We start from the raw sequence: 288,358 nt of genomic DNA, 5'->3' as shown, positions 1-288,358 counted from the left end.
CAAATTAAAATATGCAAAGTGGCAACAGCGTCTACGTAAGCTCCTCTCTTCTGGCTTCCATTCGCTCCTCGCTGCCCAGCGTTTCTCATTGGCACCGAAAATGTCGAACGATCGCTAGCGCGAGAAACGAGACAGGTTTTTACAAACGTGGTATAGTACTGAGAGCCGCTTGACTTTGAATCGATGGGCTCGTGGCTGCACATGCTCCCTATCTTCAAGAAGGAACGAAATGTCCGACCGGGTGTTCTTCTCAGAGCATCTGGTCTGGCCGGGTGTTCTTCTCGGAACGGCTGGCGTCATATTGGAAAGTACGATAGTCTACGGCAACTTTCTCTAACGAGACGGTTGTCTAGGGAACATAACCAAACGAGCACCAGACATCACAGCAAAGCGGAACGATCTCAACTCTCTTCACCAAGCTTGATGGATGTAAGCAGTGGATCTATCTTCCGCGAGAATCGCAAGGGCTGGATGGCAGTCGGGCGAGATCAAGGACGGACCAGGGACACCCAGGATATGAGACCGAAGAAGACGACTCACCCAGACAACGAGCCGCTTAACCAGACTAGGCAGTTAGGAGGGGCTACGGAGGATGCGAGTGGCTGCCCGTTATTCTTCTCGATGTGGTGTTCCTGACAAGGACCTTGGAATGACCCTCGGGATAACTAAAAGGTTCCCGGGATTCGGAATGGGGTAATTGGATAGAACCTCGCAGCCCGCAAGGGGACGCTACGGAGTGGAGACGAGACGAGATCAGACGTACAGGTGGATAGCTTGCGGTCTTATACCAAGCCTGCACGTTCGTCGATGAAACCTCGGAGACTTTCCAGTGCGCTGGCTTGGGGCTCACTGCTGAATAACCACTCCCGACTAGGGAAGCTGAAGAGTCGGGGAACCGCTCGGGGCTGGACTCCGAGTTGAGTATGACCGACTCTGACGCGGAACGACACCGGGTGATGGCATGGGGATCGGCGGAGTACCCCGGGCCACCGTCCTGTTGGGGAGCGTTGGTGGTTTTAGAAGGGCCGCTTGTAGTGTTGCCCACGAGACGAGACTTTGGCCTGTCTCGTCTCGTGGAAATGCTGTCTCGTCTCGAAAATATTAGTTTGTCTCATGACACATGGTCAATCTCGTCTCGTCTCGAATTTTTAAAAGCCTGTCCCGTCTCGTCCCGTGAGCAACTCTAGCCGCTTGGTCCGACTAGGGCCGCACGGAGGAAGATTGTCAAAGGTCGGTCCTTAGGGGCCCTGGGAGGAAACTAAACCGACACCTGTCGTCTTGCCAAAGCCTAACTGGGAAGTTCCCGAGTTCCTGAAAAGGACCCCGATCGAGGAAGTCCTTGTCGCCTTGCGCTGAGATATGACCTGACTCAGAAGCACACCGGGTGATTGGAGGGACATAAGTCGGAGGATACTGGAGTTAGGTCCCATAGCTACTCCGCTATCTCTTTGAGAACCCACAAAATTACACTGTCCGCGGCCCTTGAGGTCGCATCCCGCTAAAGAGTCGGGGAACGCTAAGCAACGGGCGGCTATGGGCTAAATCAACAAGGGAAATTGGATGGAACACCCAAAGGCGACGGGGCTGGCATAAGTAGTGAGCGCTGGGAAGCCTGGGGGTCCACCAGGTGCGATAATGCAACCGGCTCGTGAACCAGCTACCCCTTTTTCCACCGACGTTGGCTGAGGCGGGGGCAGGGAGAGGGGAGGCGACCACAACTGGTCTCTGGGAGCGCCGGTCGGGGACGGGACAATTCTGCGGACCCCCCGGTCACTCCTTCTGTCGACCAACGGGGTACGAATACCCAGACTGACTTGACACAGACTTCTCTAACTCCAACACAGACGTCAATCTCAAAATTACACTCAAACCATCCCAAAATTACATCAAACCAACTAATAGTACCAACCAAACCAATTAATACTTTTAGTTACTTTACAGGCTAGTCAACGAAAGCTGAGTATGTAAAAAACTCTCTCCACTAACAAATCCAAATTATCTTGAAATAATTAAAATCTCTCTACATAGGATACCTCAAAGTACCAAAACCTACCCCCAACCCATCCTGACCAGAGGAAACCCGCTGTGGTAAACAATCTGGTACCATTAACCCCACCCAACCTCAAAATGAAACCATCATAAATAAATCCACTGTCACTATAGTGTCAAGGTTTCCCCCCTTCTTCGGGGAGTTTTTACAGGAATAAGAGTATACCCCGCACACGAATGTTGCGAAAAGTTAAATTTGGAGGTTTTTACTGCCAATTTATGCATGCGACAGGTTTTTTCCTCTGTCACGGAAAAACTATTATCTTTCCTCTCTTCTACCTTCACCTTTACTTTCGCCTTCTAATTATACTCCCGGTAAGTGCCGTAAAGGCAGACACCGTTTGATCTACACATACTAGGTGTGCTTTCTTAGGTACTCCCTAACAAGCATGAGCCGGACCCTTTGACCGAGTGGTTAGCACATCGCGCTGCGACGCCAAGGGTCCCGGGTTCGAATCCCGCTCGGGCTTGGTTGTTTGTGAATGTCCATTCATCAATTTCATAACTCATCCCCATCTTCGCAAATTAGCCAAGAGGCACAAAATGAGAAGTAAGAGGAACTAAATCAATCAATCAATCAACATGCTGTGGAGGGCCCCGACGGGGAAGGGTACTCATACGCGCACAGAGAACCCCAAACCTAAGGGGGACGCTTACAAAACGAGACCTGTGCTGGACCCCAATCATCCCGGTAGGCTCTTTGGGGACCGGGATTACTTAACATTTCTGATTTCTGATTTCTGCCGCTTGACTTTGAAGATGTCCGTTTCTTTACTGGGGACGGGGCAGCTTGTGTGTTCGTGCTGGTTGAACGTTTTAAAGTGTTTTGCATTGCACTGCATAGTCGAATAAGATTGCAACGTGTGTCTGAATGTTTACAGTCTACGACCACTTTATTTTAGTATAAGACGTAATACATGTCATCATGGACGTCCAGGGCGGGGGGCAAGTGGGGCACATCCTACCTGGAAAATGGTTGTCGATCTGAAGTTATATATTTCACACATATAATTCCATTTCAGTCAGTAATTTATGTTGATTTTTATAAAAACGTTCCAGGAACATGATAACATAAAACTAAGAAGTGCTTCTCATAGGGTAACGCTATTAGGGAAAAATATGTCCCGTTTTCGCCCTCCCTCAAACAATACCTTGCTTGCCTCTTCCTGAAAAAAAAAACCCGTGGTCGTCCATAAATGTGTCATTGGCCTCGCTTGAACAAACTTCTTTTCAAATATCCAAACCTTTCGTCGTTGTGCTAAAATCAAGCAGAAATGAAGAAAGTCGCTAGTATTCTTCAGTTTCATTGGCACAAGGGCATATCATCACAGATGCCACTAAAAGTTGATTGGTATTTAATGTAGTGGATAAAGGTTGCATGCCTGTTTCATGTTTTCTTTATTTTCAGCATCGCACCCCCATAATATCTTTCCGCACCCCCTAAGCACCCTTAGATGATTAATCCTGGTGTCACCGCTGTGGGAAAACAATGGGCGTTTTATCCTAACAATCTCGCTACTCATGGTGAACTTGATGGTACGGTGCGAGAGGTACTACGAGACATTTAATGGCAAAACACAACACTTGAGTTTAAACCCCTACAGACTGGATCAGCATTGTGAACGGAAATACCTGTTTCTCACTGTGTGGAAAGCTCCCTCGTAGTGTTGACCCACGGACTGCTTAATTGAACGAGGTGTCCGTTTATCGTGCGAACCTGAATGCCCAGACTCTTCTCTCCTTTTCTTGACTTTTAGCTCCTGCTTCTGCCCCTCTGACCGATAGTTTAGAACTGCTCGTTGGCTTAGAACTAACCAATGACCTCTCTCCTCCCAGATATTTATTCCGATCGATTTTACTAAGCAAATGCAGAGTCAGACCTCAGGCTTCTTCTTGGTTTTCGCCTGTTTACATATTTACGTAGCTGATGACCAGGAAGAGCTTAAGTAATGACTGACACTGCATTCCTGATTGGCAAGTTCCTCTCTGGAAATGATGGCTGAATAACTGGGATTTGGAAGTTCATTGTATTGATATTTCTAATTATTCTACAGATTGTTACGATATTCGTCTCAATATACACAATGACGTGTATTGTCGTGGGCGTTTTCCAACATTGCAAGTCTGAGTTCTTATATGCTGCAGTGATATGATATTATAATGCTGTATTATTTCACTATACTCACATATACATAAGAAAATTCTTCAATATTGGACACAACGAATTGTCTGTCTTTCCCTTCCGCTGGTAGTTACTTTGGCACAAGCGCAATAGCACTGCTCATGTTCCTTCTAAGAGCGTACGCCGTATAATGGTTTACAGTTGCCTTTGAAGAAATCATGAAAAAAAACACGTGATTGATTAAGATGGATCTTTATTGGTGTGAATGTGAAGGAGCCCGTTTTGTCTCCTGACAGACGCGTCTGAAGGCAACGCTCACCCCCTCCCCTGCAGCCCGGAGGCCGGAGATGAGGATGGCCGCGATGAGTGCGAGGCCTTCTCGGATGAACAGGGCCAGCCGAGAGGCTCGGGCGAGGGTCCCACTGGCGGTCGACGGGCTTCTCTCTGTCGGGGCATCAGCCTCGGATCTCCCGTTGTCCTCGTGGTCCTCCTTCGATTCCCTCGTGTCTTCTTTCGTCTGCGGGGAAATGCTTCGGAGTTAGAGCCTCACGAATTATTAGTAGAATGGATGAATGAGCTAAAACTTGTGGGTGCTTCGGCACTCTACTCCCACGGATTTCGCACCCTCACTGTTTTTAACAGTGACGTGCGGTGACGTCGACACTTGGGGAAGCAATCAGTGGCGTGCCCAAGCAGGGTTGGTGAGGGTCATAACCCCCCCCCCCCCCCCGGAAAGTATTGCTAAAAGAAAAAGAACGTCGAATGAAGGGAAAAATGATAAAATTAGGAATGACTACTAAAATAAACTACACGTAACTTAACCCCTCTTTCAAAAATCCTGGGCACGCCACTGGTAGCTATCGACATCCATTGTTGATTGCAGAATTATTCAAAATGTCTGTACTTGCTTATGTAGAGTGGGATGGTAAACGTTACCAAGGGCCCGTCAAGTATCTGAGCGACGCTCGCTGAGCAAGATTTTCGCTCGTTGAGCAGACAGATCATTTACTTGACGCAGTTTGCTCATTGATCAAAATATCAGTGCCTTTGAATAATCTGTGATAAATGTGGATGCGTCAAGTGGACAGGATGTGGGTGTTTGAAAAGCTGTTAATTATAGAAATAGAATAGTTGATGTGAAGAAAACTGTCGAAATTTTCATTTTCATACCCTTGCACAACTTTCCAAAACTACGGTGTATATTTAGTATTTATTATTTGGAATAAACAACACTCACATTTTAATACAATTACAAAAACTGGAATATTACATCACCATTAGTTGCCCGCCACTCGCGGCTCGCCCCCCCCCCCCCATATCCCCGTTCTTAAACAGTTTTCATCTTCTTCCCTTTGCCTCACGAGATTGAAACACAGAAACGCTATATTCTGTGGCTCAAACCTGTGGCGAGCAAGGTTCAAGTTTGCTTAGCCATCAAGTGAGCAGCGCTCGCGGATCAACGCCTATTTGGCCGTCACGTAGCTGAGCGATCACGTTGCTCGCTGAGCGCTCAAATACTTGACGTGCCACAGATAAATTGTCTATCCCACTGTTCATTCACTTAGTTTTATGCAACGCACTGTTCAAGAACTCGAAGCGTATGTAGGAAAATGTACTAAAATAATGATACATAACTTTCATTTATGTATCCCACAGTGCAATATAACTGTCCTAACTTAAAATCATTATATTTATCACCGTAATTCATACTTCATGTTATTTTCCCCCTGCCCCGCCCACAGAATTACATAGATTAAATTTGAATTTGAATTGAATTTTTGGGTGCGTCAGCACTTAAAGGCTATTTTGCACCCGCTATATTATACAAATTATATATTGCAGTGTTGTTAACTGCACTAAAAAGGGATTGAGCCATTCCAATAATTCGATACCCGGGTTCGATATCCGGTGGAGGCACAAGTGGTTCGGATTCCACTTTAAACTGTAGGTCCAGTCCCGATTAGCCTTACTGTGTATAAATTGGACTTATAACACCAAATCAATCAATCAAACCATTCCAATAAAAGTGAAATTTGGCAAAGCCGATACGTATTCTCAAGTAGCTCGCAATACGATCAACACGCATTTTTGGGTTCCCATTAAGAATATAATATATTACCTATGACAGCAAAAACAATTTTATTTGACTACGAAGCCATAGATACCGGGTTCGAATCTCGTCCTGGGTGTTCTTTGTGTGTTCCTTCATCAATTTTATCGTATCATCTTCGCGATTAGCCAAAAGTGGCAGAAAAACAAAGTAAAATAAAGTAAATCAAACAACGATTTCATTTATTTTTTCTTGTTTAGTGTTGCCTTCTTTCCACATTTGGTTAATCTCGAGGTTGAAGATGGGCGATGATATGATGAAATTTATAAAGGGATACTCACATAGAATGCCCATACCCAGGTCGGGGTTTGAACCCGGGACCCCTGGTGTCGTAGCGCGCTGTGATAAACCTCCCCCTTGGAGGTCGGTCTACACAAAGACGAGAGGAGATCGTGGACATCTCTAACTATTCGGATACGTGGTTATTTTTCAATTTGGTTTTTGAAACACTATCTTTCCATAATATTCATGTTTGTGAAATATTTTTTATTGTTTCATTTCCCTCTCGTTACCGAAGGATCTGTGCTCGAACCCTGGTCTGTGCATCAGTGTTGCTTTGTAACCACCCTTCAACAGTTTAATTGAATCAACGTTCATCGTCATGGCAGAGATTCGGTAAAGTGATGAAAGAGCAACGCTAAATAACAAAAATATAAATTATTCCCTCCCAGTGCATCTGCAGGGCACTGCGAAATCGGGAATCTAGAGGTCTCTGCTTATGATTGTCCCTCGCTACTTATTATCCAATTAATTGATTGATTTGCTTTATTTTACTTCGCATTTTGTGCCACACACTTTTGGCTAATTTGCAAAGATGGGAACGAGTGATGACAGGATGAAATTGATGAATGGACATTCACAAACATCCATGACCACCCCGGGATTCGAACCCGGGACCCCTAGCGTCGTAGCGCGATGTGTTAACTACTCCGCCACGGGGGCAGGCTTTATTATTATTATTATTATTATTATTATTCAATTAAATCTATACAGCTAGTAAAAGTGATGGAAGGTGGCAAAAATTTAACATGAACTGGTAACAAAAGATATTTTTGTAGTTTCTTCAATAATATTAATTTGGTTTCTTGAGTTCTGGGATACATATTTTATTCCAAATTATTTCATTGTTCACCGCAGAGTACAACACGTACGAACAAGAACGTGCGTTTGTCACGGGTTCGAATCCCGGCCAGAGCATGGGTGTTTTTTGTGAGGTTTCTTCATCAATTTCATCATATCATCACTCATCCTCATCTTCGCGATAACCAAATGTGGCAGAAAAGCGAAGTAAAATAAAGCAAACCAACAACAGCAATAAGAACGCGCGTTCATTTGTCCAAAGTAATATATCCGTATTTATGACTGTTTAGCGTATCCAATTGTTTTCATTAGAGGCGAAGAGATTAATTAGTATATTTAAATAAAACACTACTAAAACGAGAGTGAGAGAGAGAGAGTGTGAGCAAATATTTGTTATTTAATCACTACATCTTCCATATTAAAAAAAAGAAAGCATAACATTTTAAAGTACATAATACGTTCCCATTTCATAAATAATAAAACTACATCCCATGTTATTCAGGCATATTATACAGCGTTTAAAAAGTTGTGGTGTAAATACAGAGAACATAAGTGCTGCACAAATTTCTCCCATGAGTTCTTCAGATCTATTAATGATTCGAGGGGAACCAATCAATCCTCTATCTGTTCCTATAGGCGATATACTGAAAGCACGGACTTTTGACCACTGCAGCGGGGTGCGAGGGGTCAAGGGAGGTAGTCTCCACCTGAAATTCGTGAGGCGGAGGAAAAGCCAGCTAGAGTAGCTTTGCCCGCTGATCGCACCGAGGAACGAGAAGCGTGTGACAAAAAGTGTTGCATATGAACTTTGGCTTCAACAAGACAGTAAATATTGTGATTTGAAAATAATTAGATATGCGAGATTGATTGATCTATCACTGCTAGACTAGCTACTCCTCAGTTAACGTCACTGGTTTTTAAAGCCACTTGCCTTAGCGAGCGTCGTGCAAAGCCGCTTGGCCTGCAGCAGCTCCTCAACGTACGCAACCAGTTGCTGCGAGTGGTCGGCCAGTCGCATGGTGGCTGCCTCGATGTGCACCAGGGGAGAGGAGACGGTCTCTGCCCCCTCCCCCTCGTCCTCCGGGGGAAGAACGTCCCCTTCGCCCATCAGGACCTCCTTCTCCATCTCTACGACCCCTGGCTCTGGTGGGGTGGCGAAAGGGTGGCGATTCTCATCTTCAGCTGCCGGGGTAGGAACGTGTGCCGGTTGCCAAGGGCATGCTGGGAAATGATCAACACAAAAAAGTAACTGCAACGACTAATGTCATCTTGGGGTATGGACGTCCGCATATATTTTTTTTCAGGGAAGGCTAAGCAATGTAATAAAAGGAGGCAATTTTCCCCATAATAGTGATGAATACTCAAAAACACTGTTTCAGCACGAAATTATCATGTTCCTTCCACGTCCTTATAATAATTAACATACATTACCCTGACTGAAATGAAATGATGTGTGAAATATATAATTTTTACGTGGACATTCTTTTTCAGGGGGACGTGACTCCCCCTTCCTTCCGGACGTCCATGATTTGGGAGGCTTTCTATGACAAAATGCCCCTTAATCTCGATTTCCAAATTTAATTGAAATGTTTTAATTTTGTACTGTGATTGTGAGACCAAAGAAAAATGTAATTTCTTCTTTAGCTAATACATTTCACCTTCAACTCCACTACAATATTCAAATGTCAATTATCTTCTCTCTTTGTCTTAAATAATATATTTTTCATGATTTGAAAATTCATAGAAGTTAAAATAAAGTTATTACGAAAAGAGGAAGTGCTTTTCCTGCCCCATCCGTTCAAAACATTTTTAGCTTATAGATATAAATCTGGGAAACTAAACGCAGTTGTGTTTAATTAACAGTGTTTAGTTTCATAATTAATTGCACAGAAATTGTAAGAAAAATGTTGCTTAACTGTTAGTAGAAAAGTTACATTAATGTAAAAAATGCTGGCTTGTTAAAGGTCCAGTAATTTAAGAAAAAATCAATTCCGGTCCAGGAGAGAAAAGCAGCAACCATAAATGGGTTCTGGACTGTAAAGAACCTTTTAATTTCTAAAGTATTTCAATTCGGTCCAGGAACCTTTTTTCCAGATCAATTTAAATTCGGTCCAGGAACCTTTTTTCCGGATGAATTTAAATTCGGTCCAGGAACCTTTTTTTCCGGATAAATTTAAATTCGGTCCAGGAACCTTTTTTCCGGCTCAATTTAAATACGGTCCAGGAACCTTTTTTTAGACTGAATTTAAATTCGGTCCAGGAACCTTTTTCCGGCTCAATTTAAATACTGTCCAGGAACTGTTTTTCCGTATCAATTTAAATTCGGGCCAGGAAACTTTTTTCAATGAAACAATACGCAACTTGGACCGAATTTATATTGTGCTAGAAAAAAGGTTCCAGTCCTGCAGCACTCAATAGAACCCATTAGAATTTATGGGTTCCTTACCTCTAACAACCCTGCAAAAATGTAATCTGTGCGTCCCACAATGGGATGTCCCCTTTGTAAATAAGTGGTTTCACGTTTCGGTGCGCCGCATGAGTAGAGTGCAATTACTTTAGTACAGTGGCGGCGCCAGGGGTGCTGAGGAGGTGCGGAATGAAATGTATGGGGGTGCGATGTTGAAACATGCGTACAACCTTTAGCCACAGCATCAATTACCAATGAACTCTTAGTAAGCATCTATAATGTACTAATGAAACTGAAGAATGCTAGTGATTTGCTTAATTTTTGTTTGAATTTACCACAACCACATATTTGGAAATTTGATTGATTGAATTAGTATATTTTACGTAGTTCTTCTGTCAGCTTGTTGGAGGCAGTGCAACGACATATTGCGTGTTACATTCCACAAAAGGTGTCATAGAGTGTCAACATTCAGACATGAGTTACAATCTTAGTGAAATCCAAAATAAAATCATACTTGCGTTAAAAAACATACTTTTTGAACCTTTGCAATACAACTAATTTAGCATAAAATTAAGTTATTAATCAAATATTAAATACATTTGGCAGGCAAGAATAGCCGTTGAGCGATCAATTTGTGTGTGTTGCGTAAAAAAACTCGATGTGCAACTAGAAATATTGCTATTTGAAAAATAAAATAAAAATAAATACGAAATCATGTAGGCACTTCCATATATATCTGCTTCACTTTTCTGAAAATGCTCCGTTCGTTTTTCCACACTATCACTGTAGTTCCCAAAGTGGGCGGCGTGGCTGACTTACAGGAGGTCCCCGATATGCTCCTATATTTTCAATTGCAAATTCAATCAATGACACGATCGTTCCATATTTGTGCTTATTTAGTACTTTTACTATTACTTTTGAGACACCCTGTATTTAATATTGATTACGTCAATCTTCCTCCTCTCAAACTTATTTGAAGTGAACACTACAGTAATATCTACCTGTGTTACAAGTGACTTTGGAATGTTTACTACTGCCATTATTATTTTATGTCTTGAAAATACGCAATCTCGATGTCGACCACGCTGGAGATGACGTGATTAGCACCACCGTCGGGCCGTTGCTTAGAGCCTCAGAGCCACTTTATGCAGACCCACCTGAAATAATCCACCCCAAAGTCTCCCTCGTGACAGCCAGGTGGTCGTAAAATGTCCATGATTCGAACCCAAGGCTCACGGATTCGCAGCACTTACTACAAGGCACGCTACTTTTGTCGAAGTTTCCTGAAGTGGCGTGTTCAGGAATATTACAGTATAATACAGTGGAGCCTATTTCATACATGCCTTTAGGGTGGGCAAGATTTATAATATACGAATCAGTGTTGGAAACTGAACCTTGAAAGGTAGGTGCCATTTGGCTCCTAATACATCAGACCAAGTCGCCAAACTACACGTTAGATAATATAAAACAAATATTACATTGTAATATTGACTGTCATTTTACGGTGAAATAATCTGCATGATTTCATTGTAAAATTTACTGTGATATCACCGTAAAAAACTAACTACAGAAACAACATCACATGATGCCACAAGCTACGCAGTCAATACCTCAGCATTTTTAGCATTCCATTTGCATGGAGCGCACTCCAGTGGCAGTATACGTAATATGTAGGGAGACAAATTTATGGTAAATAAAAATTGAGGAGAGCGGTGAATAAAATGTTAGATCAGCGGTATATACCAGCGGTGGAAAAAAAATTGGCACACACTTTTTCATTATAAGAGGAAACAACATACAAAAGAGCTATAAATTGATAAACTACTTCATTTATATATATTGTACACATACACAAGTACTTAGCTGTCCAACCAAAAAGAAAACATCAACACAAAATCACTTCATTTCTAAATTGCATATCTCAAGGGATTTATTCATTGTATGTATAAGTATTTAAAGGATATCCTTGCTGTCCAATAAATAAAATAATCACTACTGCACATACACAAACACATGTTGATAATCACATGATGATAAACAAAATTCATTCATGACTGAACACCATTGTTTCCCTTGATGTGCGGGAACAGAATAATCTTATCGCTGCTACAGCTAGCAAGTTCAATGAAACTGGAAGTTGAGTAAGACGTTTGGGGGAAGAAAGGAATGCAGCTTGACAGGGAGCGAAGTTTTCGAACTGAGATTATGTGCATGGGAAATCCCAATTTGCAGCGTTTCCTGATGTGATGCAAGATAAAACGTTCTTCAGCTGCAAATGGTAGGAAACTTTAGGCAAACGTTTCGTTACAAATCGACAGTTTGCGCGCACAACCTCGGTTGCCGGTTTTTGCGTGTTTTCTACTTAATTTGATGATATTTCCCGGTTATTTCGCGAAAAAGCGTTCATTTCGTGGAAAAGCACACATTTCGCATTACTTCGCGAATAAAACTCATGCATATTTCATCATTGGGGGTGTAGTTACGTGCAGAATGTTCAAAATTGCATCTTTTTTCACATTTCGCGATTTCGCGCATCGCGAAAATTCAATGTTCCTAGTAATATGGCATAAACCACGGCCAGCTTTAGTCCAGGCCGGAATCCTGAAATTTGGCAACGCTGTCTCGCCGGCCTAAACATCGAGCTGCAAAGCATGGGCGCGAATAGCAAAATTGATGTTGACTTTTAAAGAAACAAGGGAATCTGTGTAAAATGTTTTTCTTTATCCAAATCTGGACAGAGGATTGACATTACTGTGGAAAACGTACATTAACAATAAAAATGTAAATTTATCGTTAAATAACTGCAAATAAACAGAAAACACCAGGCCAACTTTACATATCAAATGCAGCATGGAACTTTCCAATAATGTGTACAGTAGTTTCACCCTAATTTATTTGCTAGAATGTCGGGATGACATTAAAAACTCTAACACACTGGCTTTAAAGTTTTAAAAGTAAGTCGTAAAAGTAGATCTGGATGCGATAAACCAGCATGCGCGAGTATTACAGAGTGTAAAATTTATCTTGTGTACATAATATTTCTGTACAGCGTCTTTATTTTAGCAGTCTATGACATAAGTTGTCAAGATTTTATTCAACAAACAATACTTTGTAATTACGATGTGCGTATGACCAAATATTTGTTTTGCGTGCATATATATGTACTACAAGGCTAAAATAATGCCTTCCACGAAATTGATTATCTTAAAATAAATATTTTTAAACAAGTGGCATTTCGGGTGTTGGTGGCTATATACTTCTTGAGAGAAAGTGGATAATTTTGCATGCTTTAGAAATTAGTTTTACATTTCCGTTGTTTTTCTCTTGCGGAGATATGTTACAGTGAAGGAATGAGTGTTGTGTTCTACTGTTTTCGTCAGGTTAGGGCTGTTAAGTTTTATGCTCGTAGAAGTTATACAAATTGTTTTTTTGGGTGTTGTAGTTTTGCCCTTGTACTTAATAACAGTGACTTTAAAGCTTAACGTGTTGTGCCTGATGCACACAACTTTATTCAGCGTGGAATTTGCCTTTTGCGTAAACATGTTTTAAATTAGTCTGCTTCTATGTCATGGTTATAGCTTTTCGACGTCGCTGATTTATTTTGCACATAATTAAAAATCATAATGACATAATGATTAGATACTTATTATATTTGATGGTTCATCACATGTGAAAAGTACGGAATGCTCCGTGATATGCTGGTAAAGATTATTAACGGAAAGAAAGCTTACTAATATTTTGATGTATGCTATACTACTTTTATCCAAAATACATTTCTTTTGAACAACGAGTGAGTATGGCGAGGGCAAAAAGACACTTTCCACCAATAGCGGAGATTGGGTGACAAAACTGAGGATGTGGGGATGAGGACAGTTTAATTTCTCTTGGTAGACAAGGCATCATTTTCCCATTTCCTCATTAAACGTTCTAATATATGTGTAGGTGATTACACGTATTTTTACTATCATTCTGGTGAAACTCTGAAGTGTGTTACGCATTGGATTGCCACAAGTGAACTACACTATATTATTTAAGCCGCTACCTGATTTTATGTGTACACGGTTGATCGTGTTATATATTGCATTAATAATAACCCGTGGCTCGACAACTCTTGAGGGGCCTACGCCGATCTCCACACTGCCAGTCTCCCTCCCACAATCCTACCTAGAGGTGTGGAGATCTTCAACCGGTAATGGACTGACGTGGAGTCAGCACGTCGAATCCTCAGCCGTTATAGGAAATTTCCCACTCTACGCTACTCACTCGTAGCTGCCCAGTTTCCTCACGATGGTGGGTTGCTACCGGTCCTATACACAGGCCGAGAAGCCAGAGACTGAACCCAGGCGGACTCGAACCCATGCCGTCCCGCAGTCGGAACCCAAAGCACAGCGCCTTAGACCGCGCGGCCACGGAGGAGGACATATTGAATTAAAACTCAACAAAAATGAATTCCTAACAGACTACAGAAATGTATGTAGTAATGTTGTGACGTAACCGTTGCATAACACTGAAGAATGGTTGACCATGCATTTCGAATGGGTTGCCCCACTTATATTGTTGCCGATAGCGCACAAAAAATAATGTTTGGCAGGATGCGTTGCTACAAAGTTTGTCTTTTCTGCCTCGGTGGTCCGTCGTGAACAGTGGCGTATCTTGTGGTGGATTGGTGGGAGTACATAGAGCAAAGAGCTTGTAAATAAACAATAGAAGAACGGACGGGGCTAATACTACTTAATCCATTGCATTCAATTTCCTCAATTGGTAAGTTGGCCCTTCTCAGAGAAAAGGTTTTGGACATCCCTGCTTGAATACGTATTCCTCTAGCCCTGGTCTTAAATCTGGCTCTGGGATTAGACCTATTCCCGTCATATCCCATTTGTTTTGAAGTGAAATCTGTGGACAGATACACTGTTAGAAGCCACCGTTAAAGGTAAAAAGGTAAAGTTCCCTGCACGTATACGAAGCACCGTACCATGAAGGAACTTTAGGGGATGTGGAGGTAGGACCCCACCCACACATTCTCGACGTTGGCCATTTTGGAGGTGATGTGATCAGCACCACGCTCCGGCCGCATTTGCCCTCCAGAGTTGCCCTCTTGCGGCCGCTTTTTTTATTTAAATTTGAATATTTCATCATGCACAAAAATATATTATGATACACGCAACTACAATTTACAATCAATATCACTTTTTTTAAAAAAATATTGATCGATAAAATTACATTAATTAGGTTATTTGTAATGGCCGTTAAGACTTTAGAAACGGTCGTTGTCACTCGGTTTACGGTATTAGATTGCAGCGGAAATTGACTGCTTAGACCGTCATTTCGGGAGTCAACTTTTTACCGTGGAGAGTCAGATTATATTTTCGGATCATCTCCAGCTGACTAGCTACCAAACCTACCTGCAGTGTGGAGTGTGAGCAAGAGGGTTAGAGATAGGTGCTTGGTTGAGATAACGTCAGCGTATCATTAGCTGATTGGGGGTTTCTGGAGTTGAGGTTCGTTCCTAAGTTCCAAATGCAAATCGTCCAGAGATGTGCTTGCGCACACCTTCGTTTTCTTCCGCACCGCCCTTCAGCACCCCTTTTTCAAATCCTATTTCAACCTAAAACACTATTAACTCTTGCAGTATCCTATTGTCATATTGAGCGCAGAATGTTAAGTGTTGAATTCAGACTGCTACAACATGCGAGCTATTAATTCTACTCTGGAAGGGATGCCACACTTTCTTTCCTATCCTGGCAGAAGTCTCCAAAAAATCAGGGCGAGTTGTTATTCTTTCGTCAGCATTTTGTTAAGAATTGTTTCTTCAAATGACCTCGCGCTACGACGCCAGGGATCCCGGATTCGAATCCTGGCCTGGACATGGACGTTTGTAAATGTCCATTCATTAATTTCATCATATCATCACTCATCCCCATCTTCGCAAATTAGCCAAAAGTGGTACAAGAAGCGAAGTAAAATAAAGAAAATCAAATCAAATCAAATGACCTCTTTGTGGTTTTCGATTTTTGCTTATAGATCAGTGTGAGTTCTTTTATGTTTTATTTTGTACAATTGTTGATCAGAAACGGTTTTATTTTCCGCCTCTTTGTTCTTCCTCTTTTCTCGAAATCGCACTCCAACAAAAAATTCAGTTGCTTTCAAGACATTATTTTGTCGTGCTTGGGAAATTATTTATTTAGTTGCATCTTCACGGGTAGTTTTTCTTTTCTTCTGTTAGTACACATTTCTGTGTAACATGTCTAGTAAACAGTGGCACAACCACAGGGGGGCAGGGGGCATTGTCCCCTCCCCCAAACTTGGACGGAAATGAGTTATAGGGGAAGCACGGGAGTCAAACGTTGACGGCCAAGCGTACCTGCAGGGCGCAATTACCGCCCACAACTTCAAATTTTATGCAAATAAAAACACTTTTAATAACATTTTCTTGCTCGCTTCGCTCACAATAACTGCATTTCTTGGTCTTATGAAGTTCAGAACCGTAGCTAGGGCAAATCATTTGTTCGAACACAATTGCTTTAGCACCAACTTCTACCCCCTTTCTGCAGAATTTACAAGGCTAATAACGTATTTTATACTACTACTACTAATAATAATAATAATGTTGGTTAAGGGTTCGAATCCTGGCTTGGGCGAATCTTGTGTTTGATTGCAACGCCACCTCTCGGAAATGTTCTGTTTGATTACAACGCCACCTCTCGGAAATGTTCTGTTTTGTAAACAAACAGCAAACCTCTGACCGCGCAAGGCGTAAAGCACTTGCTGTTTACAAAATGCAATCAATGACGGCTAGTAACCACACATTCGCACACATTATTAGCATTTTACCAACCAGGACGACGTTTACAAACAATGAAGTCAGTGGCGGCTTGTAATCACACATTCGCGATTATCTCGGAAACGGCTCGTTTGCGGACTCATGTTTACTGAGGCCTTTTTGCTTCTATTATCGTGTACTGATGAGACACCCTGTATACATACACCATGCACTGGCTTGGTTTGATTTCAGTTCTGGATTTAAGTCCACTTTATGCACAGGAAGGCTAATCGGGACTAGACCTACAGTTTAAAGTGGGATCCGAACCACATGTGTCTCCATCAGGTATCGAACTCGTGATTACAAGGCGACGACGTTACGAATACACCATCGGGGAGGCCCACAATGCACTGACGTACCTAGAAGGGGCTAATAGGGCTACAGCCCTATCCGAAATTTTGAGAAAATCAACATTTTCAATTAAAAGCAGTGAGGAATTCGGGGAAAACCAGAGTGTAAATGCAAACCCCCTTGAAATGACCCCCGATTGCTGTTTTCGAGAGTAGAAAGTTCTAAATAAACGAACTAGCTTATTGTGTATATCGCCCCTCTAGAAAGCAGACATCACGAGCGTATATTCTAGGCTAGCTACGCTATCTGCGAAGCCTGAAGTATAGATAATAAAATACAGGAGAAAAATCGATCAGAAATTGTAAATAAAATTATTCATATCAGTGAGATGATGATGGTGATTCTGGAGTTGGCAACCTGATTTCTTGTGAGTTGATAACCTGATTTCCTATGAGTTGGCAACTTGATTTCCTATGAGTTGGCAACCTGATATTCTATGAGTTGGCAACCTGATATCCTATGAGTTGGCAACCTGATTTCTTAGGAGTTGGCAACCTGATTTCTTAGGAGTTGGTAAACTTATTTCTATTCATAGCCTAGGACCTTGTGACATTGTGAGATAACCCAGAGCTTTGAATCAGTATACGCCACTGACAGACATGTACTCTTCATCTTTACATTTCCAGTCCCTACCGAATAAAAATCCTGCATACGCCAGCGACAGCATCTGACTCTTCTGGGAAAATTAGAGGAGGGAAAAAAATCCTCCCCATGCACCTTTAACAGCAATGAATTCCCACCCCTTGTAAAAATATTGGGCCAGAAAGGGAATGTAGGTGTAGCACTCATTTCAAGCAGAGTTGTTAAAGGTCCAAGCATTTTAAATAAATTCAATTCCGGTCCAGTAGAGAAAATCAGCAAGCACAAATGGGTTCTGGACTGTAAAGAACCTTTTTTGTCTGTCAAGCATTTCAATTCGGTCCAGGAACCTTTTTCCCCGATCATTTTAAATTCGGTCCAGGAACCTTTTTTGAATGAATTTAAAATAGGTCCGGAAACCTTTTTCTGGATGAATTTAAATACGGTCCAGGAACCTTTTTTTCTGAATAAATTTAAATTGGGTCCAGGAACTTTTTTCCGGATGAATTTAAATTCGGTCCAGGAACCTTTTTTCAATGTAACAATACGCAACTTGGACCGAATTTATATTGTGCGAGAAAAAAGGTACCGGTCCTGCAGCGGAACCCAATAGAATTTATGGCTTCCTGGACCTTAAACAACCCCTGATTTCACGTATAAATCTTCTCTATGACTACACAATACACCTACACCAAATAGCGCTTACTTCATGTTCATTCGTAGAGGTTTTTCACCTGCAGTTTCGGCTATTCGGAGGATGCATGGGGACCAGTTGGCAAGGAACAGATGTTGACATAATGAGCCTTTGTTAAACTGTGAGTATTGTTGACGACATTAACAATAATTACTATTTACCGTATTCCTCGTCTGTATTTTGTTGTCAATCGCAGGAAATAAGTATGACTGCCCTGATCTTCAGCGGTTAGGATCCTGTCTAGACTGCAGGCATACTGTCGGATTATAAATTATAGATATCCCAGTTTCAACTCAATTAAAAATTAACCAGTATGCTCGTTGAACCCTGGAATATGCGGGCTGTCACTGCTAATCGGATAGGATAGCGCTTACGTTGTTGCCACGTTCAACACACATCGCTACTCCGTTTAATATTAATATGTATAACATCGGTTTGTCAGTGTGAGATTACAGTGATAATGGATTTTGAAAACAGCTGCAAAGAGCTTCAAGACAAAACCAACATTAAATTTGTAGGACTACCCAATACTAAGGGAATGTTGTTTCGCAAAATTGATAAGAACTTTTTTTTTGGCCGATTTAAAATATCTGACAAGAAACAATTGTATTTAAAAGCTTTCTACCTGAACCGTATTTAAATTTCATCACTATTGGACCACCTGTTTCTTAATTATAAAATTTCAAAAAACACAAAAAACTGACACTTTTTGGTTCTCACGACGATAAAAAAAATTGGAGACATACTCGGGAAAAAATTTGGTTACCATAGATTGATGCAGAATTGAATTAGCTAAATTTGATGTAACTCGTTTTATGTATGTTTATTGCTTAATTTTTATGGAGTTGAAAGTTGAGTGTTCATCATTTTTAATTCGACACTAGTCCCGATTAACTCATCTGTACATGAAGTGGACTCAAAACAAATCTTGAAATTTTGGCAAGATGTTTTGTAGTCGATATATTTTCTAGTATGCCGGTCATCCCCCCGCAAAAAAAAATAATTACCGGCAATAGAAAATTATTTTTACCCTGTCAGGAATGTTTTTATCCCCCTTATATAAAATGGAATTGAAAGTATATAGTGTACCGTCTTTTAACTACGTAACAAACACAATTAAGAAATCATTACGTGTCCATCAATTGTCCAGCCTTGTGGATTAAGAAAGGACAGCATTCTGCAACTAACAACCTCACCGAGCCGAGGCAACATAGGCTTTTTTTCACTTCAGTTTCTATTGCATAGTGCTGATATTTTACATGTAAGTATGTATTAAAGTGAGTGTTCACAAGAAATTTGTAGTTAGGTTAGATGGGCATTATGTTGGAACTTGGCAATAGAAATTTGGTCGTTTTTCGGTGTTACGATTTCGAATGAACTTGTGGTTTTCTTAGAATGTAGATAAACTAAATGTTTCTAAATTAAGTGTAAATTTTATCATAAAATGTAAAGAACTGGTTACAACCAATGTTTACTGACTGGTAACCAAGGTGGATTGATTTATATGAGGTTGATTTAAAATGGCGATGGAAATCAATATTTAAATAAATAATTTATAGAATAATGTACAAAAGGATTTTGTAGATATCAGAATCACTTTTGGTGAAAGTACATTAATCTCGTAATCATTTAATGGTGTTTATTACGCTCTAAGAAAGGAAAAGAAAGGAAACACAATATAATGTACTGATGGGGTGAAGCTCATACGATACTAAATGCACCTAAACAGTAAACACACTTAAATTTATCTTGATTTAAAACTCAATAATTGTTATAAGCAAAAATAGCAAACATTTTGCGTAGAAACATATACAAAATACTGATCATATTAAACCATAAATAGTGCCATTATCATTAAACTGTAAATAAACATGGCAGCTGATATTTTGCAAACTATCATTAAAAATTGCCAAAAATCAGTTACAAAGACTGTCGAAAATATTTTAGGTTACAATTATAGAGTACATCCAGAATGTTACATTTTCACTGGAAAAAAGTTACTGAAATTATTATACGCACTCAACAAACATTTCCATACTAAGTTCATATATACAGGGTGTCATTTTAATGGCGCCCACGGACCACAGAAACGTATAGAGGACATCAAAACAAACAACTTTTCTCAATAACATTTTTCTCGTTGGTGCGTCGTTTCGGCGCTACAGTCGTTCAAAAAAGCCCGTTTTGCCGCCTGAATGCTGGCAACCACACACAACATTTGATTGCATTTGTGACGTCATATCCCGTCGTGAAGCGATGCGTTACAGGGTTGCCAGGAACACACATATTCTGTGAAAAATGACATAGCTACAATCAGCCACATTATGTACCGTAAAAGAAAACGAGAAAACACGTTCTGCAACCTAACAGGAAGTAAACAAACGATGCTAAAAATGGTAGAAAGGAAATAGAATTCAAATGGAAATGGTCATATCGAATTTTGTCTCAACTTAGATGTCAAATATTTGCAAATCTAGTTAGCAAGTTGGCATCTACAATTTAGTCTATCCACTTCGTCCTTCTGATACTAGTTGTCTGTGACACACTGAACAGATGACAAAATAGAAATGAAAGAACTCAAAATTCCAAAGGTAAGCAACACATAATATAATGTATATTCAGGGCATTATGAGGCAAGTGACAAAAATGGTTGAAAATACAGGGATATAAATAGTAGTAAAACAAACTCTCCGACGACTGTGTTTATCTACGCACCGGATACACATGTAATAGTTTGCAACTCTGAACAGGGCAGTATATTCGCTACTGATTCATCATTAGATTGTTACTGTGGTTGTACGTGTTTTAGCCGTAATGTAACAACGTGAACCTCAGATACTTCCGTTATCACCACAAAGTACCACAAGGCATCTGGACACAAACCTGTAGATATCAACCTTGCAACGAGATTTGCAAATATTTGACATGTAGTTGGGCGTAAACAGCCACATGTAAGTTGTAAGTACAATAAAAGTTATTGTTGTTGATATTTGACATGTAAGCTGAGACAAAATCCGATATTGACTCTTCATTTTGAATACGTTTTTACCATTTCTCATATCGTTGGTTCACTTCCCCCTTCCCCTGAGATGACTGCTGATCTTCTGGCTGGTAGGCGATGATGTTCGGTTTACTTTACGCGTTTCTCGCTTCGTTTTACAGCTAATAATGTGGTTGGTAGTTTGTCATTTTTCACAAAACTTGTGTGTTCCTTGCAACCCTACCGTGAGCTGTTTAGCCGCAGGAAATGACGTCACAGATACGATCAAATGTTGTGTTGGGTTGCCAGCATCCAGGCGGCAAAACGGTCTTTTTTGAACGGCTGTAGCGTCGAATTGAAGCACCAACGTGAAAAATGTTACTGAGAAAAGTTGTTTGTTTTGATGTCATCTACACGAATCTGTGGTCCGTGGGCGCCATTAAAATGACACCCTGTATAGTATCAGAAACAGAAAATGTATTTACATATATTTTTATTAATTTGCTTTAATCAAACTGTTCAAATATTTAACTTGTTCGTTTACTACAAAAAGCCTTTCTATAAAGAAAAACATACATCTACGTATATGTGTGGTGTCAAAAAACATACAAGCAATTTTAAGCGTGTTTCTTAAAAAAAAAATTAAAAAATCAATTTAAATAAAAACAATCCTATTTAAATTAAAAAATAATCAAAAATGATTTTTATCAACTCTGCTGGTAACACGTCGTATAAATTTGCATACCCAAAAAAGCTCAGCTCTCAAAATTAAATCAGAAATACGCCACTGAGTGGGCATCCTCCCCCCCGTCCCCCCAAAGCAAAAAGCTTAATTCGTTCAGTGGTCTTCACATCCCTTTCAATTCAAGTCCTCACCGAACAACCCATTCGGAAAAGAAGTGAAGAAAAGCGGAAGAACACGACAGAGAATAAGAGAATAGTGATTGTCGTCTGGGCGATTGTGCTTCGTAAAATAGTTGCTGCACTGCAGGAAGAATCCGAGAGAGAGTCGCTGATCAAGCATTTTCATCTGGGATTCCACAGCCGAGAGAAGCCGACGCTGTATTTACATTGCAAAAATTCACAAAGTGTGTCAAGGAATGTTTGGAAATGGATACTGCGCCAAATACCAAGGATGCACTCCTAAATTTCAGTACGTGTACACTGCTGCCATCTGTGTTGAAGCGAGAAGAGCCGTGGATCAGCATTTACTCTTATGTTAATCGTTAGTTTTCGACGTCCATAAGTTATTCACTTATTTTCAGTAAGATCGTAAGATGAATCCGTTAATGTTTACTGTAAAATGCTAATACAATTTCATTTTTATTGTTACAATTATTATTTTGCGCCTTCCACTACACCATTCTGTAACAACATCAACTGCGTGTACCAACACTTACCACTTAATTTAACTTTAACCACCGAACTCAAAAACCTTTTAAATGCAACGTGACTCATGGAGCACGGTGCTGCGATGGTGGAGGTGGTTGAACCAACTAATCCTCCCTGGAAATTGACATCGTTCATTTGATAGAGAAACATAAGACAGTCCATAGATCATGTAGTTTGTCATAAAATTCCACGTTTTATCGGGTGTTTCATAAATAATTGAGGGTTACAAAAATTTATTCAAAAGTGAAGTATTGAACTTACGTTAATGAAACCAGTCCAGAACGAACGATGAACAGAAACAGTTTTCTTAGCACCTACAAATGTTCAATGTGTGCACCAAGGATGACACGGCACGCACAAACACGATAGTCTGCTTCCAGTTGCGCAACTACAGAGGGGGGCAGGGGCATTCCCCCCCCCCCCACCTTGGATGACAAGGTGGACAAATATTGACGGCCAAGTATACCTACAGGGGGCAATTACCGCCCACAACTTCAAATTTTATGCAAATAAAAACACTATTCATAAAATTTTCTTCCTCGCTTCGCTCGCAATACCTTTTTATCTTGGTCTTATCGAGTTCAGAACCATAGTTAGGGGGCGGTGGGAGTCGGCCCTGGGAGCCGAACGATCTAAATGAAAATAAGTTGTAAAATTGATTGATTGATTTGTGGTTTTAAGTCCACTTTACGCATAGAAAGGCTAATCGGGACTGGACCTACAGTTTAAAGTGGGATCCGAACCACTGTGCCATGTGCCTTAACCTGGTATTGAACCAGTAACCCCTTGATCACAAGGCGACGATGTTACGACTACACCATCGGGGAGGCACAAAAGTTGTAAAAGAGAGAATGCATAGGTGTCCCGCGAAATTATTTACGCCCTATTAAATCAATATTGATTTCAGCCTGGAAAAAAATTGGATCCAAAAATTTTCTTGGGAGCGGTTCTCTGTAATGCATTGTAAATTACCAGGCAGATAAATGAGACTTGTCTTAATTCATTTTTGTCTTAAATGCATGAACAATTGTTTTGAGGAAAGGAAGCGTGCAGATTTGAGAGACAATTTATGTAATTCTTGCTGTTGGTTTATTGTGAGATAGATGAGTTGGTTGTGTAATGTATTTAAATAATATAAGTTGTATATAATATGTATTAAAGAAACTTTGAATACGCTCACAATTTAGTGTCCACCTCGCTCCATGTTGCATATGTGTGAAACAAATATCGTGCATGAAAGTTATAGCTACATGTTAATGTAAAAAATAATATTTGGAATGCATTTATCAAGCATGTTCTGTCTTTCAAAAATTGTTTGTGTGTTTGTTTTCCATTATTAATGTGAAATTGAACATGTTGAAATAATAATTCATATCGTTTGTTCGAACACAAATGCTTTAGCACCAACTTCTACCACCGTTTGGCATAATTTACGAGGGTAATAACATCCTTGATACTACTACTAATAATAATGTTCGTTCCGGAATCGAATCCCGGCTTGGGTATGGATGTTTGTGAGTGTCCATTCAACAATTTCATCATATCATTACTCATCCCCATCTTCGCAAATTAGCCAAAAGTGGCACAAAAGCGAAGTAAAATAAAGCAAATTGATAATAATAATAATAATGTTATAATAATAACATTATTATTATTATTATTATTATTATTATTATTATTGGTACGTTTATCCTGGTACTTCCCCCCCCCCCAAACAACAATTCGTGGTTGCGACTCTGTCTACTTCTTGCTGTCGATAGTGTCTATCGCTGCGATGATACGCTCCCTTAGGGCTGCGATATGAAGCGCCATCGATGAGATGAATACACAGTCTTTGATGAAACTCCACAAAAAGATGTCACACGGTGTAAGTTCCGTTGTTCTTTGGGACCAAAACATTGCACAAAACGCTGTGTGCTGTGGGTGATTTGAGTGTCGCCTAGCGGCAGAGATATGAACTCTCAGCTTAACAAAACATATGTAATAACCTCGAGTTGGCCATTACTTCCTTGTGTTATATTATTATTTAACGAATATTGTTACGTTACTAGTAACTTTCCTCACCCTTTACTCCTATAGCCGGGAGCATTGAGGCTCTAAGGGTCTACACTGAAACCTATCTTCAGGGTAGGTGCAGAACAAATCCAACCAACGTCGTGAAGTTTTAATGAAATGTTTATTTACTGCTTGAGTACTTACAGCCAGTGGTTAGGTAATTCATAACTGGAACTTGGAGGTCAATTGTTAATAGATAATTTCAAACTTACTAGAAAGGTCAAACTAGGGTGGCCCAAACCTAGGTTTTACAGAAGAGCGGCATACACCTATTCACTTCTTCCTAGACTTGGAGTTATCACCCGAGATGGCCAATTTAGGTTTTTACAGAAGAGCGGCATACACCTATTCACTTCTTCCTAGATTAGACCGTTCCTATTTGGCCAGTCTAGGTTTTACAGAAGAGCGGCTTGCACCTATTCACTTCTTCCTAGACTGACACCAGAACAGACCTCCTTACGGACCAAACTGTTTCGTATTTATACCCGAAGTTCCAGCCTCGAACACCTGTCTTTAGGTAATTTCTTATTACAATATTCCAAGTTACAACAGAAGGATATTTGAAAAATACATAGTTTGGCTATTAATAATTTACAAAGAAAGTTTACATATTCATTTGAGTTAACAATTATTTCTTTAACGTTGATAAAATCTTACATTTTGGAATTATACAAATTTAAATGTTCCGTCATTATTTAATTACAATTAGGTTAGTTCATCAAACATTGATAATCTTTGATTGGCAAATCTATATTTACATCATAATAAATGCCCGTTGTCTTAAACGAGCTGACTTCATTAGATTGTTACAGAAAGGTGAATACATTAGTTCAACAACGCATTGATTGGCGCGTTCATATTTGCGTCACAACCCGAGCCATACAACATGTAGTATCATGGACATTAATAAGGACTCGAGGTAACACTATATAGATTTTTCTTTTAACATGGAATCTCAAAGTTACAAAATAAGTAAGGTCGTAACAGGTTCCCCCCTCTGTAGTTTAAAGGAAAATTTGAGAAACGAAAGTGAAACAAATTTTTCTTTGTCTAAACTCTTTGCCTTTCATATACATTTTTTTAAATTTTTAATCCCAATAAACTTACATTTAGGTTCATTAAAGTATAAGGTTTTTTTTATTATTATTTATATATACCAATTGGGTTTATTATTTCAAATTAAATGATTAGTTCAGTAGAACTAATAATCATATTGTTTCCCAAATATTAAAGCTTTATCAACATTTATAACAACACACTAGAAATCATATGGTTAGCTTTTCAATTAAGTACATTTCTTAAATACAATGTTATATCCAAATTTTAAATAGAACTATTACATGAACATATCATACAATTCTCAAACGTTATTACATGATTTTTTATTTTATTTACATTTTACTTGGGATTACCGCTAAGCAGTTTTTCCCATATCTATTGTTATTACCTGAAAGAGAAATATTTGATCACAACCTTTTAAACTCATTTCTTCTTTTTTTTTCAAATAAACTTTTGTTAGTAACCCATACCTGAAATCTTTAACACACTTGGGTTAATTAGAAAATTAGTTTTTAATTCAACACAACAGTTTTAATGATTTAACAAACAAATCCAACATTACAAACCTTTCGAATTATTGAAAATAACACAGAAATTAATATTAACTTATTCAGTCATATCAGTTACAGTTCAATCATCTTTGTTATGAGAAGTTTACAGTAAACAATAAAGGTTCTTTGTTACATGTTCAACTTCTTAATAGAAAATTAAGACAAATATTTCCTTTGAATATCTAATTTTGTTTATGTAATAAGCCTATACAAAAACAATTTGGCTTTAAATATCATATTTTTCAGTTTATCCACATAATAGTTAACAAAATTATTTGATCCGTCATAATTATGAATCATTCTTTTCCAAACCTTTGATCTGGTAATCATCTCAAACTTTATCTTTTACATAATAGGAAATTCTAATTCTCTCATTAGTTCTTATTCCTTTCTCAAGACTTAGCCCTTATTACATTTTTACCCCTTTTTTATTTGCGTAGCACAAAAGTAACATCAAATATATACTCATTCTTACAGGCTAGACCATTCAGTATTAGTTAATGACCCTTTAATGTCACTGTACAACTGTAATTTTAGAGATTCTCATATTTCTTGAACATTAAACCATTCTTTATCAATTCTGACCTTTCTTATAAACGTTTACAATTTAAGCCATTTTTGCTAACGCTATGAGGACTCAGCCTCTTAAATAACAATTTCTTCCTTTAAATTGTTACAACAATTTCTCTTCTATCCTCGAAGAGTAAGGGAATCAACCTTTCCCCCTGGTAGCCTTTCCTTGGCTTACCAAGCAATAACACTTACTCGGCTTATGGAAACATCCTCAGTTCCCTGTGATCTGTTTATAAGGTCTTTCTTTTCATTCAGATTCTTCACTATTATTAAATTTCTGTTTTTCTAGGTTCCAGTCCTTCTGGGCTAGAGCTCCACTTCTCCAGCAATTCCTTTTTACGTTCGGCTGAACAATTAATTTTTTTAAGGTTGTGGAAATTCTCCTTTCCTAAAACTTCCTTCATCCAGGGATCCCTTAGCAAGGCCACATTATTCCCGATTTCTACTAGTTCATAGGGACCTAGGAAATATTCGAAAAATTTGGCGATTTCTTTGTTTGGTGCCGAACTCAGTTTACGATTTCTTTTTAACACTAAATCTCCGGTGTTCAAAATATATCCGGTTTGCTCGCCTTTCTTTTTCTGAGTTCTGGGTTTATATGAGGCCAGGAACAATTTGGTTTCCCATTTGATCTTTCCTTCGTCTCCTTCGGGCCATTCTAAATGCTTCAATAAATTAGAAGGTACCGGCTTGTTATAAAATAGTTCAGCTGGGGCGTATCCCGTAGCTTCGGATACCGAATAATTAATCAACCAGCATACTTTATTTACGTATTTGTGCCAAGAATCATGTTGCTTCGAGCAGAAAGTCCTCAGCAACCTTACGATTTCTTGGTTTACCCTTTCTACGGGATTACTTGCAGGATGATAGGGAGTAATGAACCACGGAATTACCCCATGTTTCTTCAAAAAATTAGCCCACTTATGGGAAGTAAATTGATCTGAAGTATCTCATAAAACATATTTGGGTTTAGGATAATGAGCCATATATCCTTGTTCAAGTTTATTTTTTACTTCTTCAGTTTTAGCAGTCCTTAAAGGGTAAGCTATAGCGTATCGACTGCCTACATCCACCATGGTGAGAATAAAGTTAAAAGTCCCGGATCTAGGTAGCTTTCCCACTATGTCAATAGACAATACTTCATGGGGAAGTTTGTTCATAATGCTAAATTGCTGTCTACAGATTCCTTTTCTGTCCGGTTTGTTTCGGGAGCATACCAAACATTCCCGCACATATTGCGCAATTTTCTCTTTCATTTTGGGCCAAATGAAATGAAGTCTTAGCCTTTTATAAGTTTTGGTGAACCCGAAATGACCAGCCTCGTCGTGCTCGGCAACCATTACCTTAGGAATCAAGACGTCTGGAACTTCCAGATATAATATGGCCAAGATACTTAATCTCTGATTACACCCATTGGTATTTTTTCAGTTTTACTGTAAATCCTTCGACCTTTAGCTTGGATAAAACCCACTTTATGTTCTGGAAATGATTTTCCAGAGTTTCATCAAAGATCAGCAGGTCATCTATGTAGATGGTTAGGAACTCTTCAGTGTGAGGTTCAAACAAAGATTGCATGGCATGCATAAATACAGCCACTGCGTTCGATAAACCAAAAGGCATTCTCGTAAACACCAGGAACGTCCTTTATATGAGAAAGCTGTATATTCTTGATGTCTATTGTCTATACGGATTTGCAGATATCCGGAAGCTAAGTCTAGGCAACTAAAATACTTTTTTCCTCTGAATTTTTGTAAGGCTTCCTGCAAAACTGGTACCGTGTTTTTTGGAGTTTTTATCAACTTTCGGAAATCAATACATGGTCTCACCGAACCATCAGGGGTTCTGGGTTCGAGTCCCGGGTAAGGCATGGGTATTTGTGTTTGTCCTGATGAAAAGAAACTGAGAAACTGTAAGAAGTGAAAAATGTAAAAAGTAAAATAAGTGTGAATGGTGGGGGATACCTCCGTGTAGGGGGTATTTCCTTAAAAAAAAAAAAGTCGGTAACGCGTCTGACTACCATGCTAAAGGTACCGGGTTCGATCCCCGGCCGGTTCAAATCCGGGAACTTTTCTAACGTTGGAAGCGGCCCCGGCGCCCACCCAGCGTCGAATAACATGGGTACCTGGGGGAAACCCTGGGGGTAAAGGCGGTCAGGGGCGTGATGCTGATCACATCACCCCCACTCATGACCGGATCAAGAAAGTGTGGGGCGTTACCCCCACACCCCCTATACGCCTTCATGGCGTGGTGCTTTGCACAGGGGAGCACTTTACTTCTTTTTTTTTTACTAGGTAACACTATATAGATTTTTCTTTTAACATGGAATCTCAAAGTTACAAAATAAGTAAGGTCGTAACAATATTAATATATAATGGCTAGTATATTATCTCATGTTTACTAGAGTTTCAGTTATTTTACAGTTAATAGTTCATATATATGTTCATAACTAATATATTAATGTCTTCAACCAAATTTCCCAATATGGCGGCCTTTATCATCGTTAACTTTATACATCGATGTAACTAGAAGTATAAATAGCGGCAAGTTTAAGCAATTTTTATATGTACAACAGCAGTAGTTTGATTCGCTTTTAAACGTTGTAAAGATTGTCGTAAGTGTCATTTCAGTCAGTTTAGTGAAGCCGAAGTTATTAATTTTTGCGTTAAATTTCTTATATTTATTCTTAGATTCATGTTTTTGGCAAACGCCATTCTTTCCTCTCCTTATTTCGAAAGCCATTGTTTATTTAAATTTTTGTAGAGTAGAGCACCACGCGTTGCCGTTTGCATTATCAAAATTCACTGTGCCAGATGAACGTAAGTAAAAGTAAGCCATGGTTTGATAATGAATGTCATAATCTAATAGAAATAAGAAATCAGGCTAGACTTAGGTGGTTAAATAACTCGGATGATACAAATCTAAGCAATTATAATAGAATAAAACGAGAAGTTAACCGCACGTTTAGAAGTAAAAAAAGAGATTACTTGAAAAGCAAAATTACCGAAATTGAAACAAACAGCAAAAGCAAAAATATCAGCGATTTATATAAAGGTGTAAATGAATTTAGAAAGGGGTGGCAACCTAAAGTAAACTTGATAAAAGATATAGACGGTGATTTTCTAGCTGACCCAAGCGATATTCTAAATAGATGGAAGAACTAATGATCTATTAAATGTTCATGTAGGAGATAAATCAGAAGTAAATGAAGTCCACACAGCAGAACCTTTAGTTCCAGAACCTAACTTGACTGAAGTTAAAGATGCTATTAAAAGGCTAAAGAATAACAAAGCACCTGGCATTGATTTAATACCAGCTGAGATAATTAAATATGGTGGAAATTCGTTAATATGTCAAATTCATAAATTAATTTGTTTAATATGGAACAAAAAAGAAGAAATCCCTCAACAGTGGAAAGAATCCATAATTGTTCCTGTGTTTAAAAAAGGTGATAAAATGAACTGCAATAATTACCGTGGAATTTCTCTACTCTCAACAACATATAAAATATTATCTAACATTCTTTTAACAAGACTAATCCCATATGCTAATGAAATTATAGGTGATTATCAATGTGGATTTAAACGTTACAGATCAACTACAGATCAAATTTTTCACATCAGACAGACACTTGAAAAAAAGTGGGAATATAATCAAAATGTCCATCAGCTATTCATTGATTTCAAAAAAGCATATGATTCAGTCAAAAGAGAGAAATTATATAATATATTAGTAGAGTTTGGAATACCTAAGAAGCTTGTTAGTATGATAAAAGTATGCACCAGTGAAACAGAAAGTAAAATTCTTGTGGGTATTAATGTGTCTGATAAATTTACAATTCATGATGGGTTAAAACAAGGAGATGCATTATCTCCATTGCTCTTTAATTTTGCCTTAGAATATGCTGTTAGGAAGGTAAAAGAAGCTAAAGAAGGACTAAAATTAAATGGTATGACTCAGTTGTTAGCATATGCAGATGATGTAGACTGATGTACAACCTTGGTGACTATGAAGTTCGACCAGAAAGGAATATGTGATTAAATGCACAGAGGCATAGGCGGTGGAATGGGTGACCCGCAGAAGTGATTCATGTGTGTAAGAGGAGGCGTGTGAGCAGGCAAGAATCGTGATTCCAGCATGTTGCACCCAAGGTCACGTAAAGAACGAAAACGGGGAACAATTGAACTTCGACCAGGCATCAGACCCATACGGGAAAATACCACATAGTGGCGCATTCGACGGAAGCATGACGTCACGGACACGATAAGGGAGTCCGCCGTATATAAGCGCGTGCTGTGCACCGAGGAACCGCAGAGCATCATCACCATGGCCAGGGGTAAACCTGTTGACAACACCGTGAGGAGAAGAGTGGTGGAGTTGCAACGGGATGGACCCAGTGAACGGGAAATAGGGCGCCAACTGAACTTACCCAAGACAACCGTCCACTGCATCATCAAACACCACCAAAATACGGGTACTACAGAGCCAGGTAAGGCCCCCGGTCGAAAACGCCTGCTGAGCGTGCGTGACCTACGGATATTTAGGCGATATATCCAGACCAACAATCATGTTTCTGTGGCCGAATTACGACTGTGGACTCGAGAACGCTGTCACATTGAAGTGTCAACCAGAACCATTCGCCGTTACCTACAGCGATGCGGTTACCGAGTGTACAACGCGAAACGTAAACCCTTCCTTTCCATGTTGAACGAAGGCAATCGACTACGGTGGGCACAAATGTACCGGGAATGGACATTTCGGCAGTGGAACAGGGTTTTGTGGACGGACGAATCCATTTTCAATGTTGTGCACGGGAAAATACGGAAAACGGTCATTTGTCGGAAGGAGGAACAGAATGAAGCAAAACGTTATGCACGTCGGGTACAGAAACCTGCGTCAGTGATGAGTAGTGGAAAGGTATTGTTTCTAAGTCATCCTTGTAGGTATGCCTAGTATTTAACCTCAGTTGTGACACATTTTGATGATTTTTTATGGATTTTATTGCGTTCGACGATGTTCTAGCCCTATTTTTTGCCCAATCTCATTTTTGGAGCCTCATCTTTGTAGGTATGCCATGATCTTACGTGATATAACTTAACCTATTCACTTTTTTACAGCCTTTTACGGGTTAAAATAACCTACAAAGTGTAAAAATGGTTGTTTGTACGCAACCCTTGTAGGTGGACCTAGTATTTAACCTCAGTTGTGACATATTTTGATAATTTTGATGATTTTTTTATGGATTTTATAGCATTTGACGATGTTCTAGCCCTATTTTTTGCTCAATCTTATTTTGGGATCTTTTTGGTAAGGTGGTTCAACGTAAACGCCTACGGGCCCTCAGCGTAAACGGCTACGCCTCCTTTTGCACGATGTATGTCGTGGCAATAGGTTCAATGCCCCCCACTACTACTTTTGGAGGGTGGGAGGGGCTTCGCAGTGTTGCCAAATTACTCCACAAAAATTTCACCACATGATATTTCACAGGCGAAGCTAACCTACAAATAGAAGTTGGCACTACTCAGTATTGCCATAAATTTCTATAGGATAGTGATTTTTTTTTTAAATTTTGCCATATGATATTTCACAGGCGAGGCTAATCTACAAATAGGAGTTGCCAGCGATCTATGCTGTAATATTTTGTAGTCTTCTAAGATGATAGGTATGTAGTAAGGTGGAGAGTTAGTGAGTACGCTAACTGGTAATAGTGGTGGTGCAGTGTTGATGCTCTTGTTACCCCCCCTGTTTTTTTTCTAGCATACTGATCTATTGCATGCTAACCAAAAACTCTTAAGCAATATTGGGAGTCAGGCTCGTTTTTTTGTAATGCCACGGACGGAAATATGCATACCTCTGTCTTCCACATGTATGTAATGCAATTTGAGGGGAAGGGGGTCAATTAACCTTATGGCTGACAATGTTTCTATAAAATAACAATTCCTATGAACTCTGTAAATTTCCGAGCATATGTTGTATTCATATTTTTACTATCTTCGAGTGTACATTACAAATCTGCAAACATATTTTGGCTATCTCGTACCGTTTAAGAGATAAACCTACTTCCGGTCGCCATTTTGGATTTCCGAGCATAGGTTGTATTCACACTTTTACATATCTTCGAGTGTACATTACAAATCTGCAAACAGATTTTGGCTATCTCGTACCGTTTAAGAGATAAACCTACTTCCGGTCGCCATTTTGGATTTCCGAGCATAGGTTGTATTCACACTTTTACATATCTTCGAGTGTACATTACAAATCTGCAAACAGATTTTGGCTATCAAGTACCGTTTAAGAGATAAACCTACTTCCGGTCGCCATTTTGGATTTCCGAGCATAGGTTGTATTCACACTTTTACATATCTTCGAGTGTACATTACAAATCTGCAAACAGATTTTGGCTATCAAGTACCGTTTAAGAGATAAACCTACTTCCGGTCGCCATTTTTAATTTCTGAGCATAGGTTGTATTCATACTTTTACTTATCTTCGAGTGTACATTACAAATTCGCAAACAGATTTTGGCTATCTCGTACCGTTTAAGAGATAAACCTACTTCCGGTCGCCATTTTTAATTTCTGAGCATAGGTTGTATTCATACTTTTACATATCTTCGAGTGTACATTAGAAATCTGCAAACAGATTTTGGCTGTTTCTCTCTGTTTTAGAGATATTCCAAAATATATATATATTTGAAGGATCAGGGGGAAAAACGATGAATGTTCATTCGAGACGATTTGCTAGGAAATGAAAAAACATTATATTTTTTTCCATAAGTACGTTAATATATGCCAAAATAATAATGCGTTTTTCAGGCACTTCTCATCGTTTCCCAACCAAGGCCGTTCTCATTCTTATAGTACAGCTTCTGAACTATCAGATGCCGTTGCGATCTCAAAATAGGCGAAAAATCGACATTCATCGTTTTTCCCCCTGGCCCTTCATTTGATAAGCGACAACAACAGAGCCATCTCTGTGCAAATGTTGGAACTCGATGAATGCTTGAGGGGGACAAGTCATTTTTTTTTTCAGTACGTCAACATTTTTAACTCTTTTTGCCAGTGAATGGGTTAGGTGACTTGCAACGACGAAGGCCTTCTAGCAATACGAACTTAGCTTATGCCGGCGTAATTCGCTAAAATATCTTTAATTTACATATTTCTCATACCGCCGTATCTTGTTCTATTAGACCTCTTCAAGAAAATCGCCAATTAGTGGAAAATAATTGAGCACAACAGCGAAAGAGGTGCTAATAGGGCAAGCATACAATGATATGGGGATATGTGAATTGTTGGTTTCTTCGATTCGGATAAATGGATCGAATTGAAACTGGGATATTTTGCATTTTTTTTTATATGATAGCTAAAATAACGGAGATTTTGATTGGCTAATAATTTATACGTGGTGTTTTCTGATTGGTTTAAGTAAGCAAGATTTCTATTGGCTCTATAAATCTATATAAGTCAGAGCACAATGCTTATTTCTCACCTTTGCTGGATCGGCAGAGGAACCCACATCGCGGGGGATAGAACCTGAACGGGCTCCACCAAAGTATAGGAGACTAGAAGCATATAATTTGGCGGAAAAACCCAAGTAAGGTCATAGAGTTTTTTCATAGGGAATAGTTTTATCAGGTTGGTAATAACCCATAAAATTTTATATATTTTTTTTAAAAATTTTATATAAATAACATATCTGAAATGTCTATCGTTTGTTTGCTCATATTTTAAAGCATATAAAAAATGCAATCACCTACCTGTTTTACTCGCAAGAATGATAAGATCGAATGTGTCACTTGTGGGAAACTAATTTCAAAGAATAATTTATCGATACATAAGACAAGGTGTAACGGAGCAAATCGTTTGTTATCTTCTAAAGCCTGTGCTCAATGTGGAAAAGAAATTAGCATTCCAAATCTAAGTAGACATTTGAAAATTTGCAAACCATCAACCGGAGAAGGAACATTGAAAAGAAAAATTAATTATTCTGAAGCTGAAGCTTCTGCTCCAAAACAAATTAAGTTAAATAATAAATATAAACCAGTTAGGTCTGCATTTAATGGTCAACTTCAGGATTTATCATTTACGTCGGAAGCAGGCCGTGACGTTCCTAGTTTTTTGCGTGAAGTGAAAACTTTTGTACTGAATACTTTGAAAAGTAATCTTGAAAATAATTCCATAAAAGTATATTATTAAGTAAATATATTATATATTATTTTCCGAATATGAGAAAGTCGATGGTACAACAGAAGTTTTTTATCATCGTACCAAAAACCAGGCTCTTTATTTGGCAGATGTTGAAAATTTGGACGAGTTTTACTCTAATCTGTCAAATGAGTTGATTATGAAACATGACACTTTCGAGGCTATGGGGTCGGGATGGTCTTTATGTGGCAGTCCTCATACATTAACCGTTTACGTGAACAAATTCATGCCTTTTTCTGCATCGAGTTACGTTCCTCTACCACCGACCATTCAAAGCAAGAGAGCTGTGTTAAATATTCAAAATAATGACTCAAAATGCTTTCTTTGGTGCATCTTGGCAGCTCTGTATCCTGTTCATTGGAAAAATAATCCAGAGCGAGTTAATCATTACAAGCAGTACGAGACAGAGTTTGAAAATGTAATGTCTAGCATTGAATACCCCGTGGCATTGTCAGACATATCAAAGTTCGAGTCGCGTGCACGAGATTCTGATGGAAAACGCATTGCTATTAATGTATATTCTTATACGTCAGAAAAACATCTTGTGCATCCCATCAGGATAAATGATATCAACGATAATAATGCTCATATAATTAATCTTCTTTTAATTTCAAACAACAATATTCACCATTACTGCCTTATTCGTTCACTATCACGACTAATCAGAAGTCAAGCAACGAAGTATGCAAATCACATCGAGGTTTGTCCAAGGTGTTTGACCACGTTTAATGATCGAAGAAAATTCAATCACCAAATATATACCGCACGGCAAATTGCTATTGAAAAACGTGTCGAACATGAAATATATTGCGGTGACAACAAACCAGCTCGAATGTTGATGCCCAAAAAGAACGAAGTCGAAGAATTCAAAATGTACAAGGCTTTGTTTGAACATCCAGCTATTATCGTTGCAGATCTTGAATCATTTCTGAAGCCACTGTCCTCCTGCAAACCAAATCCAGATATTTCCTCCACAACGCCATACCAGCTTCATGAACCAAATAGTTTTGGTTACACTGTCATACGACAAGATGAAATAAATAAACCATATGTATACCGTGGACCGAATGTTATCGAACACTTTTTTGAAAAGATGGAAGAGGAGGTTGAGAAAATTGGCAGCTTCTTGCAAATATCCAAACCGATGAATTCGTTGACACCAGAGGAACAAAAAATATTTGATGAAACTGTCGAGTGTCCAGTGTGCAATCAATACTTCACAAACGAGAATCGTAAAGTGTTTCACCATTCGCACACAGATGGTCGTTTCATCAGTGGAATCTGTAATGCTTGCAACCTCAAAATTCAAAGGCCCAAATTTGTCCCCATATTTTTTCATAATGGATCGAATTACGATTTTCATCACTTAATTCGGAAACTTGGATATGACGCACAAAAAATAGATATTCTTGCTCAAAATGAAGAACGATACATTTCTATAAGTAAGAAAGTTAAGATTTCGGGGACAAATGAAACCATAGAGATGAGGTTTCTTGACTCGTTCAGATTTCTCTCTGCAAGTTTGGACGCACTAGCAAGTAAACTCTGTGACGAACAATTCAAAATTACGAAAGCTAGTTTTCCCAACATAGATATAAAACTGATTAGAAGTAAAGGGATTTATCCGTATGAATACGTAAACAATGAATCTAAATTTAATGACGACACTCTTCCTCCTCAAAACGAATTCTTCAGTCAACTGAGAAAAGCAGGAATTACAGACAAAGAATACGAACATGCACAACTGATGTGGGATAAACTAGAATGTAAAACATTCGGAGATTATCACAATGCATACTTGAAATTAGACGTAACAATACTTGCGGATGTTTTTCAAGCATTCAGGAAAACGTCAATGTCTATTTACAAGTTGGACCCTGCGCATTTCTTCAGCCTCCCGGGATTAGCGTGGTCTGCAATGTTGTTGCAAACAAAAATTAAGTTAGAATTATTAACAGATGTAGACATGTTACTTTTCATCGAGAGAGGGATTCGAGGTGGGATGGTGCAATGTGTACAGAGACATGCAGAAGCCAACAACATGCACATGGAAGAAAAATATGATGCAAATAAACCATCCAATTACATTTTTTACATCGACGTTAATAATCTCTATGGATATGCTATGGTACAGAACTTCCTTATGGAGGTTTCGAATGGATAGAAACAACTTCCATAAATATTATTGATTTTGACGATTGTGAATTTGGTTTCTTTGCAGAAGTGGATATTGAATTTCCAGACAATTTGCATGATATTTTTTCCGATTTACCACCGGCACCCGAACTCAAATGTCCGCCTAATTCTAATCAACGCAAGCTTTTATTAACTTTGGAGAAAAAAGAAAGATATGTTCTCCATTACAAAAGTCTTCAGTTTTTGATTGCGATGGGTGTTAAAGTATTGGATATTAGAAGAGTCCTCAGGTTTAAACATTCCGAGTGGCTCAAACCATATATTGAAACAAACACACAACATAGAACAGTTGCCACTTCCGATTTAGACAAAGATTTTTTCAAATTAATGAATAATGCTGTATATGGCAAGACAATGGAGAACGTGAGAAATCACGTGGACGTGAGATTGGTTTCATCTGAAAATAAATGCAGTAAGTTGGTGGCTGATCCTAGATTTAAATCACGAAAAATTTACAACGAGAATCTGTCACTTTTCAATTTAGATATAAAAGTGATAAAATTCCGAAAACCAATTTATGTGGGAGCAACAGTTTTAGATTTATCGAAACTTCACATGTTTCAATTTCACTACAATGTTATGCATCCTTTCTACAACGATAGAATTTCATTACTTTACATGGACACCGACAGTTTTATTTATAACATTAAAACAGCCAATCTATATGAAGATGTAAAAAATCCGTCCTTGCTTGATTATTATGATACTTCTTCCTACCCTCAACCAAACAGATTTGGAATTCCATCTAGTAACAAAAAAGTTCTAGGTAAATTGAAAGACGAGTGTAACGGTGACATCATTCTCGAGTTTGCCGGTTTGCGTTCCAAAATGTATACATTTAGAACTGAGAGCAGCATCACGAAGAAAGCTAAAGGTGTTGGTAAAAATACTGTACAAAACAAACTTTCATTTCAAGACTATATTGATTCTGTGAAGGAATTGAAGAAGCAGCTACGATTGGAAAAAAGAATCCAAAGTGTAGACCATGTGATTACAACAAACAAAGTTAGGAAAGTAGCATTAGATCCACATGATGATAAAAGATGTATTTTGTCTTGTGGGATCCACACGTTGCCTTGGGGGCACTATCGTTTAGATAGTACTAAGAAATGCATACAATGCACTTAAAAAAAAAACTTATGGCTGGCAATATTTCTATCAACACAAGCATATAAAATAACCATGCCTATGAACCTGTTTGGCTTCAGGAAGCAAGCTATGGAAGTGCCCGTCCAGCCTACGTCGTCGTCGAGTTTCAACGAACTCCTGCCTTCCATGCTATCTAAACTTAACGGTCTGTTAATTATACACTTGAATAGCATCCTGACGCAGTACGACGAGGATGTGGGCAAAACTTTCTATGTATTCAACAACAACTTGAATTATTACCGGTTCCCCATCTCCGGCAAACTTAAGTTCAACATGAACCCTGAGAACGAAGGGGAAGCCAAGGTTTCCTCTGGCAAGAACATCTATCGCATCAAGCATGATAGGATGGATGCGACTACAACGTACGATGTCTCTGCTGGCGATTGCCTGTACGTGGAGCTCTTGGACGACTACGATAAACTCATTCCTCTTTTCATAGAAATGAAAATCACCTACCCTATAATAAATAACCACAGTGGTAACAATGCCTAACGATATTTTTGGTCACACCAAACGCGACGACCACGGCGACGAGCTACTCATGCTCGACGTCAGGGTCAAGAAGTTGCGAAGCGACCTGCAGGCTCTGCAGTCCACGCTCAACTCCAGCCTCCAGTCAGAGATAGCTAGCCTACAGTCTCAGTGCCTGGACCCCGTACTCAAAATTGACGCCGAGCTTAAATCGTTGCTGCAAAAGTACACCGACCTCGCGTCAATAGACAACTTCGATAACTTGGCACTGAGCGTAGGCAAGCTCCAAAACGAACTTGTGAAGCTGCAGCAAGCGCAAACTTCTGACGTGGAACAGCTGAAGCGACACTTGCAGGACCAAACGAGCACCATCCTGACTGAACTGCAAAACATTATCCAGAGTATAAAAACTCAAGATGACTACGATCGCGTGAATGCCAGTATTGCCAAATTGCACGAACAGTTTCAATTGTTCGAAATTCCTACGTTGGAAAGCATCAAGGCTGAGCTTCAAACGGATGCTTTGCATGCAGCCATCAACGAAGTCAAAACAAAACTCAAAACGCTACAGGACTTCATCGACAATCTACCTTCGTCCAGCGAGCTGAATGCCATTGCCCGTAGCGTGACCAACATAAAACTGCAACTTGAGACCTACGAGGATTTCGGGAAGCTGCAAGGCACCATAGCCCATATTGAGGATGCTCTCGCCGTCATCAAAAATGATCTGGCAAACGTACACGAAGCATTGGAATCCAAACTACCTGGCATCAGGGATACTCTGGCCAGCGTCCAACAGCAGATCACCAAGCTGGAAAATCTAAACACCGAATCAGAGTTGTCGCATTTTCATCACTTGATCGACGACATACAGGCCAAGTTGGAAACTTTGCAACAATCCACCCCCACCCAGGACGACATAACGCAATTACAAGAAGGCATACGCGCTGCTGCTGCTGCCTCGGAGTTGGAAGCGATGAAAAAAGCTTTGGAGTCGCTCCAAAACACAGTGGCCACCCTGCCTACCTCGCAGGAACTGAAAAGCGTGAAGAGGGCTCTCAACCGAATACTCAAATCCGACGACATCAAAAACATCCACACCGAAATTGAATTGCTTCGGGAGTCTGTTGCAACCTTACCCACCAACCAGAACATCAGCGAGCTACACGGCTTTTTTGCGGAAATTAGAACCCAGGTCCACGACCTCGCAACCCAGAGTTCCAAGTTGACACTTGTGGAGAGCCTGCAGCAGATTATCGCCAATGTGAAAGAGCAAATTGGCAGCATCGAGGCGAGCCAGGAATCGGCCATAACCAATTTCAGTACCCAACTACATGACTTAAACGAAAAATTCAAGAGGCTAATTGTCGATGTGAAGATCAAGCCCGATTACGACACTGTTGTCCGTGCTATCGAGGAACACTTGGAATCGGTGAACGATAGATTCGAGGATGTGGAGAGCGAGGTTCGAACCAATGTAAACACCCTGAACGCCAGCATCGACAATCTCAAGTCTACTGTTGTCATCGAACTGTACAGTATTCCAAACAGGGAATTTTCCTCGCTCTTCCATCCGGGTGCCAAACTCTACATGCTGACTCCTGCCAAAGCCTATCACCAGTTTTTCCTCGCCGGCACACTTCAGTTCGTCAAGGTTTCATACTGGTCTTTGCCTCACGCAACCCACTACCCAACCATGACCGTGACGAACATCAGTGACGAGCCTAAAATAAAAGGAGTGGAGTTGGTCGATTTCACCCACCCCGAAACTCGCGAGACTGCCTATGCCGAAGATGCCACTCAAATTATCGACATAGAAATAGGTGATAAGCTGTACATAGAAAACCCGTCATTGTCTGCAGCCAGAAATCCCATCCAAGCTATATTCTTATTTTCGCGCAATGTCTAGGCAGGCTATTGTGAACGAGTTGCACAAACCTGCACGGCGAAACTACAAACGACTGGTGGTAGTGACCAAAGGCATAGACGACTTGTGGGAAGCTGACCTTGTGGAAATGAGCAGTGGCAATTTAAAAAATTTACATAGAATCAACAAGGGGTACAAGTATCTTCTCACCGTTATAGACACATTTTCAAAATTTGCGTGGGCTTTACCCCTCAAGGCAAAGCAGGAACCTGCGTGGTGGAAGCATTCAAAACTATTTTCGATGGAAGTGGCAGGCGACCTCGATTTCTTCACACGGATAACGGAAAAGAATTCTACAACTCTGTCTTTCGGCAATTTATTCAAAAACAAAATATTCAACATTACTCCACCTTTAGTCACATCAAAGCCAGCATAGTGGAACGTTTCAACCGTACTCTCAAAACACGGATGTGGAAACAGTTCACGCTTCAGGGGAATTACAAGTGGCTCGTCATGCTTCCGGAACTTGTTAACAGCTATAATCACAGTTTGCATCGCACGATAAACATGAAACCGGCTGACGTCAACAAATCCGACGAGCGACGTTTAATTTCTACGGTTTATTGTCCAAAGTACAAATTTACAAGCAAGAAACCGAAATACAAAATTGGAGATCAGGTGAGAATCAGTAAAGTTAAGCGTGCGTTCGAAAAGGGCTTCACAAAAAATTGGAGTACGGAACTTTTCACCGTAGTTCGAGTCTTACCCGGAAACCGTCACACGTATATAATAAAAGATAATCGCGACGAAATTCTGAAAGGAAGATTTTACGAAGAGGAACTTTCTAAAACAAAATACCCCGACATGTATCTTATTGAAAAAGTATTACGTAGAAAAGGTGACAAGCTGTTGGTGAAATGGCTGGGACTCGAGGAAAAAAGTTGGATAGACGCAAACGAGGTGATTGTGTAACGGGTGCTTGGGACGTGGTACGGCGACTGCCAGATTTTCCCTCGGAACGTCAAGATAGGAAAAATGGCGAGCTTCTACCCGACAACATTCGCTGTCTTATTGTTGGACCTTCTGGATGTGGAAAAACAACGTTGCTTATTGATAATTTTCTTCTTGCACCCAACTGGTTAAACTGGAAGAACAGGCACCTGTACGTTTTCTCCAAAAGTTTGGAGCAACCAAAGTATCGCCAGCTGTCGAAACTGTACGAGGGGCTAGGCATAGCCATATTTGCTTCTGAAGTGATACCACTAGACTGCTGTCTCGAAAATTCGGTGGTGGTTTTTGACGATGTGATCCTGGAGAACCAAAACGAAATTCGCAATTTTTTTACTCAGGGTCGGCACAGAGGCATGGACTGCTTCTACCTTGCTCAGACTTTTTCCAAAATCCCCAAGTAGCTACTCCGAGACAATACTAATTTCATTTGTTTGTTTCGTCAAGACTACACCAATTTAAAACACGCTTACGATGATTATGTAGGTGGGGACATAAACTACAATCAGTTTTCCAAATTTTGCTCTTCATGCTGGAACCAAGATGATTTCGGATTTGTCACAATAGACATGACGAGGAAACCCAATAACGGAAAATACAGAAACAAAATTAATATTTTTTTGAACGTTGCAACGTTACAAGAAACGTCTTGACCTATTATAAATAACTACATACAATAAAAAAAATGAAACGCAAACTTGCAGACGACAACCTGAAGCTGCGTAGCTACCTGGCAAAACGGTTTAAGGGTTGGAAATCCCCGAGAATCGCGGAATTTACGAAGAGAAAAAGGACCAACCTATCATCGATGCCATCAGTGGACTTGGTAAAGAAATCAAAGATGTCACCGAGCAAAACAAAGAGTTAATCAACGAGCTTGTGCCACTTACTGCTCGAAATTATACCATACCCACACCGATATCCAGCATTCACACTACTCCGTTCGAACTTGCTCCGGCTCCGAGACGTCAGGCCCTAGGCAGTACCTCTTCGGACAAGCTAGTCGAGCTGGGTCCGTTGGCGAGGGATTACCTAAGCACTGGGAAATTCGAAAAAGACGAGGTATTCGGACTGTACCCGACCATGGAACATAACGAGGGTGTGGTTTGGAAAATTGGAAAATCGAAAGTCACGTTCGAGGGCGACGACGTGAAAGTTAATTTGGGCGAGAAGAACAGCTGGACTAGGTATCCTGGCACCGTGGGACTGTGGGAACTTATCACCAAAAAGCAACCTAAAGATTATACAGACGAGGATTACCAAAGTTACACGGAAATTTTGATCATGACGGACGCCCTGTACCAAAACATCGATGCAACACAGAATCGCGTGAAATCTAGCAGTGGAGAAAAGTACAGGAACCTCATCAAGCCAATATGGACTCAGCTCAAGACTGGCAGCGGTGTCAAACTCTACAATACCCTTCCTAAAGAGTTTGTTTGGGTAGACGACGTAAGGAAGCTTGTAGATCGATTGCTGGTTATCGCAGGCGAAGAAAATGCAGGCAATCGCAACTTCCACAACGAGAAGGTGGGCATCATGGACATGATTAGCACCAAGCTTAGCAACTTCATTGTCAACGACAGCAAGGGTATAGGTTACCTCATCAAAATCATCAACACCCTACCTCCGAAATTCTGGAATGTATCCGAGGGTCGAGGTCTCGTGAACGATATTATCAACAAGCTACCCTTCGAGATGCACCTGCCAGGTTACCAGTACTGCGGTCCGGGTACGAAACTCGAACAGCGACTGGAGAGAGGAGACAAGGGTGTGAACCCACTGGACGCAGCATGCAAGGATCACGACATTGCCTACAATACTCACACGGATCTCGACGCACGTCATGATGCCGACAGGAAGTTGGAGCATGCAGCTTTCGGGAGACTCGTCAGCAGAGATGCCTCGCTAGGTGAACGGGTTGCTGCATTGGGATGGGGGCTGTAAATAAATAACACCCTGTGAAAAAAAAGCAACTTTGTATAACCAACCTATTAGGGAGCAAAGCCTTACCCTTTCACGATATATATAAATAACATAATATCACCATGAAGCCCAAAGGAGTTGTTTACCAAATACCCTACGCAAACCTTAAGTCTCTCGGAGCTCTTGATGGATTGCTCACCAAAAAGCAGCGCGAGAAGAAACATTCCTGCTTGGCAAAAGGTCATGGAATGAAATTGCTGCTTAGCATTCCTCAGTTGAGGAGGTTACAAGGTTCGCGAAAACAGCAGAAGACTGGAGGTTTCATATTCAGCATCCCGGCTATCTTGGCAGCATTGGGTGCTGTAGGCAGCTTGGCAGGAGGCAGTGCCGCCATTGCCAAGACCGTCATCGATGCAAAAAAGAACAAGGCCGAGTTAGAAGAGCAGAAACGCCACAACCTGGCTATGGAGAAGAAGGGGAAAGGTGTGACCAAAAAGCGAAAAAACAACCTCGAAGCTTTGAAAAAGTTTAAAAAAAAGAACCCCTTCTTCCAACCCAACCCAACTTCGATATTCAATCTCTGATCGATCCGTTGGGGATCAAGCACTTCAGGGGCGTTTTCATGTCTGATTCTCTACCTTCTGTTGTGAAGAAAAAAGAGTGTGACGTGGTTAACCTAGACAGTTACGAAAATCCAGGTACACATTGGATATGCTACCTCAAAGCCAACAACGACAAAGCATTTGTTTTCGATTCATTCGGAGGCATGCCACCTGCTGGGTTGGTAAAGTATCTCAGTGTTGTCAACCTCTACTACAATGACGAACGTATTCAGGGTTTCAGCGATGTGAACTGTGGCCATCTCTGCATTTCCATGCTTGTCTTCCTCTCGCAATTAAATAACCCAACAATCGAGGATTTCCAGAAAGCATTGTGGCACCTGAAGCACTATGGGGGTATTCGATCTCACAAGCGAGACTTCGCTTCTGAAACTCGCATTGCATGACGATATCATCTATCCTAAATCTATTGCCCTTCGTGCATTCTACAGCATGTACCTGATACCTAACGTGACGGCACACAACAACACCATCAAAATTGGCAGCGAAAAAATCAGCATCACCCCTGGCCAGTAAAATCTTTCTACCTTGCAGGCTCAATTACCAAGAAGTGTATTGCTGTCGCAAAATTCTGTAACTCACAGGGTAGAACTGGTGTCTGCCACGGAAACCGTAGACCTGGGTACCATCGGAGAGCTTTTGGGATTCGAGAACAACACAAAGCTCGAACCTGGCATCAAGCACATCGGTGCTAACATTCCTAAATTTCTAGCCATCGAGACTCTAAACATACATTGCAATGTGGCAGAAGGTATGATCACCAAATCCTCGGACGGCATCCCAGGGAGTCACAAGCAGACAGGTATTATCGCTACGTTCAAACCAAACTCTGAGTTCATGGAGCCAATTATCTACACACCCTCCCCACCGATATACTTTCCCGTATCTCGTAATCGCATAGACAACATAGAATTGGCAATTACCAACGAGAAGGGTGAGGTGGTTGATTTTGCAGGAGCCACGACCACTGCCGTCGTGGAGATTAACATATAATAAATAACCATCATGGAGCAAATCGAAAGTTACGAGTTGCAGTCCTTCCCTCCCAATCGTCGCACGTTTGCCAACCTCAACGAAGCGAATCGAGAGATAGAATACGACGTGGACGTCGGGGATGGATTCATTCACCCTCACAGAGCTGATTTGTATATCAAGTTTGATGTTGTGAAGAGAGACAACGGCGAAGCATTCCTTGCCAATGCAAATTTAAGACTTGTAGATAATTTTGTGCCGTACTTATTCTCGCAGGTGGAAGTTAGAAAGCATGGCACCGTCATCGATAGGGTTGACTACCCCGGGATTACCTCTACAGCTGTGGGAACACTGAAACTCTCCAAGACCGATGCAGCATACTACCAGGCAGGGGGATTCGAAGCAGGTACAAAAATCAAAACTCAAAGTCACACAGTACTGTTTCCCATGCGCCTGCTTCCTGGCTTCTTCTCCGACTACACAGAGATCATGTGGAAGGGTGGTTTGCGCGTCACTTTTCGCAGAAGCGCCAACGACAACAATGCGCTGATGCGTTACAGCACCTTGAGTGCAGACGGTTCGGCAATTCCCAATACACTACCTGATCCTGCCAAGTGCATCATCCAGTCCATGGAGCTGCGCATGCCCGTAGTGGAATACGAAACTAACTACGCTCTCAAGTACAAAGCAGACATTTTGAAGAATCCCCAAGTACCCATTCAATTTTACGGTTACCAGTGCGTGCAGAAACCTGCTTCCGGCAACCATTTAGAATTTGACGTGACCACACAGTTTAACAGCATCCGGTACGATATGCCAGAATTTGTGGTCGTGCTCTTCCAGACGGGGGAGGACAACAACCAAGAAAAAGATTCGAGCCAGTTCGACAATTGCAATATCAAGAACATCTACCTCAAAAATGGCAGGAACGAGATATTTCCACGTGAGAACTACAACCTGAACATTGCAAACAACGACTACCTGAAACTGTACGAGGCATACACAGCTTACAAGAGAGTGACCTCCGGCAACGTGGACGTGTACTACAACCCCAATGAGTTCATAGCTCGCAGACCCATGTTCGTCATTAACACATCGAAGAGAAAGCAGGTGGTTGTTAACGATCGCACCAACATCAAGATTGTCTGTGAGTTCCACGATGCTCTGCCTGCGAACACACTGTGCAGCGTCATCCTTATTGCAGAGAAAACTTTTGTGTATGATGTCAAGAATGAAAGAGTGACTGAACAGTTTTAAATACAAGAAACAAAATCGCATAATTCTATAAAAATTACACTGACCTTAGATCCAAAACATTCTTCACACATAAAAAAAAAAATCACTATCCTATAGAAATTTATGGCAATACTGAGTAGTGCCAACTTCTATTTGTAGGTTAGCTTCGCCTGTGAAATATCATGTGGTGAAATTTTTGTGGAGTAATTTGGCAAGACTGCGAGCCCCTCCCACCCTCCAAAACTAGTAGTGGGGGCATTGAACCTATTGCCACGACATACATCGTGAAAAGGGGGGCGTAGCCGTTTACGCTGAGGGCCCGTAGGCGTTTACGTTGAACCACCTTACCAAAAAGATCCCAAAATAAGATTGAGCAAAAAATAGGGCTAGAACATCGTCAAATGCTATAAAATCCATAGAAAAATCATCAAAATCATCAAAATATGTCACAACTGAGGTTAAATACTAGGTCCACCTACAAGGGTTGCGTAGAAACAACCATTTTTACACTTTGTAGGTTATTTTAACCCGTAAAAGGCTGTAAAAAAGTGAATAGGTTAAGTTATATCACGTAAGATCATGGCATATCTACAAAGATGAGGCTCCAAAAATGAGATTGGGCAAAAAATAGGGCTAGAACATCGTCGAACGCAATAAAATCCATAAAAAATCATCAAAATATGTCACAACTGAGGTTAAATACTAGGCATACCTACAAGGATGACTTAGAAACAATACCTTCCCACTACTGTGATGGCATGGGGATGCATGACGGCATCTGGGGTTGGCCCACTACACGTCTGTGAGGGCATCGTGAATGCACACGCCTATACACGCATACTGGAGCGACATCTTCCCACAGTGCGAAGGCACCTGTTCCACAGGCGGCGTCTCATCTTTCAACACGACGATGCCAGGCCTCATACAGCGCGGCTGACAAGAGAATGGTTGACTCGCCATCACGTGCGAACTCTGCCATGGCCACCATCGAGTCCTGACCTCTCGCCCATTGAGAATGTGTGGCGTGTTCTTAAGCTACGTGTGCAACAGAGGGGACCCACGACAGTGGCTGCTCTTATCGCCTGCCTGCAGGAGGAATGGCACCGCATCGATGTGGAATACCTTGAACGACTCGTCCGCAGCATGCCCCGACGCATTGCCACAGTTATTCGCCGACGGGGCGGCGTCACACCATGGTAAACAGGATCCCCTCTAACAGTGGTCGAACTTCAATGTCACGTGTAGATGGACGAAAATGTTTTATTTTGTGTGGACACCATACATTGCTGCGTTGCAGCGGAAATTTATGTTTTCCTTTGTTCCATGTAGCCTGCTGAATAAAATATGTTCAGCATGTGCATGTGTTCTCCTTCTTTCACAACGCACTCCTATATTTGTGACTGGTCGAACTTCATTGTCACTAAGGTTGTAGATGATGTAGAGGATGATATAAATACAATTAAAAATAAGGCTAAAATATTTTTCAAAACTGCTAAAGAGATAGGTTTGGAAGTTAACAAAGAGAAAACTAAATATATGCTTACTGGCCGAAACCAAATGATAGGTAATAATCAAAATCTAATTATTGATAACAACTCGTTTGAACCAGTTTCCAAATTCAAAAACTTAGGAGTAATATTAACAAATGAAAATTATATTAAAGAGGAAATAGAAAGTAGGCTTAATTCAGGAAATGCATGTTACTTCTCTCTTCATAAACTTTTGTCTTCTCGTTTAATATCTAAGAAACTAAAAGTTAAAATATACAAAACAGTAATTTTGCCTGTAGTATTATATGTCCCTTACATTGAAAGAGGAACATAAATTGAGAGTATTTGAAAATAGAGAAATATTTGGACCTAAAAGAGATGAGGAGACAGGTGAGTGGAGAAGGTTATGTAATTTAGAACTACATAATTTATATTCATGTCCAGATATTATTAGAATAATTAAATCAAGAAGACTTAGGTTGGCAGGCCATGTAGCACGAATGGGAGAGGAAAGAGGAGTTCACAGGATTCTTGTTGGGAAACCTGATGGTAAGAGACCTGTAGGAAGGCCAAGACGAAGATGGAGGGACAACGTTAAGATGGACCTAAAGGAAATCGGTAGGGATGGAAAAGAGTATATAGATCTTGCTCAAGATAGGGAAAGATGGAAGGCCTGTGTTGCTGCAGCCATGAACCTTCGGGTTTAAGAAGGCTAGAGAGTTAGTAATTAGATGAATGTACTTTTCATCATGTTACTGTTCAAACATATACATTATTTTTACCCAGTTTCTGGTATTGAAAAATTATAGTATATGGTACCAATGAGTGAGTGGAGAGAAGTAACGGTTTCCTGAGAGACGTTGGCAGTTCTTTCGGTAAGACCTTCTATACTCCAAGCAAAGGACCCTCATGCTCAGGCCGGGAATCGAACCCGGGACTGCTGCAACGCACTGTGCTAACCCTTCCACCGCGGAGGTCGACAAATGTATGAATTGTAGCGGTTTCTAATATTTAGAATTTTCATTCAATTCATTTACATTTCTTTCCCTTTAAAAATATCGTAACACTATACCTGTTGGGCCTCCTTGATGGAGCAGTGGTAGCGTCATCGCCTTGTAATAAAGGGGTCCTGGGTTCGATACCCTGTGGAGACACATAGTGGTTCGGATCCCACTTTAAACTGTAGGTCTAGTTCCGATTAGCCTTTCTGTGCATATAGTGGACTTAAAACAACAGTTCAGTCATTCAACTATACCTTTTATTTCAATAAAGTAAATTACAATATAATTAGCACTGAATGTATTAATCCTTAAATTTCCATAACGATGGAATCCGATTATGTTCCAGTCGATGTGCTTTGGACGCTTGCTGGAGGCTCCAGCCCGAGCACTGTGGCCACTTTCCCCTGGAACTGCCTGGAAGCGTTCTCCAGGGCTTCCTCCAGACTGCGCCTGCTGTCCGTCGCTATCCCCTCCACCATATCACCAAGCTCAGCGATCTCGTGGTACATAGCAGCTTCGACAGATCGTTGAGCATTTGACAATTCATTCAGCGAGGCATGACTGGTGTCGAGACTTGCCACTAACTCCTACGGTAGAGATATCGATTACATCTATTGGTATGCTATTCAACAAACAATGAGCATGATGATTTTACATTTCAACCAGCAGAAAGGCTGCTTCTAGAGTGTTTCAAAAGTCGCGCAACCCAAATTTTGAAAATTTATATCACAAAAACCGTAAGAGATATTTACATCGGGTTTGCTGCATTATAAAGCCTCATCCTTTGAGATATTTTTCAATGCTTAACATTATCAATTTATTCCATACAAAAAATTAAATAAATTAAGAACTGGCAGAAGGCAGCGTTAAAATTTTTCCAGAAATGCACTTTTCAGTGAGAAAACTATATAAGAAATTATCGGAGAGTCACAATTAGACGTCTGATGACTGATGCCATGCCAATCTGTCATTTGCGACCAATAATGATCATGTGCAGCATTTTATTGATTTATGACTGGCGATTTTATGGGTTGAGTGAAAAAGTGTCATATTTGGGACATATCTCCGTAGCTGGCAACACTAGCAGGTCGAAAATTTATCAACAAACGCACGCAATATGTGCTTAAATATTGGCCCTACATTTGCACAAAAAATCAAAATCATAATTTTGCACCGAAATTTGACTTTTAAGTGTAAATTTCTACGCACCTGACAACCCTGCCATTCTAACACAGCTGACGAGAGCTTGTTACGAAATGGTAAGGGCGAGTCATAAGTGCGGCTACTACACGTCCGGATTTCGTCGAGTTTTTTTTTTTTGTGTCTACTTTTTATTATTATTATTATTATTTTTACAATTTGGTAATTAAGTGTTCCGATGAAATCACTAAACTAATCATGTAGGCTATCACTGGGTCAATAAATTTGTTATCATCATTTATCCGAACAAAAATAATTACAATATTTTATAAACATTGTTAATTTGCTGAAAACATCCGGCAATTGATCTTCAACTGTAAATACCAACTCTTAACAATTTGTGGGATCATTTGTTGGTGTTTGATATTGTTGATTGCTGTCAAGTCGGAAAAGAGAAACAGTCTGACAACAATAGCAAACATGTCACTTTTACAGGAGATGCTCAAAGCGGGTGCCCTTCTCATGGATACATGCTCACACTATTCTAAGCATGTTGGTTGAAACTCGGTTAAGTGTTTCCTCCTTAATGTTCAAAATTGCAGTTTCAATGTTGGTCTTTAATTATTGCAGGGTGGTTGGAGGTGTCCTGTGAACTACTCCTTTGAGGTAACCCCAAAGATAGAAATCTAGAGAGGTTAAATCTGGTGATCTGGGGGCCACAAATTTTTGGAGATAATCCTTTCATGAAAAAACTCGCGCAAAAATGACATAGTTTCGTTGGAGGTATGGCAAGTAGCGCCATCTTGCTGAAACCAGCAATCGCGTTCATCCTCTTGAAGCAGGGAAATAAACTGAGTGATGATATCTCGGTACACAATACCATCCACTGTTCACTCAAATGAAATGGGACTCACCTATATTCCTTGGGGACTCACAATACGTCGTCGGGATACGGCACACAATTCTCCAAATTTTTGTGGATGGAGCGGTACCTCGTGGAACGCATGAGGATTTTCAGAAGACCATATTCTGCTGTTTTGGCTGTTGACATAACAATTCAAATGGAACCAAGCTTCAACAGTGAAAAACAAGGAATTAATTAATGATGCCATTTTCTTCGATGAAATATCGAAACAACCTGCAGTACTTCAAGAGTGTATCCTTATCAAGGTGTCGCAGTTCTTGAACAGCGCGAACGCGATATGGTTTTAGGGTAGCTTTCTTCACATCACAGCCCTATGAGCACTGGAAAGTGACAAGTCCGCTTAAGAAGCAAGTTTCCTCAGGCTTTTGGTTGGAGATTGTTCCAGGCGTGTACGCACATAGGTTAAAAACGATGGCGACCACTTCGTGTTTTGTCACATACACTTCCGGTTTCTCGAAATCGAAGCGTGAGCGAAGAACATTCAGGGTAGCCAGGGGCAGCCTAGGATTCTCTCAAGAGTCCAATTTCGCTACAAAATCATGATTTATGATTTTTCACGTAAATGTATGGACAATACTTAGGCACATATTGTGTGCGTCTGGTGACAAAATTTCGACCTGCTAGTGCTGCCAGCTACGGAGATATGTTCCAAAAATGGCACTTTTTCACTCAACCCATAAAATCGCCAGTCATTAGTCAATCAAATGCTGCACATGATCATTATTAGTCGCAAATGACATATTGACATGGTATCAGTCATCAGACGTCTAATTGTGACTCTCCGATAATTTCTTATATAGTTTTCTCACTGAAAAGTGCATTTCTGGAAAATTTTTAAGGCTGCCTTCCGCCAGTTATTAATTTATTTGATTTTGTGTATGGAATAAATTGATAATGTAAAGCATTGAAAAATATTTCAAAGGATGAGGCTTTATAATGCAGCAAACCCGATGTAAATATCTCTTACGCTTTTCGTGATATAAATTTTCAAAATTTGGGTTGCGCGACTTTTGAAACACTCTGTATTTATACGCGTATACATACATATATACAATCGGTAAATGTCCTCCTTTTTTAGAAAGAGTATAGCATCGACCGTAGCAAATGTTCTGCAAAGAGTATACCTCCACATAATGATATTCATATCACTTGGGGCGCGTTAAATATTAGAGCAATGCTCACCTAGCATCTGGGAGCCGTGCGGGATCCAGAAAAATTTCCCGTCCCGATCCAGACTTCGGTAAATGATTTCCAGACATTTCGGGATCCCGAGCAGTTCGTTTTACAAAGTGGTTAATTCCTGATGTTTTCTGCATTGTAAGTGTCTTGACACTTCTCTGAAATTGTTCGCTTTTATTTCAGAAATGAAAAAAAAGGAAATTACGTAAAATTTTCGATTTCCACAACGTCGGGAAATTTTTATCATTTCCCGGTCCTGAAAATTTCACGGCTTGGTCCCGACCTTAGAGTAGGCTATAGAAGGAATAGAGAGAGCGTGTGTGACGTCAGCTGAAGCCAAAATAGCTTGCGGCGGCCGCCATGTTGGGATGTTCCACACGGCTGTTGCGTCTATTTGTTAACGTTCAGCGAGAGGGAATTTCGTCGTGAAAAATAAGGCTGCTTGTTATGCTTCTTTATGTTTAAAACGTCAGAAACAATAACACGAAGTTTTTAGTAACTAATTTTGACAAAGAAAGAAACAGATCTAGATCATTTGTGTGCTGGGGCGTGTTCATTTACCATATGTAATGAATGCCCTATCTCGTTAGTGCACCAGAAAGAGTTTAATGAAATAACAATAGAATCAAAATAGGAGTTGCATTATAACTCCTACACTCGTATGCATCACAAAACATTATTATATAAAAATATGATATATGTACAAATGTATAACACGATTTAATAACACAATTTACGCCACCTCAATAAGAAAGCCTAAGCCGAGATTATAGGTAGTTTCGGAGATACACACGATAGGCGACAAAAGACAGGAGCCCATTCATTCAATGGAAGCATTCAGACCGAAGCGACAGGCGACAAGCAATAAGCGACGTGTCTATTGGCAACCGACTGTCATAAATGAATGCAATAAAAATTGCATTCATTTCTGTTCATTTTTGAACCGAAGCGACAGGATAGGGACACTGAGGGACGAGGTCCTCCAGCCTCCTCTCGCCACTCACACGTATCACCCTCTCTCCTGGCGTACTTGGCGTCGATTGCTAATCTAGCTATAATCTTACCAGGAGCGGTATGAACGGAGGATGCAGGTGATTGTGGAGAGGTAATTAACCTTTGTGCCTATCTTGTAAAACCAAGGTGTGTTTACTGTTTGGATGTTTTCTCTGTGTATAGTATTTGGGTCAGAACAAAGATAAGAACGAATGAAAGAATAAATACTATGAATAAATTCAAACAACATATATAAATAATATAGACAATACTCGTAATAATGAACGTGATATGTCAGAAATGATTGACTTATTCAGTCATGGTCCTTAGACCAATTCAAATGATGTTGGCTCTAGTAAAAGTATTTAAGACATCACAATCACAATTTAGAATCCCTTGTCCTTGCTTAGCAACATATAATAGAATCTAGTATGATATAAAATAGAATAAATAATATGATGATTATATAAGAAATATAATACAGTATACGAAGCACAGAACATTGATACATAATTAAGATTAATAGTGTGGATCCTTAGATCCTTTAGCCTCCCAAAGTGAGGGGAGTTGCTAGACCGGAAGATGGCTTCTTCTTCAGTCTTCTTTCTTCGACTTGGATTTAGTCTTCCACATCTAGAGGTTCCTGGACGTCATCCAATGGATGAATGTAAAGTTCATGACAGATCCGTGGATGAAGTTTCACTAGTCCATGGTCCATTCCAGGCTCCTTGGAGTGATCACACTCAGGATCCACTTACCACACTTTACTTTTAAATCTACACTTAGGGATACTCATACAGTCTTCCACTAATATACCGAAGCGACAGGACAAAGTGCACGTGTGGTGAATATTTTGCTTTGGGGAGAATTCACACCGAAGCGACAAGTGACACGCGTCGCTTGGGAACAAGCCAATCAACAGAAACGTTTCACACCATAGAGGCGTGAGGTCGCACTTGCCTGCCTTCGATTGGTGAAATCCTTAAGCTACACATGCCACGTGTCACTTCGGCGCACAATCTCTCTAAAAGCAAGCATTCACCGTGCATGTGCTACAAACAGACCGAGGCGACACGATAAACGCTATTGGGAAAACGAACCAGTCTGAGTGACACATGCAGCTTGCCGTGTCGCTTCGGTTCGAAAAGTTGCATTGATTTCTGAGGGTTTGCTTCCAAGCGGCACGTGTTGCTTGTCGCTTCGCTCTGAATAGAAAGATTTCATACCGAAACAACAAGCGATAGGTGCTGCTTTGAGGATTTCACCAATGCAGCCTTGTGCGGCCTGTCTTGCCGCTAAGTCAGGTGTAAACGTTGGCTGGCTCGTTCCGACGCGAAATGAGTCACGTGTACATTCGATCTGAAAACTTCATTATTTGACCCGACAAGCGACACGGACCCCTTCAGTCTGAAGCAATAAAAAATAACCGTGCATGCGCCATCAACAAACCGAGACGACACGATGGACTGTATTAAGAAAACGGCCCAGTTCGAGCGACACGTTACAGGTATGGAAGAAATAATAAGTTATGTCAGCGTTTCGTTACCTAAAAAAAACTATTTTGCTTGTTAGAACCTATTTTAGGTTTAAGCGCCAATATCAAGCCTTTTTTTTCTTTTTAGGTTTTTATATATATTTAAAGGTTTTACAGGATTTGTATGTCACACAGAGGTATTTGCTTTGTTTGGTCACGAAAAAATTCAATGACGAACGTGTTTGAAACATACTCTCTGTCGATTTCCCTTCCTCCAAACCCATGGTGATTTTTTAAAGCTCTAAACAAAGCAAAATGTCTGGTGCCACTGTTACCTGTACAATCCAAAGTGGTCTGATCTGTGTGGTCTTGATCAATTTCGCATAACTTTGGTTCTTTGTGGCATTCATGCCTTGCAAACTAACATTTCGGCATTGAAGTTTGCACCACTATGTTTTTATTGAAATATTATTCTCAGCATATAAGATGATCCTCACAGACAAAATTGCGGAGTTTGACTGTGGATAACATGAAAAAATATTGTTACCTAACTATAAGGCAAAGAGTGGATTTTAATAGCAAATTTCCAATGATAAGTTCTGCCATCGCCGTAGGGTTAGGCAACACACATAACGTTATGCAAGATAGTGCGTATTTCAGGATATAGGTGTCCCAGTTTCATTGCCGGTAACTATACCTAATCAGCATTTTTCAGAAATGTTGAACTATTTTAAGCTTTCTTGAACCTACTTCAAGATTTTTCGAGCCTGACTTAAAATTTTTAGAACCTATTTTAGGAATCTAAAAGCACACTTTTCAGAACCTAAAAATCCGACGTCTAATCATTACACATGGGTACGTACTAACTTTTCTGCTGACATCAGAGCAGTAGGAAACATTTACACTGACAAATATCAGATGTTTTCATAAAAACACATATACTAACTAACTAACTCTCTAGCATTCTTAAACACGAAGATTTATGGCTGCAGCAGCACAAGCCATCCATCTGTCCCTATCCTGGGCAAAATCAATCCAATATTTTCCATCCTTACCGATCTCCTAAATTTAGGTCCATGTCAACGTTATCCCTTCATCTTCGCCTTAGATATATGAAAAGTCATATAACATGCTTTAATTAAATTAAGTGAAATCTGAGAATTTGACATATTGGTTCAACATTTCATGGAGTTATCGTGGCATATTTCTGAACGGAAGTAATTACCGTTACCGTAACAAGTGACGTCACTTTCAATTCAAATGCAATTCATACCTTCAGACGCTGCGACGTGAGCCCTCCACTCTCGTGGCTGTTCGACTGCAGCTCCTGGACGAGACTGCTCAGGCGGTCGGAGAACTTCCTGTCCAGCGCTTGCAAGTGCTGGCTGCAGGTTTCGTTCAGGGTCTTTAGAAGCTCGACGGCGTTCTGAGGATCCTTCCCACCTGGCTGGAAAATTGGAGAACAACGAAAAATGTTTAAAGTAGATACAAAGTAATCGAACACACAAAATCATTATCAGACAGACAAGATTGAATCTGCCTCAGCAAATTACTCCCCTGCGCTTTGCACCACGCCATGAAGGCGTATAGGGGGTGTGAAGTTATAGGGCCCACACTTTCTTGATCACGGCCGAAGGTGGAGGTGATGTGGTCAGCACCACGCCTCTGACCTCCTTTCCCCCCAGTGTTACCTCCAGGTACCCACTTTCTACGACGCAAGGTGGGCGCCGGATGCGCTTGAATGGGTGGAAAAAATCCCTGTTCTCTCCTGCCGGGGATCGAACCCTGGTCTTTCGCATGGTTGATTAATTTATTGATTTATTATTCACCTTAGGGAATACAATGATCCATGGTTTCGTCAATTACATGGTATCATATTACATGGCACATTACTATAGGGTGTTTTGAGTGTTACACAATCCAATATATATAATACCTACCTAGGTATATTTAGACATTACATAGTGAGTGTATACACAAATATTCGTGACAATATAAGGGTTAACAGAGTAGACAGATATGTTTATCACTCTTTATATTTTATCAATCCATTTGGTTCCTTCATTTTTCTAGGAATTCATTCCCTTTGTACTACATGTTTCCTAAGAGTAGTTGCTGGACATGATTTCTGAATTGCTTTTTCCTAAACTTGGAAGTGGTCGCAAGAAACAGGCTTTTATGGGAAAATACTGAGTTTATTTCCGCGGCTTTTTTGTTTGGGCTTTTTTAGGCTCTTTTCACAAAAGTGTCTCAAATCAATGAAAATACAGGAGTTGGCAATATTTTTCATCCTTCATGGTTTTAGTTTATCTCCCTACTGTAAAATAGACACTCATTTCTAAATATAAAATACAATTTACAATATGAAATTCGTAGCTAGACATAAACAGTGTTTTCAAGAAAGCTGGATTTTTTGAATGGGTAGTTCTTTCCAAGTGTTATATTCATATTTTGGTAGGCTTATTAAATATATCTATGTAGTATAAACATAGTCACATAACGAGAGTAGTTTTGTATGTGTTGTTAATTGAACCTAATAGTATGATATGATTTTCAATATTTGAATTTGTTATACGAACATGTACATCAAGAAAAAATAATAATACTGCTCTACTTTTTCAAAATCTAGTATCAAATCTCTTTACATTTAATTTTGTGTTCAGTAAAATATATATTTTGTATTCTGGCTTTCCAGTACTTCATGTATAATTTGGATATATGGCCATTAAACCTGGTCATGGAGCAACAAGTGATGTATTTTGGCTGCTTGGTGCAGTGGTTCTCAACCTTTGTGAGACCACAGCCCAGTAAATTTATTTCTTACAAGTCAATGCCCTGATCCCAACTATTTCACTCATAAATATATTTATGATCTTTACACTTTATATGGAAATTAATATTAATGTATCAAATATGGCATAATCATAGTTCAATTATGTATAGACTTGTTGTCAAATATAAAATTAGATTTAAAAAATTAGTCGTCAACCCCTGGGTGCAATGGGCTTTTTGCGCCACTGCTCATGAAAAACACTGGCACCAAAACTGAAGTATAGAAGCAAATAAGACTGGCCGCAAATCTGGACTGGACCTACAGTTTGGAATGAGATCCGAAGCACTCTGCCTCCACTGAGGATTGAACCTCAGACCTCTTCTTATTACAAGGCAATAGCATTACTTTATTCCACTCCAGAGGGTCATTCATGATTATAAAAGGAACATTCTATCAAAAAGCCGCCCTTCTTCCAACAACAGTACTTGCAATTTTTTCTCTGTGATTTACAGGCTAAATTAAATCTTAATATCTGATGAAGTAGCTAACAATCTTGTCAGGTATAGAGAACATTCGAACCGAAGCAACACATGACAGTGGGGGGTGTCACATTGAAGTGACAAGTGACATGGACCCCTTCAGTCTGTAAGCAAGCATCCACCATGCATGCACAAACAAGACCAAGGCTACGTGATGCGTGCTAATGAAGGAGCTTTCATACTGAAGTCGCAGATGACAAGTGACACAGTCTCCTTCAGTATAAAGCAAAACATTCACCGTGCATGCAAGAACAACAGACCAAAGCGGCACGATGCACGCCATTGAGAAAACAGTGTAGTCCGAGCAACAAGCAAGTGACATGTTTAGCTCGTTGTCGCATTTCGGTTCAAAAGATTGAATGAATTACTGAGGATCTGCTTCCAAGTGACACATGTCACTTGTTGCTTCGGTCTGAAAGTTCCATGAGAAAACGTTATAGGCCAAGTGACAAGCGACACTTGCAGCTTATGTTGCTTCGGTTCGAAAGGTTGCATTTACTTCTAACGGTTGGTTTCCAAGAGACACGTGTCGCTTCCGCCTCAACGCTCTGTTAAACAGGATATATAAACAAATTCAAGTAATACCTATACTTCTGCATATGTGTTATGAACAGTAAATATTTTGAATTGTTCCGAAACATCGAATATTTTGTTATTAACATTTGTTTCATATTTTATGATATAAACATTTAAATTGAGACACAAACATGTAAAAGCTTGTTTTAAGTCCATTTCATGGTCAGCTGTGCTCATCAAGACTACATGTTTAGTTTTACCCTTAGCTTACCTGTGCCATACGAGAGACTTACATACCGGTAGGCGGCTCACAAGCCCAAACTTTTTTTTATCACTAAAACTCAAGAAAACATTTTATTATTGAATCACTGCTTCCTTTGCTGATTATGTGCAGTTATTTATTAATTATAATAATTACAATAATTACCATCATTACCAATCAATTGTACGCTGTCACTGGCATAAGTGTCTCGAATAAGAGACATTCGAAGATGGAGCCTGATATGTGCACCAAGTGCATTTTGCCTTCTAATTACATTACATTTGTTTTTATGAACAAAAGTAATAAATAAATATTGGGAACATCTTAGGAAAGAATGTAATTTATTTTCAAACAGTTGAAAAATCTTAAAGATAGAGGTGGTGGGCCTGCAAGCCCCCCCCCCCCCCATATCGGTAAGCTAGGGTTAAAATTGTATCTGAACCGTTATGCAATATGTGTCCACTGGGATTGGCCAATATCTTTATCTTGGCTGCTACATCATGTACATTTATTTTAGCTAGTTGTAAAATATGTCACTACAAACCTGTAAACTCATAACAGTAACTTCAAGTGAAATAGGTTAGCTCTAATTGGTAAAAAGCCAAAAAAGCCAACATTTCCGTTTTTCTTCTTCAAAAAAGCCGGCTTTCTATCACAAAAAAACCGTCCATTAAAAAGGTCGTTTTTTTTGTAACTCTACTTTTTCCACATTTGCTTGTAGTGATTAGGTAATTTATTGTATATTAAGAATACTGTTCGTTGATGTCTGCAGTCTTATTGATTTTAAGTGAAAATTTTGAGCTGTTCTTGTGTTGCATTTGCGAAGGGCACAGTTTCTGTTGAACAGGTGAGGATGTTCATGTATGAAAGTGACTCTTTCTAATGTGTGTGTGTGTGTATATATATATATATATATATATATATATATATATATATGATACTGGTAATAGAGTATATGAAGATGCTGACGTCCTAACGGCTTTTTTTAAAAAGGAAAACTCCTAAGCGGTACTTTTCCTTACCTCAACATCATATCAATTTAACTCAATTTCTTTATTTTTTTCATTCAGGACTTCAGGACAGACAAACACAAACATCCATGTCTTACCAGGGATTCCAACCTGGGACCCCTAGTGTCATAGCGCGCCAGGGGTGCCCATCCCCCCGAGGCCAATGGCGCAATACCCCCCAAATCTCGTCATGCGTCCCCTCCAAATCATGTGGTAATCCACATGCTGTTATTTAATTACGATAGCGTGTCTACTGAAAGTAACGTTTTTTTAAAGCTGTATTGAACACGATACTTGATCTGCCGTCCTCCTTAAACAGAGGTTTCCCTCCCCCAGCTAGACCGTGGATGCATTACCCCTCAAAATATTCAGATCAAGTATCGTGTTCAATAAAGCTTAAAGAAACGTTACTTTCAATGTCCATATTTTTTAATGGTTTAAATTTTCGAAATAACGGAAGCTAGCAATCTCAAGTGTCATAATTATAAAAATATGCATTTAAACCGTGTTTGTGGTTAGAGAACAAGATTTTAATAACCCACGATTTGGGTATTTAACACAAAGTCTTACACAACTTAAGATCGAAAATTACAGAACCCAGCTAGAAATTCCTAAGGCCGGGACGAGAATGTAATAAGGTGGCTCCTTCAAAGAACTCACCCTCTCTGCTTGGGGTAATTACAATTTTTTAGTAATCCATAGCAATAATTACATGGATTTCATCTTAAGTGCAAATTCCACTTCCTAAAGCAAAATTACCCTGCAACAATAAGTTAGAAATGCGAATTTGATACTATTTGTTTTCCTGTTTTATCGAGTAATGTGCAAGGCGTTACTGTGAAGTACACAGTTAGTGCAGCATAGCCTACAGGGAATCAATAATACAATAATATTGCTAATATAACCATATCATCAAAATGACTCGCCTGCTTTAAATTAAGCAGTATACCGACACTAAACATTATAGTTGTATTTTAAGAAACTATATTATTAATAAATATCGAGAATATTGTTTATGTCCTTGTAATGCAGCTACAGTATAATTCTTCACAATGGTCTCATGACAATGGCAGATACGCATTTTTGTAACCAATATTTCGAGCGAAGCGTGCAAGAACATTTTTATATCAATTTCTTTGCAGCCTTGCAAGAATATTAATTTAATGGGACGTTAATACTTTCATAGGATCCCTCGATATATACTTTTTTCCAGCTTATCTTTTCCCATGTTCGGCGCCGAAACGTGCACATACCATATCGCTAAATATAGTTCCCAAATATAATGTTTGAACCCTAAAGAAATCTCCTGACAATCTAAGATTTTACACTTTAATAAGAGCTCCATATCTCCTCCCCTCAAATTTAATATTCAATAATCCAAACAAAATTTTGGACTTACTGTTGATATTGAAGAGTACCTAGATATTACCCCCTCCAAAAGAAAAAATCTCCGTCCCCAAACCACATTTTCCGCTACAATCTCAGACGTAATATTAATACACAAGAGTTGAATATCCCCCAAAATTTAATGCTCAGCCCCCCTAACTAAAATTCCCAGGGTAATCTAAGATTTAACACTGATATTCAATAGTCGGATATTGCCCCCATCCCCCAACATCTAATCCTCAATCCCCCACCAGCCGCCACATGTCGATTTAGGACTCAATGTGTTAGAGTTGAATATCCCCCCTTCCTTAATAATAATATTACCCGTTACAATTTCCTTCGCAGTCTAGAATTTGCTATTTATGTAACAGCAATGGATAGTTATTAACGTAATTCAACTTGTAACAAATGCTGTACTGTTTCACATCAAATTTCCAGACAAAAAAATAAGTTGCTTGGACATAACGTGAGTCCACAAATCCACCTGTGGGCATCGCTACCTCTAAATACTTAATTTTCATCATCTAATGTATTAAATATGGTGTACCTAAGGTGTAAACGTCTTTACATTTATTTTTAAAAAATATATAAATGTTGAATTTTATATTACATTAAGAAAAAAATCTCCCCCAAAAATTTCAATGGCTCAATCTGCGCCAAAACCACCCCTGTGGGTACCCCTGTAGCGCGCTGTGCTAACCACTCCGCCACGGAGGTCGACACGTCTGTCCTCTGACTAGGTAAGAAACATCTTAACCTGTTTCACTTTGAAATAATAACTAACAAATAATAATTCATTATACAGGGTGATTCAAAAAGGACTTTACAACTTTGAAAGCATATATAAATTTATTCAGATAACTTACAGAGTCGGTTGAGGTGCCATTGTCAAGCAAAACACATTAAGTTTGTCATACAAGATTCATGTTGGGTCGATGTGGCTGCCATTTGTAATGCGGCATACATCCAACCTGAAGTCGGTTTCATTCCAGACTTTCACCAGTAAGTTAGGCGTCACTTCTGCAGCGGCGGCGTTAATTCGAAGTCTCAGCTCAGCAAGATCAGCAGGTAAAGGTGGTACAAAAACCCCACAAGAAAAAAATGTAGCGGGTCAAATCGGGGGAGCGAGGTGACCATGCAACCAGTCTCAACGAAGGTTTGGTGCCAAGAATAAATTGTTTCGTACGAAACTTACGTTGCACTGCAGTTGCTGATTTCGTCTCGCGAAACCAAAACACACAGCGAGCACGTTCCGCACCAGTAAAAGCAGCCATTTTCAAGAACAATGCTGACAGCGCTGCTGGTGGGCGAGTTCGGTACTAACGGACTACGTGAGTCAAAACTTGATGTGTTTTGCTTTGCAATGGCACTTCAACGGACTCTGTAAGTTATCTGAATAAATGTCTATATGCTTTCAAAGTTGTAAAGTCCTTTGTGAATCATCCTGTATTCACAACCCGCTCATAATAATAATAATAATAATATATTAATATAACAGCAAATAAACAACGAAGATTGAAACACTGTCGATGCTTCCTTACAAATGAAACAGGTCAAGTACCTAGTCAGAGCACAGACTTTCACGGCGTGTCAAGGCTGCTAAGTGAAATTCCTTTTCTCAATAACGCTTTTTCCTGTTTGACGCCTCTTTTCGACGCTACAACCAATCGAAATTTCGTCCTGAATATACAACCCAGCACAGGCTCGCAATTGCGACTAATGGACTGACTTCGCAATTATCATAAACATTAAACAAAATATACAATTTTGTTACGTTACTGATATCTATAGTCACAGTAAAAATGTCCATTCTCTCTCTCAGTGGTTAACAATGAGACTAGTATAAGATTACCTCAGACGTAGTGTAAACTAAAGAAGCTATGGTGGACTACCTTAGGTATCCACACAATAGCATAAACTTTTCTCTAGTTCAACTCCAAATCCCGTCGTCACTAATATTCGTTTTATAGCAAGGGTTCCCAAACTTTTTCGTTTCACGGCGCCCTTAGTCTTTCAAGATCTTTCCACGGCGCCTAAGTCAGAATGTAGACCTATCTAGCACTTGCAACGCTGAGTTAGTGTGGTTAGGTTGCTTGCCTTAAGTTAAAAAATAAACACATTTCAAATTCAGAAACATTTTACATGAAGAAGTACAAAAATCATGTGAAGAGTCATTTTATGGAAAAATTCGCGGCGCCCTTGTAAGCCCAGGGCGCCGCGGCTCACACTTTGGGAACCACTGTTCTATAGATTTCATGCATTAAAAGTAGCAATGAAGGGTAGAAATATAACAATATTCTTGAACAACTTTTCTTCAGTAACAGTTGTCAAAATTCCACAACACGCTACGACGGTAGGGGTGCCTGGTTCGAATCCCTGTCTGGGAATGGATGTTCTTTGTGTGTTCCTTCATCAATTTCATCATATCATCTCTCATCCTCATCTTCGCGATTAGTCAAAAGTGGCAGAAATGCGAAGTAAATTAAACCAAATCAATCAATCAAGCTGTCAAAATTCCATGAAACCGAATATTAAAACTTTAGATAAGAATATACGTCCTCTTAGCAACCGCATTTTTACAAGTGAGATTTACACAATTGTGTCATGTACTAGAATTGACGTCTCAACATAAGAAAAGTATTCTATTTGAAAACTACTCCATTTTAATCTATAACCAGGTAGTTATAATCTTCGTATGTCCAGCAGCATTTAAAGTAAATGTCGTTTAGGTAAATTGTAAAATATCGCACCAAAATCACTAACGAAACCAAACTCTCGGATATTACATCTCTGATGTACATATGTCTGTCTTATCTCGATCTCGTCTTGATTTTAACAAGGACGTCGTGGCCTAATATAACAATAAACTTACCATATTTCCATACAAAAGCTTGGGTCGCTGCCCACCCTCTCCCTCCAGTAGAGCACCAGTGCTCCTCCACACCTTGCAAGATTTCGTCACATCCGCTGGGCAGCAGGGCCACGACTCTGGAATCTGCAAAGGACAAAAATGGAAGTTTGTTACCAACAAGCTTTTTTTTATATATATAATTCCAGTTTCGCATGCTACGGTAATAGTTCTATCATGTTCTGGAAATGAGAACTAGAATGATAACTAACTAAGTCTCTGGCCTTCATAAACCCGAAGGTTTCTGGCTGCAGCAACACAAGCCTTCCATCTGTCCCTGTCTTGGGCAAGATCAATCTAGTCTTTTCCATCCTTACCGATTTCCTTTAGGTCCATCTCAACGTTATCCCTCCATCTTCGTCTTGGCCTTCGTACTGGTCTCTTACCATCAGGTTTCCCAAGAAGAATCCTGTAAACTCCTCTTTCCTCTCCCACCTAAGTCTTCTTGATTTAATTATTCTAATAGTATCTGGACAGGAATACAAATTATGCCGTTCTAAATTATGTAACCTTCTCCACTCACCTGTCTCCTCATCCCTTTTAGTCCCAAATGTTCTTATAATGATTTTATTTTTAAATGCTCTTAATTTATCTTCTCTTTTAATGTAAGGGACCAAGTTTTACATCCATATATGTATATTTAGTTTCTTAGATATTACCTATATACGAGAAGATAAACGTTTATCAAGAGAAAAGTAACACGCATTTCCTGAATTAAGTCTGCTTTTTATTTCCTCTTTAATATCATTTCTATTTGTTAGTATTACCCATAAGTACTTGAATTTGGAAACTGGTTCAAACGAGTTGTTATCAATAATTAGATTTTGATTATTACCTAACACTTGGTTTCAGCCTGTAAGCATATATTTAGTTTTCTCTTTGCTAACTTCCAAACCTATCCCTTTAGCTGATTTGAAAAATACTTTAGCATTATTCTTAATTGTATTTACATTATTCCCATAGTAAGAGAACTAGCATGATAAAAGGGAAATTGACACTTGAAAGGCAATAAAGGTATACCAAAGTAGTAAAAGACGGAAAGTGTTACTTGATGAGAAGAAGCAACTGAAGAAAATAAGAAAGGAAATATTCAATTTGAAGAGAGAAGGTAGGTAGAAATGTGGAAAGTAGGCACTGGAGGCATTTAGAAGGTAGGGGACGGTATAGTAGACCCTTGAAATGTGGCAAATGAAGGGAATAGTCATGTAAAAAGAGGAAAAAGTGTATTTGAATGGTAGTAAAATGTGAAAATAAACGATGGAAATAAAATGTGACATATGAAGGAAAGAAGTATTTCAAACGTGGGAAAGGAGGAGGAATAGACATTTGAGTTGTAGAAAAGAGTAAAATAAAGACGCTGGAAACGTAGAAAATGAAGGAAATATGCACTTGAAAGGTAGTAAAAGAAAATAGACACTTGTAACAAGATAATGATATAGGCATCTGAAATATAAGGAGAGGAGGAAATAGAAAGTTGATACATAGAAAATGGGGAAAAGAGGGCTTGAAATGTGCCGAAGGAGGGAAATAGGCACTTAAAACGTGTCAGAGGAGAAAAATACAAATGGAATATTATAAGAGAGAGAATTCGTGGATGTATTACCACAGACAAAAAAGATATTAGGCACATAATGAACTCAGGTAGCAAACCATCTTCGCTCTGATTTACTGTCCGCAAGAAGTCACCGCTGAGAGGCGCCACATACACCTTTTTGCTTTCACATCTAGACCAAAACATTAAGAGATGGTGCTGCTAAATTTCAACCCCAGATACCTGAGAACATAAACTAAGAGTATTTTAAAATAAAATCCTTAGAAGAATATTTGGACCTAAAATGAATGAGGAGACAGGTGAGTGGAAAAGGTTACATAATTTAAAACTATATGATTTGTATACATGTCCAGATATTATTAGAATAATTAGATGAAGAAGAATTAGATGAGCAGGCCATGTGGCACGAATTGGAGAGGAAAGATAAGTTTACAGGATTCTTGGTGGGAAACCTGATGGTAAGAGATCTGTAGAAAGGCTAAGACGAAGATGGGGAGATAACGTTCAGATGGACCTAAAGGAAACCGGTAGGGGTGGAAAAGAGTGGATGGATCTTACTCAGGATAGGGACAGATGGAAGGCTTGTGTTGCTGCAGTTATAAACCTTCGGGTTTAAGAAGGCTAAAGAGTTAGTTAGTTACTTAAATACGTTTATCTACGTTCTTACCGTAGGGGCGGGGGAGCCGTTTCGAACGCCGCCGCAGCGGACAATCCTCTTGAAGACGGCCGCCACCTTCCTCTGGAACTCACTGGAGGCGTCGTTGGTCTGCTGCTCCAGGCGGTGCTTAGCGACGGCCACAGTGTCTCTCACCGCCTCCACCGCCTGGCTGATCCGCGTGCAGCAGATGTCCTGCATCTCCTGCTGGGCCCTCCCTATCTGCCCCTCCAGCGAGGGGTCTGCTTTCCCCATGTCCGCCAGCAGAGTCTGTAAGAAAGGATAGGTAAGGGTCAAATCGAGACCTGGAACTAGGTCCAGTTCCAGATCTGTCAGATTAATAATAATAAATAGAAACCAACTGTGCAACTTCTTCGATTCGTAAAACGAAACAAGTTCAAGTTCTTTCCTGATAAAATGGAAACTGTAAAGTTTGAGTGAAACCAGTTAAAGTTCTTCTCTTTCAAAAGAGTCCTCATCTAGTTACATCTGGGCGATTCCACGTGAAATCACGCACATGTTGAACCTTGACCTCTCGATTGATCTATTGAGTTGGTGTTTTAAGTCCACTTTATGCACAGTAAGGCTAATTGCGACTGGACCTACAGCTTAAAGTGGGTTCCGAACCACTATGTGCCTCCACCGGGTATCGAACCCGAGACCCCTTGATTACAAGGTGACGACGCTACCACTGCGCCATCAGCGAGGCGGTCCCTTTGACCTCTCGAATTTTGACCATTTTTGTTGTAAGGTTGTGTAACAGCATACAAGGGTTTTAGATAAAAAAAAAAGTGTTCCATTTTAAGAGATTCTTCTTTACAAAACATATTTTCAAATGCATTTATCATAAACAAATTAAGGTAGGAAGGTGTAACTGTTCTCATTTTTATAATAAAGAGACAAAAATGCATACTGTTCGGTCAAATCAGCACTTTTTGAGCGAGTGTTAGATGTGTTTAATGTTCAAAATTGAAAGCAACAATCACTCCAAATCGATTCTGATCATTTTCCCCACATTTTGAGCTTCCACATGTCTTCTATATCATTTCAAAATTTCTTGGTGGTGGTGTTTTGCCATGAGAGACAGAAAATGAATTTTGAAATTTACAAGTAGCCTGCCCGATGCTTTGCAATTGTGAGTAGATGGCACTGCGCCTCATGTAGGCATTAATTCTGAAACGTTGTTGGATAATGTTTTGCAAATCATTTCCGAGCGAATATAACACCACTTATGGCTTTCTTCATGGGAACATTTCAGGAACGGACAAATTGCATTTGCGTGCGACTTTTATTTGTGTAAATGCAAGTGGGCTTTCAGACCGAAGCGACAAGCGATAAGTGACATGCGACATGGACCTCTTCAGTATATAAGCAACCATTCACCACACGATAAACAGATCATGCCATTGAGAAAACGGTCCAGTCCGAGCGACACGCAAGTGACAAGTGATATGTGCAGCATGTCGTGTCGCTTCGGTCTGTGGGGCTCGTGTTTTGTCGTCACTATATGTTTGTGATTGCCCCTTCATCATCCTCATCTCATCGTCATTCATCCTAATCTTCCCGATTAGCCAAAAGTGACAACAAACTACATCACATCACACTTCGGTAGAAAAGGTTGCTTTGTGTCTGAAGGTTCATTTTAAAGTGAAATCTTCTTTGTTTGAGTTTTTTGTTTTAAGTCCACTTTATGCACAGATTGGCTAATCGGAACTGGACCTATGACCTACGTGTATCGAATCTGGGATCGCTTGCTTACAAGGCAAGGACGTTACCACTCGATATCGAGGAGGGATCATAAGATACTCTTTACACCCTCTTTTATAAATTTTGAGGTAATGGTTTTAGATAAGGGTATTTTTTTCTCGTTTACCTAGAAGGGTGCCGAAACACCCCGAAATTTTAAACCAACCAATGAATCAATCCAATAATTTGCCCCACCCTCCAAAAACCCCCAACAATTTTTTTCAGTCATTTATTGACACATCTCTTAACCACCCCTCAATGTTTTCACGAAATCAAATAATTTATTTTCGCAGCAGAATTATTTATGGTTATTGTGACCCTAATTTTACTTTTCTATTCTGCTAGAAGCATTATCAGTAGGGAAATGATTTCAAGGTGCAAAATTATGGTCGGGAAAACGGAAAATAAGGTTATGAAAATGTTTTCAAAAAGATGCTAATAAAATGTCTTTATTCAATGCTCTCTTTTTCTGCGCCTTCTGTATATAATGAGCGCGGACCGCGTAGAGAACTGTGGTTCTGCCGAATAGGTTTTTGTTGAAGTTTGTGTTTTCTCTCGCAGGTTTTGCTACATTATCTTGGGAACTATTGGGCTGCAATGATTATATTACACCATTTTATAGCTCTCGTTCTGCTCTACAAAATGAGACTATATGGTTTTATGTAACTGCTCAAGAAAAGTTAAAATTATTTATTTTTATGTCCATTTTTTTTTAACAAAACATGAAAGAAAAGAAAGGAAAAACATGCTGAAGCATTAAAGAGGAGCTAATCTCACGAAAAGGTGCAATAAAGTGTGTTCATTTTACTTGATTTCATGTCCTAACATACATATCGCAAACGAACGGTGTGAAAACAGCTATATTTTTGGAAAGGGGCTAACTAACTAACTCTCTAGCCTTCTTAAACCCGAAGGTTCATGGCTGCAGCAACACAGGCCTTCCATCTGTCCCTATCTTGAGCAAGATCTATATACTCTTTTCCATCCCTACCGATTTCCTTTAGGTCCATCTCAACGTTGTCCCTCCATCTTCGTCTTGGCCTTCCTACAGGTCTCTTACCATCTGGTTTCCCAACAAGAATCCTGTAAACTCCTCTTTCCTCTCCCATTCGTGCCACATGGCCTGCCCACCTAAGTCTTCTTGATTTAATTATTCTAATAATATCTGGACATGAGTACAAATTATGTAGTTCTAAATTATGTAACCTTCTCCACTCACCTGTCTCCTCATCCCTTTTAGGTCCAAATATTTTCCTAAGGATTTTATTTTCAAATACTCTCAATTTATGTTCCTCTTTCAATGTAAGGGACCAAGTTTCACACCCATATAATACTACAGGCAAAATTACTGTTTTGTATATTTTAACTTTTAGTTTCTTAGATATTAAACGAGAAGACAAAAGTTTATGAAGAGAGAAGTAACATGCATTTCCTGAATTAAGCCTACTTTTTATTTCCTCTTTAATATAATTTTCATTTGTTAATATTACTCCTAAGTATTTGAATTTGGAAACTGGTTCAAACGAGTTGTTATCAATAATTAGATTTTGATTATTACCTAACACTTGGTTTCGGCCTGTAATCATATATTTAGTTTTCTCTTTGTTAACTTCCAAACCTATCTCTTTAGCAGTTTTGAAAAATATTTTAGCATTATTCTTAATTGTATTCACATCATCCCCCAGTAAGTCTACATCATCTGCATATGCTAATAACTGAGTCACACCATTTAATTTTAGTCCTTCTTTAGTCTCTTTTACCTTCCTTACAGCATATTCTAAGGCAAAATTAAAGAGCAATGGAGATAATGCATCTCCTTGTTTTAACCCATCATGAATTGTAAATTTGTCAGACATATTATTACCCACACGAATTTTACTTTCTGTTTCACTGGTGCATACTTTTATCATACTAACAAGCTTCTTAGGTATTCCAAACTCTACTAATATATTATATAATTTATCTCTTTTGACCGAATCATATGCTTTTTTGAAATCAATGAATAGCTGATGGACATTTTGATTATATTCCCACTTTTTTTCAAGTGTCTGTCTGATGTGAAAAATTTGATCTGTAGTTGATCTGTTACGTTTAAATCCACATTGATAATCACCTATAATTTCATTAGCATATGGGGTTAGTCTTGTTAAAATAATGTTAGACAATATTTTGTATGTTGTTGAGAGTAGAGAAATTCCCCGGTAATTACTGCAGTTCATTTTATCACCTTTTTTAAACACAGGAACAATTATGGATTCTTTCCACTGTTGAGGGATTTCTTCTTTATTCCATATTAAACAAATTAATTTATGAATTTGACATATTAATGAATTTCCACCATATTTAATTAACTCAGCTGGTATTAAATCAATGCCAGGTGCTTTGTTATTCTTTAGCCTTTTAATAGCATCTTTAACTTCCGTCAAGTTAGGTTCTGGAACTAAAGGTTCTGCTGTGTGGACTTCATTTACTTCTGATTTATCTCCTACATGGACATTTAAAAGGTCATTAAAGTAGTTCTTCCATCTATTTAGAATATCGCTTGGGTCAGCTAGAAAATCACCGTCTATATCTTTTATCAAGTTTACTTTAGGTTGCCACCCCTTTCTAAATTCATTTACACCTTTATATAAATCTCTGATATTTTTATTTTTGCTGTTTGTTTCAATTTCGTTAATTTTGCTTTTCAAGTAATCTCTTTTTTTACTTCTAAACGTGCGGTTAACTTCTCGCTTTATTCTATTATAATTGCTTAGATTTGTATCATCCGAGTTATTTAACCACCTAAGTCTAGCCTGATTTCTTATTTCTATTAGATTATGACATTCATTATCAAACCATGGCTTACTTTTTCTTGGTTTATGGTATCCTATACTTTCTTTAGCTGCTGATTCTATTGCATTACGTATGTGCTCCCAATTCTTATTTACGTCTGTGTCATTTATATTTTCATCATCATTTAAATCCTGCAAAATATCAAATCTATTTGACAGTTTAATTTGGTAATCTTTCTTAATTCTTTCATCAACAAACTTTCCTGTATCAAATTTTATAACTTTTAGATTTTGTTGCTTATGATTTATCACTGAGAGTCTTTCTCTTAATTTAGCAATTACTAAATAATGGTCACTGGCACAGTCAGCACCTCTATGTGTACGAACGTCAATTATACTAGTATGCCTTCTCTTATCAATGAGAATATGATCTATCTGATTATGAGTTTTACCATCTGGAGAAGACCAGGTATATTTATGGATATCTTTATGTTTAAAAGTGGTACTTTTCACAATTAAATTCTTTGAGGTTGCAAAAGTAATCAATCTTATACCATTATCATTACTTAATTCATGAAGACTTTCTTTACCAATTGTGGGTTTAAATGTCTCTTCTTTGCCAATCTGTGCATTACAGTCACCTAACAGAATTTTCATATCATACTGAGAAAATTTATCAAAGACCTGTTCTAACTCTGTATAAAAATCATCTTTAGTATTATCATCTTTATCTTCCGTTGGTGCATGTATGTTTATTAAAATAATTTTACACCACCTACCCTGTAAAACTGCATATGATATCCTATCATTGATAAATTCTACTGTTTTAAGAGCCGAGATAATTCTATTATTTATGAAAAAGCCTGTTCCAAAATTATGATTTTCAGTACCACCATAGAAAAAAGTATAATTTTTAGTTTTACAATTCCCTTCTCCTGGCCACCTAACTTCCTGGACAGCTACTACATCTAATTTATACTTCACTATCTCATTAACTGTACACTGAAATGCCCCAGGCCGGTAAAGGCTCAGAACATTCCAGGTGCCTAATTTAATATCCTTATTCCTAACGTAGATCTTATCCTTAGTCCAGGGACCTCCCAAAGTAGTCCCCACCCGGAGATCCGAACGGGGGACTATTTTACCTCCGGAATATTTTACCTTGGGAACATCCATGGCCTTATATTGCTGATTCTTGACATGTCTTTTTACAGTACAGAGTTGTCAGCTCTACGCCTAACCCCCAATATGAATGGAGGAACTACTACACAAGACAAACACAAACATATTAGACAGCACAATTACTACACAAGACGAACACAAACACATCAGACAGCATAACTACTACACAAGACACACACAAACACATCGCACCTTAAAATCCGTCCCCTAATTATCACGTCCCCAAATGATGATGATGATGATGAATTAAAATTTTGGGGGTAAATCGGCACATATGGCCGGCCATTTTGCGCCCTTCAGTGTCTACGGGGAGAATCCCCTTACCTAAAATTCTTACCTGAGAGATGAAAGTGTGTGCAAAAAGCCCTTGAGAAACGTTAGAAATGCAGGTTGTAAACCTACACATAGCATACATGATACATTAAAAAGGTAAGGAATCACTGAACAACTTCATCAGACAATGGAAAAATGAAATCTTCGTATAACAGTAACAAATTACTATTGAACGAACAGAAAAGAAATTACCTGCATTTTCACAGTAAAGAAAACAGTAAAACTAAAGATGTAGTAAAGAATAGCCATCTTCCAGTAACATTAGTTAACAAAACAAAATTTTTAGGAAATATAAATGAAAATCTAAATTGGTCAAACCACGTAAAAATACTTTGTATAAAACTAAATTCCAAAATATTTGCACTAAGAATATTAAAACAAACACTTAATACAAATTCACTAATTCAGGTATATTATTCAATGTTTCATTCACTAATAAATTATGCAATAGAATTTTGGGGAACTCACTTCAAGTTTAGAAGCTTTTAGAAAAGAAAAGTAAGCCATTAGGATTATGGCAGGAATAAGGACTAGGGAATCGTTCAAATCTTTGTTTAAAAATATAAAATATTAGCCCTACCTTCACTGTACATACATATGAAATGGCATTATATGCGAGAAAAATATTAAGCTACGAAGTTGAATAGAACATACATATAACACCCGAAATAAACAGCTTCTAAAACCATACTTCACCAGGCTAACATTAGGTCAAGAAAAACCCGAACAGATGACAAGGGTCGTTTAAGGTTGACCGGGACTTTTATTTCTGCAGAGGAAATTGGTAGCAGAAGAAACACCAAACTATGTCAGTTTTTCAAAGTATTCTCCGTGCGCGCCGAGGCAACGTTGCCATCGTTCTGGCAGATCCCGAATTCCTTTGGCGTAGAAAAAACTTGGTTGTTGTCGTAGCCACTGAAGGACTTCGATCCGCAGTGCTTCGTCTGTCGTGAATTTCTTCCCTCCCAGATGGTCTTTAATAGGTGCAAACAAATGATAATCACTGGGGGCTCAATCCGGACTGTAGGGGGGATGGGGCAGAACTTCCCAGCGCATGTCGGCCAGAGTTGTTGTTGTCACATTGGCCGTGTGAGGGCGGGCATTGTCATGGAGAAGAATGACATTTCCAGACAACATCCCACACTGTAAAAAGTTGACAGTAAAAAAAACGGTCTAAGACCGTCAATTCTCGCTGCCATCCAGATACCGTAAAAATTACGGTGACCGTAAATTTCTTTTTACGGATACCTGTATATTAAACGGTAATATACCGTAATTTTAACAAGTTTGTTTTTTAAAAAATACGGCATAATGCCGTAATTTAAACAATAATTTGCTGTATTTAGATGGAATACCTTTTTGCATAATGTAAAAAATTATACCTTTTTGGCCAGACAATGTCAAAAAGTTATTTTCACATTACATATTGATGATTGATTTTGTTCTGGCATAGGTATAAAATTTCCAATTTCACTGCCAATGTATGTGCTTAAAACACTCCTTGGCAGCACAGTTCATCGTTTTCCACGATACTAAGGCATTTAGAGAGAATTTTACATTTGCACAACACACAATTGATTTACGTACCCTTGCACAGGTCGACAGTAGTTAGAAAGTAAAAATTACCTGTTTAACTAGGGGGAAATACTGAACTACGAATTACGTATTAAGAGCCCCCTTCTGGCTTCTGTAGTGGACTGGTGAGCTAACTCCCATAAAGCTAGATGTGCCAGGTATGAAACCCAGCTCATACATGAGTATCATTGTATTTATTATACCCATTCCATCAATTATAATCATTATCACATTTAACCCAATATGCAGAAAGAAACAAAAAAAAACCAAAATAATAATTACAACTTATTAATTAAATAGCATTTCTATGGCATCCACCAACTCCATAACCAGCAAAGACATACATTTTCATTGGACAAAATTAACATGTTCTTGAAGGCAATGTTTTAATTATTTTATTAGATACTTCCAGGCCCTCTGATGGCACAATGAAATTATTCTTACCTTGTGATCGAGTCCTGAGTTCAATACCCTGGTGGAGGCATATTGCAATGGTTTGGATTCCACTTCAAAACTGTAGGTCCAGCCCCAATTAGCCTATCTGAACATAAAGTGGACTTGAAACTATACCTCTCCATTTACTACAATATGTATGTGTGCGCGAATGCATTGTAAGGATATGATACATTCACAAAGAAAAACAGTTATGAGGAAAAGGTGAAATATGTTTAAAATCCTTCCAAGCGAAAAACAAATTCTCAGTGTTTTCAGATATTCAGGAATCCTGTGAACATGGGCGTCCAGAAGGGGGGCAAGGGGGGCCATGGCCCCTCCCTGGAAAATGAATGTGTACCTAAAAATTATATATTTCACACATAATTTCATTTCAATCACAGTAATTTATGTTAATTATTATAAATTCGTTGAAGAAACATGATAATTTCAGACTGAAATATTGTTTTTTGAGAGGGCACCACTATTTTGGAGGAAAATATGTGTCCTTTGCCCCCCCCTCTGGAAAAATTACCTTACTTGCCCCTCCCTGGAAAAAATTCTGCGGACGCCCATGCCTGTGAATAACATAATAGAAAGCAGAAAGGAAAACATAGCCCTCAAACCTTAAAATTTCAATGTTTTAGCATTTATGGAAATACATTTCCATAATGAGACTACTTTGTTAGTACAATAATTATTATTACTTAAAATAGGAAATATTACAAAAATATCTGTAATTGAACTGAAAAAAAATAATTTCACTTCAAGTTCCTCACAATGCAACAAGTAAATCACAAATTGCACTCATAAACACACACAATACTATAATAAGCCGAAGTTTTTCTGTAGGCAAATGATGAAAAGATTCTCTCTCCTTGACCACATGAATTCTACAAAAGTCTGAGAAGTTCCTAGATCTGACTTTATTCTCATCTTCAGGGTAAAGGTAAAGAAGTAATTCTAGCCTGAAGATAGTGGCATTATTCTCAAAAGCTCAGAAACAGTTGCAGAACCCACTTGATCGATAGCCCAAGAGAATCAATTCAACATAAAGAATTAATAAATAAATAAGTAAAATAAGATTTTAAAAAAAACCTGGATTTTACTGGCATTACTACCAATCTTCCATCCCTGCTATTGGTGCAATCCTCAAATACTTTTCAGTTTTAAAAATGGAATTTTCAAATGAGATATAATAATTCAAATAATATAAATAATTTATTCAAATCAACCAAGTACATAATTATAATTTACTTTTTATTTATTTTCACTTTACACTTGTTTCTTTGCATTTTGTCAAATAATTACTACATTGCACTTGTGCTTTTTTCTTCTTAACTTAGGACCCTTCTGCTGGATTAAATCACCTGGGAAGAAGAAATATACCATTAAGGAATTTGATACAAAACCAAATGCTATTGCAACAGCATAAATTTAAAATTTCATTAATTCTCAAGTAACAGAATAACATTGTCAAAGGTGTTCAGTGGTGCGTAAGCTCAGTAGTAGTTTCCCACTGATACAGTTCCCTCAAAAAATAAATACATATGTGGAAAGGTGGCAGAAATTGTTTCAGCTGTCTCACCCCCTCCCTTCCCAGTTACCCATAGAGTAAACTAATTTGGAAAAGTAACTATACTAACTTAGCTACTAAGCCAGCCCTGGTTTATTTCAGTCTGTAGAGCAATGACATGGTATGCCAAAGAACTTGGTTTGTGTCCTGGTCAAGCCTGAATTTTCTTTGCAAAAATTTCTACGCAGTACATCTATGTGAACCATGACAATCCAGTTAGTTGGGTGTCTTTACTGCCATGAGACAATTGAAGTCTGCATTATGTCAGTTCAAAACAAGAAGAGAACTTCTTATGTACGTTTTTGCAAGTTTTCATTTTCAGTGTCATTACGAGTATTATTAAAGTGGTTAACAGAAAACAAAATTAAAATTCAAAAAAGCAATGAAACAAGAAATGGAGATACAATAACATGCTGTACTGTAGCCTGCATGTTGAAATGCAATCATGAAAATATGTATTCCATATTTGTTTTTATTTGTAAAATGACATATATCATCATCATCATCATCATCAGTATTCCACCACGTTTTCCACATTTTTAGAGAAGTTTGCAGATTTCATCCATATATTTAATAGAAACATAATCCATAGTTAATGGAAACATGGTCTCCACTTAACGTTTCATGAAATTTAGTGTATAGCTGTGGTAAACTATGGTATCACAGCACTGGTGGGGCCCAACTTCCACATTGCGCTGTGCCTTCATGTCATGGTGCATGATGGGCTTTACCTTACTTCCGTTCCGTGTGTGCCAAATCATATGGTAAACCCAGTACTGCATTCAGTGTTTAAACCATTCATCTTTTAGATCTAAGAGACAATACTAAGATGAGAAATGACCAATATTATGATTAAATAATAAATGGTACAGTGGGATGCACAAGTATTGGGTCAGCAAATTGTCCATAACAATTTTCATTCATATTTCTCTTGCTTCTTTCGTGTTTTTAGGGACTGACCTTTTATGTATGCAAGTGCTGGTGTAGAAATTTTCAGCAGCTTGTTTGACATTTTGTTTCATTTTTTTAAGCACTCATTTCGTAAAACAAGGGCAATAAACATGGCGATGGACAATTTACTTTGCAATTCTTATGCATCTCATTGTACAACAAACCACATCCATACTGACAAGAAGACTCAAACTCTGAATGTTTGGTGATTAAAGTATGGGTCTAGCACTAAAACCACATTGCCACTGACCCAACCACCTGTTTTATGCACTGAATTGATGTGAATATTTCAGGAGAATTAAAAATATTTTAACTACAAACTTGGAGCTTTTTAATTATTATGTGAAAGTTTGTGCAGTGTTCCATTCACACATGATACAACATACCTTTTGCCAAACTCCAGTGTGTTGCATGCTTGAAATGGATACTGATATAGCATTCAGGAAGCCAAGAATTCTATCAATTCTTGCTCAATTGAAAGCATAATTTCCATGCATTCTATTAGGGACGATCCTGTAATAACAATAATAAATTTAAGAATCTCATTCAAAATATCAAATATATGAACAAACAAAAAAAAAAAACTTGCATTCAGTACACGGAAGGGTTATTTCAAAGAATGTCAATTGGCCCACTTTTAAGGAAAGCCCACCCTGACCTTAAATAGTTACAGGAGTTTGTATGATAAATTGGCAGCATTTTTAAAAAAAAGTAGGCCCTGTGTGTTAGTATCAATTCAAGTAATTGTTCAATTCCATGACCCACTCTTTTCACATACAGCCATTCACATGGAAAGTAAAGGTAAAGGGATTGAATAATAGTTGTCAGAACACAAGATTGAAAACTTTCAATAACCTTTACCATGATTTATTTTATTTATCTTTCAAGCTAACGTCCAACCATTGAGTGAGTAACATTTCAAATTTCTTATAAAAACTTATTGGATCCATTTCTAATGGGAGGAGGGGTGGGTATTTTGTTGCTTCAGGTTCTAGTTGAAAACATGAAAAGCAACTTACTTGTAGATCTTGTCCAAAAGAGGTTCCAATGCAGTTTCTAGGACCTCCCACAGAAATTTCACAGCTCACTACCCATTGGCACAGTTCTTGGCATATCTTTTACTTTCCAGACTTAAAATCAGAATTTCTCATAAAAACCTGTAATTAAATGAATTTTGAGCATGAAAACCATAAATTATTAACAATTTTGTACAGTTTTAAACTTAATGATAACAATTAAACCATAAATTACCTAAATCTACTGTATTAAACTTATATTGTGTCATTGTTTTGATTACTGGAACTTTAAATTCAAATTTTGTCCAAAATTGCAATTCTTGCGAGAGAAAAAGAATTTTAAATCAGTCATAAGATACCTAATTACAGTTAAATATGCATGAATGCTAATTGTTGCAGTCATAAACAGCTTAAACTTGAAGGGAAATACAAAATAACACCAAGAACTAACATCTTTCATGTCAGTACCACTCAGTTTTTATGTAAAAGTGTCATTCTTGGAAAATGCCGCAAAACCGAAGGAATTTTGAATTATTACAAAAATTTTGCTTTTACTTCACATTATTTGCTTAGAACTAGCAGAAGGATTTTAAGTGGATGCTCAATATGTTATGGAACATCCAAATAGTTAATATTAGTGAAAATCAATGTTGCCATCTTATTTTCTTAGAAAATTCCTCAGTGTTCCGCAGATAAAAAATTCTAAGTTTCAATTTTGTTTTCACATACAAAGTTAAATATAACACCTCCAACTTGTGTAAATGTACACTATTATAATTACTCATAAATTTGTATTTTTAACCATTCACTTGACATTTTGTCAAAATTATGTAATTCTACTTACCTAAAGACAAAATTATGAATAAAATGAACAATATTGGGAGACCAGTTCTTCATTTATAAATCTCCCATGGGATTAAATACTTCTCAACAGATAACCTTAGCTAGATCAAAATATCTTTACTCTGATGGGGTCTAGAACCCAATATTGAATTTTACTATAATTTTGGGACTTTCAGATAAATTTCGGCTAATTTGCATGATTTTTTTTTTCAGTGTACAGGATAGGTGAAGGAAGGGGACAATTGAAGCACACAGTGTCATTTTTTTCCCGTAAAGCTTTTAAACCCTTCCCTGGAATTATTTATGTGTGGAGGTTCAGGATTAACAGTATCATTCAGTCACTACTGATGAAATCCATACAATTTCAGCCAGTACTTTTAGGCTGTTATGCCAGATGAATAGTTAGGTACCCTTGACTTTCTGTACCACCAAGTGAAAGTTTTTGCATTTTTTATAAAGATTAAGTTGTTTATGTAGCTTTTCTGCTGTTTTTAGCTCAGGGAAATGAGTTATGGTGAAGTACCTAGTTTCCTTAGCCTGAAGCAGGGAAGCTCGAAGGCTTTGTGCAAGTGCAACCAAAATATTAATAATAAAAGTCAATAATTGAAAATAAATATTAATTTTACATTTTAAATGTATTATAAAATAAGGTAAATCAAACAAGAAGGACTGAAAACTCACAAAACCAAAATAGAAGTGTAACTATTGTTAGTAGTGCTAAGTTTGGTGACGTTATCATTTGCACGTATTTGAATGTGCATACACCAATTTTGACCAATAAAAAGTTGCGAAAGTACTCCGAGATAGGAGGTTTTTAATTTACGTGAGCTGTGGTTTGGGATCAAATATCGCGGTTGTTCGTGCTTTCCGCGCTTAGAAGCACATTCTATGTTACATAAAACATCAAAACCTGTCAAGTAAGAAAAAATTGTACCTCAGAGACTGTTACTAAACATTTCTACCATCCGTAACTCGGCTATTGCAAGTTTCTGCTTTCAAAAATTTCTGAGTACTACTTGTAAACAGACACGCACTTCATATATCGTTTGTATACTACCTAATGAAACTGACCGGTATTTGCAATGTGGTACATGTGATAAAGACATCGATGAATTTATATCTTCCACTACACAAGCAAATTGAATAAATGCACGTGGTTTTGGCTTCGTTGCATAGTACAGCAGTACAATGATAATAATATAGCACTAATAAACTGTGTTACAATGAATTTTCATTCCATTATGTTAAAAAATAAAAACATTATACGTACCTTGAGTTATGTAGATTTACTTTCCACGCAGGCATTCGAAGCACAACCATCGATAAAGAAGCACAACACATCAACAAAAACATACGCTTCGGCCATGTTGGCCTGTGAAAGTTGACAAGCGACACAAATGCGCATGCGCGGCTTGGTCTAAAACGGTATGGAAGTATTTCCGATTCCACGGTCGAGTCCGTAAAATTTTTACGGTAGGATGTATTAAATTTCACGGTAACTTCTAACAGTGCAGGTCTTTTCTTGCGAATGGACTTTCGTACAGCACTACTCAACAATGTGGAGTAATACTGGGCATTAATCGTGCTCCCTTTGTCCAGAAAATCCACATGGATAACGCCCTTCATGTCCCAGAAGACACTTGCCATGATCTTTCCAGCGGACGGCTGCGTTTTGCTGTTCTTGGGCGGTGGAGAACCTTTATGCCGCCACTCCATGCTGCGTCTTTTGGTCTCTGGGGTTGAATTGTGCAACCATGTTTCATCACACGTGATGATGGATTGCAACAATTCATCACCTTCTGCTCGAAACCGATTCAGAAGCTGTTCACAGACCGTCCTGCGTGTCCACTTCTGATCGAATGTCAGCTGGCGGGGAACCCACCTTGCACAGATTTTGCGGAAGCGTAAGTGGTCGTGAATGATTGTCTCAACACTCCCGACACTGATATTCACCTCGGCAGCAATATCCCGCACTGTTACTCGCCGGTTCTCAAGAATCATTTGCTCAACACGTGCGATATTCACTGTTGTGACTGCAGTCGGGCGAATGTGTCCATGCGCTTCATTTGTCACGAGCTCCCGTTCTTCGCGAAACTGCTCACACCATTCGTACACTCTTGTCCGCGACATCGTTTGTTCACCATACTGCGCTTGCAATCGTCTGAAAATCTCAGCTGGTTTCACTTTCTCCTTCACGAGAAATTTGATTACACACCGCTGCTCCACAGCCACAGACACACTGTTTGCCGCCATGTTCGCTGCAACTGCTGCGCATGCGCGAAATACGTCATGCCGGGCGCTAGTTACTCGCGAAGGAATACGTTACGTCACCCGCACGTTTCATCATGATCTGGCTATTCATCGATTTTTTACGTACGAAAATCCCGGTCAACCTTGAACGACCCTTAGTATATATAAAAATGGATGTGCTATGTGCCTAAGTTTCTTCCAGCATAACTCTCGAACACCAGGAGCGATTTCAACCAAACTTGGAACACGTAACACTTGCAATCTCGAAAGAAATACTGTGGGGGTAAGACACCCCTGGCATACCAATGGGTGTGGTGGGGTGACATGTAAAAATGATCGAAAACGACAGATATTAATGTGCAATCCATAGTTTTCGAGGTCGCTAAGATTAATAGTGACACTCCCAATGCCGTTCAACTCCAATACACACCTGGCACCCCTAGGGGTGAGGGTGGGAAGGGGGTGACATCTACAAATAATAAAAAAACGACCGTTATTAGTGTGGAATACATAGTTTTCGGGGTCGCTAAGATGAATAGTGACACTCCCAATGCCGTTTAACTTCAAGACACCTTTGAGACATCTAGGGGTTGGGGTGGGAAGGCGTGACATGTAAAAATAATCGGAAATGATCGATATTAGTGTCAAATCCATACTTTTTGGGGTCGCTATGATGCATAGTGAAACTCCCAATGCCGTTCAACTTCAACACACCCTTGAGACACCTAGGGGTGGGGGTGGGAAGGGGTGACATGTAAAAATAATCGAAAATGATCGATATTATTGTGAAATCCATACTTTTGGGGGTCGCTATGATGCATAGTGATACTCCCAATGCCGCTCAACTTCGACACACCCTTGAGACACCTAGGGGTGGGGTGGGAAGAGTGACATGTAAACATAATCGAAAACGACCGATATTAATGTGGAATCCATCGTTTTCGGGGTCGCCAGGATGAATACTGACACTCTCAATGCCGTTTAACTCCAAGAAACGTCTGGCACCCCTAGGGGTGAAGATGGGAAAGATTGACATATAAAATTACCGATATATTAGTGGAATGCATAGTTTTCGGGGTAGCCTAGATGAATAGTGACACTCCCAATGCCGATCAACTTCAAGACACGCCTGGTACTCCTAGAATTGGGGGTTGGAAAGGGGGTGACATGTAAAAGAAATCGAAAACGGACGATATTAGTGTGGAATCCATAGTTTTGGATCGCTAAGATGAATAGTGACACTGTCAATGCCGTTCAAGTTCAAGACACCCTTGAGACATCTAGAGGTAGGAGTGGGAAGGGGTGACATGTAAAAATAATCGAAAACGACCAATATTAGTGTGGAGTCCATCGTTTTCGGGATCGCTAAGATGAATAGTGACACTCCCAATGCCGTTTAACTCCAAGACACCCCTGGCACCCCTAGGGGTGGGGGTGGGAAGGGTGACATGTAAAAATAATAAAAAACAACCGTTATTAGTGTGGAATACATAGTTTTCGGGGTCGCTAAGATGAATAGTGACACTCCCAATGCCGTTCAACTTCAAGACACCCTTGAGACACCTAGGGGTTGGGGTGAAAAGGGATGACGTAAAAATAATCGAAAACGACCGATATTAGTGTGGAATCCATAGATTTCAGGGTCGCTAATATGAATAGTGACACTCCCAATGCCGTTCAACTCCAAGACACCCCTGGCACTCCTAAGGGGGGATGGGAAGAGGGTGACATGTAAAAATAATAAAAATCGAACGATATTAGTGTGAAATCCATAGTTTTCGGGGTCGCTAAGATGAAAAGTTACACTCCCAATGCCGTTCAATTCCAAGACACCCCTGGCACTCCTAAGGGGGGGAAGGGGTGACATGTAAAAATAATAAAAAACGAACGATATTAGTGTGAAATCCATAGTTTTCAGGGTCGCTAAGATGAAAAGTGACACTCCAAATGCCGTTGAACTTCAACACGCCCTTGTGACACATAGGGGTTGGGGTTGGGAAGGGGATGACATGTAAAAATAATAAAAAACGACAGTTATTAGTGTGAAATCCATAGTTTTCGTGGTCGCTTAGATGAATAGTGACACTGCCAAAGCTGTTCAACTCCATGTTCCTTTTACACTATAGTTAGAATTCATTATTTTCCTGTCTAATTTAAGATTGGCATAAATAAATACCCGGGGAACGCCTGGTAATCAGAAAGTTAAAATATAAAAGTAGAATATATGACAAGTTTCAAAAGCAAATTGAAATTAGTTAATAAGGAATATTATAGCGTCAGTGAGTATTTAGATTGTAAATTATAGAAATTTTGTAATTACATTTTTATCTGTGCTATACTGAACCCTCCAAATACCAATGTATATGGTTTATATGGAGTAATAAAAATTCATAGAGAGTGAACAAGACTCGCTCTTCTTACGGAAAACATTAGTCAAAACGCTCTCATCATTTTAAAATCGGCACATTCGGTGCCGAACTTTTAAAACGATGTTACAGACACGGCACAATGGAAATTCTGAGTAAACGAATGTCCCTCCTTACCCATGGTTTGCATAAATTCTCAAGTATTATCCCAGACAGGATGCGACATGGTTGTAAGTTCGCGAACAAGCCCTACCTGCAAATGCTGCGCCGTTTCCGTGGCCCTCTCCTCGATGTTCCATTGGATCTGGACAGCCATGTTCTGGAGGTGGTCGGAAAACTCCTTGTCCAGCGTCTGCAAGAAGCGGCAGCAGGAGAGGTTGAGCTGGGAGAGCAGGTCGTGGGGGAGGGGGCACGTGCCCCCTTGCACCTTCGTGGCTCTGCACATGTTGGTCATGCACTGCTGGCAAGATATTAAAAGGGGCAATAGTGTGAATTGTAATTATGGTTATTTAACGACAGAACGAACGGACATAGCGACAAACCATCCGATGACGGAGATAAGGACACAGCAGACTCAGCATTGCGGAAGCGCCTCCCTCCCATTTCGTGCGAAATTACTATACTCTATCCCATAGCAAGGCCGCGCATACCGGCAGGGAAGGGGAGGAATCATGTGGGCGGAGCGAAGCTGTACACGCTGCTGTGGTGGATGGTAACTGCAGTCGCTTTCCCCCTCCACACAATCCCATTCCCTCTCACGTGTTTATTGGTGGAGCCGTCTCGCGTCAGTACTTGCACAGAGACTTGTTTTGGTTCGCTCGTTCCAGAGATTCCCAATATAGAGTAGGTGAGCATACCTGACTACAAGGGTTGGATAAAAAGTAATGGCAACACTGCTGTCCCGTGAAAGGGGTGAGTCACAGCGCCACAAGCGTTTCGTGGCTGATAAAGGAATGTCAGACGAGGAAGTATAGTGAGTGGGAGCGATTGTATGTTATTCAGTCAAAAACAGCAGTGCTCTGAAGCAGAGGACGAGACTGCAAGCGCCCTAACAAATTGTTTAGGCAAGAAGAACAACGTCTCTCAGGCAGACGGTCAACGCAACCTACTTCTGCAAGGGGCCAGACGGTCGTGCCATCTGCACGTTATGCGGCGGAGAGGAGACGAGGGCTCACATCCTACACGAGTGTGTTTGGTCGCCACCCCTCAGACAACGCAAATGGGTGGACAGTGCAAGGGACAGCATTGAGCAGACCATCCAGGCTATATGTAGGGAGGAGAGGAGTGGTATAACGAATGTAAATATCAAAGCCCTGGGCTCCTATTTTCATGCAGTTTGGAGGGAGCGCAGGAAACTGCTGCAAGGAGTCAGTGAAAGTGAAGGGTACGGAACAGCAGGGGCTCAAGCATAGGTGAAGAGTGTAATGTAGTGTTGTGAAAATGAACAATCTCAAATGCAAGAAGAGGACCACATTGCTATTTATATATGTACATAGTATGTAATTATTTTCCAAATGTTTCTGTTTATAAATGTTTCTGAATGTATGATAAATGGGGTGTATGTTTAAGGTCGGGGTGTTTATGTAACAATATTGTAAGATACGCACAGCCGAAGGGCTCGTATCAATATCATTAAATATCAATATCAATATCAATACCTTCTTGCAACACCACCTTCGTCTCGCATTAAGAAGGAAGCGACGGCATGGTGTCCCATCATCCTGCTTGACATTGCAAGGTGTCACACTGCGAACAATGTGACGGCGCTCCTGCATAACTGGTAGTGGGAGGTACTGGAACATCCGCCGTATTCACCGGTATGAGACCGTGTGATTACGACCGTTTTGTCAAAATGAAGGAACCACTGGGCGGGAAGCACTACGACACGCGCGAAGCCATCATACGTGCTATAGGGCGGTCACTGCGGAACATCGACAGAGATGGACGCGCTGACGGTGTACGACGCCTTCCATACGTGTGACAGAAGGTCGTAGAGATGGGGGGCGATTACTTTGAAGGAATGTAACACGTGCTCCTCTGCCAATACAGTCAAGTACCAATTATACCAGTGTTGCCATTACTTTTTATCCAATCCTTGTATAATAGGCTGTAAACCTTCTCTGAAGCATAGGGTACTGTATGTCGGAAGGAACCTAAATGTGAACGTCTTTTTCACGTAGCACACCCCAGTAAATACTATTTGTGGAGGCCATCGAGGCTTTGGAGTCTGGACTTACAGCCACAGTCAGTATCATGCTCCGTGTGACCGTGTGTTAGTCTGTTTTGTCCTTACATATGCTGTGTCCCTTTTACAACCTCAGATTTTGATCTAGCGATTAGGCATGTACCTAGAAATATATTTCGGAGAGGGTCCGAACCAATGTCTCAGAAATAATAATAAGTTAATTGAATTATAATTAAAATGTTAAATAATGTATTAAATTCATAATTGTATTGTTATTATTGCATCAATAGGCAAAAGGACGGTATAAGAATTGAGATATAACAGCATTAATTATAATTATTTATATATAGATATATATATTAATTATCTAGCGTATATGTATTCTATATCATCAAAATTTGTATAAAACAAAGCAAGGATATTAATATCAAATAGACAAAGAATTGGATACTTCTTGAGTAACAAAAAAAGAATGTTAGATCCAGTTTACGAAAAATACCTGATTAATATTTTGTGCACATTATCATAAGTTGTAGCATGCATAAATCTTCTTTGACGCTGTGCTTCAAAGCCATATGCTCCCAATATAATTCTTGCCTTGCAAATAAGTTCAAAGAAATCGATTATACAACAAATGCTAAACAAGTACATTTTCATTATTTAATTTATATACTTACTAATTCTTTCTGGGGGATCCGGACCCCTGGACCCTTCACCTGAATACGCCATTGCTAGCGATGGATATTTTTCCCTCAGTATCAGGTGCTGATTTTGGTAAAGGGCTTGGCTCCTTGTAATGTGACGAGTGTAAATAATCTAATCGCTCGTGATTGCTAAGGTAAAGGTAAAGTTATCATGTGCTCCCTGCACTGTGGAGGTAGAGCTTCACACATTCAAGATATCTCTCTTCATGATTGAACCGGGTTAAATTATAACGGTACGTGAGAATGACAACGTGTTTCAAATTTGAAATGTACGGTGTTAATGAAAAAAAACTGTTGCTTCAGATATTCGATCATCTCGTGTACTACACGTATGTATTTCGCCAAGGATATGACAAAAATATTAATACAATTGTTAAAACGATTGTATTAATATTAATCACATTATTGATATTATTACAGTAATATTTATGGCGACATCCATGCCTTATAATATTTGGGCAAATTAATTGTGCTTACCGCCTGCATTTTCTTTAACTCGGGGTTTGAAATTCGTGGAAATCTGAAATTTTCGGTATCTAGGAAACTAAATTGAGAATGTAATTGTTGACTTCCAATGCTACAGTGTTTTTCCTCTCCAGGCACGAAGGAGGGACGGTTGTTCAAGAATAACACCATTGACATATTTTCTATGAACCTAACCTATATATATATATATATATATATATATATATATATATATATATATATTACAGAAATATATGTAATTGTATTCACTATGTATCCTTCATATGGGCTCTGTAATTAGGTATGTACCTGTTGAGTTCGATAAATAAATAAATAAATGACTAGGGCCAAGTTGTTTATGTAGTTACATATTTTTCTTTGTATGTAGCCAAGCAAAAACTACAGATGTTGACAAATTACAATGCTAGGAATGATATATGTGAATTTCATGTTACATATTTGTACATATTGAGGCTGATTATGGATGTATTTAGGGGATCCTGGCGGTCTGGAACCCCTGAAAGAGTTACCAAGTACAAAAATTAAATAATGAAAATATGCGTTGTTTAACATTTGTTGTATACCAGAGGGTTATTTATTTCAAATTATTTGAAGGCAGTAAATATATATAGTTTTATAATTGTTTTATTTAACATTAATTTCATGTGTGTGTGTGTCAAATAGAAGCTTACGTAGTACAATGATTCCTGCCACGTCCCGGAGAGGGTGACTGACACCAGTCCGGTTTAGGCCAGGGTGAAGCATGAGATACTCAGGGCAACTAAAACTGAATGATAACTTATTTAAAGAAAAAACGAAAGGAAACAACTTGTTTAACCTACCACGGAAGGTACAATTCTTAATTTTTCAGGCTACATTCAATTTATATACATGATTGCATCTGAAGCTGTCTATTTGTTTATTTATCACATATATATTTCTTGTAAGTATATGGGAATGTATCTACTGGAAGGCTTCTTCTTCTTCGCTATGGAGATGTGAAGGGTTTCTTCTTCTTCTTCTTGACATCTGGTTATCGATAGGTGAAGACTACTTCCTCTTTATATATATTTCTTCATATTGGAAATCCACAGGCTTCTTCTTCTATGGACTAATGGGCTCCTATTAGGCTTCTCTATTGTCTAATAGACTTCTTCTTCTATGTAATAATGAACTTCTATTGGGCTTTTTCTTCTATTGGCTAATAGACTTCTTCTTCTATGTACTAATGAACTTCTATTATGCTTTTTCTTCTATTGGCTAATAGACATCTTCTTCTATGTACTAATGAACTTCTATTAGCTTCTTCTTCTATGTACGAATGGGCTTCTATTAGACTTCTTCTTCTATTGGCTAATCGGCTTCTTCTTCTATGTACTAATGAACTTCTATTAGGCTTTTTCTTCTGTTGGCTAATATACTTCTTCTTCCATATACTAATGAGCTTTTATTAGGCTTTTTGTTCTAAATATGTGTGTATATATATATTCTTTCGTACATGAGATTCCACAGGCTTCTTCTTCTATGGACTCATAGGCTTTTTCATATATATACTTATTCTTCTAATGGATATATTTCTTATTTACAAACTTCTATATACAAATTCCTTCATCTATCCAACTTTGCCAGCCTCTTCTTCTTGCCGGTGACGTTCATCTCGAGGATCTCTGAGATTGCTTCTACAGGCATCCTGATAGATATCCTTCTGTGCAATTGGCAAATCAATTCGTGTAAGATTATAACTGCACTCCTTTTCCTTTATCTCGTGGAAAAGGCCCAAAGGATACTTCATCTGAACTGGTGGTTGGATAATGTCACCACCTTCCTTTTTATTTTTCCCAGGATCGATTCTCGTGTCTTCTTGCCTGCTCTCTTTCCTCTCTTTTTTTGGCATTTGCCTCGAATGTAATATAATAGTAATTCGGGTCGCTGCCTTGCTGCGCCACCGCCTAATACAAGCAGAGAAAGGGGTTAATCAAGGGGCGCCGCCAGTCCCGCGCTCGACCTTGATCCGGGTCTGCAATATATGCGACTACACGGAAGTGCTTGGGGGCTGCCACAGAGTTTGCGCCACACCGGGGAAACAACCAAAATGTTTAGCAGAAAAACTCGTTCCTACTAGAAAGATAGAGATCAAGGAATATAGAGATTAGGTAAAGCCATCCGAAGATTGCCGATCTTGCACGAACGCGTGACGTCACCGGAGAAGCAGTGAGCTCGGCTGAAGCAGACGGCCCCTAGCATTTATATGGGAGATTCAGAGAGCGAAAGTATATTATTACTTTTAGGAGGGGGAAAATAATAATTGTCATCCTCCAAGATGGTATTGAGGCATCTTTTTAATGATTAGTAACATAATTGAAAACGCGCTACTTTTAAAAGGGGGCAAAGTACATGTGAAAAAATGTATTTTGAAAATCCATATTCCTGAAACTTTCTGACCGATGCGCTACAAAGAAAGTTGCGTGTTCTCCTTTGGAATTTCGTCATTTTACAAATCGTAATATAATTTTAACAAAAACGTGGCATGCTAAAGAAGAATTAAAGAGTTTTAAAAAAGAATTGATTAATAGACTTAGTTTATTTTACTTCGCTTATCTGTCACATATGGCTAATCGCAAAGATGAGGATGCATGATGATATGATGAAATTGAAGAAAGGAAAGTAGACCCATGCCCGGGCGGGGATTCGAACCTGGGGGCACTTGGCATCGTAAAGCGTTGTGCTAACCACTTCGCCACGGAGGTCAGCATTACAAGGAAATAAACAGAAATTGGCACTATGTTTTAATATGCGAGACGTTGAGATGAAAATTATTAATATATCTGAAATATCGGGAGTTGACCTTGCAGTCTCTAAATGTACTTTTAGGGTTACGCAAAACCTTTACTCAAAATTGCTAGTGTAAATTTATAAGCTATTAAAATTTAAAACTTATTCTTGTTCGAAAAGAGAAACTACGTATTTCATGAGGCCAAGAGAGTATTTGGAGGGGAAGCTGGCTTGGGAAGGCTATAGCCCCGGATCTCGATCTGTAAAGGGGCTTCCAGTGGGAAAACATTCCTATGAAATAGTCCAGAAGAAGGGACGAATTTTTTTTTTTTAAATGGCTCAAGAATACAAAGATATAAGTGGATATTTGACAAGCTTAGTCTAAAACTTACAACTGAAGTCGTACATGTATGTGTGTGTGGGGGGGGGGGGGGGCTACGTGAGGTAACACAGTGGAATATGATTCACAATACTAAAATTAAAATAAATATGTGGGAACAATAGAAATCAAAATATGTTGTAGCTAGTGACACCTTTATAGTAAAGATGGAGGGGTAAATCATATTTTTCCGGGGCAATCATTTTTATTATTCCGTTACATACGACACAAAAATGCATATTTTGGCTAAAAGAGCATTCATTCATTCATTTATTTTGTCGTTTTACTGGGGGCAGATAAGAGAGAGAGAGAGAGAGAGAGAGAGAGAGAAATTGTCGAACGAGAATTGGGGGGCGTTCGTGCCCCCCCCCCCCCCGTAGTGTGGTCACTGCCTATGGCTATACTGGGGAAGAATGCACCAATTAATACGCTGTTAAATAAAACAGATACTTTTAAAACTTTTAATCAAATTATTTGTGAACTATGATTTAAATTTAGAGAGAGCACATACCTGTTTAATTTAATTTGGATGAGTTAACTTCTGAAGCCTGCCATTTCCGAGCCTTCTTCCGGTGTAACTATACTGCCCTTTGAGCCGTAGCTGCTGCGTTCAGGTGGCGGAACGAGCAGAATACTAATTAAAACAAATATGTGACAAATATATATAAAAAAACAACGTGTTGAAGCTATTGACGGCGCCAAAGAAAAGACAGAAGAAGAAGAACGTGGAGAGTGCAGTGATATTTTACGGGAAGTAGCAGGCACGTATCCAGGAAATCCTTTCGGCGCGGCGGCTGAACACCATTTTTAAAGGGGTATCACAATTGTATGTTCAAGGCCAGTGGTGGCAATTGGGTTCCAAAATGTGTGTGTGTGGGGGGGGGGGGGGGTGGACAAGGAGACAAGCATTAAGAGGCCATAGTGTGATAGTGTGGAGGCAAAAGAATGGGGAGCAACTATCTCCTAAATCGTCGCCACTGTTTAAGGCTGTCATTTTAATCAGAACGTGAAATCGGGACATTTTCTACCACTCAACTCCTCTGTTTCCGTGCATTAATATTGTGTGCCGGAACCATCTCAGTATGTGTGTTTGTCCATTTCTTCTCATCAGGCATCAAAACATCTATGTATACCAGAAGTGTTTTTACGAAGGTGTTACACATGCACGGGATGGACAATCCACTCGACAACACAAGATTCAAACTGTGTGCTGGGAACTGGAATCAGACAGTTCACGAATACTTCTCTCTCATTCGAGCCTGAACACCACTAATGTATCTTGTCCTTCCATGTTTGCAGCTCTTATAAAAGCCGAAACCCACCAAATTGTTCATATTCAGGCCTAAGCATTCGCAAGTGTCCAAAATTGTCTGTTGAGTGTGTGTCGAACCCAGTAGCCTTAAACAAAAGTATTTTTTTATGCCATGAAATTCTCGGGCTGCGTACACAAAATTTGGTCCTGGCACAACCAAATCATCACTCAAAACTTTGATTTTCAGTTGATCTGTGCAGCTTATTTCTTTTTTAATAAATCGCTCAAATGCCCAGCCCGATACTGCCGAAATATTCACTTTAGAGAGAGAGACCTTCGATCTCTTCGTCTTTCGACCCGAACTACTCGTAGCACTACTCGAAGTTCCGCTGTCGTCAATGTCTTTAGCTTTGGGACCGAACTGGAACTAGTGGTAGACTTCGTTACTTTACGGTATTTAGTCCATTTCATTTTCGAATCACTAGATCTTATAAAGCAACCAATGGACACTGACTGATCACTAATCGACTGTATGAATTGTCACACTTACCTCTGAAGTCTCCACCTATTCTGTTGTACAGATCAACCGGGAAATTGAAGCCGCGTATTAATATCCTCATTATATTCTAGAACGTTTCGCAGATAAAACGATTCGTAAATATTGCCAATAGTTCGACTCCTTCTCTTTTTAAAGAACGTTCCCTCTCGCGCTTTCCAGAGATTAAAAAATTACAATGAATCCGAATCGCCCTACCTGCGGCGCTACCTCTGTTGTGCACCTTCTAAATGCTGACAAGTCTCTTCTACATAGTGTTCAAGTTCGCTACGACAACACCGAAAGCGTAACAAAAGTTTACGTGCAATATTATCAACAACACGGTTATAGAACATTCTCCGTCTTGCCTTGATAAGTATTTCTCTCCTAAAATTATCGTCACATTATACAAGAAGACAAAAACCTAATTTTATCTAGTGTAAAATGAAAAGTTTCCTGGTGGGGGGAGTCCACGAGTTACGATCCCCACCTTGGATACGCGCTATAAACAATAACAGGGTCCGTAGAACATTCTCCGTCTTGCCCCGATAATTATTTATCTCCTTAAATTATCGTCACATTATTGAAGAAGACAAAAACCTAATTTTATCTCGTGTAAACTGAAAAATTTCCTGGGGGAGGGGGCTCGAGACACCTGATTCCCACCTTGGATACGAGCTGTTACCAATAACAGGGTTATAGAATATTCTCCTTGTTTCCTCGATAATTATTTCTCTCCTTAAATTAACGTCACATTATTTTATTTGACACGACAAGAAACAGAAAATCTCATTTTATCTAGTGTAAACCGAAAACTTTCGGGGGGGCTTGAGCCCCCTAAGCTCCCCTCTTGGATACGTGCCTGGGAAGCAGTCACGTTTATTACACCCTTACATTTACATACAATTTATAAAGTTCTGCTTTTAGATCTCGCACAATGCCTTTTTCACAAAAATGGGCAATCTCGCATTTTTTTATATCAATCAAGATGTGATATTTTAGATTTCTTCCGTTAGTTTTCTGATAATAGTTTTCACAGCTTTCCATAGCATTTAGGCATGATTTCAGGTGACAAGAACAAAATAATCTTATTTCAAAACATAGAGCAAAAAGAAATCCAACGCGCTTAAGTTAAAACTCCCTTACATTGGAAGCCTGGAGATAACAAAACAGGGGTTCCTTCGTAACACGACTTCTTGAAAACCATTTTACACATTTGAATCAACTTTGTGATAAATTGATTAGAAAGGATGAATCTTAACAGTAAAAGTTGTAACTTTTCCCTTGCTACTATATTTTAGAAGATATTCGTTGTCAAATTTCTCAATATTTGCATAAGGAACCAGCATTTTCCGTGCCGAGTGTTTCGATGATGACGTAATGCATCCACGGACAACTGCGCATACGATCTGCGCCGCCGAACGAGCACCCCCTGGATAGAGATATAAAATCGTAATCACTTTCTGACTTCATTAATCTCTGTAATAATAGCAATACAACATGAATTTCATATTTATTAATTAGAATTATTTTAATTTACTACCATTATTATATATTTTTTATTTTAAATGTTTATATTATTATTATTATTTCTGAGACACTTGGTTTGGACCCCCCCCCCCGAACATTTCCTGTTTACATTAGATATTTTTACATAAAATGCGTTATTTATGCCATATTTCTGGTTTCATTGAGTAAGCAGCTACAATTGTGGGACAAAAATTTAAACAAATTGTCGCACTAAATGTACATTTTATTATTCGCCGTTTTGTTCATTCAATGAAAATACTTTTTCTACATGTAAATGCATCTCTCGTGGTGAAATATATCTGACAAAACTGTCTAATCAACTCGACTCTAAACTGTTTTCATTCACGTTATCAATTTGTCACATTATAATTTTTACAATGCTATTTACATTAAAATTTCATTATTTCAATGTAACATTTTTTACTGCCAGTACTAACATAAAAACAGTTCAGAAATCAGATATTATACTTTATATTAGATGTTTTATTATAGTTCGTTATTTTTACATATTTCAGCATAGTTAGTAATTATTAGTTACATATTTGTTTACATATTTCAGCTATTTTTCTACATATTTATGTACATATATCGAATATTTTGGTTACATAAAAATCCATTGTCTTGTTAATCAACAAGTGATCAAAGTGATCTGCAACTGGATGCAGAGTTGCCAGAAAGAAAGGCGTTAACATAACGAAAGAATATCCAGCAGTTGAAAAAATCGTCCTGTATTTCATATCCTTCACCACTTAATATAGGTGTAGAGCATGTGAGGAGTACGTTACGGGGTAATGTGTCCGCAGGATCTGGTACCATCTTAACGTAATTTTCTTTGATGAAAATTATCGTTAAGTATCGTTAACTTTAAAAAAAAATCCTTATTACTTGCAAAGAAGAACCTCCGCGATGATGCAATGGTAGCGTCGTTGCTTTGTAATCAAGGGGTGCCGGGTTCGATACCCTGTGGAGGTACATAGTGGTTCGAATCCCACTTTAAACTATAGGTCCAGTTCCGATTAGCCTTACTATGCATAAAGTGGACTTAAAACATCAAATCAATCAATTATTACGTGCAAAGCAATCGCACACTTTTTGATTTGACTTGTTACTGATTGCCTCGTAATTTTAAAGTAAAAAGTAAAGTAAAGTAAAGTGTTCCCCTGTACTTTGCACCATGCCATGAAGGCGTATAGGGGATGTGGGGTTAGGGCCTCACACTTTCTTGATCTCGGCCGAGCTGGGGGTGATGTGATCAGCACCACGCACTGCACTTGGCCACGTTTATCCCCCCCCCCCCCCCGCCCGAGTTGCCTCCAGGTACCCACTTTATCATTGGTTAAAAATAATTCAGTACATTATACTATGTGTCTGAGGAACAGTCATTATCTATTTACTCTGAGTACATATTCATTAACAAGCGCATGGATGCATCAGGGGTGGAAACTAGTCAAGTTGTCAACAAGTGGTCAAAATTACTGATTTAACTGACCAAAATAACACAAAAAAACCTGACCAAATACCGATGTATTTATTAACATCATATCACTAAATCGTCATCCTAAAAGTTAAACTGGGAATTAATTTGTTATAAATTATTTTCAGACTATACCATCCCCACAGCCAGCCATGAGATATTTGTTTTGATAAAACAATGTTTTCATTATAGTACAAAATTATGTAAGGCAATAAAAGAATCCTATTTTTTAAAAAGAAGTGTGTAGCAGATACTGAAATGCAAATGCGCAATTTTACTTACACTTACGTATGCTGAAATAAATTTCCTATTATAGTCTACCATTTTTTTGTCTCTTTTTTTTTTGTTCTCAGTACTTAAAACAAAAACTCTAAGTCCTCTTTTTTTTACACGTCAAAAAATTACACGAACATTTATATTATACAAATTACAGCATTTGCAAACAATATACTCAATATTATTTAGATGTTGCAAACATGTTAGAAATATGCAAACCAACTTCGTGTTTCGAAAGTTCCGGGTACGAGTCTCGGCATGAGCATGAGTGTTTCTTCATGAATTTCATATAATCATCATTCTTCCTTGCGGTCGTGATTAGCCTAATGAGACAGGAAACCGACGTAACATAAAGAGGTAGGCATGCAATGGCTAAATGGTAACTCGACCAACGAAGATAATACTAGAGCGACATTATGCTCTGACGCCATGTAATATTTGCTTTTCCGTGAAAATAAAGATTTTACGAGGATTTTTCTTGCTTTTTGATTCTGCTCTTTACGTCCTACGCTGTTTGCATACGCGAGAATTTTTATTTTTCGAGCACCAGAAGATGAAAAAATTATCTTTCGTAAGTATTTTAAGTCTTATCATTCACCTTGTTGGTGTAGTAATCCCACTAAATCATTTTGATTGTCGTAAAGGTACATACTTGCGCTGTTCTTGAGCACACAAGCAGATATGGTTCAAGTTTAGCGTTTAGGGTGGGGGGATAGAGACCTTGAGTGCGCAAACGGATGTTTGCTGGAGAAATTTATAGATGTTTCTGCGAAATATTCTTGCCGTCTCTTTTATTGCATTTTTTTTACTACTTTTCTTGTGACCTGCAAATAACATTATCGCCATATATAAGTGCGTCGGTGGCGGGAGGCCTTTGCTGCACTACGAAGATGACTTCTATAGGAGTGTGTCTGCTTCTCGTTTTCGCTATCTGCGGGGCACAGGTGAGGGTGATTTTGTTTTAAGGTTTCCCTTCGCTTTGGCCATGTCTCAGTGACATGCCAATACTTGATAATTGGGGCCTTCATTCTCTTCTGCTAGTGTTTCTAACTAATATTATAAACAACCAAAGTGGCACATTTTCTCTTCGCCCATAAAATTGCTATTTCCAAACTCAAGTACAGTGCATTCCAAGTAACCAAAAGTGGTTGGCCCAACATTGGGCCAACCATACTCAAAATGGTTGGCTAAGCATAAGAACATACCCTTTGGCAACGGTAATATTGGCTGTAGTTCCAATGTTGGCCCAACGTGTGGTTTTTACATTGGGCCAACTTACTGAAAACTAAAGTATAGATAGGTTTGTGTTCTGATATATATATATATATATGTATATACAATTTATTGTGAGGCCAAATATAAACTCTAGTACAAATTATTTGTGTAAAATTAATGAAATATATACAGCACTTCCTCATTCCTATGGTATCATTGCTCTCAAGGTACCTTCACGTGGTAGCACAAAAAAACTTTCTAAAGTTTACTTAGTTTTGCACTTTTCATGGAATATAGTTTGCACATAACATTCTTTATTTTATACATATGAAGCACACTTCACAAGAATACCTGTAACCATGTTCTTGTTCTCCTACAGCTAAACAGACAAACAATAAGCAATTCCCAGCACAGAGATATCTTTCATCCATGGCGGCTGACAAAGGACACATGAGTGACTACAAGTTAAAAATAGCTTCTACTTTCATTAACAAAATATTATATTTCCAGTATGTATGACCGAAATATTCGAACAGAAACATTGTTACATGTCACTTATTATACACTATAGAATTTGCGGCATACTCTTGAAAGTTGTCTTAATATGAGAAGTAGTTTCTATAACTGATTTTGACTCATTTTTCCATGGTTGGGCAAACATTGGCAACAACCGTTGGCCCAACTTAAGATCAACTTGAATTTGCTTACCTTTCCCACGTAAAAACTGCAGTTGGTCCAACGGTTGTGGTTACTTGGGGTGGCCTGTATCATGACCTCGTAGCAAACCACGGTACCCCTTGTTAGAACAACATTTTATCCACAATTCGTCACTGATCTTAGGAAATGTCAAAGGTACATCTTTTCTTTTCAGTATTATTCTCCTTTGCCTTCGTTTTCCACTCTTGACTCAATCAGCACTCGTGCAGAGTTTTTGTTTTATCACCAAGCATAAAATGTTCAGTGGTGGCGTGTATTATGTAACTTCATAGAGTGTATGGTAACAGAGAGATTCCAAGTGTAGTTTTTGGTGTTGTCATAGTGTGGCGTTTCAGACCCCAATATCAACTAAAAGCGTAAATACACCTTGATTTTGTGTCACATGTTTCGTAATATATCTCCACACAACAGATTATCTTAAAATGTTTAAGGATCAAACTCTTCATGCAAAATGCCTTTGGGGTCTACTCTTGCCCCTCTATCTGTCATTTACAGGATTGCAATTTGTTTCTAGTGATACCTCTATGCAAAATAGATAATCCCAGTTTTCACTTCGTTTCAAATTCTTTACATTCCTATCTTTCTCTCTCTCTCTCTCTCTCTGTGCCATTTCTCCCATCTCTTTCTTTCCCTCTGGAAGAGAGAGGGGAAGAGAAGTACTGAGTGAGAGAGAGAGAGAGAGAGAGAGAGAGAGAGAGAGAGAGAGAGAGAGAGAGAGGGGTGGAAGAAAGACAGGAAAAGAGAGAAAGGGAGGTAGAAAATGATAGAGATAGGAGAGATGCTCTCTTTCTCTCCCTCCTTCACACTCTCGTCTCTTCTGAGGGAAACAGAGAGAGGGGGAGAAGGAGACGAGAAAGAGAGAGAAAGAGGAAAAAGGAGACTAGAGAGAGAGAGTGAGGGAGAGGGAGGGAGAGGGAGGAAGAGATAGAGGGAGGGAATAAAATATTTAGTGAAATTGTGTTTCGAGAGAAAGTGAGTGAAAGAGAGAGAGAGAGAGAGAGAGGTGAGAGAAAAGGAAAGGAAAGACATACTCTCTCTCTCTTTCTCTAGAGAGAGAGAGAGAGAGAGAGAGAAAGCGGCGGGAGAGACGGGAGAAGGGGAGAGAGAGAGAAGAGAGAGAGGAAGAGGGCAGAGAGAGAAGAGAGAGAGGAAGAAAGAGAAAGATGGAGTTAAAGATCCTTCCCCCAGCCAACATCCCAAATCATAATATTTCATGGTATTAGAGGATGTTCTAAAAGTTGGTTTTCCCTTACATGTAATTGAGGCATTGTTACAGATTTTGTGTTTCAGGAGTTTCAACAACAGGCGGTCCAATCCGTAAGGAATGACATTGGTTCCGCCAACGTTGCTTTGCGGAATGCCTTGTTGCAAGTGAGGCAGAATGTTAGAGACTCGTCCGAACCAATAGATGCGCTGGACCGCGTTCTCGATGCACTACAACGAGGACTCCTCTCGGCAGACAGAGCCCTCGAAGCAATCCACAACTCATTTCTCGGTCGAGGGATCGAAAAGGCCGACCTCTTCTTCGACAACTTACGGGATCAAGTGAGCCAGCGGCCCATCCTGCAGGAGGCGATACGGACCGTGTGGAACTGGATGAGAAACTCCCGGACGCCTCTCAGCGTGATTCCAAACCTCGTGGATCTCATTCACAGTCTTGCTCAGCTGTACGACGGATCCAAAGAAGTCATCCAGCAAGCGAACAGCACCTTGAACAAGCTCAGAGGGTCCTCGCTGGAAGAAATGAAGCAGCTGAACAGCGACGTTGAACTGGCAATGGGTAATCTCAAGCAAGGAGTAGAAGAGGTGACCAGCGAGGTCAAGGAAACTGTCGCCGAGATAGCGGAACAAGCAAAGATGAACAGGAATTTGAGCGTGGAAGTGAGACAGAACTTGCTGAACACCGTGAGGGACATATTCCAGAATTCAGATCGATTACAGGATGATTTTAGAGCTCTGAACGAGAGTATTAGAAATAGAAATGAATACTTTAGAACCTCCTTACAAGACACGGTCGAACAAGTACGAATAATCATCGATCTTGTAGGAGATGTTGTTGAGCAGTTGGCAAGTGATGGCTCAGATATACAGGAAGACTTGATGGCTGTGTATGAGCTGGTTAAGAACCAGAGTCAGAATGCAGTAGCAGCCGTGCAAACCGTAACAAGTGCTCTGGAAAACGGACGCAGGGCTGTCATGAATATAATTCGAGGAATAGGAAGCTTAGCAATTGGCAAGAGAAGCGTGCCACCTGAAGCATTCAACCAAGGTCTACTATCTTTCACCAAACAGAACAACACATTCTTAAACTCATTAAGGAATGGTCCGATTAACATTGACGACACTTCGGGCATTGTAAAGATAGAGCAACACATGATCCCACATGTAGAGAGAGTGCAGAGGGTTGTGTTGAACTTAGATGAATCTCTAGGCCGTAGGGTTCAGTCTCTTGGTCGTGTACTAGATGTTCTGCAACAAATCAGAAATCGTGACGACAACATTCTCAATTCATTTCAAGTTCACAAACAAAGCGTGAGGGAGCTTCTATCTAAACTTGATTCCCAGACAAATGGTAGTGTAGGAGAGTCTGTGACCAAGGGCTTGGATACCATTTCCAATACCTTAGCAAATCTTCCGCAACAGCTCCTCACAGAAGCAATTGAAAATCTTCAGTCTGATGTTTCTGATATCCAGAACACTGTTGATGACTTGCAAACAGTTGCTAGGACTAATTTGCAGGATACAATTTCTGATGTGGTTTCTAGGTTACACGAAGTCATCAATAACGTCAGGAACGGTAGGCAGGATCTCAGGGGACGTGTTCGTTCATTCTTTCAAAGAATTCGGTGCAGCTTTCTCTTCAGAGCCTTTTTTTGCTAGTTCTCTGCATTAACCCTACAGAGCTTACGTGGAAAATCAAGAATACTAAAGCTAAGGCGTAGTCATTTTGACGTCCTTACGCTTTTGCTTTGTAGGAAGAGTTTTATTGGTAATTAAAATGGGCTAATAACATCATTTGTTTCTGATAGTATTAGTAACAGACAAGAAAGTTTTGACATGATTTAGCGTTCATAGTTACATTTTAAACAGCTATTTGTTTGGTATTCTACACATATTGCTTTTGAAACAATGGCTGAATAACATTTTTGTCATACTCCTTTTCTTTCATGGTTATCATAGGTTATTCGGAAGTTTGATAGATGGATGCTGTGACATGAGCTGTCTAAAGCAGCAAAACTACAATTTTTAATTCTATTTTGCACAACACAATTTGACGAAGCCTTAACTTTCTAGGGTTAAAATTGTGCTGCAAAGGTACAATAAAGCTTGATGTAATATTCTGCTCTTATGTACATTTCAAAATATTAAATAGGCTGCTATCTTAGTACATAATTTACTGGTGTTGATAGTAATGGATGTAGTATGCCTGACTTCAGATAAGGGAAAACATAAAACTCAACATCCGTTTGGAATTTTTAAAAATGTATATTGAAGTAAATGCTTTTCAATCCTTTCTTCCACCAACAAAGTGTTCTATTTTCAACAATGGTTGTAGTCCTGCACATAGCACAAGTCTAGACACAAGAATGTCTGAAGTTCCTTCCCAGGTATTCCTGCAAATGGCTTCTCGTGTCAAGTAATTGAGATCCGTTCTCTTATCATTCCTTATATGTGGTCTTCCTTCTTCTTTACTTTCTTCTCTATTCTTCCTTCTTCTTTCCTCCTCCTTCCTTCTTATCCTTTCCACTCTTTCTATCATATTCTTCCGTTCTTTGTTAATCTTAAGTCCTCAATTCCAGTTCATTATGTCTTCTCCTTTCTTTATTCTTTGGCCTCCTTCTCCCTCCCTATCCACTTAGCCACGTCCCACTTTATATCATGTCCCATTTCTCTTGTGTGCTTTTTGCTGTCTCTCTTCAGCCTCATATGTTGCTTCAACCTGTCTATCAGTATGGTTGAAAACAAAATTTTACTCAATGTTAAAACCCTTTGAAAACAAAATTTTGAACCTCTTGACAGGTCAGTTATCAGGTTCTTTGATGCCTCAAAACGTAAAACAAACTTCTAAAGGTTCCTGATCATTTTAAAAATAATTTACATACATTTAACAATTTAAAGGATCTAAAAGTCATAAGTAAGCATTAAATTATATTAAAAATATATGCCCGGTGATAATTATCTATTTGAGTGGTTAATCACTCAAACATAAAAGTTCAATCATAAAAGTATAAAAGTTCAAATAAAAATTTTAAATTAAATTAAACTCTTTAATAGTTTCGCAGAGCTGCTTCTTGATAAACTTGTATTCAGTACATGTCCCATCTAATGATGCAGGTATATGCATGATGCTTGTAAAATTGGTTCATTTCTGAGTCACATTTCATGCTCAGATAGGCTAATCAGGGGGAGGGGAGGAGAACAAAGCTAAAAAGTAAATGGAATTCATGAAATGCGATATCACAGGGTGTCTACCAAGATAACATATCCAAAATTCTTGACTTTTTCATGACTTTTTCTTGAACTTTGCTTTACTTTTTCTTAACATTTATCGGCCCCTACTTAGGTATAGTTGGAAATTTAGAAAACATAAATTTTTATTTGATGAAAAACCCCTACTTCAAGGTCGGTTAAGATGAAAACTGAAAATACTATACTTTAACAAGAGATTTAGATTTGCTTTAACTATTAATGCATGTAAAAATTAATGCTTCAGACTTCATCCTGGATGGAGAATGGCCACATTACTTTAATATTTTTACAAAACTTCATGCATAAAAGAATGTAATTCTTAAGAAACAAAGTGAACAAATATTAACCAGAACTCAATACAATTTTAAACTTCCAATATTCAATTTTATCAAATCACAGTACAGGTATACAACAATGTAAATTCACTACAGTGTAAAATAATAGCAAAAATTATTGACCACTAGCATAATTTCTTGACTTTTTTTACTTTCATAACTGGTAGACACTCTGTATCAGCAGAAACTGAACATGGGATTCGTTTCATACTTGTATACAGATAATTTGAGTTTTATTATTTGATTTTAAACAAGCAATATGCACAATAAGTAAACACTGGTAAAGGATTAGGTTCCCCTACTAAACCTCAACCACTCGGTATGACAGCCATAAAATGCAAACACTGTTTAAGAATATTAATATCAAAATTAAAAGTTTTAAATTTCAATGTTCATTGGGAATCTTTGTCAGCTTCTGTCACCGACTTTTATATTGCAGGAAGCTCAAGACTCATCAGTTGCTAATCCAACGAGTGACCTTGATCAATTCAACATTGTCCTGAAGAATGCCCACCTGGCTGGTACTGCAGCAACATTTCATTCAACTGATGTGAATACTAATGTACTCAGTTTACAGAGGGGACTAGCCATACGAGACAAAATTCTTGGTATCGTTCAAAATTCCCGAGTTGGACAAGCCATTTCAAGGGTCGACGATTTCTTCGATGGCCTTCTTAGTCGGGTGACCTTGTTTCCGCGTCTTAGACAAGCACTGGAATCTGTCCGTAATCAAATCACAAACTCCTTAACTCCATTTGACATACTCCCAAGCATTGGGGAACTCATAGCCAGCATTGGAAACTTGTATGAAGCTACCAGAGAAGTGTTAAACCGGGAAACTGGCATCAGGGCAACTGTGGGTGAAGAGGTGGAGAATCTGAGAGAGGATGTGAAGCAAACGGTTGCCAACTTGCGGCTGGAATTGCAGAATGTACTACAAGAAGTTAGGAACACACTCAAAGTAATGGAGGAGGAGGTGAAAGAAAGCATCACAGTGAGTTTGGAAGTGAGGCAGAACATTCTCAACATCATCAGAGATATTTTCACGGAAATAAACCGTGTGGACGAAGACTTTAATGCACTGGTAGATAGCATTCAGGACACAGTGACGCAGATCAAGAGTTCTGTTGAAGCGCTGGGAATCAAAGCATTCAATGTGAGCAGCCGGGTAACTGACCTCCTACAGCAGCTGATGGAGGACACTGTGGTTATTCACGGTGATCTGTTAAGAATTTACGAGGTGATTATGAATCCAGCCAAAGCACTTCAGAGGATATCGGAAGCTATACAAGAGGGACTTCAGGCTATTAGAGACATTGTAAGTGGTATTGGTTCGATAGGAATTGGTAAGAGAAGTGTAGCAGACAATCTTCAAACAATACTCTTTGGAGGGAACGTAGATGCAGATGATTCTATTGATGTTGTAGAACTGCTCGAAGAAAACATGGCTCCCTCTATAGAGAGGGTGCACAATGTTGTACTTCAACTGAACACAACTCTAGAACATGAAACCGAATCACTTGCACAAGTCCTAGATAATTTACATGTTCAAGATGAGAAACCCCGGGCTGCTTTGAGTAAGTTACAAAACAGCGAAGAAAGCCTACGTCACTGGTTGAGACAACTTTACGTTCCAACAAACGGAACCATCAAGGCTTCCTTAATCAACGACCTAGATGGCATCTTAACAACTCTTGAGAACAATGCTTCAAAGTCCCGACTTGTACAACTTATTGAATCCATTCAGAATCGTATTAATGATAGAATCACACAACTTCAAAATGCCTTCAACAACATAAGAAGTGAAATTGAAAATGTTTTAACAAACCTGGAATCGATACTTGGCAATCTGCAGCTTCGAGAAAAAACTCCCAGGGAAAAGATACGGGATAAAATCCAGAATATTTTTGGTCGAGGCAAGAAATAGAGAGTAGGCCAGTCGTTACAATTTTATATTGCACGCCATTATTTTTTGCCCCCATTTTCACCTTTGATCTTTCCTGATAATTTTGTATGAAGCTTTATATTCATTGCAGAATATGATTGGAAGTTCAAAAATTTTCTTATATAAACTATCCACTCACTGCAATTTATCAAAACCTCTTACAAGTGTGCAGGGGCTAATCAGTAAATAGAATAAAATTCTTAATATATTAGAATTTTTGCAAGTGTTCACGTTAGTGCACTCATGTTAATAAAATCAGAATAAAAGGCATATCTGAACAGTCAAATATAATCAAAATTTTGATCTTACAAACAAGGATCCAATGAATCATACTCCAGTTGCTACCTCAATATATTTAAAAGATGATTTGAGATAAATTTGAATATACCCTTTGAAAATAGTCTGGAAAGAAATGAAGAATCCTTCTTCCTGGACAAGATCAGGAACTTACAACCATTCATCCCCACTTCTTACAAAACAGAAGGGAAAAGCTTAGGGTCATGTTGTCAGCATTAACATGTGTGACTCTGAAGGAAACAATCAGAACATTTTGTGCATCTCTACAAGAATTCACAGCATCGGCATCTAAAGTCGAGAACAGTTAGTTCAGCCTTTGACACAATTGTGGGAAAGATAGTGTATTTTATCCTGCTCTGAACTATACAATTCCTGCCTCGTTCTTCAAGCAGGCAAAGTTGAAAAGATGTATTAAATTTCACACTTACGAATAAACGAAAACTCTATTCAGTTTGACAACTAAACTATATTAAACAAGAGTATTGTTGCAGTAAATAAATACAAGCAAGCTAAGATAAATATTGAATTATTAAAAATTAACAATAGTTGAGTTGTAACCCAATTAGCCAAATACCAGTATTGAAATTTTCAACATTGTTGATTATCCAGAGAAGATACGCACATAATTGATAAATAATTGTATGTGTTCCTTATTCTTTCACAGTATTATACTATACATTAAAATTATCATTAAATCTAATTTAATTGAAAAATGTTAGTGTGTTGTCTGAAAAATAATACTTTGGTGAGAAGGAAGGACATATAAGAACAGGTTTTTCACACATTAAAATGATATACTACTAAATTACCTCAGTTTTCAGTATTAGAGGAAATTTTCGTTTACAGATAAGTTTTCTCCTTATCTGTGTACTACATAAATTACCAAATTTTACCTCAGTATTATACATTTTATTTTTATGAAACATGTTATTTCTCTTTTCCACTATGTAAAAAAGAACATTTTTGTTGAATAGTTACATGTTAACAAGTATTACATATTTTGTGTTCAGCCATTTTGTGTATATATCAAGTCTAATAACTTATTTCATGAATTTCGGCTCTGTATTGTCAAATTGTGAATTTTGTAATTTAACTCTAAGTTACTGGTTCGAAAATTTTGTAAAAATCTCCCGATTATAATTGCAATAAAAATTTCTGAGTTTCAAAAGTGTGTTTTTATTAACTCTGATTCATAATTTTAATTTATCAGATGCAAACTACTAAATGTACTGAAAATATTAATACATTTTATCTCTAACAAGCATACAACTAATATTTATGGAATCCAAAGTGTGTTTTTAGAGATAGTAGGGCACTATTCTCTATTTTGGTATTTCTCTAGTTAATTAATTAGCAACGTGATTATGGAAGACCATTTAGTATAAAATGCTTGATTGTTCACTTCTTTTTTTTATTATTTTTTTATTTTTATTTTAATTAATTAAACCACAACAGGCGCATGCCCAATTACAGTGTTCAAGATGAGATGACACCATTACATAAACAAGAACATAACTAAGAAAATTAACAAGAAATATGAATGATGCAATATACAATTTACTTTTAAGAATAATTGTGTGAAATTAACTATTAGATTATAGAAGCAAAGGGAACACAGAGACAAAACAACAATAAATGACGCTAAACTATTGGATATAACCTTACAAGCTGAATGAAAACCAAAATTCAATGAACAAAGCAAAACAAAACATACAGAAATTCAGCAAAAAGATCTAATGTTACAATTACATTTAAATAGGTCTACGCTTGGATTATTCTTAGAAACTAAATTAAATAACTTGCACATTCTCCTCATGGGTTCAGCTTCGGTCATTTTGGTTCTTCCAAGGGGGATTTGAAAGAGATCAGTTCTGGGCCTTAACATACAGTTTGGCACATAAAAATTTAAATTCGACAACAGATTAACAGAATCTATTTTACCATTGATAAGTTTGGAGAGAAAAGTTATTTGACTTGTTTGCCTCCTTTCGTCGAGTGACGAAATATTAAAGATTTCGCGTAATATGTTGCTAGGAGTGAGTTTTGGATATGTACCATCAAGTTTAAATAGTAGATATCTGAGAAATTTATTTTGAAGCTTTTCTAATTTTTCGATATCTTTCTTGAGTTGCGGATTCCAAACAAGAGAAGCATATTCGAGTTTAGATCTGACAAGCGTATAATACAGCAAGAGAAATGTTTCCTTTTTTCTAAATTGATTACCCATTCTCATTACAAATCCCAAATTTCTGTGAGCTTCGCTTAAAATGCGGGCAATATGTGATTGGAATGTTAACTTTTGGTCAAAAGTAACCCCTAGGTCGGTGACGATATTCTCACTTTGTACTAACACATTAGAAATAGTGTATGGATATTGAATAGGGTGTCTGTTGTGGGTGAATGATACAAGTTTACATTTCTGTAGGTTTAGGCTGACTTTATTAATTTCACACCACTGAAGCAAGTTATTCAGTTCTTCATGTAATATTGTACAGTCATCAGCGTTTTCGATATTTTTATATATTTTAACATCATCAGCAAAGATTAATGTCTCAGATTTTGTGAGTAGTTCAGGCAAATCGTTTATAAAAATTAAATATAGCAAGGGACCTAGGTTCGGCTCCGTTACTTTGTAACCCCACATTTTTGTACCATCAAAACCTCATTTGTTAAATTTTGTACTATTTTTGTACTTCTCAAAAATGCTAAAAATAATTTTTGTACCACTCAATTTACCGTCGAAAAACAATAATCAATTTTGGGGTTACAGAGTAACGTCTCAACCTCATCACAAGTTTCCGCTAAGTTATCCACATCAAAATATCGTACTATTTATGTACCATTTTGTACCACAATTTAAAAATTTTGTACCCATCAGAAACAGCCAGAAAAAGGGCGGGAAAATTTGTACCTTACAACCATATATTTTTGTGCCGTCTCGAGGTGCTTCAAATAATATTATGCTATTTTGTACTAATTTTTAAAATTAAACTTTATACACACTACTTTACAACAAGTGGATATCCGATTTTTATGCCGTTCTTAAACCCCCCCCCCAAAATTTTGAAATTTGTATTTATTTCTTAGAGACAGCAATTCACGGAAAAAATTGGACAAAATGTTATCTAATGTGTGAGGTTTTTGTCTGCTTAATATTTTAATAAAATCTCTAGAATGAGTACTTTCCAAAAAGCCCTTCTATTATTTTTGTACCGTTACGAAAAACCCGAAAATAATTTTCAAATTTTGGATTTTTCACATCAATGTACTAATTCATATGAATACATGGACAAAATATTATTATATTGGTGAGGTTCGGAGCTCCCCAGTACATTATAGATATGTACTTTGTATCAAGTCCCTTTCCAGTTTTCGTAAAGTCACGAAAAACCCGGGAAATATTTTATAAATTTCACCTTCCTCGCATAGACACGCACTTCACAAAAAAATATGAACACAATATTAACGAATGTGTGAGGTCTATATCTGTTTAACGTTTAAATAAATGTTCTAAATGAATACTTTCTATTAGGCCCCTTTTTCATTTTTGTACCGTCACGGAAAAACCCAAAATAATTCTCATATTTTGATTTTTTTACATCGATGAACAAATTCCATCGAACCCATAGCAAAATGTTATTACATTAGTGAGGGTTAGAGCTCTTTAATTCTTCAAAATTACGATATGGACTCGAACTTTGTATCATGTCCCTCTTTTATTTTTGTACCGTCACTGAACACCCGGGAAATATTTTTCTTATTCTTGTATCTAAGTAATTTTTAAACAAGTTCTCCTATATAACTACTTTAAATTGAGCCCGTTTTATATTTTTGTACCGTCACGAAATATCCGGGAAATATTTTATTAATTCTTACATCTTCGTCAAGACAAGAAATTCACAAGAAAATATGGACCAAATATTATGAAGTGTGTGAGGTGTGTATGTAAGTAATCTCTCAATATAATATCCTTCTATTAACACCTTTTTTGACTTAAGTACCGCCACGAAAAACCCGGGAAATATTATTGAATTCTTATTTCCTCGCTAAGACACGAAATTCACAAAAAAATATAAACCAAATATTATCGGGTGTGTGAGGTTTGTATCTAAGTAATCTCTAAATAAAATATGCTATGTGATAACTTTATACTATGCACTTTTCTTTCTTTTTGTACCGTCACGAAAAATCTAAGAAATAGTTTCAAATTCTTACTTGTTTGCTGATACAGGAAATTCCCATGAAACTATGGACCAAATATTATCGAGTGTGTGAGGTTTGTATCTAAGTATTCTTTATATAGAGTCATCTATATAATTACTTTGTATTAAACAAGTTTTTGACTTAAATATCAACACGGAAAACCGGGAAAGATTTTTTAAATCTTACTTCTTCGATGACACATGAAATACACAAGAAACTATAGACCAAATATTATAGAGTCTGTTAGGTTTGTATCTATCTAAATTTTTTATAAACTCATCTATATAAATACTTTGTATTAAACCTGTTTCTGATTTTTGTACCGTTACGAAATATGCGGGAATGATTTTTTAAATCCTACATCTTCCCTGAGACACGAACATCACTAGAAATTATAGACCAAATTTTATCGAATGTGTAAGGTTTGTATCTAAGTAATTTCTATATAAAGTCATCTAAATAATTACTCTCAATTGAGCCCGTTTTTTGATTTTGTACCGTCACGAGAAAAACCGTGAAATATTTTTCATTTCTTACTTCTTTGCTGAGACACGATATTGACAAGAAACTATGGACCAACTATTATCGAGTGTGTGAGGTTTGTATTTAAGTCATCTTTCTATAAAGTCATCTATACAATTACTTTCTATTAATTCTGTTTATTATGTTTGTACCGTCACAAAAAATCCGGGAAAAATTTTCTAATCCTTCCTTCTTCGCTGAGACATAGAACATACAAGAAGCTATAGACCAAATTTTATTGAATGTGCGAGGTTTTTATCTATCTAATATTTATATCCAGTCATCTATATAAATACTTTCCATTAAGCCCGTTTTTCATTTCTGTAAAGTCACGAAAAATCCGGGAGAGATTTTTTAAATCTTACTTCTTTGCTGAGACACGAAATTCACAAGAAACTATGGACCAAATATTATCGAGTGTGTGAGGTTTGTGTCTAAGTAAATTTTATACAAAGTCATCTATATAATTACTTTCCAATATGCCTGCTTTTGATTTTTGTACTGTCACAAAAAATCCGGGAAAGAATTTCTAATCCTTACTTCTTTGCTGCGACATGAAATACACAAAAAACTGTAGACTAAATATTATCGAGTGTGTGAGGTTTGTATCAATCTAATATTTATAAAAAGTCATCTATGTAAATACTATCTATTAAGCCCGTTTTTGATTTTTGTACCGTCACAAGAATCCGGGAAAGTTTTTTTTAAATCTTACTTCTTCGCTGAGACACGAAATTCACAAGAAATTCTAAACCAAATATTATCGAGTGTGTGAGGTTTATATCTAAGTATTCTGTAAATAAGATATTCTATGTGATAACTTTCTATTAAGTCCGTTTTTGATTTTTGTAGCGTTGCGGAAAACCCGAGAATAATTTTTGAAATTTTACTTCTTCGCTGAGACACGAATTTCGCAAGAAATTATAGACCAAATTTTATCGAGTGTGTAAGGTTTGTATCTCTCTAATATTTATATAAAGTCATCTATGTAAATACTTTCTATTAAGACCGTTTTTAATTTTTGTACCTTCAAGAAAAATCCGGGAAATATTTTATTAATGTTTCTTCTTCGCTGAGACACGAAGTTCACAAGAAACTATGGACCAAATATTATCGAGTGTGTGAAGTTTGTATCAAAGTAATTTTCATACAAAGTCATCTATGAAATTACTTTTTAATAAGCCTGTTTTTGATTTTTGTACCTTCACAAAAAATCCGGGAAAAATTTTGAAATCCTTACTTCTTTGCTGAGACATGAAATACACAAGAAATTTTAGACCAAATATTATCGAGTGTGTGAGGTCTATCTAATATTTATATAAAGTAATCTATGTAAATACTTTCTATTAAGCCCGTTTTTCATTTTTGTACCTTCACGAAAATCCGGGAAAGATTTTTTAAATCTTACTTCTTCGCTGAGACACGAAATTCACAAGAAATGCTAAACCAATTATTATCGAGAGTGTGAGATTTGTACCTAGGTATTCTGTAAATATAATATTCTATGTGATACCTTTCTATTAAGTCCGTTTTTGATTTTTGTACCGTCGCGGAAAACCCGGGAATAATTTTTGGATTCTTACTTCTTCGCTGAGACACGAATTTCACAAGAAATTAATGACCAAATTTTATCGAGTGTGTGAGGTTTGTATCTATCTAATATTTATATAAAATCATCTATGTAAATTCTTTCTATTAAGCCTGTTTCTGATTTTTGTACCGTCACGAAAAATCAGGGAAATATTTTATTAATCTTACTTCTTTGCTGAGACACGAATTTCACAAGAAACTATGGACCAAATGTTATCGAGTGTGTGAGGTTTGGGTCTAAGTAATTTGTATACAAAGTCATCTATATAATTACATTCTAATAAGAATGTCTTTGATTTTTGTACCGTCACAAAAAATCCCGGAAAGATTTTCTAATCCTTACTTCTTTGCTGCGACATGAAATACACAAGAAACTTTAGACCAAATTTTATCGAGTGTATGAGGTTTGTATCTATCTAATATCTATTTATATAAAGTCACCTATGTAAAAAATTACTATTAAGAACGTTTTTTATTTTTGTACCATCACTCAAAATCCGTGAGAGATTTTTCAATCTTACTTCTTCGCTGAGACACGAAATTCACAAGAATCTATGGACCAAATATTATCGAGTGTGTAACGTTTGTGTCTAAGTAATTTGTATACAAAGTCATCTATATAATTACTTTCTAATAGGCCTGATTTTGATTTTTGTACAATCACTGAAAATCCGGGAGAGATTTTTTAATGTTACTTCTTTGCTGCGACATGAAATACTCAAGAAACTGTAGACCAAATATTATATAGAGTGTGAGGCTTGTATATATCTAATATGTATATAAAGTCATCTATGTAAATACTATCTCTTAAGCTCGTTTTTTATTTTTGTACCGTCACGAGAATCCGGGAAAGTTTTTTTTAAATTTTACTTCTTCGCCGAGACACGAAATTCACAAGAAATTCTAAACCAAATATTATCGAGTGTGTGAGGTGTGTATCAATTTATTCTGTAAATAAAATATTCTATGTGATAACTTTCTATTAAGTCCGTTTTTAAATTTGGTAGAGTCGGCGGAAAACCCGGGAATAATTTTTGAAATCTTACTTCTTCGCTGAGACACGAATTTCACAAGAAATTAATGACCATATTTTATCGAGTGTGTGAGGTTTGTATCTATCTAATATTTATATAAAATCATCTATGTAAATACTTTCTATGAAGCCTGTTTTTAATTTTTGTACAGTCACGAAAAATCAGGGAAATATTTTATTAATCGAACTTCTTTGCTGAGACACGAATTTCACAAGAAACTATGGACCAAATATTATCGAGTGTGTGAGGTTTGTGTCTAAGTAATTTGTATTCAAAGTCATCTATATAATTACTTTCTAATAAGAATGTTTTTGATTTTTGTACCGTCACAAAAAATCCGGGAAAGATTTACTAATCCTTACTTTTCCGCTGAGCCATGAAATACACAAGAAACTTTAGACCAAATTTTATCGAGTGTGTGAGGTTTGTATCTATCTAATATTTATATAAAATCATCTATATAAATACTTTCTATTAAGCCTGTTTAATTAAAAAAGGGCTTAATAGAAAGTATTTACATAGATGATTTTATATAAATATTAGATATATACAAAGCTCACACACTCGATAGAATTTGGTCTATAATTTCTTGTGAAATTCCTGTCCCAGCGAAGAAGTAAGATTTCAAAAATTATTCCCGGGTTTTCCGCAGACTCTACCCAAATTAGAAACTGGCTTACTAGAAAGGTATCACATAGAATATTTTATTTACGGAATAGTTAGGTACAAACCTCACACACTCGATAATATTTGGTTTAGAATTTCTTGTGAATTTCGTGTCTCAGCGAAGGAGTAAGATTTTAAAAAAAACTTTCCCGGATTCTCGTGACGGTACAAAACTCAAAAACAAGCTTAAGAGATAGTATTTACATAGGTGATTTTATATAAATGTTAGATATATACAAACCTCACACACTCGATAATATTTGGTCTACAGTTTCTTCTGTATTTCATGTCGCAGCAAAGAAGTAAGAATGAAAAAAAATATTCACGGATTTTCAGTGATGGTACAAAAATAAAAAACAGGCCTATTAGAAAGTAATTATATATATGATTTTGTATAAAAATTACTTAGACACAAACCTCAAACATTCGATAATATTTGGTCCTTGGATTCTTGTGAATTTCGTGTCTCAGCGAAGAAGTAAGATTGAAAAAATCTCTCCCGGATTTTCAGTGAAGGTACAAAAAAATGGGCTAAATAGAAAGTTTTTACATAGGTGACTTTATATAGGTAGATATTAGATAGATACACACCTCACACACTCGATAATATTTGGTCTACAGTTTCTTGTGTATTTCATGGCTCAGCAGAAAAGTAAAAATTAGAAAATTTTTCCGGGATTTTTTGTGACGGTACAAAAATCAAAAACATTCTTATTAGAAAGTAATTATATAGATGACCTTGTAAAAAAATTACTTTGATACAAACCTCAATCACTCGATAATATTTCGTCCATAGTTTCTTGTGAAACTTGTGTCTCATCAAAGATGTAAGATTAATAAAACATTTCCCTGATTTTTCGTGACGGTACAAAAATAAAAAACGGGCTTCATAGAAAGTATTTACATAGACGATTTTATATAAATATTAGATAGATACAATCCTCACACACTCGATAAAATTTGGTCAATAATTTCTTGAGAAATTCGTGTCTCAGCGAAGAAGCAAAAATTCAAAAATTATTCCCGGGTTTACCGCAACGCAACAAAAATCAAAAAACGGAATTAATAGAAAGGTATCACATAGAATATTTTATTTACAGAATACTTAGGTAGAAGCCGCACACACTCGATAATATTTGGTTTAGAATTTCTTGTGAATTTCGTGTCTCAGCAAAAAAGCAAGATTTAAAAAAGTTTCCAGGATTTTCGTGACGGTACAAAAATCAAAAACGAGCTTAATAGAAAGCATTTACATAGATGACTTTATATAAATATTAGATAGACACAGACCTCACACACTCGATAATATTTGGTCTAAAGTTTCTTGTGTATTTCATGTCGCAGCAGAGAAGTAATATTAAAAAATCTTTCCCGGATTTTTTTGACGGTACAAAAATCAAAAACGGGCTTAATAGAAAGTATTTACATAGATGATTTTATATAAATATTAGATAGATACAAACCTCACACACTCGATAAAATTTGGTCAATAATTTCTTGTGAAATTCGTGTCTCAGCGAAGAAGTAAAATTCAAAAATTATTCCCGGGTTTTCGGCGACGCTACAAATACAAAAAACGGACTTAATAGAAAGTTATCACATAGAATATCTTCTTTACAGAATACTTAGGTACGAACCTCACACTCTCGATAATATTTGGTTTAGAATTTGTTGTGAATTTCGTGTCTCAGCGAAGAAGTAAGATTTAAAAAAAACTTCCCCGGATTGTCGTGACGGTACAAAAATAAAAAACGGGCTTAAGAGATAGTATTTACATAGATGACTTTATATAAATATTAGATATATACAAACCTCACACACTCGATAATATTTGGTTTACAGTTTCTTGTGTATTTCATGTCGCATCAAAGAAGTAACATTGAAAAATCTCTCCCGGATTTTCAGTGCTGGTAAAAAAATAAAAAAACAGGCCTATTAGAAAGTAATTATATAGATAACTTTGTATAAAAATTACTTTGATACAAACCTCAAACACTCAATAATATTTGGTCCATAGTTTGTTGTGAACTTCGTGTCTCAGCAAAGAAATATTAATAAAATATATCCCGGATTTTTCGTAACGGTACAAAAATTAAAAACGGGCTCAATAGAAAGTATTTACATAGATGTCTTTATATAAATATTAGATATATACATACCTCACACAGTCGATAAAATTTGGTCTATAATTTCTTGTGAAATTCGTGTCTCAGCGAAGAAGTAACATTTCAAAAATTATTCCCGGGTTTTCCGCAGACTCTACAAAAATTAAAAAAAGGATTTAATAGAAAGTTATCACATAGAATATTTTATTTACAGAATAATTAGATACAAACCTCACACACTCGATAATATTTGGAGTAGAATTTCTTGTGAATTTCGTGTCTCAGCGAAGAAGTAAGATTTAAAAATACTTTCCCGGATTCTCGTGACGGTAAAAAATAAAAAATGTTCTTAAGAGATAGTATTTACATATATGACTTTATATAAATATTAGATATATACATACCTCACACACTCGATAATATTTGGTCTACAGTTTCTTGTTTATTTCATGTCGCAGCAAAGAAGTAAGATTAAAAAAATCTCTCCCGGATTTTCAGTGATGGTACAAAAATCAAAAACAGGCCTATTAGAAAGTAATTATATAGATAACTTTGTATAAAAATTACTTAGACACAAACCTCACACATTCGATAATATTTGTTTCCTTAGATTTTTGTGAATTTCGTGTCTGAGCGAAGAAGTAAGATTGAAGAAATCTCTCCCGGATTTTCAGTAATGGTACAAAAATAAAAAACCAGCTTAATGGAAAGTTTTTACATAGGTGACTTTATATAGGTAGATATTAGATAGATACAAACCTCACACACTCGATAAAATTTGGTCTACAGTTTCTTGTGTATTTCATGGCTCAGCAGAAAAGTAAGGATTAGAAAATCTTTCCGGGATTTCTTGTGACGGTACAAAAATCAAAAACATTCTTATTAGAAAGTAATTATATAGATGACTTTGTAAAAAAATTACTTTGATACAAACCTCAAACACACGATAATATTTGGTCCATAGTTTCTTGTGAAATTCGTGTCTCAGCAAAGAAATAAGATTAATAAAATATTTCCCTGATATTTCGTGACGGTACAAGAATAAAAAACAGGCTTAATAGAAAGTATTTACATAGATGATTTTATATAAATATTAGATAGATACAAACCTCACACACTCGATAACATTTGGTCTAATGTTTCTTGTGTATTTCATGTCGCAGCAAAGAAGTAAGGATTAGAAAATCTTTAACGGATTTTTTGTGACGGTAAAAAATAAAAACAGGCTTATTAGAAAGGAATTATATAGATGACTTTGTAAAAAAAAAAACTTTGATACAAACCTCAAACACTCGATAATATTTGGTCCATAGTTTCTTGTGAACTTCGTGTCTCAGCAAAGAAGTAAGATTAATAAAATATTTCCCTGATTTTTCGTGACGGTACAAAAATAAAAAACGGGCTTAATAGAAATAATTTACATAGATGATTTTATATAAATATTAGATAGATAAAAACCTCACACGCTCGATAAAATTTGGTCATTAATTTCTTTTGAAATTCGTGTCTCAGCGAAGAAGTAAGAATCCAAAAATTATTCCCGTGTTTTCCGCGACGCTACAAAAATCAAAAACGGACTTAATAGAAAGGTATCACATAGAATATTATATTTACAGTATACGTAGGTACAAACCTCACACACTCGATATGTTTGGTCTATAATTTCTTTTGAAATTCGTGTCTCAGCGAAGAAGTAAGATTTCAAAAATTATTCCCGGGTTTTCCGAAGACTCTACCAAAATTAAAAACGGACTTATTAGAAAGTTATCACATAGAATATTTTATTTACAGAATAAAATAGATATATACCTCACACACTCGATAATATTTGGTTTAGAATTTCTTGTGAATTTCGTTTCTCAGCGAAGAAGTAAGATTTAAAAAAAACTTTCCCGGATTCTCCTGACGGTACAAGAATCAAAAACAGGCTTAAGAGATAGTATTTACATAGATGACTTTATATAAATATTAGATATAAATAAACCTCACAAAACTCGATAATATTTGGTCTACAGTTTCTTGTGTATTTCATGTCGCAGCAAAGAAGTAAGATTGAAAAAATCTCTCCCGGATTTTCAGTGATGGTACAAAAATAAAAAACAGGCCTATTAGAAAGTAATTATATAGATGACTTTGTATAAAAATTACTTAGACACAAACCTCACACACTCGATAATATTTGGTTCATAAATTCTTGAGAATTTCGTGTCTCAGCGAAGAAGTAAAATTGAAAAAATCTCTCCCGGATTTTTAGTGGTGGTACAAAAATAAAAAACGGGCTTAATAGAAAGTATTTTCATAGATGATTTTATATAAATATTAGATAGATACAAACCTCACACACTCAATAAAATTTGGTCAATTATTTCTTGTGAAATTCGTGTCTCAGCGAAGAAGTAAGAATTCAAATATTATTCCCGTGTTTTCCGCAACGCAACAAAAATCAAAAACGGATTTAATAGAAAGGTATCACATAGAATATCTTATTTACAGAATACTTATTTACAAACCTCACACACTCGATAATATTTGGTTTAGAATTTCTTGTGAATTTCGTGTCTCAGAGAAGAAGTAAGATTTAAAAAAAATTTCCGGATTTTCGTGACGGTACAAAAATCAAAAACGGGCTTAATAGAAAGTATTTACATAGATGACTTTATATAAATATTAGATAGACACAAACCTCACACACTCGATAATATTTGGTCTAAAGTTTCTTGTGTATTTCATGTCGCAGCAAAGAAATAAGGATTAGAAAATCTTTCCCGGATTTTTTGTGACGGTACAAAAATCAAAAACAGGCTTATTAGAAAGTAATTTCATAGATGACTTTGTATAAAATTTACTTGGATACAAACCTCAAACTCTCGATAATATTTGGTCCATATTTTCTTGTGAACTTCGTGTCTCAGCAAAGAAGGAAGATTAATAAAATATTTCCCGGATTTTTCTTGACGGTACTAAAATTAAAAACGGGCTTAATAGAAAGTATTTACATAGATGACTTAACATAACTATTAGATACATACAAACCTCACACACTCGATAAAATTTGGTCTATAATCTCTTGCGAAATTCGTGTCTCAGTTAAGAAGTAAGATTTCAAAATTATTCCCGGGTTTTCCGCAACGCTACAAAAATCAAAAACGGAGTTAATAGAAAGTTATCACATAGAATATCTTATGTACGGAATACTTAGATACAAACCTCACACACTCGATAATATTTGGTTTAGAATTTCTTGTGAATTTCGTGTCTCAGCGAAGAAGTAAGATTTAAAAAATCTTTCCCGGATTTTTGGTGACTTTACAAAAATGAAAAAACGGGCTTAATGGAAAGTATTTGTATAGAAGACTTTATATAAATATTAGATAGATACAAACCTCGCACATTCAATAAAATATGGTCTATAGCTTCTTGTATGTTCTATGTCTCAGCGAAGAAGGAAGGATTAGAAAATTTTTCCTGGATTTTTTGTGACGGTACAAACATAATAAACAGAATTAATAGAAAGTAATTGTATAGATGACTTTATAGAAAGATTACTTAAATACAAACCTCACACACTCGATAATAGTTGGTCCATAGTTTCTTGTGAATATCGTGTCTCAGCAAGGAAGTAAAAAAATGAAAAATATTTCCGGGTTTTTCTCGTGACGGTACAGAAACAAGAAACGGGCTCAATTGAGTTTAATTATTTAGATGATTTTATATAAAAATTACTTTGATACAAACCTTACACATTCGATAAAATTTAGTCTATAATTTCTTGTGATTTTCGTGTCTCAAAGAAGAAGTAGGAATTCAAAAATTATTCCCGGGTTTTCCACGACGATACAAAAATCGAAAACCTGCTCAATAGAAAGTTATTACTTGGGATATTTTATTTACAGATTAGTTAGTTACAAACCTCACACACTCGATAATATTTGGTTTAGAATTTCTTGTGAATTTCGTGTCTCAGGGAAGATGTAGGATTTAAAAAATCATTCCCGCATATTTCGTAACGGTACAAAAATCAGAAACAGGCTTAATACAATGTATTTATATAGATGACTTTATATAAAATTTAGATAGATACAAACCTCACACATTCGATAAAATGTGGTCTATAATTTCTTGTGAACCTCGTGTCTCAGCGAAGAAGTAAGAATTCAAAAATTATTCCCGGGTTTTTCGTGACGGTACAAAAATCAGAAACGTGTTTAATACAAAGTAATTATATAGATGACTTTATATAAAGAATACTTAGATACAAACCTCACACACTCGATAATATTTGGTCCATAGTTTCATGGGAATTTCCTGTATCAGCAAAGAAGTAAGAATTTGAAAATATTTCTCAGATTTTTCGTGACGTTACAAAAAGAAAAAAAAAGTGCATAGTATAAAGTTATCACATAGCATATTTTATTTAGAGATTACTTAGATACAAACCTCACACACCCGACAATATTTGGTTTTTAATTTTTTGTGAATTTCGTGTCTTAGCGAAGAAATAAGAATTCAAAAATATTTTACGGGTTTTCCGTGGCGGTACTTAAGTCCAAAACGGTGTTAATAGAAGGTAATCATATAGGATATTATATTTAGAGATTACTTACATACAAACCTCACACACTCGATAATATTTGGTCCATATTTTCTTGTGAATTTCTTGTCTTGGCGAAGATAAAGAATTAATAAAATATTTCCCGGATATTTCGTGACGGTACAAAAATATAAAACGGGCTCAATTTAAAGTAGTTATATAGGAGAACTTGTTTAAATTTACTTAGATACAAGCCTCACACATTCGATAAAATTTGGTCTATAATTTCTTGTGAAATTCGTGTCTCAGAGAAGTAGTAAGAATTGAAAAATTATTCCCGGGTTTTCGGCGACGGTACAAAAATCAAAAAAGGGCTTAATAGAAAGTTATCACATAGAATATTTTATTTAGAGATTACTTAGATACAAACCTCACACTCTCGATAATATTAGGTTTAGAATTTCTTGTGAATTTCTTTTCCCTGCAAAGAAGTAAGATTTAAAAATTCTTTCCCGGATTTTTCGTGACTGTACAAAAATCGAAAGCGGGCTTAATTGAAAGTAATTATATAGGTGACTTTATATAAATATTTCCTAGATACAAACCTCAGAGACTAGATACTATTTGGTCTATAGTTTTTTTGTGAACTTCGTGTTTCAGCGAAGAAGTAAGAATTCAAAAATATTTCCCGGGTTTTTCGTGGCGGTGCTTAAGTCAAAAACGGTCTTAGTAGAAATTAATCATATAGAATATTTTTTTAGAGATTACTTAGATACAAACCTAACACACTTGATAATATTTTGTCCATAGTTTCTTGTGAACTTCGTGTCTGAATGATTAAGTAAGAATTCAAAAAATTTCCGTGATGGTACAAAAATTTAAAAAAGGCTTAATAGAAAGTAATCACATAGAAAATTTTATTTACAGAATAGTTAGATACAAACCTCACACATTCGATAGAATTTGGTTCATAGTTTCTTTTGAACTTCGTGTCTTAGCGAAGAGGTAAGAATAAGAAAAATATTTCCGGGTGTTCAGTGACGGTACAAAAATTAAAAAGAGACATGATACAAAGTTCGAGTCCATATCGTAATTTTGAAGAATTAAAGAGCTCTAACCCTCACTAATGTAATAACATTTTGCTATGGGTTCGATGGAATTTGTTCATCGATGTAAAAAAATCAAAATATGAGAATTATTTTGGGTTTTTCCGTGACGGTACAAAAATGAAAAAGGGGCCTAATAGAAAGTATTCATATAGAACATTTATTTAAACGTTAAACAGATATAGACCTCACACATTCGTTAATATTTTGTTCATATTTTCTTGTGAAGTGCGTGTCTATGCGAGGAAGGTGAAATTTATAAAATATTTCCCGGGTTTTTCGTGACTTTACGAAAACTGGAAAGGGACTTGATACAAAGTACATATCTATAATGTACTGGGGAGCTCCGAACCTCACCAATATAATAATATTTTGTCCATGTATTCATATGAATTAGTACATTGATGTGAAAAATCCAAAATTTGAAAATTATTTTCGGGTTTTTCGTAACGGTACAAAAATAATAGAAGGGCTTTTTGGAAAGTACTCATTCTAGAGATTTTATTAAAATATTAAGCAGACAAAAACCTCACACATTAGATAACATTTTGTCCAATTTTTTCCGTGAATTGCTGTCTCTAAGAAATAAATACAAATTTCAAAATTTTGGGGGGGGGTTTAAGAACGGCATAAAAATCAGATATCCACTTGTTGTAAAGTAGCGTGTATAAAGTTTAATTTTAAAAATTAGTACAAAATAGCATAATATTATTTGAAGCACCTCGAAACGGCAGAAAAATATATGGTTGTAAGGTACAAATTTTCCCGCCCTTTTTCTGGCCGTTTCTGATGGGTACAAAATTTTTAAATTGTGGTACAAAATGGTACATAAATAGTACCATATTTTGATGTGGATAACTTAGTGGAAACTTGTGATGAGGTTGAGACGTTATTGTGTAACCCCAAAATTGATTATTGTTTCTCGACGGTAAATTGAGTGGTACAAAAATTATTTTTAGCATTTTTGAGTAGTACAAAAATAGTACAAAATTTAACAAATGAGGTTTTGATGGTACAAAAATGTGGGGTTACAAAGTAACAGAGCCCCTGAACTGGCCACGTATTCGGTTGATCTGCAGCCTTGATACACGACATATTGTAGGCGGTTCTGCAGGTAGGAAGAAAGAAAAGTTATAAGTGGAGGAGAAAGGCTATTGTTGGCTAATTTCTGTATTAATATATCGTGGTGAACTGTGTCGAATGCCTTTGAAAAGTCTGTATATAAAACGTCAACTTCCCCTTTATTAGCTATACTGGGTGCAATGTAGCTTGTCAGTTCGACAAGATTGGTTACGGTTGAGCTCTTTTGCACAAATCCGTACTGTTTGGGGGAAAGAATGGGTTTAATATGAAAATATATATGCTTGTATATTATCTGCTCGAAGAGTTTTGCTGGTACTGACAATTTTGCAATAGGCCTGTAGTTACATATGTCAGCTTTATCAGCAGCTTTGGGAATCGGACAGATTTCAGTTCTTTTCCACATTGCTGGAAATCTCGAAGTTCTGATAGCCAAGTTGAAAAGGGTGTGAAGAGGGTCCTTAAGAATTTGCGAACATCCTTTAATTACATAAGGGGGGATTGAATCAGGGCCGGCGGATTTTTTAGGTTTGAGTTTTTTAATGGCTTCCTCAATTTCATTTAGTGATATTTCAGAGATATTTAAGATACTAGGAAGTGAGTTCATATTTACATTAGGATGCGGATCCTTGTAGAAAGATGGTTCTTTGGAATATACGGATTCAAAATACTTTGCAAAGAGATCTTGGATACTTCCATTATCGTCAATGGTTTTATCATTATACTTAGTTGGCTGCACGGGTGGATTTTTTCTTTGATTTTTAATGAAAGACCAAAACTGGTTAGTGTCGTGAGCAAGATTGATTTCTGAAGTTTCAATATAGTTTTGGTAAGCTTTACTGATCTCCCATTTTAATTTCGTTCTTAAGGTTTTGTACTTAATTTCGGATGTGTTACATTTCCCATTCTTTGTTTCCATTTTTTGTGGTGACGTGATTTTGCTTTCAGATTTTTAATAATTTCCCGCGTGAACCAACATGGGTAAGATTTTTTTACAGAGGAGCGAGAGCATGGTACACATTCATTAAGAATGCTTTCGATTATTTCATAAAATTTAACAACGGCAATATCTACGTCTTCGCATTCTTTTAGTTGGTCCCAGTCAGCTAATTCGAGTTTCCGATACATATTAATGAAATCGGCTTTCTTGAAATTATATCGTTTCATGTTTGGATTTAAAGCTCTTTGTTTAGGTATGGTTTGTGTTAAAGTTATTCCTAGAGCCGGATGGTGTTTAACTTCGCTTACCAGAGGCTCTTGGCGAAATATTTTAGTATTTTCAATATTTGTTAAAACTAGGTCGAGAGTTCTACTATTGGCGTTCTGGATGGAATTTTTGCTTTTAAGGTCGTTGAAATCGAGGAAATATTTCGGTTCGCGACATTGTGCGCCTAACGTGAGCAACTCCGTGTTGGAATTTTTAATTTCAGGGATGTTGAAATCACCGGCAATGACCAACGGGCTACCCAGAGGGTAACGTGCAGTTATATGACTAAAGAAGTTCTCGTATACGGCCACGGGAGATGCAGGTTGAATATACACTACACACATGTAACAATCGCGACCAGATTCTGTTTTAAATTTTATAATTAAACTGCCAATGCTTTGTTCGTGTAAAAGAGCATCGACCATTACAGGATTAAATTTTTTCTTTATGGCGATGAGGACACCGACCTGACGATCTGGCGATCTGACCTGAAGACGCTATATCTATCGTCGAGTAGTTCGGAATCAGAAACTGAAGAATTTAGCCACGTTTCCGTGCACAACACCACATCGTAATTGTTACTCAATACACTTAAAAAGAACTGTTTGGTTTTTGATCGGACTCCTCTCAGATTCTGATAAATTATGTTCATGCTAATTTTGTTTTTTTCATTGTCGCACAGAGTTTTGGATGGGTCAGTTCTAGCAAGATTGATTGACGTCTCCACAAAAGCAGGGACAAGAACAGGTGAAGTAAACTTCTTACCTGACAAGTTGCGCTGGGCGTGGCTACCTTGACATCCTCAAAGAGCTCGGAGACCGCTACCTCTTGCCCACTTGCTCCCCCTTCCATCCTGCATTCCTAGATTTCCTGGACGAACGATGGGTGAGGGTTCTTGACCTCCGCTTTCACTTTGCTCCAGGCGGGGACCAACACTTTGGGCATCGGAAGGGTTGCCAGGGTCAGCTTGCAGATCACGCAGGGAATATCTTACGTTATCGACCACAAGATGGCGATAACTAATGTACGCACGGTGACCAGCGTTCCGGGCTCGGTGCATATGTTCCAGTAATCCTTGACGTTCTTTGCGAGTGGAATAACAGAAATCTTGCTCCAGAAATATCTTCGTTCCCTTCAGCTTGTTGCGGCATCCAATAACTTTTTCTTTTTCTTTGTATCGCAAAAAGCGACAGACGATGGGACGAGGACCTCGGTTACTGTTCGTGTTAATCCGATGCGCTCTCTGGATGGAATCCTCTTGCAGATCGATGTTTAATTTGTCCTTAATTATCGTTCGCACTTTCGTCTCCGTCTGGCTCCAGTCTTCTCCCGAGTCCCCTTCTTCAACACCGTATAACACCAAGTTATCGCGTCGGCTTCTGTCTTCTTGGTCGTCCAGTCTTTGTTCCAGCCAGTTATTTTGTTGAGACAGTTCCTCCACACGTTTCGTAAGGGAGCCAACATCTCTCTGCAGAACGTCCACTCTAGTGACGAGGGTTTTGAGTGAGGTGCCGAATTGCCGAACTTCGGAAACTAAGGAGTCGTTCGAAGCCTTGAGTTCTTGCAGCATTGCTTAGATCTCTCCCATTCCCTCACTGGGCCCAGGATTTTGTTCCACACCACCTATCACTAGTAGCACTAAAATCACTAAACCATGTGCACAATAACATTGCTTCGATTCAGAGCTACATTCCGCAGACACCTGACATTTCAGGCCTGATTTCACCACGAACATTCCAATCCGGCAACGCCAGGTCTCGGTCGAAACCCCCATTGTTTACCACGAGCTTAGAACGGAGCGGCTAGAAAACACGTCCTTCCACTTCAACTTTCTTTGAATATTTGAGAAGTTGGTCTCCACTTTGCCAAACTGCTTGTGTCATCAGTAGGGGTTGGACTGACGTGCACTAAGAAAGGCTAAAATATGCATGCAAATATGCATAAAAAACAGGAAAAATATGCACTTAAAATATGCATAAATATCTATAAATTTTAGAAAGGTGTCCTAAAACTGTGCATTATGATCTAGTTTTACGACTGCAATAATACCCTCCCACTTCTGGGGGAGGGGACATCCCACTGCCCACATAATTGAAAGAATTGAAGCAATCCCCACCTGTAGACTCATATTTGCAGCATAGTTAGCTAATATAATTCCTCAATATGGATTGTGAAAAGTATTTCTTTTTGTCATTTGTGTCTTTATAAATAAAGACTACTTACAAAGCAGAAAATGATGACTTTACTGGGACTTAATTTAGGTGTTTGTCCCATATAACAGGAGCATTGTGCACTAGTTACTAACAGCTAAACTACAGTAAAACTACTCTCCACAACATGTAAAAGTTGTAAAAGAAATTAATGAAGTTACACAGATACCCTTAACAACTGGTCTTACGGAGTTAAAGAATTATGGTTGAGCTACACTTTGCACAGGGTTTAAAAATCCCTAAAATGACTAATTTAACTGTAATGATCTTTTATCTAGGGAATACATGGACAAAAAATTGTGATAATCAAATAATTCAGAATGAAAAGAAGCCTATTTGGATGCCATTGTGGATACATGGCTGTGTTCTGATAACAATAAAAAAAAAAAAGCCAGAAATTCAAAGAGTGAACTAGTACCTCCATGTGACAAGAAAGGACTCCAAACTTTGAAAGCGTTGTGCTTAGTACTTATTGCATGGAAGGAGGGGGCCATGCTGTTCACAGCAGAATCATGGCCATGAGGGATGGTATGAAGTTAATGCATGCAAATTCATGTAAATCACAAGAAATTACTCGATACCTAAGCTATTACATATAAAACTTTTTTTTATTATTTGTTGTTTTAAGTCCACTTTATGCACAGTAAGGCTAATCGGGACTGGACCTACTGTTTAAAGTAGGTTCTGAACCACTTGTGCCTCCACCGGGTATCGAACCCGGCACCCCTTGATTACAAGGCGACGACGCTACCATTGTGCCATCGGGGAGGCCCACATATAATACTTAAATGATCAGAGCTAACTTGACATGAAATAACTGTTGAATCAGTGGTTTGAGTTTGAATTGTTGTTTTAAGGTCACTTTATGCACAGATAGTCTAATTGGGACTGCCTACAGTTTAAAGTGGGATCCGAACCACTGTGTAATGTGCCTCCACCAGGTATCGAACCCAGGATAACTTGATTTTAAAAGACGAATATCTTATATGAAAATGAGCGATGTCAATTATGGAATCAAATCAGAACTTCACAAGCTTTGTTTACATTTAGTTCATTCTTACAGTGAACAGAGAATAGCACACACCATTGTAGTACTTTAAATACTTCCAGGTCAGGAGTAGAGGTTCCAGTAAGTTCTTTGGAAGCATAAACATGTATATGTAGTATCTCCCCCAAGGAATGAATAGGTGCAACCTATCCTGGTTTGGGCTCGGGCCATTAGTTTTGGTCAATAGCAACATGAACAGTGGTGCTTATGAGGACATTTTAGACAATATCAAGCTGCCCACACTGTGGCAACAGTTTGGAATGGACCCTTTTCTCCATCAGCACAATAATGCACCTGTCCATCATAAAGCAGGGTCCACTGCATCGTGGTTTGAGGACAATCAGGTGGATGTGCTTAGCTGGTCTGCTCAAAGCCCCAACTGGAACCCCATGGAACATATTTTGCATGAACTGGAGCATCAGTTGCGTGCCAGACCCACTCGACTGAAAACCACCCATGAACTATTCATGAGACTACAGGACGAATGGGAAATATTTCCACCAGGAATATACCAGAACTTAGTGTAAAGCCTGCCCCGAAGAGTAAATACTACAATAACAGCGAAGGAAGATCTATCAGCATAATAATGCTGATAAATTAGTTACCTGGTTGGTGTCTTTGGCATGAACAACACTGGGTGTCCAATGAATTTTAGCTATATAATGTATTTCATTTATTGTGTATAATGTACCATTCATATGACCCATACTTCATTAAATAATAATAGTAATAGTAATATATTAATAATGACAATAATTTTATAATTAGGCACAACCAATTTTTCAGGAGTGGAGTAAACTGGCCTCCTTAGAATGTCTCGTTTTTGGGTCAAAATTTTATGGACACCCTACTCCTACCACTAGTCATGAGGTGGTTTGTTTTTGTCATTTTCGAGAAGTCAGACTGTCGTCCCAGAAGATCTGGCACATGGTGTGGCAGCAACAATGAACAACTGCAGATTTTCTTGGATGAAGGAAGAGTGGGGTTTATAAGAAATGGTGGTTGTAGAGCTTTTCAAAATTCATGATAGGGAAAACATATGTGGAGTTCTTTTTTTAATGATCAAAATTAAAAAGTGGTGTTCCATAAAGTATGTAAGGAAGCTAATGATGAAACTATTAAGTTTAATCAACAAAGGATACTCCTTGCTTAATTTATTCTGGCTTTTCCAACTGGAAACATGCTTAAAAAAATTAATTTACCATTTGCAAAAAATACTCACTAGGGGAAGGTCAAAATGTGCATGCATACATGAGTATAAGCATTAAAACAGGCAAAATATGGACTGTAAATTTTAAAAATGTATCCCAAAAATTCAGTATTTCAGTCTGTATATGCTCTACAACATCATTACCATCCCACTTCCCAGGGGACACCACTGCCCATATAATTCTAAGAATTGGAGCAATTCCCACCTGTACACCCATATTTCCAGCACAGTTAGCTACTTAACATTCATAGTGAAAAAGATATGCATTTCTGTCATTTGTTAAGGATAAACACTGCTTACAAAGTACAAGGTACACCCATAAAGAAACTGAACTGTCAAAAAAAAAAAAAGAAAGGAGAGAGAGAAAAAAAGAAAGAAAGAACCACACCAAATATAAAGGTACTGCATTCTGGCAAAACTGCAAAGAGCTATATCTAAACTTGCCGTCAGTGCATGTTACAGGCAGTCGGTATCAGTGCAAGCGTGCATCAGATGCAGGTCGTGTGCAGGCGGTGTACAAAATGTGTGCACCAATGTTACAGCATAAAATTTTGTTAAAAATTTGGGTGAATCGTTTACCGAAACATTACAGATGATACGGGCATTGTATGATGATGCAGCATTATCAAGAACCCAGGTGTACGACTGGTACAATCATTTCAAAGATGGACGTGAAAATGCCAAGGATGAACCAAGATCAGGATGGCCTTCAACATCAAGGAATCACGACAATGTGGAGAAAGTTTGTGCACTGGTGAGAGGTGATAGACCATGATTTGTCCCTGAAAACCAAAACCAAACAATCAATCAATGGTATTACAAGGAAGTGCTTGGTCGACTCAGAAACAGGATGAAGCAGGTTTGGAAGGACCTCTGTGATTCTAGCCAATGGTTTATGTTACACGATAATGCTCGGCCTCATACCACATTGTCTGTACAACAATACCTTGCTAAGCATTCAGTGACAGTGATCAATCACCCTCCCTATTCTCCATGCTTATCGCCTGCTGATTCTTTTCTTTCTCCCAAGCTTAAGATGGCTCTGAAATTGTGAGGATTTGACAACGTCGCAGACATTAAATTAAACGCGTATCTTGCGAACACTTACTGTCAATGACTATCAACAGTGTTTCCAAGACCTGTACAAACGCTGGTCAAAGTGTATTGCCTCCTCTGCTGATTATTTTGAAGGTGATAAAGTCATTTAAAGGTAATTACTTGTTATCTTTCCTTAAAAAAAAAGTTCGTTTTTTTTATGGGCGAACCTTGTAGAAAATAATGACTAACTGCTGGGGCTTATTTCAGGTTTTGACTCAACTATCAGGATTATTATGCACTAGTTATTTACAACTAAACAGCAGTTGTAAACTAAACCCTCCATTGCAGTGGCATGCCCAGGATTTTCAAAAGGTGAGGTCCTTATTTTGTCATCTGTGCCTGCCTTCAATATTCTTTTCTTTTTAGGAAAACTGGACCAAAAGGGGATTATGACCTCCACCAATCCCTTCTTGCACACTCCACTGCTCCATCGTAAGCAAATATTGGAAAAGAAATTAACAACATTGCAGAGATAACCAGAACAAACTGGTAAAAAATTGTGGTTGAACTACACCCTTGTACAGGATTTACAAAGCCGTGAAATCCTGGCCAAATTCACAAAAGACCCGTTTCCTACAGTAATATTCTTATATACAGTAGTATATACGCAGTGATGGCAATTAAGGGGGGAAGTTGCCCCCCACTTTTTAGCCACTTTTGCCCTGACACTATGCTAAACCTTACCTACCAAGTAAACTGTCCTTGCCCCCCTCCCAGTTTTGGACCCGATCACTGTATATACGTGTACAAAAAATACTGATAATCAAATATATCAACAAATAGAAGTCTATTTTTTCCACATTCACTTTGGACGATATTATGGATAATTTGCAGAACTTTGATTTCCAAAAAGATATCCTGAACAATACCTACCTGAGATAGAAAGAGACTCTCAACTTTGAAAACACTGTGCTTAGTACTTACAGCACCGAAGAGGGAACCCATGCTGTTCCCAGTGGAACCAAGGGCAGTGTGTGTTTGCACTTGAAAACATCCATAAAAATCAATGGTCATTTCTAAATGGGGTGATTTGTGCATGACAGATGTCAAGAAGTTGATTTATCTGACAGAGATTTTAAACTATATCATGTTTTAATAACCCAGTGTGCAAATTAACATGAAGGATGTCACCGGGGATTTTCCCTCCTTCAAAAAATTTTATCCTCAGCAAAAGAAAATTATTTGTATCCCTGAAAGGAATGTTTTTATCCCCCTCGTAAAAAATGGAATTGAAATCATACAGTAAACCATTTCTTAACTGTGTAACAAACAATTGAAGAATCATTCATCTCCATTAATGGTCCAGTCATCAAAGATTTCCCTGCCAAAAAGTATGCAGCCTTGTGGATTGTTGTTGTTGTTGTTGAGTTGGTGTTTTAAGTCCACTTTATGGACAGTAAAGCTAATTGGGACTGGACCTACAGTTTAAAGTGGGATCCGAACAACTATGTGCCTCCACTGGGAATCGAACCCAGGACCCCTTGATTACAAGACAATGATGCTACCACTGCTCCATCAGTGAGGTCCATGGGCATAAATTGGAGTCTAATTTTGAGAGGGCAGAATCAAATTTGGGCCTAGATTTTGAGGGGGCAGAATCAAGCCTGGGACTTAACTTTGGGGGACCTTGTTAAGTTAAGTTCTTGTTACTTTCGAAAAGTTATCCATCTCATCAAAATAGAGTCCAGGATTATTCACTAAATAACTGTGTCATTTGCGAAATCACAAATATTACTCTTTATTAATTTGCTCCCCAGGTTCCCTAACTTGTAAAATTTAATAAACCTGAAAATTTGGGGGGGGGGGCAAGTGCCCCCTTCCTCCTGGCAAGTTATGCCTATGCGAAGGCTCCTTGTGGATTAAGGACACAATTCGGGTGATTAATCCACACACTCACAATACTCTCCAAAATTTCCTCAACACGCCCTAAAAGTTTTCACAAAGAGCCAATTTATTGTAATTTTGATTCTAAATATACCCTTACAAACTCAAATGAAAATTTCTGGATAAACCCCTGCACCATTCTGCAACTGACTAACCTTTCCAAGCTGAGACAACGTAGTTCATTACATTCCGGCAGACTGATTTCACTTAAATTTTCATGGCACAGCGCTTTTACTTTACATGTATTAAATGTTCACAAGAAACTTGCAGGTACGTCAGCTGGACATTAAGTTTGAAGTTGAATAGAAATTTGGTCAAGTTTTCGATGTTACTAGTTTGATAGCTCTTCTTGTGTATGAATTTGGGTTTTCTTAGATGATATGATATGATATGATTTATTTCATTCCTTTGACCATTGTACAGTGGTTGTTTTCCACACATGATATGGAACATGTCAGCACATTACAGTTAATAATTATTTTCAAATAGGTACAAGTATGAAGATATTATACATAACATTTAAAAGACATTGATTACATTATAATTGATTCTCCTTGTTCTTGCTGTTAGTTGCAAGGTTTACATTAATTTACATACATATAATACTGGGTGTCCCACTTAAAAGTGGTACGCCTAACATTCATTCTGGCGTTCACAAATAAATGGGTGGAATCAGATTAATGTAGTTGCCTACACTGAAATATCACATTACTTGAAGTCACACGTAATTGTTGAATATTGTTGAGTTGCGTTCTACAGTTTAAGAGTGATTGTTTGCGGAGATTGTTGTGCAAAAGTTTGCGGAGAAATGGTGCAGTTTGCAATTGAACACCGGATAGATATTGTTGAATTTTACATAAAGACAGGGTCCATTAAAGAGACTAAAGAAATGTTTGTGGTGAAATACGTCGGTATGAAGCCTCCCACAACCAATGCAATTCAAAAGATGTATAACAAATGGAGGACTACAGGATCCGTTAGTAATGCTTTGAAGAAGAAGCATCCCACAGTGAAGACCCCGGTGGTAATGGACAGAATTCGCAGTAACATATTGAGAAGCCCCAAGAAATCGATACAAAGATTATCTCAACAAGTTGGTGTATCCCGTACAACATGCCATCGTGTACTAAAAGAGCTCCATATCCGACCATTTCGTGTGACTGTAGTGCCTGAATTGAAAGAACCAGACAAAGCTAAACGAGTTACTTATTGCAACTGGATGTTATCTTCGATTGCTGATGGTTACTTGGATCCTATGCTCTTCTTCATGACTGATGAAGCTTGGTTTCATCTTTCTGGTTACATCAACTCACAGAATTGTAGATTTTGGTCACAGGATAACCCACACGTCGTGCATGAGGAACCTCTTCACCCAGAGAAGAAAGGCGTTTGGTGTGCAGTGTTGGGAACACGCATTATCAGACCAATTTTCTTTGAAGAAACTATCAACAGCGAAAGATATCTGCAGATATTTGAGTCGTTCTATGCACAGTTAACAGAAAATGAAAAAAGACACGGCGTCTTTCAACAAGATGGTGCCACTGCCCACACCTCCAACCAGAGTATGACCCGTATAAGTGAAGTGTTTCCCGAAAACAGGCTTGTCAGCAAAAACCTTTGGCCTCCACGATCGCCGGACTTAACATCTTGTGATTTTTATTTATGGGGAGCTCTGAAAGGAAAAGTGTACACTAATAACCCTCATACGATAGACCAACTGAAAGACAACATCACAAACGACATAAATAACATCTCCCCTGAAGAATTACGACGTGTTTCTCAGAACATTGTACTGCGAGCACAGCGATGCCTGGATGCTGGTGGATGGCACTTTCAGCATTTGTTATAAACCAGACAGTTTTACAGTTTTACAGTTTTACACAGTAAGTGTACCTAACCTAACATAAGATGTGAAAATGTAATTATATGATGACACATGTCTTGAAACTCTGCAGTATTTACATATGAAAAAACAATTCAACTAGTATGAAAAGCAGTCAGTGAGTCTTACCACTTTTAAGTGGGACACCTGATAGATAAAATCAATACATACATATACATGTCCTAGGAGTTCATTTAGGATGTGACAATTTGCAATTTATTGTCAGGTACTCTTTAACAGAATAAAAACAATGATCTAATAGGTATTTTTTTACATGCTTTTTATATGAGGTAGCTGATTGTATTATTTTTATGTCACTTGGAAGGTTATTGAAACAGTGAACAGCCATGTATTTAGGTCCTTTCTCAAATAATGTGGTGTTGTGTGATGGTATTGTGAGGTTGCTGCCATTCCTTGTATAATATTTATGTGAGGAGTTGTTACATTTGAAGGAATCTAAGTCAGTTTTTACATACATCAGCAGATGAAGTATATACAAGCATGGTGAGGGTAATATGCCTAAATTTTTAAAGTCTTCTGCAGGGTGTATTTCTCTTAGCTCCTGCTATTATTCTCACAATTTTCTTTTGCAGCACAAAAATTTTATTACTATTAGTGGAATTTCCCTAGAAGATTATACCGTATGTTAATAAAGATTGAAAGTATGGTGTAATATAGTATTTTCAATGTTTCTAAGTTTGATATTGTTTTCAGTGTATTAATGCCAAATATAATTTTACCTAGTTTTGCGGAGAGGTGATCTATGTGTGGGTCCCATTTTAAGCTTTCATGAATCCATACTCCCAGGAATTTGACTGTTTTAACGTGATTTACTGTCATATTACCTAATGTAACATTTGGTTCATTTATCATTTTATTCCTTGTGTGATGGAAATTGACAGCCACAGTTTTGCTGCTGTTTAATACTAAATTATTGTCAGAAAACCATTTGCTGAGTTTGATTGTTACATGTTTGATATTAGAGTTAAGGGTTTGTTCCTTAACACCGGTGATGGCTACACTTGTATCATCTGCATAAAGAGTCATTTTTGCTGAATTTAAATTTATTGGCAAATCATTAATATATATTAAGAAGAGTAATGGTCCAATAATAGAACCTTGTGGAACTCCACTTGATATTGTGCAGGGTTTTGAGACAAAGCTAGATTGCACACCGTCATCCTTTCTGTGGATAATCTCGACTATTTGCATACGATTGCTAAGATAGGACGTGAGCCAATCATGTGCGATGCCTCTTATGCCATAATGTTTTATTTTTTGTAATAGTTTTTCATGGGGTACTAGGTCGAAGGCTTTTGTTAGATCTAGAAAGAGTCCCGTGCATTGTCCCGTTTTGTCTAATGTTTCTCTTATATATTCCAAATATTGAAACACAGCAGATTCAGTTGATTTACCTTTGCAGAAGCCATGCTGAGTATTTGAAATAAGTTGTTGTTTTTCTAAAAATGATGCAATTCGATTGTTCATGGTATCTTCTAAAATTTTTGAGAATGGGGAGAGGAGAGATATTGGTCTGTAGTTGGTTAAGTTGTTTCTATCTCCTTTCTTGTATATTGGAATTACTTTTGCTTCCTTCAGCTTTTGTGGAAAAACTCCTGTGGTGAAGGACAAATTGATTATGTGGCACAGTGGGATTGCAATATATTCTTTGCATTGTTTGACAATATAAGTGGGGATTTCATCTACACTACACGACCAAGTAGGTCTGAATTTCTGTACGATTTTTTCAACCTCCATAGTAGTTGCTGGATGCAAGTACATTGTTTTGGTGCACGTTCCTAATTTCTTTAAGTTGTTTGTGTTGTGACTGGTACTAGTGTTGGGGATGGAGTACATTTTCGCAACATTTGCATAGTATTCATTTAATAATGTTGCAACTTCGAGAGGTTCCTTTAAAGTCTCAGAATTATGTTGTATTGCAATATTTTCTTTTCTTTTGCTGCCTCCATGTAGCTCTGTGTTTACAATTTGCCACATTGTTTTAGATTTATTTTCGGAATTTATGATGGTATTCTCATTGTGCATTTGCTTAGCCTTTTTTATTATTTTCCTATAGATTGACTTGTACTTGTGGAAATATGTTTCAAAATCAGCTGTGGCATCTCCATCTTTTCTGATTCTGCTTAGATATCTCATTCTTTCACTAGATTTAATAATTTCAGGTGTTATCCAGTGGTTCTTTTGGGTTGCTGAAGTTCTAACTTGTTTCTTGGGAAAAGCTATTTCGAAATAATAAGTGAACGTTTTTAGAAATGACTTATATGCTTCATCTGTATCATTGGACTCATGAATATCACTCCACGTTTCTTTCCTTAATAAATAATGAAAATAATTAATATTTTGTTTGCTGAATGACCTTCTGCTTACAACTTGTGTTTCATTTTTGGTACTGTGTTTTGGATTAGTCCCTATGGTTTGTGATAAAGAAAACATTTGAGCTTGATGGTCAGAGAAACCTGTGTCAAATACAGATGTCTCACAGTTACATAGGTGTTGGTTTATGAGTATTTGGTCAAGTGCACTTTCTGTGTATTTGGTGATTCTTGTGGGTTGCTTGAACATGTGTTCTAAATTATACATGTTAAGGAGTGTGTTTAAATAATTGTTTAGATTTCCTTTTAGAAAGTCTATATTTAGATCGCCAATAACTGCTACAAGTTTGTTACTCTGTTGATAGTAATTTAAGATTATATCCAGGTGTTTTATGAATATTTTTAAGTCGCTGTCTGGGGTTCTATATACACATACAATAACCAGTTTATGTTTTGGTAATTCCATTACACATGCTTCGAAATGTTTTTCTAAATTTAGATGCAAAAATTTTGTGCACTCATTTGCCTCTATGTCATTCTTTACATATATACATGACCCTCCCCTACTTATGGTTGGCCTAGCATAACTACATATGAGATTATAACATGGGATATTTATATATTTGAGTTGTTCTTGTTTTAGCCAATGTTCTGTGAGGCATAGTGCATCTATTTTTTCTGAGAAATTTGATATGTGGATTTCTAACATCATTTTCTTATCCGTATTTAAGCCTTGAACATTTTGATGAAATATGTTCAAGGTTTCTGATTTTTTAGAGCTTACCATACCATCCAGTGTTCCAGTTACTTTACACATAAAAAAGTATTATCATGTGTTATTGGTACTTTTTTCTCCCTCCTAGATTTTCGAAGGGTACCTTTATTGTTTTCAATTGTTTATTCATTTTCACCATTTCCTTTTATTGTGGTTACATTGCCCTTATGCACAGTTTTGCTAGTATCACTCAATTCACTCACACCATAATTAGTATCACTGAAAACACATTCCTCTGTTGCACTAGTCCTATTTACAGACAACTTCACTTCACTATGGGGAGAGAAAGTTTCATTAATGGTATTTATGTCACTCGCAGGTACAGTGTCTTCCTTTTTCCAACACAGAGCAATGGCTTTCTGTTCATTTTTCTTCTTCATATGGATGAAGTTTACAATCTTCTTTGATATAAAATCTTTACCGGTTTTGTTCAGATGCAAGCCATGCTTGGTGTGTAGCTTTCTCTCTAATGTGTCTAACTGCAAAACACTGACATTGACGAAGCGTTTGCACACAGATTCTAGTTTTTCATTCACTTTTTCAATTTCCTTATTTACACAGCTAGCATTTATGAGATCATGGCGATGGGGGAGTTTTCCTATGATTACGTTGGTGTGAGTGAGGTTAGGTAGGTTATGTTTAAGTGTACGGGTTACGTTGCACCCTTGGTTTTTTGCAACATCATTTGTTCCACTGATGATTATAACATAATCATCCGAGCCCAGAGTTTTGGAATCTTTCAGTAATGTTTCTGTGACTTGTTGCGAGGTCGCACCTGGTTTTACTACGGCACTGCAGAGTCTTTTTTGAGATTCGTCATGGATACGTTTTGCAAGTTCTTGTCCATGACTGTCTGCGAAAATGAGAATTTTGGTATTGTCATTTTGTACACTTGTTACACTGGCTGTAGGTACAGTTTTTTCTTTCACACGGCACAGGATTGGAGGCCTGCGCTTATTTGCACTGATCGAGTTATACCCTACCTGAGCATTGTGTATTCCATTTCTGCTGCAGTTCATTTCCTTTCCAATGCATTCTTCATCTTCTATTTTTTCCAAGGCTGAATATCTGTTAGAGCTTGCGATTGGCACTGGATTGAAGCGAATCCAGTATGCATCTTGGTATTGCATTTGCTTCACTAGTTGAACATACACTTCGTTTACTTTTGTTGTTCTGCCTAACTACATCACTCCAAGTATTACCTGGTTCATTTGTATTTTTCTTCTTTTCCATTGTTTCACGTAGATCACTCTCTAAAAGTTTTATTATTTGGTCCTTGAAAATATTCTAAATGTTTGTGAGTTACATGTAAATGTTATCGTAAGATTTAATGATCTACGTTACAACCAATGTTCTAAGATACTTACAACTGCAAGGCAACAATTTAGTTTATTGACTGATAACTAGACCCTGGATTTTTATGTAATATCAAAGTACAAAATATGTACATAAATATGTAACAATTGATAAAATATGTACCTAAATATGTATTATCAAAAGATTGATTGATTGATTTGTTGTTTTAAGTCCACTTTATGCATGGTTAATCGGGACTGGACCTACAGTTTAAAGTGGGATCCGAACCACTATGTGCCTCCAGTATTATCAACAGAATATGTAGTATCAAATAATATGTAATCGAGTATCCAAGTAATGTCAAGAATTCTGTTAGATATTTATTTTATTTGAACATATTCAGCATAAGTTTAAAGACATAAGTTGTTATGGAAATTGTTCCAATTAAAATTTGTATCAACTTTGTAAACATAAACAACGCGTACATATTTAAGAAACAATTTTTTTCAACTATTAATTACTTTTCACATCGCAAATTATTTTATAATATGTAAAAGAGCTCTTTGTAACTTTTGAAACAAATTGTAAAAAGAAGCATCTACAGAAAGAACAGCTGAATGAAAATACATAGCTACTTTGCATGTAACTCGCTACGTACAGGAAAGTTTCTTGTCCACCGATGCCAAGTTTCTAAATGCTTTGCCTAAATCTAAAAGCGAAACTGAAATATATAACCAGAGGGAAGTGGGGGAGAGAAACTCCAGCATCTTTCGATAAATAACAGTTCCCGTATTTTTCTTTTCTTTTCGGACTTCAGCCTGCCTTTTGACTTGGCAGTCAATTTTAGGCCGCGGTGGCTCAGTCGGTAATGCGTCTGACTACCATGCTAAAGGTCCCAGGTTCGATCCCCGGCCGGTTCAAATCCGGGAACTTTTCTAACGTTGGAAGCGGCCCCGGCATCCACCCAGCGTCGAATAACATGGGTACCTGGTGGAAACCCTGGGAGGTAAAGGCGGTCAGGGGCGTGGTGCTGATCACATCACCACCACTCACGACCGGATCAAGAAAGTGTGCGGCGTTACACCCACACCCCCTATACGCCTTCATGGCGTGGTGCTAAGCACAGGGGAGCACTTTACCTTTTTTTTAGTCAATTTTAGGTGACCATAAGCACTAAGAATCTCATTGATTAGAAAATATGACATCACATAAGCTAGAAATTTTCTTATTCATGTTTCAGAAATTGAAAATACAGGAAAAAGGATCAAGATAGGAAAAATGTACCAAAAATATGTTGTTTTATGTAAAGTAAATTAGCAAAAATGTAAAATATGTAATATCCTGGCAAATATGTAAAAATATGTAACAAAACTTATGCAAAATAATGTCAGTTATATAATTTATTGATATCTTCCTGTTCAAGGTATGTATCTAGAAAGGAATAGAATATGTAATTACATACAAATCCAGGCTATACTGATAACTTACAAATTTGCATACCCAAAAAAACGAAATGAATCACAAATACGCCACTCAGTGGCCATCCACCCCCCCCCCCACCTCCCACCCAACGAAGCAAAACCTTAATTCACACAGTGTAATAACATGTAACAATATTAACAATAACAGTGTATGTAAATTTCCATGTGAACCTCAGTAAATTATTCTAGATGCCTAAGTTATTAAATTGGATAATTAAATGCTCAGAGTAGGCTTAACATTGAATAACTCTGACATATGTGGTAACCACATTGTTGCCTTCTATTCATTGTTGAAGCAATTTTCTCTTCACCCTTTTGGATTTCAAATTTCTAATTATAGTCTGTCCACAGCAAGAATGTAGTGGATTGAATAAATGCATGTGTTCATGAGAGAAATTCCATTGGTTAATTCTGATGGCAGCTGTTCAACAGCATAAGAATGTAGAACATTTGACAAATGAATACCACTTACATAAGCTTCTGTACTGAAGAGGGGAGCCTTATTTTATGTACTTACACATTATATAAAAATGAGTTGTCAGAATTAATGAATAAGTCACAACTTCTCTAGTGACATGCTTTTGTTTACATTAACTTTGTTCTTACAGTGGATAGAGAATAGCACACACCAGTGTAGTATTTTAAAAATTTCCAGGTTGGGAGGGAAGGTTCGAGTACATTATTTGAAGCATACAGGGTGTGAAATCATTGAAGGCTGGTGGGGGAGAAAGCACAACACACACACACACACACACACACACACACACACACACACACACATATATATATATATATATATATATATATATATATATATAATGTATAATGTATATATATAATGTTACTAAATACTTAGAAATACATTATCATTAAACACATATAAATTAATTAATTGTTACCTTTACATTTCATTATCAGATATTTGTAAATAGCAAAATAATTCATTTTTGTTGAGCTTGTTACAGATGTCAATAAATTACAAAAATTGTTGAAGTAGTTTTATTTTTATACGTTTTTGCTTTCTATTAATATAAATCAATTGGCTTTCTTAGTTACATTTGTTTTGCATTCTAGTTTTACATTTACTTTGCATATATCTTTGTTGGTGTAGATCTGTTCACGATCTCTTGTGAAAGAGAAAGAAAGAGACAGCATTCAACACTCACAATCACACCACTCTGCATGTGTTTTCGATATTATACTTAGTAATGTATATTTGAAATCATAGGCAAATGCTCACCTTATGTTGTTAAACAAAAAACTCTCTCTCCCCGGAAATGTTTGAGGCCAAAGTTGTTGATGGAGAAATCCTCCGTCCCCCCAGGATTTTGCACCCATTTATGAACAGCTAATCAACAAGCAATGCCACCTTGCTGCTGTCACTGACACCAGGAACTGTAACCATTTCTTTTAGATGTTGATGGTTGGTGGGAGGGTGGTTTTCTTGATCTTTGCCACAACAGATGTCCTTGAACTAACTAAAGTCTCATTTAGATGATATAGGTTACTCTTGACACAAAGAGCAAAAGTTGATTGATTGAGTTGGTGTTTTAAGTCCACTTTATGCACAGAAAGGTTAATTTGGACTGGACCTACAGTTTAAAGTGGAATCCGAACCACTATGTGCACCCATCGGGTATCGAACCTGGGACCCCTTGATTAGAAGGCGATGATGCAACAACTGTGCCATCAGGGAGGCCTGCACAAAGAGCAAAAATGAAAATTGCAAACTTGAAATGAACAATTACATGAAAATTACTTCCAATATATGCAATGATATGCAGATTATACTCAAATATGCACTAATATCTCAAATATACATTTATATGCACCAAAACCTTTGCCAGTTACATCAAGTCGATCAAGTGAAATGAATGACTCCGTTGAAAGCATATGAATTTTCCCCAAGGTAAAACATGCAAATATGCAAAAATTCACCCCCTACTTATAACTCAAGTGTTTGAACTGACTCAATGTTTTTCAAAAATTGTATCTCCCTGATACAATCAAATTGAATTCAGGGAATTTTGTTTAAAACATAACATGAAGATACTTTGTTAAAACACTAAAATAACACACAAACAGCACGGTAAAAAACACTTAGGAGTTCTTCCAAGCTTTCAACTCCTTCACAGAGTCATCTTCAGGGCTGGTCGAGGAAAGACGGAGCAGACGCGGTTGTCGTTACCTGCGAGAGCGACCAGCCCTGAAGATGACTCTGTGAAGGAGTTGAAAGCTTGGATGAACTCCTAAGTGTTTTTTATCGTGCTGTTTGTGTGTTATTTTAGTGTTTAACAAATATGTTGCCAGCACGTGACGTAAGAAGTTTTCTACAGTCTTATGAAGATACTTAATATTAACCTTTAAACAACTAGTGATGTTTTTGAATCTTCATGGGGATGTATCTCTTAAACAACCAAGGCAAAAAGGGGGATAATCATATGCTGCAGTGAAAGATATACATTCTGTCTTTTAATGGCTTAAAAAAAAAAAGAAGAATTTTTTTATTTTGGTCATAGTTGTTTCATCTTTCAGCCTGAGGAGAATTTTCATTAAAAGAAAATTAATAATTTTGAAATTAGATAATGTTCTGAAATATAGTCCCTTTCCCCTCTGACATGGTCTCTCAATATTGCTAATAAAAATACATAATGCATGGGTTCAGTACATATTCTTAAAGATTACAAATACTAATAAAAGTACTGTTGAAGAGGAGAATTAATGGTTTATTGTGTGTATCAACTTCAGACAGAAAGGCAATGTCATTTAAAAATTTTAACTTATACTTCTTTCATAATTGGGAAAAGAGAGTTTGGTTTGAGTTGGTGTTGTAAGTCCACTTTATGCACAGTAAGGCTAATCGGGACTGGACCTACAGTTTAAAGTGGGTTCCGAACCACTTGTGCCTCCACCGGGTATCGATCCCGGGACCCCTTGATTACAAGGCAATGACGCTACCACTGCGCCATGGGGGAGGCCCAAGGGAAAAGAGAGACGCGGTAGTATATAAATATGGAGAAACTAGTACTCACTTGAGTCAAGTTCCAATGAGAATGGTGGCAGTGGCCACTGAAATTAATCGAAAAAAAAAAAACAGCTTCGCGGATAAAAGTGAGTACTAGTTTCGCTGTATTTATATTTCTTGCACATTAATACAGGGGGTGCCAGAAAAATGTATGCACACTTTAAAAGCTGATAACTCACGTAATTTTCTGACTTTTTCAGAAATAATGAGTGAAGGCAGACTAAGCTTTGAACATAGGAAATGTATCCTAAAGTGTTGCTGGAAGTTTGAAACGAAGTTTGGGATAGAATTTCAAGCAGATCCAACTACGTGACTTACCATCAGTCGAATTGAAGCAAATAGAACTGTTCAGAATGTCAACATGAAAAGTTGATGGAAACGTATCGCCAGAGTTCAAGAAAATCTGTGTGGCAAATGGGTTGTGAAATAGAAATTTCAAATTCAAGCGTCCATTTAATTTTGAAGCACTGGTAATGGAAGAGTTACAATCCAAGAAGAGCGCAGATGGTGTGGAACAGAGAGTGGAGTTTTGTGAGTGATATTTGGAAAGATATGCCAAACAGATGGATTGGACAAACAATTTTAGAAGAATACCCTCTGCCTTCACTAGACTTCACGCCACTAGACTCTTAGTACAGGGATACATAAAATTCAAAGTTTACAGTACAAAATCAGCAAAAGTTGACGAATTGAAGGCAGCGATTAAACAAGAATATGTAAATATTCTGAACGAAATTTTTCTTGATGCGGGAAATTCCATTTCTTTGCATTTCCAGGAGGGCCTGCACCAGAAAAGTCATGAGTTTGAAAACAGACATTGACGAGGAATTTTTTTTTCATGTTTGTACATTATTTTGAATTTTCAAAATGAACTGTGTCTTAATAAACACTGGCGTTATCAATAAGCATACAAAGTGTGTATACATTTTTTTGGCACCCCTGTATTGATAAAAGTTTTGAAATTTCCATTTAAAGAAACCTTTAGGTGACAATGGATATCTTTGCTTCATATTTGTCGAATGTTATCCATAAGATATTGATGAGTGTAAATTTTACTTTCGAGGGACACTTTCCTATATAGCTGAGTATATTTCATTTACAGCTTCCAACAAATTTATGCATTTTACCTATTTCAAGTTTAATAATTGTATGTACACTTACATTTATTACACTAATATATACACATAGCACGACACTTAGTACATCAGATCACATATGAACAAACACAACATACAAGTTCTACATAGCAGTTCATATAATGCCCATTCAAGTACATAATAATCACTAAAGAGAGCATAACACTTTTCTAGACACTCACAAAGACACACGCACACACACACATATTTGTACACATTGCCATGTTTGTTGCCATTTGATTGGTAGAGAATCTTTGCAGGTATTTGCTTTCACACACAAAGCAACAAGCACAATAAATTTAAGATGTTTTTGTGTTTATGGTTGTCGCAGTGTTTAAGTTCGTCATTGATATGGAATTGGGGGACAACGATGTGCTCTGTGTAGGACTGCTTCCCCTTGTTTGATTGTTCAAGAACTTGAATTTTAGCCATGGAAATCTGTTCTGCAGCAAACACAGCACTTTCTTCTTGCACACGAAGATGATGAAAATGAAGACCGCAAGCAGAAGATTGACGATGTCCGTGGCATACCAGTAGTAGTCATGTCCTCCAACGGCCCATGATATGATCTCTGTTATCCAGCTTAGACCCATCAGGACAAACAGCTTCACATAGAGAACCAATCTGAAAAAAAAAAAAAGTAATATTAAATCCAGTGACGACTCGTGGCTTTTTTGAAGTGTAGGAAAAAGTTATGGTAAACTGAGGAAGGTTTGAAAAATGCATTCAATTACAGTCGCACAAATCGCTCGTACTATCCATTGCATTTAGAATGTTACCTGCAGGCCCACGCACAAGGTGAAGGGGCCCTTGACCCCTTGAACTATGAATTTTTTTTAATGTGAACCTATAAAAACCAACGAAAATACATGACGATATTTCAGATTTTGCAAGAATTTCGATTTTGTCTCCTCTCCCTGTCTTGTGGATTGAGGATAATAAAAAGTGTTGCTTAAAATCTGAAATTATGCTAAATGCTTCTAAATTGTCCTAGGATTTATAATTAATTAAACACCATTAAGCCTTGTTTCTATGACATGTTTTGTACCTTGTTACATTTGTACTTGGTGCAGAGTCTGAAGAAGACCTTGCTAGAAGGTTGAAACGTTACATTTAGTTTATGTTTTATAATAAAATAAATTTCTGCCTTGGACAACAAAATTGTGTAGAATGGCTCAACAAACAAGATGGATTCAGCATAGAACTTGAAACGGTTTGAGAAAATGGTTTGTTTACCTCCAACCTTCTATCGATTTACTGCCGTAAAATCTCCTCAATAACATAATCGACAGGATAAAGAAAAGATAGAGGATGAATCGTCGCATGGTTGTAAAAAAAAAAAAAGCATGTCGCTGTGTATGCATACTCCCTTTTATTTGAAACAATTCCGCTGGTGAAGTATAAATAAGATTTGGACATAATTTTATTTCAATTTCCTGAAAACCTATTCCTTTGTAATTGATTTCCCTCTCCCAGGGACTCTCGTTTGCAGATTATACTAGATTTAACCATTATGCCGAAAGCAGGATGATAGGGGCCAATAAAGATCAAACTGTGCTACGTTTAGAACCATTTTGATGGGGTTGGCACCACTGATGTAGGAACCCCTCGATGCTTCCTCGCTGGATCTTTAAAAATCGCAACCTTCCCCCTTGCCCCTTTTCCAATCCTCACCCATCTGTCTGTAGGATGACCGCTGATGTTCCTCATGAGCGGCAGACAAGCCTGTGTGTACATCGTCTTTGGGCATGGCTGGAAGGAACCGAGCGGCACCAGTCAACTCTTGACAGTAGCTAACCTAATCAATTGTATGTACATTGCGCTCATAATTTTATAACATGCATTATTATTAAACTCCTAAAAAGTAGAGAACTGGTAGCAAGTCTAAATGAACTGTGCCAGATAGCACATAAGCTTAGGGCAAGCTTGCGATAGCTTCCTTTTAGCTTGTTCAAGCAAGCTTGACATGGCAAGCTCGATGTAATATAACAATAGAGATACTTATTAAACATAAACAATAGTGACAAAATGAAATAAAACTGAAATACAGTGGAATTAATTCCAGTGTGAATAAAGCACCAAAGCTTTTATTTCATGCGGTGTACACTAGATGTCAGTGCAACTCAAATGTAAAATAAACATAAGTTTTAGTAACATAAATAAGGATAATTTTGATTGTAATTATTGAAAAAATGTGTTTTATTATCCTTCGAAAGATGTGTGATTATTGAAGTTGCAACGAAGATCAGAAAAAAAAATGTGGTGAATAAAAGTGAAACTCCCATGATAAATATTTTTATCCCAGACTACATAATCAGGAGCTAAGTACTGCAAAGAAAAAAAATATTACCAGTGTATAGTTAGAAATTGATTAGTTCGTCAAACTCGTCAGCCTAACTATTGCCTATTTTGGGGGAGCACAAAAAGTTTTTTTATAAGCTGCAAAGAGAAGCTGTGACGTTACAAACAGGTGTTTGTTGTTAATTAGCCCCAATTGTTTCTAGTTTTGCTGTTATGCATATATGTGTATACATACAATGTACATTACAGCCATGTTTATATAGAGATATATATAAATTTAGCTTAAAGATACACATTATGGTTTACTTCCTGCATTGTATTCTGTAAGCTTACAGCTAGTTATGAAAAGCTTGATTAAAGCATGCCTTGGCAAGCTTGCTGCAACTTCCACTTCTGGTAACTAGATTGCTTAATGCAAGCTTGCATCCAGCTAATAGCTTGCCATGGCAAGCTTGCTGCTAGCTACTTAGCTTGCCATGGTATGCTTGCAGCAAGCTGTCTGTGCTATCTGGCACTTCCAAGGAGGAATCACCCCTGATTAAATCGCCATAAAATTTCTTAAACTTTCCAAAAATTACATGAGATGCAATTATTTTAACATATCACTAGGCATTTATTGGTTGGATGTGAAATTAGCACCTTACAGATTTTAACAGTACACACCTGGCATGGTAGCCCACACCCTCATGTCACATGAATATCCCATCATCAATCCCCAACCAACCAAAATTTCCTAAGTTTCACAAAATTTCAATTCATTCCGATTTTCATATAACAACCGTACGGTGACACCGGATATGCCGTTTGGAGTTTCACAGTACTTTAACTCGCAATGGGAAGAATAATATATATGCATGTACAACCAAAGAAATTGTTTAATCTAATTCAATTAAATTGGAAGTTTGGTCACTTGACTTTTGAAACACCCTGTGCATAATTTTAGTACACAAGGATATCCACAAATATTTTCTTGGAACCAAATTTAACATAAAAAATCCCCCCTTCTGTTCTGTGCTCCTTTTTGTACGTTACAGTAATTCTGAATAACTTATGTACATGTTCATTAATTTTATCCCATACGAAGAAACATAATTGTTCATGACTCAATTTTTATTGGACAAGTGACTGGGTTCTACCCCACAAAACATTTACTGGTCCATTGCAATTCAGTATGCACATAATGGTCACCCCGCTGAAAAGGAATATCTTAATTAGCATACATATATGTTGCTATTGACACTAAATAGTTTATGAGCAAACAGCTAAAATTATAACACATGGATGTTAATTAAGCTTTCATTTATTACAATTTGTTGTGTAATCCTGAACTTGAACTGTAGTGTGCAAAAAAAAAATAAGAGAAAAAAATAACAATTGTTTAGTAGGTAACAATAGTATTTTCCAATATCCAATGTTATATCATTCAGTCTGAACTATTTCGACGTTAGGCCACATTCACCTATGAAATATTTTAATAACTTTCAAAATTATACTTTTACATAAAATTTATATACGGATTATGTTGTTGTTCCCAACATCCATAACATTGTGAAAAATTACATAAATTCTATGAAACAACAATAATAAAGAGTTGTTTTTCAAAATGATCAAACAACTAAATCGTTTTTACCAAACGTTTTCTCTTGGTAAAGAAGGTATTATCAATGAGTCTTTACCACTGACCTGTAGTATACGACCGATACCATGCAAAGTTTATATTACATAAAGTGGGTACAAATAACCCTTTTTACTTCATAGAACTGACGTGAAACTAATCCTGGAACACATTCCTTAATTAGTATGTACGTACTATACGTTTATCGAATGTGAATAGTTCGTTTTATGTGTGCACACAACTTTTTTCTGTCATGGCGTTGATGGCCATTTTGTAATTACCGCATGGATCATAGCGAGTAAAAGTACCGTGTCACTCTAGTTTCAACACACACAAGATAGCTATCTCATCAAAGAACTTCGTGTACCCGTAGGCACTGCATTTTGCGAGAATTTTTTTCTTATCAAAGTCACTTAAGGAAATTTTGCATCCTTACCTTGTGTTTTGGGGATGAAAAATTAGGCATGAAGGAGGAAGGAGAAAAAATTGTTTTTTTCTGGGAAGGATCAGGACATTTTCCCCCAAAAAACACTATTTCAATTTGAAGTTATCATGTTCCTCCAACAATCTATACCAAACTTACTTGTAATTATCTAACTAACTAACTAACTAACACTCTAGCCTTCTTAAACCTGAAGGTTCATGGCTGCAGCAATACAGGCCTTCCATCTGTCCCTATCTTGAGCAAGATCTATATACTCTTTTCCATCCCTACCGATTTCCCTTAGGTCCCTCTCACCATTGTCCCTCCATCTTCGTCTTGGCCTTCCTACAGGTCTCTTACCATCAGGTTTCCCAACAAGAATCCTGTAAACTCCTCTTTCCTCTCCCATTCGTGCCACATGGCCTGCCCACCTAAGTCTTCTTGATTTAATTATTCTAATAATATCTGGACATGAATACAAATTATGTAGTTCTAAATTATGTAACCTTCTCCACTCACCTGTCTCCTCATCCCTTTTAGGTCCAAAGATTTTCCGAAGTATCTTATTTTCAAATACTCTCAATTTATGTTCCTCTTTCAATGTAAGGGACCAAGTTTCACACCCATATAATACTACAGGTAAAATTACTGTTTTGTATATTTTAACTTTTAGTTTCTTAGATATTAAACGAGAAGACAAAAGTTTATGAAGAGAGAAGTAACATGCATTTCCTGAATTAAGCCTACTTTTTGTTTCCTCTTTAATATAATTTTCATTTGTTAATATTACTCCTAAGTATTTGAATTTGGAAACTGGTTCAAATGAGTTGTTATCAGTAATTAGATTTTGATTATTACCTAACACTTGGTTTTAGCCTGTAACCATATATTTAGTTTTCTCTTTGTTAACTTCCAAACCTATCTCTTTAGCAGTTTTGAAAAATATTTTAGCATTTTTCTTAATTGTATTTATATCATTCCCTAATAAGTCTACATCATCTGCATATGCTAACAACTGAGTCACACCATTTAATTTCAGTCCTTCTTTAGTTTCTATTACCTTCCTAACAGCATATGCTAAGGCAAACTTAAAAAACAATGGAGATAATGCATCTCCTTGTTTTAACCCATCATGAATTGTAAATTTGTCAGACACATTAATACCCACACGAATTTTACTTTCTGTTTCACTGGTGCATACTTTTATCATACTTACAAGCTTCTTAGGTATTCTAAACTCGACTAATATATTATATAATTTTTCTCTTTTGACCGAATCATATGCATTTTGAAATCAATGAATAGCTGATGGACATTTTGATTATATTCCCACTTTTTTTCAAGTGTCTCTCTGATGGGAAAAATTTGATCTGTAGTTGATCTGTTACAAATAAATCCACATTGATAATCACCTATAATTTCATTAGCATATGCGGTTAGTCTTGTTAATAGAATGTTAGATAATATTTTATGTTGTTGAGATTAGAGCAATTCCACGGTAATTATTGCAGTTCATTTTATCACCTTTTTTAAACACAGGAACAGTTATGGATTCTTTCCACTGTTGAGGTATTTTTTTCTTTATTCCATATTAAACAAATTAATTTATGAATTTGACATATTAAGGAATTTCCACCATATTTCATTAACTCAGCTGGTATTAAATCAGTGCCAGGTGCTTTGTTATTCTTTAGCCTTTTAATAGCATATTTAACTTCAGTCAAGTTAGGTTCTGGAACTAAAGGTTCTGCAGTGTGCACTTCATTTACTTCTGATTTATCATCTACATGGACATTTAAAAGGTCATTAAAGTAGTTCTTCCATCGATTTAGAATATCGCTTGGGTCAGCTAGAAAATCACCATCTTTATCTTTTATCAAGTTTACTTTAGGTTGCCACCCCTTTCTAAATTCATTTACACCTTTATACATATCTCTGATAATTTTTTTTATTTTTGCTGTTTGTTTCAATTTCGTTAATTTTGCTTTTCAAGTAATCTCTTTTTTACTTTGAAATGTGCGGCTAACTTCACGCTTTTTTCTATTATAATTGCTTAGATTTGTATCATCAGAGTTATATAACCATCTAAGTCTAGCCTGATTTCTTACTTTTTCTTGGTTTATGGTATCCTATACTTTCTTTAGCTGCTGATTCAATTGCATTATGTATGTGCTCCCAATTCTTATTTATTTACTTGTAATTATCAGTCTCTTATATTAATTAACACAAATTATTATGACTGGAATGATATGTGTGAAATATACAATTTTAGGGTGAAGTGGACAATGTCCTGCCTCCTTCTGGACCCTCTTGATCTTGCATATGAATTCGGGGTTACATGCATATACTTTGTGGTTGTTCAAATCAGTATTCTGATTTGGCTAAAGAGGTACGGAAGTAACTTTTAAAAAAAAACATTAGTAAAGTGTTATAACTTTTCCCTATTAGTCATTACTAGGGGGCGGATTTATATGAACTATAAGAGACCAAATTATTTTATATACGTGCTTTAATATATGCTTTAAAAACTGACAAAGTGACTTAAAATATGCACTATAAATTGTTAAAAAATGTCCTAAAATTTTTGTGTATTACAATCCACAGTACATGTGCTTTATGACTGCACCAATACACACCCTCTTTCTGGGGCATGTCACTGACCACTGAATTTGAAGATTCGAAGTAATGCCCGCCTATAGACCCATATGTTCCAGCATAGTTGGCTTATAATGATCAATGTGAATAGTGAAAAATATTGTATATATGTCATTTGTATTTTTTATGAATAAAAAGACTGTTTACAAAGCAGGAAATGATGACTAGTTGCTGGGGCGTATTTTAGGCTTTTGCTATAACAGGATCATTATGCTAAACAAGAGTAAAAATGCTCTCCATTACATGCAAAATTTGTAAAAGAAATTAATAAAGTTGCATAGATATCCACAGCAACTGGTCTTACACAGTCAAAATACTATTATTGTTGAAGACAACTGTTTCACAGAGTTTACAAATCCATGAAACCCTGGCCCAAAGGACCAATTTCCAACTACAGTATTCTTATATATATGGAATACATAGACAAAAAGTTGTAATAATCAAATATTTCAGACCAAAAAGACACCTATTTTTTTCAACTTTGTTTTTGGATGCTATTGTTGATAAATAGTTGTATTCTGATTTCCAAAAAAATGCGAGAAATTCGAAGAATGAACTGGTACTTTCCTGCTACAGAAAGGACTTTGAACTTTCAAAATGGTGTGCTTAGTCCTTAGGGCATGGAAGGAGGGACCCATAAGTTGATGTGTGTGAAAATAATACTGTATGTAAATTTCCATGTGATCCACAAGAAATTATTCTAGATATCTAAGATATTAAATTTAATACTTATATGGTCAGAGTAGACTTGACAGTAGTAGCCACATCTTCATATCTCTTTCATTGTTGGATCAATTTTTTCTTCAATCCTTTGTTATTACAAGGTTTTAACTGTCGAACATCCACAGCAAGCATGGAGTGGATGTTAAGAGATGCACGTGGCTCGAGAGAAATTCTATTGATTATTTCCATGGGAATGGGGGTTATTTCAGTCATCTTATCTAAAAGTGAGCTGACATCTGAATTATGGAATCAAGTCCAAACTTCAGGTGTCACATTACATGCTTTTATTTTTAATTCATTCTTACACTGGATGGAGTGGTCGGGAGGGAATGTTCCAGTATATTCTTTGGAATCATAAGCATATGTACAGGGTGGTGCAAAAGTCAGTTTAGTTTACCCATACATAAATTCAAGATTATACACAAAATTCAAGTATACATACAAAATACAAGTAGATACACAAAATTCCAGTATCAGTGGTTTTGTTCAAAGTGTCCTCCATTGTGTGCAACGATCAACAACAGAATTAATTGCAAATACGATGCAGTAAACTTGAATCATTGTTAATGACATGAAACGCATAGATAATTGAGTCTTTCAGTGTATCCAAATCTGCCGGTGATGATGAGTATACCATACCATATCTTTAACAATTCCCCACAAAGCAAAATCGCATGGCGTCAAATCACAAGAATGCTCAGGTCAATCAATGGTACTACCACGGCATCCTATCCACTCTTTAAATGTGTCATCTAACGACAAACAACCACACTACAACAAGGCAGAGACTCAACTGTTGACAACAGAAAAATGAGTGCACTGTTACAAGTGTCACACGACAATGTTACCATATACCTAAAAAATATTACTTAGCACAAGAAGCACATACACTATTGTAATACTATTATCAGTGTGCTTTTTGGGTAAACTGACTTTTGCGCCACCTGGTATATATAGCATCCCCCCCCCCTCAAGTGATGAACAGTTTCAACCAGAAGCATGCATCCTTTATCCCCTTCTCAGGCACAGGCACTCACACAGATTTATGAAGACAATGTATCAACAGCTAACCAACAAATAATGCCACTAAGCTGTCACTGGCTCCTGGAACTATGACTCATATCTTTTTGATGTTGGTGATCAGTGGGAAGGTGGTTTTCTTTACCCTTGCAACAACAGTAGTTTCCTGTTACTGGATGTCCTTGGGTAATATAGGTTACTCTTGACACAAAGGACAATAAAACAGAAGAGGCACACTTGAAATAACTGATTACACTAAATTCGTTCCAATATATGTAAAAATATATATATATATAAAAAATGCACCAACACCTCAAATGTGCATTTACTCGTATATGCACTATAAAACTTTGTCAAAGTGTTTCCAATCAAGTGAAATGATTGAATCCGTTCTTCCTCAAGGGAAGAAATATGCAAAAATCCGCCTTCTAATCATCTTTCATATGTACAGCAATCTTCTTACATTTTTTTAAAAAAAACTAGATCATGCCATCAGCACCCATTTCAAAACATTATGTTTTTTGCGCTAAGGATGAATTCTGATTTGAACAACAAAAAACTACCCCATAAAGGTGAATTCAGTCCGATGTGGGAATTCATCAAATAACAGTGAGGACAATATTATCTCTACTGATTTTAAGAATATATTTTACAGCTTTACAGTGTACAAAATAATTTTCATAGAGTAATTCTGTGTAGAGGAGTATGTGAAATCTGATGTTAACACTGTTTTCTGATGCACAAAATTAATACAATATTGATTATAACAGGGCTGATATTTGAAAGGGATGGATGAGGGGGAATTCGCTCTCCCCTTAGCTATCATATTCCCTTCTTTTGGTTGCTAATTTTTTGTACTTGTGTAGGGGGTATATGTATATGTGTGAGTATGTGTATCAAATTTCTGCATAGCCAAATTGTAACTGTTGTAACCTTTGGTGCAAGATTAGTCAGTTGGTGTACCATGTACAATGATGTTGAACAGGTCAATACATTACATTATGTAATGGATGACAGTAAATTACAATTAAAGGCTGAATCAGATGGAACTGGATTTCCAGTAGCAATGCCCTAGTTGGCGCTAGACTGGCTAGTTGGGTGGAAATGATGGCTGTGAGGCTGGCTGCTAGACTGGTTTTGATGAATAGAGCGTGTTCTAATTGCAACTGGCTTTCGCTGCTGGATTCTGTGGAACAACCTATCAGAGTGAAAGTTTGGTAATATGAAGATAATCTGTGACTTTGGTAAGCAAAAGTTTTTTGTCTGTGGTTTCTGAGTGTTGGTTGCTATTATTCGCTGCTCAATGAAAGAGAAAGTAGCAGAGATGATGTGCATTAGTGTTCATTAATATCATAGGAATTTATCCAAACCAATGAGATTTGTGCATGATAAATGTGGTTAGCCATGTGTGCACTACATTTATAATATCAAATATTTTGACCACCTGACCCTGGCTTTCAAGGACCTAGGCTGGTTCGACCTTTCCACTCACCGCCTCTTCCACGTTCTTACAGTGCTCTACAAAATAGTAAACTCGCGAGAGCAGTCCTACCTACTTTCTCGATTTCAACCCCTAAGTTCAGCACACACCTTTGCCACCCGTTTCAGAGACAGCTCTCTGCTGGCCATTCCCTCCCACAAGACAACGTTTTATGGAAATTCCTTAACGGTCACTGCTACCAGAGCGTGGAATGACCTCCCAAACGACTAAGAAACTCGTCTTCTCTCGGCCAATTCAAATCAAAATTAACAAATCATCTTCTGGAGTCAACTTACCAGTACTGAAAACAGGGAAATAAAATTAAACCTTTGTGTAAACTGGTAGGACCAACACCCACCGACTTTTTCTGTAATTTGACTATGTTTGTTGCGTGTGTGTTTATGTTTACATGTATTTTTTTTACTTAGTGTGTATGTATTTTTGTTTTTATTTTTTATGTTTTTTGCATCTTTCTCTTTTATTGTTTCTTGTGTTTTTCTTTTTTTGGTATCTTAATGTTCTTAGTTTTTATATATTTCATTTCTTGGTATCTTAATGTTTTTAGTTTTTATATATTTAACATACAGTTAGCTATAAAAATCAATTTATAAAATGTAAAGTAGAGATGGTTAAGTAGAGTAAAAGGCTTGTGCCTTAACTTCGCCTTCCAAAACAATAAATAAATAAATAAATAAATAAATAAATAAAATCCTTATTATTACCAGTGCATTATATGTTTGACATATTTAGTTGAAGAATATATTTTTTTTTCTGAACGAATACTGTAACTCGTGTATCAGTTCATGAAAAAGCTTGTTGAGTACACCTTGATTACCAAACTTTCTTTTGAGCCAACTTCTGGTCCACACAAATACTTTTACTTTAATTTTAATTTTTAATAACAGCAGAAGCTATTCTCCTAGAACATTCTAAAAATAGCTCGTTTATCTTTTTAGCTTGTATACTCTACAGAATGGGAACAAAAGTATAACGACAAGTACAGCTACTTGTAAACAAGTGCCATGTGAGGCAAAAACTAGAAGTGAGCCAATACCACACAACTCATGTGATTCAGGCATAAGATGGTTATTGCACAATCATACATACTCGTATATACAGTTGTAATACAATTATAATCAGTCAATGCAACATAGGCCTTTTATAACACCATTAGAACACCATTAAGCCTTGTTTCCATGTTATTAAAAACTCAATATGCTGACCAAGGCAGTAATTTATTTTATTATATAATAAATAAATGCCTTGGTCAGCATATTGAGTTTCTAATAACATAGGCCTATATTAATATGTATTCTGTTTAGGTTACATATTATAGACAGAGCAACAGCAATTTCTACCAACAATTTACAGTAACAACATATGTTTTAACTATCCTAGGATATAAATGTATGGAACAGTATGAGATAAACATGACTCAGAGTAAGAACATTTATAACTAAGGTTTCTTGTAATTTAAGTACTCATCAATTGAAAGAAACCAATTTTGCAATAGAAAACTCCTAACTTCCTTTTTGAAAAGTCTTGCATCATTTAATGATGTTATATATGTTGGAAGTTTGTTGTGCACCATAGTTCCAACATATTTAGGACCTCTTTCATAAAGCATAGTGTTATGCTGTAAGGATATTATATTAAGTATGTTTCTTGTGTCATAGGTATGTATATCTTTGCTTGATTTATAGGAACAGAAGTTTGTTTTGACATACATGAGAATGTGGTATAAGTACAAAGCAGGACGTGGCAAGATGCTTAGACCCTTGAAAAGTTTTCTTCAAAATTCCTGAGATTTATCTCCTACCATAAATCTGAACAATTTTTCTGTAGTATAAATATTATATTGCTACAAGGTTCATTTCCCCCCAAAATATAATACCATATGTAAGTTTACATTGGAATAAATAGTTGTCGAGGGACTTATGATTTGCTTTGCCATTTTCATACCATAAAAGGTGTTTTTTAACTTTATTGTCTCATTTATTTTTAAGACAAGGAATGCCGTACCTAGAAATTTTCAGCGAAAAATGCAGGCTCGACCAGGACTCTGGCATACCGTGGAATTATCTCTGTCAGTGCTACGCAACAGGGTCTGTTGCCTTTAAAGCACTGTAGGCTTTGACGTTTCCTGGTTCCTCCCAGCGTAGAGATGTTAATTCTTGAAGATTAGGCAGAGACGATTCCACACAGCTAAAACAACAGCGAAAAATGAGGTGAGGCCGGGCCAGCTCGGTAGCTCAGTGGTAGAGCAATGGCATGGTATGCTAGAGACCCAGCTTAGAGTCCTGGTCGAGCCTGCATTTTTCACTGAAAATTTCTACGTAGTACATCTCCTGTGTGTGCCTAATCTTCAAGAAGAAATGTTGTGAAGGTTACTTTTTGATATTATTAGTATCCATGTTTCCTGAGCTTTATATGGACTTTTGTTCCATTTGTAGATGAAGTTTATAAATACTATTTTTTTTTATGTTAATTAATTTTTGGACAGCCATGCAGAAATGTCCCATACTGTATTGTTAGTATTTGTTTCAGGCTCCTGTTTATCACAGCCTCTAATGGCTATGCTAGTGTCATCAGGAAATAAAACTGCATTTCCTGATTTGATATTGTTAGGAAAGTCATCGATATAAATTAGAAACAGTATTGGCCCTAGAACTAAGTCTGGGTTAATTTCCTACTGGGAGACCCAAAAATGTCGGTATTGAGCCAGCATTGTGCAGACAATTGGGGAGCTACTTGAAAAGAAGATTGTGGGTTCCAGTCTATAAAGACAGAGACCAGCAGTAATGGGACTAGACGCTCTGACCATGTGTCACTCAATAAAAAAGCCAACTGGGAGCCGTGGCCCTAAGAGGGCTGTTGTACCACATAGTTTAGTTTTATGTACACAATTCATAAAATATCTCAATTCCCCCCACTAGATATTGTTCAAATACTACCCTGATTACAACTTCTATTTGTATACAACTCATATTCACTAATAGCCAAATTATTGTTTCATGCTAGGTTCTTCTGAAAGGTTCAGATAGTAACTTTTTATAGATGCAAATTAATATACAGTTAATTTAAGTGTTTTATTTTATTTTTCTTACAACGTTTCATCCTGGTTTCAGAAAACTTTCTCAAGCCAAGATAACCACACACAACCACAGGCAGCACCGGGCGGGGGGGGGGATGAAGGTGTTAATTTTCTTCTACACCCCCCTCTTAAAAACCTACATTCAACCGAAAACACTCTCACAATGTATTGCAAAGGTTCAAAAAGTATGTTTTTACAGTCAAGGAGAATTTTATTTTGTATTTCAGTACATAGTTCAATAAGACTATTAGGTGTGTCTGAATGTTTACATTCTATGACCAATTTCTTGGAGTGTATGATGTAATACAGATGTCATCTTGGACGTGCAGACATCCACACATGTAATTTGATTTCACAGTAATTTATGTTAATTATTATAAGAGCGTTGCAAGAACATGATAACTTCAAATTGAAGGAGTGTATTTTTTCTCCCTACAGCAACACTATTAGGGAGAAAATATGCCCAGTTTGCATCCCTACCCGTGGAAAAATACCTTGCTTGCCTCTCCGTGTAACAAAAAATTCCATGTATATCATTGGTCTTCCTTGAACAAGCTGTTCCTTTCAAATTTCCAAGCATACTGTTGTTGTTGTAAAATCAAGCAAAAATGAAGAAAGTCGCTAGTATTCTTCAGTCTTGTGGGCATATTATCATAAATGACTAACAGCTGATTGGTATTTGATTGAGTGGCTAAAACATGCATGCATTTTTCATGTTTTCTTTATTTTCAACGTCGCATCTCCTAAATTTCATTCCGCACTCCCTCAGCACACCTAAATGATTAATCCTGGTGCCGCTGCTGCACACAACATGACTAGGAGAAGTGTAGATTGTGTGTGGTTATCTTGGCTTAAGAAAGTTCTCTGATACCAGGATGAAACATTGTAAGAAAAATAAAATAAAAACCACTTAAAATAACTATATATTATTTTGCATCTATCGCTTCAGGCTATAATCATATTTGTCACCATGCAGAACATCTTAATGGAGATTATTAGTTTATATGGCTGTATATAGCTTTGAAATATATATTAATGGTTATCATCATTAAGCAGTATAAGCCGCCTCAGTGGCAGAGCAGTTGAGTGACATGCACATGATCATGTCACTGATGGTTCTGAGTTTGAGTATTGGCCTAAGATGTCCCTTTGTGAATCTGTCTTCATCCACTTCATCATTCATCCTCATTGCTGCGATTAGCCAATAGTGAGAGAAATGTGATATAAACTTTTGGTAAGTTGTATAGTTTTGTTATTACTATTTTGATTGTTTATGATGAATTCTTGTCAGTTCATACATACCTCTGTTTGTCCCCTCTTGAAGTTCCTTCATGTCTACTGCTGTTTCCCTTGTTTAATACAGCAGTATCCCGTCGTACAGCCACGATTTTGGTAGCGGTGTATGCAAACAGGATGAGGTTTATTAAAAGGAGAGCAGCCATTGGTCCATAGAAGTATGCAAGGATTGCCATCTTTTCTGAAAAACATAAAAGAATGATAAGCCATTGTCTATGATATCATTTACAGATATTAAAATGTACATAGCTTTAAGTTCCACAAAAATAAAGAATATATTATAAACTGAATTTGTAATTATTTTATTACACTTTATTGAAGTATCCTATACAATTTTTATACACTAGTTGAAATAAAGGAAGACATGTGCCATTTACAATACAATTCATATTGGAGCCAAATTCAAAAATCAGCTGTGTTACTTCAGTGGTTTATACAGAATCATTTACACACATATACACACATACATACACATGTACATACATACATACATACATACATACATGCATACACATACATATGTATATGGTTTCATATGTTCTACAATAAATTTCATTGCATAAAATTGTAATTAATTGATACATGAAGGTTGCACCACTGACTGAATGTTTCAAGTTAAGAAAACGTATATTTTCACTTTATATTGTTCAAAAATTAAGAGGGCACTGAAAATTTAATTTAAGTAAATGCATCTATGTTGAAAGAACTCTATCCTCCAACAATACTAAGGAGAAATACACACACACACACACACACACATAAATAAATACATACATACCAGATTATATGAAGAGAAAGAATCAAAGATAAATAGAGTGAAAATTTGTTGTTCAGTATTAAAGTTATAATTTAAAATAATGTACATACATAATAAATAAATATGAATATCTTATATCCAGGCCACCACATAGATGGGGTCAGTTTAACAGTGGCTGGTGGGTTCAAATTAGATGAAGGGTTAATAGGATAAAATGGGGTAATAGAGAATTAGATCAATAGTTACACATACTTATTAAAAATGAGATTTTTAACAGTATGTGTAACTATTGATCTATATTTCTCTATTTCCCCATTTCCTTCCTACTAGCCCTTCATCTAATTTGGGCCCAGTAGCCACTGCTGGGTCAGTTGGACCCATAGCCTCAGGAGCAGGAAGGTGCTATTGAAACAGTTAAGAAAATTAGTGTAAAGTGTCCCCTCACCTAGGATAATTTGCATAAGCACCAGTGGTGAAGTGTGACACTTTTACGTAGTCATTGCCAAATATCAGGGTCAGGGTTTTCAACCAGGAAGAAAGGGGGGTGGGGGACAATATTTCTCCCTGGTAAACACCAAGGTCATTGTCTGTTCAATATAAAAGCTCACTCCAGTACCCTAGACCTTACAACTACAAAAGATAAATTATGCTATCCCATTTGATGAGAATTAAGAAATCTTATTAATTTGTATTCTTCCTCCTGTATATAATATAACAAATTGGCATGTATGAATTACAAAGTAAATATAAAAGCTACAGTGCAGCATGTTATTGTATTTTAAAGTTTTGTTGATTTTTTGTGAATTGCCTGTTTATACAGTGTTAAAAACATTCATAACACTGCTAATAACACTAAAAATGATAAACTTGAAAGAAAATACTTTGCAGACTGCACTACTAAAATTGAGCAATATGAAAAAGCAACAATTCTTCTTTTCTTCTTTCTCTCTATGTTTGAAAGAGAAATACAAACACCTCAATTGCCACATATAAAGGTAAGAACCAATTGTTGAGAGAAAGAGAAACAAATTTTCTGATGACTGAATGCCTTGCCTCGCCTCTGATGAGCATCTTCTTCATTGTCTCCTTGTTGATCCATACAAGCATCCTGCAACCTATCCACAAACTGGGACAAGCATCCCCCAGCTAGGAATTTCCACTTCAAGCAGTGATTTAGTAAATGAATACAACATGCCTTCTGAGAGAAATAGTAGATACAGGAATAATACAATTAATTGCCAAATTCTTTTTCTTAGTAAGCTAGCACCTCCCCCCCCCATTGTATTTGTTATGAAGGCTTGAAAATTTGATGTGTAAGGGGGAAGGTTGCTCGTATTGATACCATGGTACCATGGGCAACCATAACTTTAAAACTGAATAAATCAATAACCTCATTAATATTCTCGGTTTCAAATGAATGCCATGTCATGTCATACATCATTAACATCATGATCAAAATTACTAATGTTGCAACATGTACCTGTAATCTAAGTTTGAGCTTTCAAACAAACTTTATTTTACACTTTGCAATTGGAACAGAATATCAAATTTTAGATACAAGTAAGATAACTGATCCTTCAAAATGAAAATGATATCCATCATTTAAAAAGTTTTGAAATGTTGATAGCAAAAATATCGAACCAGCTATTTTAGCAATTAGCACTGAGGAAGGGAAGGAAGTCATTAAAATCTTAAAATAGATTTAAGGTGTAAGACAGTACAGAATACACCGTAAGACTGTTTGTTGTCATGAATTTGAATCCCGCTATGACTTCACTTTCATCCAATAGTGTTGTTGTGACCCGTGGAACATTATCACAATCTGCTGTCACAGTGACACTATTGAAAGAGTGAAGTTGTCAGACTCAACTTCCAATTGTGAATCCAAACCTCCCCTTCCTTTCCTGATGAAGAAGAAAGTTCAGTTTGAAAATTGAGACTAAGCATATTGGTATGGGACTCAAATCAGTTTATGGTTGTACCGTAGCCCTGTAATCAAGGGATCCCAGGTTTGATACCCGGTGGAGCCACATAGTAGTTCGGGTCCCACTTTAAGCTGTAGGTTCAGTCCCAATTAGCCTTTCTGTGCATAAAGTGGACATAAAACAACAATTCAATTCAATTCAAATCAGTTTATTTATGAATACAAAAGGTCAGGACTTTTCAGGGAATCCTCTCTGCTGGTATAGTGGTAATGGACTCATCTTGTAATCAAGAAGTCCCAGGTTTGATCCACAGTGAAAGTACATTGCACAGTGGTTTGGATCAGACTTGAAACTGTAGGTCTAGTCCTGATTACCTCGTGTGAGCATAAAGTGGGCTTAAGAATTGATTTTGGTTTCTTAAGACAAGTTCATAAAAGCTGGTAACGAAAGTATCCTTGGTGTTATTTGTTCATTTTATTCCCTAAGATAAGTCGTTTCTTATTCACCATTCCCTGTATTTAAGTTTGACTTACATTATAACCCAGTAAACAATTTTGACACTTTATCCTGCCATTCCTCTAATTACTTACTTCAAATTTTTTGTAACTTTTTCTGTTTTGTATATTCAATGCAATTGTGGTTGTAACTGTGCATATTGGGTGTGTAAGGTGCACTTCTGAGAAAGCACGTCAACCTCTCTTCCATGCAGTGCATTGTAGTAACTGCAATGCTACAAGTCAACAAGGCTCTTTCATCAGGCCTATATTCAATATGATTCTCTGTAGAGCTGTATGCATCCTCTCCTTAGTCTTCATATGTGCCTCAGCTTTTAACCTAGATTAGGATATTTCATCCTCAGATCATAGTGTGGTTTTAAAAATAAATAAATAATAACTGTTCCATGGTGCAACAGCCCATTGACAGCCAGCTTCACTACCACCTGATCCTAATCATTCCCTCACCCGAGGTGGTTCTGTTCTTCCAAGCAGTTATGGAGTGACATGTGGTCAGCACTAGGAACCCCCAGTCGTTCTTGTAGGCTTTCATGACCGGGTTACGCTACTCATTCGTAGCTCCCCAAATTTCCTCACGATGGTGGGTAGCCACCGGTCACATACACTAACGGAAATCTGAAGAGATTTAGTTGTTAGTAAGGAGGCTATGACCATATTAGTTTTAGAAGTTGAGTGAGGAAGTTTCTAACACTGATATTTTTATTTTCTGTAAGGGCCCTGTCCTCACAGATACATGATAGGGACAAATAGCCTGTGCATTGATATACCCCTTATTAATATCCAATCAATCAATCAGAAAGCATATCACTTACCTTTAAACCAGCACCTGTTCTTCCCCAAATTGGGTTTCAGCATGGTGTTCGGAATGCCTGGTGCAAAATCCATAACGATGGTGACAATAGAAATGATAGCAGTGGAGCCCCAGGCATAGAGGGAGTAGTAAATGAACTTCTTCCTGTCCCTCTCTGTCGCGGATCCTTGCGGAGGTCTCAGCCCACTGGAATAACAAGGAATGATGTGTTACTTACTTTTACAACTTTGCAAATAATGAGTTATTTTTCAACTAAGAAACTAACTGTAATGTAAGATATAATGGTTGATAGATGGTTCTGATTAGATGGTGGAAAATATTAATTTTCTACAATGCAAATACTCCAATTTTGAAATCTAGAAATGGATGTCATTTCCGTGGTCAGCATTCAAAATGCTTCCGGAATCATCTATTGGTTTTGAAACAACCGAAATTTCCCTTGTATAAATTTATTTGTTGCGTTGTATAATAAATGTGATGTAATGGCGAATATGATAATTTTCCTTGTGAAATTGTGACAAATCCTGACGTGATGAGAAAAAATGGATCTCATTTCCGTGATCAGCATTCAAAATACTTCCAAAATCATCTATTGAATTGAAAATATCCCATTTTTTTCCCCCAAAATGCAGGCCCGTGTTATCCAAGTAAATAATATTGCTGTATTCAGTACCCCCCGAAAGTTTTATTATGTTTACACTAGATAAAATGAGGTTTTTGATTTATTGTGGTGTGAAATAAAATAATGTGACGATAATATAAGGAGAGAAATAATTATCGAGGCAAGACGGAGAATATTCTGTTATTGTTAATAGCACGTATCTAAGGCAGGGATCAGGGGGGTTGAGCACCCTTCCGGAAATTTTTCTGTTTACGCTAGATAAAATTAGGTTTTTGGCTGCCGGAACGCGTTAACCCCTAAGCCAGGGTGAACGGGGAAGGACCTGGGAAGATAACCTGACCTTCTTGAATAATGTGTGATAATTTGAGAGAAATGATTATCGAGACAAGACGGAGAATGTTCTACAACCCTGTTATTGTTAATAGCACGTATCCAAGGTGGGGATCAGAGGGCTGGAATCTCCCAGGAAATTTTTCAGTTTACACTACATAAAATTAGGATTTTGTCTTCTTGAATGATGTGACGATAATTTAAGGAGAGAATTAATAATCAGGCAAGACGGAGCTCGTATAACCCTGTTGTTTATAATATTGCACTTAAACTTTTCTTGCGCTTTCGGTGTTGTCGCAGCAAACCTGAGCACTACCTATACCGCGTTTGTTACAATCTGTCCCCTTTCCCGCGCTAGGGAGCGCTCGACAGTTTCGGTGCCAATGAGAAACGAGGAAAAAATCGTCTGCTGGACTGCGAGGAGCGAATGGAAGCCAGAAGAGAGGCGCTTACGTAGACGCTGTTGCGACGTTGCGTATTGTAATTGGCTGCCTGGCTTTGACTTTCCCCAGCACCGAGAAAAGCCAGGGAGCAACTAGCGCGGGAACCGGGACAGGTTGTAACAAACGCGGTATAAACACTAAACTCCGTACCAGCTAACTGTAGACCAGGCCAAAGAGAAGAAGTCTCTGCGCAAGTACTGACGCGAGGCGGCTCCACCAATGAACAGTGGGAGAAACGGGATTGTGTAATGGGCGACGGGAGTTTCCCGATTTCCTGTAAGCGTTGCAAACTTTTGAAAAGGATAATACCGAACGCACATGGCAAACGGGCCGTATTTTTATCTCCAAGTCCGTACGATTGGTTTAAGAATTTCTTAGGGAAATATTAGGGATACAACTGCAAGAGCAAATTTCGACAAGCCGTGCATTTCGCCTACGGACTAAGGTCTGGACCGTACATCCGTACATGTACGGTCAGGACCGTACGGTTGGCAACGCTGAGCTTTCACCACTCGATTTTCCTCCTCTGCCGATATGCGCGGCCCTGCTCTACATAGCTGGGACAGGGTATAGTCAGCATTTGAAAGCTGCACAACAAAGGTAGTGCCACAAATAGGACGATTTGTTGTAATTTTTAATCTGTGGAAAGCGCGAGAGGGAACGTTCTTGAACAATAGATGGAGTCGAACTACTGGCAATATTTACGAATAGTTTTATCCGCGGAATGTTCTAGAACATAGGTTCCGAAACATTTTCGTTTCACGGCACCCTAATGTTTCAAGATTTTTCCGCGGCGCCCTAGTCAGAATGTGGGCCTATCTTGCACTTGCAACGCTCAGTTAGTGTGGTTGGGCTGCTTGATTTAGTTATAAAATATACACATATTTCAAATTCAGAAACATTTTACATGTTAAAAGTAATAATCATTCCAGTGAAAATAATGGAACATTTCGCGGCGCCCTTGAAACCCAGCCACGGCGCACCAGGGCACCGCGGCGCACACTTTGGGAACCACTGTTCAATAATATAATGAGAATATAAATTACGCGGATTCAATTTCCCGGTTGACCTGTACAACAGAATTGGTTAATAAGACTTCAGAGGTAAGTTTGACAGTTCATAAAGTCGATTAGTGATCAGTCACTGTCCATTGGTTGCTTTATAAGATCTAGTGATTCGAAAGTGAAAAGGACTAAATACCCTAAAGTAACGAAGTCTACTACTGGTTCCAGTTTGGGTCCAATGCTGAAGACATTGACAATTGCGGAACTTCCGGAGCCTCAGTGGAGTGCTATACCGCGTTTTGTTACAACCTGTCCCGCTTCCCGCGCTTGCTGATCGCTCACTTTTCTAGCAGAAACCACGCGGCATTGCCGCTGCAGACCGCGTGAACTCCGTGCTGGGAAAAGCCGAAGCCCGGCTGTGAATAAAATACGCAAAAATGCACAAATATACACAATTCTCCTTCATGAATGTTCCAGCTAAGATGACACTAAACACAATAAGGACAGAAGCAAATATCACCAGAATAAATGTCATCCTGGATATTTTAAAACGCACACTAATCAGCACCACGCTTACAAAACAAGCTTCTTCAACAAGATACAAACAAAACACGTGAGTTAGACCGCAACAGCGTCTACGTAAGCGCCTCTCTTCTGCCTTCCATTCGCTCCTTGCTCCCCAGCAGACGACTTTTTCCTCGTTTCTCATTGGCACCGAAACTGTCAAGCGATCGCTAAAGTGAATATTTAAGCAGTACCGGTTATTCGAGCGATATATTAAATAAGAAATAAGCTGCACAGATCAACTGAAAATCAAAGTTTTGAGTGATGATTTAGTTGTGCCCGGACCAAATTTCGGGTATGCAGTCAGAGAATTTCATGGCATAAAAAAAATATTTTTGTTTCAGCCTACTGGGTTCGACACACACACAAACACTTAACTACCATAAAGAGATATTCACGCCTTGCGAAGAAATGTTTCAGCATTCAAATTTGCTTTGATTGATTGATTGAATTGGTGTTTCAAGTCCACTTTATGCACAGTAAGGCTAATCGGGAATGGACCTACAGTTTAAAGTGGGATCCGAACCACTATGTGCCTCCACCGGGTATCGAACCCAAAACCCCTTGATTATAATTACAGTACTGACTATGTTTCTGTTGAAATATAATTTTCAGCACATGAAATGATCCTCACAGACAAAAGGTGGAGTTTGAGTGTGGATAACGCAAAAGGATTCGTGGTGGTCACTAGAACCATGATAAAATTCAAGTGAAATTTCTTGTTTTCAAGGCGAACTTTCCAAAAATTCAAGGATACAAGCAGATGTTTTCTCTATTCCAACCTTACGTATTACCGACTCTCACCCTCCCTTCAACACACAAAAATATTTACAATGTAAAGGGTTTGTATGATTACAATGTACCAAAAAATTTACCTAATCAACTTCAAGATATATAATTTGGTAATAATCTTCCATCTGTCAGATAGATTGTTCTGCAAAAGACACTAACAAAGTTAACGGATTGAGAAAATTTTGTTTTATTTTTAATGTAGCTTTCTTTATCTTCCTAAAAAAAGATGAAATGAAATGAAAGCTAAACTGAGAGAAACTTGCCTCGGGGCATTTACCTAGGTATAAACATGTTTAAATTTAATGGGATTTGGATTAATGAAAGTTGCAATTTTTCACGTCTACAGAGAAAAAATTGGAATAGAGAAAACATCCGGTTGTACCTTTTTTCATGTTTCGCCAAAATTCACGCATAATTTCCGGAGCCAATAACTCACGTGTAATTCCCGGATTTCGAGGAATTCCAAGTGAGTAGCCACCCTGATATTGTGCAGCAAATTATACATAGGTAATTAATTTTTTATATCAACAAGTAACTTTTTCTAACAGCACAAGTGCAGTATTATAATAATTTGTAGATAATTTTGAAAATTATATAAAGAAATGAAAATTTGTTTAGAAAATTAATATTTTGTTATTACAGTTCTTGTGAAATTTTGTTTTTAACGATTGTATCTAATCAGTTCTTTTCAGGAATTTTGTACCAAATTAAGTCTTTTTGTAACCTATTTCAGGATTTTTCGAGCCTAATTTAAGGTTTTTAGAACCTATTTTAGAATTTTTACAACCTATTTTAGGATTTTTAGAGCCTACTTTAGGAACCTAAAAGCAAATTTTTAGAACCTAAAAATCCGAGGTCTAGTTATAACCCCTCCAAAAATTTGGGAAGTACAATGTACCCATGTACTCCCCAGTTCATGCGCCACTGGGCATCAACACTACTTGGGCCGCCACTGTATACATGTCCATGTCTGAATTTGACAAATACTACATAAGGACACCGAGATCATTAATTCCTGACACTTCTGATGTACGTATTTACGGCCAAGTATTATTTCAGATCAGATGTAAACACCGCAACATGCTCTACTGCATAATTATATAATTTTCTTCAGTCACAATTGACATTGGCGTGTTTCGGGTACTCATATCATGGCGGACAGAGCTTCAATTTGCTTCAACAGAAAACATTGCTCTTCAGCCTGTGTAGGTACTTATACTAACGTTTCTAACTAGTTGACAGGCCACCATGGATTCGTCGCTGATAGCAGGGAAACAGGTTCCTTACATGTGACGTCATTAGCTGTCGTGAAAATTCCCCGCAGTCTTTCTTGCTGGAAGGAAAATAACTCCATGACGCGTTAATATCTTGTACACGGCAGGTGCGGTGGGAACGACCTTCGACACCCGACCTAAGGACACGAGAGGAAAAGGAAATTATTTAAAACGTTGGGAGTTTTCTGTGTCTTCCTCTTCTTCATTCTTCTAGGTTTCCCATTCCATTGTGTGTTTTTTTTTCAGTTTAACAGGGACGTCGTTAGGGAGGGGCACGGGGGGGCACTGGCCCCCCGAAATGTTCACGTGGCCCCGACAAACTGTTCTACATTTGCTGAAAATTTTACATTCATGACAAATATTGCTACATATTGTTAAAGATCAAGGAACGCATACATTTTAATGTATTCTATAGGGTTGGTTGGTTGATTTGGGGTTTTATTTCCACTTTATGCACAGTAAGGCTAATCTGGACTGGACCTGCAGTTTAAAGTGGCATCCGAATCACTATGTGCCTCCACCGAGTATCGAACCCGGGGCCCCTTGATTACAAGGCAACGACGCTACCACTGCGCCATCAGGGAGGCCCTTCCGTAACAGGACCGTAACCTTTTTTTCGCACAATTTAAATTCGTACCAAGTTGCGAATTGTTTCATTTCAATACGGAATTTCGACCCTATTTAAACTGATCCGGAAAAATGTTCGTTGAACGTATTTAAATTCATCAGGAAGTAAGGGTCCTGGACCGAATTTAAATTCATCTGGAAAAATATTCCTGGACCGAATTGAAAACTTTGCAGATGAAAAGGTTCCTTACTTTAAAGAACCCATTTACGCTTGCTGATTTTCTCTCCTGAACGGGAATTTAATTTATTTAAAATTCTTGGATCTTTAACAACTCTGGCCCAACAAATGGCTGCTGCTTAGGCGGGAAAGTTGACTACACATACAAATAGAATTAATCCGAAGTTACAAGGGTCGTTCAAGGTTGACCAAGACTTTTATTTATAGACAGGAAATATACATACAAATGCATAGAAGCACCAAACTATGTCAGTTTTTCAAAGTATTCCCGCTGAACATCCAGACACCGTTGCCGTCCTTGTGGAAGTTCCTTGATGCCTTTGGCGTAGAAAGAAGTAGGTTGGTGTCGTAACCACTGCAGGACAGCGTTCTTGAGGTCCTCATCTGTCTGGAAGCGCGTCCCGCCCAAATATAGGAGAATATAATGTTCTCTTCCAATAAGATATATATCGGGAGGTCCAAAAGTCACATATCCTGAGAAATACACATCGAATCGGAAAACGAAAAAATACGTGTTTATTAAATGAAAGAAAGCTATTCAATGATATCAAACTTGATTCCCCACCCCTGCTCCCTGAGGGGTGGGGCGGGGGCAACTGAGAAATTTTAAATAGAAACCAATATTTTGTATTGTAGAATCGGAAAGAGAACTTCATTCCAAGTCCAACGAGCTATCAAACATCCTCCTAGCTCAATTAGGAACGGAGATGTCCCCAGGGGGCGGGGGTGGGGAAGGAAGTGTGATGATATTGAATATCTTTCTTTCACTTATTAAACACGTATTTTTTCGTTTTCCGATTCGATGTGTATTTCTCACGATATGTGACCGTTCCGGGACTTTTGGGCCACCCGGTATACATACATTAACTAACTAACTCTATAGCCTTCTTAAACCCGAAGGTTCATGGCTGCAGCATCACAGGCCTTCCATCTGTCCCTATCTTGAGCAAGATCTATATACTCTTTTCCATCCCTACCGATTTCCTTTAGGTCCATCTCAACGTTGTCCCTCCATCTTGGGTCTTGGCCTTCCTATAGGTCTCTTACCATCAGGTTTCCCAACAAGAATCCTATAAACTCCTCTTTCCTCTCCCATTCGTGCCACATGGCCGGCCCACCTAAGTCTTCTTGATTTAATTAGTCTAATAACATCTGGACATGAATACAAATTATGTAGTTCTAAATTATGTAACCTTCTCCACTCAACTGTCTCCTCATCCCTTTTAGGTCCAAAGATTTTCCTAAGGATCTTTTTTTCAAATACTCTCAATTTATGTTCCTCTTTCAATGTAAGGGACCAAGTTTCACACCCATATAATACTACAGGCAAAATTACTGTTTTGTATATTTTAACTTTTAGTCTCTTAGATATTAAACGAGAAGACAAAAGTTAAGAAGAGAGAAGTAACATGCATTTCCTGAATTAAGCCTTCTTTTTATTTCCTCTTTAATATAATTTTCATTTGTTAATATTACTCCTAAGTATTTGAATTTGGAAACTGGTTCAAACGAGTTGTTATCAATAATTAGATTTTGATTATTACCTAACACTTGGTTTCGGCCTGTAAGCATATCTTTGTTAACTTCCAAACCTATCTCTTTAGCAGTTTTGAAAAATATTTTAGCATTATTCTTAATTGCATTCACATCATCCCCCAGTAAGTCTACATCATCTGCATATGTTAACAACTGAGTCACACCATTTAATTTTAGTCCTTCTTTAGTTTCTTTTACCTTCCTAACAGCATATTCTAAGGCAAAATTAAAGAGCAATGGAGATAATGCATCTCCTTGTTTTAACCCATCATGAATTGTAAATTTGTCAGACATATTAATACCCACACGAATTTTACTTTCTGTTTCACTGGTGCATATTTTTATCATACTAACAAGCTTCTTAGGTATTCCAAACTCGACCAATATATTATATAATTTATCTCTTTTGACCGAATCATATGCTTTTTTTAAATCAATGAATAGCTGATGGACATTTTGATTATATTCCCACTTTCTTTCAAGTGTCTGTCTGATGTGAAAAATTTGATCTGTAGTTGATCTGTTACGTTTAAATCCACATTGATAATCACCTATAATTTCATTAGCATATGGGGTTAGTCTTGTTAAAAGAATGTTAGACAATATTTTGTATGTTGTTGAGAGTAGATAAATTCCACGGTAATTACTGCAGTTCATTTTATCACCTTTTTTAAACACAGGAACAATTATGGATTCTTTCCACTGTTGAGGGATTTCTTCTTTATTCCATATTAAACAAATTAATTTATGAATTTGACATATTAATGAATTTCCACCATATTTAATTAACTCAGCTGGTATTAAATCAATGCCACGTGCTTTGTTATTCTTTAGCCTTTTAATAGCATCTTTAACTTCAGTCAAGTTAGGTTCTGGAACTAAAGGTTCTGCTGTGTGGACTTCATTTACTTCTGATTTATCTCCTACATGGACATTTAAAAGGTCATTAAAGTAGTTCTTCCATCTATTTAGAATATCGCTTGGGTCAGCTAGAAAATCACCGTCTTTATCTTTTATCAAGTTTACTTTAGGTTGCCATCCTTTTCTAAATTCATTTACACCTTTATATAAATCTCTGATATTTTTGTTTTTGCTGTTTGTTTCAATTTCGTTAATTTTGCTTTTCAAGTAATCTCTTTTTTTACTTCTAAACGTGCGGTTAACTTCTCGCTTTATTCTATTATAATTGCTTAGATTTGTATCATCCGAGTTATTTAACCACCTAAGTCTAGCCTGATTTCTTATTTCTATTAGATTATGACATTCATTATCAAACCATGGCTTACTTTTTCTCGGTTTATGGTATCCTATACTTTCTTTAGCTGCTGATTCTATTGCATTACGTATGTGCTCCCAATTCTTATTTACGTCTGTTTCATTTATATTTTCATCATCATTTAAATCCTGCAAAACATCAAATCTATTTGACAGTTTAATTTGGTAATCTTTTTTAATTCTTTCATCAGTAAACTTTCCTGTATCAAATTTTAGAACTTTTAGATTTTGTTGCTTATGATTTGTCACTGAGAGTCTTTCTCTTAATTTAGCAATTACTAAATAATGGTCACTGGCACAGTCAGCACCTCTATGTGTACGAACGTCAATTATACTAGTATGCCTTCTCTTATCAACTTATCAATAAGAATATGATCTATCTGATTATGAGTTTTACCATCTGGAGAAGACCAGGTATATTTATGGATATCTTTATGTTTAAAAGTGGTACTTTTCACAATTAAATTCTTTGAGGTTGCAAAAGTAATCAATCTTATACCATTATCATTACTTTATTTATGAAGACTTTCTTTACCAATCGTGGGTTTAAATGTCTCTTCTTTACCAATCTGTGCATTACAGTCACCTAACATAATTTTCATATCATACTGAGAAAATTTATCAAAGACCTGTTCTAACTCTGCATAAAAATCATCTTTAGTATTATTATCTTTATCTTCCGTTGGTGCATGTATATTTATTAAAATAATTTTACACCACCTACCCTGTAAAACTGCATATGATATCCTATCATTATACATACATACATACATACATACATATATATATATATATATATATATATATATATATATATATATATAAAGCACACACACATACTGTAGGCCTATATGGTATATTAGTAGTTTTTTAGTTTTTAATGGTTTGATAGAAAAAAAAATCTTAAGTTTTGGGCCCCCCAAACTGATAAACCTAGCTACGTTCCTGCAGTTTAAAGTTGCCATTTCAACCTCAGGAGCGCGCTAACCAGCACATTATGGAGAATTCACACCGACGCGACAGGCGACACGTGGTAGGCATCAAGCACAGGCTTTGGTGGCCTGTCTTGCCCCTAGTGCTGCTAGTTGACTTGCCTCTAAGCGCTGGCATTTTCAACCAAATAGCCAAGACACAGCTTCTTTACATGTTGAAGGCAAATTATAGCCAAGAACTGCACAAACGAACTTGATAAAGCTAGATATTGATACTTTATTATATCAACAAATTAGAGGTTTCTAAGCGACATGTGTTACGTGTCGCCTGTCTCTTCAGTCCAAACCAAAATTTCCCTCCGGTTGAGTTTAAATACAGCTTGTTGGGGGTGAAACGTGCATTGCGCATGCGCGAACAACAAACTGAGGCGACACGATGCACGGTATTTAGAAAATCAATTGATCACACATGGTTCGCTCCCAAGCGACACGTGTCGCTTCGATCTGAAATCTCCATTAATGTACGACGCCTGTTTCAGTTATAGTCAGGAGGGCCTCCCCGATGGCGCAGTGGCAGCGTCGTCTCCTTGTAATCAAGGGGTCCCAGGTTCAATACCCGGCGGAGGCACATAGTGGTTCGGATCCTACTTTAAACTGTAGGTCCAGTCTCAATTAGCCTTACTGTACATAAAGTGGGCTTAAAACACCAAATCAATCAATCAATCAGTTATATTCACAAAGCATGTCCAAATCTGAGGAAATTTAACCCCCAACGAACAAAGGATCCGTGTCTTAGGAGTTATCCTGGATAGAAGCTTAACCTTTCGAGACCATAATGTAACAAGAAACTGGGACAACATTACTCCATTTTCAAGACGCCAGCACTTCCCATGAATATCAGGCTTAACGCATAAAGTTCTAGTGCGATGCGAACTTTAATTATTCAATTATTCAATACATACGGGTGCATAGTGTGGATGCATGATGCTCCAACTTACATAAGAAACTCCAGACTGTCCAGAACAAAGCTCAGAATTATAACTAGGGCCAGGATAACTATGCTTTTTGCATATTGCATATTTTAAACGTTTTTTTTTATATAAATGCATGTACAAACTATACACAGTGTATAAAATTCTTGCATATTTTGAGCCAACAACCACTAGGGTCATTCCATGCATAGGCGTAGCTAGAACTTTATATTTGGGTGTGCACAAAGAAAAAAAATGAGGTCTTGTACCTTTTTAATAGCATATTTTGCAACACAATCACTTGGCTCTTTAACTGCACTGTTGTTTGCAATGGAATATAAATTCACTAAATGACAGTGTTGAAAATTTCTGAATATATGTAGTAGAAAAAAATCAAATTGCATAGAAATTACACACACACACAAAATGTTCATAAATGTTACAAACAAATACATCAAAATACACGTCATCTATAACGAGAGACGTCTGTCAAAAGGTACAATGTTCTTAAACTCATCAATAACTTCATTTACATCAATAGACTAAGCTTTTTCCTGTTCCACAAATAGCAAGAGCAGGGCTTCCAATCTATCCTGCTTCTAAGTTGCTCTTAATTTAGTTTTAACTTGGGTAAGCGTGGAGAAAGCTCTCTCACACGTGCAGCTTGTGACAGAATAGAAGAAAAGCGCTGCAGTACAGAGTAGAATGCAGTAAATATCTTCTTTCTCCAATGACATCAAAAAATCGAAAATCTATAGACACCCGTTTCATCAGCGATAATGCACACGTTTGTACCAAGTAATGACATTTTCAACTTCTTACAAACTGCCGCTCATTTTCTCTCTCATTGAAATATCTGTATTTAATTCTCTTTGATAAAGCAGCCCATTAGGGGGTGCCTAGGCACACCCGGCACACCCCGTAGCTACGCCTATGATTCCATGTCAAATCAATTAATTTCAGAAAAGTTTCCAGGTCATAGTTTTTGAATTGGATGAAATTTGGCATGATGGTTCAATCATGTCTGGAAGGCTTGTATTCCAAATATTAGGTTCCTCGCAGGAATAGTTCTAGAGTTATAGCCTGTGGAAGAAGGTACTGTGCAACAGAAAATGCGACCCAAATCTGAGGAATGAGCCTCAGAGCTAATTTCAGGACTCAATAACTTTGGAACTGATCCCAGCCTAGTGATATTTACACACCAAACAAACCTCCAACCAAGGAACCCGCGCATTGTATCAAAATACCCTAAGCTTGTTCACGTTAGCAAATGAAATACTCCAAAATATGCCCTAAAATGACTTACATGTAAAAAAAAAAAAAATACATATTTCTTGTGTTCCTGCTGTTACAAATCAAGCCAGGAAGGTGGCATTAATTTTTCTAGTAACCCTGATGTGGTTAGTAGTTACTAAAAGTTGTATTTTCGTCTGTGTGTTGGGCGTATTGTCTTCTTCTTCTTCTTAAAATAACTTCCCTTCCGTCACTGCTAATTATTCTCCACTTTGTTTTACCAAATAAGTAGGTAAGATTTCTTTTGTCGTCTTCGAGGGAACACTCAACAATTACTCTTCTTGAGAGAGAAACGTCAGCATTGCAAAGACAGATGGTGTTGAACTTGACGCGTCAGATAATGTTGCCTTAAAATATTGTCCAATTGTATCTTGTGAAGCAGAATGAGTTTATTTCTGAGTATAAAAATATTCTTACCGAAAACAGAAAGAGTTTCAAAGTTGAAAATTTGAGATATTATGTTCTAATCAAGTTCAATCATGATTGTAAAAAAATGTAATTGTTGTTTCGTTTATAAAACAGCAGTGTAAAATAAACAAGAGTGTGTGGAAGGATTCAGACCTACAACGTGCTAAATTGTACGACTTGAAAACAAAAACAAATATCTGTTTATATGTATTTGCGGTAACTGAAGAAAAAAAATTAAAATAGTAACGTTTCTTTCTAAAGTGCATATTTTTTTGCATATTTTGCACCTGTTAGTGCATATTTACATGCATATTTTCGGTATTTTAAGTGCAGCAGCAGCGCCAGCATTCATCATCTAGGGGTGCTGAAGGGTTGCAGAGAGTAAAATCTTTGGAATGCGATGTTGAAAATAAAGAAAACATGAAATATACATGCAACTTTTAGCCACTGCATCAAATACCTCCATTTTTAGTAGGCATCTATGACAGCAGGCCTATGGGACTGAAGAATACTAGTGACTTGCATCATTTTAGCACAGCAACGACATGTTTGGAAATTTGAAAGGAACAGCTTGTTCATGGACGCCCGGAGGATTTTTTTTCCAGGGTGGAATGAATCTAAACTCAAGACAAAGCGGTCTAAATTTATTTTAGAATTGAATTGTTGTTTTGTACGTCCACTTTATGCACAGAGAGGCTAATCGGGACTGGACCTACAGTTTAAAGTGAGATCAGAACCACTTTGCAATGTGAATTCACACCCTTGATCCCTTGATTACAAGGCGACAACGACGTTACCACTACACCATCGGCGAAGCCCAATATGCTGGTGGAGATGTCCTCACTAACGACATGTAACTATTCACAAGGGCGTGTTTAAGGGGATGTCGAGGGGCTCCGGACCATCCTATAAAGACCAACCAAGTCCAAAATTAAAGAGACAAAATATTTGTTGCAGCTGTATGATACGAAGTTAATTTCTTTCCTCAGACCTTAATAATAATAATACACATAACAATAATGAGCAGGAACTTTATTGTGATTCAAACTACGCGTAAGTCAGATAATGAATAAGTGCTTACGAGGGTTGGAGTGGAAGCTTTTCAGCTGAAATTATTTTGGTTGATTGATTGATTGATTGAATTGGTGTTTTGAAGTCTACTTTATGCACAGTAAGGCTAATCGAGACTGGACCTACAGTTTAAAGTGGGATCCGAACCATCATGTGCCCCCACCGGGTACCGAACGAAATTATTTTGGCTGAGAGATACATTAGAGAATTGGCCTGGTATTCATTTGAACGAAATCGATCAACGCCTTTCAATATGGCTTCATCAGCCACGTAGCCAAGGAGTCCGAAGCCCTCCGAAATCCTACAAATATGTAATTTAAATAGTGTGTAGAGTGGTAATTAATTTTACTTACTAAGCACGATTAAACATCTTGCATAAGTTGTAATTTACTGAGAAATTCATTTTAAGGGTTTCTACAACCAATTTTTTTTTGCCTTTAGATGGGTGCTGCTCATTAGGGAAGAGCCACTCCCCCCGGAAAATAAAATTCTGGCTACGGGTCTCGCTGTCATTTTAAATAAAACTTGGAAAATAAACTTTCCGTTTGATGTACGTTACAAACTGTAATCAGGCCATCTAGACCTATGTCCGATAAAGTTCTTGATAAGAAATTATGTTTCTTTGGCATACTGAATAACAAGGTGAAGCCTGATAACATTTGTGCAATGCAGAATTGTTGTCACAGGGCTACATTACACAAGCAGAACCAAAATTTCGTGAGTTCCATTTGATAAGTTTGTATGTGTATAATCAGTAACCAAACACAAACCCACGGATAAAATTACATACATCAGTTGAAGAGGTATTTTGGGACCCGTATTGGAGGTTTCCACGGGAATTTGTGGGACTATGTGTGAAGAGTGAAGAACTTGGTGATGGATGTTCGAAATGTGAGATCGGCTGCTCTGTGGAGACGCATGTCCTCCCGACCATGGTTATCACGGGCGACAGATTAGCGACGATAGCCACCGTCATTTCTGTTTATCTTGTCAAACGTCGGCTCTGCAAAGAGCCCTAGTGACGTCATGATACTAAGATCAACCAATCGTTGCTGAAACTTAATCCTTCTCAGCGGCGATTTCCTGCGAACAGCATCTGTAATTATCTAAATTCTGGAAAAGTATACCTGCTTAGAATTGCTCGTAGTGCATCTAGGAGATACTTTTATATTTTCTGTCAGTCAAGGGAAATTCATGTAAAAATCTTAGTGAAATGTGAAAAACATTAAAATTGCAGATAATTTTTTAAAAATCCGACACATTCATTTTGAAGTGTGAAATACATTTTTAAATATTTTTCATCTTGTAATTTACTAATCACATTCTTTGGTTTGGGGACATTCAATGCCTTTCTATTGTCTTTTAAAATTATTACAAATATGCAGATAGTATTATCCTAATGTTAATTGTTGTCTTGATTGTTTGATTGATTTGCTTTATTTACTTCGCTTCTTGTGCAATTTTTGGCTAATTTGCGAAGATGAGGATGAGTGATGACATGATGAAATTGATGAATGTACACTCACAAACATCCATGCCCAGGTCATAAAAATGTCCATATATCATATGTTTCTCGCAAAGTATACAAGTTTAATTAAACTTCATTTTTTTATTCACTTACTATTTTCATTAATTCAATCAGTCTCACAATTTTTGTGAATTGGTGTTTTCTATGTGTCGATGGAAAGAACACAATGAAGCTTTGTGATCACGGATTTAAGTTTCATTTTAGATGAAGGGAAAATTTGTATTGAAAATGAAATTCTACTTAGCAAAGGGAAAGTGTGCTTACTGGTGGTGGCAACACTGCCGGACGGTAAATACGTGGTTGACGAGGGCTTATGTAGGGGGGTCCAGGGGGTCCGGACACCCCTGCCCGAAAGATTTAACAAGTACTTAAATTAAATATTGAAAAATATATTCGTTTAGCCGTTGTTGTATAATTTTCTCTGAACTTTTTGGAAGACAAGGATTATATTGGCTTTGAGGGACAGGAAGGACGTATTTACGAGGGGTCCAGGGGGTCCCCCGAAAGACTTACCAAATTAAGTAATGAAAATATTAACATTTGTTGTATAATCGATGGTTATTAATTTCCTCTGAACTTTTTTAATCAGAAACTTACTTTTCTCGAACTACATGTGACATCATTTTTGCTATTACATAAATATTCAATTATTCATCTATTTGACATTAATTTCATTGCTGCCAGAACACTTGTTTTTATGTAAATTATTCCGATCTTAACTAAAGGTAAGCTACGTAATGAATATGTGCTGTTACAGCTCTATTTTTTTAGCTACAGTCTTTTTACCTAATCGTGTAATAATAATAATATAATATTAATTTATGTATTGTAATTAGTATTAATTTGATTTAATATAATTATTTTAATTTAATTATTATTATTATTATAATCATTATTATTCCTGAGACACTTGGTTCGGACCCCCCCCAAAAGAAAAACATATTTCTAAGTTAGACACGTGCCTGGTGGTTGAAGGTCAGTTGCGATTGGCCGCTTGAGTACCGCCAGAAATATTTGTTGGGGAGTGGTCAAGTCATTTATATTGATTGACGGAATAGAAATAATAATCAAATAATGAATAGTAGTTTAAACTGATAATAAAAATATATTTATTGCCAATTTGTTATTATATTCTTGAGGAGATTTCTGCTGGATCCTAAATGTCTTGATTTTCACATTTCAGACTAGTAATATAGTGAAATGAATACTTATTCTAATTTGTTTCTAACGTTTGTACTACATCCCAGGAAGACTGGAGTAACACTGCGCATAACGATAGCGAGCTAGTGGGTGGATCAAAGCAGTGCGCGCCGCTTGAAACGACCGACAGCCATAGCCACGTCGCCCCATCCATGCAATCCGCTTCCCTCTCGCGCGTTCATAGACCTTGTCGAGTCATTACCTGTGCAGAGGACTTGCCTTCGTTTTCTTTCCTCAGACAGACTCCTGACCAGAGAATACGCACCATGTTTAAGAGTAATGTTTGAAGTTGTGGGGGAAATTTTATTCGTGATGTGTATATTCTGTGATCTCGCACACCAAAATTTAATTTTTTGAATTTTAAAACTAGTGGAATCAATTGCGGAAGAATATGATACATTTCTTATGGCTCCATCTGTCTCATTTTTTTTCCTTTGATCATTCCATACGAATACTAATTCACAGAATTTAATTTTGTTATTGGCTATGAAAATGATAAATTTTTACTAATTTGAAATGAAAAATACCAGTTTTCAAAAGGGGGGGGGAGTGGCGAGGGTCGACTGAGATTTTTTATTAATAGCGCCGAACGGATAAAAAATTAGCGCATAGAGAAGTTGGCAAGCAAGTTAGAAAGTTTGGTTTGGTTTGGTACAGCGGACAGTAGAGCGTTCTACTGTCGGGTTAAAAATTATAGATACTCAAGTTTGGACTCCAATTAAAAATGAACCAGTTGCCCTACATAAAAACGATTTACATCAAAATTTAGTTGATTCAGTTCTGCGTTAATCTATGCTAACCATCTTTTTCTCTAATAAAACATTAAAATGCTGACCAAGGCGAACTTTTATAGTATAAAAATATACATAAAAATGCAACTCTTCCAACCTCTAACTTCACAACAAATAAATGAAAGTTCCAAAATATCATCTTATATATCGTCGATGTTTTCACGAACTGGCGAATATGTCAACTCCCCTGCATCACGAACCGGCGAATGTGCAAAATTTGACATTTTGAGTTTTTGACGCTGTATATGTTGGAACAACTTGTACTTTGCTCTCACAAAGTTTCAAGTTTCTATTAAATATTGCTTAGGAGATAAAGATGGACAACGTTTTGACGAATATGAAAACTAGTATTGTGATAATTTCACGAACCGGCGAATATGAAATTCGCCGCTTCGTGGAGAAAAACATGATATCATTTTACAATCCATTCAGGATGTGTCAGTTCGACTACATTTTGTGTAACAGATGCCGCTGTAATGAAACGTTTTATATTTCATTTTTTTCATAAGAAATATAACCCATTTGTAAGTTATCAGTTAACATGTAAGGCACAGTTGTTTGTGTTTCTATTTGAACAATGTACAGTCTATATTTTGAGACTTTCAATGAAATTGGCAATCATCTGGTTTACTTCTCGCAACTAAATTACTTCGAATGGTTTATAAAAGAAATGCCATATTTCCTTGATATTATTTTGAAGAATAGCCTTCTAGTGGTGTGGCTCGTTGTGTAATTATTCAGAAGATATGAATAAGGACGTGCTTGTGAAGTGGACTGATGGCAGTACTAACATCGTCAGAAGCCAAGAACTTACACTCCCCCATGGAATGAAGAAGTTGCAATATGGAGCGAAAGTAAAAATGTGGTGGGATCCTGAGAAAATTTATTATGAAGGTGTTGTGATCGTGATGGAAGAAGATTCTGAAAGTGGTGATACTGTGGTGTCAGTGCCAAAGAAGAGCTTAGGTGGTGTGATCAATGACTCGAGTGCAGTAGTTAGTGACATTGACAGTTCTTCAGAAACGATAGCGGATGATGAGGACAAGGATCCTGATTTTCTTATATCTTCCAGTGATAATGAATCGTCCGTACATTCCTCACCGAGGAATGTTCACGCTGTATGTAGTTCCTTGCATTGTGAAGAAGAAATATTTGCTGCATGCGTAACGTGTCAGGATTTGGTTTGTTACAATCCCTTCATATTGGATTGCGCCGAGCACAACAGACGTGTTAGTGTACAAGAGAAAAACATCCCTCCGGGATCAAGCCACACAGATTTTAAAGTAGATGGTTCTCAAAAGGAGGATGTTACTCCAGTAAAGCGAAGGGTTTCCGAAAAGGAAAAAGTAAGAAAAAATGTAAAAGCCTGTCGTTCTTTGGGTTATGAGTATGTAAGTGAAAAGAGTCATCAAGTTATTCCTTCTCGCAGATTGCTTCGTCCACGTTGTGAGTCACGGACATGCCAAACAAGAGGATTGAAGTGCAACGATTTTGATGTCAACACAAGAATGAAAGTTAATAATGCGTATTATAATTTAGGAAATGTTTCCGGACAACGAGAATGGTTGAGTAAGTTCATCGTTTCCAATGCTCCTGTAAGGTCAACGAAGTCAGAAGACAAAAAGAGGAAGGAAAGAACGCTTCATTATTTCTTACCAGATGACCATAACGTAAGACAAAGAGTATGTCGTAAAATGTTTCTTAACACACTTGCAATTGCTGAGAGACAAGTAAGGACAATGCTAATGAAGTTAAAGAACCAGTGCATGGTAGAAGAAGAAAAGAGAGGTTAACGTCAGACAATGTTAAAAGAAAGAGACGAAAAAATGCGTACAGATATTAAAAAGCACATAAATATGTTCCATAGGATGGAATCTCATTTTTGCCGCAGAAGTTCTAGCCAACAGTACTTGTCGTCCAACTTGAGTATTGCAAAGATGTATGACCTATTCAAAAAAGAATTTCCAAACAGCTCGGCATGTTACTCCTTACACAGATCAGTTTTTAAATGTATGAAGTTAAAATTTCGTTCTCCAAAAAAAGATCTTTGTGGTTTGTGTGAAACGTACAACTCATTGAAATCAGCTAATTGTTTATCTAATCATTCTGACTTGATTGAAAAATATAACAGGCACATACAGGAAAAACAGAAGGTGAGGGAAATTAAAGGTGCGATGAAAGATACAGCTCTACAAAATCCACAGGAGTTCGTGGCTGCTTGCTTTGATATGGAGCAAGTCATAAATCTACCACAGAGCAAACGAACTGAACTGCATTACAAAAGAAAATTATCAGCCTATAATTTTTTAATTTATGAATTAGCTAGTAAAAACGGCCATTGCTACGTTTGGCACGAAGGATTAGCGAAAAAAGGTCAGAATGAAGTTGCAACAAACTTAAGGAAGTTTCTGCTGATGAAAGATGAACAAGGTGTAAAACAGGTAGCGTTCTTCGCCGATGGATGTGCATCTCAGAACAAAAATAGTATCCTGCCTTCTATGTTCGTTTATTTTTTAAACAATGAAGCACGAAACATCAACACCATACATGTTTTCTTCTTCGAAACGAGTCACGGACAAAGTGAAGGTGATGCTATTCACAGTACAATAGAAAACGCACTTCGACGGAGTGAAGATATCTTCATCCCTGCCCAACTCATCCCGGTAATCAGGATGGCAAGAAAGAAACAACCATATGCTGTTCATGAGTTGCATACTAAAGACGTCTTAGATTGGAAACAATATTCGCAGTACCTGCGTATCCTAAAAGTTAGAACAACAAATGAGGGTCAACCCGTGGACTGGACAAAAGTCTTGCAAATTCAAGTGCGCAAGGGTTGTCCCAATATATTTATAAAAACGTCGCATAACCTAAACACACACTCAAGTATATCACTTCCTAATCCACGCAGTGCTAAAGAGGACAATTTACCACCAAGGGCTTTTACTTCAAAGCCAAAACTGCCTTTGAAAAAATACCAGGGCTTGCTGTCATTATGTCAAGGAGTAATACCAGTAATTTCTCATCCTGATTATAAAGACTTCTATGTCAGATTACCTCACTAATTGTACAACAATTTTGCGTTTATTAACTTTGTATTTGATAACAGACTAGTGTTGGTCAATGTATTACCATCTTGTTCCTTACATTTTATTTCCTGAATTTTATTATTCTCGAAATTTATTTGCGGGTACGTCTAGTGTTGTGTGAATATCTCTGTTTCTCACTGTTACGTATTAAACTGTTATGGTGTATGTTATGATTGGCCTCATATTTAACTCTGTATAAATAACCAATAAATAAGTTGAAAGTTTTAGCCTTGAACTGTAAAATTCGCAGTTTTAGTGAAAATTACAATGACGAACCAAGCTAAAAATATTCCATTTTTTGTTTTTTTTGTTTTCACGAACTGACGAATAGATTCAATGAAATCCTTTGTTCATTTATTGTTCATTAAAATTCTTTCTACGGTGTTCTTTCTCATGTGAACTACCTTCTCACACAGCATTTATTGTTATCTCAAAATATAGTTTAGCTCGAATATGTTTTTCAATGATTCGCAAGTAACGCAAAATTGGCTACTTTCAACTTTGCTTTTCTCAAAATCAATATTTTGCACATTCGCCGGTTCGTGATGCAAGGGAGTTGACACATTCGCCAGTTCGTGAAAACATCGACGATATACACTCCCAGACAGAGTCCATACACAAAACAACACGAAGCCACCAGTTCTTATCTTACAACAAATTATAGATTAAAATATTAGAACATTGAAATGTTCTATGATAGGGACTGGTGGCTTCGTGTTGTTTTGTTTTTTGGACCCTGTCTGGGAGTGTATAATATGATATTTTGTAACTTTAATTTATTTGTTGTGAATCTTCGTCTGAAGCAGTCCCTGTTAGAGGGTGGAAACGTTACGTTTTTTTGTATATTTTTATACTATAAAAGTTTGCCTTCGTCAGCATTTTAATGTTTTATTAACATGGAAACAAGGCTTAACAGTGTTACTATTTTTTTCTAGTGTGCTTTCTATTTTTTATCGTCATGAGAGCAAAAAAATACGTTTTTAAGTTTTGCAAACGATCACTCTCTTTGAAATTTTATAAATAGAAGAACGGATGGTTCGATGGTGAAGAAATGTTAATACGGTGCAGGCAGAAAGGATTTAAACACAATTCTTAATTTTCAGATTTTTAAAATTTGTCAACAAAAACCCGTTCTTATCAATTTTGCGAAACAACATTGGATAAGGCATACTCGAAAGAAAAATTGGTTAGCATAGATTAATGCAGAACTGAATAAGCTAAATTTTGATGTAACTCGTTTTTATGTAAACCTACTGGTTAATTATTAATTGGAATCCAAACTCGAGTATCTATAATTTTTAATCCGATAGCAGTTCCGCTTCAACTTCTTTAAAATATTGCGTGGAAATTCCCGTTATGACATTATATCACAAAATAATATTAATATTTAGCCCTCCAGTAAGGATGCCACGTGGAACGACGGAACACCCTTCACAGAGATTATCTTTGAGCTGACAGTTAAAGGGAAAAACGGCAAATGTTGTTTTCATCGCACTTCCATGCGTTCTTACGTGCTCTGGAACCAAAAGGAAAATGTGGAAGTAATTTCAAGGTCATGGCAACAGGAGGACGCACAAAACGCGCTCCACTGGCTGGATTTGCTCGCGGGAATAGCCGGAAGGTGAATATCGGGATAAACTCCTCAACGCACTCGCAACAAGTTTATGAACTGGTTTGTTTGAGGTTTCCCGCCTGCCACAAAGCATTTTGGCTTACTCATTAATTTTTTCGCCATGTTTCTTCAGCATCAAATCCACATTTAGCTCACTACCAGGCACGTATGTAGAAATATATTTCGGGGAGGGCGTCCGAACCAAGTGTCTCAAAATAATAATAATTAAAAACTAACTAACTAACTCTCTAGATTTCTTAAACCCGAAGGTTCATGGCTGCAGCAACACAGGCCTTCCATCTGTCCCTATCTTGAGCAAGATCTATATACTCTTTTCCATCCCTACCGATTTCCCTTAGGTCCATCTCAACGTCGTCCCTCCATCTTCGTCTTGGCCTTCCTACAGGTCTCTTACCATCAGGTTTCCCAACAAGAATCCTGTGAACTCCTCTTTCCTCTCTCATTCGTGCCACATGGCCTGCCCACCTAAGTCTTCTTGATCTAATTATTCTAATAATATTTGGACATGAATACAAATTATGTACTTCTAAATTATTTAAAATTCTCCACTCACCTGTCTTCTCATCCCTTTTAGGTCCAAATATTTTCCGAAGGATCTTTGTGTTCCTCTTTCAATGTAAGGGACCAAGTTTCACACACATATAATACTACAGGCAAAATTACTGTTTTGTATATTTTAACTTTTAGTTTCTTAGATATTAAACGAGAAGACAAAAGTTTATGAAGAGAGAAGTAACATGCATTTCCTGAATTAAGCCTACTTTTTATTTCCTCTTTAATATAATTTTCATTTGTTAATATTACTCCCAAGTATTTGAATTTGGAAACGAGTTGTTATCAATAGAACCGATACTCTCACCAATACCCACCGATACATGAAAATTACAATAATTAAAATTTGTTCAAAATATTGATCAATATTGGTGTGTAAATAATCTTCTCGAATTATATGCATCAATTTACCAAGAATTGTGCTATATAATATTCAATAATTATAAAATGGATATTATGTAATCACAAAATACAGTTTTCCTGCAAAATTTGTGCAAAATAAAAAGAAAGGAAAGTTTGAATTTTGTTTAATTTCCAGGACAATTGGACTCCGCGAAAGAGCTGCACAGCATTTTTGCGGACCCCGTGAAAGACGAAACTGTCGGAAAAGTGTCGGCATCAGTCTCGGCTCAGCCCTAATAATAGTATTAAAATATTGAAATCAATTATATAATATTATATTTTTATTACATGAATAGGTAAAAAGATAGTTTAAGGATAGTGATATAACAGCACGTATTCATCGTAGATATAGCTAAGGTCGGCAAAATTTGAAAAAAAAAACTTTCCTGAATGGGAAATTAATGTCGAAGAAATAAAGAATTGAATATTTTTTTGAATATAAATAAAGGATGTTAGATCCAGTTGACGAAAAGTAAAGCTCCTGCTAATAATTTATACATATAATTAACATGCATTAACATTTAACAATTAAATGTTTACTCATAAGTAGACCTCGGATTTTAGGATTTTAACCTGTCCTTTCCTTTAAAGGTATATAAGAAATAATAAGTTACGTCAGCGTTTCATTAAAAAATGCAACAACTGATGAAGTTTTATAGTGCCTAAAAAACCTATTTTGCTTGTTAGAACCTAATTTAGGTTTATGTGCCTAAATCAAGCCTATATTTAGGTTTTTATATATTTTTTAGGTTTTACAGGATTTTTATGTCACACAGAGGCATTTGCTTTGTTTGGTCACGAAAAAATTCAATGACGAACGTGTTTGAAGTGCATGATGATTTTTCAAAGCTCTGAACAAACAAAATGTCTGGTGCCACTGTTACGTGTCAATCCAAAGTGATTTGATCTGTGTGGTCTTGCTCACTTTCGCGTCATTTTGGTGTTTTGTGGCATTCACGCCTTGCAAACTAACATTTCCGGCATTGAAGTTCGCACCACTGACTATGTTTTTGTTGAAAGATTATTTTCAGCATATAAGATGATCCTCACAGACAAAATTTAGGAGTTTAACTGTGGATAACATGAAAAACGATTGTTGCCTAACTATACGGGGAAGAGTGTTTTTTAATAGCAAATTTCCATTGCTATGTTCTGCCATCGCCGAAGGATTAGGCAACACACATAACGTTATGCAAGATATTGCGTATTTCAGGATATAGGTGTCCCATTTTCATTGTTGGTGACTATACCTAATCAGCATTTTTCAGGAATTTTGAACTATTTTAAATTTTTTTCAAAATTACTTCAGGATTTTTCGAGCCTAACTTCAGATTTTTAGGACCTACTTAAGGATTTTTAGAAACTGTTTTAGGGTTTTTAGAACCTATTTCAGAAACCTAAACGCACACTTTTTAGAACCTAAAAATACGAGGTCTACTCACAAGTAGTACATATTGCATAATCTTCTTTGGTACTGTGATTCAAAGTAGTATGATTACTATCAGTGGCGGCGAGGGGGGTATTTGCCCCCCCCCCCCACTTTTGCCCCAGCACTATGCTAAACCTTATCTACAAAGGGGAATATACCGTCTCCCCCAAAGTTTTGGTACCAATCGCCGCCACTGATTACTATATAATCCTTGCCTTCCAATAACCCTCGATTAAACAAGAAGTATATTTTAATAATTTAATTTTGGTTATTTCATTATTTAATTTTATGACTTAGTAAGTGTTTTGGGGGGTCCGGACACGCAGCACCCACCCCCTAAATACGTCCTTGCTCACTACTACATCCACATGGACGCAAATCCCTGCATATTGTCCGCTCTATGAGAGCCATGAAAAGAACTCGCCAAACAACAATGTAAAAATAAACGCACTTTTTGCGGTTGATACGTTTCGACACACACACACATACTCACTCACACGTGTGCCTTTGTCAGTACAACTCACCTGAAAGCCCAGGATATGTCGATGCACATGACGTTCAGCCAGAAGAATGCAGCGAGGAACGTGAACTGGATGACGAAACCTGGGGAAAAATAAACGAAAAATAAACCAGTGCTTGAAATTAAGCTGTATCCACCAACTTTTAAAATATGAAAACTGTTCATAATTCGTAAATGTGCATCAATTTATGTATCCGAAAACTCATTTTATAGGGGCTTTACATTCGTTCTCATCAGTCGCGTGTTGGTTTTTACATATTTACCATTTAATTCTTCCGTAGTAAAACATCGTCTTTAGTGAGTTTTGTTCATGTTTCAAGCTTGATAATGCATATTTCCAGGTAGGGCTGATCCAATACCCATAACGATACAATTTCAACCGATACCGATTACAACCGATACCGATTTAAACCGAAACCGCTTTTAAAGATACCGGTATTAACTGATACCGATAGAACCAATACCGATACCGGTGATTGAAAATTGTAACAATTAAAAGTTGTACAAAATATTGATTAATATTAGTGTGCGAGCATTCCACACCTATTGTAAGCATTAATTTACCAGAGTTTGGCCTTAAAATATTGAAAAATTACATCATAATTTTAAAAACTACCTGTTATGTAATCACAAAATGAATCTTTTTTCACGTAATATTGGTACAAAACCAATGGAAACTTCGTATTCTGCATAACTTCCAGGATAATTAGACTACGCCTATTTTGCATAATACAGCCTGAAAATGCATTGTTTCGATACTTTGGCTCTTTGCACTGTAAGAAGGTAATCTCTTGTTTTGTATCGCTTCAACAATTCCAGCTATCTTCGTCGTGATTAGTTTCAAGAGACAGAAAAGTGACGCATACTAAGAGAAATATCATGTCATATGTCTACGATAGAGCAATTTTGAACTTAGGGTTAAGCGGGGAACACCAGAGGCATTGTACGATTTAACGGGGGGGGGGGGGGTGGAGGGGATTTCACCCTCTTAAAAAAATTATCCCCGGAAAAAGAAAGTTTTTTTTTATCCCAGGGATGTTGTTTTTGTTTTTATCTCCCTCAAATAATATTAGATTGAAAGCATACAGTATATCATTTCCTAACCATGTAACAAACAAAATCGAAAAGTCATTCGTGCTCATTAATGGTCTAGCCATCAAAGATTTCCCTGCGGAAAAGTACACCATCCTGCAACTGACCAACCTCACCAAGAAGATAGGCTGTTTTCATGGCACAGTACTAATATTTTACATGTGTTAAAGCAGATTGACATTAGGTTTAAACTTGAAAAAAAAATGTCAAGTTTTCAGTGTTACTAGTTCAAAAGCTCATTTTGTGTATTTTTTCAATGTAACTATAATAATAATAACAACCCGTAGCGCAACAGTCCGTGGGGGCCAGGGCTTGCCTACTGACTACAAGCCTGACGCCCACCTGCCGAGGTGGGAGATCATACAACCAGTTATGGGGTGACGTGTGGTCAGCACCCTAGTCGTTGTTGTAGGTTTCCGGGTGCTCCCCAATTTCCATACGGTGGTGGGTGGCCACTGGTCCCATACACAGGCCGAAATCTCAGGAGAAAAGCTGTTACGCTTCCCCCAGGAGACTCGCGTCCCGTAGCCAGAGCCCAAAGCAATACCGCACAGCCACGGTGCGGGATAGAATGTAACTACTGTTCCTAAATTACGCGTAAATATTATCAAAAGATTTAATGACCTAGGTTTAGAAGCAATGTTCTAAGGTGCTTAGAACCGCAAGGCAATAGTTTATTTAATAGTTACTTACTGGTAACATATAGGGCTACAAATTTGCATACCCAAAAAACTTACCTCCCGAAATGAAATTACCATGGAGCTAAGAAGGGGGAGGAGCAAGCATCGCGCGATTTTTCTGAAGCCGGGTCACGTGACAGAACCGGAGAAGAAAGAACAAAACATTCGAAGACGCCGTAAGAAAGCATGTAATGTTGTGTACTTTTGAATAAGATTTAGGAAGCAATGGTGCCTGCCCAACACACAGCTGTACTAGCAGAAGCGACAGGAAACCTGAAGGAATAATATTCCATATGCAAATAAAGCTAGTTATAGTTTGTTTTGTAGTATTTAAGTGTAAAGTAAACCTCGAGTTTGCGTTTGTAGTTGAAGCCTACTTCCATGCTCCTTCCAGCCCGAGTGAGCTTGCAGCAGCCGATGCGATGTTCTTCTGTCTGTGAAGTCATTGGTTGAAGTAGATGCGGCCATCTTACGCCGACAAACTTAAGCTCCACCCACTGGCTTCAAAACGAAAGCAAGGAGTCATACGAGACTTTTTTTTTTTGTTGTTGTTGTTGTTGTTGTGAAAATCCTCCTCAATATCAACTTTGTCATTAGTTCAAGTCTATTCAATCTGGCCTACAGCGTCCGAAGTCTCGGTGCCAATACAGTTATTGCACGTGTAAAATTATAGCAACAGGCTTGAGCTACGATACGATGTGATTCTGTGAACTTGTTTAGATAGCGCTCTTTCCTCTTTGCGCACGCATGACGTCATCGTCGTCAAATGTGCTCTGCGAATAAAAAAGGTGAAACATTTGCTTTGTAACGGAAGCACGCAATACAGGTGGATTGTTGATGGCGAAAGTGATATGCTAAAACATGGGAGCAACGGGAAAAAAAACAGCTCTGACGTATCTTTCGACCTTTCAGTGAATTTCTTGCACGTGTAAGTGTCAGCAAATGCATGTTGAGTATGAATTGTTTCCAAAAAAGCTACGTTATTTGAACCCTGCGTAAAATAAAGCGAATGAAAGTGATGGACAATTTGCCACGTGTGCACTTTACTAGTATTGCTCGGCAAATTGTCCATGATTATTTTCATTATTTCTTCTCTTACATCTCATGTGTCTTTAAGCGCTGGATTTTTATGTATGCTGGTGCAGAAGTTGTCAACAGCTTGTTTTGAGTTTTCTTTTAACTCTCGAAGCTCTTATTGGGTCAAATAAAGTGTCCGAACATGGTGATGGACAATTTGCAAGGTAATACTCATGGATCCCACTGTACAGTGGGATCCATAAGTATTATCAAGCAAATTGTCCATCACCACGTTTATTCCCTTTGTTTTATGCAATGAGAGTTTCAAGAACTGACACAAAATACCAAACAATCTGCTTACAACCTCTGAACCAGTATACGTAAAAATACAGTCCTTAAAAATACGTAGGATGAAGATAAGAACCAACGAAAATAGTCATGGACAATTTGCTGAGCAATACTTATGGATCCCACTGTACATTCCATTCTATGGATATCTCTTCAGGAATTTAAATAACCAGAAAACAACCTTTTCTGTAGAACAATAAATACACATTATCGCTTGTGAGTACTTGAACCACAGAACTACAATCTTTATGGGACAGGCCTTGCCCCAATTCGCTTGAACGACAGGTAACCGTTGTATAGCTAGTTGTCTTCAGGTTTACACACAATATAATATTTGCCCAAGGCCATCATAAGATTCAGGAATTTGTAGCATTCAGCAGGAATTCGGCATTTGTTGATTTTTTTTTTAAAACTGGAGGAAGCTTATTATAAGTGTGCGGATGGGGAGATTTTTGAATGGATGTTATCACTCACGTAAAACGCTGTTGCCATTGTAATCAAGGGGCCCCAGGCTCGATCCTCCGGGGAGACTCATTGCACAGTGTCTAAGATCCCACTAGGTCTACACTCTGCCCCAGCCATCTCCTGCGCAGGCGAACGAAAACAAGTTTCTGCGCAAGTAGTGACGCATAGATCCACCAATGAACACGTGGGAGGGGGAAACGACTGCAGTTACCAGCCTTCGCAGCAGAGCTAGCGTACTGCTTCGCTCTGCCCACTCGATTTCCCCCTTCCCTTCTCTGCTGCCATGCGCGGCCTTGCTCCAGAGATAGTTGAAACAGGGTATAGTCTCAATTAGCCTATGTATGCATAAAGTGGACTTAAAATTAAAGTTGTAATTTTCAACGTAAACTCAAGCTTTTACAAATGAACCCAGACCTGGAGGCGGGTTTCCTTAATACAGCGGTATTTTTCAGAAGCTTTACAGTACGAAATAAAGTTGGATACGGCTGTGTAACACACTTGTTCCCACGTACACCCAGCGGCGAAAGAAACAGTAGGTGAATTGTCCACCACCATTTTCATTCGGTCTGAATTACACAATGTGATGACTAGGGCTCGGAAGTTGAAGACCTATAAATTGCCAAAAAAAAAACTATGAAAAGACCTAAAAACGAAAAAAAAAAGACGTATAAATGTGATCCGAATTAATTAATAACTTCAGTTTTAATTACATATTTAATGAATAAAAAAATAAAAAATTCTGGTGGTATAGAACACACAGTACGAAAAAACTGAAAGCTTCAAAACAAGAGAAAGTTGCCACTTACAGCGCGACCTTCCAGACAAGTTATACCTGCTTCAGTCGTCCAAAAATGATTTTCTCTCGTTTCAGGGATGGTTAATATATATATATATATATATATATATATATATATATATATATATATATATATATATATATTTATTATTTATTTCTTTACTACAGAAAGGATGTTTAAGAGGTGATGAACTGATGATTCGAATTGAGAATGGGCAGTAAAAACGTAGTCGAAAGAAGGTGAAGTTGCAAAAAAAAGCAGTTAAGACCTTAAAAAAGGCTAGAAAAGGACCAATAAGCCAAAAACCGCCGAAAAAGGCAAAAAAGGACAAATAAAACCCACCTTTTTCTGACCTACAATGACCCAAAATGAACATATATCATGTTGGGCCTCGTCTTCGGACACTAGGAGAAAAAATGATTTTTCCTCAACTTCCGAGACCTAGTGTTGACAATGAATTGAAATAATGACTTCAATAAGCAAAGAACAATACCTGGTTCGAACGAACATAGTTTCATTCCTTAAAACAACACAGGATGTAGAATAAAAACTGTAATGAAAATAGCGGTGGACAATTTGCCTACTATTATCATTGTAGTTGACTGTACGTAGTATATTTATTTACATTATAATACTTTTCTAACCTACTAATATTGTTCGTAATGCCCCATTTTATCGCAACTTTTCAATGTTCACTTTTATTCATCACACAGAAGACATTAGTTACTATAGTTCACGCGTTCACTTCGTTAACGTGTAAGATCTGAAGCGAGATGCGGCCACGAACGTGGGTGAAGATAAACAGCGGGCGAGTTGTTTCCGTCCAATCACACTCAACCTTCAGCCAATGGGCGCAGCTGTCATTCTGCTCGTCTACTCCACGTGGAGTCCTTGAGCCAATGGGCGCAGCTGTCATTTTGCTCGTCTAGTCCACGTGGAGTCTCAACCGTGCATGTATTGTCGGAGCTAGTGGGCGCGCTCCATCGACTTCAAAGCAAGCCGCTCGTTAACGCAGCTAGCACGTCGACTATACAATAATTAAGAATGAAATTTGGAAGTTCGGTAAAATAGAAATTTTCAAAATTTTGTGATATCGTTTTCACTAAAAAAACTGAAAAGTTTCGATGGTGCGATCAACCTTCCCGCCTTCGTTATTTGCCGTGATCGAAACTCTACTTCGGATCATGCAGATCCTATTGTTCTGTAAGAGTAAATAGAGAATCTTAGATATTACACTTCAGGAAGACGGTTTTGAGCCTAACCGATCCATCGAAACCGCCGGAAACTTGCGTTCGTTGATTACACTGTACACGAAGGCGACAAATCTATGATAATGTCTAAAGCAATTACATTTCTGTTAATACATAGCTACATGCAAAATAACTGAAGAGAAAAAGTGAAACCAGGCCTGCACTTCTACCACTTACTCCAAATCATATAAACTTCGCGAGCAACATCCCCCCCCCCCGTAATATTCGTAGATATCCTTGAAAAATTTTATTTTATTATTAATATTATTATTACTTCTCCTACTTTATAATTCCATATCAACGCTCTGACCTGTCCCATTACAAAAGGTTCTGGTGATACCCGTGCACGGAACATTAAGAAATATCATCAAAGAAGATTTTGAAAGACGGGAGGAGCAGTGGCTTAAATCTGTCGGTGTGAATGAGTTGACTTTGAAAGTGAGAGAGCTGCATACGAGTAGATACGAATTTAGGTAAAAATGGCAAAGTGAAAATGGAAAACGAAAAAAAAATGGCAAAAGGAAAAAAAAATATAACAAATGGGGAAAATGGAAACGGTAAGAATGGCGAGAATAAAAATTGAAAATGCAATATATTCTGATTTTAACTAAAAATTGAGAAATTATGTCTCCTATTTCATCGTTTGAAATTATAATTTAATATAATTTTGTTTAACACTTAATTCGTCTTTGAATGAATACATCGTATTTGATGTTTCCAAAAGTAATTACTATGTCGTTTAATTTCTTTATTCGCCTGTTAATAAAAGGCGACCCTTGTGAATAATTTTGAGAGGTGGCGCAACTGTTTTTCTTCTTTACAATTTGCATATGAAATATTTATCATTTCCTTTTGCGTCATTTTTACTTTCGCCATTTTTACCGGAGACAGTAGATTCTACACCTTGTTGGAAGGTACACCCAACGGCAAAAGTAATAGTAGGCTAATTGTCCATCACCATTTTAATTCAATCTGTTTTCAACAATGTGACGGTCTTGAAATAAAAACGTCAATAAGCAGAGGGCAACATCAACTTGATGTCAACAGAATTCCTAGGGCCATTGAATTTTCGCGACGAGCGAAATCGCGAAATGTAAAAAAAAAAAAAGATTCAATTTTGAACATTCTGCACGTAAATACATCCCCAATGATGAAAATGCATGAGTTTTATTCTCGAAGTAATGCGAAATGTGTGCTTTTCCACGAAAATAACCGTGAAATATCATCAAATTAAGTAGAAAACACGCAAAAACCGGCAATCGAGGTTGCGCGCGCAAACTGTCGATTTGTAACGAAACGTTTGCCTAAAGTTTACTACCACTAGCAGCTGAAGAACGTTTTATCTTCGATCACATCAGGGAAAACAAATATTGGGATTTCCCATGCACATAATCTCAGTTCGAAAACTTCGCTCCCTGTCAAGCTGCATTCCTTTCTTCACCCGAATGTCTACTCAACTTCCAGTTTCATTGAACTTGCTAGCTGTAGCAGCGATAAGATTAGTCTGTTCCCGCACATCAAGGGAAACAATGGTGTCATTGGTGTTCAGTCATGAATGAATTTTGTTTATCATCATGTGATTTTTAACATGTGTTTGTGCATGTGCAGAAGTGATTATTTTATTTGTTGGACAGCAAGGTTATCCTTTAAATACATACAATGAATAAATCACTTGAGATATGCAATTTAGAAATGAAGTGATTTTGTGTTGATGTTTTCTTTTTGGTTGGGCAACTAAGTACTTGTGTATGTGTACAGTATATAAAAATGAAGTAGTTTATCAATTTATAGCTCTTTTGTATGTTGTTTTCTCTCATAATGAAAAAGTGTGTGCATTTTTTTTCACCGCTGGTATATACCGCTGATCTAACATTTTATTTACCGCTCTCCTCAGTTTTTATTTACCATAAATTTGTGTCCCTAAGAATTCCCTTCCCCAAGCAAAACAGGATGTAGAATAAATATAGAATGAAAATGGCGGTGGACAGTTTCAGTTTGCCTAGTATTTTCTTTGCCTTTGACTGTACAAGGTGAAAAGATCTAAAGACAACTTGTCGATCGGTAAATATAGAGCTTCAAAAATGAAACGAAAGAACAAGGAAGTGGAGCTGCATGGACTTCAAATAAATTTGGATGACATAAATTGTTTTTGGCATGTCCAGACGTCCACCCCCCTCAATACCTTAATCAGATGGTGTGAACACGGCTAGCGAATGATATAGCTAGGGATAAAAAAATACAGGACGAACGCTTGTCATGGAATCTGATTTTTAAATTCAGTGCTAAGTATATACATATAAATTTAATATTTCGAGTACGCTTATGGAAATTTCCATTACCTTTTTTTTAAAAAAAGAAAGTAAAGATACAGTTGTGTTTTCTTTTAAATGTTTGTGTATTAGATGAATGTTCTGGAAATTCATTGATGATAATACATTATAGAAAACCTGAACGACTTGTATGACTAGTTGCTACTGTACGAGTGTTGTAAAAACCGACCTCTTTTTGTGTTTTAGAATTTGACATAATCCACTCCACTCTTTCCCAGAGGGGGTGCAAGGTACTTAAAATAAACATGCTCACATAAATTAACCAGTACCGGGCTTTTTAGCTGTTTAGCAGAAAGCTTTTTGATGTTTTAAGTTTTTGAAGGAAGTGTTTTGTGATAGAGAAGGAAAGAAAACCTGACGTAGCAGATTCTCAGGTCACCCACATATTACACTTTGAGCCCTTTAACACGTGTTCTTTCTTGTTTCCCTGTAACCGGTTTTAATTTCTGGGTACTTCCCGAGGTATTTGGGTAACTGAAGGCATTTTGATTTGTCCGTTCTTTCCTTTAAAGCGTAACAACAGCCTTCAGAGTACCGTTGAGCTCAGCCTCTAATGCTGAGCAGATATTGGAAACCGGTTTCTTTATACTTAACGTGATGATAACTCGCTCACTGACAGGTGTTCCACTTAAGACTGAGGATTCCATGTGTTTTCTACTTATTCGTGTTCCCCTGACACTGTCGATGAACTATAATTCGTAATTTTAATCACTTGTCCTTGTAAAAATCATTACCAGGGATCGGATATGTAAATGCATATTTGTGTATGAAGCTGAAATCAGTTATATATTACAGTATCTATTCGCATCATGGCATGCCGACTCGAAAAATTCAGTTTCTACTTTCCATATTTTTACATATATTACGTTTTGGCTCATATTTTACATATTTTAATTATTTTTACATATTATTTCCATATTTCAGGACACATTTCTCAGCATATACACCATATTCGCGCAATAACTACATGTCCCCGTGTGACCGAAGGAGTTGGGTGAATATCTTGCGAATAACTGACAAAGTTCGAAGTGACGTTAAACAAACGAATTGCGTTAATTATAAATTTTCTGTCATCCGAACAAAAATGTTCTTTTCTTTTTTAAATTTTACATTCCCAACTGTTTGCTTTTGCTACTGTAAAACACTTGAAATTCCTGTTCATTTACAATTGTTGTCAACAATAGAGAATGGGTGCTAAAGCATCGGGTCGTGGTTGTTACAAACGTTGGTTTGGCAACGTTGGAAGAGAGTTCCAAATCGAGCAGCCCATTGCTAACTCCACCCTCGCTACTAGTTGCGCGCCCGACAGCAGCGCCAGAAGCAACGGTTTTGTGGCACACGGATGGGATTCACTTCTGGTTTCCCTTCAAGACAGTCACGGTAATCGTTACAATGCCGAGAATGTATTTTATGTAGCTCGTGTATTGTCTTATATTATTAAAAATGTATTTTTGTAGTTTTAAGTCCATATTTAACTCCATATTTTGGTGAAAATAACTAAATATGTATTTACATACTACATATAAACCCGTTGCCTGATCATTACTGTTGCCAGATTTAGGAGAGTTACCTTTTAAAAGTTACACTTATGTGTAGATACTCATCGTGAAAAGTACTATGTTATAGTTGTCACAACTTTAATGAAATGTTTAGAGATGTAACACCTTCGTGTTTGCCATGTTTGTTATTGACCATGGAAACGGACGTTGCTAGGGAATTTAAAGAAATAATATTTTTCGAGTTTTAAAATATGAGCTTCAGATTTTATTATTACAGAGGCAGGGTACAAATTTGCGGTTAATTACGGAAAACAATTATTTTTTCAAAAATTTTTAAAAATATAAAAATGAGTAAATACTGCTTTTCTAATTTGGTGTAGCAATTGAATTTGTTTATATACAACATCCAACTAACTATTTGGAACAGTATTTACCCAGTTCATAATAAAAAAGTAGACAAAAATATTTTGAATGTAAAGTTGCGTTCTGAACTGCCAAAATAAGTGAACGTACTCACCTGTTGCCCTTCCTCCAATACTACATGATTTACAAAGACATTAAGAGCATTGAGCAATCCCGTATGCGCCATATTTCCATGTTACGTCACACTTACTTAGACCCAGGGTTGAAAATGTAGTGTGCAGATAACATAGTAACCCGAGAACGACTTTCCTGCATTAACTAGATGTATTATGTGTCTAGGGTGACCCTTTTTCAATGACAAAATGATTGATTGCAGCTTTTAAGTTGGGTAGAACGCTATATGAGATAAACAGGGTTGGTCAGCAACCCTATTAAGGAGACCACGAACGAAATCGTGAGGCTTTTCCCTCAGAAACAGGAACTCCGCCGTGTCTTCACAGTCGAGAAGAATAGTTACGTAAGAACCATCGTATCATCTGTTCCACGACTCCTATGATCGCTAAGATGTTCTTATCTGTAGGAATTATACAAACTATTTTTGAAAGTGCTGTAGGCAGAGAAAAGGAGGGGAAAATATATGTTTAAAACAAGAAAGTCCATGTTAAGGCGATCTCCAACCCCGGCGAAGGTGTGAGCATTTTCCATGTAAGCTTATGGGGTAACTTTGGTCACGATTATCTCCAGAACCAGTCGACAAAATAATTTCAAATTTTAACTGAACACTGAGAAAGGATGTTTCTAGAGAACCACTGAATGATATTTTCATTTGTTGCATCAACGTCCAGAAAATTAATTAATTCATTTTACTCTTGAAATATCTTACTTTTTTCACTATTTTTGACACGGCAACCCTGCAGGAAGCCCAGTCGGTTCTTCACGGAACCTCGTTCCGCATTAATGAGCCGGGAGGAGAGGGGAGGGAGACCCAAGGAGAGCTCACCAGATGTTTTAGAGCTGCATGAACCTGTTTCGGATATAAATATCCGGGGAGGAAAGCTCTGAAAATTGAGCTGTGTATTTTTAAATTTATAGGGAAATCATTGGAATGGGAATACGGTATATTAATAAATATTCTGGTACACGACACTACACATTTTCTAATTTGTGGGGAGTTCATCCGATTCCGACACCATCTATTAATTGAATTGAACATACCTGTCAACCAGAAAAGAACAAAACGCAGTATAGAATCAAAATTATTAACAGCGTACGGCGGCAAGGAAGGAACCCAAACGAAACGAAATTTAGTGCTCTTTATGCATAAACATAAGATGCTCAGCACGTCCGAGCTTCCCTGCCGTTCCGCTTTAATACATTTATTCATAATTAGAGATCGGATTTTAAAGGGAAGTCCTTTTCTTATTTTTCAACATGGATCATGGAATAAATAACAACAGTGTTGATAATTGTTTTCCACGAACAAGCTTACATGGTTTTGACTTCCTTTTTTACCCCTTTTTCAGCCCATATTCCTCTTTGCCTCCTTGGCTCCTTTATTGACAAGATATCAAATATTTTGTACGACTGTTTCTTCCATGAACAAAACATTCAACAATTGTCTGTTTGGTGCAGTTTAGAGGAAAGTAAGAACAAACGCGTTCTACCTTACCTTCCCTCCATGAGTGTTGGGAGTATGTTGCAGCGATTGTTGCAACAATGCGATCTGGGCTTACGCAGCAACAAACGCATTGTAAGTGGCACGCCTGTTGAGTTGAAAGTGTACTTATCTACTAGATTTAACTTTCATTGTGAAGTTTTTTAAAATAGTTTTAACTTAACTCTCTGACAGTGACGACAGTATTCAGTGTCAATGAAATGACGAAGCCAGGTACAAGTAGTAGCAAGCTATGGAAGCTGTTGTAAGGAAAATTTCATCGAAACGGATGGTAAGATTATTTCTAAAAAGTTTACGAAACAACTCTTATTGACTTAGGTAAGAAACTGTTCACTTCGATAAAAACAGCGTTTGAACACCGTCGCACTTCAAGCTTTTCTTTAGTAGACCGGAAAAGTTTGGAAGAGAACCGCCCCATTGTAGCTATTATGAACAGTGCAAGATGTCACGCGAGACTCTGGGCGCAACATCCGTTGACCTTCATCAGGCGACGCGAGCGCCACCAACTGCGTCGATTCCTGATTGTGTTGTAATTAATTGGGACACGCATTTGTCTTTAGCGATATAATTCTAGGCGTGGGAGTGAGGTCAGCTTCATTAAAATATTTTAGATGTATCGCAGCCGAGAAACAACAGAATCGCGTGAAAATTAAAGAAAAGAGTAGATGTATGTGCGTGTGCGCATTATATACACCTAGGTAGTATATACTACGTACAAGGCCGCTCGCAGGATTTTTTCTCAGAGGGGCAGCAGTGCTTAAAGTGGGGGGAAAAGGTGGGGTGATGCTTTCCCCCAGTTAAAAGAATTAACATAAAGCATCACCAGTTCCAGGATAATTCGCTTGGGCACCCTTCGGCATGTTTTCACGCTACAATTTCAAAATTTAAATTACATGAAGTCTTTCCAGATATCACCTGACCCCCCCTTTGGCCCCCCTCTGCGGGCGCCCTTATACATAGAGAGGGAGGCATCAAGGCGAACAACTTTTCTCGGGCTCCACCAAGACAAGCATTCTTCTGAACTACTACCTCACAAAATTTAGAGCACATAATGAAGACTGTAGCGTTCACTCACGGAGGGAGTGGGTGTTCCCGGTGCGTGCAGGGCATGGTGCTGTTATGTGCCATGCACGGACATTGGAAGCGGGAAGGAGGGGGGGGCAGGGTGTAACATCCTTAAAAATTATTCTGGTATTTGAAAATTTTCGTTGGGGAAAAAATCCAATTACTTCTTTTCAAGCACTGGGAAATTATTTAAATTGAATATAGCTCCCCTCAAGTACCAAGAATTAACCAGAGGAAAAGGTCCTCGATGGCGTAGTGGTAATTTCATCGCCTTGTAATCAAAGGGCCCCAACTTCGATTTCCAATGGAGGCGCATGGCAGTGGTTCGTGTCCCACTTTAAGCTGTAGGTCTAGTTCCGATTAACCTTTCTGCATAAAGTGGTCTTAAAACAGACTGAAACAAAGCAGCAGCAACCTGAGGAAGAATTCCCACAGTCTCGGTATCGCCTCTATTTGACATAGGTATCTCTCGTTCTCGGTCACGTCCCGACAAGTCTCGAAGGGGCTGGTATCGTTCTCGTTTCGATTCACATCGGTACCGTCGCTAGTCACCAAAAACTGATGCCGTTTTCGAGAAGTGTCCACAATGAGATAAAGTTCTCCGACGTTGGATAAAGAAGTGATTCAGAGATGGGTAACCGTAACGTTAAGGGGCGCAAAACATACTTATCTGGGCTACTCTTCCATATTCACAGCGCTGCTTGTTCAGACTTGAAAACTGTAGATCGAGGAATCGCCGACAACATTTCCGGATTTGTGTTACTCGTGTTCAAGTAATTCGAGTTAAACATAGGTATACTCCATCGATCCCAATAGAGTACTGCTTGTGATTGACGGGATGAGTGTATGAAGGCTGAATTTTCTGGAGCATGGGGGCGTCCTTTTTTCTCCGAGGAGAAAGTCGCCCGCATGGATCGGCGATTCACGTTTCATTTTGAACACAAATGGAGTGCTGTAGTTAATGGAATCTGCGATCAACAGAACGAACACTGTGTGTGTAAGGAGGTGGGAGAGAAAGATACAGAGAAAGAGAGAGTAGGAGATGGAGAGACAGAGAAAGAGGGACAGTGAGAGAGATAGGGAGAGAAAGAGATAGGAAAGGGAGAGGCAAAAATAGAGATAGGGAGAGAAAGAGAGGGAGAGAGAAAAAGAGAGAGGGAGAGAGAGAAAGAGAGAGGAGAGAGAGAAAAGAGAGATAGGGAGAGAGAAAGAGAGGGAGATGGAGAAAGAGAGGGAGAGAGAGAGAAAGAGAGAGTGAGAAAAAGAGATAGAAAGGGAGAGGGAGATAGAGAGAGGGAGAGAGGAGGTAGAGAGAGATAGAGAGAGAAAAAAGAGAGAAAGAGAGATAGAGAGAGAGAAAGAGGGAAAGAGATAGGGAGAGAAAGAGAGAGATCGAGCGAGAAACAGAGGAAGAGAGAGAAAGAGAGGGAGAGATATAGAGGGAAAGAGAGAGAGATAGGGAGAGAAAGAGACAACAATAGAGATAGGGAGAGAAAGAAAGAGAGAGGGAGAGGGAAAAGAGAGAGAATGAAAGAGAGAGAGAGAGAGAGAGAGAGAGAGAGAGAGAGAGAGAGAGAGAGAGAGAGAGAGAGAGAGAGAGAGGGTAGAAATAGGGGAGTAACATAACGAAAAATAACACGTTACTTTTTCGATGCTTGCGTTAGTAACATTACATACATTACAAGAGTACTTGTAACGGCACTTCATTACTTTCCGTTACCTTCATAAATTCAGAACCCGAGGTTTTTTTTTTTTTTTTTTTTTTAGGACGAAGCATGGTTTGTTGTGTGTTGTGACTGCCAGGGTCGGCTTAAGGGTCGGGCGACCAGGGTTACTGCCGGAGCGCAGCCCTCATGGGGCAAGAAAATATTATTTCTAATTACATGAGCATGGCTATTTGTTTTTAAAAAGAGTTGGATTTTTGTAGACAAGCATTCATTGAAGTTACTGCTCATTATGTAGGTATTAACAATAAACGCGTTCTAAGAGTAACGTTTTAATCATGTGACTTAAAATTACACTGGATCAGTGCCGTAAAAACTGGTGGTAAAAAAGCCATACGCACCGGGGCCTCGCATCTAGCGTTTTTTTAAGACCGAAAGATCACACGTTTCTATTTTTGCACTACAGTTAAGTAAAAATGGAATTGGAGAAAGCGATAATATCTCACGTCTCACTTAGTAAAACAGGCTTTTAGTAAACGCACATGAGCAGCATGAGGCCGCAAGATAGCGCCTTTGCGTGTCTTGAAGTATAATAATCCTAATATATAAAAATGGATGTATGTGTGTATGTATGTTTGTTCCAGCATAACTCTCGAACGCCTGGAGCGATTTCAACCAAACTTTGAACACGTAACACTTGCAATCTCGAAAGAAATACTGTGGGGGTAAGACACCCCTGGCACCCCTAGGGGTGGGGGTGGGAGGGGATGACATGTAAAAATAATCGAAAACCACCGATGTTAGTGTGGAATCCATACTTTTCGGGGTCTCTGAGATGAATAGTGACACTCCCAATGCCGTTCCACTTCAGGTTCATCACCTATCGGGATGGAGGGTGAGAGCGGGTGAAAATTAAAATGTCAAAAATGACCAAGATTAGTGTCGAATCCATAGCTTTTGGAGTCGCTAAGCTAATTGGTGACATTCACGATGACCAAACTTGGTACACATATGACTTACAATTTGGAATGAAATACTGTGGGGGTAAGACACACATGGCACCCCTGTGGGTGGGGGTGGAAAGGGGGTGACATGTAAAAATAATCGAAAACGACAGATATTAGTGTGGAATCTACAGTTTTCGGGGTCGCTAAGGTGAATATTGACTCTCCCAATGCCGTTCAACTCCAAGATACCCGTGGCATCCCTAGGGGTGGGGGTAGGAAGGGTGTGACATGTAAAAATAATCGAAAACTGCCGATATTAGTGTGGAATCCACAGTTTTCGGGGTCGCCAAAATGAATAGTGACTCTTCAAATGTCGTTCAACTCCAAGGCACCCCTAGGGGTGGGGGTGGGAAGGGGGTGACATGTAAAACGACCGATATTAGTGTGGAATCCATAGTTTTCGGGGTCGCTAAGATGAATAGTGACACTCCCAATGCCGTTTAATTTATTTATTCTCGCTCTTGGAGGCGGAACTAAAAATGTTGTTCATAAATTGTTGTTAAATTTATATTATAGTGAATTTGTAAAATATATTACTTTATATTTTGTATACTGTACTTATGCTTTTAAATAGCTGTAAATAAAGTTACATTTTACGCTATAGTTAGAATTGATTAAACCGCCGGGCAATGCCGGCTAATCAGCTAGTATTATAATAAAATGCGAAATACGCAAAATCAAAAACTTCTATCATAATATCTCCCTATATTAATTTGTCCCCTCCGGTCTGTCCCCGGAACATCAGATGTGCATTTTACCGAGATTTAGTGTGTTTTCTTAACCTGAACACTGGCTTGGAAACACTTTAAGCGTCGTTTTGTATTGATGCATAATTGTGGTAACGTCTTCACAGCGTACATGATGAACCTTCTGGATTTTGAAGTGATGGGAAATTAAAACGAACATACCTGCACATTTTTTGCAAATTTTATTGCAAAGAGCAACTCAAAAAGTTTCCTACAAAAAATTACCACACTTCTATATGAGCACCTTTAGTGACACGAAGAATGTCCAACCGGTATTCTACTTCACGCTGCAACACGTCGTCAGTGATGGGATCAATGGAGGCAACATATTGGTCACTCAAGACATTTACGTTTGACACATTTGTTGAGTAAATTGCGTCCTTAACATAACGGCAGAGGGGTTATATCTGGGCTACGTGGTGGCCAGGAGATATGACCCCCTCGTCCGATCCAACGATCTGGAAAAATGGCGTTCCTCACCCTGGCTTCTTCGACACACTCTCCGTTTCCAGAAAACTTCTGTACCATGCCGTCATGCTCTTGTCAGTTTGCGGAGTTTTGTTAAAGTCACGTCGAAACTTACGCTGCACCGTAGCAATTGGTTTTGACTCAGCAAACCGTACCGCATCGTGTGCTTGCTATTGAGAAGACGCCATTTCCACAAATGCGACGACAGCGCTGCGAAACATGACGCGTGCAAACTAAAAAACAAAACACACACAAACTTGAGCGTATATGGCACCAAATACAAAAGACTGGATTGTGGTAACTTTATTTTCTGATTTTTAACATTGCGTCGAAACCCCGGAGGTTCATCGTGTACACCCTGTACTATCTGTGAAAATGTCATGGAAGGGGAGGGGACAAAATCATGAAATGCACGTACGGCCCCCTAACGTTATTGCTTTGCAAACGTCCACAACAGAGAACGGAGGATTTGATACTTCTGCAAAGAGTTTAATGTATTTATTCAACGAGTCAGTTGTGTAAGAAAAGTAATGGAATGGTAAGACGATACTTTTAGAAGCAAAGTGACGATAACCATAAGATGCTACCTTCTTTTAAGTAACTTGTCCAACTCTGAAAAAGTAAGAATTCTACAGCCACCAGGATCGGCTCAAGATAAAATTTCAACCCGGGCGAGATGGAGTTTGCCCCCCCCCCCATTTCTATTCTAGTTCTCCTATTTTCCACCTTCTTTCAACAATAACATGGATTTACGGTTTTAGTGACGAAAAGAAATAACCTTATTTTTCAAATGTTACTCTTACAGAATGTATACGTAATGAGCAGTAACTTCAATTAATGCTTGTCTGCATAACTCCAACTCTATTTAAAACAAATAGCCATGCTTATGTAATTAGAACTAAGACTTTGGCGCCCCATGAGAGCCCCGGTAGCCCGGTTAAGCCGCCACTGACACTTCTGGGCCGGACACTAACAGAAACTTCCGAACGAAGACCGAGACTTGCTCGACACTGCAGTAAAATAGAATGGTTTGAGTTTGTGTTTTAAGTCCACTTTATGCACAGTAAGGCTAATCGGGACTGAACCTACAGTTTAAAGTGGGATCCGAACACTGCGCAATGTCTCCACCGGGTATCGAACAGTAAAATAGATGTAAAACTAAATTATGAAACATTTCACGTGCATCCAAATTACTTTACACTTTTGCTTATCCAGGAAAAAGAGTGACGTTTTATTCTTTATAGGTAGGCCATATGCTCTCGCCTTGAAACAAGGGGTATCGTGTTCAATTTCAAGTTGAGGCACATGGTGATTATTTTGGATTGCCCCTTAAAAAAGTATGCCCAGTCCCGAGTTGCCTACCTGTCGTCTCTGTACCCGAGCGCCTTAATTGCTGGATTCACGATCTCGCCAGCAAAAGTTCAGGGTTCGAGTCCTGACCGAGAAATAAGTGTCTCGTTCACTCATAAGTGAATGAGACAATGTATATTATTAAAATATCGTGTGTTTTATAATATAAACTTTAATGTAATTTTGCAAACTGCTGCATTAAGGTACAAAGGCTGTTCACGGCAGTATAAAAACGTTTAAATAAGTAAATAAACTGTAGGTCCAGTCCCGATTAGCCTTAAAGTGGATTGATTGAGTTGGTGTCTTAAGTCCACTTTATGCACAGTAAGTATAATCGGTACTGGACCTACAGCTTAAAGTGTGATCCGAACGACTATGTGTGTCCACCTGGTATCGAACCCTGGACCCCTTGATTACAAGGTGACGACGCTACCAGTACACCATCGGGGAGGGCCTGCATAAAGTGGACTTAAAACACCAGCTCAATCAATCATTCTCATCGTCGCAATAATCCTAAAGAGGGAGAAAGGCGACGTAAAAATAAGAAAATTGCCAAATCCAGATTAGCCTATCTGAGCAAAGTTTTTGAAGTTGACCTTGAACGAATGACGAATTGTTTAATATTATCGGAAGGATGCTTAATGCTTACCGAGACGCATTTCCTTCCTTCCTTTGTACCTCACCTCCCCTCCACCTCATGTGTTTTGTTTTTCCCACTTGGTCAGGGCAATGACTGCTTTTGTGCACGCTACTGTGACTCGCAGGAAGCTCTGTTACCAGTTTCTGATACGGGGAGTTCGGGGGACGCTAAGGGATTTACGAGAATCCCCAAATGAAGAAAGAGGCTCTGTTAATGTGAGAAATTTGCGTGTGTTTTGATGACTTTATCCACTGTGCGAATTAAGCTTTTGTGGTTTGGCGAGATGCACGCTCAGTGGCGTTTTTTGGTTATGTAAATTTGAAAATGTTACCAGTCAGTAAACTAAGTACATTGTTCTACTCTACATCTTATGATAACATTTAATACAGTGGCGGCGATTGGGTTCCAAAACTGGGGAGGGGGCAAGAACAGTTTACTTTCCCTTGGTTCATAATTGGGGCTCGAAAGTTGAAGACCTATAAATTGCCAAAAAAACTATAAAAAGACCTAAAAATATAAAAAATAGAACCTGAAAACGAAAAAAAGGACGTATAAATGTGACCCAAATTAATTAATAACTTCAGTTTTAATTACATATTTAATGAATAAAAGAAATACAAAATTCTGGTGCTATGGAAAAAACAGTGCGAAACAACTATATGAATGAAATGCATTTTCTTTCAGTCCAAAAATATTTATCTCTCGTTTCAGGGATGGTTCAAATGTACTTCTTTCTTTCTTATTTTTTATTTCTTTACAACAGAAAGGATGTTTAAGAGGTGATGAACTCATGATGATTCGAATTGAGAATGGGCAGTGAAAACCAAGTCGAAAGAAGGTGGAGGTGCAAAAAAAAAAGCCGTTAAGACCTTAAAAAAGGCTAAAAAAATATCACTAAACCAAAAAACGCAGAAAAAGGCAAAAAAGGACAAATCAAACCCACCTTTTTCTGACCCAAAATGAACATATATTATGTTTGGCCTCGTCTTTGGACACCAGTGCTGGAGGAAAAGTGGCAAAAAGTGGAGGGCAACTGCCCCCTCTCCCCCATAATCGCCGGCACTGCATTTCAACGAATTTAGAAACAGTTTATTTACATTCAAAGAAAACCCCAAACTCATACACAAAAAGAGCTATATATCTCGTAACATCGAGGAGTTTACATAATTTCTATTGCCAAGCTCAAATCTTGACGTCCATCTAACCTATCTACAAGTTTCTTGTGAACACCTTAACACTTAATACATGTGAACATGGGCGTCGGCAGGGGAGGTCGAACGAGTCGGTGGACCCCCCCTGGAAATTGACATCGTTCATTTAAAGATACAAGAAATCGAAAGTTTGTTTCTCTTATTGTTAAGAACAGAAATAAAGTTCATTTAGTTAGTATTCGAACAGAATAATCAAAGTAAAAATGCTTTGGATCGAAAACATTGAGTGAAAAATACCGGAACAAGGTCATATTCTACTATTTCATACAAGGAACGAATGGTTTTACAGTTTTCAAAATTCTAATAATTACAGTTTTAGGTGAGAGGTCACACAATATAACGATAAAAGTTGTTATTGGACTTTTTGTGTCGCAGTTTCGTTTACGCCAGAAAATATTTTTGTTTTACATTTCTAGTTTACATTTTAAAACTGCTTAAGAAAACCCAAGGATTCTTTACTGTTTTTTTTATTACAAACTTCTAAAATAAACTAGCGGTTAATTTTTTTTAATTTGCCCTGGAAAGCTGGAGGGCTTTGTTTTACATAGTTAAAACTAATACAAAAATTACCTCCAGTTGCCTTAGATTAATCTTAGGTTAGTAACAGATTAATAAATTGAAAATAAACACTTTAACCTTAATTAAAAGAATATGGTCGACCTACTTACGAAATTTACTCAGCGCTGCGTTTTCACTTTTACTGCAATCAACACTTCCGATATAAAAGTACACATCTCGAGAGCTCTCGACACTAGGAGGGGGGGGGGGCAACACTATTAGCAGAAGCTCCTTGATGTCTTCGTTCCGCCGCTTCTTCTTTCCCTCGAAGATCTGCGACGTCTATCTTCTTTTCACTTCTCGCGCTATAAATGTTGCCACGAGAAAAACAGTCTGTATTTAAATAAAATTCGGTGCGCTCTTTTGTCAATCACGCGAACGTTCAACTGTCCGGAACACAGGTCACTGTTAACTGTCCACTAGGCAGACGACATCTACAAAAACAGTCCAAGAATAACTTACTGCAACTTGCTGCCGATAGCACAGTCAAATTCGCGAATTCTCCATACCCAGAGATCTCTACGCCAACTGCTGCATGTAAACTTCTGCAGCCTACGCGCGAAGTAACGCGGCTTTTCGCTCAAAGGCTCTACAAACACTGCTCGAAAAACTTCACCGCGTTTTCCTTTGTCCCTTTACACAATGCATAGTAAGGACAGTTCATTTTGCCCGAGGGGTGTTAATCTCTCTCTAACCTCCTTCTTCTCGGAAGAAATAATCAGTCCTCAAAATAATCGGTTATAACAACACACTTTATATATTAAAAAATCTCCCTAACATTTAAAGCATTTTCTTGAACGAGTAAAAGTTAATATCAAAATGAATTCAGATACCAACCATTTTGGTTGTGCTGGTATTCACTCCTTTGGTGGATCAAGTCTCCCCATTTATATAATAATAATAGCCTAATTATTATTATTATTATTATTTCGAATAAAATTTATTTTTGTTAAACATACTTTTACTTTCGAATATACATTTAGTTGAACCTGGCAACACTACCTACACTACTCCACTATGCCATACTGGTAACGTCGTCGCCTTGTAATCAAGGGATCCTGGGTTCGATACCCGGTGGGGCACATGGTGGTTCCGATCACACTTTAAACTGTAGGTCCAGTCCCGTGCACCCGTGGACTTTGCCACGTAAACCAGACTATACAGGATGTATCATAAGTAATAGCGCAAACTGACACAGTTGAAAGTTCACGACAATAGAAGCAAAAAAGTCTCAGTAAACATGGGTCCGCAAACGAGCCGTTTTCGAGATAATTGCGAATGTGTAGTTACAAGCCGCCACTGATTTCATTGTTTGTAAACGTCGTCCTAGCTTGTAAAATGCTAATAATAGGGCTTCAGTAAGAAAATTCATTGAAAATCTCATTGCTTTTATTGAACATTCAACTTACAAGCATGTACAATTCTCTGTACTGATTTTATTCATCCTGTTTGATTCCAACGCCCCCTCTCGGAAATGTTCTGTTTTGTAAACAAAGAGCACACCTCGGAACGCGCAAGGAGTAAAGCACTCGGTGTTTACAAAATTAAATCAGCGACGGCTTCCACACATTCGCACACATTATTAGCATTTTACCAACTAGGACGGCGTTTACAAACAATGAAGTCAGTGGCGGCTTGTAACCACACATTCGCAATTATCTCGAAAACAGCTCGTTTGCAGACGCATGTTTACTGAGACTTTTTTGCTTCTATTATCGTGTACTTTCACCTGTGTCAGTTTTCGCTATTACTTATGATACACCCTCTATGATACTAAACTATCACTTTTTCACATTGCCCATGCAATCGCTATTACTAAATATATTACATGTCGCAAACTTTGAACTAGCATGGCACTAGTTACACAAACAGAGAATAGCGTTCCTGCGACAATTTCTTATTCTCTTGCTGGCCTCCGTGGAGGAGTAGTTAGCACAGCGTGCTACGACTCCAGAGATCCCGGGTTCGAATACCGACCTGGCATGGGTGTTCTTTGTGAGTGCCCCTTCATTAATTTAATTGTATCATGACTAGACCTTGGATTTTTAGGTTCTAAAAGTGTGCTTTTAGGTTTCTAAAATAGGTTCGAAAAACCCTAAAATAGGTTCTAAAAATCCTGAAATAGGTCCTCAAAATCTTAAGTTAGGCTCGAAAAATCTTGAAGTAGGTTAAAAAAAAAACTTAAAATAGTTCAAAATTCCTGATTAGGTGGCAGAACTTACCATTCTTCGCTGTATAGTTAGGCAAAAATCTTTTTTCATGTAATCCACAGTCAAACTCCGCAATTTTGTCTGTCAGGATCATCTTAGATACTGAAAATAATATTTTTTTAAAAAAACATAGTCAGTGGTGCAAACTTCAATGTTGAAATGTTAGTTTGCAAGGCAAGGTGCGAATGCCAAAAAACACCTAAGTGACGTGAAAGTGTGCAAGACCACATAGATCAGACCACTTTGGATTGTAAGGTAACAGTGACATGAGCCATTTTGCTTTGTTTAGAGCTTTCAAAAATCACCATGGACTTGGAGGAAGGGAAATCGTCCGAGAGTACGTTTCAAACACGTTTGTCATTGAATTTTGAATTTTGTCGTGATCAAACAAAAATCCTGTACAAAACTTCAAAAATATATAAAAACCTTTAAAAAGGCTTGATTTAGGCGCATAATCCTAAGATAGGTTCTAACAAGCAAAATAGTTTTTTTAGACACTATAAAACTTCATCAGTTGTTGCGTTTTTTAACGAAACGCTGACATAACTTATTATTTCTTACATACCTGTAAAAAAAAAAAAATAGGTTAAAAACCTGAAATCCAAGGTCTAATCATGACTCATTCTCATCTTTGCGATTAGCCAATAGTGACAGAAAAGCGAAGTTAAATAAACCAAATAAATTCTTTTCTAAAAAAATTAGCACTCTAAAAAAAATCACTCAGTCTTAAGACATTAAATTGTTTCTAGAATTTCTTGTGTGTGATGAATTGGAAACCAAAAGATTCTCATTTGTAAAAATCTGAATTGATAAGACATACTGATCGCAGGCCCAACTGGCGGCCGACCTACATCTCGGTTGATGTCTGCTTTTGTCAGTGGTTTTGTTAGCTTGTTTGAATAGTGTTTGGGTGTTTTGTGTACTATTTTTCCGTGCTTTGTGTACTATTATACAACTTTTATTAAGCAACGGAGCAGACCAACTCCCCCCCCCCCTTCCCGCTTTACAGTACTTTTGGCAACATTTTCGTTCCGCCAGAAATTTTCGATGCCTCGTGACACGAAAATGCCCGACGTCAGTCGAAGATAATTCAACTGATCCCTGATTCGTTGTTTCCCCAGCCGCCAGTTGGAATTGCGAGCGGTATAATGTAGAAAATCTCGGCGTGTGTATATATAGAGGGTGATTCAAAAAGAATATACGTATTTCAAACAGGTATATTTGAAATAAGAGTAGTAGTACAACTCTGAAATTTTTGACACTTACTTACGAATATCTAAAGATGTCCAATATGTCCTCCACCAGCGGCACGAACAACATCACAGCGATACTCAAATTCATTACCAACTCGGGCAAGCATGTCCATCGTCACTGACGCTACAGCTGTAGTGATCTGATTTTTCAGCTCTTCCAGATCATTTGGTGGTGGTGGTACAGAAACGGTTTCCTTAATGTACCCCCACAAAAAAAAAGTCACAGAGAGACAAATCCGGTGACCGTGCAGGCCAGCTGAAAGGTGCCAAATTTTTCGTTGCTTCACCACCAATCCAACGGTTAGGAAGAGTTTAGTTAAGAAAATCTCGCACTTGACTGAAGTGGTGGGATCGTGAAGAGAAACAGAGTTCCACGAGCGATCTAGCGGCAATTGGTTGAAACTACACAATGTTTTCTTCCACCAGGTAGCGCAGTGCTGTTCAGTGATCAGTAGTTTCGACGCATACTGGTTTGAAAAACGTATGTTCTTTTTGAATCACCCTGTACAATCCAACAGTGTTCGTGTAATAAGCTATCGAAATGCGCGACATTTTAAACACGTCGAATAAGCAAACGTCGACTGGATGTCGAAACGTGGTGCGGGCTCAATTGCCCGTATCGCTGTCTCTTTAGATACAGAGGCGGACGTCGCCAGTCATCTTTTGCCCCTAATTGGCGAAATGGGTTTCCGTGTTTTTCCCTCGCTTACGATGGTAGTTTAAGCTAGCCACCTCTCATTAGTGCGATAATCGCCTATCTCGCTCATTTAGGTCGGGGGCAGAGAGATAAATGAATTGCACGTTAGAGGTGGTGGCCACTGTCGCGTGGTATATGCCGACGATATTCAGGGAACCACTACAACTTACTTCAAAGACGAATTTTACAAACTGTGTTATTTCGAAGAATCACAAATTCTTAAAATTTAGCACTAAAAAGATTTCATATATTTTTAAAATTTATAATCACTAGGGAACAGATTTCTAAATCAAAACATTTTTCCCTTGCTTTGGAAGTCAGCCATACTCGGTAGGACTGTCTACCGTATGACTGCAATGCAATCTGCGAAGTTGCGTCACATAAAAATTCATAATTTTACCTTTATCACATAAAACGCATATTTATAATGAAAGAACATAAAACATAAACACATTTTAGTCATCCTAGATAAAATAAAGTTTCCAAATTCTTTGTGTAAATGTATATTATTTTGGAGTTAATGCATAAAATAGATTAAATAAGTGGTAAGTTAATAAATTATTATCCTATCCGGGACTCTACACTGCTTCAGCGTCTACAATGGCACTATACTATTGAATTACACTTTAAAGTGGGATCCGAACCCCTGTATGACTCTGATTACAAGGTCTCGAACATATAGGGTAATTGATGGCGTAAGTATCCAAGACATACCGTACTTCAAATGTGCAAGTCTGACTAGGTGCGATGTGGAAAGGTCGTTTTCACAATGCAAGTCATTGTTCAGAAATAATCGGCGGACATTTGCAATTGAAAATTTAGTAATGTTATTTGTTGTTAGATAAGGTTTAACATAATGCGGGAACAAACGTGGCACTAATCACCGCCACTGGAGTAAATGTATGACGTGTATTCTCGTTATGTCTGGGATAGTGCTAAAAAAATGAAAAGGGTCGAATGATAACTCCTTCGCAGCGAAAAACCCATCGTAAAATTTCCCAGATGGAATGTTTCAACATGAGCATTTGATGTCATAGGCAAATACAGCTCTCACGAATATTTTTACACGGGTATTCTACTCCTTTGCGTCTGCACACAAACTTCCTCCCACAAAAGAGTCTTGTAAACAAACGCGGTGCTGAGGGTCCTTAATACTTCAAAGAAACACAGATTAACACCTGCGTAAGAATTTATAGTTCAAAACAGAAACTGTGAATTATGCTAAACCACACATCACACTCCTTTTAAGAAAATTTAAGAATCATCACTGGAATGTGGGGGAAGATCAGCGACGTCACCTACCCAAGTAGGTTACAAACTGAGGGATAAATAGATAAGGATGAAAGAAAAATGTGTGTGTGTGTGTGTGTGTGTGTGTGTGTGTGTGTGTGGGTGTGTGTGTGTGTGTGTGTGTGTGGGGGGGGTGTGTGTGGGTGTGTGTGTGTGTCTGTGTGTGTGTGTGTGAGAGAGAGAGAGAGAGAGAGAGAGAGAGAGAGAGAAGAGAGAGCAGCAATTCATTTACAAAATAAAGTTGCTCACTAAAGGTCTCTTGCAATAGAACATCCTTACTGTACTAATATCGTATTGGAGTAACATTAACAGAAATTTAGAACATTACTTTAATGAGAAGGCTGGTGCTGTATTTCATTTACAAGTAGGGCTTAACATGCGCGCCGACTACGTGGGTGCTCCAGGGTTCGAGCACCCACATAAATAATATTGTGGGTGCGCCGCACCCACAAGATTTTTAGTTTGATAAAAACAAAATAAAATAAATATTTCTCACTTGCCATTATCAAAAAATAATAAGCAATTAAAACATTGAGATGGGACAGACTTTGATAAAGACAAGCTAACATTGCACAGGGACATGTTTCTAGATGTGTGCCGAACGAACAAAGAAAAAGTGGCCAACTTGTCAGACATTACAAATATTTTAAGTAGAGAAAACAGTGGTCCCATGCGTGAAATGCTCACAGAATTTGTGAAGTTTGTACGGGTGATTTTAACTATACCTGTTACTTCTCGTACCTCTGAGCGGTCATTTTCAGCACTTAGACGATTGAAAACGATTTTGCGGTCAACAATGACCCAAAAAATATTGAATGATTTGGCAATTTTGCATGTTCATAAAGAAATGACTAAAAATATTGACATTACCAAAATTGCAAACAAATTCAGAAGTGCAAATGACGTAAGAAGGAATGTGTTTTATATTGAAAGTTAACATGTCATGATTATTATTATTATTATTTGGTACATAAAGTTAGTCATTTTGTAGTTTCTGTTCACAACAAAATCCTTGCATAGTTCTTTCTGCAATACAATTAAAAGGATTTGCATTTATGAAGATTTTTCATTTTAATTTGTATGAATGTGGTACTTTCTTTTAGTAAGGTGTTGATAATATCATTGCCTCTTGCAATCATTGTGCATGTAAGTTGTTTAAAGTATACAATACTTGATAATTACAGATCTAACCGCCATTGATATGCACACACAGAAATTTTGGAAAGTCGGCGCCCTTGGGGCTTAATAGCTGAAACTTTTTATGTCTACCAAACACTTTGTATACTTGTTTTTAAGATAAAGGATAGCAGAAAACTATTTTCACACGATTGTTTGTATGGCATTACTTCAAGTCTTCGCAGACCGCCTGGATGGGCTTAGCGGCCCCTTTAGGGTCCGGGGACCAGAGGTTACGAACCGTTGAGATGAAGAAGATGATAGGACAAAAATGATGGTGAGAGATAACCAGAGAAAGAAAGAGAGTAAATGAGAGAAAAAGGAGTGTCTTAGAGAAATTTCACAACGAAGCTTGCGGATTTTACCAATAGAACACTGAACTGCACTGACTGGGTTCGGCTCGGCTCGGCCTCTTCAAGGTCAACGCTGCGCAGCGTTGCCAATCTTTGTTGGAATAAACTCCAAACGGCGTGAATAAAACTTGATGAGCTACTGATTTCAATGTAATTAACTAACCTGAATTATCTAATACCGTTTGCGCACTATGATTGTTTAAAACCCCCGGAGTTCTGGTATATATGGCCATGAAATTAGGCGGGTGGAAGAAGTTCGCGCTGTTGCCACGTCGGAGCACAACCCCGTGTGTTCAGAGGTTTAAGAGAATGAAAGATCTCGTTGTGGAGTTGCTCTTTGTAATATACCGGGTGGTCCAAAAGTCCCGGAACGGTCACATATCGTACGAAATACACATCGAATCGGAAAACGAAAAAAATACGTGTTTAATAAGTGAAAGAAAGCTATTCAATGATATCACACCTGATTCCCCACCCCCGCCCCCTGGGGATGGGACAACTGTGAAATTTTAAATGGAAACCCCCAGTTTGTATTGTAAAATCGGAAAGATTCGGAATCTGCACGTCAATAGAGTATATGGTAGACCCTCTCCAATTTTAAATTGCCATATCTCCGCTCTTAATTGAGCTAGGGGGATGGTTGAAAGCTCGTTGGACTCTGAATGAAGTCCTCTTTCCGATTCTACAATACAAAATGGGGGTTTCCATTTAAAATTTCACAGTTGACCCCGCCCAACCCCCAGGGGGCGGGGTGGGAAATCAAGTGTGATATCATTGAATAGCTTTCTTTGACTTATTAAACACGTATTTTTTCGTTTTCCGATTCGATGTGTATTTCTCACGATATGTGACCGTTCCGGGACTTTTTGGACCACCCGGTATATGATACAAACTGACTCGAATGGTCAGGGACGAAACAAGAAATGTAGTTCGGAGCAATTGCAAGTAAAAAAATACGCTCAAAATTAGATGCACTGGAACACATGCTTTGTTTGACAAGTCTGTCGGAAGTTCTTGTTACTTTGTGAACGCACATATGTCCCCACTATTGGCTGAAATAGCGTCCTCGAACATCCTACTCATTTTGCTCGGCGTGAATCTGCACTTCCTTTTTGCTGTCTGATGACGGACAGACAGAATTGAAAATGTTGATGAGAGTCGCGCTCCGTGTTACATAACGTTAATGAGCTTCCCGTCGGTTTGTTTACAACTGTGGTGAGTTTCTTTTAAGGCTTGTAAATACATTACATGCAATACTGTAACGACTGGACGAGTAGGGATTATATGTACTACCGAGACGAGACAAAACTTGTCAGTGTCTCGGCCTTGTCTCGTTCTCGGTCTCGTGTTTAGTTGTAAGTGCCTGTCTCGTCCTTAACGCGTCTTTAGTCCAGGCCCGTAGCCAGGCAGGGGCCAGGGGGGGCTCAGCCCACCCTGACAGGGTCGCCAGCCCCCCTGGCACTGCCGCCAGCCCCCTTGACATTAGTCAAAACTATTTTGTACTCTAATTTGTTTGAGGTGAAGAGTGAAAATGTAGACAGAATATATTATTTTGTTCACAACTTCGTTCGTTCATCTTGTTTATGAGCAGAAGTCTAAGCAGCGGCAAGTGTTTAGAAGATTCTCTAGACTTTAGAAAGTTCTTTGATAGGGAGCCTTCTTTATCTGTTTGACAGAAATCTGTGACTTTGATGTCATTATCTACATTCCTTCCGCATTTGCGTCAAATGTCAACAGATCCCAAGTTTTATTGCTTTGGCCGGGGGTGGAATGTAAGTTAGGCACTATGATTGAAGTGAATATTGTACATTTTAACATGTAAGATAAGGGGCCTCCCCGATGTCGCAGTGGTAGTGTCGCCGCCTTGTAATCAAGGGGTCCCGAGTTCGATACCCGGTGGAGGTACGAGTGGTTCGGATCTCACTTTAAACTGTAGGTCCAATCGCGATTAGCCTTACTGTGCATAAAGTGGACTTAAAACACCAACTCAACAACAAGTATGATATCTATATCTGTATCATCAAAAATAGTATGGAGTGTGTATTAAGGGATGGTGTCAGTAGCAGTCATTAGCACTTCAAGAGATGTTTTAGAAGATATAGAAAAAAAACTAGTATTTGAATTATATTTCTAAATTTTATATTTTAAATTAACTTAATGACTCCGACACACATAATTTACCTTTATTTAATACTATTAAACTTTTGAAAAATGGACTTGGTTTACAAAGCCCCCCCCTTGATAACCCGCGAGCCCCCCCCCCCCCCCCCGAGGTCAGTTCTAGCTACGGGCCTGCTCTAGTCTCATATGGTACAAGCAACATAGACAGCGTGTTACCGCACATACTTTCAAAGCTTATGGAAGTCATTACGGCAAGCAACTATCCCTGTACTCTGTCCGAGCTCTCCCTGCAGGAAGCAAACTACTCTGCTTATTCGATTTCCCTCTTCTCTGTTGCTATGCGCGGTCATGTTCCAGAGATAGATGGGACAGGGTATACATTGTTTTTGTTTGACGCGTCGTTTCGACGTTACGATCCCTCGAAAAAAAATATCCTGAATACATATGCAACCACGCAGCAAAGGTTCACAATTCCCACTGATAAACTTTAAAATCACTATAAACTAAATGTTTGACTTACGTATAAAAATTCGCGTAGATATCCGTTTCGTATCAGAAGAAAGCACATAGTGAAGTAAATTCGATTTATGTACATTTGTAATTTTTTAAAGAGTTAACCTTTAACCTTGACTTTACGACAGATACGCTAAGCCGGAATGGACCTACAGATTATAGTAATCCGAACCACTACATGCCTCTACCAGGAAACGAACCCAAGACTCCTTCATTACAGGGAGACGACGTAAGCACTACGCAATCGGAAATGACCTTGAAATTTAGTACCACACAAAAATCTCGAACGAGACCGTGGGGCCTTCTTGATGGCGCAATGGTAACGTCGCCTCCCTGTAATCAGGGGTTCCAAGGTCCGATCCTCGGTAGAGGTACATTGCATAGTGGTTCGGATCCTACTATAAACTGTAGGTTCGGTCCCGATTAGCCTATTTGTACATAAAGTGTATATAAAAATTTAAGGGCCGGTCTCCGTGGCGGAGTGGTTATCACATCGCGCTACAATGCCAGGAGTCCCAGGTTCGAATCCCGGTCTGGGCATGGATTTTTGTGAGTGTCTGTCCATTCATGAATTTTATCATATCATCACTCATCCCCATCTTCGCAAATTAGCCAAAAGTGCAGTGGCGTGCCCAGGATTTTCGAAAGGGAGGGGTTATGTATGTGTCCTGTGACGTTCTTCTTTTAGAATACTGGACCAAAAGGGGGGGGGCGGTTATAACCCCACCAACCCCCCCTTAGGGACGCCACTGAAAAAGTGTACTATATAATTGTAACTTAATTAGCCAAAAGTGGCACAAAAGGCGAAGTAAAATAGAGCAAATCAATCAATCAATAAACATTTAAGGGTGTGGTCTCGTTCTGTTCTTGACTTTAACAAGCACGTCTTCGCCTTTGCACCAGGGTATTCTTTTAATTTGGATTAGAAAATATGTGCTTTGCTACTAGGAGAGGCATCCTTTGACCTGTCTGCCCAAAAATAATAATAATTATATTAAAAAACACGTTTATTGTTAGGTCTCTCGTCTTCAGAGCGAGCGATCCCAAAGCTCGATCAATGGCAGATGCTTTACAAAAATTTAGGTTTTGAACCAGCAATTAGAAGAAAGAATGGACTCCAGACCATAGGCATGCGCTGACCCTCTGATTGGGAACAAAGCCGAAAGTTCAATCGGAGAAAGATAAACCTCATTCTATCTACTGTTTTATTGTTGATGGGTACAAAACAGAGGGATATAACAGTTGGGCTGAAAAGTTCGTAGGCTAACATAGTAAAAAATATTTTTTTGACAAAATTCGATTTTATTATTCAATATAATTGCCTTCAAGGGCGATACAACGATTATAGCGGTCATACAATTTTTCGATGCCATTTTTATACTACGATTTCTCTTTAGCCTCAAAATAGGCGTCAGTTTTGGCGATTACCTCTTCATCAGTGCTAAATTTCTTTCCAGCGAGCATTCTTTTAAGGTCTGCAAACAGGAAAAAGTCACTGGGGGCCAGATCTGGAGAATATGGTGGATGGGGAGGCAATTTTATTACGGTTGAATATCGCTAAACATTGCTCCGAATCATCAAAACGTTGTTGCTTTTGATCGATTGTGAGCACGCGCGGCACCCATTTTGCACACAGCTTTCGCATGTTCAAATATTCATGCACAATATGTCCAACACGTTCCTTTGATATTTTTAAAGTCTCAGCTATCTCGATTAACTTCACTTTACAATCATTTAAAATTATTTTGTGGACTTTTTAGATGTTTTCGTCGGTGACAGCCTCTTTGGGCCGTCCACTGCGTGCATCGTCTTCGATGCTCATTTCGCCTCGTTTAAATTTAGCAAACCACTTCTCAACGGTTGATTTTCCTGGTGCAGAGTCCGAATAATGTTTATCAAGCCAAGCCTTGGCTTCAACAGTATTTTTTGTCGCCAAAAAGCAATGCTTTATTAACACACGAAATTCTTTTTTATCCATTTTTTCACAATAACAAAAGCTGCTTCACTCACAATGCTATATCTCACGAACTAATTATCCGGCAGCTGTGAAATTTATACACGTATCTTTTGAAGGTTAGTACTAAGTAAAAATCACATGGATTTAATTCTAGTAACGCCATCTATGAGTCAGCCTACGAACTTTTCAGCCCAACTGTTACTGTATAGTGTGTGTCCGGACCGTACCTACCGAAAATCACTGTATTACAAGAATTCAAACTTCCGTAGCACTAACGTTCTTTGCTCCCTCCTCTATTTTCCCTCTCTGTGGTTCAGAGACTAATTTACATATAAACATGGTTTCATACAGCAGATTCAAACCACCACACATAATTTATCCATTTCCAACAGTTATTGCCATTAGGGGGGCGTGGAGGAGACAGTTGCCCCTTCACTTCTCGCCCCCGCACTATGCTAAGCCTTGTGTACGAAGAAAAACTAAATTGTCCCCCCCCCCACCCCCCGACTTCGCAGGTTTTGACACCCGATCGCCGCTACTGATTTCCAATTTATGAGCAATTTATTCTGCGAACACACAGAGGTAACACAGCTAACGAATAAAGTGTGTGGGAGTGTTAATATCAAGACATTTGCTGGAGAACGAAGTTGGACAGTTCAATTACATAGGAAATAATGCACCCCTTCCATAGTTGGCACTTTCGTCGGCTTGAAAAAAACTTAATTTTTTGAGAGCATAATATTGTTTAATAACGGTGATGACATTCCTCTACACTAAGTTTCTATACTCCATGAGGCCTTAAAAATATCGCTTCGCGGGCTTGCAGCAAACGGCAATATGGGGGTGTGTCTGCGAGAACCAATCAGGTCCGCGAATGAGCGAGCCCGGTTGCCACAGCTAGCTTGCTGCACCCTTCCGGAAGGGTGAGTGACCTCTGCCTCTTGCTACCTCGACCTGTTTGTTCGGCTGAGGAGCAGACGACACGAGAGTATAGGCAATAGTGTGCGAGCGACGTCTGTTGTTAGCCCGCGAAGCGCTCTTTCTAAGGCCTCCTGCAGTATAAGTGAGAGTATTAGGGGGTGCAACTCACCCTCTTGCCCCCTGTGCGCACAGCTATGCTTTAGTCTCAAAAGCCAGTAAACAGCGGTGATGTGGCTCGACGAAAAACAACTTGACACGCAGCCTTGACCCTGAAAGAGCTGTTACGCCACGGTGAAAGTTGTGTCATATCGACAGGCCGGGACAGTGGAAACAAATCAAACATTCCATGCCGTATAGTAATGTGCTAGTATTTCTAAAGCCGCGTTTACACCGAATGTTACCAACAAATGTTATCAACTTTTTGTTACCAATACAGTTAACAACAGAGGCATTTCAACAGAAAACCAAATCAGAGACAGATTACTGGACATAGACAGACAAGGAATAACAGCAGACTGTCACACGAAGTCCTCAATCAAGGAACAGTTAAGAGGAAGAGAATGGGGGAAAGCGAAATATGTTAATGGTGTGGGGAAAAAGGAAAGAAGAAGGGGAAACGATATGTTCTATGTGCGATGGACAGGAGACGGACGAGCATATCCTCCTGAACTGCCCTTTTACACTTCACCTAAGGGACAAGTTTCTGAAAAACTTAACAGCGAGGGAGGTGATACAAGTGGTAAACGATAGAGTAAAGACAAAAGATGCTGTGCAGCAAGTGGGGAAATACCTGTGGGAAGTAAGAGAACGGCGGGGGAAAGCTATTAGAGAAGGCAGCGAAATTAGTGATCATGCTCAAACCGAGCCATCTTTATAGTGTAACGTAAAGTGTGAACACCCCTTATCACATAAAGAAGAGGGGAGAATGGGAGTGTGAAAGGCAGCCTGAGAAATAGTGCAAGGGGGGAGTTTGTGTGAGAAGTGAAAGATTGGAATAGAGGTATATAGAGACTGGACACCAAAGGAACCAGACACATAACTTTATTTGATTGCTAAACCATACTTATTATGTCTAATTTTCTTATTTTCTAATTTTCTTATATCTAATTTTCCTATATCTGATCAACTACTAAGAGTATCTGTAAAGAGGTTACAATATTAATACATGACTGTAAGGAAAGAGTAAGTGTGTGTAAAGTAAAATTTATGTAGTGCGTACAGCGTACAGCTCGCACGGAAAATACAAATAAACAAACAAACAAGTATTGGTAACCATAACACTAGTTTGACTTTATTTTTGTTAATAACTTTGGTTAACATTTTGGCTGCCGACTGCGGAGGAAGTTGTACTCTCTGTGGCAGCATGTGTCATTTTGGCGCAAGAGAGAAGACCAAGAAGATTCTGGGTTAGACCTTCACTGCGGGCAAAAGCTAATTATAGCAGAAGTGGCCTGATGGTTTTTGTCTTTAAATTGTGGACAAGTTAGGTCCCAAAGAACAGGCTTCCCGCGGAACAATTCAACTTTGACCTCTCCATCTCACTCAAAAGATTTTCCATGACAAATAAATTACAAAACAAAACACACCTCGCACGAAACGATGCTTTCGCTCTCGCTGGCTGGCTGTCACTGGCGTGATGGTGGCGGGAGGGCGAGCGGGGGAAACTCACAAGCGTTTTTCGAAATGTTACCAACATTTGTTGGTAACATGTGTTTGCAAGCCCGGTGTAAACGCAGATTAACCCTTAGCTGGTGAGGTAGATTTTTTGGCACGTAACTGGTGAGGTGGGTTGAGACAAACCCCGAACAAAAAAATGTCCTCACAAAGGAATGGTTTTGAATATATTTCAAAAAATAAAATAATGAATGAAGTTGATTTTAAGTAACATAACTACATCACTTATTTAGACAAAACATTACAGAAATTTCTTTCAAAATGCAAAATGAAAAGCAAAAAAAAAAAAAAAAAAAAAAAAAAATGCACACCTTCACATGTTTTAAATTTTTGTTGCTCATAAAGAAGGAAAAATCCAAATTCTTACACAATATTGATTATTAGGACATAGATGCAAATAATAAAAAAAAATCTACAATCAGATTACACTGATGCATTTTTCATGCAGTTTATATTGCACAAAAAATGTTACGTAAGTGGTGAGATGGGGTTTAGTCCACCCCACTCTGTATATGCAACAATATTTCACCGGACTGTTTACACAGGTCAACACAACCTCAGCCTCGCACAGCTGCTAGAGAACTGACTGACAGGTACTCAGCATTCCAGGTATCAGTTAAGGGTTAAGACCTCTTCGATTGTTGACTTGTCACCGCCTTCTAATCAACCGGCTCCGGGTACAATTTTCGGTAGAGGCACGTAGTGTCTCAGACAACACTTCAACTGTATCAGTCCCGATTCGTGACCTCGTGCTGGGCGGAAGCTGGGATTTTACACAGCTGCTTGTGGACGTATTACTTGTTATAACGGTCAAATCTTGAGTAAAAGGTAATTGATCTAATTGCCCGTTATTAAGAATTAATTACAATAGGTAATATTAAAATCCGTCGCGAATAAAGATGTCTAGCAACTGCTTTAGCCAATGCAAGCTTTCTCAACCACCGTTTTTCGCCCGAATTCTTATTTACATGCATTCATATGGAGAATAGCAGGAAAAGAGGAACTAATTGGATGAGATTTTAACCAGCGGAAGACTACATCATGAAAGTACAGATTCCAGAATTTCAGCATAATCAGAACAGAACTACGGGAGTAATAAATTATTAAAGATCCATCGCTGGATACAATGCAAGACGGCATCCCGTTGGGAGAGACCTCGTTGGACGTGCCAGACACAATAGCAGAGGAGTTAGACTAATCTCGGCACGAGGGGCTGCTAGCAGAGGTCAAAGAACGGCCTTAGCATTGACCAGGATAGGAGGACAACGGTCAAAGCACCAAAAACAATAAATAGGCACCTAAACACACGTTCACCACGTTCAAATCTTGCATAAAATGGATTTTTGAGGATAGCCAGGACACAGTTTTGCCAAGAAACGACACCGGAGTGTGAGCTAAGCGCGACCTAGCTCCGAATCGCGATCAGACCCGAGAACTGAATTTGTCTTTTGACTCGAGTGATTGCTTAAAGCCATGGAGTAGAGCAAAGTAGACCCAGGGGTCGTTTCCCCCTCGGCGTCAACGTATCCGTGTACATGCGTGTGGTTATGTGAGAATAACACCACACACGTCCACCTGTGTCAATCGTCCGGAGCAACGTCCTAAGTTAGTAGAAGTTAATAACAATTGATAGCAAAGTTAATACCGAAGTGCATAACAGTCAATACCAAAGTTAATAACATTTGATATCCATGTGTGTCCATGTGAAACCGAGAATGGCTCATTACGTATGTTCGTCTCAACGCCCAAGCCACGTATCTCTACGTACGAGTGACAGCGAAGGACCGACCTACAACTGCGCTAGTTTTCGTATGGAGTCGACAGTGTACGAGTACCGTCATGGACGTGCCAACGAAGTGAACGAGTGAAGCCAGGATCCGATGATGTCATATGGAACTGCCGAGTGATCCACTTTCGCCTACCAGGATAACCGTGAAGTACAACACCGGAGTGTGGACACCTTCCAAAACTGTAGGTCCACTTTCACCCTACCCAGGTCAGAGGGAATGCAGCGAAGATAAGATCCAACCATGTGTGTGTGTGTGAGAGAGAGAGAGATGACACCAATCTACCCCGAATCCGCGTAAATCATTGCATAACTTAAATCAGTGCTATGACATAACTACACATCCTTATTATGGCGGACAAAATCAACGTTATAGATCAAAGTATATGTTAACAGCCCAAACAATAGTTCATTGAAATATATTTGTACCTCCAGAAACGATAAAAGGGTTCGCACAAAGAACAATTAATCGCATTACACTTAATACCCTAAACAGTAAATTGTAAAAGGCAATGCAGTCAAGAAACCATATGAGTATCGACAAAGTATTAATTAATTTAATATTTGTAATTGTAATATTGTCCCAATATGCCATGGAATGTGTGTATGAATGAAAGAGGGCATGATGTACTGTTCATTTATCTGTGTTTTAATATATGTGTATATTCTGAACCACCGTAGTACTATGTCACGTCATTTCAGGTGCTTGAAAACAAATCCTCGTAGGTTATTCTTAGTAGCTCCGACTGTAGGCACTTATCCTGACCGTTTTATATTTCATGTAATGGTTTAATTAGTGACAGGTGTGTCACGATGAGCGATTCTATGTTGTTTTGTTGTTTGATTTTGCATGCAAAAGAGTCGTCTAACATACTTTTTTAAAATACTGTAGGAAGGAATATGTTATTTAATGTAAGAGATTAAAGAACGTGAATGGAAAGAAGAAGGGTCGAAGAAAATAAGGCCAAACCAGAAATTTCAAAAGTGTGGCAGTGAAAACGTTAAGTTAAAGGGGAAATTTTATTCTCAGCGCTTTTCTACGAAACTGAATTAAGAGTGAACGTTATGTGAAACCGTACTGCATGCCGAACCTCCTCCAGTGGTGTAGTGGTAACGCTCTCGTTCTATGATCAAGGGGTCCCGGATTTGAGCCCCATTGGAGCTACATTGTACAGTGTCTCTCAAAAGTTTTAGGACAACGACATTTTAAACTAGGCAACGCATTTTCGCAACTACCAATATTCTAGTTTTTCTTCATAACTTCGAAAATTATTTCTCGAAGATATCTGCTATACTACAAGAAAGCAAGTCAAAATTAAAGTAAAAGGTCGACTACATGTATACCCAACGACATTTACAATATTGGAGGGACAGAATACTTAAAAATTGTTGTTCCAATCGAAGGTAAGGGCGTGGTATAGTGGTTAGAGTTCTCGATTGGGCTGCCAACGGTCCCAGGTTCGATCCTCCATACTAGGTGTTCTTTTTTTTAATTCTCCTTGTTTTATAAACAAGAGCATGGTAACATTATTTGTAATAGCAGTGTATAGTGGCTACATTGTTCTGCATATGGAATTTATAAAATAATAAATGAATTGACACACATTAAAAGGGATATTTTCATGTATAAGATCGTGAATTATGATACTCTAACGATAATTGTGTACTGCTTCAAAGACATTGACAAATATTTATGAAATAACTATTTATATTTGTGGCAATTCAGGACATACTAATTTTACCCCTTTCCCACACGAGTTCAAGGCAAGGATACTTCCGCAAATATCGATTGAAAAGTTTTCATCATGTGCAATTCTCCATTAAATGTTTTCGCCGAGTCGTACTACCTTCGTTTTCTTTGTTACAAACAAGTATTGTTTGCACATTACATGTAGGAGGAGAGTTGCATCTACATTTCACATTGGTCAGCTCCTTCTACTTACTTCTAGGAGCGAAAGCTTGTAGGGTAGTGTTTACCGTCCAGGACTGTCAATCTGATGGTCGTAGGTTCAAACCCTTCCGGTGGCAGAAAATTTTCGTAAGTTTTAGACCTATCCCATTGTGTTCATTGTCCACGCCGTGTGGAACGGAATGATTCAGTTTGGAATTAAGGATGGGGGGAGGGGAAATATTAAATTGCAAAGTCTCCATTTCAACGAACCGAGAAGTGGACAAAAATTGGATAATTCTTATAAATATTCAAATTACATTCATGTTTTTAGTGGTATAATCGCAGGTAAAATCAAAGATCTTACATGGAAGATTTTACCTTGCTCTGAACTAAGTCAAAAGGCATTTCGAACCGATCTAATACATTTCAAAATGTTATTGAATGTTTCATGTCGATAATTTGACCAATGTATCAATTCTTGACGCTGGTACGATATTTTCTGCAACTAACTCTTCTCTTCAGTCCCTTCTGTTCTTCTCTTCTCGTTCTCCTCTCCCCTCCTTCTGCTCGCTCTGCTTTTATCTCATATCGCCTTCCCTACTTTTCTCGCATCTTATCTCCATCCCACTCATCTCCACCTCGTATCTCTTCTCCTGTCTTAGATTTCCGACTCCACTGCACTCTTCTCCTCTTCTTTTCGTTATTCTCTTTTTCTCTCCTTTACTTTTCTCTCCACTCTCCTCTTCTTTTCGTTCTTCTCTTTTTCTCTCCTTTACTTTACTCTCCACTCTCCTCTTCTCTCATCTTTGCTCCATTTTCCTCATCTCTCCTAGAATCTTTTTCCATTTTCCTCACTACATCTCCTCTCCTCGTCTATCCTCTCTTTCTTCTCTCCTCTACTTTTCCTCTTCTCCTTTCGCTCTCTCTTTTTCCTCTCCTTTGTCACTTTTCGTTTTCTCTCACGTCTTTGTTTTTCTTTCTTTCGCGTATTTTATAAATATCTATTGTGCATGTGGCAACCCTGAAATTGAGCCTAACTCTACACGCAACCCACCAACGCTTTGTGTAAATTGGGTTGCCTAGTTTAAATTGTCGTTGTCCTAAAACTTTTGAGAGACACTGTACAGCGGTTAGGATCCTATGTTTAACTCCAGTTCAAGTCCCGATTAGCTTACCTGAGCATAAAGCGGACTTCGACTTCGACAAACTTTTGTACCTCATGCATTCGCTGTTTGAATCAATAAAACTGCTTTGGTTAAGCTTTATGGTGACTACAAAAAAAAGTAACATTGTCTAAACTTGGTAAAAGTAAAGTGCTCCCTTATGCTTTGCACAACGCCATGAAGGCGTATAGGAGGTGTGGAGTTACGGCCCCACACTTTCTTGATCTCGGCCGAAGGTGGGGGTGATGTGATCAGCACAGCGCCCCTGGTCGCCTTTACCCCCACAAAGTTTCCTCCAGGTACCCACTTTATACGACGCTGGGTGGGCGCCGGAGCCGCTTGAACAGAGCTCTGCATCACTCTTCAACATATTCAATTTTTATCTAGCTGACATTAATTTCCTTGCCAGGCAGTTGATTTTTTTACACATTTTGCCGGCCTTAACTATACATAAGCTAGATAATGAATACGTGCTGTTACATCACTATCCTCATACCGTCTTTTTGCCGATTCATGTAATAAAAATATATTAAATAATACTATTAATTCATTAAATGTAATTATAATTTTTTTAATTTAAACATTATTATTATTATGAGACATTTGGTTCGGACCCCTCCAACTATATTTCTAGGTACGTGCCTGGAAATGAACTGTTTCTCGGAAGTCACGTGGTTTTTGATTAGATTGGTTTTGTTATTGCAGTGGATGAAGAACAGGGCCAGGATGATCAATTAACTGTTTGTTTGGAGGTGGGGCATCAGGTTTTCATCTAGCCGCGTAACTAGAAACAATTATCGGGAGTAGCATTTATCCTTCCACAATGAAATATGATCCCCAAGTTAGGAGCTGATGTTTCGTAACGAAATAATTCCTCCCCGCAGCCATGGTCATTGTTTTCTCAGAAGGCGTGTGTTATTTCGAGCAGAAAATGAGTTCGTCGAAATGAGACAGAAGCGCCTCGCTGTCACGCTCTGCACTACTTTGTTTCCTCGCGTCAAATGGGAGAGGCCTTTCTGTGTCTTTTAGGGGAGGGGTCGTCGCAAACATTCATCCCCGTCATTGTAGCCGTCATGGAGAGACTCCGAAACAGTGTTACCAACCCTATGATGATGATCCTAAACAATTTGAGCTTCGTTGGCACCTAGCACCCTGTGTTCAGGCATGTATCTAGAAATATATTTCGCGGGGGAGGGAGTCCGAACCAAGTGTCTCATAATAACAATAATAATTGTTTAAATTAAAATATTTATATTGAATTAATTAAACATGTATATGATATTGTATTTTATTAAATTAGTAGTAAGAAGACGGTATAAGAATAGACAGTGGCGTCGCGTGCGGTTCGCATACGAGTGTTCACAATAATGTTTTTGTACTGAATGCAGATTTACTCCCTCCCTTGTAACTTCATCTTCAATTGAAAAAGTGAGAATAACAGTTCAATTTATTTTCAGCAATTTTCCCCCAAATTCACGCTATATTTGAAGTAATACAAGAAGGACATAGGGAAAATTGCCCTTCTGCCCCTCAAAATCCGCCAGGTGTAGCGAATTCTCGCTAAAATTTGCAACGAAGTAGCACAGACATTTTCGAGTCCCCCTAGACATGCCTTGAATATGCTGCACTCTGGTGCCGAATTCAAGAAGTATTTCCGCTTGCCTCAGTGTTCGCACAGCGAAGTGAACATCTTCTGGGTATAGTGGCCAACAGCCCATTAGCTGTCAGCTCTATGCAACACACATAGCAATTGTGTTCAACGCCCTCCGTGAAACACCGTGGGAGTCAGTGTTACCGACTATCTAGAGGAGTTATCGACGTGAAGGTAGTCGTGTCAGAGTAAATTGTGTGTATATATTCGTACATGAAACATAGATTTTTTCGAATAAATATACGTATGTGTGTGTGTACATTTAATATGTACGTAATTTAAGACATATACATGAGTGTTCATGTGCTCATGCGAACGCGACGCGCCTGAGAATAGATATAACAGCACGTATTCATTATCTAATGTAATTAATGTAAATTATATAAAGAATTGAATATTTATTCAATAAAAAAATATTAGACACATTTGAGGAAAAGTAAAGTTCATGATTAATATTTTATTCATATTATTATAAATAGTAGCGTGCATAAACCTTCTTCGTTACTTTTATTCAACGAGATGAACCCAATATAATCCTTGCCCTCTAATAAGTTCGGCGGAAATAACCATGGACTAAACAACGACACCTCCTGGACCCCCTAAATACGTACTTGCCTGTGTTTGGCATAATGCGAAAATCTAGCATAATTTGCAAACTTTCTTCTCTGGGACGGAGAAATTCACTTCAAAGGACGATATTTTGAGGTATTAAAAATAAAATTATATCCACATCTCATTTTCGGTCCAGGGGCATGCTTTCCTAACCACACCCTCTTCTCTTCCTCTTTTCTATATTCTTCCCAGTTTATCTCCCAGGAACATTTCATGGCAAGAAATCGGTAGAAAGTTGTAAATAATAACAAATGTTCCGCTTTGAAGTATACAAATCAACTCAAACTTCCTCTAGTTATGTTGAATTCATCTTAAAAAAGTAGATTCATAACTTAAAATTACAATCATCCGAAAAATAATTATAATAATAACTTACTGTTACTAACTATCAATACTAGTAATAATTCAAATGTATCTGCATTTAGCATAATTTCGCAGATTAAACAGTACTTTTCCTTACCGGAGGTTGACAACGCTGCTCCGAATGTGGCGTGCAAGCAGTATGTCACAACACACAACACAGGCTCGACGTGAAAGCCACTTCACGCTGATTAGAGGAGCATATTTTTACATGGGTCAACCAAGGCCCTACCATAGGTACAGGTACGACAGACTGGAAAGTAAATCGTTGATTGTGGTGCAAGAATTCTATAATCTGTGGTAAGATTCAACGGTTGATTGGTAAGAATAGGCCACAGATTATTCAACGGTTCCCCCGTGACATTGTTTGTACACATGTTTTAATTAATTCTTTCTTTCTGTTTCGGTAGTTTTACGTCGCTTTTCTAGCTCTGGTTAATCGCGACGATGCCAATGAATGTTGAACTCATGGCCGTATATAAAGGAAGCATCTAACTAATTCAAACCCTCCGCATTGGCTTAGCAAATAGTTTTACATTGTAATTTTAATTATAGAATCAATTAAAACAACATCTCATGGATACACGAGTGTATTTTAATATCCAGTAGGTGTTTTAAAAATAAAAGCTTAGCTGTAACAAAGTTTAATACTAAAATTATATTGTTAAGGTTAATACAACTAATGAACGTACATGAAGTCGATATTCACATCAAAATTGTTAATAGAAAATGCGATTGTCTATAATTAAAAGTTCTTAGTAATAACGATAAATATATAATAATAACACTTAAATTATAACTATTATACTATTCTTGGGCTGCTGTAAGTTGAACCGAGTGGCGGCAATTAGGGGGAGGGGGTGAGTGAGGCAGTTGCCTCTCCCATTTCTTGCCACTTTTGCCCCTCCCCCTCCAGTTTTGGCACTTTCCCCCTCCCCCCGTTTTCGAACCTAATCGCTGCCACTGTTTGAAGCCCATTCATTTCTGATTGAACCCCATTAATTACTCATTGAACTTGTGTAATGGAAGAAGCTTCGGAGCTCGTTACACTGATCAGCACTCAGGCCGGTATATTCTAAACGCATTGTATTATGTACAGTCAACGAAGTTAGTAATAAGATGTGTTTTATACAGCGTATATTGATACAATTGTAGGTTGTCGATTGTATCTTCTGCAAATATGCTGTATAAAGAAACAAACTGCCGGAGCACAAAGGGAGGTGAGTGTACAGTGGGATCCACTAGTATTGCTCTGCAAATTGTCCATGACTATTTTCATTAATTTTTCTCTTACATCCTATGTGTATTTAAGCGATGGATTTTTATGTATGCTTGTGCAGAAGTTGTCAACAGCTTGTTTTGAGTTTTCTTTTAATTCTTGAAGCTCTTATTGGGTCAAATAAAGTGCACGAACATGGTGATGGACAATTTGCACGGCAATACTCATGGATCCCACTGTACAGCGAACCTGTATGTTCAATCTTCCTCCACATCCAAGTGACTATATTTTTCAAAAATGAAGAAACATTGCTTGAATTTCCAATCATTTCTTTCCCGTAAAATCTGTTACGTTATTTGTTCATCCATGTCGATGACAACAATCAGCGCCGTTTGTAGGTCGATTGTTTATTTACAATATATTTGTTTTCAGCCCATTGGCGTCCGGAAGGGAGGGGCAAGGGGGGGACGTGGCTCCCCTGGAAAATGAAAGTCAACCAAAAATTATGTATTTCACACATTTTAGCCACAATAATATGTGTTAATTATTGCATTAACACCATAAATTCAAATTTAAGCTATGTTTTTTTTAGGGAACTACACTCTTTTTGGGGAAATGTGACTTGTCCCCCCTGGAAAAAAAATATCTTCCTTGCCCCTCCCTGGAAAAAATCCTGCGGACGTCCATGTTTGAGCCTATGGCCTCCTACACGAATGATAATATGCGAAGTGGTAAAGTTATAAGATAAGTTCCCCGTGCACATAGCACCGTGCCATGAAGGCACATTTAGGGGATGTGGGTGCAGGACCCCACTTATTCTCGTGATAGGCGTGCGCACGGGGACGTGCACAAATGTGTGGACGTGCTCGCAATGTCTGCTTTCTTTGGAGCTTGTCAAGTTCAGAGACGTAGCTAGGAGTCGGCGGGAGTTGGCCCTGGACGCCGAACATCTAAATGAAAAAAAAATGTAAAACAGAATGCCATGGCGCTCCATGAAAATTTTTGCGCCATATTAAATCAATATGCAAAAATTTGGATCTGAATATTTTCTCGCTCGCTTCGCTCGCAATTTGTTGTCTGTAATGCATTGTAAATTACCAGTGAGAGAAGTAACTGCTGCTAAACGGTTTTCTCTTAAATGCATGAAATATTGTTTGAAGGAAAAGTAGCGCACATTTGAGAGACAATTTATATGATTTTTGCTGTTGACTTGTTATGGGGCGGATAAATTGATTATGTATGTATTATATATCTATGTATTATATATATATATGGGGTACATATATATACACACATCCATCGATGCAATCCATCGATGCAATCAAACTTAAACAGTGAGAATCAGAGAGTCTGCGCACGCCTATGATTCTCGTTCTTTGCCATTTTCGAGCCATTGTAATCAGCACCACGCTCCGACCGGCTCTCCCGCCAGGTACGCATTGATATGAGGCTGGATGAACTCCAGAGCCGCTTTATGCGGGGACAAGGTCGGAAAAAATCCCCCGCGTGGCAGTCAGACCCCTATGCGGTAGTATTTCCCGACAAACACAAACATTCATGACCTAACCGGGATGCGAACCCTGGACCCCTGGCGTCGCGACGCGTCGTAGCCCGCTGAGCTAACCACTACGCCACGGACGCCGACTACTAGACCAATCTCTAAATATGCAAAGTGAGGAAAAATTGAAAGTTCCTTTGAAATGTCTAACCGAAGGGAATTTTATCAAATGGCACGTTAAATTTGTGGCAATTATCGACGCTCATGTATCGAACGAGAGAGGATACGATGTTTGGCAAGAATATGTGAGGGAGTCCTGGTTCGATCTTATTCAAGCTCCAGTTTTTCTTCTTTATAGCTTTTCTACCTCTTTCTGTGCATCATTCCACGCGGAATTTATTTTTTTCCTTATTTACTTCTTCTTTTGGATGGCGAAGTTAAGGCACAAGCCTTTTCTTACACTTAACCATCTCTACTTCACATTTTACAAATTTAGTTGAAATATCTAACAGTTTGCGAAATATAAAACATCAAAATACCAAAGAACATAAAAAAACACAGGAAGAGAAAAAGCACACAAAAATAAATAAGAAAAAACACAAAAATACACACTGTAAGAAACGTAAAAAATGCACGTACAGCATGAACACACACATAACAAAAATGCTTAAAATTCAGAAAAGTCGGTCGGTGTTTGTCCTACAAATTTAGATCAAGAAAGTTCATTTTATTGTCTTTCCTTGTTTTCAGTAGTGGTAAGTTGCCTCCAGAAGATGCTTTCTTAATTTTGATTTGAAATTGCCGAGAGAAGAAGAGTTTCTTACGTCATTAGGGAGGTCGTGGAGGCAGTGACACTGAAGGAATTTCCGTAAAACGCTGTCTTGTGGGAGGGGATGGTGAGCAGAGGGTTGTTTCGTGAACGGGTAGCAAAGATGTGTGCTGCGCTTAGGGGTTGAAATCGTGAAAGTAGGTAGCGGGGTTCTCTTGAATGCACTATTTTGTAGACCGTGGAAGCGACGGCGTGTTGAAAAGGTCGAACCAGCCTAGCTCTCTACCCAGGATCGACGGAACACACTATGATCAAGTGTAAGGACAAGTAGGCAGTTTCTAACTGGGAAACAATTTTATGGTGCAATTTAGTTATTTCTTTATCACACAAGTCTTGTAACATTTATTGTAACATTTATTGGCATTTATTGTCAAAGCGCGACGAGCGAACAGGCTGCTATCGTAGCATGTGCGCGTACATTACAGGGAAACAGGATAAGTTTTTGCAGTTGTCTCATGCTGACTTTGTAAACACACCGTCTTGTTTATTTTTGTCTGTAAGAGCAAGTGTTTTTGAAGCCTTGGTTCTGGAGGATGAAGTGACCTTGGAAAATACGCTCGACTATTGCCGATCAAGCGTGTACGTCCCATCGATGCACTGCCGTCCTCCGTGACGTAGTGGTTAGCACAGGGGTTTCGCTGGTTCCAATAACGGCCTTGGCATGGGCGTTCTTTATGAATGTCCCTTCACCCATTTCATCATATCATCACTCATCCATAGTCTTTAGGGCGTCGACTACCATGCGAGAGACCCGAGTTCGATACCCGGCAGGTGAAAATCGGGATATTTTCCACCTGTTCAAGCTGCTCCGGCGCTCACCCAGCGTCGTATAAAGTGGGTACCTGGAGGAAACTCTGGGGGGTAAAGGCGGCCAGCGGCGGGGTGCTGATCACATCACTCCAACGATCGGTCGTGATCAAGAAAGTGTGGGGCCCAACTCCACCACACCCCCTATACGCGTTCATGCAAGCACAGAGGAGCACTTTACCTTTTTATCACTCGTCGCGTCTAGACAAAAGTGGCAGAAAAGCGACGTTAAATAACGAAAAAATTAACCATCGATGTACTCACGAGAACATTACACTAATATTGTTCACGGACTGAACTTTCGCTTTAATTTCTGAATGGGTGGGTGAAGCATTAATTTCGTTATACATATATTTTTTCGACAAATCCATACAATTTACTACATATACAATCATTGATGTGTTGTTTTAAGTCCACTTTATGCACAGTAAGGCTAATCGGGACTGGACCTACAGTTTAAAGTGGGATCCGAACCACTATGTGCCTCCACCGGGAATCGAACCCGGGACCCCTTGATTACAAGGCGACGACGCTACCACTGCGCCATCGGGGAGGCCTCACATATACAATCATGAGCGTTGCGAAAGGGAGCGGATCGACCCGTTCGATTCCCCTCACACCCCCGGGTCATTTCAAATTAGGAATAAACCAAAAACGTCATTGTTGATAGTCATGGGTGCCCATCCCCCCCAAGGCATGTAGCACTCCCCCCAAAAGGTAGAACATTCGCCCCCCCCTTTTATGCCGAATTATTTACTCACATTTTTTGGTCAGACAAAATTTGCGGAACGTAATACACGCATATTTAAACAATATATGTTTAGTTTAGATACTTTAGGCTCCCTTGCATGTTTGCTAACATAAAACGTACAAAACTGCTCAGGCTCACTGCTATTTTTATTGTGTATAATAAACATAACTAAAAATGAATAACAAGACCATCAAACGAAACGATCCCTCCATTTTTGTGTGGTATAAAATTTTGTCCCCCCCAAAAAATTCTCATGAGGCACGCGCGTCATGAAACCTCCTGTGGGCACCCCTGAAATTTATTGGTGCTGAGGTAGAATAACCAAAGGCATATGTACACACACAAATAATACACAAACACACACACAGTTCCCTCATTTGTTTACGAAGCTCTTGTAGCGGCTGAAGGAAACTGCTTGCCGTAAATTAATGCTACTGAGGCAGAATATATAGATCATTGTAAGAACTTTTTTAAAAAAATCGTCCTTGTTTGTTTTAATTCTGGTTTGAAGAATACACTGTTTCCATTTAATTGGTGTGGATTCACTTTTAAAATAATGATTTTTTACAACTGTTGACTAACCGTAACAGTGAAGTACCGTGAGCTTGTACAGAATTTTCCATCGGGGTTGGTTGTAAGGGTTTTTAGGAGACTCCAAGAGTAAATCTAACACTGAAATGGGCGTTTGTGAAAAATATGGAAGGTGTTGGCATTATCTGGGAAGTGTACTCAATCCTGGAAGCATCGGTAACGCGCTCTGCCACCAAGGTGGCTAGCCAGTAAGGCTTGGATTTGATATAAATATAAGCAAATCATCAAATTAGGCGAGAGTATTTCTTGCTAACGCCAAAAATTTCGTTTAAAAATTCAAGGTATAGTCGACGCGCTAGCTACGTTAACGAGCGGCTGGCTTTGAAGTCGATGGAGCGCGCCCACCAACTCCAACAATGTGACTGACGACCACAATGACAGCTGCGCCCATTGGCTCAAGGACTCTACGTGGAGTAGACGAGGACAATAACAGCTGCGCCCATTGGCTGAAGGTTCAGTGTCATTGGACGAAAACAACTCGCTCACTATTTATAACCACCACGTTTCTGGAGACCGTTTTCTTTGTTCTTCGACGTTAACGAAGCAAACGCGTGGACTATAAAAGAAGCTTATTACAAAAATACGAAGTACTTTCATTATTTCCGGGAGAGAAAATGGGCTCTGGACCGTAAATATACGGTCCAGGAACCCTTTTCCCGGATCAATTTAAATTCGGTTCGGGAACAATTTTTCCAGATCAATTTAAATTCGGTCAAGGAAACTTTATTAAATGAAACAATACGCAACTTGTACAGAATATAAATTGTGCGAGAAAGATTGTTCCTGTCCCGCAGCGAAACCCAAAACCCATTAGAATTTATGGGCTCTTGGACCTTTACCAACCCTGCGTTTAACTTCGTAATATAACGATAAAGACACTGAAGGTCATGGCAAAGCGTCTTTAAAGAAATATGATTTTGCTAAGTATGGTTTAATTTCTTGGGTGTTCCCATAAAGAAAAAAAAACACTAGTCACTTGGGAAGAATCCTGCTGTCCCTCCCCCACCATCTTTTCTCACGATGAAGAGAGAGTGATTCAGCGTTAATGTCTTCGTTCAAGGTCGACAGATGTAAGATCTTTGCTGAAGCACAAATCATGTGAAGAAAATAGTGTCAGTGTTTTCAATCGTGCACAGCGTGTACGTAATCAACATACACCATGGGCACGGGAGACAATATTTCAGGGTACTGTGTACAGTTTTAGTGGCATTTTTAGAGCCTATTTAGTTATTTTATCTCAGGGCCGGTCAAGCTGACGTATTTGTAAAAAATAATACTCTCATATACATGGGCGTCCCGAAGGAGGGGCAAAGGGGGCCACGCACCCCCTTGAAAAATGAATGTGTACCTAAAAATTATATAATTCACACATAATTTCATTTCAAACACAGTAATATATGTTAATTATTATAAATTCGTTGAAGGAATATGATAATTTCAGACTGAAACAGTGTTTTTTGAGGGGGGCATCACTATTCTGGAGGAAAATATGTCCTTTGCCCCCCTGGAAAAAAAATCCTGCGGATATCCATGCTCATGTACACTGCAGAACGAACTGCGTCACTGTACCGTTGAATCAGGGCCTCCCGGTGGTGTAGTGGTATCGTTGTCGCATTGTAATCAAGGGGTCCTGGGGTCGATACCCAGTGGAGGCACATGATGGTTCGGCTCACACTTCAGACTGCAGGGGCCCGACCCTGTGGCCGAGTGGTTAGCACATCGCGCTGCGACGCCAAGGGTCCCGGGTTCGAATCCCGGTCGGGCTTGGTTGTTTGTGAATGTCCATTCATCAATTTCATCATTTCATCACTCATCCCCATCTTCGCAAATTAGCCAAGAGGCACAAAACGCGAAGTAAAATAAACTAAATCAATCAATCAGACTGCAGGGCTAGTCCCGATAAGCATAAAGTTGCGTTAAAACAACACAACGTTGTTAAAAGTAGTGTGTGCGAGGCAGGAGGCTACGTCGGTCGCGTTCGTGTAGTAATGAGCCGTCGTGATCTGATTCCTAAGTAACAGTGAGCGTCGAATCGTTCATTCTGATCTTCCCGATTAGCCAAAAGTTTAAGAAAAGCGACGCTAAATAACATAAAACACACACACGACATATCTTATGCTTCTGCATTAGAGAAGAGCCTCATAGTTTTGTCCAGAAGACGTCACACTTACGACTCTTGTTTGTACAGTGCATACTATAAAGTTTGTAGTTTTCCATCGGAAAGAAATGTCAACAGCAACCGTGAATTTGTGCCACTTGCTCGCAGCGTCGAATCGAAGTCCTGAGGGGCTAAACGTTACCAGGGGCGCGTCAAGTATCTGAGCGATGCTCGCTAAGCAAAAGTTTCGCTCGTTGAGCAGACAGATCAGTTACATGACGCTGTGAGCTCACTGATCAAAACATCAGTGCCTTTGAGTAAACTGTGATGTATGTGGCTGCGTCGAGTGGACAAGATTTCGGTGTTTGAAAAGCTGTTAATTATGGAAACAGTTTATGTGGTCAAAACTGTCGAAATTTTTATTTTCACACCCTTACACAACTTTTCAAAACTACGGTATATATTTGGAATAAATCAAAACTTTCATTTTAATACAATAAAAAACTGGAATGTTATATTACCTTCTGTTACTCGAACATCCTCTGTATTTACACTATATCGCAAGCCGTTCATCATAAATATTTCCTTATTGGCCATCCTCATACAGTTTTCCTCTTCTTCCCTTTGCCTCACGAGTAGTATTGCCCACGGGACGAGACGGGACAGGCTTTTAAAAATTAGAGACGAGACGAGATTGATCATGTGTCCCGAGACAAACGAATATTTTCGAGACGAGACAGCATTTCCACGAGACGAGACAGGCTACTACTCACGAGATCGAAACGCAAAAAGGCTATATTCTGTGGCTCAAACATGTGGTGAGCAGGGTTCAAGTACGCTCAGGGATCAAGTAAGCAGCGCTCGCTGAGCAACGCTTATTTGGCCGTCAAGTAGCTGAGCGATCACATTGCCCGCTGAGCGCTCAGATACTTGACGCACCCCAAGAAGAGTTGTTGGTCTTTGTTTGATTGAGTTGCTGTCCACTTTATGCGCAGTAAGGCTAATCGGGACTGGACCTACCGATTAAATTGAGAACCGAACCACTATGTGCCTCCACCGAGTATCGAACCAGAGACCCCTTGATTACAAGGCGACGACGCTACCACTGCGTTGGTCTTTGTGTCCTCTACACCTTGCATATTGGACTGTCCCCTTTCCTGCGGGACGAGAATTACCTAAAATGGATTGGAGCAGCGACTTTCTCTACGCGTGCTGCCAAGAGATGTCGCTTTCCACGCACGGAATGTGCGGATTTCGTTGCCTGGGGCGTAAGTGTTGGGGTCAACAGATTACACCCAGCATTTCAGCACTATGCTTTCCTCTGAAATCTAGTTCTTCGCAGTACAATACAGATATATGCAGGACGGTTCAAAGTTTACATATTCATAGGGAAGCTCCAGGAAATATTCAAGATGCATTTTTAGTATTTGACCTTAGCTTTCTTGAAACAAGGTATTTACTTTTATCTCCATCAAAACGTCTACACTACTTTCATGCATATTGCAATTTCCGGCTATTCACAGTTAAGGCTCGGCTGAACCTTTGGCTGAAGCCAGGGCAGCTTTTATCGAATTTTCTCCTTCTATAGAAAAACTGCTACGATATTCCAAAATTTAAAGAATTACATGTACTTAGAATCTTCGTGTGGTGTGCTTTCAATAGTTTAATAGATTTAAGCATCTAAAATGGGTCACTTTGGTGTGAAATGTCCTCTTGAATGCCTTTACAGCTCTCTCCATACCTAGCCACTTTGGCGAGGCCAGGCATTCTAGGTTCGAATTCTGGCTAAGGCAATGACGTTTCATTGTCTTTGATTCTCATTTACACCGATCTGCTAAAAATATTTAGGGGTAATGCAAGATAAAGTACACAGACAGCAGGACACCATACTGAAAAAAGTTCTATTGGATTTTTTTACATGGATCCTTTTGGTGGCCTCGTTAACCGAGAGGTTATCGAGCGCGCTATGACGCTAAGGGACTAGGTTTGAATCCTGAGCAAAGCATGGCTGTTTTTGTCCTGTCATTCACCTTCATCGTCACGATTAGCCTAGATATAGAAAAGCGACGAAAATTACCAAGTTTGATTGTATTATGTTATTTTAAGTAGCTTTTCTTCCACTATTGGCTAATCGTGACGATGAGTGAAGATATGATGAAGGGACAGTCACACCAATGTCTAGTTACTGACTCGAACCCAAGATCCCATGGCGTCGAAGCGCACTGTGCTAACCACCCCGCCACGAAGGTCGGCACCAGGTTTAAACTGTAGGTCCAGTCCCGATTAGCCTTACTGTGCATAAAGTGGACTTAAAACACCAAATCAACCAACCAATCTAAGCTACACTTGCGATTTCTTAAAATTAAAGAAAACATAGTACTTTAAATAGAAATCAAACTGACTTCCATGCTTTGGAAATTAAAGTATCTTTTGCAAAAATAGTGTACGGGGCTGGAATAGTTAGTTGTTATTGTATCGTTATCATAATTCCTCCCATTGGCACGGTAAACGAAACGATCAGATATGAGGAGTATAGTGAATAACTAAAGACAACAAAAACCTATTTTCTCAAAGGGTTTAGGGGTAGAAGGGCCTCCCCAATAGCGTAGTGATAACGTCATCGGTTTGTAATCCAGGGGTTCCGGAATCGATACCCGGCTGAGGCATATTGCACAGTGCTTCGGATCCCACTTTAAACTGTAGGTCCAGTCCCGATTAGCCTATCATGAGCGTAACGTGGGCTTAAATCAGACAGACCATGCGAGTCTTAAAAAAATATTAAGCGTAATAGTATATTGAATAAAGTAGCAGTTGGGAGCTATCGCTCTCCCCGTGGATCTGCTCCTGTTTTGAGTTCACATGCAAATTCAGCAATAGTATTGTACTTACCGGACAGGATGCACAGGCCATCAGGCATCTTGGGTCCTGCAAGCTGATTGGAGGCGAGGGCAATGTAGGCAACGAAGAGGCTCGCGGTGTGTGCCATGAGGTTCTTCCCGTGGAGGTTTCTCATCTCCGGAAGCAGCGCGTGGACGAGAAAAGTGGCCAGGAGGAACACGGCGCCGAAGATGAAAAGAGCAGAGTAGAGCTTGTAGTGCAGAAGTTCTTCGGCGCCGGCGGGAAAGCAGATGATGAGCAATGGCTGCAGAGTGTCGTTGGTCGAAGCCCAGCAGTAGTCGTTGGAGGGGATGGGGTCCTGGTATTCTGTGGCTTTCAAGCTTCCAGTCTCTGAGAACGCATTCCCGTCGCTCCAGTTGAGGACGTATCGCTTCTTCGGGTCGCAGCGCGGCATCTGGTGAAGGTAGAAGAGCTTCTTAGAGCTTTTGGTACGAAAATCCTCCGTGTACACCGGCAGCTCCCTGGCGATGTTTCGGTTGGTTTTCACGCACTTTCTGGCCTTGTAGTCGAAGATTTTGGTGTCGTCGGCGCAACATACGCGGACGCAACCCACGGTCTGGCACGGACAGAGGATCGCGACGTACGTCGTGGAGTTATGGTGCACCCTGTCGACGCAGAACGACGACGGCGGGAAAACGTTGTCGTCGGCGTCGAACAGAGTCCCGTTGTCGAAGATCCTGAACTGCTCTTTCTTCAAGACGTCGCTGTGGAAAAGCGGCTCTCCATCCTCAGGGTCGCAGGGCCTGCGACCGTACGTTATGTTGATTGGAAACAGTTCTCGCCCGAAGCCTTCCAGGTCCGGCATCCACGAACTCTCGGGGACGTCGGCGTCCACGCATTTCGGTTTCCGGACGATTTTGTGCAGACGCTGCCCTTCCGGACAACACTTGTTAATGCTGATTCCTGCGACGCACGACACAATACACGCAAACGTCAGCAAGGATTCGGACACCATGATGGAGACTGGAACGGACCCCTTTCTCCCGAGAACGTATCCTTGACTGACTTACGGCGAGCGGTTGCCCAGCTGACTGAGGCCCGCGGCGAATCAGCGTTGCCAACTTTCAAATCAGGAAAAGTACTAATCGCTTCTTGTGCAACTTTTGGCTAATTTGCGAAGATGAGGATGAGTGATGATATGACGAAATTGATGAATGGACACTCACAAACATCCTAGCCCAGGTTGGGATTCGAACTCGAAGCCCCTGCTGTCCTAGTGCGATGTGCTATTAATTATATATTTATTAATATATTATGATCATTTTTCGGATGACGTAGGTTTTAAGTCCAATTTGTGCATCTATTTTTTTGTAAGTTATGAACGCGTGTTATTGATGTTTTACGCTAGTTAAACAATATTGGGAACCCCCTTATTAAATTAATTACAATGGTTTAACCAATGAAATGGATTCAATACAACACTTGAAAAAGTTTGAGAAAATTCGACGATAGGAAACGCTCGCTTGTTTTATTTGAGAGTTCTGACCCCAACTTTCTCGTGAGCTAAATAAGGAAAGAAGAGGGTGGACCAGGGTGTGGCTGGAAAAAAAAAACTTGCCGCTGGGTCGGCATGCTACCTTTTGTTTGAAACATGTCCGCACAAATATCTCCGATTTTTTTAAAAATATATATATTTTTTTCAAAATATATTCCTTTCAGTTCAATTTATCTGTCTCCCAGGGACCCGCATTTGCAGATGATGACTATATAGGTGCCGAGAAAGCTCAAATTGTTCCAGGGTTAGCACTATTATGCTGGGGTTGGCACCACTGCGGCGGAGTTTGGTTTCTCAGTGCGCGCGCTGGAGCCAATGTCACGCAGGAAAATCCCACGTTTTATTCCTCGCTAATTATCTCCCTCCGGCCAAAACTTGTTAGTGGAATGCCACGGGACCTACGTGTCATTTGGGTGACTAATTCCCTTCTTATCTGCTCTATAAGTAGAAATCAATGAACCATGTCGTTTTGTGTACGGAAGTGGACACGTTTTCCTGTTCTCCATTCACGTTGGAATCAGCTTCCGGCGCTTGTTTGGCTCACACGCCTAGGCTACCGGAAAACTAAAGTCCAGCATTCGATTGCAGTCCTTAGGCGTAACTTGAGACCTAACCGGGGGTTGGGGGGGATAGAATTTGTAGCTTACCTTTGGGGAGGTCAGAATAGAACTTGGAACTTTAATTTGAGGATGGGTGGGGGGTCAAAAAGTTTTCAAGCCCACCATTCAGGACAATTTAATAAATAACTGTTATATGTGCATAATCATAAAAAGTATTCGTTACTTCGCTCCTCAGATTCCAGGAGGCTAACAAGAGTAAATTTTTATGAATCTCAAAATGTTGGGGGTAAATGCCCCCTTGCCCTCGTCTATGCTTACAGTGGCGTCAACTTATAGTTAGACACATGTAAAAAACATGTGTATTTATTCATTACACACACACACACACACACACATATTCATGTTACCTTCATTTTCTACTGTGAAACTTCTCATAATTATGTGTAATTTACACAGTTCTCCTGCGAACTGTATTGATTGTATATTTGTAAATTAGCACCGCTTTTTCTGGAACTTTTGGCGACGGTGAGGATGAGTGATGATTGGATTGAAATGGATGAAAGAACACCAATGGCCGGGACTCGAACCCAGGAACGTCAGTGCCGAGATCAAAAGTCGACCACTCAACGCACTCGGCCAGCTGGCCGACAATCCTGGCAGACTGTAAGCCTTCTCCCTCCTTTTTTTGATCAACTCAACCTACGCATCTGCCAGTCGCCAGAGCATCTTTAGCCTGAAGTGCAATGCGAGGAAGAGAGAGAGGCAGGTAGCTTGCTTTTAAAAGAACGCAACCTACGATGCGGCCGTGATTAAAACATGATGTATTGCTGCTTAAATTCAATGATGAGGCACGCACAGGCAAAAATGAGTCACACACTGCTTGACGCTTACTTCAGCGGGCGACAATTGTCCAATGTTTACAAGTTGTGACCGAAGCATTAGAGACACAACAACTTAACGAGCCAACATATCTTTACGATTTAAGTTATAAGTCTACGATAACTCCTTGTGTAAGCAAGCACGTTTCTCAGAATGCCGTCAGAGCTATAGAAAAGGACTTTTAGACATGTTCCTAGTTTAGTTCTGGACTTCCCATTTCGGTGACGACGCAAGAGGGGAAGAGGCGATCCTTATCCTCCCCTCCACAAACAGACAAGAAAAAACCTTGAAATTAACGAGCTTCTACCCATTATTAAGGACAATGTCGAAAACGTCAGCGCTTGGAGGTTATTGAGAATTGAAGCGAACAAAATCTTCAGCGGTTCGTACTTAACCCTTGACCGGTAAGACCCTCCAGGCGACCAGGGAAGGTTTGTAGAAATGTTGCGAGCAGTTAACATTATGATTAATAACTCGCGGAGCAACAGCCCTTGGGGGCCAAGGCCTACCTACGAACTGCCACCCTCACCCCCACATGCCTCAGCAGAGGGAGATCATTCAACCATTTGCGGGGTGATGTGTGGTCAGCACGACGAACCTCCAATCTGTTGTTGCTGGTTGCCGTGACGGGTTTAATCTACTCATTCTTAGCTCCCCAATTTTCTCACGAGGGTGGGTGGCCACCGCTCCCATACACAGGCCGAAATCTCAGGAGAAAAGTTGTTGCGCTTACTCCAAGGAGAATCGAACCTGCGCGCGTCCAGTAACCGGAGACCAAAAACCTGATGATTAGATCGAACGGCCACGGCATACATACAGGGGATGGTCAAAAATATGGAAACACCACGACATCGGAATGGGTGCTATCGACGAAATTTTTCCACTTGAAATCGGACGAGGTGCGACATTCTTTTGTTTTGTGCTGTGAGATAGGACCCTGTTGGACTGATAGGAATCGACAGTTGCATTGTAGATGGCGTGCAGTGCAGTTGATCCTGAATCATGTCCGAGCTGAGAGTGTTTCAAAGAGAGTAAATTGTTGGCGCCCGCCTTGCAGGGACCTCTGTTACCAAAGTAGCGATATTATTTGGCGTATTGAGAGGGACTCTATCCAAGATCATGATGTCATAATAGTTATCACCACCCTATTTCATAGCTGTACGATAGACTTGGCAACGCTACATCACATGCTCTGACGTCACGCTACGTAATATCGAGGTCTCGTGTCCGAGCCAGGAGAATCGCTCGACCACTTGGTCTCGGGTGGCGAATCTACACACTCACACTGGAGAAAGTTCTACTGCAGTTAAGTATTTCAATTAAACTTTGAATTAATCAATAAAACAATCCGCTTTAGTCTACTTATCGGCCATTAGGGCTAAAATTAGCCTTCTTAAACTGGGGGTTTATTATTATTTTTTCTTAAATTAAACTTCCATAGTTTTTGTATGGCTGATAATATTATGTGTCTTAATGTAAATAATTAATATCGCCCTATTTCAACATATACAGGAGGGAGAACACTCAATTTAGGTGCCAAGAAGTCAAGGTTATTTACTGGTTGTTTCCATGAACTTTAGTGGTGTTAGAATTCTTGTTAATAGTAATTACTATTTATTGTTAATGCTTTGATTGTAATAAACATGAAATTGAAAAGATGCCTTTGCTTGTAATTTACAATTACTGGATATGGTATATTCCTCTCACTACTAGGAACGTAATTGTATGGCTCTAGGAACATGGGGGGCCGCCCAGTCTAACTATTCAGTGCGTGGTACGATGTTCGCATGTAATTTGCTTCCTATATAGAGGCAAAATACGTGGTGATGTCATATAGTGTGTCCGGAAAGACATCATCAGATAAACACTTGCTTGGATGAAAATGTACACTGAGTGACAGAGACAGGACACAGGAAGACTGTGACCATGTTTTGCATGAAGAATGGCGCAAGATCCCATTATCCACCATCCAGGACTTGTATTTGTCCATTCCTCGGAGACAGCAGGTCGATTTGGAAGCTAAAGGCGGTCCTGCAACTTATTAGCTACAGCGTTCCGACTTTTCTTCGCAGGTGTTTCCATATTTTTGTCCATCCCCTGTATATTATTAATATTATATAATCTCTAAGATTCGAGGTAAAGAACTGATTTAAAAATTAAATATGTTCAAATCCGAGAACTTTTCTAACGATGGCGCCCACCCAGCGTCGAATAACATGGGTACCTGGGGGAAACCCTGGGGGGTAAAGGCGGTCAGGGGCGTGATGCTGATCACATCACCCCCACTCACGACCGGATCAAGAAAGTGTGGGGCGTTACCCCCACACCCCCTATACGCCTTCATGGCGTGGTGGTATGCACAGGGAAGCACTTTACCTTTTTTTATATGTTCCACAGCTTCCTGTGGGCGATATTTTTTTTATTAATCTTAGTTTTGAAAGGTTAGAAACGCTGTCATATATTATAGTTAACTAAATTCTCGGACGACATCAAGACTTTCCTTCCGAGGCCGAAAACGAGACCAGCGTTTCCAAATCGATACGTGCAAGTCTCGTCTCGGTTCCACCTCTATACAAAAATATTTTCTTTTGATCAGTCACGGACACATCTAGGTTGTAAGAGTCTCATTGAGAATTGATTAATGGACACTCACAAACATCCATGCCCAGGCCGGGATTCAAACCCAGAACCCCCTGGCGTCATAGCACCATGTGCTAACCACTCCACCACGGGGGGCGGCTAGTTCCATTGTTGTGTTAAGAGGGTTATTGATAACTGTATATCATGGATTGAATTTATAGTTTGTTACGAGGGCGGAAAAGGGCGATAAGGACTTGGATTTATTATTATACTGTTAATAGGAGTATTATAATAAAAAGGGTGATTATACTGCGTTACAAGGTTTCCCTTTCCTGGAAAGTTACAGTTGTTCTTGAAAGCTCAATTCAAATACGCAGACAGGTTTTATATACCAGGCTCCAATTTTGATACAAACCCGAAATTTGATTTTTCCCCAAAATGTTTTCATAAAGGAGAAAAACTATATTAATTTAATTGTATTCTACTGTTCATGTGACCTATTTTCGAAATTAATTCTCTGTGATCAATCAGAAAATGTGAATATACAGTTTAATTGTCGCCACTAAGAAATCCCTGGCGTTGTAATCAAGGGGTCGATACTCGGTGGAGATACAAAGTGTCTCGGATTCTACTTTAAACTGTAGATCCAGTCCAGATTAGCCTTACTGTGCATAAAGTTGACTTAAAGCACCAACTAAGAACCCCCTCCTCTCACAATAGATGACAATTTGTAATATTGTTGGAAAAAGAGGAAAATGTGAGATCGTTTGTGAAATTCTTCTATATGTAGTCGGCAACACTATGTAACATGCAGAACATGTGACTGTCAACATGAAATAGCCATTGTGAACTACACTGCTTTATTTCACACCTTGGTTTTGAGGTACAGTAAAACCTCGTTAATCCGGACTAATAGGGAGTGGGGATAAGTTGACCGTTTTAACAAAAGTCCGGATTAACTGAGATAACACAGAAGAACAGTAGAAAGTGCATTAAAGCTCCGTTTATAGCAACAAAACACGTTTAGTATGGTGTATTTAAAGGGCATAGGCCTAAATACACTATACAGTACAATAAAATGGAAAGCAGTATTGTACATACAATCCAGTACGTACATAAGCGATACCTATATTCTGCTTTTTTAAAAATATTTTTTGCCGTTTGCATGTCCGGCTTATTGGGGTCCGTATTAAGGAGGTTATACTGTAGTGACAGAATGCTTTCTCAAGGTTCATCGTGAAGGTTCACTGTGATGCATCTGCTATTCTAAGAAACTTTCTAGTGACAGTTTCAGTGTAAAAGTGCAGACATTCTTACAAGCCATTACTTTCGTGTCTTCCCGTTTTGCCGAAACCCGTTTCGCTGAATGTCCCAGAGGCACATTATATCAGATTCCCACCTAAGTAAAATTTTGGCGAAAGGGGAATTCTGGTTTCGCCAAATATTTAGAAGGGAGTGAATTTACCCTCAGCTGGGAAATCCCATGTTTTTAAACAAGTAGAAAGTTCATAAAAAGTTTCATAAAAGTTTCTTGCGGAACTGGAGAAAGCATTAGACAGAGTGAATTGGATACAACTTATAGAGATAATGAAAGAATTGGTGTTAGATTGAAAAGAGAAGAGACTCATAAACAGGGAACGGATTTATATATACGTAAAGACGTACATATTTATGTATGAAGCTGAAATCAGTTATGTTTTGCATTACGTTTGTGCATCATGGCATGTAGACTCGTAAAATGCAGTTTTCATTTTCCATATTTTGACATATATTAGGTTTTGGCTCATATTTACATATTTTTGTCACTTTTACATATTATTTCCATATTTCAGAACATTTCTCAACATATCCTCCATATTCGACAATAACTACATGTTGGGTGAATTTCTTGCAAATAATTTACTCTTATTACTTTGTGCGATATTGAATGCAGTTTTAGTCAATAGAAATCTATTTTAAAAGACAACAGAAGGAAATTCAATTACGAACACGTACAACAAAATTTTGTTATTAATTGATTTGGAAACAAAAAATAAAAACACATTTTGTGTTGCTTTCCAATTAATGTCTACGTAAGTATACTGTATCTTATTTATGCAGCTTGCGTAGGGACTTATATTATTTAAAAGGTATTTTTTTACAATTTTAAGTCCATACTTAACTCCATATTTTAGTGAAAATAACTAAATATTTACTTACATATTTAGCACAATTTTAGTACATATAAATCCGTTCCCTGCTCATAAATAATCTGTACACGAAACAATGAGTGAAATGGAGAGTAGAAGAAATGACAGAGGGAAATTAAATTAGAGGACAAGAACGCTGTCGATCCCTTCGAAGAATTGGTAAAGACTTTTCTCCAGAATACCGGGAAGTTCAACCGTCTCTCTTTTTGTTTTTAATTTTGGTTACATTATTTTCTAATTTAGAGGTGGCATTTTACAGTTTGCATTGAATATATTGACCTGGTTCGGCTTGCGAGTTCTGGGTTTATAGTAGGGATGGCCAGATCCGGATCCCAAATTTTTTCGGATCCAGAACTTTCGGATCCGGATCCGTTTTGCCATCCCACATGCGCTTCTTTGGAAAGTAAGAATGTGCTTATAACATATTGTTACTTGCTAATATACATATACATACATACATACATACATACATACATACATACATACATACATACATACATATATATATATATATATATATATATATATATATATATATATATAGTATATAGTGTGTGTGCGCGCGCGCGTGCGCGATTTGTAGTTAATTAATACACTTACAAGGGAGGTCTAAGTCTCCCCCTCCGATTTCCATGAAACTTGGCAGGTGTATAGAGGGGCCCAAAGGAAGAAATACGTATCTTTGTGTTTCAGCTAAAAAAAACTGTTTTAGGGGGCAAAACCATCCTTAAATGTCAAGATGAAGACAAATTGACGCAGTGATCTGACTCCTGTGTGCCACTGCGATTTCCATGAAATTTGGCAGGTGTATGGAGGGGCCCAAAGGAAGAAGTACGTGATTTTGTGTTTCAGCTAAAAAACTGTTTTAGGGGGCAACCCCCCCTCAAATGTCAAGATGAGGAGAGATTGAAGTGGGGATCTGACCCCGAAACCACGTAAATATGTCATAGGAAGAAACAGGGGGCATAGGGCCCCTCTATACACCTGTCAAATTTCATGGAAATCGGAGGGCGACACAGAGGTCAGATGATCCCCACGTCAATTTGTCCTCATCTTGACATTTGAGGTGGGGTTAGCCCCTTAAACCAGTTTTTTAGCTGAAACAAACAAACACGTATTTCTTCCTTTGGGCCTCTCTATACACCTGCGAAGTTTCATGAAAATCGGAGGGGGACATAGGGGTCAAATGCCCACTTAAATTTGTCCTCATATTGACATTTGAGGGGGTTTGCCCCCTAAAACAGTTTTTTAGCCGAAACAAAAAAACAGGGCCTCCCCGATGGCGCAGTGGTAGCGTCTTTGCCTTGTAATCAAGGGGTCCCGGGTTCGATACCCGGTGGAGGCACATAGTGGTTCGGATCCCACTTTAAACTGTAGGTCCAGTCCCGATTAGCTTTACTGTGCATAAAGTGGACTTAAAATACTAAATCAAACCAAGAAACAAAAAAACACGTATTTCATCCTTTGGGTCCCTTTATACACCTGCCAAGTTTCATGGAAATCGGAGGGGGACACTTAGATAACCTCCCTTGTTAGTCTTACACTTTGTAATTATATAACACTGCATATATTATAATGTTTTATTTTAAATTGTAAAACTGTAACTGTAGAACAATTGCATAATTTTTGTATAACATTTTTATCTTGTTATATGTGTTAAAGGTTTCATCCTGGAATGGAATTTCTCACATTTATGTGTGTTTCCATTTTCAATACATTCCAATGAATACATATTCGTTTCAATGGCATTTACAAAATCACCTCTGACATTTATATTAAACAAGTAAGATTATTTTTGTGCACGAGTGTGTTAGCCGATGCGTAGCAAAGTATTTCAGGAAGAACACTTGAAAAAAATCTTGTAGGACTAACTAATGAAAAATTTCTTTGTAATCTAAGATCATAATATCTTTTAAGGTGTGGTAATACAAGTATTATAATGGGATTGAGATACGAAACTCTCGGATCCGTAACTTTTGGATCCGGATCCGTTTTGCCATCCCTAGTTTATAGTACCAGACCGACCAGTCACTCGCAAGTCTTTAGTTACGCAAGTCTTTAGTTAGCTAATTAGTGAACAGTAAATAAGATTAACACAAAAGGAAATAAACTACTAACAATATCTAATTTTTACCTTATATTTGAATATAAACCAATATTCACTATATTTTACACTATAAACTATAGTATTTCCAATAATCAATATCAATTTTTCTTCTTATGCTGTTCTATTTTCTTCTTTGTTTCTCAGGGAATATGGTGTGGGATTATAGTAGTAACAATTAGTTTCAATAACAACTCTTCACAAGCATACCTTTACTAGCGATTTAAACTACCGTCGAATGCGTTTAAAAGTATTTTCTCGACGCCAGGATAAAGTTTGGTCAATCGCGGAGATCTCGCAATGCGACGTCTGATGGCACTACTGCGGTTTGCTTAATGGAAATTGCCATTTTTGACAATTGTAAGTACATGTTCAATTCCATATTTTCATTTAAATAACTAAATATATATTTACATATATTACACTTTTTTTAGTACATATGAATCCGTTCCGTGATCATAAGCACTGACATGAGCTACAGTGAGGACTTTGGAAGTGAAAATGAGAATAGAAGGGACAAGATAAGTCTTTAATGAAAGAAGAAGTGTGTTTGTGGACCTTCGGACAAAGAACTAAGAAAGCTACTAATGAGGTGTTTTGTGTGGAGTGTAGCATTGTGATGCAGTAACCTGGGGACTAAGAAACAGTGGCGTAGTAAGGGGTGGGCGAAATGGGCGACCGCCGGGGGCCTCGCTTCCCACGGGGTGGACGAGAAAAATAAAATAAATAGAAGTAAGAAAAAAAGAAAAGGCTAATTTGTGTGGGCAATAAAATTAAAATATTATGCTTTTATCTGGTTTTAAATTCTAGTTAAACGTTATAATTTGAATGAATACGTCAAATCAGGGGCGTAACATATAGACAGGTGGACCTTAAACTTAAGAAGGCACCTAAAAAGTAAACATTATCGTTGTATTTCTCATGTGAAACATTTATGCAAAATTTCACGATAACTTCCTTGGACATTTTACCCATTGAATATTTTCTTGAATAAAAAGCACTTTGTCTTGTATTTTCTTCTTTCTCTTGACCTTACACTCCCGATTTTAATAAGTTCACAACCGTCACGAAACAAGTGTGAGGCATTTAAATGCTCGCGTTGTTTCCTTCCTTCCTACTAAACAAGTCTACAGATTTGCATCAATGGTTATAAATAAAAAAAAAATCTCAATGTTGCAGACTACAGACCTCTGGAGCGAGACTCTCTCCCCACACAATCCATTCATTATATGCAAGGAGGAAATCGAAATTCTTGCACAATCTGAAAAATCGTCAATGTCATTTTCGTAGTATGACAATAAAAATAATACATTGTCATAACTACATTTGAAAATGGTTAGGCTAAGTCCAAAGTTCCACATTTGTGCAATATTTATAATAATTTAGTCATATGATTACTCAAAATTTATTCATATAATGCAATTAAATGTCTGAAATTATTATTTAAACTAATTTTATTAAATATGATGTTTAAAAAAGCCAATTTGTATATAATGACAAAATTATCAAATTGTGCAATATGTTGAATTCATATTCATAACAGTTGAAGGGCCAGGGGGAAAAACGATGAATGTTCATTCGAGACGATTTGCCAGGAAATGAAAAACAAAGTATTTCTTTCCATAAGTACGTTAATATATGCCAAAATAATAATGCGTTTTTCAGGCACTTCTCATCGTTTCCCAACCAAGGCCGTTCTCATTCTTATAGTACAGCTACTGAACTATCAGATGGCGCTGCGATCTCAAAATGGGCGAAAAATCGACATTCATCGTTTTTCCCCCTGGCCCTTCAGTTATTTTTGACTGACAAAATGAAAAACAAATATTTTAAATCATATGTGTTCTTTCAGACAAGAAAGATATGATACATTCAAATTTATAATTAAATTTATTGAAATTATGTACATTTGCATTGGCATCAAGGTTTATATACAAAGGTCAACTCTTTAAAATTGTTCAATGTATAATATGATGTCATACTTGGTATTTTGTATCAACATTAAAAAAATGGTAATTGTAATCATTAGATAAGTATATTGTGATAAAGATAGTAAAATAGCTGTAACAGAGCAAATATGTACATTTACTACACAAACATTCAAGCTGTTAAGCACTTATGGACAAAAATATAAAACAAAAACAATTGAAGATAACTCATACTAAAAAATCTGGCTTGAACTAGTTGCTCTAATACTAGTTGTCTGTGACTTTGAAATGGATCTCAGGATGGAAAAAAGATAAGTACAGATTTAGCAATATGGAATGGTGATATATTTCTACAATAATTGTTGCTTTTAAAGCATTAAACTGGGCAATGTTATAATAACTTGGATGTTTAAGTTATATTGAAGCCTTTTATGACTCGAATGAACTTTGAATATGATATAATCTGATAAAGATTCGAAAGTTGTGGAATGACACTGATATGTATAATGGATGCCATGTTGAATTGGAAGCAGTGAATAGGTATCTGTTTTCATCTTCCTTAAGGGGCAGGCTTGTAAATGTTACAGTTCCTCAAATGAGTGCTTTGAGGAAGGTCGCATAGAGTGACACTTATATGTTCTACGTTTGGAGGTGATTTGATCAGATGATGAATTTCGAAAACTGAAGCTCAGAATTGTAGATACAAAGACTTGCTTTATCCTGGAAGGAGATAACAAAGATATATTTTTTTTATGTATAGCATTGATATCTTATAAATGTTCTTGTAAACATATGCATAATATGATGCTATTGTAATTTTTGTTGTTTCTAGTTTTTATTTTTATCAATATAATAATTATAAAGTTATCAGTATATGTAAATTTAAATTTCCTTTTCAACATAGCACCATAGCTACCTATTGTGCTGATACTGAGTTTGAATTATACTGTCAAAGTCGTTATAGTAGGTTTCTATATCTTCACATTGTAAATATTTCATAGTTCGAGGGAAGGGCATGGGCCCCATGGCCCCTCCCCTGAATACGGGTCTGTCGTAAAGCATCAGATTTCAGCTCCCGGAAAACAGAGAATGATACTTTTAGGGTGAGTGAAATTATTAAATATCATTTTCGACAGTAATTTTATTATCATTATTTAAATATGATAAATTGCTGACGTATCCGTGAAGATTTTGTATAGATTCACATTGAGATTTCAGCCTCCCCGATGGCACAGTGGTAGCGTCGTCGACTTGTAATCAAGGGATCCCGGGTTCGATACGCGGTGATGTTCGGATCCAACTTTAAACTGTAGGTCCAGTCCCGATTAGCCTTACTGTGCATAAAGTGGACTTAAAACATCATGAAAAACTAAATATGCTGACCAAGGCAGTAATTAATTTTATTAAAAGCATAAACTAAACGTAACGTTTCAACCTTCTAGCAAGGTCTTCTTCAGACTCTGTATCAAGTACAAAAGTAATTAACAAGATACAAAAACAGGGCATTATATGTACACAAACATTACTCCCTCCAGACTATTTAGAAAGTTGTTTGGAACTTTCTAGCAGGTGACTTTCACTTTCCAACTTTACTTTCACCTAAAAGGCTAAACACAATTACTTCCATATAATTAGAATGTGGTTGGACTTTTAATCTCACGCTCTTTTCCCTTCATTTTTCTTCCTTCTCCTCTCCTCTTTCTCTCTTGTCCTTTCCACTCTTTCTAACATCTTCTTCCATTCTTTGTTTAACTTCAATCCCCCATTCCAGTTCATTGTGTCTTCTTCACCTTTCTTCTCTATTTCCTTGGCTTCCTTCCATTTTCTCACTAGCATTCTCTTCTCCCTTCCTATCTGCTTAGCCTCATCCCACTCTATGTCATGTCCTGTTTCTCTCGTGTGTTTAAATATTGCATTTCTTTCTCTCTTAAGTCGTACATCATCCCTATGTTGTTTCAACCTGTCTTTCAGCCTCTTTTTCGTTTCTCCTATGTACACACTCTGACATTCTTTACATTTCACTTCGTAGATAATGTAGAGTGGGATGAGGCTAAGCAGATAGGAAGGGAGAAGAGAATGCTAGTGAGAAAATGGAAGGAAGCCAAGGAAATAGAGAAGAAAGGTGAAGAAGACACAATGAACTGGAATGGGGGATTGAAGTTAAACAAAGAATGGAAGAAGATGTTAGAAAGAGTGGAAAGGACAAGAGAGAAAGAGGAGAGGAGAAGGAAGAAAAATGAAGGGAAAAGAGCGTGAGATTAAAAGTCCAACCACATTCTATATGGAAGTAATTGTGTTTAGCCTTTTAGGTGAAAGTAAAGTTGGAAAGTGAAAGTCACCTGCTAGAAAGTTCCAAACAACTTTCTAAATAGTCTGGAGGGAGTAATGCTTGTGTATATATAATGCCCTGTTTTTGTATCTTGTTACTTTTGTACTTGATACAGAGTATGAAGAAGACCTTGCTAGAAGGTTGAAACGTTACGTTTAGTTTATGCTTTTAATAAAATAAATTACTGCCTTGGTCAGCATATTTAGTTTTTCATAATCATGGAAACAAGGCTTAATGGTGTTATAATTAAAACATCAAATCAATCAATCAATCGCATTGAGATTTCAAATTGAAAGAACTGATGGGGACCTTGCATACTGATCTCGCCCAGGGCCTCGCGATATGTTGCTACGCCTTTGCTAAGAAGTAGTGAACAAGAGCAACTAGAAACTTTAGAAATGTGTCTCTGGCGAATAATGGAGCTAGTGAAATGGACAGACCACGTAAGAAATAAATCCGCGTTGGAATGAGTTGGTGAAAGAAGAGTATTGCTGGAAGAGATCAAGAAAAGGAAAATACATTGGTTGGGACACTGGCTTCAAAATATTCACCGAAAGGGGATTCGGGAAAGTGGGATTCGGCGAAACCGGAGAAAATTATTAGTTTTTGGTGTTCTAGACAGGGTAGTCAGTGCAAAAATACCAAGGAAGGTTTGAACAATCCAGATAAATTTTGTAATTTATCTGCCAAGGCGAATACAGCCGAGATAACTCCCGTTTTGAAACAGAGTAAGGTCTTCAAGTGAATGGTCTTTGTGAAGGGAATGGATTGATTGATTTGTTGTTTTAAGTCCACTTTATGCACAATAAGGCTAATCGGGACTGGACCTACAGTTTAAAGTGGGATCCGAACCAATGTGTGCCTCCACCGGGTATCGAACCCGGGACCACTTGATTCCAAGGCAACAGCGTTTCCACTGCGCTATAGGGGAGACACGAGAGATAGAAAAAGAAGCAGGTGAAAAGTGAGAGAATGTGATAGAAAGGGAAAGGGAGTAAGAGATAAATACGATAACCACAGAGAGGTAGAGAGAATTCATAAAAGAGAGGCGATGAGAATAACAAAGAGAAAGAGACGGTCAAAATGGGAACGACAAAGAGAGTGAAATAATGAGAATGACAAAGAAGGCACAAAGAGAACTTAGAAGGCAGAAAGAGAGAGCAAGGCAAAAGAGACAAAGAAGATGAAGAAGTCAAAACAAATTATTTGTTGTTTTAAGTCCACTTTATGCACAGTAATGCTAATTGGGACTGTACCTACAGTTTAAAGTGGGATCCGAACCACCATGTGCCTCCACCGTGTATCGAACCCGGAACCCCTTGATTACAAGGCGACGACGCTACCACTGCGCCATCGAGGAGACCGTCAAGGGGATGGAGAAAGTTGGACCAGCGATTGAGTACCTTTGGGAAAAGTTTCCAACAATAACAGATGCGAAATTGAAAAAGAAAGCATCTTCATTGGCCCTCAGATACGTTACGTAAATTAACGATTGATGCCAACTTCGAGTGCACGGTCGGCGATGTTGAGAAGAACGCATGGGAAAGTGTGAGCTGTTTGCAAGTGACGGAGCTACTGTAAGGCTTCCATGACATGGGTTGTAACATAGCACTGAATGTACATGTTCTCCGCAGCAATTTGGATTCTTTTCCCACGTGATTTTCTCACCCGGACCGGATTTGAAATTATTTAGAAGTCCTAGACCTTGACTCCCGCCTCGAAAGCCAGGAAACAGCGACGATGGGACTCGATGCTCGATGTGATCCCACCCAATGAAAACTGCTTGGCAGGTCTTGGTTACTTATGACTAGGAAACGGAACTTTATGTGCTAAAAATCTCGGATACAGTAGAGCGTCGATTATCGGAACGTCGGTCAACCGAACGACCGCTTAACCGAACTGTGTACTCGCCTGCACCTGTTACTCTCCCACCCTACCGTCCATCATCCCCCTCACTCCCAAACCAAGTTTCCCACAGTAGTCGCCGCACTGAGCCACCGCTGGCGGAACGTTGCTTCTAATGGGGCCTTCATAAGGCGCTGCTGACCAAAATAAAGGATTTTTTTAAACGTTAATTTTGTGTACTGTGTGTATTGTTCATGCAAAATGCGTATGTAATATGTACATATTTTTGTTTAATAAACTGTACCACATACTATATATTCCTACTAAAGTTGCCTTTGTACGTTACTTTGTAATATTTAAAGAGATGCCTGTTTTTATGAATAAATTTACTGTACAGTACTTCTTTTTGGCAAATAAACATGTACAGTTCGATTATCCGAACAAACCAGTTTTCCGAACACCCATGTCCCCCAATTACTTCGGATAATCGACGCTCTACTGTATATTTATTTTTTTATGTGTCGTAAATCTTGAAAATATGTGGTAAAAACAGGAAAATATGTGACAAAAATAAATCCATTTGGTAACAAAAACAAAATATTACATGCATTTTAAACACCTGAAATCAGTTTCTAAATGCTTACCTCTTAGTGAGCTATTTCTTGGAAGAGTTGCAGTGGATCACCATAGTTTAATACAAATTCTTCATCGTAAATCTGTGACGATTATCTCTAAAAAGAATCTTATATTGTGAGAAAGATCGCCCCACATCACAAGAAACAATTCTTGCATATTTGAAGCACGAAATGTCACTAAGGCTGGAGTTTTCCAAAGCTTCCTTTCCTCTACTTCAGCTTTCAAAACACGTGCAATTTGGCACAAAGTTTGAAAACCTTGTTTTTTCCCAAAAATGTCTGTACATTTAGAGATTAGCACTTGTGCGTTAGATCCAGTGGGGGTAAATATTTCCCCCCAATAGGACAGTAGGCGAGGCGCCAGAAGTCAGCCAGCGAGCTTGCTCAAAGACAAAACAAACCTGACACTCTCGATATGAAAGAGGAGGGGAGAATAAACATTTTTCCTTCGTGGATTTCGAGGTAGCTGAAGTCAATGAGCGATTTTATGTATTTAGAATGAAAATTTGCAAAATATGTGTTTCTATGTAAAATAAAATTTGCTGTGTTGACATATAAGGCTATGATCAGAATTTTGGTAAAAACGAGGATCTCTATCTTATCGAAAAAAACACATTTATTTACCTAAAGTTCCGTTCCCTACTTATGACATTGTATTGAAAGCAAAAAGCTTGGGAACTTGTCCAGTGTGTTAGATCTTCTGTGAAAAAGCCACGTGGAACAATCGACTAGTGAAACATTCCTCTTTGTTTTTACGCATTTCTATTTAGTCCTAATCGCTTTTGCAGTTTCCGTTCGTAAGGCGAAGACTTTTCGTGGTGACTTATTGTGGTGGTGATTACTTCCACACATGCTTCTCTACTTCAATCTGGTTGTATAGATATTTCATTATGAAGTCCAAATTGCATGGTAACTAATTTCCTGTTATTCCTTCTGTGCTTATTCCGCTGTTATTCTTTGACATTTGTTCTTTCGTTATTATCGCTCGCATTTATTCCGTTCGATCTTTCATTCCACATTTCGAAGGCGACGATATATACGAATAATATTAGTCAGTTCCGCTCAAAAAATACTCGCAATTCCAGCTAAGAACCTGATGACATCTGGCGAGAGATTTCGGAACTACTGTTGCTGGCAATGCGGGTATCACTTATCACTAGAGCCCGGATGTTCAAGCACTGAAAAGTATTAAAAATGGCAGGCAAAAAGGCAACTAAAAATTGAAAAAAGGCAATGTATGTCGAAAAAAAGGCAATCAAGTTTCAGAAAGAGGCAATGAAAATTGAAGAAGAGGCATTAAAAATTGAAGAGACGGAAACTTAAATTCTTCTTAAATCTTTAAAAATGTATCTACAATAATTTGAATAACAAGGGTTATTGAAAAACGAAATCAAATAGAAGAAGAGAAATATAATTTAAAAAAATTCCTTGTCGTAATGACAAAAGATGCATAAAAAAGGCAAAAATGTTTGAAGAAGGCAGCGTAAGGTGAAATAGGCAAAAAAGGCAACATAAAGTATTGTTCAAAATGTTAAGAACCTTCGGATCGGTGTACTTTTGTGTTCAATTTTTGCCTACGAAACGAATAGGCATTTTGCCTAAAATCCGGGCTCTATTTATCACACTCACATTGAAGACACTTCGTGTTCTGACGTCATTGCTGTATGCCTTCGTGGTTAGGTTAGGCGCTTCATGGAGGAGATAAGCCTAACAGCAAAACTATTTGAAATGTAATTTTTAGCGTTTTAGATTCGGAAAGCAAGTTATGCCAAAATTAGACATTTAGAGTTGCGCAAGTTTCAAATGTCCACCTTTATTTGCTACTGCTAACTTACTTTACACACAGAAATTACTTGTTTTTTTCTTGTAATACAATGTTTTATCTCAAGACAATATGGTAAACACGACAATAGTGATTTTTCCCCTCCATAATTCAAGCGAATGATTTTGAATATACAGTTTTAACAATGTTATGAGTTTGCTTTGCATTTAATTAGATTGTTTTGTAAATTAGCATTTTAAAATTACATCCATGCATTTAAATAGAAATAATATTCATGTCTTAATAATATCTGCATTCCCACCCGATTCCGGGACATTAGTGCGTTCCGAAGAAACTTTTGTGGACGCCCGGACAAATGATACCATTCCGGGACTGTCTCGGAAAATCCAGGACTTATAACAACCCTACTCACGTGTAAATGGAGAAGACACAGATAACGACACAGGAATTAATCCTATGATTAATTCATTGATGGTCAACAGTGTTGTAATTCGTGAATGAACGTGTTATACGAATTCTGGTCTATGTAAAATAAAGCAACTTTCCAAACACTGATTCCTAGAGACTATTGGGTCATCATCTCTATAAACATCGGGAGGGTTCGAACAGATCTGTCGACTACCCCTGGAAATTGACATTGATCGTATAATAAATTTAAAAAAAAAAACAGAATTCAAAATATTAGACTGTTTTTATATGAGAAGGCACACAATAAACACCATGGCTAAAATTTCCTCCTAACTTTTAACGATTTTTTTTAACGAAGTATGTAAAAGTTAATGATGAAATAGAATAAATATACATTTCCGTACACCAACTGTGTAAAATGTAAACATAGAAAAAACAACAGTTGTACTGGATATTTACTCATTTCGTGTATCTAGTAGAAATCTCCCCAAGTATACAATAACAATAAATAATTCAATTGTTGATTTAAGTCCACATTATGCACAAAATGCCTAATCGGGACTGGACTAGGGATAGCCAGATCCGGATCCTAAGGATTCGGATCCAAAAATTTTTCGGATCCGGAATTTTCAAAACCTTTGGGATCCGGATCCGGATCCGGATCCGTTTTGAAATCCCACATGCGCTTCTTTGGAAAGTAAGAATGTGCTTATACCATATTGTTACCTGCTAATACACATATATGTATAATATACATACACATATATATGGTGTGTGTGCGCGCGTGCGCGATTTGTAATTAATTAATACACTTACAAGGGAGGTCTAAGTCTCTCCCTCCGATTTCCATGAAACTTGGCAGGTGTATAGAGCACCCCCCCTCCTCAAATGTCAAGATGAGGAGAAATTGAAGTGGGGATCTGACCCCGAAACCACGTAAATATGGCATAGGAAGAAACAGGGGGCATAGGGCCTCTCTATACACCTGTCAAATTTCATGGGAATCGGAGGGGGACACAGGGGTCAGATGATCCCCACTTCAATTTCTCCTCATCTTGACATTTGAGGCGGGTTTTGCCCCCTAGAACAGTTTCTTAGCCGAAACAAAAAAACACGTATTTCTTCCTTTGGGCCCCTCTATGCACCTCCCACGTTTCATGGAAATCGGAGGGGAACACAGGGGTCAGATTCCCACTTCAATTTGTCCTCATCTTGACATTTGAGGGGAGGTTGCCCCCTAGAACAGATTTTTAGCCGAAACAAAAAAAACACGTAGTTCTTCATTTGGGCCCGTTTATACACACACCTGGAAAGTTTCATGGAAATCGGAGGGGGACACAGGTGTCAGATCCCCACTTCAATTTGTCCTCATCTTGACAAATGAGTGGGTTTTGCCCTGTAAAACTGTTTTTTAGCTGAAACAAAAAAACACGTATTTCTTCCATTGGGCCCCACTATACACCTGCCAAGTTTCATGGAAATCGGAGGGGTACACATAGGTCAAATGCCCACTTCAATTTGTCCTCATCATGACATTTGAGGTTTTTTTAACCCTAAAACCGTTTTTTTAGCTGAAACAAAAACGTATTTCTTCCTTTGGGCCCGACTATATTTACGCCTGCCAAGTTTCGTGGAAATCGGAGGGGGACACTTAGATAACCCCCCTTGTTAGTCTTACACGTTGTAATTATATAACACTGCATATATTATAATGTTTTATTTTAATTTGTAAAGCTGTAACTGTAGAACAATTGTATAATTTTTGTATAACATTTCTATCTTCTTATGTGTGTTAAAGGTTTCATCCTGGAATGGAATGTCTCACATTTATGTGTGTTTTCATTTCCAATACATTCGAATTAATACATATTCGTTTCAATGGCATTTACAAAATCACCTCTGACATTTTATGTTAAACAAGTAAGATTATTTTTGTGCACGAGTGTGTTAGCCGATGCGTAGCAAAGTATTTTAGGAACAACACTTGAAAAAAATTCTTGTAGGACTAACTAATGAAAAATTTCTTTGTGATCGAAGATCATAATACCTTTTAAGGTGTGGTAATATTATAATGGGATTAAGATAGTTCCGGATCCAGATCCGTAACTTTTGGATCCGGATCCGAATGAATCCGGATTTTTCGGATCCGGATCCGTTTGGCCATCCCTAGACTGGACCTACACATGGATGTCCGCAGGATTTTTTTCCAGAGAAGGGGAAAGAAAGATTTTTTTTCCGGGGGGCGGCAAATTTCCCCCCCTAGTGATGTCCCCTCAAAAGACACTACTTCAGTCTGATATCTTCATGTTCCTTCAACACCCTTATAATAATGAACATAAATTACTGTGGCTGAAATGAAATTATGTTTGAAAAATATAATTTTTAGATGGATTGGATTGATTTGGTGTTTTAAGTCCACTTTATGCATAGTAAGGCTAATTGGGACTGGACCTACAGTTTAAAGTGGGATCCGAATCACTATGTGCCTCCACCGGGTATCGAACCCGGAACCCCTTGATTACAAGGCAACGACGCTGCCACTGCGCCATCGGGAAGGCAATTTTTAGATGGAGAATCATTTTCCAGGGAGCGGGGCGTGACCCCCTTCCGGACGTCCATGGGCCTACAGTTTAAAGTGGGATCCGAACTACTGTGCCTTGTGCCTCTAGCCATCCACCAGGTATCGAACACAGGACCCTTTGATTACAAGGAGACGACGTTGCCACTACGCCATACGGGAGGCTCAATAAAAATAATAACTAACTAACTCTCTAGCCTTCTTAAACCAGAAGGTTTATGGTTGCAGCAACACAAGCATGTCCCTATTCTGTGCAAGATCGATCTAATCTTTTCCATCCTTATCGATTTCCTTTAGGTCCATATCAACTTTATCCCCCCATCTTTGTCTTGATTTTATAATAATAATCATAAGCATAATAATAATAATAATTATTAATTAAGTTTTATAAATTGTCTGACCCCCTACAAAAATTTCGGTCGACGCCCCCTAGAGGCCTAGAAATAAGGACTCTGATACTTACCAATGGCCATGCAGATTGCGGGCGGCATCGTGGGGCCCTCGATGGCCACCGTCCCCAGGGCCACGTAAGCCACGAAAAGGCTGGCGGTGTGCGACATCAGGTTCTTCCCGTGGAGGTTCCTGAGTTCCGGGAGCAGGGCGTGCACAAGGAAGGTCCCTAGCAGGAAGAAGGAACCAAAGATGAAAAGAACCGAGTACACCTTGTAGTGCAGAACCTCGGGGTCCGGGAAGCAGATGATGGCGTTTAGGTCTTCGGAGCCCTGGGCCAGCCAGACCTGGTCCACGCAGTAATCGTCCGCGGTGATGTAGCGCGCGTACGTGGACACTTTGAGTTGCCCGCCGGCCAAGATGTGGAACCCAGTGCTCTGATTGGACGTAGGGTTCAGAAGGTACTTTTTACGTTCTCCACATTTCGGGAACCCGTGTAGCGTGAATATGCTCCGGGCGTCCGGCGCCATGACGCTGGATAGGTTCCACGCATGACCACCAGGCGGCGTCTGGCACTTCCAGTTGCTACCGTTGATGTTTTTACTATCCATGCAACACTTTCTCATGCACGGTTTTATCTTGCAAGGGCACAGAAGCGCCGTGTGGATCTTGTACTTGTGTTCAGTAAGGTCTAAACAGAACGTCGACGGTGGGAAGGCGTACTGCGGGTCTTCGCGGACGCGAATCGTCCCGTTGTCGTACAGCCTGAAGTCCTCACGCCCCAGTTCCTCGATCACCACGAGCTGCTCCGCGTACGCAGTGTTGCAAGGTACGTTCCCGTAGCGAACCTTAACCGCGCTGCCGTTGAACGCGTTCGGGGTCCAAACCTCGGCCCTCTTGCCCACCACGCACTTGCCTTTCGTGTTGAGAACCATCCCACGCTCGCAGCACTTGTTGACTATCACCTCGGCCCACCCGCCGCAACCTGCGAGCGCCAGAACGGCCAGCGCGAGGAAAAACGGCATTTTTGTTACACCTCACTTGCCAACCCAGAGCGAGTACACCCGCACCGATCTCAACTTCATGACTGACTGACTCGGTAAAACCAACGATAAGAACCATGTAAATGACGGTGCGGTTTAATCACATGGCACGGTACACTAGCGCCAAACGCACTGGGCGGCCTCAGAAAAGAGTGGGAGGAGTTGGTGCGGGTCCAGTATTGCATGACGACACCACAATTGAAATGTTGAAGGAGGGGGGGGGGGGGGAATTGAACTGCATGTTTGAGGAAAGAAGGAAAAGCCAGCAATAAACAGGCTCTTTGATGGGAAACAGTGAGTGATAACTTCATGAGGGCCATTAAACTAATCTGTGAACTACGCCCCATTTAGGCTGGGTATCTCTACAAGACACGCGACATTACTCGAAATAAAGCGATATTCAGATCGATAGAAAATAAGGTTTTTAAACGTCATTGTTTAGCGTCCTTGAACCTGTATTTTCAAATGGATCTGTTGTGTGAAATGCAATTAATTCAATGTGCAATAGAGTGTTACACTTAACTTCCCCATGTGCTTAGGGTCTTCCTTATCGCACAACGCTAGGATAACGCTTGCCCCTTCTGACGTCACCGGGAAATGCTTTTATTGTTAGGTTAAAGGCCAGCTAGGTTTAGTTCTCTCGGCATAAATAATACATTTCCAGTGTACTTATGCTAAGAAAACCAAACCTAACAACGTCGTCTGACGTCAGAATGCCAGGTTATCCTAGCGCTGTGCAATAAGGGTAGGGTTACCAGATCGCTGTAAGGGAAATGTAGGACATGTTGTCCCAAAATGTAGGACATTAAGTCAAAATGTAGGACACAAAACATTCTCAATAAATAATACATATTTCTATAAAACACGTTAGGAAGTAGTTGAAAAGTGACACTTTTCAGTTTTTTTAAAAAATAATAGGGACCAATACCAAACATTTTACAGAGTTTATGAAAAATAATTCTCTCGTGAGTCTGTTGTGCTGATGGTAATGAAAGTACTGTCTCAGCATTTGAATTATGACCTGTAATGGCAAACAAATATTCAGCACTTACTGTAATTTAAAATGGTTTCATCTTGGGTAGTTTTTAGTTCAATAACAGGGTGTCTACCAAAATAATACATCCAGAAATCTTGACTTTTTCTGGACTTTTCTACATTCTACTTAGGTAAAGTTGGAAATTAGTAATTAAGAAAATAAATATTTATTTAATGAAAATCCCTGCCAAAGGAACAGTTAAGATGAAAACTGAAGCTGAATTTAAGAAGAGAATTAGATCTGCTATTTCGTATTAATGCATCCTGAACTGTGTTTGGCAGACAAGCGAGGCTTTGGCGTCTGGACTCACAGCCAGTATAATCTTATGTGGGGTTTGTGTCGGTAGTCCCTATATGTTTATGACTATCCATTCATCCATCTTATGTTACCATCATTCATCCTCATCTTCGCGATTAGCCAATAGGACAGAAAAAAGTGAAGTAAAATAAACTAAATCAACCAATCAATAGCAAAAATTCTTGACCACAAGAATAATGTATTGCCTCTTTAGTGACCTCTTGACCTACTTGTTGATTTTTTACTTTTTCTTGACTTCCATGACTTTCTTGACTGGCAGACACCCTGAATAACTTTGTTCTCTATACCCCTGCTTTACAATCAAATTATATTGAATATTGAATAAGAATGGGCAACACCTTGTTTCATCAGTATAAACCCTAAGGCAAGAAATTCTGCTCAGGCATTGCACAGTGACGTTATCAGAAAGTGGTCCCAAGACTTTGTTCATTAATTACTTCCGTTTTCCCGTTTGTTTAATAGCAGGAAAAACTTTATTCTTTTTGTGCAATGACTGAATCAAAATAAATTTCACTATTGAGTTTGGAAGCGCAGTCCATAGACTTGTAATTTGCATGACTTTTTTCTGTTACGTATTTTCCTAATTAATATTATGTGACGCTCAAAATGTAGGACATTTATGATATTTTTCAAATTCCTCCCGGACGCCTGACATAAGGCTAAAATGTAGGACATGTCCGGGAAAATCCGGACGTCTGGTAACCCTAAATAAGGGAGACCCTGCTTTGGCCATATGGACTTCCCTATAGGAAACATATGTCCAATAGCACGTCACTTTACAGAGCAGGCGCAAACTGAAAACTAGGATCACATTCTTATTAAACTTCATAATCAGAAGCTTGTCGGGACTGGACCTACAGTAGGATCCGAACCACTCAACAATATGCCTCCACCAGAGACTAGGGATGGCCAGATGGCTGGTTGGTTCCGGACCCTAAGGATCTGGATCCTAAAATTTTTCGGATCCGGAATTTTCAGATCCGGATCCAAAACTTTCGGATCCGGATCCGTTTTGCCATCCCACATGCGCTTCTTTGGAAAGTAAGAATGTATATAACATATTGTTACCTGCTGATATATATATATATATATATATATATATAATATACATATATACACACATATATATAGTGTGTGTGCGCGCGTACGCGATTTGTAATTAATTAATACACTTACAAGGGAGGTCTAAGTCTCCCCCTCCGATTTCCATGAAACTTGGCAGGTGTATGGAGGGGCCCAAAGGAAGAAATACGTGTCTTTGTGTTTCAGCTAAAAAAAAAGTGTTTTAGGGGGCAAGATCCCCCTCAAAGGTCAAGATGAAGACAAATTGACGCGGGGATCTGACCTCTATGTGCCACTCCGATTTCCATGAAATTTGGCAGGTGTATGGAGGGGCCCAAAGGAAGAAATACGTGTCTTTGTGTTTCAGCTAAAAAAAAAGTGTTTTAGGGGGCAAGATCCCCCTCAAAGGTCAAGATGAAGACAAATTGACGCGGGGATCTGACCTCTATGTGCCACTCCGATTTCCATGAAATTTGGCAGGTGTATGGAGGGGCCCAAAGGAAGAAATACGTGTCTTTGTGTTTCAGCTAAAAAAAAAAGTGTTTTAGGGGGCAAGATCCCCCTCAAAGGTCAAGATGAAGACAAATTGACGCGGGGATCTGACCTCTATGTGCCACTCCGATTTCCATGAAATTTGGCAGGTGTATGGAGGGGCCCAAAGGAAGAAGTACGTGTTTTTGTGTTTCAGCTAAAAAACGGTTTTAGGGGAACCCCCCCCTCAAATATCAAGATGAGGAGAAATTGAAGTGTGGATCCGACCCCGAAACCACGTAAATATGGCATAGGAAGAAGCAGGGGGCATAGGGCCTCTCTATACACCTGCCAAATTTCATTATTTTTGTACCTGTTTGTGCATGTGCATGAAATTCTAGAAATATAACATCGTGTGACTTAGTGTAATTCTCTGTATGGAACATCTTGAAACCCGCCATTTTGAATTCAACTTCAAAATTTTAAATGGACACCATAGCTTGTGACGCCTCAATAAAATAGGAAATTTTCTCACGAGTTCAATGGTATCCTTATTATTGCTCTAGCACCAACCGAGACGAAGTTATTAACGTTTCTTTGTTGTTGTTGTCACCCCAAAATAAAGCTGGTCATGAACCCAAGACCACTCACGTTTAAGTAGGTTCAATGTGTTGACGACCACCCCATCCCTATTCTTGCAAAACTTTGCTTAGAAAAGTGTCTGCGGTAATGCTGGCAAATGCGTCAACGATTTGTTGCTTAAGATGTTGTACCTCCCGAATTTTCACTGAATACACGATGGCCTTGACATGTTGCGGAGTGAGGTCTGGGGAACGGGGTGGTCACTCCACAGCGTGCCACTTATGCACGCTCAAAATCAGCAGAATGGACGTGCAACTAAAAGGCCGGTTTCCTGGGCTACACGACGAGCGCTTCGTTTCGGTCTCTTGCAGAAACAGCCAACAGTGCTGTGGATGTTGTTGCTTCATCCGTCGAGGTGCGTGGCCTGCATGATTTGGGTTTGTCATCCACAGACTCGGTTTTCCGAAATTTGGCAAGCACCTTACCGAAAGGTACCAAACAGTGGCGTGGCGTGGGATTTTTAAAAGTGTTACCGGTTATCAGTAGGACATTTAAGGGAGGAGCCGTAAAACTTAGGCGCCTCCCCTCCTCATGCCCCCCCCCCCCTCCAATGTCTTCCAAGTAGTTCATATAATATTAATCTGGTACGTCTGCAATTCAATACTAGATTTTGGTAAAGTTATTAATCAGGGAAAAAAAATGTTGACATAAGGACTGAAGTGAAATCGCAAACATTGGTTGTTGACACAATAAACATTAGCCTAATAAAGAAATACGTAATTTGATACTTACAGAAACATCGAAGGCTACTTATAGAGCAGATCAATCCCACGACTCTTCTTTGAAAATAGTTCTATGGTGCTGGGGTCCCGGATTCGAATCCTGGCTTGGGCATGATCGTTTGTGATGTCTATTCATCAATTTCATCACATCATCACTCATCCCCATCTTCGAAAATTAGCCGAAAGTGGTACAAGCGAAGTAAAATAAATCAAATCAAAAAAGTTCTGTGATGCTGTCATAAAATGAAGTTTTTCATTTGAATTTGAATATTTGGTGCGTCATGATGCTGAAGTTTTCCATGTTATCCACACCTGAATTCCACATGTTTTTTTTTTTTACCCGAAAATAGAGTACATGGCCAACAAAACAGTTTCGACAACTGCACACATCCCCATAACCACGGATAGTCGTTATACCACGAAACATTGAAATGTCGGTCATATCCAGCAGACAACTTGGTTTTTAAATCGTTCAAAATAGGCGTTGGCCTTCTTTTCGTCACAATTTCGCTTTTTTTTCTGCAAAAGAACGCGAACCGATAGATTGCTTCAAAATATCTTCTATTGCACAACACACTGTTCAGATAGGATGAAGCCGCCACCTCGGAACTCGGAGCAAGCTCCATTCCGCTTGTTAATTAATTGACAATGCCCGAAAACAAGACAAAGACGAAAGACACCACTCACAAAACTCGCACTGCACAGTTGTTTACTTTTGTAACACGTGAAGCACCCCATCTTCTTTGCTCCCTTCCCTCTCAGCATCGGCGCTTCCCCAATAGCCAATATTTCCTTCGGAATCTTACACTGCAAGAAGTCCAGTTCTACGACTGTTGCCATCTTAGTTCTTTTGAAACCAGATTTGCCCAAATGGCGAAACTTTTCGTTTCAAATAAGACGTATGTAGGGTAGATGTAGTCTTCATCTGTTTCCTAACTTATCCCACTCCCATGTTTGGCTAAATCCACTGAAATATCATTTTGGACACCACTAATAATTCGTATATTTTACGTCCCTTGCTACCTTTAAGGTTTTCGCTTTATAGGACAATCGTGACGATGAGGATGCATGGTGAATTATTGAAATAAAATTATTATTTCTTTGTGTATGTAATTATTAATTTTTATAATTATGTAAGTAAAATAATAACAACAAACATTGAAATAACCATTTCTTGCTGAGGATTCGAACCTGCGACACCTGAATCTTCAGAGCGTGCTAAGATAACAATCTGGAAATTATGCTTGTAAGTAATGTTTTCACCCAAAAACAGTTCTACCACCTCAAAAACATTGCTTCAATCCGAAATTATCGCATTCCTGCGACAACGTATGTCAATCTCAATCGGCCCTTTCAACAATTATCACAAATTCCTGTAACCGAAATAATATTATATGTGTGAAATATAGAATTTTAGGTTGACATTTTTAGAAGAACAGCGGACCCCTTGACCATACCCATCCCTCTCCTCTCCTTCTCGCCCATGATGTCGAAGAAGGACAAAGAGGACTTTCGTAATCGCTGATATTTAGAGTAAATACAAAATATCACTTGGTAGTTTGCTTCTCCCCCAGTGTGATTTGATTTTTTAAAATATTGATTTGGTGATTTAAGTCCACTCATGCAAAGTAATGCTAATCGGGACAGTTTAAAGTGGGATCCGAACCACTTGTGCCTTCACCGGGTATCGAACCCGGGATCCCTTGATTACAAGGCGGCGACGCTACCACTGCGCCATCGTTCCCCAGTGTGACTGGACACCTTCAGAGTAAGATAGACCCGATTAGGCGACTTAGCTTTTATCTGTCAATTGAATATGGCAACACTGATCTGTATCCGGTAGGGATCACCGGCGGCTAAACAGGCATGGGAATAACCCGCCTCCTCCTCCCGCGGTCAGTCTTTGCCGCAACGCGAAGTCTTCCTTGCGGTGGCTCAGGGCCCTTTCCTCATGTTGCCTGTGGAGGGTACCGGATCAGTCCTCCTCTTCGCTTTTGCCGGTGTCAGAAAAAATGTCAGTCTGCAATTTTTACTTTACGACAATATTACTAGTTTATGTACGTAATAATATTTTAAGACAGGTTCTTCAATTCTTTATATTTTGGTGTTACCTGTGGTAACAGCGGCTACATGCACGCCACGCCTCTGGTACAAAGGTAGATAGGGACCACGAGACATTCTTTGTGCTTCGAACACAACCAGTGGCGCAACCACAGGGGGGGGGGTATTGGCCCCCTAACCTTCGATGGAAGTCAATTCTAGGGGGGGCAAGGCGGACAAACGTTGACGGGCAAGGGCATCAGCAGGGTGGCACATAGGAGCAATTGCCCCATTTCAAATTTTATGCAAATAAAAATACCTTTCGTAAAATTTTCTTGCTCGCTTCGCTCGCAATCCCCTCTCGTCAAGTTCAGAGGCGGGAGTCGGCCATGGGCGCCGAATTATCTTAGTGAAAAAAAGTTGTGAAAGAGATAATGCTTTGGCGCCCCGTGATATTATTTGCGCCCTACTAGGGGCAAATGGGGGGGCAAACATTGACGGCCAAGGGCACCTGCAGGAAGGGCACAGAGGAGCAATTGCCCCCCTCGATTTCAAACTTTATTCTAATAAAAATACTTTTCGTAATTTTTTTTGCTCGCTTCCCTCGCAATGTCTGCTTTTCTCAGTCTCAACTTCAGAACCGTAGCTAGGGGGCGGCAGGAGTCGATCTAAAGTTAATCATTATTAAAATTCAAATCGTTTGTTCCAAACAAATGCTTTATCACCGACTTGTACCCCCTTTTTGAGTAATTTATGAGGATAATCACGTCTTTGATACTACTACAACTACTACTACTACCACTAGCAATAATAATAATAATGTTATTATTATTATTTGTACGTTTATTCTGGTACTTGCCCCCCATCCAGACAAAAAATCATGGTTGCGCCTCTGAACACAACGCCAGATGCCAGTTTGCATTGAGGAAGTTAACGTGCTTAGCTTTGTAGTGAAAAATGAGCTCTGCATACTCTGCTTATCATTGATACGTATGTGAATACAAAGAATTTTTCGAATGTGTAGATATGTGTGTGTGAATTTGTGTGCATCAGTGCGTGTGTGTAAGGGAGTGTGAGTGAATGGGTGAGAGTGAGAGGTAGGGAGAGTTGAGTGCTTGTTATATGCATATGTGCACCCGAGGTCCTCGATATGTGTAAATCTAGTCTAGGAATGTTCTTTTCGTATCCAAAGTATGTGCGAGAAATATCAGAATGATGTCCAGATTAGGTAAAAGGAATGAAATAGTAGAAATAACTCACATCGACGAGGCTAATTACAATGAAAATTATCGATCTAGAAAACAACGTATTACATACGATGTACCCCAATGATCCATTTTAGGACCCTTACATTTTAAAATTTACTTCAATTACCTTCCACAAAACTGAAAAGATGCAAATGCAACTCTCTTTGCTGACGATACAACTGTTCTTGTAGCTTTAGGTCCACTTTATGCACAGAAAGGTTAATCGGGACTGGGCCTAAAGTTTAAACTGGGATGCGAACCACTGTGCCATGTACGTCACGGACGCTTCTGGGTTGTAATGATTTAATTGAAAGTCAATGGTGTCGTTACAACCCAGAAGTGTCCGTGACTGTACCTCCACCGGGCGTATATTTGACATTTTTTTTTAGCTGAAACACAAAAACACGTATTTCTTCCTTTGGGCCCCTCTATACACCTGCCAAGTTTCATGGAAATCGGAGGGGGACACTTAGATAACCTCCCTTGTAAGTGTATTAATTACAAATCGCGCACGCGCGCACACACACACACTATATAGTTTGATTTGCTTTATTTTACTTCGCCTTTTGTGCCACTTTTGGCTAATTTGCGAAGATGGGGATGAGAGATGATATGATGAAATTGATGAATAAACACTCACAAACATCCATGTCCAGGCCAGGATTCGAACCCGGGACCCCTAGCGTCATAGTGCAATGTACTAACCACTCCGCCACAGGGGCCGGCACACTCTATATATATACAGGGCGTTTCAGAGCGACCCAGACACTACCTTTTTCTCGAGAACGGGAGATCGTATCAAGTTGAAACAAAAAAATGCACCAATAAGTTGGGCCCAAATAATCCGTAGAAAGTATTTGCAACAGCCCGAAAACCACCCTTTGTGGTTTCAGTGGAGAGCACATGCCCCGTTCGTGCGATTTTTCAAATGAAAAGGGTATGTTTGGAATGCAGATTCGGAAAGGCGGGGAAAAAATACGATTGTCATATGAAACATTGTTGTCTGTACCACCTACCGTTTTCCGTGTAGAAAATGGTTTTGCAAAAGAAGGAAGGTGAGCCAAATCGAGTATACCGAGCTTAACAATTAAGATATATGCAGCACCATAACAGTTTCGGAAAGTGCAGGACACAAGCTTTCCAACGATATGCCACATGATGACTGCGGGACTAAAAAAAGATGAAACAATACCTCGTTTTAAAGGTCACAGAAAACATGAAAAGGATGAGAACATGATTTTGTAATCCACTGACCGGTTTCAAAATGGCGACCAAAACAATTCCGACCCCTAAAGTTGGTGTTCCAAAGTGAGGAATTACGTACGTAAATAGCAAAACACAAACACTGGACAGAGTACATAAGATCCTGTACAAACAATTATGGTAATGGGTCCGCTCTTGAAACACCGTACTACTGTAAGTTTTGTTTGAGCTGCAACTTTGACCGCCCTTCACACTTTCTCCAGGCTTAGGACTGGCAACGAATGTTTTACTGTCACGCACAATAAGGAATTCGTTGGCGTGTTTAACGGCTGCTTCGCCAACGAAAAAGGTCCTTTTCTCACAATTAATTACCAAACCATTGTTTGACAAGAGTAATAGGCCTAACTGAAATGATGATAAGAAAAACGAAAGAGTAATCAGAAACCAATGAACAACGAAAACGAGAAGAATAGGTAAAGCACCCAGTGTGATGCACATTTACCAACTTACAGTAGATGTTCGAAATGTCTTTCCTAGGTCTCAATGCATTTTTGCACATGGACACTGAAATCATTCTGTGCTGCAATAACATCTGCCTCACTAATCTGCCTGCATGCAGCAACTATGCGCTCGATCATGTCGTCCCTTGTTGTAGGGCGATTTTGTTAAACGATTTCTTTCAGTTGTCCCCATAGGTAATAATCTAAACATGTTAAGTCTGGTGACCTAGGAGGCCAGGGCACAGGCCCACATCTACCTACCCAGCGACCACGAAACATTGCATTCACCAGATTCCTCGCTGTCAGCACAAAATGTGCTGGGCAGCCATCTTGTTGTAGCCACATGTGTGTTCTGATGTGTAAGGGGACGTCTTCGAGAAGACTGGGCAATTGTTCTTGAAGAAATGTGCGGTACACAACACCCGTAAGTCTCGCCTGCTTGGGGATTCGGCTGTCATCCATCCTGATTACGTGTCCAGCCCACTCTAGCCTTTTAGATCTTATAGGTGGGTTTCATGTGACGTCAGGATTCACACCGCTGCCATGTTGTTTGTCGTCTGCAAGGAAATACCCACCACGTAGCGTTCGTTACACCTGCGCCAACTGCACGTTTGTGTAAAATGTCGGTAACATTGGATAAAAATAATGACAATGTCGTGCCATCTGGAAATAGCGGTAATTTTTCATATGTTCAAACTCTTTGCGCAGTCGACAGAAAAAGATATGGAGAAAAAGTGAAGTTTTGCTGTGTAGATCCATATGAACTGGATAATGACGAAATGAAAAGGGGTCTATCTATATCTTTGGCCAACTGCAGTCCACGTGTGTTTATATCGTTGACCCAGATACCTGAAATCAATTTGTTTTCGTATTTATTAGTGGTTAGGATTCTGATTGAAACATTTACAACCAGTAAAGATTAACTGTAAATTCCAAGGCTCCGCTATTATAGTCTCTATTTATTTTTAAGGTTTGTTGAAGCGCTGTAATTTCAAATATTGAGGTGCTCGAAAACAGTAATTTCGCTTCTTGCTTTAACAATTTGGGATATACCGGCCTCTGTGGCAGAGTAGCTAACATAGCGCGCTACGATGCCAGGGCTCCAGGGTTCGATTCCAAGCCTCAGCATGGGTGTTCTTTGTGAGTTTCGCTTTATCAGTTTCAACTCAGCCTCGTCTTTACGATTAGCCAAAACAGGCATAAAACCGAAGTAAAATAAACTAAATCAATCAATCAATTTGAGATACTTTGCTAGCAGTGTTATTTTTTTCTTATGGTACGCAAAGCCTACTACCGGCACCTTTTCTCATGGATAGAATAACAATTAATAACAGTTTGTGTTAACGAACGAAATACCTATCATACATAATCAAGTACAAACGTACAATTATCAAGATGAATTAAACTTTGAAGATTATCATTTTTATCGTCAAATTATCGGAAGTGTCAGCACCATTCTACAAGAAAACAGGGAAACACTACTTGCAAGTATGATTAAACACACCAGTTCGATCCATTTGTACTAAAAGTCACAGAGAAAGATGGCATATGAACTTACCTGAGAGGAAATGTTCACTGCATCGTCTCATACCCTTAGGTATGTGGGATCTTTTGGGAATGTAGCTCACTAATCATCATTCATCCTTGATGGTAAAGCACTCTCTGCTCGTGGTGAGCTTGATGGTAAGGCGCTAGAGGTACTAAATTTACACACTTGAATGGCAACACATGACACTTGAGTTTCACACACCTAAAGATTGGATCAGCATGGGTAATGTAAGGATATACCTGTCTCTGTACTGCAACTGAAGATCTGCCGTGAGAGGTTATGCCTGTGACTGTACGTAGAGTCTGACTTGCGACTAGCGTTAACACGCTCTCCCTAGAACCTCCTCCTCTCTCTCTATTCAATCGTAACTTGCTCCTCAATAACTGAATTAGAACTGACTCCGAACTCTATGCCCCCCAGACATTTATTGCAATTCAATTTAATAAACAAATGCACAGTCAGGCCTGTAGCCTCTTCCTGGATTTCGTCTGTTTACAGCTGATGACCAGGAAGAGCTTCAGTGCTGTCTGACACTGCATTCCTGTGATGTTTCTGAATATTTCCTGATTGGAAAACGATGGTTGAATGACTGGAAGTTGGAGTTCGTTCTCCATAATAATTAAAAGATACTACGGATCGTTACGATGTCCCTCTCCGGAAAAGAATTCCCTTTTGAATTCGTCTTTATGTCTGATTCAATCTTATAGGGATACCGTTTATTATAAAAATAAGAAACGAAAACAAAATAAAATACCCAAAACATGAAAATAATAAAGTAAAAACCATGAACCAATCCAAAGTGAATATCCTATAAACCCACTGACCCACAAGAACATATAACACAATGCATTATTTCTGCTGAATAAGTGAGTGGATCAGCGTGAAATAACATAACGCATGCATTTGTTGATGTAGAGACCTGACGTCACATGGCGTCGGCCGTCAAAACACACTCATTCACGTCAGAGCGTGACCAGCCTCTTGCGACACAAGACGTATTTGTCTACACGAGACAGTCATTGCACCGTTTGAAGTTAAGAGACTCGAAATTACATAATAAATTTGCGTTAACATTAAATTATAGATACTAATAGCCTTCCTTAACCGTAAATAATGTGGAGCACTGAATAAGAAATAAATCGAAGCATTTGTATAAATACATAATTCGTTGCACCTGTGTTGCTAGTAATTTTTGGTTACTAGGGTCAACACGTATGCCGAATATTGCGAACTGAGTTTATCCCACATAAATATAATCGTAGCATGTATCACTATAGTTTTCCTGTATTATTATTATCGATGGATCACCGTCTTTATTTTTATATTAACAATATATACTTACTTATTCAACTCTGTCCTTTGATATGAAATATGTACACACTCATATATAACATATGAATTAATAATTCACGAAAAATAATATTTAAGCATCGCAATTGTTACACCTTTTGTCCATGCATATCAATGTTGTCTTTATTCTTCTATTAAAATTGTTCGTTGATAATTCCATAAACATGCATTGAACACACGCTGAGAGTGAAAAGTCCAACATCGTTGACCTCGATGTCGTTCACCTAAAGTACGATGAACAAATGAATCGTAACATTGTCCATTTAGGATAATCATCCTTTATTCCAGACACGATGTTCAGCTCAGATTGACTATACTTTGTGGAATTTTACTGTACCTGAGAGTACAGTACCACTACGTTCTGCCACACTGTACTTGTGTGGAATGTACTGATGAAAGTCGGACAACCCAGATTGTACATTTCCTTCTGTCTGTCACTGAATGAACATCTTCCCTGTAGAGTTCTGCTGTCTGCGTTTCTCGTACTTGCACTTTGGGAAGGGATAATTTGGGGAAGTTCAAACTTAAGGGTACAAAAGTGATTTCTTCTGGCAATGAGAATTGTTCTGCACTGGAATATTGATGAATACATTTTTGCTGCTGAGTGTATCATGTAACGACCAATGGAATGTGTGGTCGTATGTGTCCTCGGAATGGGAGAACTATGTTCCTGGAGGAATAATCACTATGTGTACTGCTTGTTTTTTTTAGACGAACTTCGTGGGGTGGACCAATGATTTTACCCCTTTGATGAAAAACTAGAACATTTGGTGTGAAAACTTCTTGTACTGCTAACACTTCGTTGGGCGATTCTTCTTTTGAGGCTTTGTGAAGAAGAATAGACGTACGTTCGTAGAGTTGTACATGACATGGAAGTGTGTCAAGTAATATGTATATTAGGAGTGTAGCATGACACTTTAATGGAGGAATCATGTAGTTTACCCTCTGGAACATGTCGTTGTTTGTAAAACATTTTACTGCTGGACTTGTAGATTATATTGAAGATTTTGTTCGAGACGTAGCACGACAATTTTGAGAAGCTGTGTAGATTCTCTGGAACGTGGCACGTCGTGGTGTACTTTACGAATTGCCTTAACAAGGCGGGGGGGGGGGGGGGGTTCTTGATCCCTTGTAGAGTAAAGCTGGAACATGTTTCAGCAGTCTGGCTCCCAAGCTGGCGAATGCTGTCAGGATGCTGGACGCGCTGCTAGTGGTTCCCGGTTCGACATTTTCCTTTCGGGTTTGGGAATGCCGAATTGTTTCCCTTGCGGCTGACACTGGCTGTTCTCTGGCCGACAGCTGATAAATTTCGAATTTGAGACAGGTTTAAGGTAAAGGTAATGTTAGCGTAGATTTAAGATAGGGTAATTTTTCCGGGAAAGGATTATTTTGATCCAATCTTTTTGGTACAACACTCAAGAATAATATTTTGCCACTCATGATTTAAAAATGCCATTATCAATTGAAATATACTTAAACTAGTAATAAACTCTTATATTATACCCATTAAAATAAATATGACAAACGCTAATTCCTAGTGGAAAAATATAAAAAGAAATATGATGAGAATAGCTTCGTGAAAGCTACCACGGTTATTCCAGAATCTAGAAAGAAAATCGGATAGTGCCCATAAAGCAATCGGAATTTTAAATAATTTTTGTCCCCGTAAAGTACCAATGATATATGTCGTGATTCGATTAATTGAGTTTAATTCATTATTGCTTGTTATGAGTTACTATTTGAGGTGTGAGTTACTATTTGACAACGTTCTAACAATCTGGCAACCTACTACAGTCTAAAGAATTTAGCCGTCATCATTTCTGCTTACGATAATTTTCCTGCTTCAAGTCTACATGTCTCCCGCGACCGGGGTTTTGCTGGCTGGCTACCTGATCCCCATAACGGGAGAGGTTCGGAGGGGAAATTCTTACGTTAGCAAAATTCTTCGTCCGGTCGTAGATTCGAGCGCGCAAGATATGTAAAGCCGTGTAACTGAACTCTGGCCGCTGCTGTGTTTCTCGGATGCCGTTGAAATGTACCCTTTGCGTCAATAATGTATTGCATGCATCTACATCAATGCCTAACTCCTTAACATGCTTCTGCGTTTAACTGTACAATGACAATGAGGAAATAGATTCGTTTGCGTATGTACGCCCAGTTTGTTTATCGATTACTTCTAAAATACATGATTTGCTGTGAAATACTGGTAGCTAGTAACTTTGCTTGAATGTATTGCTTCTTCTACTTTACTTTTGATGAGAAAACCAGTCTTGTGCATTTAAAATGAAAATACCATATTACTATAAGGACATATGAAAACGTATTTAAAGCTAAACGAGTAATAATGTTATTTTTCGCCTTGCGCTTATTTTCCCTACTGGTTACATTTACTTGTAGAAGCCTGTTTAATCTTTGCCGTGTAAAAAAAAAATCTTATTTTAGTCTCTTATGTTACTCATAGTGTGCAAGTGGTCGTTAAAAATGTACTCAAATACAAAATTACACGGGAAACGATGCTTATTTAAAGTCGACCATTCCAAAAATAAAATAATTAATCTATAAATATGCGATAATTGCCTTATATTATGCTGACATCAATAAAAATGAAGAATCTATCATTCTCTCTATCCATTCTAACATATGCTTAGCATATTATTGTAGCAAAGCTTAAAATTAAAACCGTTGTGGTTTAACCCTAATCATTCTGCGATGGCAGAATGGATTTCCAGGATTTTGGTCTAGATCCAATATCCGAAGGAAAATACTTGTTATTGGGGCGCAAAAAATATCGTGACGTCGACGTCTACATATTCATATAAAATAAATATTCTCAATAACTGGCGCTTAATACAAAACTTCGCTAATATAAATGTTTACCTTCTTCTGAAGTATAACTAAAATGTTAGTGATGTAACTACTAAGCTAGTATAAATTATACCGCTTAAACAAAATATTATCGCATATTAAGAAATTTGAATAAATTAATAGAGACTAATGCCTTAAAAAACTTACTTTGTGCACACTTGAGTCGTGTAGGACCTATTTAACATTAATAAATGCCGTAACTTGGAGCAAAAATTGCAATATTTATATTTTAAGATTTAAAACAATCTACATTTTAAAGTTTTTAACGTTCGAAGCTACAACGTGCTAAGGATAAATATTCAACTGTCAAACAAAACATTGTTTCGGACAGAGAAAAAAAAATATATAAATATATACTAACAAAAAAAAATCTCGTTAATATGTGAGAATTCGTCCACGCCGTGTAATGCTCTCATAATTCTCTTCTAGTTATTCAAAATAAGTTGGCTGTGCCTAACTTTGCTTAAAGCATATAAGTATATGTATATATGTGTACGGATTCATTCTCGTCACAACTGCTTACCTGTGTACGGACATCTCACGTCACTGCAACCTATTTATACATCTATTACTTTTCAACTAGAACTTTTAATTAATCGGGCGGTTTATACCCTAAATCACGGTACGAACATTGTACAGCGTGTCGAGGAATATAATTAGCGTTTCGTCTCTTTACATATTAACATGGATTAAAATTTTCAGGCAATGTATGCGTAAGTTAGGTAACATAAGGCAAGTGACTATCTCGTACAAACTTGACTATCTCCTTAATCTAAGCTCCCTTCATGAGGTGCTAGGAGACTTCAGTCATTAAGAATATAAATGAGTGGTCCTCGGGGCCTTATTCGTTCCCAAAACTATATATGTATAAAAATGTAATATCCTCGTTGCAATAATCTTAGCAGTTATAGTTCAAGCATTCTAAATCATTTACAAGTTACGGCCAGTTTTAAACAAAATTTAAATTAAACTTTTAAGGAATTTCAATAAATAATAATGACAAAAACAAAATATTGACTCAAACAAGCATACTCTCTGCCATGACTCGTTAAACTGCACCATAGTGCCACTGAGTCAGAGTCAACATACTCTAATTTATTTTCCTCGTTCATAATATAACTTCAATATTCACTTTTAATCCACGTTTTTAATTAATTAATATGTTAAGGGTAAGCCTAATCACAATCTGAGCAAAATGCACAGGAACGTTAGATATATTAAAAAAAAAATGTTTAAAATTACTGTAGCTTACTGCATTATTTTAACCCTCATAAACAACGCTATGATAATTTTCGTATCCAAGATCATGGTTTAAAAAAAACCTACCTTTTACGTTCTAAAATCACTGTAAATGCAAAAAACCATCGAATCTAAATGCCTTTTCTTCTAAAAATTCTGGGAATGGTAAAATTTTTCCCAGGGTGGGAGTAGACACAATAAGAGAGTTCTGAAACCTCATTTGGGGCTCGAATCATCATGTGGGGCTAGTCGTAGCCTTTTATGATGTATATTTTGAGGGCAGAGTTGGCAACACTGTGGGCTCTTACTGTAGCCTTTTATGAGGGGGGTCTATTGCCCTCTGTTTACATCTGGCAATACTACCGTAGATTGACAGTGTTGTTAACCTACTGGGTTTTTCACTGTAAATTTTCATCAAAGGGTCTGAGGGGTCCATGTATTTTTTATGTCTGGCAACACTGTTGGGGGCACAGAGTTGGCAACACTGTGGGCTCTTACTGTAGCTTTTTATGAGGGGGACCTATTGTCCCCTTTTTATATTTGGCAACTCTATTGGATGTTCTTTTTTTGAGGCTCGAAATTATTATTTGAGGCTTGAAATCATCATTTGATGCTCGTCGGTGTTACCAACCCACTCTACAAAAATTCCACTATATGATATTTTACAGGCTAAGCTAACCTACAAATAGGAGTTGGCAGCACTGACTTATAAACCCACTGGGTCCTCTTGGCATGTTTTTTCATGATGTGTTGCTAGGCTATTGGGCATCTTGGCGTATACAATGTATATATTTTGAGGGGGGGTTATGGCTTTTTATGCTGTACGAATACTGGGAGCTTGACAGTGACAACCAACAGAGTAGGTAAACCTACATCCAGGAACTGGCAACACTAGTTTCTGACAGTGAATTTGAAATAAAATATTAAACAAAATACATGAGTAAACACTGTGGGTACAAATAGTACCAGTGTTGTGCCCCCAACTCCAACTGGGCAACTGGGGGGAAATAATTGTACAACAATTTGTACCTAATTGTACAATACTTGTACCTAATTGTACAACATACATATACACAGACATAAAAGAGAGAGCCTTCCCGCAACTTACTTCATGTACAATTTATATGATTTTACAACTGTGAAAAGAAAGCATATGTGTTCTGTATGCACATATTTATTCTTATTTTTCGAAGTTGAATGAAAGCACATGTTTTTACGCTCTCGTAATACTAACCTTGCTCCACTGATTTTAAATTGCTTCCATCCGCTTTTTTTTTCGGTGTTATTTCCGTATGCACGCAACATTCGCTTTCAATAGACAGAAGGAATGTTAGTATAGCAGGCTCCGAGTTTACAATTTATTAAATTAAACAATAATTTATGTAAGAATATACTTGTACTTACCGAACACAAAATAATAAAAAGCACATGTGAATATTTGCGTGTGTTCATGTTATATGACGACTGAGTAAAAAAATAATATTGACTCCCCGAAAGATAAAAGTTCCTAGTTCGACATCAGATGCATGCAAATTTTATGTTTTGCTCTCCAAAATCTTGATTTTTATGTTTGTGCTATTTGTCATACAGCAGAGGAGGAGGAGAAAAAGGGGGAGAGGAGAAGAGGGGAGAGGGAGGGGAGGGGGTACTATTAGCGCCCTCTATTAGCAAACAATAGAAATAAAAAGTAGGGTCAAACTTTTTCAACACCCAACCATTTTAAACGTCCTCGCGTAGTAATACGATCTAGCTGAAGACGTTTAAAAGAGTACTCTTAGTCGACGAAGCTAATTGCTAGGGCCCTTATATTACTAAAATATTCTTTAATTTGCATATTTCTCATACCGCCATATGTTGTTCTATTTGACTTCTTCCAAAAAAATGCTAATTAGCGAGAGTTAATTAAGCAAGGCAAGTAAAAGAAGCAAAATAGAACAACATATGGCGGCGTGAAAATATGTAAAAAATTCGATTCAGAGGTGGATCGAATTAAAGTTGGGGGATATTTTGCATTTTTTCCCTATAATGTACAAAACATTTACCGTACATAATCTTTTCTATTTACAACAGTATAAAATAAGAGGAATATGTGACAATATCCATATTAATTAGGAAAGTATGTTGTATGCTAGGTTAGCTAATTGTGTCTTCTACAGCTTCACTGTATAGAGGAAAGATGGAAAAAGAGAGCTCTACGGAAACTGACGCTCTTAACAATATTGTACGTCCGTGAAAATTATATATAAATAAGACTTAAGCGTATTATCTGCTTTCATGTCAGATTTTACCAACCTGTAAGCTGTAGTGTTTAGGTGACAAGCGACCTGCTCAAATATGATACTGTTGACAATATTGTACGCCCGTGAAAATTATATATAAATAAGACTTAAGCGTATTATCTGCTTTCATGTCAGATTTTACCAACCTGTGAGCTGTAGTGTTTAGGTGACAAGCGACCTGCTCAAATATGATACTGTTGACAATATTGTACGCCCGTGAAAATTATATATAAATAAGACTTAAGCGTATTATCTGCTTTCATGTCAGATTTTACCAACCTGTGAGCTGTAGTGTTTAGGTGACAAGCGACCTGCTCAAATATGATACTGTTGACAATATTGTACGTCCGTGAAAATTATATATAAATAAGACTTAAGCGTATTATCTGCTTTCATGTCAGATTTTGCCAACCTGTGAGCTGTAGTGTTTAGGTGACAAGCGACCTGCTCAAATATGATACTGTTGACAATATTGTACGCCCTTGAAAATTATATATAAATAAGACTTAAGCGTATTATCTGCTTTCATGTCAGATTTTACCAACCTGTGAGCTGTAGTGTTTAGGTGACAAGCGACCTGCTCAAATATGATACTGTTGACAATATTGTACGTCCGTGAAAATTATATATAAATAAGACTTAAGCGTATTATCTGCTTTCATGTCAGATTTTACCAACCTGTGAGCTGTAGTGTTTAGGTGACAAGCGACCTGCTCAAATATGATACTGTTGACAATATTGTACGCCCGTGAAAATTATATATAAATAAGACTTAAGCGTATTATCTGCTTTCATGTCAGATTTTACCAACCTGTAAGCTGTAGTGTTTAGGTGACAAGCGACCTGCTCAAATATGATACTGTTGACAATATTGTACGCCCGTGAAAATTATATATAAATAAGACTTAAGCGTATTATCTGCTTTCATGTCAGATTTTACCAACCTGTGAGCTGTAGTGTTTAGGTGACAAGCGACCTGCTCAAATATGATACTGTTGACAATATTGTACGTCCGTGAAAATTATATATAAATAAGACTTAAGCGTATTATCTGCTTTCATGTCAGATTTTACCAACCTGTGAGCTGTAGTGTTTAGGTGACAAGCGACCTGCTCAAATATGATACTGTTGACAATATTGTACGCCCGTGAAAATTATATATAAATAAGACTTAAGCGTATTATCTGCTTTCATGTCAGATTTTACCAACCTGTGAGCTGTAGTGTTTAGGTGACAAGCGACCTGCTCAAATATGATACTGTTGACAATATTGTACGCCCGTGAAAATTATATATAAATAAGACTTAAGCGTATTATCTGCTTTCATGTCAGATTTTACCAACCTGTGAGCTGTAGTGTTTAGGTGACAAGCGACCTGCTCAAATATGATACTGTTGACAATATTGTACGTCCGTGAAAATTATATATAAATAAGACTTAAGCGTATTATCTGCTTTCATGTCAGATTTTGCCAACCTGTGAGCTGTAGTGTTTAGGTGACAAGCGACCTGCTCAAATATGATACTGTTGACAATATTGTACGTCCGTGAAAATTATATATAAATAAGACTTAAGCGTATTATCTGCTTTCATGTCAGATTTTACCAACCTGTGAGCTGTAGTGTTTAGGTGACAAGCGACCTGCTCAAATATGATACTGTTGACAATATTGTACGCCCGTGAAAATTATATATAAATAAGACTTAAGCGTATTATCTGCTTTCATGTCAGATTTTACCAACCTGTGAGCTGTAGTGTTTAGGTGACAAGCGACCTGCTCAAATATGATACTGTTGACAATATTGTACGTCCGTGAAAATTATATATAAATAAGACTTAAGCGTATTATCTGCTTTCATGTCAGATTTTGCCAACCTGTGAGCTGTAGTGTTTAGGTGACAAGCGACCTGCTCAAATATGATACTGTTGACAATATTGTACGTATATTGTATTGTATAGGAGACTAGAAGCATATAATTTGGCGAAAAAAAAACCAAATAAGGTCATAGAAAATAGTTAAAAAAAAGTGAACAATTATATTTTGCATTGCACAGCATTAGGTATTAAATAACATAACCCAAAAAAATCTCTGCATTATGCGTTCTGTAAAAAATTGCCCTACGTGCCAAATTGCTGTGTCAAGTAAACATTTTCAAAGGCACTGTCGTACTTGTGTGCCGGGAAAGCGAATATGTGCAACCAAACTGTGCTCTAAGTGTGGAAAAAATATTTCTATTGCCAACTTCAAGCGACACCAGCTTACTTGCAAGAGCACTGGAACATCTCTACCGCAACCTTCCAAGCGAAAGGTAGAAGTAACCTCCCTCGATGCATCGCCACCTGCCAAACGCGTCAAGCTGGCGAAGAAAGCAGACCGATTTGCGTTTGAGCATTTATTAGAAGACTTTAACATAACATCAGACAGCTTCTGCGATGTGCGTAGTTTTCTGGAGAGCGAGCGAGCTAAGATAATATCCATCCTCAACGATGCATTGGCTACACACTCCACTAAATTCTATGCTGTGCTATGCTGCAAGTATAAGAAACCGTCTGATGAAATATATAAATTCTTCCATGCCACAAAAGCAAAAACACTGCATCAGGCAGATATCACTAACCTCGACAGCATCTACGACAAGTTTGTCGAGGAGCTTGTGGCAAAGCACGAGGAGCATCAGGCTGAAGGCTCGGGCGGTTCGCTGTGTGGCGACCCCCACGAACTTTGTCTGAAACTTAACAAATTCCTGCCACTGGCAGGGTCTAGCTATATTGCCCTGCCACCCGAGGTTGAAGCAAGGAAAGCTGTTCTCAATATTCAGAACAAAGACACCAAATGCTTCCTCTGGTCGGTGCTGGCAGCATTGCACCCTATACCTAGGGAAAACGGTCCACGCCGTGTTGCACACTACAAGCAGTATGAGTCGGAACTGGAGGATGCAATGGCCGGGATTGCCTACCCTGTAGAAGTCTCGCATATTCGCAAGTTTGAGGTTCGTGCTCGTGACTTGTTGGGCCTGCAATTAGCCATCAATGTTTACGGTCTCACCGAGAACAAACATGAGGTCCACCCCATCCGGGTGAGCAACGTGAGCAACAACAACGAGGTACGAGAAATCAACCTCCTGCTCATCAAGGACGAAACCCATCACCATTACACCCTTATTCGCTCTCTTTCCAGACTTGTTTCAAATCAGAAAAATAGACATAATGGTCACATCGTGGTGTGTCGCAGGTGCCTGTCCACTTTCGACAACCAAAACCATTATAAATTCAAACACTCTCGAGGACCCAACATTGCTGCTGAGAAGCTAGCTCGCCACATGCTCTACTGTGGTACCAACAAGCCTGCACGAACTATCCTGCCCGAACCTGGTGCAGTAGAGTGCTTTCGCATGCACAGTGCTATGGTGAAGCATCCTGCCTATATTGTAGCAGACTTCGAGGCCTTTCTTCAACCTCTGTCTAACTGCGAGCCCAACCCCGAAACATCCTCTACCATTCCTTTCCAAATCCACGAGGCCTCGAGTTACTCCTATGTTGTGGTGTGGCGAGACCAACATATTGCCTCCGAGCCCTATGTGTATCGCGGTCCCGACCCGGTCAAACACTTCCTGGAGAGAATGAAACAGGAAGCCATCAAGATAGGGAAGGTGCTGTTGGCCCCCAAGCCCATGCTGCCTCTGTCTCCGGAAGACAAGCATCAGCACGAAATGGCTCTAAATTGTCCTGTTTGCAACTCAGTCTTCAATGACGATAACAAAAAGGTCCACCACCATGACCATTATGGGACCGGAAGCTACATTGGCCCGTGGTGCAACAGGTGTAACTTGAGAGCCAGGGACCCGCGCTTCATACCGGTCTTTTTTCACAATGGCTCGGGATATGATTTCCATCACTTGGTCACACATCTAGGGTACGACAATGCGAGAATCAATGTCCTGGCACAGAACGAGGAGCGTTATATTAGCATCAGCAAGTGGGTGCCGATCCCCGACTCAAGCAGCAGCATCGAGCTTCGGTTCCTCGACTCTCTGAGGTTCCTCCAGGCAAGCCTCGATGCTCTTGCTGGGAAGCTCAGAGACGACCAACTAGCCATTACCACATCAAGTTTCCCGAACTTAGATGTCGCACTCATCAGACGTAAAGGGGTCTACCCCTACGAATACGTCACAGACCCTTCCAAGTTCGAAGAAGAGTTGCTGCCTCCCCAGGATAAGTTCTACAGCCAGCTGAGAGGTTCTGGTATTACCGACGAGGAGTACAAGCATGCTCAGTCTATGTGGGTCGAGTTGGGTTGCCGAACTTTCGCTGATTACCACGATGCATACCTGAAGCTTGATGTGACGCTTCTTGCCGATGTGTTCCAGGCGTTTCGGGCGACTGCGATAAAAATTTACAACCTGGACCCTGTATATTTTTACAGCCTTCCTGGACTGGCATGGTCGGCCATGCTCCTGCTGACTAAAGTTAAATTTTCACTTATCTTCGATGTTGATATCATGCTTTTCATCGAGAGAGCTATCCGGGGCGGCATGGTCCAAGTGTCGCAACGCTTCGCACACGCCAACAATCACCACATGGCCACTGGTTACGACCCCTCCCAACCATCAAGCTACATCATGTACACTGACGTGAATAATCTTTACGGGCACTCCATGATGCAGCCACTCCCAACAGGACAGTTTGAGTGGGTTGATCCTTTATACCACGACATCGAAAAAGAGTGCGACGTGTTTAGGTTTTTTGCCGAGGTGGACCTTGACTTCCCCGAGAAGCTGCAGGATACATTCTGTGACCTTTCGCCTGCTCCGGAATTCAAGTGTCCACCTGGCTCGGATCAACCGAAGCTCGTCATGGACTTGGAGCCCAAAAAGCGTTATGTGCTACACTACCGGAACCTCCAGTGGTTAATGCAGCAAGGGGTCTCGGTCAAAGCAGTTTACCACGTGCTCTTGTTCAGGCAGTCTCCATGGTTGAAGCCGTACATCGAACTGAACACCAACCATCGCACTGCTGCCACTTCGGAACTTGATCGCGATTTTTTCAAATTAATGAACAATGCGGTATTTGGGAAGACCATGGGGAATGTGCGAAATCGCGTTGATGTGAGGTTGGTGACGAAGAAAACACAGTGTCGTCGACTTGTTGCAAGCCCGCTGTTCAGGTCTCGAACAATTTACAACGAACAGATGTCTCTGATTCACATGAACCGGGGCAAGGTGCTACTCAACAAGCCCATCTATGTGGGAGCTGCAGTTTTGGATCTGAGCAAGTTGTGCATGTTCGAGACATATTACGACATACTACGTGCACACTACAACCACAATATCTCGCTCCTCTACACAGACACAGACAGCTTGGTGTACCATGTTCGCACGGCCGATGCGTATGGTGATATAGCCAAAGTTCCAGCTCTTGTCAAGCTCTTCGACACATCGGGCTATCCCCAGCTAAACCGGTATGGAATTCTGCCCCGGAACAAAAAAATACCCGGCAAACTCAAGGACGAGAAAGACGGGGATGTGATTGTGGAGTTTGCTGGACTTCGTGCCAAAGCCTATGCGATCCGGGCTGAGGGTTCTGTAACAAAAAAGGCAAAGGGTGTAAGCAGGCAAGTGGTTCGGGAGCACCTCAAGTTTGAGGATTACCTCGAGTGCCTCAGAACAAAATCGCCCATTCTACAAAAAGAGCATCGTATCCAAAGCGTCGATCATGTGCTTACAACTAATATTGTCAGGAAAGTTGCTCTGGATGCACACGACGACAAGAGGTGTATTCTTGAATGTGGGGTCCATACACTTCCGTGGGGCCACTATCGCCTCCAAACTAGTAAGGCCTGCCCAGAGTGTAACAAAAAGTAATAGGCAATGCGAAAAAAAAACAATTTTAATTTACTTCCACTTCCTCGATTACATGCATGCATGGCACAGCAAAATTAAACTTCTGGAAACTGCTAATTGCAATTTGTACTTATATATATAAAATTCCACATTTCTTATTGTGTGCTATTTTTTTTTTTATTTATTTAAAACTGTTCAGTCACTCTTTCATTCTTGACGTCATACACAAATGTTTTCTCTGCAATAAGAATGACACTGCACAGAGTATCTGCAGGCAAGGCATCGTGGAACTCGCATACAATCTTGATGTTGGTACGATCGTTGACCACCACTTGCTTTCTTTTCGTGGTGTTGATGACGGTCATGGGTCTCCGTGCTTTGAATTCGCTGGGCGCGTAGTACATGTCCACGCTTCCTTCGGTTACGCGTTTGTAAGCCGTGTAAGCTTCGTAAAGTTTGAGGTAATCGTCTTTGGTCATGTCGAGGTTGTAATTCTCGCGCGGGAACACTTCGTTCCTACCGTTCTTCAGATAAACGTTCTTGATCTTGCAGTCGTCGAACTTGCTGGAATCTTTTTCCTGATCGTTATCGCGTCCGGTCTGAAAAAGCACTACGACGAAATCTGGCATGTCGAACTGTATGTTGTTGAACTGTGTCGTCACGTCGAATTCCATGTGACTTCCCGACGCCATCTTCTGCACGCACTGGTAACCGTGAAAGTGAATCGGCACCTGCGGACTTTTCAAGATCTCCGCTTTGTACTTGAGGGCGTAGTTCGTTTCGTATTCCACCACCGGCATTCTCAATTCCATGCTCCGGATGACGCATTTCGCTGCTTCGGGTAAAGTATTGGCTATCGGCGTGGTGCCGTCCGGACCCAAAGTAGCGTATTGCATTAGTGCGTCGTTGTCGTTGGCCGCTCTTCGAAACGTGATCCTCAGTCCTCCCTTCCACATGATCTCCTTGTAGTCCGAGAAGAAACCAGGCAGCAGACGCATGGGAAAGAGCACCGTGTGACTTCTCGTCGATATTTTGGTCCCGGCTTCGAATCCCCCGGCCTGGTAGTACGCTGCGTCCGTTTTGGATAATTTCAACGTTCCCACTGCCGTCGACGTGATGCCTGGATAATCTATTCTGTCGATGACGGTGTTGTGTTTCCTCACCTCCACCTGCGAGAACAGGTGAGGCACGAAGTTGTCCACGAGTATCAAGTTTGCTGCTGCAGGAAACGCGTCTCCGCTTTCCTTCTTCACCACGTCGAATTGAAGATAAAGGTCCGCTCTGTGAGGATGAATGAACCCGTCGCCTACGTCCACGTCGTATTCGATCTCCCTGTTCGCTTCGTTCAGATTGGCGAACGTGCGACGGTTGGGAGGGAAAGATTGCAATTCGTAACTTTCGATTTGCTCCATTTTACATGTATGGTTATTTATTATACGTTGATCTCCACGATGGCCGTCGTAGTGGCACCTGCGAAATCCACCACGTCTCCTTTCTCGTTCGTCACCACCAACTCTATGTCGTCTATGCGGTTGCGACATACTGGAAAATAGATCGGCGAAGAGGGCGTGTAGATGATCGGTTCCATGAACTCAGAACTTGGTTTGAAAGTGGCTATGATTCCCGTCTGCTTGTGACTTCCTAATAATCCGTCCGAAGATTTCGTGATCATGCCTTCCGCCACGTTGCAGTGTACGTTCAGAGTCTCTATGGCCAAGAATTTAGGAATGTTGGTTGCTACGTGCTTGATGCCAGCTTCGAGTTTTGGGTGGTTGTTCTCGAAACCTAAAAGTTCTCCCATGGTGCCCAGGTCCACGGTCTCCGTCGCGGATAGGATTTCCACTCTGTGCGTGACCGAATTTTGAGAAAGGTATGTACCTTTGGGTAATTGAGCTTGCAAAGTGGAAAGATTGTATTGTCCTGGCGTGACGACGATGTGTTCGCTTCCGACGCTAATTTTGTTGTTGTGCTGCGTGACGTTAGGTATGAGGTACATGCTGTAGAATGCACGCAGAGCCACGGATTTAGGATAGACGATGTCGTCGTGCAGCGTGAGTTTCAAGATTGAAGATTCGCTCGTGAGATGGAACACGCCCATCCTAGTGATGCTGTTTGAGGTTCCACAATGCTTTCTGGAAATCCTCGATCGTAGGGTTATTTATTTTAGAGAGAAACGCGAGCACGGAGAGGCAGAGATGACCACAGTTCACGTCTCCGAAATTTTGAATGCGTTCGTCGTTGTAGTATATAGAGGTTTTGTTCGTTTTCAGATAATGAATTAAATTTGTAGGTGGAACACCTCCGAAAGAATCGAAAACGAATGCTTTATCATCATTTTTGTGGTAACATATCCAATGCGTGCCTGGATTTTCTTGACCGTCCAAGTTGACTACTCCGCATTCTCTTCTTTTAACGCTTGAAGGTAACGAGTCGGACATGAAAACTCCTCTGAAGTGTTTGATTTGTAACGGTTCGATCAGAGATTCAATGTCTCGGTTGGTGAGTGCTGTTGTTTCTTTTTTTAAACTTCTTCATCACGCCCTTCCCCCCTTTCTTCTCCATGGCCAGGTTGTGACGTTTCTGTTCTTCCAACTCGGCCTTGTTCTTCTTCGAGTCGATGACGGTTTTCGCGATGGCGGCACTTCCGCCAGCCAAACTTCCAACAGCCCCCAATGCTGCTAGGATGGCCGGGATGCTGAATATGAAACCTCCGATCTTTTGCTGTTTCCGCGAACGCTGCAATCTTTTCAATTGAGGTGTGCTGAGCAGCAATTTCATTCCGTGTCCTTTCGACAAGCAAGAACGTTTCTTCTCACGTTGTTTCTTGGTGAGTAACCCATCGAGGGCACCTAGATTTTTTAGATTCGAATATGGTATCTGGTACACGACACCCTTGGGCTTCATGTTGATGCTCTATGTGTTATTTTCACGGTATGTTATTTATATATATATTCTGAGATTTTTTCTTGTGTAGTTTTTTTACGGTATGTTATTTATATACCCCACCCCAATTTTTGTTTTGTGTTCATGGCGATGGTGGTACCCAGTGCGGCGACCCGTTCACCCAGCGATGCGTCTCTGCTCACGAACCTTTCGAAAGCTGCATGTTCCAATTTTTTGTCTGCTTCGTGACGTGCGTCCAGATCCGTCTGCGTGGTGTTGTAGGCGATGTCGTGATCTTTGCATGCGGCGTCCAACGGATTCACACCCTTGTCTCCTCTCTCCAATCTTTTCTCAAGTTTGGTACCCGGTCCGCAGTACTGGTAGCCAGGTAGATGCATCTCGAAAGGTAACTTGTTGATGATGTCGTTCACGAGTCCCTTTCCTTCGGCCACGTTCCAAAATTTCGGAGGCAGCGTGTTGATGATTTTGATCAGGTAACCTATGCCCTTGTCGTCGTTCACGATGAAGTTGGAAAGTTTCGTGCTGATCATGTCCACGATGCCAACCTTCTCGTTGTAGAAATTACGGTTACCTGCATTCTCTTCGCCGGCTATCACCAACAATCGGTCCACGAGTTTCCTAACGTCGTCCACCCAAACGAATTCTTTGGGTAACGTGTTGTAGCGTTTGACGCCGCTGCCTGTTTTGACCTGGTTCCAAATCGGTTTGATGAGATTCCTGTACTTCTCGCCGCTGCTCGATTTCACCCTATTCTGCGAGGCGTCGTTGTTCTGGTACAAGGCATCCGTCATGATCAGAATTTCCTTGTAACTTTGGTAATCTTCGTCGGTGTAATCTTTCGGCTGCTTTTTGGCGACGAGTTCCCACAGTCCCACCGTACCCGGATACCTGTTCCAACTATCCTTGTCGCCTAAATTGACTTTAATGTCGTTGCCTTCGAAGGTCACCTTCGATTTCCCAATCTTCCACACCACACCGCCGCCTTCGCTGGTTTCCATGCTGGGATACAATCCGAACACTTCATCCTTGTCGAATTTCCCCGTGCTCAGGTAGTCTCGTGCCAAAGGTCCCAACTCGATTTTATCCGAAGACGTGCTGCCTATGGCTCGACGTCGTGCTGGTGCATCCTTCAGTTCGAACGGCGTCGAAGGAATGCTCGAAATGGGTGTGGGTACGGCGTAACTTTTAGCTGCGAGCGGTACGAGTTCGTTGATCAAATTTTTATTTTGTTCCGTGACACTTTTAATTTCTTTACCTAGACCGCTGATGGCATCGATCACGGGTTGATCCTGACGTTTCTTCTCTTCGTAGAATCCTCGATTCTCGGATTTCCAACCTTTGAAGCGTTTCGCGAGGTAATCGCGAAGCTTGAGATTTTCGTCTTCGATTTTTCGTTTCGTCATGACGTTATTTATACACGTCGTTTCTCACAA

General features: G+C 38.5%; 5 protein-coding genes and 1 long non-coding RNA gene across 10 annotated transcripts; 1 reads left to right on the top strand and 5 right to left on the bottom strand.

The window, feature by feature from the left end:
• Positions 1–4,407: 4,407 nt before the first annotated feature.
• On the bottom strand, positions 4,408–18,292 carry LOC146002002 (uncharacterized). Of its 2 annotated transcripts, none has more exons than XM_083139706.1 (3): positions 18,225–18,292; positions 8,293–8,582; positions 4,408–4,688 (listed from the first exon to the last, which is right to left on the bottom strand). In XM_083139706.1, exons 2-3 carry the CDS (start codon positions 8,485–8,487, stop codon positions 4,425–4,427), a joined length of 459 nt encoding a protein of 152 aa, XP_082995832.1. In that variant the 5' UTR covers positions 8,488–8,582; positions 18,225–18,292; the 3' UTR covers positions 4,408–4,424. The 2 variants fall into 2 exon arrangements, with proteins under 2 accessions (XP_082995832.1, XP_082995833.1); XM_083139707.1 differs by having other exon boundaries at positions 8,293–8,610; positions 18,225–18,265.
• Positions 18,293–43,603: 25,311 nt separating this feature from the next.
• On the bottom strand, positions 43,604–86,730 carry LOC146002001 (uncharacterized). 3 transcript variants are annotated; one of them, XM_083139705.1, is made up of 6 exons: positions 86,682–86,713; positions 83,569–83,775; positions 66,284–66,541; positions 64,029–64,151; positions 55,944–56,117; positions 43,604–43,655 (listed from the first exon to the last, which is right to left on the bottom strand). In XM_083139705.1, exons 1-6 carry the CDS (start codon positions 86,688–86,690, stop codon positions 43,623–43,625), a joined length of 804 nt encoding a protein of 267 aa, XP_082995831.1. In that variant the 5' UTR covers positions 86,691–86,713; the 3' UTR covers positions 43,604–43,622. The 3 variants fall into 3 exon arrangements, with proteins under 3 accessions (XP_082995831.1, XP_082995830.1, XP_082995829.1); XM_083139704.1 differs by lacking the exon at positions 43,604–43,655 and adding an exon at positions 49,203–49,546 and having other exon boundaries at positions 83,569–83,772; positions 86,682–86,730; XM_083139703.1 differs by lacking the exon at positions 43,604–43,655 and adding an exon at positions 49,203–49,546.
• On the bottom strand, positions 75,516–80,072 carry LOC146002000 (uncharacterized). Its single transcript, XR_014443663.1, has 4 exons — positions 79,970–80,072; positions 77,860–77,997; positions 77,227–77,353; positions 75,516–75,683 (listed from the first exon to the last, which is right to left on the bottom strand). It is a non-coding gene; the product is annotated as an uncharacterized LOC146002000 (long non-coding RNA).
• A 9,027-nt stretch (positions 86,731–95,757) lies between the features above and the next one.
• On the top strand, positions 95,758–99,701 carry LOC146002530 (uncharacterized). The gene is made up of 2 exons (XM_083140444.1): positions 95,758–95,831; positions 98,110–99,701. The coding sequence occupies exons 1-2, from the start codon at positions 95,778–95,780 to the stop codon at positions 99,697–99,699; spliced, it is 1,644 nt and encodes a 547-aa protein (XP_082996570.1). The 5' UTR covers positions 95,758–95,777; the 3' UTR covers positions 99,700–99,701.
• A 23,011-nt stretch (positions 99,702–122,712) lies between these two features.
• Positions 122,713–123,480, bottom strand: LOC146002216 (uncharacterized). Its single transcript, XM_083139933.1, has one exon. The coding sequence runs from the start codon at positions 123,478–123,480 to the stop codon at positions 122,713–122,715; it is 768 nt and encodes a 255-aa protein (XP_082996059.1).
• Positions 123,481–140,096: 16,616 nt separating this feature from the next.
• On the bottom strand, positions 140,097–259,694 carry LOC146002529 (G-protein coupled receptor Mth2-like). 2 transcript variants are annotated; one of them, XM_083140443.1, is made up of 5 exons: positions 258,689–259,694; positions 184,373–184,451; positions 159,906–160,090; positions 155,903–156,077; positions 140,097–141,912 (listed from the first exon to the last, which is right to left on the bottom strand). In XM_083140443.1, the coding sequence occupies exons 1-5, from the start codon at positions 259,638–259,640 to the stop codon at positions 141,588–141,590; spliced, it is 1,716 nt and encodes a 571-aa protein (XP_082996569.1). In that variant the 5' UTR covers positions 259,641–259,694; the 3' UTR covers positions 140,097–141,587. The 2 variants fall into 2 exon arrangements, with proteins under 2 accessions (XP_082996569.1, XP_082996568.1); XM_083140442.1 differs by lacking the exon at positions 258,689–259,694 and adding an exon at positions 236,904–237,902.
• Positions 259,695–288,358: the final 28,664 nt, after the last annotated feature.

This window comes from Lepisma saccharinum, chromosome 18, assembly GCF_977018435.1.
Source record: "Lepisma saccharinum chromosome 18, izLepSacc3.1, whole genome shotgun sequence".
NCBI lineage: Eukaryota > Metazoa > Arthropoda > Insecta > Zygentoma > Lepismatidae > Lepisma > Lepisma saccharinum.
The sequence above is the reverse complement of the archived record's forward strand: the minus strand, read 5'-3'. Positions and strand labels throughout refer to the sequence as shown.

Bases quoted from the DNA above. Each gene is read 5' to 3' on its own strand.
- LOC146002216 (XM_083139933.1), bottom strand. From the start codon at position 123,480: ATGCTGCAAGAACTCAAGGCTTCGAACGACTCCTTAGTTTCCGAAGTT.
- LOC146002530 (XM_083140444.1), top strand. From the start codon at position 95,778: ATGACTTCTATAGGAGTGTGTCTGCTTCTCGTTTTCGCTATCTGCGGG. The intron at 95,832-98,109 runs GTGAGGGTGATT...TTTGTGTTTCAG, and splicing joins TCGCTATCTGCGGGGCACAG to GAGTTTCAACAACAGGCGGT.
- LOC146002529 (XM_083140442.1), bottom strand. From the start codon at position 237,867: ATGGTGTCCGAATCCTTGCTGACGTTTGCGTGTATTGTGTCGTGCGTC. The intron at 184,452-236,903 runs GTAAGTACAATA...ATTTTTCCCCAG, and splicing joins TGGCCTGTGCATCCTGTCCG to GTTTCGTCATCCAGTTCACG. The intron at 156,078-159,905 runs GTAAGTGATATG...TATGTTTTTCAG, and splicing joins GAACAGGTGCTGGTTTAAAG to AAAAGATGGCAATCCTTGCA.
- LOC146002002 (XM_083139706.1), bottom strand. From the start codon at position 8,487: ATGGAGAAGGAGGTCCTGATGGGCGAAGGGGACGTTCTTCCCCCGGAG. The intron at 4,689-8,292 runs GCAAGTGGCTTT...ATTTCCCCGCAG, and splicing joins TTTGCACGACGCTCGCTAAG to ACGAAAGAAGACACGAGGGA.
- LOC146002001 (XM_083139703.1), bottom strand. The intron at 66,542-83,568 runs GTAGGGCTTGTT...CCTTTCTTACAG, and splicing joins AAACGGCGCAGCATTTGCAG to ACTCTGCTGGCGGACATGGG. The intron at 64,152-66,283 runs GTAAGAACGTAG...TGTCCTTTGCAG, and splicing joins ACGGCTCCCCCGCCCCTACG to ATTCCAGAGTCGTGGCCCTG.